Source organism: Vidua chalybeata, chromosome 1 (genome assembly GCF_026979565.1).
Source record: "Vidua chalybeata isolate OUT-0048 chromosome 1, bVidCha1 merged haplotype, whole genome shotgun sequence".
Lineage (NCBI taxonomy): Eukaryota > Metazoa > Chordata > Aves > Passeriformes > Viduidae > Vidua > Vidua chalybeata.
The window spans coordinates 8,710,132-8,938,965 of NC_071530.1; the positions used below are offsets into that span (position 1 = coordinate 8,710,132).

Here is a 228,834-nt window from a genome sequence, read left to right on the forward strand (position 1 = left end):
GAAGAATTTCCTCCTAATGCCTAACCTGAACTTCCCGTGGCGCACCTTAAGACTGTGTCCTCTCATCCTGTCGGAAACAGGCCAGCTGTTTGTGCCCGTGTGGGGACTGGCAGGGGCAGAGAGCCCCTGTGTGTCCTGGGGTACAGGGAGCAGGTGACATGGGAGAAGGGACACTCAGCGGCGGGACAGGAGCTCCGGGGGGAAGGCAGGGCAGGAGGCAGTGGTGGGCATGGGGAGAGCTGCAGCCCTGGGCCCTACAGGGAGCTCCCCAGTGAGGGGAGCCGGCAGAGCAGTCAGGACCCCGGGGTCACTTGCAAGGGTCGCCCGGAGCAGCCCGCGGAGCCCCTCAGAGACGGGCGGGGACAGGGGTTCAGCTCGCCCTCGGGGAGCGGGACAGCCGCCACTGCCACTGAGCCCGTCAGCAACGTGAGGGAGCCCGGAGTGCTCGGCTCTAGCTGATCCTCCTCAAACTCAACGATGTAAACGCACCAGAATTTCTAGTCTGAAAGACTGTACTTCTGTCATGACTTGTATTCCACTTCCCTGGAGCAGGTTTTTGTGATTGAGTGATTTCTGCTTTTTGCCCAAGTGCTCTGGTGAGAAGGCACAATCTCCCCATTATTCCTGTTCCCTCTACATGCACGGGCAATCTTCTTTTTTTCTGAGTTTGCAAGTAGATCAATTGTCTAAATACACACAGAAGACTATTAATCTAGGACACACTATAAATTATAGATTGTGGTTCAGCAAATCAAACTTTTATTTCAATCCAAGTATGTGTCATTAGTCTGAAGAAGTTTCAAAAATAAGGATCATCATTTTCTGCTTATTTACAACTATTGATAGATTATACATGTTGTCTATGCCAATTATAATTCCAATTATATTGATTCCCCAGCCTCTGGCCCATTTTCTTGGTTAAAAGCAGATGGTAAAGTATTTATGAAAGTTTAGAGTTAGAAAAAGTAATCTTTGTCTGATGTATTTCTCATAGTCCTGAACGGATGCAGAAGGTCCTGCAGCTTCAGTATGGCCACAGTTCCACCCTTGTTCTTTTGATACTTATGAAGACACAGACAAGGTATTTGCAGACACAATCACACCAGGCCAGAAATGTTCCCATGCTCTCTCCTCTCAAAGCTCATTGCTCAAGGAGGGAGACTTTAGGTGCTCATTGAGGCTATAGGAACAGAATACCATTAAAAACAGAGTTGAAGGAGTAGGGATCACAGTCTTTGAGCTGCTTCTTGGGAAAAGCTGTCCTACTTTACAGCTGTTTTCTGCACAGCACTTGATTCTGTCTGGTATTATTACTTGTATTCCCATTTATCTTCAATCTCCTTTTCTTCTTCACATGCTGAAAGTGATGAAAGCATCCCTAGTTTCCAAGATGAATTTGACAAAGAATTAGGCTTTTAGTTGAAGCCTAGTTCTAATTTGGACTAGAATTAGGCTAGTGCTGTTCTCTGCTCAGGAGCTGGTCCAGACTGAACAGTGTTACTGAAGGCAAGGTTATAGGTAGATAAAATACCTTTTCTTATAACAAACACAGCTGGCAAGAACAGACAACTGGCATGGGCAAACCTGACCCCAGGGAAACCAAATTCTCTTAGAGGTGCCTATAGAAATATTGGAATAGAACAGACAGGATCCCAACTTTCATCATCTTATATAAAAGACCCACACAATAAATGCCAATGGTATTGGAGCCAGGCTGTTAGGAACTGTTAGGCCTTCACTGGATTTGTGACAAAGAGAGAAATGCTGTCACCAGAGCAAACCCACTTTACTAGGGAGACCAGATGGCCCAATCGAAGAGGAAGAACAGGAACAGCCAGAGATTCAGCCAGCAGCCCAAGCCTGAGGTGAGGGTTAGTTCCTGAGCTACCTGGGAAATTACTCACCCACTGTCAAGAAACAGCAATTCAAGCATTTCTAACTTTATCTACGGACATATTAAACACTGGAAGATTGTAAGGAAAATTAACTGTGTTTTTGTAGCTTATAGAAATTGAGATTTAGAAGACCTGAAGCTTCCACTCCCACGTGAGCAATGTGTTCTTTTTAATTTACTGAATTTGAAGTAAACTTAAGGAGGAGATAGAGTACATAATTTGTCTCATACTGTGGACTGTCAAGTTCTTTCTTCCAGTTCTAGCAGATGAATCATCAGAAACAACATACATATTTATATTTGCTGAAAAGGCAGGGGAGGGGTGGAAATAGCTTCAATCCTTTCTTGGGTAGAAATTACTGCTCATTTTTGAGGTATCTACATAACAAAGGAAGGTCAGAGTAGCCACCACAGCAAAATCTATTTATACCAAAGGAAATTCAGTCTACAGTAGGCAGCTCTGATGCATGTATTGATCTGATGAGAGTACAAAAGTAGAAATTTGAAGCATACTAGATGTAAAACTACCAAAGCAAGTCTGTGGTACTTTAGACCAGAGAGTGGTTAAAAGACCTCTAGGTGTTTCTCATCCATATCCCAGACAAAATGAGACAGTGCTGGAGGGGCTGTCCTCAGCCATTCTTAGGACCTCCTCACTAACCCTAAGGGACCTGGTGCAAGGTATACATGATTTAGGTGTAAATAGAAAACTTTCTCACACTGGTAATGTAGGGATACACACAGACAAAAGCAGGAATAAAACCCAGACTTCTTTTAAACTTACATTTGGTGATCCTTAATCCCTCAACATAAAAATTGAGAAGATTTATGAGATTTTGCTCAGTTTATTGCTTTTCAGCATAGTTTTAACACCATTTTTCAGCTCCAGGATGACCCAGTAAGTAAATGGAACCCTGAATGCCCAAGGAGGGTTTTATGTGCACAGAGTTACCTCTGAGATTTTCCAGAAAAAAATGTTGGGATATTCAAGCTAATAAAATTCATTTAAATTGTCAAACATAGATTTTTCTAAAGTTGGAACTGTTTCTCTAGGAAGATTCAGAATTTGCCAATGGATTTTAAAGCACTCTTTAACCATAAATGCAAAATTGGCACCATGCCTTTAAATTTATCTCACAGCATTTGAGTAGGTGATACCTTCTTTTCAAATCATCCTTCAGCCAAATGAAGCTTGGACTAAACAAAAAATAGGAAGTTATTCTTCCAGTTAGTATGACTACTTGCATACTTATATTCAAGATATTATCAAAGAATTGGTCAGATTGAAGCCCAAAGCCCACTTTAATATGGTTCCAAGAATGACCACTGACTTTTAAGAGAACTTTGGGTACACACATACTACAGTTTAGATCCAGCACTTTATACTCAAAAGCCAATTATAGAAGAGAAAAAGAAAGATTCAAAAGTTAAAATATCTTGATCATGGTATAAAAGAAACACAATGTTATCATAATTATGTACATTAAGTTGATTTATTAGGTGATTTCTTTCAGTGTCTTATATAGTGTGGTAAGCTAAAGCATAGCAAGAATTGCATTATAACTTTAGAAACTCAGCTCAATCAATCTTGGATCTGGATTCAGCTTAAAATATTGCTAATTTATACTTTCTGTTTCTTTGCTTTTTATTATTTTTTTTTTTTTAAGAAGGGGAGTTTTTGGTTCCAAATACTTCCAGCCTGTATTTTAATTGCATCAACCCAGTCACAATAACTCCCCAGCTAAATGCTGTATTATAGCACAATATATATATTTTAACTTTTTGAAACAGCCAAGAGAAAGAAATTTAAATCAAAAATTACAATGTCGGCATGAAAAAAGAGGATATAAATTCATTTAGTATAGACTCACATAGGTATGTGCTGGATTTTATATATGTATATATATATAGTCAAAAATATATTCATGAATATATACTCCCCCCAAAAAGAAGAAAAAAGCAACATCAAAGTATTACCATTTTGAACAAGCTTTTAAAATTAACATTTTAGTAAAAATCTACACTATTTCTAACTTAAAGTTGGTTCACTTGTAAAAAATTAAATGAGATTGCTTTCAATTACAAGGAACTGGATTTAGTAATGAATAAAACCCCTTCTAATCTTTAAGTTTCCTTCACTGATAGGAGCCTAGAGTCAGAAAAGCTGCAGAGTTTATTATGGTCGAAGGCATTAACTCTGCAGGAGTTCAGTGCTGTCAGGTAAAGGAAGCATGAGTCACATCATGAAGCTAGAACAGTTTTTCTTCCATATCTAGGCAGCATGAAGTGACTGAAAGCTCATTTTGCCTCCATTCACCTTTAATGGGTTTTTCATATCCCATTGGGAGCATCCAAAGCACTCCTCAAATCAAAACAAAGCAAAACTCACACCACATTGCAGCTTCAACTTGATTAGGAATAAAATGAAAGGTAATATTCAAGGATATGCAGCTGCATCTGCAGGCTAAAGTTCACCTGCTGTGTAGATATGAACGAGGCCAGGGTCATCTGTTCTGTGCTGTGTGCCCATGGCTGTTTGGGCTGATTCTTCAAATAGGTATTTATTGGTAAAATTCTGGAACTGCTGTCTGGGTCAATGTTGAAGAACCAAAGAACTAAATCAACTTTAAAAAAAAAAAAAAAAAAAAAAAAAAAAAAAAAAAGTGTCCTTTTCATCAGTCTATATCTGGTTTTAGCCCAGAAATTAGTGTTAGACTCAATCAGCCTCTGAAAAGGGTTCAGCTAGAGTGAATGGATGAAAAGAGTGAAAATTCATTACTTCTCCTTATGGTGTGCTCAATATTTAATTCCTGCTAATCACAATTCTCCTCAAAATCTCCTTTTCAGTCAGTTAAAAAGATTTACTCTAAGTAAATTTACCCTTTGAAGATTTTTCTTAACCATGAACTCTTTTTTTTCCTTTCATCCCTGAATTGTCTCCAAACTTTTAACCTTCTTATTAAAATGCAGACACAATAACTGAAAGCAGTATTCTAGGCTCAGTTTCAGCAATTCTATGAAGAGATGTAAAATCACCTTATTTTATGCTCTTTGTTACAGATCATTTAATCATTACAGAGGAAAACAGCACACAGATTCAGAGGTGAAAAACATGATTACTTCCCAGAAGTAAATGGAATGTGCAGTTGAAGACACTTGTATCTACTCCTGTCTTCCTGCTCTCAGAGGCCTGGCTGTAGGTAAAAGGCTGCCTTGTGGATTTGATTGCCATGTCCACTTACTTCCTTACAGAGTAAAGCCAATTTTAGGGACATTTTAATCCAAATGCTATAGCAATCATTTCCTTGACATACAAAATAGTGGTTACCTCTGAACTTCACTCACCAACCAGCAGCAATCTGTAATTTCTATTCTGAATCACTGCCCTGCAGATACAGCCCTGTAGAAAGGACCTCAACCCCTTGCTCCTGGTGCATTCATGGGCTTTTGACTGAATTCAAGCCTCTTTTGTTTTCTGCTTCCCAAATATTTCAGATTGCTCTGTATGATTAGCTCATCTTTGTAATTTACCACTCCTATTTCCAGTATTTGCCAGCATTTTTGTGCTATCTGACAGTAGCATTAGCAGTGATTTGTTGACCAGAATAAATACATCCTTTTAAAAAACGTCATTACCATCTCTGTGGGATTTTTTTTTAAAGTTTTTCTTACTTTTTTTTCCTCATCTTTGGAAAGTTCCTGATGTACTAATTACATAAAATAATTATCTTACTGGTTGCAAGTGTTATGTTTGCCCATATGTAATAGGAGTTTGCCAAGATCACGGGTTGGTTCCATGGCAACACCATAAGGGGATTAAGACTTATCCGAGAGTGAAGTCAATATTATTTCTGTTAGCAAATAATCATTAGAAGCTTTAATGCTGTTTTACCACTGGCTGAGTAGTAGCACCAAATGTGTCTCTGAAACCCAAGTGTCACAAACAATTCTTATGTTCTTCCAGGAGAGATGCTCTCTTCACTCTGTGCTTTCTCTTCAGCCTCTGTTTAGTTCCCACTCTTGAAGTGCCCACGTGGTCCCATTTTAGATGAGCCCAGGCCCTGCTGCCCTTTGGTTTGTTGTGTACATGGCACCACGTTACATCTACACAGAGCATGGGCTGCAGAGTCTGCCCCTGGGCTTTCTCCACAAGCTTTGCTGGTCACTCACCTTGTTACTTACAGTGTTTCTCTCTCCTTTCAGAATATTCTCCTTTGATTTGTGGGCCAGTCAACAGCTTGCATTAGATATCTGAGTCTGCCAATCTGCTATTGATTCTAAAAGATGTGATCATGCATTAGCTGTATTATAAATGACGAAATTGCAAATATCCACCCATATGATCAGTTCCTGACTACTTAACGTGGCTGTAATCATCGTCCTTTAAAAAAAATTAAATCATTAATCTGCTGGGCCATCTGTGCTTACTCTGGACTATCCTCAAGCTATTTTTTGTTAGTTACATAGTTTTGAGAAATGGAATTTTAACATTTTTGGAGAAGAGAGGTTGCACTGTGAAGTCCCTAAACAATAATAAAATAACATTTGGTATTAGTTAAATAATTTTTTTTCCTCTAAATTCAGCACCTGACTCATCATTACTAAGATGGTTGTACTGTTAAATATCACATGGAAGACATTTCAAAAATCTATCCAGTATTAACTACAGCCGTTTTTCAGTTTGGGTGACAAAAATCACATTGTATAAATTTAGTCTTTGAAAGTAAGCCGTGCACCTTTTATGAAGGACTTTTATCCAAAATGCTAGAAATTTTAAAGGAAATTAATCATCTTAATTTCTTAAATTAATAGGTACAAGATTTATTCTTAAATCATGGATACTCCTTTCTAATTAAATTCAAATGTGTTTAATGCATCTCAGGAGTGTTAAGATAATAAGTAGTCCTTTTCTGGAACTTAACATCCTCGATCCCTGTCAATAATTATATTGGGTGACTAATAAAATATGATGCCAGGCATTTTTTAAATCTTTGTCTTCCTCCTCTGTCTCATTAGCAAAATGAATAGGTTTGCTCCACAGGCACCACCTAATCTGGAGAATTCAATGTTGTTCAAGGACACAGCAAATAAATTTCAGTAGGTATTCCTTCCTGCAACGGTCATATATAAAATGCACTTTTACAGCATCTGCCAGTTGCTCATTGCTGTATAAGATTATTGCTATTGTAAAAGCCACCAAAGGCTGGACAACCAAAAAGGTCTGTCAGGTGTGATCTCCTGACTAGGAGAATTTTATGCAGTTATCCCATCAAAGACTACACTCCTCATAGAGCTCCAGTGTCCAGTAATTGATCCACAGAAGACACGGCACTCCTCCATTCCACCAGTGGTCTATCAGAAAATGCTGACATCAAGAGAGCAAGTTATTTTATACCATAAGACAATACTTATTTTCAGAAACTGGACTCGGCTCTAGCAGGCCTTTTAACAAAAATCATGCCATTAATGTGAAATTAGCTAATTTGTTCTTGAGAGTTTAATTTCCTTTCTCAAGTAGACATTACATTACAGTAATTATACCTGCAAGTAAGAAAAAAAAAATGGCAGGATCCTCAGTCCCTGGGATGATATATAGTCCTCTGGCCCTCATATAAAAGCAAAAGCCATCTCTAGTCACTTGGGTATATCTAAGTATTTGAATGGAGGGCTCCAGAGACTTCATTTCACTTGACAGTAGGAGGACAGAACAAGGAATAGGTTGTGATTCATCCAACTCTTTGAAATATTTTCATCTTTCTAATTTTAGGTCCTGTATGCCATACACTGAACTCAAATGATACCCACCCTGCCAGTGATTGCAACTGCAGAGATGCTGCATGCTGATACGCCATCTCTGCCTATGCTACAAGGCACTTATGTGATATTTGACATTTTATATGTGGTGTGTCACCCAGAATCTTTTGAGTTGAAAGGCACCCATAAGGATTGTCAAGCCCAACTCCCTGCTCCTTGTAGGACTACCTGGAAATAAACCATGTGACTAAAAGCAATGTGCAGATATTCTCTGAACTCTGACAAGCTTAGTGCCATGACCACTTCTCTGGGAAGCCTGTTCCAGTAACCAGCCACCCTGTCAGTGGAGAACCTTTTCCTGACTGAAGTCTGGTCTGAACTTCCCCTGACACAGCCTCATTCCATTCCATAAGGCATCCCTTTGAAAATCACTATCACACTGTGCCCCTTGATTTTTTTCCCCATTTTATTGAGTTGTAGTCCTTGGCCTGGGCAAGAGGAAAGGTCAATCTACACAACATACAGAAAAGCATGTAGCTGTCCTACAAAATCTCTGAATCCAAGGTTTGTCTAAAGACTACTGTCCACATACTTCGTCTTACTCTGTAATTACCTTACCTAAGTTGCAGAGGTAGTACAAAGTCAACAAAGTTTCATAGGATGTATTCATACTGGTTTACATCATGTGTGTTGACACCTCAACACTTACTTGCTTTTACAGGAACAATATATTTGGTGCTGTTTTTTATTTGCCAATAGATAAACATAAATTAAAAGAGTACATTAGAAGTCACTATAAGGCACATAGAAAAACCTGAATACAAAAGAGTCATTTCATCCTGAATATTAAAAACAACAAACCATGGGAAATAACTCTGCAGTTTGTAGTCACTGGTAAAGCATTGCAAAGGAAGTAGTTTTCATTGCAGTACCATTAATGCTGCATAGCATATGACAGCTTTGCTATTTATGCAGTCATGCCTGTTTCTGTAGCCTGACAGCCCACCTCCCTACCCCACACTCTGTCCTGTCATCACTGGGGGTATCCAAGTGCCAGTACTCTGTGCATATGCTAACCTGACATCATCCCCACCTTTAAATCCTAGCCTGCAGCACCCTTTAGTCCATTTATAGTCACATGCCCCAAAATTAGCATAATTAGAATATACTTTCAGACCTATTTGCTGTCTCATTGAGTATTAACACCTGGTTATTGTCAACAAAGTAAGAAAACAACCCGACTCTAAGTGATAGTTAGTCTGGAATGCATTCAGGCTGCTAGCAAACCTGTTAGGGAATTAATTATTGAACATTGCTCTTGTCCTAAATAACACTATGGGCTATGACACACAGTTGGATTTGTTTGGGTTTTTTTTGTAGTGACAGAGATAGCACGCCAGTGAGCTCATCATTTTTCCAGGCTCATCCCACAGGCCACAGTAAAACACCAGCAGTACCCTGGTGAGATGAAATTCCAGCCCTGCTCCTTGCCTTGCTCTGTCTTGCAGCCCCACCATGACTCCCATATTTAACACCACCACCACGCAGCAGGATCTGCTGATGCATCCCTTCATATTTTCTCAATGGACCTTGAGTCATGCCAGGCTTGAGGGAAATTAGCTTTCCTGTCAACAGCTGTGCAAGAAGTCTCAGATTCCTTCTCTGTGGCCTAGAGCACCTTATAGAATATCTGAATCAAAAACTATTTTGTCTATTCAAGTTCTAAAATTTTCACATAATTTGGCACTTGTGAATGAATCCTGCAGTAGACACTGTACAACTCCAAGTTCCCTACATCTAATTGATTTTTATATTACTGCAGGCTAATAATCTCCATAGAGCCTCTGAAGCACCCAAGTGAGGATTTCATTTGAGCACTTTGTAAAAGTACTCAGCAAGTAGTGCTGATCCTGTCCAGCTCTGTTCTTGTTCAATTTATTCCCACTACCCCCCAGTAGCACTGGCACAGCCATACATGGCTGATCAGACCTGGGGAAAACAACTGAGCAAAAATAAATTTAATCAGAATGAATTCTCTGAGCCAGTTCAATCTACATTCACACAACAGAAGGAGTGCTCTAAACTGAGCACAGAGAGCTACTCCAGCCATCACTGTTGCAAGGAGAAATGCTTGTGAACTACAGTGTACATGTAAAACAATCACAAATATGTTTTTCTGTTTGGCCAATGTCATTTGTAGTACTGATAGTAATAGCAAATGTGAGAAACTATATTGTCCTTTTGCTCTGTAATCACAATCCTCATAAAGGATTTATGAGGATTTATGAGTCCAGATATAACTACAGACAAAAATTTTCAGACAGTTCTTCCTGCCCTGGGCTGTGGAATAACACATACATATGCAGAATGACATCAGGACAAGTTTATTGCATTTTTAAGAGTTTGTTCAAATATTCACTCATGTAGTAGATTTTAAAGTGTACATTTTCACATAATTGAATGAATTTATATATTGTATGCATACTTACACATAGTGTGGGTCTGTGTACTTATGAGTCTATGTGTGGTGTTTTTTATTTTAAAAATCTTTATTTTTATTTAAAATTCTCCAAAATATAATTACTCTTCTATAGTACTAAAATAAGCTTGTACATAAAAGATCATTGGGTAGTGTCCTCTAGAGAATTTCTTTACAAGAGCCAAGTTACATAATTTGTATGCTGACTTAACATCAAGAAAGGTAGGGGTATGAGCTTTTTTTTTTTACAAAATCATGGTCTAGTGAATTTTCTGAAAATGGTATTTTTGCCTTTACAATGAAGCAGCAGCTCATATTATTCTTTCATGTGAGTTTGTGTGTGTATATATATGAAAGAAAAATATAGGTTAATTACTGTTGGAGGGCCTCTTTAGCTTGTCATTTTGTTATGCAGTGCCTCTTCAGCTTATCATTATATTCTGCAGTTTATATTTTATTTCCTTAAGAAGAGCATTGAAGTTTGTGCCCCAAATAAATTCTTTATTTAAAAATGGACAAAATATTTAAATGGCTGCTTAATATAATATAAGAGCTAATAAGCTAAAGTGTTATAAACTGAAAAAAATTATTATAGACAAATCTGAAATATACACAAACTAAAGCATTATCTTTGTTATCTTCCCCTGTTAGATGCATCAGTGCATGCACAAAGTCATGTAGCTCAAATCAATGTCTTCACTTAAACTATGCTCTGGAAAAAAATGGGAGTTTTGACTATATAGAAATATAATAATAATTCCACAATGTGACCTATAGTTTTTACTGAAATAAATTAATGGATGGCATGCAGATGCCAAGATTAAACAGAGTAATAACAAAACATTAGTAAGCACTTTTAGTGTAATTAAATTTTTGATGTATTACAATTTTTAGTGCGTAATTATTTTTGAAGGAACTGGAGAGTAATACTGGATCACACCCTTATTCAATCTAGTTACTAAAGAATATAGTGTGGTGATACTTTTAAATTCTATTGCAGAATAATGGTGTATTGTCCATCACAGATAATGATGGCAAGGTTTTTCTCATCTGATAATCACTCATAGTGATTACCTAATAAAAGGACAATCCTTGGTACTGCAAGAACCTCTGGTCAGTGCAGAATGTAAGCAAGCATTAAGATGTGCTATATAAAGCATCTCAGCTTGCAAGTGACCTTGAATCTGCTTCCTTATTGCTGGAGGTTGGGATTGTTCCATGGCTATGTTCCCAGTCTGCATCAAGAGGCTGATGATAACATCAATCTTATACACGAGTCTCTAAAACTATTTTTGATGTTGGCCTTGAACAAGTCTAATAATTTCACTTAATCACCTCTGTTTCTACACAAAAACTGGAATCTAGGCTGACTTCTAATTTTTCATTCTTATGAAATCCGGCCACAGGTTTTCTGTCTGCCATCAAATATCTAGAATCATAATTAGCTAAAATATGTCAGATGCCCTGTGACTCCCAGCCATCTTTATGGTATAGAAGTTCTCTTTCAGCTAAGAGTAGAATAAATTCTGTTTGACTGAGAGGTCAGTCCTTGGGAAGAAAAACGGGAAGTGTGTTCATTCGCATATTCAAACATGCAAATTGAATGCATCCAATTTGCGTTATTTGTCTCCTAATGAGAATGACCTTTCCCGCTGATGGGAAAAAGCAATTGAAATTAGGCATGTGAAAGGCATGGAAAATACAAAATTCCAATCTTTAACAAAACAGGTCAACTGCTTGATCCTGTGAGTTAAAAAATAGTCAATGTCATATTGAACCCCAGCTCCCGATGCTTTCTCTTCTTTATATTCAGTATCTGAATTTTGCTACTCACATGTATCTCTAATAACACTTCTTGCTTAGCACAACTCCCTCTTCACCATCTTTTATGAAGAACATCTAAACAGTTCTTCCACCACTAATGCAGCTCGGGTTAACATCACAACATCTTTATAATTAACTTGCTTAACAAAATATGAAGCTGTAAAATTCAAAGATCAAGTCACCTGCCCAAGGCTACAGAGAGGATGTTACTACATCAGGACTGAAACTCAGTTACATCATGTCTTTGGTCCTGTGTAGATCAAGTTTCTTTCAATACCCAAGTTGAAACAGAAAGAAGCCATGATTAATTTACCAAGAAAAGGAACATTAAGATCACATAGCTGGTGTTGTTCTCCTTCTGTGAATGCCAGAGAAGAAAACAAGTTCTGCATATGGGCAGCTCATCCATAGACAGATATCATCATCACTACTAGTGCCATGCATTAATATGTATTAACTATCTCCTCTACTAGGAAAAGAAAAAGGAAAAATATATATATGGTCAAATTGCTAATATGCTTCTCTTCCTTTCAAGCTTCCTCTTTCATCGGCAGAGTTCAAAACCAGGCAGAAGTGTCACCACAAAGGTAACAGGTCTTAGAACTGGAACTACTTGTGCAGGATGCAGGACTACTTAAAGATCTCAGAATTCAAAACAACACCTTGACATGCCTTAAAAGCAAGGGCACAATTATTTATTCTTGGTTTTGTTGTTTCTTATTCATTATGGGGCCGCAGGAGTCCCACATCAGGAATGAGGGTCCCAATTGTGAGGATTTATTTAAACACTTAATGAAAATATCACACCTGCAGTTAAGAATTTACAACTGCAATTATAAGATGAAGAATAAAACTGTCTCTTCAGTTGATTTCTGTAATCATAAAATTCTAAATGATATTACATGTGCCTCAATTTAAGTGTGTGTTTTCCCATGATTATTTAGAGGAATAGGATGCAGTGAGCTTAACACTGCCATTCTGAAAGTGTATCCAGACAAATGGAGGTTGTCCTAAAAATAGATTTCTTACCTTTGCCACCAGTAAACAAGGAGGAAATTTCCACTGAGGAAACAAAAATTCAAGCTGTACAGAGTCAGCCAGCTCTCTAGGCACACACATACATTTGTGTAGGTTTTATTCTTAACATTAACTTACTTGTTAGTGTGCTTTGCTTTTTTAGAAAACTATTAAGGAGAGCAAAGAAGACAAACCCTTTCATGGCAATGTAATTACACAAAAAAGGGTTTTGTAGTTGTTCCTTTTTTCACCTGTGTTTCAAAACCTGTTTCGGATTGGGCAACAGAAGGGCCAGCTGTAGCTGTTGAATAATGAATTCTCCCTTAAAGCAGCATGGGAAATAACTCACACAGTAATTTCTGTAATCTGCTAATAGTGTAGTTTCATAACTGATTATAAGTGGTCTTGCTCTGTGCTGCTACTGGAAGAAGTTCTCTTCCCTTTCCCACAGCTAGCTACCTCTTTGTGTAGCTGAATCGCAAAATTAAGCCAGGCCAAATTAAAAACTTTTTTGTTTCATTCGGATCAAATCTTGAATTTGGTGCATTATGCTGTGACTCCTGGTGTTAACATGGGGAAATGCATTACCTGGACAAATTTGTGGCAGATTGAGGTTGACATAAAGAAGCTGCAAAACTGCAGGTTTGAAAGATGGCAGTCACTTGAAAGGGGAAGTCATCAAGTGAAGGAGTAGATTAGGGTGATATCTAGTTTTACGTACTCCCAGACACAAACTGTGTAAACACGAGGTTACTTAAGGTCATGTGAGTATGGTTTTGTTTTGCTGCCATGACCTTTGCATGAGTCACCTAATGATGTATCTGCAAGGCCATTGCCTGCAGGTAAGCCAGTCATGGAAGGCAGCCTTTTCACCTTGGGCTAAGGTAGTCTAAGGCACTTATCATCTTGTCCTGATGCAAAAGCCTAAGATGAATTAGATGAGGGGTTTTTGTTTCTAAAAGTCATTATTTCACTCCATTTGACTATAAACAGAGAGCAAGGAGACTGGCTCAGCTGTAGGTGTCTGTCTAAACTGAGGGAGAAGATCTCCTTGTCTGTCCAGATTAGATCAGTGTGGCTATTTCAAAGTACTTTGAGAGAAGGGTCTGTAACTAGAGATGTGGCAGGCACAGTCCACTGCTGCACCCTGCTTATGGTCATGTAAATAGAGCTCCTGATCAGGAACTGTACTTTAAATCAATACTACATTATACATAATAACATCATGCTTCATAAGAATTGGGATTAAAATATAGAATGGCAGCCAAAATGTATGAATTTATATCATTGTTTCAGTACAAGGTTGCTGACACCCTGGAGAGACCTCCAAATGTTTCATTGTATTTGGCTCAGACATACATCATATTTTGCATGTTTAGCAAAGCCTCGGGAAAAATGCAGTAAGACTTCTGTTAATAGCTAGGAGCACCTCACTGAGCTGAAAAGGCTGCTGGAGATTGTCTCTGTTAATGATCACCTTACACCATGTACCAGAGACAGGGGATGAGCAGGAGCACTGCACACTGCTACTGCTGCCACTGCTTCTGTGTCAGTGGCACAGCATGTACTCTTGTCACTGTCTTCATTCTTATAAGTAAATAAACAAACAGATAAAAGGTGACTTTAACAAAGTAACAGTACCTGTTTAGTTTAGGGAATTTGTTGAATTCAAGCCTTCCCAGGTATTGATTCTGGAGTGTCACTCTAAGTGTTCTTTTTCTAAGGTTGCCTTGTCAGAATTAAAGAAATAGCTAATAAAGAATGAACTTCAGGGAACAGAATTCCAACTGGGATGTTAAAGCTAAGTAATTAACAACAAAGGAGAAAGAACAGAGGGAAAAGGATCCCTTGGTATGTATGTACAGGTTTTTGATGAAAAATGCCTTCTAGATGACAATACAAGTGTTCATTAGATAAGGTTGGTGTTTAGCACTAAGTCTCCCACAGGGACAATTCTTGACACAGAAGCTTTGATTATATAAATTTTGTGTGAAAAATGCAAAGTGCCATAATGTGGGACTTCGATCAATGGTGCTATTCTGATTTACAATTGTTTTTTTTTAAACTATGATGGGCACAAAACACTAATTTTAAAGCTCATTTTAGTTGAAATTTACCTCTTCCTTTTAATAGCAAGAAAGTAATCTGATTGCATTTTTTCAGTTATCCTTGTGCAACATTAGATAATCTCCTTATAGTTTAAAACTAAAAATGCTAATGGATTGGGGAAATGGGTTTCTGCTTTCACTCAGCATATCTGTCTTTTTTATGCTTGTCTTTTGGATCATTTATCTAAATAATAACCTTTAGTACCCACTCCTTCCTTCCAATGAACTAAAAGATATTAATGATTAAAATCAGTGAATATGCATCTTTTCCCTACTTGAGTTTTGCCAGTTGAGGTTTCCACTGTCATCTTCTGCTTTTTTGGAGGGAAGGGGGAAAGCTACAGACATCCTCATGTGAAATACTCATGGTTACTTTCTGATTTGTCTCAATCAAAAGGCCTAAATGAGGTCAAACTAATGGCAGATCTCTTTTAAGGAGTATCACCAGCGAGCACTGACTCAAATGACATTGATTTCAGGGACTAAAAGAGAGAAATTACATTAAAAACTCAGCAAACAGCTTTCAGTCAGCAAATCTGTTGGGGCAGCCCCAGTGAAGAAGCAGGAATTGCACCTCAAGGGGAGGTGCTGTGGGTGGAACTTCCTCAGACAAACTTGGAGATACAGAAGGATACACTCCTGTGGCTTTAGTCTCAGAACGATGGAAGGAAGTCCATTTTGTACAAAGGCAGCAGAGGGAAGATAAATGACCAGCCCAAGGTCGGGTACAAAGATGATGGAAATGTGGGAGAAAGTGCCAGAACAGATATTTTTCCAGACTCTTTGTGTAGTCAGTTTTCCTGGCTAAACTGTCTACCAAGACTGCAGGAATTGCTTAGCACATACACCCTGTGGGAAAAAAAAAAAAAAAAAAAAAAAAAAAAAAAAAAAAAACCAACAACCAAAAAACCCCAACCAAGATTCTAAGCAACATGGATGTATCTTTAAAGCACTACAGAAACCACTTTCTTCACCTACCAATACCTTCTGCAATAGATGGGACTGAAACACATCTGAAGAATCAGCAACTTTGTACTGCCTTAAGACTCTGGAAAATGTTTTACAGAAGAAAAGCCAATCCCACAGACAATCTTTCCCAGCAGACCGAATTTCAGTTCTGCTGATCCCAGTGGTGACTATATGACATGGGGAGAGGCAGTAGATGGATGCTGTGCTAGATACTCATAGCAGAGTCACTTGCACTGTTTGGGGGCTCTCAGTGCTGAGAATAAATTCATTCTGGCAAGAAGCTTTTATTCTGTAGAGTCAAAAAAGGCTTTGTATTTAAAGCCATGTGCTTACATTACTCAGGTTGTTTTCTCCATTGATGAGAACAAAGAGCCACCCTTATGATCTCAGTCTAAAAGTCTTTCTGGTGCTGCTTTGATATTTCCTGTGGTGATAAATATTCTCAATAGCTGCAAATTACAAAAGAGCCAGAATCTACCTATGTGCATTATGTAGTCACTAAGGCACATTTTCATGGCATGTGGGAGGTGATCAGGAGACAATAGCAGACAGGCAGCTGAAGGAATTGCATTCTGCTCATTCTGCTGAGGGCTGGGAAATAATAATCCATTAATATAAAGTAATAGGAAAGGAAACCTGTTAACAAAGATTATCTCAGCAGGAAGCAACAACTCTATATGAACTTACATTTCCAGTGAATCATGCCATTATGCTCAATTTCATTGCAAATGTGAAGCCTGCCCTCGTGGCTTGTTCTCTGATGTGGGATCTCTGTCAAAACAAAGAACAATTACAAAATGTTCCCTCAACTCCAAATTCCTGTTTGGTAAGTGATGCTCACATGATGCAGAGATCTAAAAGTGAAATTTGTGAAATGGAAACTGGATTTCCTCCCTTTTCTGGTATTTAGACAACACAGGATGTTGGAAGAGTCCTTGGCAAGAGTTTCTAATTTATTCACATTTTAGACCTTAAGAAGACTGTATTTACTAGGTACTCAAAGCTAAATTGGTAAATGTAAAATAATAAACCACAATATTCTGAGATAGGATCTGAAATATTTGTTGCAATGTATTTCTTTTTTGTATTTCTTAATATGGCATCATTAGATTTGAATGCTGGATTAGTCTATCAAGCAGATTAGTATTTCTTTATATATTACATTTTCTTGACTATGATATTTATATTTTGCCTGAAATATTGTTTTAATTCTTTGAAAGTATTTTTACTTCAAAACAGGCAATAATAGTTCTATCCATACATTTTGCAAAAGTAACATACCTATTTTGACCCAAATTTGGGATTATGGGGTTTAGCAAAATACATGCTCTTCACATTTTGCTTTGTGACATGAATTATTGAAGAAGGCAAATAATGGCATTTTCTCTCTTTGAAGATACATGAAATTTCCCATTATTGGAAAGCTCTCTTTCCCTGACTAACAAATTACATTCTTAGACACAAGGAAGATGCAAATCTTAGGGTTCTAAAAGCACCTAATATTTTCTCAAATTATATTCAGCTGTATTTATCTTGCATTCTGGCATGCTGCTGGATTACTGTTATCAATAAATCTATAAATAGGATGCAAAATGCATGTGAGCTGTCTGTGCATGAATAAAGAGTGGCCTGGCAATAAATTACAACATAATATATAGTTTAAAATGTAGCAAAAGGAATGCCTTGACAAATCAATGCAACATATTTTGTCAGTGAGGATGAAAGATTCATTATGCATCAGCCTTGAGAAAGCTGAATTTCTGAGGCATGGGTCACCTAGGACATATGATGTAATCAGAGAATATGGAAACATGCATAGAAAGACAAAAATAATCTTCTGAGTAATAAAGCCATATTAAATTGTCAGGTAAAATGTAAGTCCTGTGCAGTACTTCATTGTCCAAAAGAGGTCAGGAGTACCACGACAAACAAAATTAAACCTGACTTCCTCTGGATTTGGCCCCCACAGCAGGTTCAAGACCAACTCTTTTTCTGAAACTGGGTCTTGTGTGCTGGCTTTCATTTGTGTTTTTCTTATGTCTGCTAATGTCTAGCCTCACCTTAAGGCTCTTTGTACAGCCAAGAAATTCCTCTGCATGCTTTTCAATGAAACTTGGGAAAATTCCGTTTTGGGGAACTCCAGTCATCTGCCAGACATGAATGGCACATATCCAGCAGGCTCCATAAGCCTGGAGCACAGCAGAGACTAAAAATAAGACTGACCAATTGGTTTTCCTGCCGACAGCAGCAAACTGCCATGGGACATTTAATTTCCCCTGATCACATGGATGACAGACAAGCTGTCACCAGCTGTGCAGAGCCAGGAGGATGCATGCCTGTTGCACAGGCCCCAGCAGTGGCATCACCTTGTCCTGAACGCTGGTGAGGGTGGAAATGCCCCAAGAGAAGTTGGCACCAGTCACAGAATGCCAGAATGGGTCAGGTTGGAAGGGATCACAGCGTGTCATCTGCTCAAGCAGGGTTATCCCAGAGCACACAGCAAAGGATTGCATCCAGATGCTTCTGGAATTCCTGCAGTAAGGGAGACTCCATATCCTCTCTGGGCAATCTCTTCCGGTGCATGGTCACCCACACAACAGTTCTTCATCATGTTCAGGTGGAACTTCTGTGCATCAGTTTCTGCCCATTGCCTCTTCTGCTATTGCTCGGTACCACTGAGAAGAGCCTGGTCCATCCTCTTGGCACCCTCCCATAGACATTTATATACATTAATGAGGCCCCCTCTCAGTCATCTCTTTTAGAGGCTGAACAGGCCCTGCTCCCTCAGCCCTTTCTCATAAGAGAGATGCTCCAGTCCCTTAATCCTCTTTGTACCCTCCACTGGACTTGCTCCAGGAGCTCCATGACTCTTGTCCTGAGGAGCCCAGAACTGCACACAGCAATCCAGATGTGCCTCACAAGAGCTGAGTAGAGAGGCAGCATCACCTCCGTGACCTGCTGACAATGCTGTTCCCAATGCATTCCAGGATCCCATTGATTTCTTGGCCACAAGGAAACCCTGGCGACTCATGAACAGCTTGTCATCCATCAGCACCCCCAAGTTCCTCTGTAGAAGACCATGGATATGGATGTTGGCTCTGGCACACTCAGGAAGAGACACCTGAGCTTGGCAGTGTTGGAGGGGGCTTAAAATGTGGGTCTTGGCAGGTGGAGGGGTGGCCAGGGGCTGGTGTCCCTCAGCTCCTCAAGAGGCATCAGCAAAAGCCTTGTGCCCCATGGGAGCCTTGTGACCACAGCCAGGGCTGTGACGGACAAATTGCTCCAGTCCCTGGCGTAAGACAGACAAACCTTGCATTTTCTTTCTGTAGCATGTCTGAAAACGGGCAACAAAGCTGGTTAAGGGCCTGTAGTATAAATCCTATAAGCAGTGGCTGAGGGAGCTGGGGTTGTTGAGTCTGGAGAAAAGGAGGTTTAGGAGTGACCTTATCACTCTCTACAAGCACCTGAAAGGAGGGTGTAGCCAGGCGGGGGTCGGGCTCTTATCCCAGGACAAGTGATAGGACAAGGGAACAAGTGATAGGACAGGGAACAACCTGAAGAGAGGATGTTCAGGTTGGACACTAGGAGAAATTCACAGAAAGGGTGTCTGGAATGGACTGCCCAGGGATGCGGTGGAGTCCCGGCGCCTGGAGGCGTTTTCTTAAGCACTGCACTTAATGCCACGGTCTAGTTGCCATGATGGTGTTCGGTCATAGGCTGGACTCCATGATCTCAGAGGTCCTTTTCAACCTAATTTATTCTATGATTCTTAAATACATTCACACAAACGAGGGCATCTCTACCGACCGAGCGCCTTTGGTGCGGCACTCCAGGGCCCCGTCCCCTCAGAGCTGCTGCCGCCCGCGCCCAGCAGGGGGCGCTGTGCCCGGCATGGCGGCCGCGCGCCGGAAGCGGGAGCCGGGCCCCTTTCCAAGATGGCGGCGCCCAGGCGCGGTGTGGCTGCGGGCCGCATGAAGCGGGGGGCGGCCGCCCGCGCCCGCCGCGGCGGGAAACTGGACCGGCTGCGGCAGGCGGTGCAGGACTACGTGCAGGCAGCCGGAGGCGAGCCGCCGCTGGCCCTGCTCAAAGACTCGGAGAGGCACAACCGCAGGAGCCGCCGGGACGCCAGGAAGGAGAAGCGCAGACTAAAGCGGAGCCGCCGCCGCCGCCTCCAACGCGGGGAGCTGGTGGAGTTTCCCAGCGTCCCGGCCAAGCTCCCTCCAGCCAAGCCCACTCCAGCGAAGCCGGCCCCAGCCAAACCCGCTTCGGCCAAGCCCGCTCCAGCGAAGCCGGCCCCGGCCAAACCCGCTTCGGCCAAACCCACTCCGGTCAAGCCGGCCCAGGCCAAGCCGGCTCCTGCCGCCCGCCCCGGAGCCCCGGCTTCGCCCGCCGCTGGGAAGCAGCGGCCCAGGCCGGTGTCGGCACCGGCATCGACAGCTCTTGAGGCCCCCTCCGCCGCCGCAGCCACCTCTGCGCGGAAACGGGCCCTGCTGGAAGCCAACGAGGAGGAGGAGAAGGAGATCCGGCGGCTGGAGCGGCAGCTGGGGCTCGGGAAGCGGCGCAAGAAGCAGGAGGGGCCCGCGGCCGAGCGGCTGCCGCAGAGCTTCCTGCGGGACGGGCTGGGATACGTGCTGGGAGCGCTGGGCACACGGGCCGGGCTCAGCCAGCTCTGCGAGAGCAGCGACGAGGAGGAGCGGGAGGAGACCGAGCCGGGGCCGCGGGAGCGCCCGCCGGGGAAGGAGGAGGATGGTGAGGACGAAGAGGATGGTGAGGACGAGGAGGCTCAGGAAGACGCCTCAGACGCCTCCGAGGCGGATGACGTGGAAGGACTTTGGGAGAGCGAGAGCTCGGCCCCTGAGGACGGCGGGGTGCCAGAGGCCAGCGAGCCCTCGAGCGAGGAGGAGGAGGAGGAGGAGGCAGAGGTAGGATGTTCAGCTAGCACAGACCTGCTTCCCAAAGCACATCCCACAGCCTACACACAGAGCAGAGTTGCATCGCCGCTGTTAAGCCCAGGTGTTCGCTGTCCAGTCGGGCCACGTGGAGTGTTGTCCTGGTTCAAAACAGCCGGGCCCAGCGACAGTGTTGACTTGAGGGGTCTGCCAGGTCCTGGAGACACTCGTTAGCCTGACCGAGTCAGGCTGGTGGCAGATAACACCCTACAGCACAACGCATGTTGCAGCTGTGTGTGAAATCTGCAAATAAAAGGAGCTGCCCTGGCATTTGGGTGTAAGAATATGATCAAGCCCTTCTGCAAAGAGAGCTTGTGTTGAAATCAGCAGCGGTTACACACTGAAGTGTTACTTTCTGAATGATCTTAGAGGTTCTGCCAGTATTAGGTCTTGTTGAATAGGTAGAGAAGAGGAGGTCACACAGGTCATTTAGCCTTCATGGGCCTAAATAAAACTTGAATAAAACCAAGACTTAAGATGCCAGGTTTTAATGGCCATAACTTAAAGAAAGTTAGGGAAGAGGGGATTTGCTGTCATCAAGTTTGTCATAAAGGGTAATTTTTTGCCTGCTTCTTTTCTTCATGTTGTTCCTTTTGTGCTGATTATTAGATGGTAAGATACATCCTTAACTAAAAGTTTGGCACTTTAGTCTTAAATAGAAATGTATATTTGTGTTCAAGTGTTTAAGATACTGGTCTCATCTGATACCTTGTTTTCTTGTTTTCCTCCTAAGAGTGATAATCACGGTGCTACAAAGTATATTCCTCCTCAAATAAGGAAAGCGCAGGAGACACTAGATGACAAGAAAAGAGAAGAATTGGGAAGACTGAAGAAAATGGTGAATGGCCTCATTAATAGGTAGTGTAATGAGGAAAGTCATTAATCTTTCTGGATCAATGTGACAATGCTCATCATTCAAGCCCAGGTGGCAAGGATGTGACTTTTCTCTTCACAAACTGATTTTAAGTTGGCAATCATGTCTGCTATTGTTAAGAATAATTATCTTTATTGATGTAAATTCTTCAAAGTTAGTCATTATAGATGTTGAAAAATCTAGAAAATAAATTTAAGATTGGGCTGGATTCCACACAGCAGTTCCTTGCAACTGCTAGGTATAATTCACTAAGTGTCAGTTGGAGTATGCTTATTAAAAAAAAAAAAAAAAAACCCAAACATAACTCATAAGAAAACAGGTTTTGGTTTGTTTTGGGGTTTTTAAAATAAATTAAATTTCTCCTATTTACGCTACAACTGAGGAGGAGCAACCTTTCCTCGGTTAAAGTACTGCAGAACAGAAAAAGTAATTAACATTCATTTCAATTTTAGAGTATTTTTAAATCAGAAATCTACTGGCAATTTTCATCTGTTACCTGTAAAATCTAGACTAGTGTTTGTTCAGTCATTTGAAATTTGATATACCATATATGTTAAAGTATGAATTATTTTCATACTTAAGGTCTTCAAAGACTGTGATGTGCCACAGTTAAAACTACTAAAACCAGTCTCTTTTCGTAATAAATGTGTTCAGTGTGACAGCAAGAAGATTGACAGTGCTTGGTAAATACTGCTGCTGACATGTTTTTACATGTAATTTTTTTAAACTACACTAGAATTAAATGTACTATCGTTTTTTAGTTTAGTAAACACAGAAAAATACAAAAGATTCCTTCCAGTCATCAATCTTCAATCTTTTCTTCTTAAGTCAAACTAGTTTCTCTAAAAAGATTAGTTGTTTGTTGAATGAACTCAAAATTGTAGAACCATGTAAGGAGAAGAAAGAGTGAACATTGGATTTTGTTTCTCCATAGGTTGAGTGAACCAAATTTATCCTCCATCAGTGGACAGATGGAAGAGCTCTACATGGCCAACAGCAGAAAGGACATGAATGACACTCTGACAGACATTCTCATGAATGCCTGTGTTACTGCAGTTGCCATGCCTGCAAGACTCATGATGGAGCACGTCCTTCTGGTCAGCATCCTTCATCATAATGTAGGAATTGAGGTAATTCTTGTGCTGGGGACAAATTTTGTATAATAATACATATTGTAGAGTGTTTTTCTTGACATTTTGTTTGAACTACCTTGTCATTTTTAACAATGTGGCACTGACAAGCACCTTGAGTTGAGTTTCATCAGTATTTTGTGGCTTCCACAAGTGAAAAGGTCTAAGCATTCTTCTGACTGTCTTTCTGCATTAGTTCTTAGGACACAGTATTTGCAAGGTTTCCATAAGTGAAAGGGTCTAAGTCCGTTGCTTTGTCTGATTTTATTTCCTCCATGAGTTACCACTAGTCAGTTATAAACTCATCATGTTTTCATCACAATCTTTCTGCAACCAGTAATCAAAAGTTTCTAACCTTCAGCTTCTCCTCCCTTTAGTTACACTAATCCATTTCTGTTCTCATGGATACATGAGGCTATTGTTTTATTCTTATCTGTATATCCAGATAAGAAAAGTGTTGCAACTACAGGAATCCTTTTAAAATGGTGGATAAACTTCTTTTCTAAGCAAATCAGGCAAATCATCAGTGGAATTAAGTAGTTATAACATGGAATATTAAAAACTTCACAAAGCGTAGCAATTTTTGGAGGGGATTTTGTTTTGTGTTTTTAAGTCCGATGAATGAGGTAAAATCCCTCTTGCCCAAGCTGGTGCTGAAGTTCCTGATGTCAAAGGGAATATTTTAACTAATTTCAGTGAAATGTCTGTCTGGAAATGAAGTTGTTTCAACAGTGTGTTCCTATTAGATGACGCCTTTCTTCCCCCCACATCTCAATGCAAAAGATGTATTAATGCAAGTTTTTCAGTTTGTCATACTGTGGCCTGAATGCTGGCTCTGAAACCATGTTAAATATCAGATGGATGCAATTAAAACAGCTTTCTGCCTGTAGCCTTGGCATTAAACTTTTATTTTGTCCCTCTTTGCTGCTTGAAAGGCATTTCTGACTGCAAATGCAATGTTTCTGTAAAATAAATGTACAATATGTATTACATGAAAATGTGATAGTACAGCTGCACTGAAGATTAGGTTGAGCAATGCAGAAGTTGCCCTGTGTTTATAAATTTGTGCAGCCATTGGATAGTTAACACCTAAGCTGAGTCAAGGCTTGTAATGCAGGTAGGTACTGCTGCTGGGACTCCTGATTTTCTTAAGGTCAGCAGATTTTAACACAATAATAATGGGTGAAGGTCTTCCTTAGCAGCAATGTATTCATTACCTCCCTGTGTTTTAGAGCCTACAGGCTTTCTAATTCCAGCCTTTAGCATCAGTTCTCTCTTCAGAAATAAATATATTCCAAAATTTCTTTTCCCAGCTATACCGCTAACAAACATCTAAGAATTATCCCACTTCAAAAGCAGCTTCACCTTATGCTCAGCAACTGTGAAAACTTGGTATTTTGGGGATTTTTTCACAATATTATTTTTAATCCTTCTGCTAAGGATTTTGTTCTGGAGTGCCAAACTCAGGAATGTGTTTGCTTTTTGACATGCAGCTTTTCCTGGATGAATGGCTAGCAGTAACAGCATGCTAGTCTGACAGCTGGAAAGATGCTAATATGTGTCCATGAATATTATGTAAATAAATGCTGATGTGTGTATATGGTAGGTTCATAATACTTGTTTTTCTTGCACAGGCTTTTAAAGGCACCTGGATATGAAATATGAAGTGTAAATAACATAGACTTCTACAAAAATGTCACACCACTTAAATATTTGTGTATGTAAATGTAGAACATCCCTATTGGTTGAAAGGAGCAACAGTGTTTCTTTAATAGTGGCAGTGACCCAAAAATGAGTTTTACAGATGTCTGTAAAATCTACTTAGAGTTAACTGCTGGATTTTTTTCCCCCCTTAATGGAATTGTTGCCAGGTCGGTGCTCACTTTTTGGAAGCTGTGGTGAAGAAATTTGATGAACTCTGTAAAAGTGATGCTGAAGGGAAGGAATGTGAAAATCTGCTTGCCTTGATTGCTCATCTGTATAACTTCCATGTGGTTCATTGCCTGCTGATCTTTGATATTCTGAAAAAGCTTGTTAGCATTTTCACTGAAAAAGAGATTGAGCTGATTTTGTTTCTTCTGAAAAATGTGGGCTTTTCCTTGAGAAAAGATGATGCATTGGCTCTGAAAGAACTGATCACTGAAGCCCAGAGGAAAGCAAGCACAGCAGAGAAGAAATTCCAGGATCAGACAAGGGTATGTGTTTGTTCTAAAGATTTCATATTCTCAACAGCTTGTAGTAAGTATTTGGATACATAGTTTAATTTGCAGAAATGTTTTCTGCTGTATTCTGTTCAGGTTGTAAATTGCCATTAGTGTGGCATTCAGTTATTTGCATTCTTCTTGTCTTTCTGCATTACTTAGAACACAGACACCAAAATGCTCATGATGGGTGACGCAGGACTGGTTTGTGTCTTATACAATGGACAGTTTTTCTGTTTTGTGATACTTTGTACACTTCAGAAAACAGTCAGGTGTTTAGCAGATGAAGCTTGTACACAAATTAATGTAATAGGATAAAAGTAAGCATGCTGTATTTAAATTTTGGAGTATATTGGCAGCTGAGCTGCTTATTCTCACAGAATAGTAATTTCAAAGCACACTCTTCTACTTTAATTAATAAACCCACAGCTTAGAATTTACAGAACTATTTCTTTTCCCAATAGGTTCGATTTATGCTGGAGACCATGCTGGCGCTTAGGAACAATGACATGCGCAAGATTCCTGGCTATGATCCTGAACCGGTTGAAAGACTCCGCAAATTGCAGAGAGCACTGGTGAGAGCTCTCTTGGCTGGTGTGGCCTTGTTATTCTTAATCTAGGAGTAATTATTTGTACTGGATTTCAGCTTTCTTGGGGATTTTTTGTTGGTGTGCTTTTTTGTGGGTTTTTTGGTTTTTTTTTTGTGTGTGTTTGTTTGTTTGTTTGTTTTTGACAGAATAGGCAGTTTGTCTAGGACAACCCAGTATAAAAGGGATGAGAGTAATTTATCAGTGCAGGATGTGCATATCAAGTTAAGAGGCCAGGCAAAAACAAGCTGGGTAACCGAGTTCTGTAGGATTTCCTCTCTTAAATTTTTGCGTTCCTTCTGATATGCTTCTAGATTCTGCTGTTGAAAATTCTTATTTTGTTCAGAGTTTAAAATTTTTGTTATTTGAGCTGTACAATGCACAAGGCAGTTTGTTGTGTCATGTTATGTAGTCACAGGTGTTCAAAAGGATAATCATGACCAGATTGTAGGATGCTGCAGTGTCAGCATCCTCTGAATTCTAATTAAACTTTGTGATTGGAAAATGCCTACTTTTTAGATTAGTATCTCTTTTTTCAAATAAAATACCCAAGAGCTTCTACATGTAGATTTATGCAACTCTATACATTTTAAAAATTACAGCATATGGGAAACTTGTACATTCTTTTCAGGTTGCTGATTGAAACAAAGGTTAGGGAGGAAACATGGGAAGATCTTTATGAAGAGATTATATGTTTAAAGTTTTTGTTTAAAATTAATTTTAAGTAATTAAAATATTTTGTTGTTGTAAGAAGAGAGAATAAAGTTTCAAATAAAAGCTTTTGTGTTATTTTTATTTTTGTTTCGTTATTCAAGGTTCACAGCAGTGGTTCAGGAAAAGACACCCAGCTCCGCGTGTCCCTGGAGTCTCTCCTCAGTGCTGACCAGGTCGGTCGCTGGTGGATTGTGGGGTCATCCTGGAGTGGAGCACCAATGATCAGTGATACAAAAAACCAGGCTCAGCAAAAGCTGCATGTAGGAAAGGTAAATCCAAATTGTAAGTCTAAGTGTTTGTGATCTCTTGAAGATTTTTCATATGTGTCAGTAAGTTCATTTCAGAGCCCACCAAAAAAAAACTCCACATGCTCTTGTAAGAGGCAGCTTTTGGATTATAAATTCTGTTCTCCATTTTTTAAAAACATTGTACTCATGTGCTTTATAAGAGCTGTTACTACAAATATGGTATAGCTTGTTTTTTCTTATCCAGTGGAGTTGCTAAGGTGAAAGAAGCGACTTGATTCAACAGTGGGTTTGCTAGTAGGAATTCTCACAGGTTGTGGTGTCTGTCTGTGGCATATATCTAAGCTGATCCCAAAAGTAATGTGATGAGATGGTCATAGTGAATTACTTATGTTAAAGAAGCATGTCTTAAAATTAATTGGCATAATTAAAGTAGACTAAAATGTATTTCCATAGTTGAAAAAGCTCCTGATGATGGCTGTGCCTCTGGACAAAAGCTCAGGACCTTTGGACTGGTGATTCATGGTTTACTGGAAAACTTCACTGATGGAAGTCTGTACAGAAATAGCTTTTTTTAAGGCAAACAGAAATAAAATAGCATATAACTTTATTTTCAGGTGAGTTCAAAAATAATGGAGCTTGCTCGTAAGCTGAGAATGAACACTGATATCAGGAGAAGTATTTTTTGTGTCTTGATGACGAGTGAGGACTTCATGGATGCCTTTGAAAAACTTCTGAAGTAAGTACAGCCTAGTACAGAAATCAGCCCAGAACTAAAAATAGGTTGAAAATGCAGCATTTCTGGTCTTAAAAACATTCAGATGATAATGCAATTAAAAGAAGTGCATAGCTAGGGATCCACATAGGATAAACGGGTAGGAGAAGGGACCGGAACCCTGGTGTAAGGATTAATGGGGGCAGGCAGAACTGACTGGCAGTCAGAGGAAAGGAATAGCCCCTGTTGTTGTCACTCCTGGCTGTAACTGTGATTTGCAGTATCTTTTCCTGTAAGGAGCCTGTATCTTTTTGCATTGGAGCTGTGTATGGCAGTAAAGTGGATGGAAGGCTGCTGCAGGCTTGTTTCCTTACAGAGGCAGACCAGAAGCCCTTGCAGAACATCTTTTGGGTTTTTTGCTGGATTGCTGTGATTTCTGTACTGCTGCCACTTCTTTGACTTCCTGCCATCTTGTTAAGCCATCTCTGCCCATACTTGCATGACCTGGTAGTGTTCTAGCACCTTCACTTCCCTCTTGCAGAATTTATTAGCTTTGGGTTTGCTTCACATGAAGACCGGTTCACTTACCCCTTGACAAGCAGCTCTTCAAAAGGTGTGATCAGGGAAGAGCTCAAACTAAGCCATTCCTTGTGTTTGTCAGAATATTATTTGTAAGTCTGTAGGAACTGGGAGGGGAGAGATCAGATCTGAACTTTTCTGTCTCAGCCTTGTAACTCAAGGCTATTGTCTTACCAGGATGGCATGCAATTATTTAATTTGCTTACCAACCCAAAACAGACTTTGTAATAAAGTCAACTAATATTTGATTAAATGCCACTTTCGCAAAACACTGCTTGGACTTGAGACTGTGATGGAATCATTCCAATATCTTAATATGGTCTGTTCAATTAAAAGAAATTAGCTGCTGCTGCAGCTCTTGCCAAGACCTGGCAGCTCAATTTGCAAATTGGACTTGACTCTCATCTGTGCTATTTAAGCTAGTACCCAAATCTGAATACATGCAGGCTTGGCAGAAAATCTCTCTGCAGGCTGCCTGGTGTGTGTTGGTGCTGATGTTTATACAGCAAACTCAAAGAGAGGAATTCTTAAATCTGCCCACATCTGGCAAAGTATAATGGAAAGTACACATAATTGTCAGTGAAGGAATTAGCTTCAGTGTGAACATGTGTTCCAGAGTGTATGGGAATTTGTATTTGTATGTTTGATGTCTCATGGGGAAGAGCATATAAAAAATATTTTAACTACTCTTGTTGATTCATCTGCTGCTAGTTCTGTGGCAGAGTTGAGGTGTGGTTAAAGGATGATTTAAACTATTTGAAATCCAGGCTGCTATAGTTCTAGTCCCTTTCCTCCTTACTGCAGATGAAAATATTAGTTTGAAGCCAGAACAGCTCCCTGAAGTGGCTCAGTGATTGCAGAAGTGTCAGTGAAGAGGGAGGGCTGGGACCATCACGCGTGACAAAGAGGAGGGAGTGAGACTGGATGCTCTTCATCAGCTTAGAAGCCACACCTTCACAAACCACAGCTTCACTCAGGAGAGAGAATGAATGCTGTTAAGTTTGATGGAGAGGCATTTTTTGAAGTTATTTTGTAGACATAAAGAATTTGAGAAACTTCACATCTCAGAAAATACTGAGCCACTCGTGAAAGGCTCAGCTATCCTGTTGGAGTGAGATTTGTAATTCAGGATAACTTTATGTCAGCAAGTTTTTCCTTACAAAATTATTCTCAATTTCTTGCTAAATACTCACTACCAAAGTGAGTGTATCTACTAATATAATTTTAAGTGACTTAAAAGGTGATTTAAGAGTTGCTGGTTTTGATCTGAAGGCAGTGATAGTCTTGGGCTTCAGCTGATGATAACTAACCTACTTGGAGGCAAGCTTCTGCTGGTGACAAATAAACTACTTCAGAGGCAGTTATCCCATTTACAGCAGGATCAAGATATACAAGTCCATGGGAATACTGTAACTTATGCATAATTGAGTCAGTGAGGTGGTTTCACATTCTTTATCAAAAAATATCAGGCTTACGAAATCCACACAGGTTTATGATGATGCTCAGCAGTGAAAGACAGTCCAGACTCTTAAATTTTAGATGTTTAGGAGTTCTAGTTCTGTGAAGAAGTGAAGGTAAGAAGAAAATTGAATATCCAAGTGTTGTCACTTGGTTACAACTCTGGCAACATGAGTATTTCCTAAATAAGCAAATCATGATAGGAGTGATGGTGAACAAGTAAAAGGAGGATGTGCCAAACTAGTGATTGCAGTGTAACTTCCCAAGTCCTCTATTAAATGCAAATCTGATGGCTGAAAACCTGTATACTTGTAAAAAAACTTTTTGTTGCTCTGAAGTCAGATGGAACTTGGCTGATGGGAGAGCAGGTGGGTTATGACAGACACAGCACTTCCAGTACTGACCCCTTTTGGAAGAGCAGACTTCTAAATTTTTACTGCTCATTAGCCTAAAAATCATCCCAGATTTTCCTACTGTAAAACTTTAAATTCTAGTGAGTTTGGGCTCAACACAGAATTTTCTCTGTTAATCTGGGGTGTCTGTGGTCACATGCAATGCAGATGTCTGGAGATGTGTCCAAAGGAGGGGTATTGGCATCAAGTAATGACCAACTACCCTACAGACAGTAAAGCAAGTTCCAGTGGAGTCAAACTTGGTTGAAAGTACTATTGAGTTGTACTAATACTCTGTGAAATTTGAACTGGAAGCAATGAGAAGAATTTTGTTTTATATTTTTCAGATTCTAATATGATGCATTTTTCATTTTAATTGGTTTTAATGTTGCCAAGCAATTGGCAGCATTAGGAAGTTGAATCATATTATTCACAGACTAGGTGCATTGTGAGTTAGTCACCATTCCATGCCAGAGTGTCTCAGCCCTCTTTTACACTGGTCAGCTGTTGGAGTGGAAAAGCTGCTCAGTCCTTGGCCTTCATACTGAGGCAGCCAACATAAGATGGATACATACATAGATGGTGTTTTCTCCAGGCCTTTTTTTTAAGGTGCTTTGTAATCACTGACTGTATCCCCTTAGGCTACTATCAAAAAAAAATAATAATAATAATTTAATGTATCATGTAGCATGGATTTGACCCAGAGATTTAAAAATTCATATCACCAAGTGAGAAAAACATTTAAGAATGTTTTCTTATCCCTTCTAAGTAACACAGAAGTGATGGGCCTTGGAAATGTTTCTCCAAATAGGCTTGCACTGATCCAAAGGCTGGTTTTCCTCCCATGACCATAAGTACCAGCATGAGATTATCACAATGGGACCCTACAGTTCTTGTTTCACTATTTAGTCTTTGTTTCACTGTTTAACCCTTGTGGTGGTATCTGTGGTAGTGTACCAGCAGTGCTACTGTTGCAAACATGGAGTGGGATACCTTTCCTTTCCCGGGCAATGACAATGCTTTTATCATTCCACTTCTGTTTCTTGAGGTCTTACTTTTGCATCTCCTCCTCCATAGTGCTTCAGCATTTCCACAGAGCCATACCAGGATACTTGTTTAGCCAACACACTTAAAGGTTGGAGTCCATTAGGAGTTTTAAAGACTTCATAGGTACTTTGTAACAAGTAAAATTTAATGTCATGTTTGGAGAGGTTTTAAAGTATTACTCTCAGATGTTGACTGTAGCTCTTACGTTGTGTCAGCAAGTTTTTCCTTGCAAAATTCTCAATTTCTTGCTAAATTTTAGGCTTGGCCTGAAGGATCAGCAGGAGAGAGAAATAGTTCATGTCATCCTTTACTGCTGCTTACAGGAGAAGACATTCAACCCATTCTATGCATTTTTGGCTAACAAGTTTTGTGGATATGAAAGAAGATTCCAGGTAAAGACAAATCTGTTGCTTCATTTTTTGCTTCATGTTTTGTGTCACGACTGTGGTTAGGAAGGCAGTTACTGCATACCTGAGAATGGATGCATGCCTGTTAGGATCTTGATCCCAAGGAAAAACTCTGCTGCTATGGCTAAGCATTCAGTAAGGCATACTCATGGTCAGATCTGAATAGAAAAAGAAATGCTGAATTTTTCTTTGTTCTGTTTTATGCATTTTAAAATAATTGGAACGGCCTGATCAAGCATTTCTGTTAATTAAAGGAGGGCTTATAAAGAATACAAGGTCAAAAGGTTTGTTATGTTGTTGCTCAATTAAACAGCCCCTTGATTTGTAGGTTTGTTTTTTTCCCTTTGACTCTTAGGTGACATTTCAGTTTAGTATTTGGGACAAAATCAGAGACTTAGAAAACCTCTCAGCTGCTGCCATCTCCAACTTGGTTTCACTGCTGGCTCACTTAATAAGGACAAAATCACTGCCACTTTCAGTTCTCAAGGTTGGTGTGTTTTCTTTTCAAATCCTTCTGTGTTTTCCCTGCATTTGCTAGTTCTATGGAAGGCATATTTTCTCTGTTACTTTTCTGGCACTTTAGCTGATTATCCTAAGACAAACCTGTTTTAAAATTACCACATTGTTCCAATTGATTATGGTAATGCTGTCATCTGGGGAAGGGAACCTGTGGTGACCCAGACATAGAAAAAGTCTACATTTCTTTATCTAGAGCAGTTGTGAGATTATTTCCTTTGGAGTATCCAGAGTTGGAACTGAGGCCCCTTCATTAGCAGGCTTTGCCTGTGGTTTTTGTGCTATGGTTTTTAGCTGATGTTATTAGACAAGAAAGTGCTGAGTAGATTTCTTGGATTTCAGAATGGGTAGTCCATAGAATTCTATTAGAAGAGTAACTGGAATGTATTAAACAGGCAATTAAATGGATTGTCCCAGGTACTTACAAAGTATTATCTAATTGAGAAAGGACATCTGGTATTCTGGTACCAGTAGACTTCTATTCCTTAGAAGATTCTTTGCTTTCATTATTGATTGGCTTTTGGAGACAGCCTTCTCCAGGTAATTATTCTGTGCTAAACTCAAGGCTCAGTGTATTCAGAGGCCAGTTGATGTGCTAAAAGTTCTTCATTTAGGAGAGAAGACCAGCTGTTTGAAATACTTGAATTAATCTAATTCTCCCTCTCTGTTTGCCAGGTGATTGAATTCAGTGAACTGGACAAACCCAAAGTCCGTTTCTTACGGCAGGTATTAAGCACGCTGTTAACCAAAGCAGATGAGGAAGAAATTACTGACATTTTTATGAAGTAAGTGATCACTGGCATCTCCAGAGAACCCTTGTTGAATAGTAATTAAGAAGATAAGAAGTTTGCCTATTTTGTTTGGAATTACACTGTGCCTTTTCCACACATCAGCCCTCCATCCCTTAAAATGTGAGCTCTTCCTGGCTGAGTGGGGCCAGTGTGTCATATGTGTGTTGGTACAGGCTCTGATAGAGATGCAACTGTGTTATACAAAATAAGGCTTCCAGATGTTCAATGTATCGTTTTGGTCATAGGATTTTCATGAGCAGAGCTCTGTAATTCCCTGTTTCCCTTATTGCTGTACCACCTGTGTGCAGTGGAATTCACTCTCCCAGCTATCATTGCTAGGATGTATCTTAAGAAGGAAAAAGAAAGGGATACTAAAGAGGCAAATGTTTGTGGTATTTTTAATGGATTTTTTTATCAATGTTCTCTGAAAAACCTTATTTTTTATATGGGACAGGTTTGCCTGGAGAGGCTGGGGAATTTCCATCCTTAGAGATGCTTAGGACTTGAGTGGATAAGCCTTGCAATGTCACATAAAGTTTGAAAAAATTAGGTGGTGATGTTTCAGCTGTCATGCAGCAGCACAAGGAAGCTTGAACATGGTGTTTGCTTTGTTCTTTGCTGTAATGTAATTGTTTACATAAAGCAAGCCTTAGGCTGCAATATTCCATTTTATTGTTGAGGCCAGTTGTATGTCGAGTATTTGGGCTTTTGCCAAACCAAGGTATACTTGGTAATTTGACTTCTTCAATAAAACCTCTTTTATAGGCTGGATTTTTTCCTACAGCTCTATTTGAAGAAGATGATAAAATTAAGAAACTTCTGAAACAGGGGAAGACTAAATTATATTTTTGATCTGTATCTTTGCAGGATATCTGACAACCCCAAACTGGGAATGCTGCGGGAAGGCTTGAAACTCTTCCTTACCCACTTCTTACTGAAACATGCCCAAGCCCAAAAGAGTGCTGAAGAAGCTGGGTTGTTAAAAGAAAGAGTGGAACTAGCAACCAAGGCTTTAGAGGCAAAAGAACCCAAATTGAAGCTATAGTTATATTTTTTCTAATAAAACATACAGAAAAACCGATCTGGGGTCTTTCAGACCTAAGGAGGAGAGCTGTGTTACTCTAAAGGATCCATTTTTTTTAATGTAAACAGTTACTTCACTCTATGTGCTAGTTAGAGGTTTAATTGAAGGGGATACAAGGCCTTTTTGAAGAAAGAGAAAATGCAGTTTTGTCATGTCCCTTTTTGGGACAAGTGCTTCATGTTGATGGTTGGTATCTGGAGAAGAGGGTGAATTTCTCTTCTGTGATTCTTTGTTAGCGGTGGTGTTCTGCATTGCATATTCTAGCCTTTCATTTAAAGTAATAAAAGAAGCAGCCTTAACTAAAGGCTTTTAATAAGGAACCATGGTACTCACCTGAAGAAAGGGGCCACTAGATGGCACAAGCACTGGTGAGTCGGCTGGGGAAGAAATCGACTTTTTTCTTAAAGTGTTGGAAGTTATTTGCTAATTCTGTGAATTGATTCCCTGACTGTGGGTCAGGAAAAGATCTTCAGTTGGATTCAAAGCTGTAGCAAAACAACTTGAAGATCTGTCTTTGCCCAATTATATTGGGTTTAGAGATCACAGCATAGTTTTATGGCTTTTTTAGCCTGTTTTTCACAGCTTTAGAATTGGAGTTGCCAAATCACTTGTGTTAATCAGATTTTTCTAGACATAAACAATATCATCAATATGAGTCTTAAGAAAAGAATACCTCCCTTAAGAGTTTGCTCGGATTTTTCATTTGGATGCTTAAAGAAAAAATAGGCACATGTGTTTCTGTAACACTCTGTAAATGGTTTGTTTCTTTTGCCACCTTACCACTACACATTAAACTGCCATTTTTCTAAATGCTTTGGTGTTTGTGTTAGCTTTATTCTGGCTGGCCTGCAAGGAAGGGAATGACCTTAAATTGGGTGGAGAAGGGAAGTGCTTTCTTGTCTGCATGTGCATCTGTGATCTACCTGTGTTGGAGTTGTCAGCCCTGTTTTCTGTAGCCAGACTTGCCTCTGATGTTCAGTGGGCCATTTACTTATGGTGCATCCCAATTTGCCTTTGCTACCAATTGATCTGTCCCTGTTGGGAAAAATTATTTTTTAATCAAATTGTTAAATATAGCATATTCTGCTTACTCAGGTCTACTGTTTCCAGGTGGAGAAGTGCTTCCCCCCACAGCCAGGGAGCTGTTTTTTCTCACCTTTCCTCTGAAAGGATAGGGCAAGCTTTAGAGGAAAAAGTATCCTGGGAGCAGAGACCCATTTTCAAAATTCTGGGTTACACTAGCAAAGTAACAACAGAAGAGGTTTTTATCAAAATAATAAAGCAGGATGCTTTTTTCAGCCTGCTGTTTTCAGCCTGGTTTTTTTTAGCCTGTTTCATACCACTGGCAGCTTTTAAGTGTACAAAACCTAAAATTTAATTGTGATAAAATTAATTACAATGTTTTCTAGAATTCATACCAATTAACAAAGTGGGCAGCAGCAGAACTGATGCTATTTTGGTGTTTACAGAAGTCACAACTTTAGGGAGTGTGTAAACATCTCCCCTTACAACCAACAATGCCAAACCTTATACTTAAGGTTTGGAGTATGGACTCAGTAGAAAATCTGTGCCAGCTCCTAGAAATAGCTGCTGTGGAGCACATGGGACTCTGTGAGTAAAAATTGTTCCCCCTACACTGCAGCAGCCACTTAATTGCCCTTTTTGCAGGAGTTTAGGTAGACCCAGCATGTCAACATGTTGGTGGTTTAATAATACACAAATGGAAGCACATTGCTCTGGCAGGGAGGTTGAGGCAATTGTTCTGCTGGAGATAAATTTTGAATCCTCTTCCTTAGCCCAAAGGTGCCAGGCTGCCTGTTCCTGCCTGGTGTGAGGGCTTTGCTTGGTGATGGGAGCTGACCTGCTTTGCTGCTGTGGCAGCACTGCCAAGTGTTTTATGGGTGTGAGCAGTCACTTGCTGCAGCTGCCTGAGGTGGTGCAATGCAGGTGTTGCTGTGCAATTAGAGGAGATGGTTTTAACCTTACAGTCAGGAATTACAATTGCTTTTTTTTTTCCCCACACTGAGACTTGCATGAATTATTATTTCTCCCAAAGGGCTCATATGCTTTGTTCAAAATTAGTGTTATCAGAGCCATTGTTTTGTTTCTGAAGAAAACTAATTTTACCTGCCTGGGATTTTGCATTCAACAGATTTATGTATACTTCATTTAAAAAAAAAAAAAAAAAAAAAAAAACCAACAAAAAAAAAACCACCACTTTTCAAGGAAAGAAGCAGAAATATACTGCCAACCCACAGTGCTGTAGTCACATCAACGATGGGTTTTGTGAGTGATTCTGCGTAAGTCCCATCCTCTCACTGTGATTCAATGAGGGAATAACTGTCTGACAGAAATTTGACAATTCCAAGATATATGTGAATTCCTGAGTCTTGGATCTTGTCATATTTAACAACTTTTTCCATGGTCCTACTGGCCAGACTGCCACAGCTTGACAGAGGTGGAAGGCCTGGCAGACTCTGCTGTTGATGTACATAAGCATCTGCAAGCTGTTGCTTCAGTGGTCGTTACATTCCAAGGATATAAAGCACGTGTGAAAAGGAAAGCAGAGAGATTTTGTACTTACTTATATGTGTATTTATATTAAAATATATATGCTTAATGTATTTTAGAGGTGTTCTACATGTATGCTTCCCTGTCTAAACATATACATTATACACAATGTATAATTTTTGCATGTATCATACTTCTAACCCTGGAGAAAAAACTTGTCCCAGCAGAGCTGGCCCTGCCGGAGTCTCTCCTCCTTCTAGCAGGGCTGTAAGGTCTCTGTAAGAGCAGCAAGACCAAATGCTGGCTGTTGCCTTCCTGCAGGACTGCACACTTAAGCACTGCCTGCCAGCAGAGGCTGCTGGGGAAGTTACACCTGGCTGGGACACATCATGCTTTGTCTGCACAGAATAAGTGTTCAATAACATACACAGAATACAGCCCATTGAGGTTTCTTCCTGTTGAGTATTAGTCTGGCAGCCCACGTCAAACTCCTGTGGGAAATGGTCCCTGATCATTCCAATCATGGAGATGCCACTTAAAATGTCCCAAATTCTTCCATACAACAGGTTTGGGAGAGTTGCTACTTAATGAGAAGAAAAGGGTTTTGGATTGGTCAAAATACAATATGCTGGAAAGCCAAGCAGCTACAGTTGCAACACTAGTCCTTACTCCCAGCAGACCAGTGGAAAACACGCTGAGATTTGCTTTAGATGCATTTAACAAAAACCCGGATGTTTGATTTTTTAAGCTGTGTGGCAGAAAATTTCAATTCCCCCTTTAAACAGCACGATCCACTCACAGCTATTATGGCAGCTTCGATTTTTGTTTTCTTTTAAGCTGGACAACAATGTTTTAAACTTTCTCTGTTTTCTGTATCAAAATTAACAGGGCAGTGAAGTCTGGTTTTTAGCTTTGGCCGGAGTGTTACGCTGATAAATCACACACAAGTCCTTTGGCAGGGTTTTAACACCGCACCTGAACGAGCCAAGTATCTGCAGGGCTTTTTTTCACTTGACATTTTTCCATTGTCCTGCACGCCGGGGATGAGGGGCTGATGTCAGTCGTGCTCCCAAGGTGCAGACGCAGCGGGGCTGCCCTGCCTGCTGCTAGCGAAGGTGTGCAACCCAATACTGTGCTCAGAGCACATCTGGGATCGTTTCATTCCCATTGTTCTGCGGGTGAACTTTGCACATGAAAAGCCACTGCCCGGCAGCAGCAGCCGGTGCACGACAGTGATTTCAGCTTAATAAACATGTGAGTGGCAACTCTAATGCTCCAATTTTTGTTGCACTGATCGTAATTGCAGCTTAGTGCCCTGCTACATCCCGTGTGTGTGAGTTAATATGTGATTTTTTTCCTGCAGTTGATAAAGCAATTTTGTTTTCAGGAGACAATTTGATCCGTAGGATCACTTTTAAAAGGCTGAGTGTACGTTTTACCCAAGACTTTTTGTGTTGGACTGATTTCAGGGATTGTAGGTAGAGATATGACTCTTTTACTATATGACACTTTTTGTGATTTCATCTCCTTGGGGAACTTTCCTTCACCCTCCAGTAAAGCATAGTTTGAGGCTTGCAGGCATGGACAACAAAGCTGCCTGTATGAAACAGCTGTGCTATCCCCAAATTCTGGTTTGACCTGCTGCCTTGCTTTAAAGCTAATTACAGTAGCCTTCCCCTAATTTAGATGCATGCACAATTCCAAACTGGATACCACGTGGTTTCCCTAATAACACTTTAAGGAAATGAATGAGCATCTATCAAGGATAAGCTTAGGAAGAGCCAGCTGGCACCAAAAATTCCTTAAAATTCGCGTCCTAGGACAAATCTGTTAGCACACCAAAACCAGCTCACCTTGTGTGAATTGAGTGGAATTCATTTCAAATTGAATTAAAAGTGAGTGAGTAATGTAACTAGAATGAGAGGTACAGAGCAAAATTAAAACAGATACCATTTTTGAATTGTTCCTTAATAGTCTTTTATCAGTTACAGTGAAATGGTTGCTTCATTTTCATAAGTGAAAGATTTCCAAGTGTTACACATTTTTCATTAAAAACTCCATTATGGACATTTTATGGTTCAGATGATAAGAGTAGCCTCAAATCTCTCCTGGGTGCATAGGCCCTCATGGCTCTGGTGTGGAATAGCAGGAAATATTGTTGGAGGCACTGAAGTTCACTGGAGAGCAGCCATTGGTTACAGTCAGGGGACAGAACAATATGCTTTTCTAATATAGAGACAATAACCCAAGATATGCTTAGTGTCACCTTCAGGAAAAATAAGCCACCTTGATTGCATTTTCTAGACTTTCATCTTCAAAAAATTATCTGTCCTCCTCAGCCAAAGCCTTAGATTTGAGTGGAATTTTTTTTTCCTTACTCTGTAGTTTCAAATCACCCCTAAAATTGGCTAGATGGTATTTGCTTTACAAATTTTCCTACCTAAATGGCTTGAAACCAACCTTTGTTGCCCCCTTGGGGTTATTTATTATGCCAGGACTTATGCAGGTACTGTGTGTCAGGAATGAGGAAGCAGTGCAGAAAGGCAGGGACAGCACCTGAGAATCCTGAACTGTTCCTGTGATGATAAAAGCTGTGGAGGGAGGCTCTAGGGAGCTCTTCACCAGCACTTCAGAGCTTGAGCAGAAGGCAATAGATCAACTCAAAAGCTGCTGTGAGTTTTGAAACAGTTCAAATCTCTTATCTCTGCTCTGAAATCTGTGTGAGAATCAGATCTAGAGAGACCCTAGACCCATCCATGCTTCTGGGCTGCCCGGTTCTTGGGAAGCCTCACACTGGGTTTGTGAGTTTAAGGAGCCTTCTGACTGCTAAGAACTGGAGAAGCAAACCTTTATTCCTGGCCAGGTTTTTGACACCCTCAGAGGAGCTGTTTCACACTTTCCCCGAAATGGGCTCCTCCAGGGAGTAGCCAGGGCTACCCGGGACTGATGTGGAGCTGTCAGAGGCACAGGAGTAACAGGTTTTGCAGAAAACACGTTTATGACTTTCAACATTATCCCATTTTCATCTGCTACCAAAATCTACCCTCCAATCTAACCTGTAGATGTAATAATCAGTCCTAGAGATGAAGATTTGGAGGAATAAAGGAGTGGGGGATTCAAGTATCTTACCATCCTTAACTGATGAAAGAGATTTCTTCCTCCCACCCCAAAGCCAGAGGAACCCATGAGGTTTTGGGTTACTGCAGGAGTGGCACATTTCAGAGGCACATCTCACCTCTGCTAAAACCTCCACCATGGGCTTTCCATCACCTGGAACCTGTGTTACACTGAGTGGAATCTGAGCACAGACTGAAGAGTGAAAATGTGGATAAAATTCACAGGTTTTATTACAGCAAACCACACACTTAGATAGCTGTTATTCCATCTCCTCCACTGTCACTTATTGAGGTTTCCAAGACACACAAATAGGCAAAACAAGGTGTGAAGACCAGCCATTTCCTGAGCTGGAGGCTCAAGAAAGGTGAAGTAGCTTGCACACATTGTCTAAGCAAGTTACCTGCAGAATAGAGCTGAGTGCCCTCATGCTCTGAGCAGGAGATCACTGCCTCACATCACCCAAATCTGCTTCTCCCAGCACCCGCAGCTCACCCTCACAATACCATGTGAAATGCTATTAAACAGCTTAAAAATCCTCAGGCTGTGGTGAATGAGGAGGCCCTTCAGAAAAGCCAGGGAGGAATGAAGGGAGAGAAGAGATCCCTGAAGGAGGGTGAGAGCTGCAGCAGGAGCTGGGAGGGGAGAAGGAGACAGCGCAGACAGCAGGAACCACTGGCTGATGCTGCTGAAGTGTCATCTTAATTATCCCTGGCAAAAGAACAGTGATTAACATCGATGACTGTGGACAACCTTTATGTAATTACTCATTAACATTTCTAAAATTGCACCTAGCTGCTACAGCAATACATGCTTTATAGATCTATCATTTTGAAGTCCAGAAAGAATCATTAGATGGTCTAGGCAGGCCCCAGCACTCTGCCAGCCACTATTACACTGCAGAAATCAGCACCAGAGGCAGCTCGGCAGCTTCTGCTTGGCTTCCACGTCCTTTCCAGAAAGGCCATCCAGGGATACCAAGCAATGGACAATCTGCCCCATCCTTTGAGGTGTTCTAAATTGAGATCACTCCCCTGCCCTAGCCTTACATCAAAATCCACGCTGGATGCTCTTTTTTATCATTATTATTTATGGAAATGGTACCCACAGCCAAGCAGGGCTGGATGGGGACAGGAATTCTCCGTCCCCATCTCCTCTGAGCGGGAAGAGAGGAGGCAGCTGAATCAGGAACTTCTGCATTGTGCATTCTTACTCCCTCCTCAGACAGGAGTCCCACCTGCCAAAAGGTGCCACTGGCCAAGAACATTAACAGAAGTCCTATGAATAGTAATTTAAAATAGTGGATTAATTAGAGGAAATTGTGAACTTGCAAATATCCTGCAGGTAGTAAAATGGAGCTAAGCCTTGCTGCTACAAAATCCATTGCAAGCCACTGCCTCTGCTGAGTTTTACTAGAGGAAAACAGCGTTGTTCTTTACTCATTTTAGAGACCAGTGCCAGTTAGACTAACTCAGCAAAATGTGGGGTTTTTTTACCAAAAGGAAGAGGAAAATCAAATTTTATAGTAGCTTGTGATCAGGGAAAAACCACTCTAATTTCCTATGTGTTGCAGGTGATCCCATTTCCATACAGGCACTTCCATTTCCACCTAGGACTTAGTTAATTTAAAGTTCTTCTGTCCTCAGAGTAGGGAGAAGACAGTAAATACCTCCTGGATCCACTGCCCTTGCAGAGAATTGTTTGAAAGAGACATTACACAACCCTCAAGGCAAGAAAAATGAAGTAAGAAGTCCCAGAGAAGACAAAACCACCTCTTCTTAATGTGGGACAACCTCAATCCACTGTTGCTATGATTCTGGTTGCATGAGTATTGGTGAAAAATAAAAAATCTGTGTCATGGTTGCTGAGTAATTCTCAGAGTAATGTGTGGTTGGTACTTAACTCTGGCCAGACCAGACCTGACCGTTTTTGGGAGGCAGAAAGATTGTAATTTGGTCACTACACAACACCCAAGGGAGACTGAGAAGCTTGGGAGCTTCATCCCTTCCATTATTTGTCCTGTGTGCTGTTCCTGGGATTCAAACAGCCGACCAAGAAGCTCCCTGCACCCACAGGAACGATGCACGGCTCAGGAATTATCTAATTATCTTCCTGCTTTCACAGCTGAAGCAAGGTGTGGTTATCTCGGCACCCACAGCGCTCGAGGGGAAATGTGGGAAAGGAAGAAGGGCATCTACGATAAAATTCAGTGTCCTGGGGCATCTCTGGTGTCGCCTGGAAAGCCTTGGTGTAGTTCCCCGGCAGAGGAATCCGAGCTGTGACAGGAGCCAGGCGGGAAGGATCCACGGGAGCGAGGTGGCTGCCGGCACTCCCACGGGAGCAGCAGGCACACAGTGTCAGCCCTCCCACGCGTGTCCAGCCCCGCAGGCACCGAGGGAAGGAGTGTGAGAGGAGGAGGAAGAACCGCTAGAGAGCTAGAGAAACCACTGAGAAATAGAACAGTCATGCCTTAGTTTTGGATGGACCTAACAGTTTGGACTCCCGAAATAATCAATAGTCTTTCTGCTAGCGGAGTATTTCATTCGCAGCAGTTTCACGGAGAGTTTGAGGGAGATTATATATTTATGGTTTCCCATTTGAAAGACTTTTAGCAGGTTTACCTCGAACATATGGATCCTGTTTTGGTTCTTTTGTTTTAGCACTTAATGCTTGTGAAATTGCCAGTTAATGACATCCATGCCTAAACCATGTTGCTTTTTAAAGTAAAATGTCTACCAAAGGTCCGTGTTCATACTTACCACTTCTCAAGTACACCAATGAAAATTTAAGAGGTTTGTTACCTACTGCGTCTGGGGAGGGAACCGACTGAATAATGAAATTACAAACAGGAGTTTAGATTAAAGCCCTGCCTGTGCTGGGGCTTGAGGCAACACAACCCCACCAACACCAGCGGGGCACCCGGGGCTGGGCGTTGGGGCCGCCCTGGAGTCGGGTGCAGGGAGGCCCCACACTCGCAGGAGGGTCGGTGTGGGGGGAGGTGGGCTGGGGGCATGCGGCTCCTGGGGCAGGGTGAGGGTGCCGGGGGATGAGGCCGGACGCGGGGACACGCCGGAGCTGGTGCGGGGGGAGCCTGCTGCGGGCTCAGCCAGAGAGCGAGTCCGCTCCGCCCCAGCCGCTGGCTGGGCTGGCTTGTGCCTGAGAACTGGGGGGCCGGCTGCCCCCCCCGGCCGAGCCTTCCCCGCCCGGGGCGCTCCGGGAGCGGGCGCGGAGCCTCCCCGGGCCGGGAGCGCGGAGTGCGGAACGTGTCGCACACGTTACCGGCTCCGCTAATCACCCTGAGCCTTTGATTGCCCTGCACGTGGGGACGAGCCTCCGCACTTCAAAAGAGCGTGGGAAATCCTGATTAAAAGGCTTTTCTCCCCCATTGGGACCGACACCTTCTTTGAAGCCCTTCCAAGCGACAGTGCAAACGCACCCAGCGCCAAAGGACCGTATCTATATTTTAAGTGACTTTAATTTCTCTTCCCCCCTCTTTCTCTCTCTCCCCCTCCTTTCCTTTCAGTTTTGGAAACACCTGGTAAGTTGTAAAATGATTTACGAAGTGAAAGTGTTAAATGAGGCCACCAGCTGTAAGACTGACAGAGCTTTATGAGTTTTATTAGGTGCCCTATTATGGAAAATAAACTTTAATCCGTCCATAAAAACAGAATCTGAAAAACATATTTGCCCTTTTAGTCTGGAAAACTGAAGGTATTCTTGTAAGACGCTGGGCTTTAAAGAGATTAATTTTATTGAGACAGACACAATACACCGGTAGGACTTTGATACCGAGTCCGTGAATAGCTGCCTGTACCCGCAAGGCTGGTTTTCGTGGGGCTGAGACGAGTTTGGACACACAGGGCATACAGGATATTTCTGGCCCCGGTGGGGCACGTCTGCCAGCTAAATTAATGGGTGTTTAATTGGAAATTAGTGACTGAGGGAGGATCTTTATTGTTGTGGGGGGTGTGATCTCAGGTAGCATTATTATTATTATTATTATTATTATTATTACTACAGTTGTTTTATTGGTGTTGTTATAAAAACTGTGCATTATATTTAATTTATTGATTTTTTTTGAGATAATAACGTGTCGTCCAGACTGATACGGTTCAGACGTTTTAAGACCTAAGCAAGAGGTAAATCCTGCTGACAGTAACTCCGACGTGTGGCCGGGATTAGGGCGGAGAAGCCACCGCGGCCCTACGCGGGTTTTGCGCGCTCCTGCCCGGCCGTTCACCCACGAAGATGCAGCCTCAGCCAGCGGCGTGAAGAACCACAGAGATACTAATGCCTTTATTTTTCTATCGCCTTGAAGTGTCCACAGCCTGTGACCAAAAGAAAATCGTTCAGAAATTTAAATCAGAGCCTCCGATGCGATAATTTCCGTGCAAGGGGTTAGGTATCGGTCAAGCCCGAATCGAGATTATCCCGATCAAGTTTTTTGACATATGGGATCTGTTCAGATTTTTGATATATGGTGATTTCTGGCGTGTCGCCCCGGGGCACGGGGTGAGCTGGTAACTACCCGCGTTATGCCTGGATGCCACCTCCAGCCGAGCCACCTGAAGCTCTCCGTGAGGGATAACTCTTTTCCTTGGTCAATCTCATCCCATAATCTCATGCATCCGCCAGCCTGTGCTTCACTGGGCGGACTTATACAGAAGCCGTTAAGAGGAGCCACGCTGTGGCCTCACAGGACAGGTTAACGCGATTTTGTAGGAAATATCTTCATTAAAATTATTATTGGTTTATTTTTAAAGTGCAAGGGAGTGGGAAAGCTCTGTGTTTCAGAGCTCCACATTCTCATCCTCCGGGGCTAGGAGGGGGAACGGTGCCCCACGAGCGGCGGGATGCAGGAGCCGGGTCCTTCCACCCCCCTGCGCGGCCCTACGCGGGAGCGGAGCGGAGCCGCCCCGTAATTCATTCTCGGGGATGAATTGCCAGACGTGGCCCTGAGCTGGTGGGGATGAGCCAGTGATTATATTTAAATTCGCTATAATTGATTTGGGGAAGAGCCGCGGTGACAGGGATGAATTGATCTGCAAATTTATTGGCAAGATAAATCGCGCAGTTATCGAAAACGCCGCGCTCCACCGCCGCGGGGCGGGGAGCTGGGGGTCCCGTCCTCGGTACCGGGAAGGCCTTGCTCCTTCGGAACTCGAGTCGCCCCTGGAAAGCAGCGCTGCTCCCTCCTTTCCTAGGCCACAGCCCCTTGGGGAGGGGATGCCGCCGCCAGTCCCCGAGCTCCCAAAAGCATCGCACGGCAAGGAGCGCTGCCGCCTCCCCGAAACCCGCCTGGGACCCGCAGCGCTGTTGCCGGGGAAGCTCGCCCCTGTACTGAGGCGCTCCTCTCGGGAATATCCTCTCAGTATAGTCATTATACGTCAGTAAATTCGGATTAGGAAGCGGTTCCCGACTCCCTCCCGAGCGCTTTGGCACCTCCCAAAGTACCGGCATGCCCTGGCCCGGGAGCGGCGAGCATCCTCCCCTCACACCGCGCTCGAACACCTCCAGTAAAAAACTCCGTTTATTTTCCCCCCATCGCGCAGGTGGGAGGACCTGGGGAATAATTTAGCATGCATAAGTAGAGGTAATTTTTTTTTATAAATACAACATACAAAAATAAAGACAGTATTGAGATTTCCAGCAGTTTTAACGTTAATGTCATCATAAACAGATTTCCCAATATATAGTAAGAACAAAACATTTCCAATACTCAGCGAAAGGAACGCGCTTCCAGGGGGCAGGGGTGGGAGGTGGGGGAGCTCAAGTTTTGTCTGGTTTTTCAGTCAATAATAACACTGTAGTCACGATAAATCCTCTTCCCCGCCCGGCATGCGGAGGATCCTCTTCTCCATCCCTCTCCAAGCAGGGAGAAATCAGAACAAGGGGAGAGCGGGACTGGTGCCAACCAGGAGCGGCAGGACACTCCCGCGGCGGGACGGCTGGAGGAGCTGGACGCGCGGGGGGTTCACTGGGACTGCGCCGGGGCTCCGTGTCGGCCCCGGGGCTGCGTGTCCTCCTCGTCCGCCTCGGAACAGTCGGAGGAGTGGTACGGGCAGCATCTCCCGGCCGCCGCCGCCTCCTCTTCCTCCTCCTCCTCTTCCTCGTCTTCAGGTTCGCTGTCGGGCAGCTCCCGCATCCTCCTGCCGGCGCTCTTCTCCGGGGCGGGCAGCAGCAGGTCCTCATCCCCCTTGTCCTCGCCGCCGCCCCCCTTCGGCTTCTCGGCCTCCTGTGCCGCCTGCTCCTTCGCCTTCTTGCTGCGCTTCCACTTCATGCGCCGGTTCTGGAACCAGATCTTCACCTGGGGGACACGGGACACAAACACATCCCCTCATCCACCGCCCGCCAGCGCAGCCACGCCCGCCCAGCCCTCGCGGGGCCGGGGGCACTCACCTGTGTCTCGGTCAGCATGAGCGACGTGGCCACCTCGAAGCGCTTGGGCCGGGAGAGGTACTTGTTGAGCTTGAACTGGTGCTCCAGCTCCAGCAGCTGCTGGCTGGTGAAGGCCGTGCGGGGTCGGCGGCACTTCCCCAGGAGGTTGGACTGCGCCTGGGCTGGGAAAGGAGAAGGGCGAGCGCGGAGGTGAGCGCGGAGCCGCCCGGCCGCGGCCGCGCAGCCCCCGGGAGGGCGCTGGGAAGCAGGAAAGGCTCTGCGTGTGAGACTGGAGCAAGGCTGGACCATTATCCACCGGAGCGCGGACCGAGGCGGGGATCGCCTCCAGGCCCTCTGACTCCGGGGTTTCTCGGCTTCCGCCGTGTCAGGGGACCGCCCAGAGGGACCCAAAAAAAAAAAAAAAAAAAAAAAAAAAAAAAGAAAAGAGGAATTAAATTAAATCTTTTAAATAAAGGAAAATATGTCTCTTGATTTCCCAAGAGCCTAACAAACGCGAGACAATAAACCGAAGCCAGGGATAGCGGCGAAGGGGCACGGGGCTCTCCGGGGAGCGGCAATTTGCTCCATTTAATGTTTTAGTTAAACCTGCCGCACTCCCTGCCCGCCCATATCCGTTTAATTAGCGGGATTGCCGGCCGGAACCAGGACCGGGACCGAGACTGGGGCCCGCTCCGCGCCCTGCGAGTGTCGGCCGCTCCTCGGAGAGTAAATCATCAGCGAGGACTAGAAAACTGTATTGGAAACGGGGAAAAAAAAAAAAAAGCGTGTTTTCCGCATTGAAAAATAATCAAAACTAAATATTTATTAGAGAGGGGGGAAAATACCAAAACAAAAAAAACCCAAACAAACAAACAAAAAAAAATCAGTCACAAGAAAGCGGGAACTGAGCCTCTTTGAAGGCCCCGACACCTCTGGGCATGCGACCTGGCAGCGCTACTGCCCATTTCTCAAATTATTTAGATACTTAGGCTTATTAGAGTTAGAAAAATAAAAGAAATCTGGGAAAGGGCGGCTTCTGCTCCCCGGCCATGGTTGGAGACAGCTCGCTAAAGCGACAGAAAGAATAGGACAGTGTCCGCTCCCGGCCGCAGCGCCCAGGAGATTTTCTCACCGCGGTGCGATTTTCCGAGACTCGTTTTGCTTGGTTATTTATTCCCCTCTGCCCCTTGTTTGAGAGACAGGACTCTAACAGCTTTCCTAATTATTTTTTTCTTCTTGAATGTTCCAGTCTAAACAATCCAAATCCGAGAGAAAACAATGGACTTTTTTGTCTGCGAATGTGTGTGCTGAGTAGGAGAAGGAGGGAAAAAAAAAAAAAAAATCGCAATTCTTTTCCTGGCATGATTTTCGTAAAACTACACCTCCGGTATTGTTAAACCGGCCATTCCCACCGAGAGCTCACACCTCCGAAAATGATCTTTTGCTTAAACCAGATGCACGCAAGTTCCCCATCGCCGCGAGGCCTAGAGCTCTGCTTTGCTGGGACTCCGGCGTTGCCTGGCTCCATCCAGCACTCCCAGCCTTTCCTGGGCCCAAACCTAAACCCTTCCGACTGTACTTCCTTCCTATTCGTTATCTCCAGGGGATGCAGAACCCCAAGGTTTTGGCCGATCTCAGATTCTCCCTACATCCCTTTGCCTAGGAGGCTTGACATCATTATTATACGTCCATTTCCGATAAAGGAGAAATAAAATTAAAAACGGTGAGTGATGCGACCTGCCACCTCACTTTTGGGGGGTTACATTGAGACTGGGGTTTTAGGGACACCAGAAGGACCCCTGGCCTCTGACCAACTCCCACCTCCCCTTCCCGGCGGCTTCTACCCTCCGGGAACGGCGGGAAAGGGCATTTGCAAAGGCAGGGAGCAATTTGTCACCTTCCCGTTTAACCTGCCGTGAGAGGCCAGGCTCCCCGGGGCTCCTCAAGGGTAGGGAATGGCGATGTGACCGCACACCCCCGTTTCCCATTCCCCGTTTCCCACTTCTTTCTTCTAACATAAATTTCGCAAAAAATAAAAGGGTCGCTTCCAATTTAAGTCTGCAGCTTGTTTAGGCGGGGCAGGAGGGGGCTTCTACCCCCTCGGAAGGAGGCGGCTCCCGGTAGGCCGGTGCAGCGGCACAGGGAACGGAGGGGACGCGGCTGCGGTGAGGAGGGAAGCAAATACTCACAGTTGAAGTCGGGCATCTTGGGCAAGATCATGCCCGCGGTGGAGGCCCGCAGCCACTGGTCGAGCTGGAAGGTGCCGGCGCTGAGCTTGATGGGGTCGGCGGCGGGGTGGGAGGGGTGCGCTCCCTGCACCTGCGAGTAGGGGTAGGAGAGCGCCGGGTGCTGCCCGCCCAGCGCCGAGTACCCGTACACCGGGTGCCCGTAGAGAGCCGCCTGCGCCGGCATGCCCGGCCCGCCGGGCGCCGCGGGGTGCAGTCCCAGGGCCATGCCGGCCGCCGAGGCGTGGTGGTGCGGGTGCGAGCCCGTGCCCGCCCCGGGCAGGAAGCCGGGCTTGGGGACCAGGGCGCAGTGGGCGGCCAGGAGGCGCGGCGGAGAGGGGCTGTCGGTACGCAGGCAGTCGGCGGGGCCGCCCGAGGGGTGCTCGGAGGAGGATGAAGAGGACGAGGAAGAGGAGGACGAGGACGGAGGGCTGCCGCTCCCGCTGCTGCTACTACCGCTGCCGCCCAGCGAGGTGACCAGGGCCAGCGGCGCGCTCTGCCCCGCCGCCGCCTTGGGGGGGTCGACAGCCAGCAGCGCGTCGATGCGGAAATTTTTGGATTTTTCCATGGGAGCGCCGGCGGGAGGCGGCTGGGGACCGTGCGGCTGCCCCGGGCCGGCCGCGTCTCCCGGCGGCGGCGGGCGGCAGTGCGGCCGCGCTCCGCGGCGCGCCCCTTCAAGGCCCGCAGGCGGCTCCCATTGGCCCCGCGCCGCTGCGGCCTCGCTCGCCATTGGCCGCGCCGCCCACCCGTCACCGCCGAGCGCCCGCCCCCTCCGCGCGCCCCGCGCTGCGGGCGGCGGCGCCGGGGGACAGCCCGGGACAGCCCGGGACAGCCCGGGACAGCCGTGGGGAACAGCCCGGGACTGCCCGGGACTGCCCGGGACAGCCGTGGGGAACAGCCCGGGACTGCCGTGGGGAACAGCCCGGGACACCCATGCGGAACCGGCTGCTTCCCGCGGAGAGAACTCTCCCAGCCACGGCAGTGTGCGGCTCTCCGCCGGCCGCGCTGGCTCCGCCGTGTGTCCAATGACAGTTTTCCACCATTCCCGCACCCGGCAAATATTTGCCGTAAACGCGCCGCCGGCCGCTTTTTAACGAGTCGGAAAGAATAAACACCTGCGGGTCAGGGAGTCACCCTGCCACCAAATCCCGGGTCTGTCAACAGCCTTATTACACCTGCTTATCTAAGGCAAACAGCCTCGGACAGAAAAGGGAAAGAGCGGGGCGAGGGGTCTCTCCTTACCAGGGTCCCGCTTCCCCGGGGGGGCCCGGCCGTGTGAGCGAAAGGTCAGGCTGCGGCACGAAGCACTGCCAAGACAAACACGATCTCCTTTCAAATGTTCTCCCCCGTGGAGAAGAGTCTTGGCTGCGGGAAATACCCAAATCGCGGCTCCATCACCGTGAGCCCCCCGGGAGGGGCCGCTCCGCACCCTGGGGGCGGCGGGACTGTGCCCCAGGGGCGGCCGGGGCCACCGCAACAAGAGTGCGCTGTCCCTCCCGGCCTCTGCCCCTGGGGTGGGAAAAGTAAAAGCAATGAAAAGAGAAGGGGAAAAGAAAGGGAGAAAGGGGAAAAAAATGGAGAAAAGAAACGGAGTCCAACACAACCGACAAAATATCTGACAACTTTGGCCCTGTCCCCTTGCCACTACTCCGTGGGAGGGTGGCCCGGAGCACCTCTCACACGTACAGACAACAAACCCTCTTCTCAGTGCCCTCTTATTCCCCTTTTCCCCTGCACTTCCCCCCCGCCCCTTGACCTCACTAGAGCGTCCGGACACACACGCGCGACAGACACACAGACACAAGCAGGACAGACATATGGACACGATTCCTGCAGGCACACGGCCACACCTGTGCACAGGTCTGGCACGATGCACACGCGTGGCACAGCAGAGCCACCCGCACACACAGCACCCGCACACGGGCCCCGGAGAGCAGACGCTCCCAAAGAGCCGCTGCCGCCCGGGAAACCCCAAAACGCACCGAGCACAGCCCGCACCCGCCGCGGGGGCTGGAGTCGAGCCTCGCAGCTGCACAGAACCCCAGTGCCCCTCGCTCCCTGGGATGAAGAGGGGGACACCGAGTCTCTTTTAATGAGCCGCTTCGGTTTTGTCCGGCCGCCGAGGGGCTGAGGAGGCCCCAGGGAATGGCCCCGGGATCGCGGCCGTCGCCCCTGGCATCCCCACCGGCCCCACGTTTCCCATTGACCGTCACTTTGGCCCCACGCACGGGCAGCCCCAGAGCAGCGAGTGGCCGGACCAGGGGCTTGTCCCTGTGACAGATTCCGGAGGAGGAGGAGGGTGATGGACCCGCACCCGCCTCCTTCCCTGCGTCTCGGCCCCGGCAGGGATGAGGGCCACCCCCCTCCAATGTGTGATGTCCAGTCCGCTGGACACGGGGACGCGGCTGTCACCGGCCGGGCGCCCGGGCAGAGCCGGTGCCGGTTCCCGATGCCCGGGTCGGGGGCGCCGGGGCTGCGCGGGCCCGTGGCGGCTGCGGATTGTCCCGCACGCAGGGACACTGCTTTGGGTACAGCGTGCGGCCCCTCCTCGGGGCGGTTTTGGGGACGAGGGACCGAGTTACAGGGGAAGCCATCCGGTGTCAGCAGGGAGCCATGGGCGCAGGGCTGCGCTCGGAACCCCCGTGGGGACGCGTGCCCGCCGCCGGAGGGATGCGCGGCTGGCAGCGGCCCGCGGCGGACGGTGGGCGGTGCCGTGAACGCTTCTCCAGGCGGCGATGGGGCAGAAGGCGAGGCCGGCTGGTGGGAGACGAGGACCCCGACCCCGGTCCATCACCGCCCCGGGGGCGGACTCAGGCCGGCCGCCCCGTCTGGACATCCCGCGCCTCCGGCCCGGGTGTCGCATCTTCTGGCTGATGGATATTTAGTGCTCGGAGAAGGATTTCGATTTTTAGACTTTTTTTTTTTTTTTTTAAGAGTACAATTAAAAAAAAACTCCTTTCCTTTCCTTTCCTTTCCTTTCCTTTCCTTTCCTTTCCTTTCCTTTCCTTTCCTTTCCTTTCCTTTCCTTTCCTTTCCTTTCCTTTCCTTTCCTTTCCTTTCCTTTCCTTTCCTTTCCTTTCCTTTCCTTTCCTTTCCTTTCCTTTCCTTTCCCTTTCCTTTCCTTTCCTTTCCCTTTCCTTTCCTTTCCTTTCCTTTCCTTTCCTTTCCTTTCCTTTCCTTTCCTTTCCTTTCCTTTCCTTTCCTTTCCTTTCCTTAACAATTTTATTGTTTTTTTCCTTTTTTGTTGCAATTTTTAAAGCCTTTTTTTTTTCCTTCCCCGCACAGTTCTGTTCCGTGTGTTTGTCCCCACAGGTGCCGCAGGGCATCCGGGCCTGCTGAACTCCCCGCGGCTCCCGCACCTGTGTTGATCCAGTATATTGCCCGGGAGCCAACAATGCGCGGTTATCTCGGCGGAGATAGCGCAAGGAGCGCGCTCCCCCGACACCTCCGGGTGGTCCCTTTCAGCAGAGCCCCCGCTGCCCGGCCGTGGGCAAACAGATGCCTATCTCGCCTTTTGAAAAGCCGGGGCGGTGCACGCAGGGGGCGGCGTGGGGCTCTGGGGTAAATCCCGGTGGGAACAGCGGAGCGCCCGGAGCCCTGCGATGGGGGTGTCTCTCGTTTTTCCGAATTAACTCCCCCGCTATCCCCAAAGCCGCTACACACCGCAGGCGCGGGCCAGCATTATTGCCAAAAACACATATTACACTGCGACATTCTGTAAATGAGATAATGATACATAAACCTCCCTGATAAATGTGACATCGTCGGGATGTCTCCTCTAAATTAGCCGCTTGCATTGACTGCTAATAATGGTGAGTTTATGAAAGCAATTTCAGTGCAAAAAGCACAGGGTCTTCTCGGTCTAATCAGCTGCCTCTCCTAATGGATGAGGGGGTCAGGCGGAGAATTATTGACACTCTGCTGCCCTTAACCTGTTTCCCAATAAAGCTGATTAGTTTTTGTCAATTCATCAGCTAACCACTCTCGCCGGGACTGCATCAAAGCCTTATTTGCTCAGGGGAAATCAACAAGTCACAGATCAGATCCATTACGGAGCGGCCCCGGCGAGGGAGCCGCCGGCAGCCGCTCCTGGGCCGGGGGCTGCCCCGGGCCGTTCTGGGGTAGAAATGAGCCCCTCCGGGTGCTTGGGCTGGGACGAACACCCTCAGGCACTTGGAAAATGCCTCTGCGTTATCAAACTTTTTCCTTTCGTCCGGCAAAGAAGTTGGGGGTGCCGGGAGAGCTCCGGGCCGGTCCCAAAGGCGGCTGGGTCTCCACCAGCACTTGCCCCTCCTGGGGTCTCGGGGGGCGACCGCCTCCGCCGGTCCTTCCCGGGGAAAGGGAATTTCATGCACTCCAAGATCTCCGAGCTGCAGAGAGGGGCCGGTCTGCCAAAATCCTGCCTTCACCTCAGACCCCACATCTGAACAAAAAGCTGGCCATGCCTTAGGAGGCCAGGATACTTTTTCTAGATGTTTTTGGTTGTTTTCTTTTTGTTGTTTTCTTCCCTACAAGCCATTTTCCAAAGTTTTGCCTGGGTTGCTTTAGACTTGCTCTTCAGATAATGTGAAACAAAAATTTAAAATTTATTTCTGCTACCGCTGCAATTCCCGCATCACTCGCGGTTTGTCTGGAATAACGGACGCTGGACAGTTTTTGTTCATCCACAGGAAAACAACAAAAAGCCCACCCAGAGTGCGCTGCCCCTTTAAGCCCGACCGACAGCCTCTCAGTCCACCCCCCTTCAATTTAATTTCATTAAAACAGAGCATGAATATTTCTATTAAACCTAAAATGAAATATGAAGCCATTTAGACTCTGCCTGCACCAATCACCCAGATTTATGACTTTTATTCATCACATCAAGAGCTGGGAAAAATGAATTTTCTTCACCCAGGAAGGAAATAAAAACCCTGCCTTGGTCATTTCCAGAAAGCTGTTAATTTGCCCGTGTGGTAATTACTTTCACAATTAACTAAAATACAAATCAACCTGACAAATTGGGTTAGTTTATATATTAATTAGCCAGTTTAAATTTATTCATTATAAAAAGACAATTTAAGAGGACCTCGGGTGTCTGTTTTATCGCAATAAATTATTGTTAGGAAATGGGGGCTAATAAAACATCACCGCATTTGAGGGCACCGCGCGGGGCTTCCGCGGGCCGGGGCGCGGCTCTGCGCGGGGGCGGCGATGGGAGCGGCGGCCCGAAGGAGCGAGAGAGGGGCCGGGGCCGTTCCCCGCCTCCAGCTGCGCTGATTTAACACTCCGTCGATAGGATCATTCGATGCCTTTTAGCTTGTGATCTTTATAAATGTCCCGCTATTAAATTAGAAAATGATTCTCTCCTCGTTTAATTGTATTCTTTCGTTTCTTATTTCCAATTAATTAGTCCTATCGACGTTGCAATATTTTAAGTGACTGGAGTCCGTTTACAGTTTAAAATATATGGGTCAGCGCGTGCAATTTTAGACTAGGCAGAACTATATAATGTGGGTTTTAACTACTCTTCTCTCATACGTCTTAAACATCTGGCTAAATGCATCACTGGGAAACACCGCGCGTATTTTACGCGCTGGGGAGCGGCCGCGCTCCGCACGTGGCCGCGGTGGCTGCGCGCAGCGCGACGCTCTGAAAATCGCTTGCGCTGCTCCTCCCGCCGCCACTGCGGGCAAACCGGGCTGGCTGGGGGGGAAAGCTGAGGGTTTGCTTTGTTTTGCTTTGTTTTCCAGCGCAATTCCGGGGGCTGCAAAACGCGCTTGGGGCTCCCCCGTCCCCACTCCTCTGGCAGCCCGCGCAGTGCCGGCAGCTGAGGGGCTGGGCAGGGACACCTCCCTGCCTGCTGCCTGTCCCGTGCAGGAACCGGGGCTGGGACCTAAAGAGGGAATTAAATATGTATCAAATGTAAGTAATTGGGTATTAAATAACCAGCTCTCTCCTGGCTGGGGTGACCTGCAGGGCCCTCCCCCAAAGCAGTGCCCAGGGGGTGGGCTGGGGGTGGAGGGGGATGTGTGTCCCTCCTGTGGCAGAAGCAGCTGGGGGGGGGGGGGGGGAGCTGGTGAATTTTCACCTTCTGCTCTCCTCTCCTGTGCAGGAAAAACCCCTGGAGCTGCCCTAAAACACAGGTTGGGCAACATGGATGATCTTGTTAAAGTCCTTCCCAGGTCATCCTAACGCCGGCGCAGCCCCTCCTCCCTGAACAGCCACAGACTCGATGCGGTCCCACCTTCTCCATGAGCTGGGTTGGCTCTGTCCCCATGCTGTGGCACTTGAGGGGACTCCATGAGCCCATGGAGGCACCAGAATATACACAAGAGCAACGAAGCAGCCCCCCAGGAGCAGGGAGGGTGCCGGGAGTGGTCTGCCAGAAACACCTGTGTGGGCAGGTGAGCATGGCTGTGACAGGGCTGTGACAATGGAGGACTGTGGAGGACACGCTGTGTTTCCTGCTCCCCTGTCCCCCTGGGGCTCCCCCTTCGTGCACATGGACACGAACATCCCTGGTCTCCTACTGCTACATCCCTCAGCTGATGCCTTCTCCCTGGTCCAGCCCATCCCATGCTACCCTCCAGCACCTGAGGGCCACTGTGGGGCTGACCGAGGTGTCTGAGTGTGTCAGACACTGCACACAGTGACTGGGACATCCTGCGGCTTTCTGGGTGGTCCTTCACTGATTTCTGCTTAAACATCATCACAGAGGTTGTCTCCCACCCCCATCTGGGGTGATGCCAGACCTCTCCATGATAGCTTGGGCAAAGAAAAGCTGTGCACAGAGTCCCTCCTGCAGCAGGCAGAGCTGTACTTGGCTGTCACTGGTGTCCCTGCACTCTCCAAACAGGAATGTGCCAGGGTCCATAGATCTTGGAGGCTGCCTTCAGCTTCCATATTTAGATGGTTCCCATCTCCATCTCCAGCCCTGCCTCCATGTGACCCTCTCTCCTACCAGGCAAAGCCTCTTGTAATTATTTTAGAGGAATTGTTTGGAGAAATAAGAGATCCATGTGGATGGAGAGTGGGACACCTGCCACCTCTCCAGGATACACACGCAGCCTCTCTTCACCTTCAGGCTCTTCAGCTTTGGGACTCTTTGGGCACCCACTGTGCATGTCAGAGGAACATAAATGCCAGGAAGGATAAAAGATGAATCATAAGGGTAGATTAATAATGTGGCAAATACTATTGTTTCCTGGCCAGGGCTCCAAAGGTCCCTCCCATCCATGGTGGGCTCAGAAAAGCTCCTAATGTGGTAAAACCTAAACGTGAGCTGTTCTCACTATTGATGGCACCAAATGTCATTGTAGTAACATCAATCACAGCTAGTTCCTCCTGTGATTCAGGAGATTGTAATATGTGATTCCATAAGACTCTCATTGTGATTTAGCATTGATTAATATCCGTTCATAAAATGGTATAAAACTTACTTCTCTTCCATTGGAGAGCCCCAAACTGCATCCCAGCCAATAATTCAAAACCTTGTTAATGTAACTGCTAATTTCAGAGGGTGATGAGGGTGGTTATGGTGTACATGGGCTTGTGCTGAGGGGTCTGCAGTAGGGGCAGGAAGAGGTTAGAGGAATTATTTCCAAAGCAGAAAATTGCTGTCCGGTTTAAATTATTTTAGGTGTTACATGGTCATTCTGCTGTGCCTTCAGATTCACATCAGAGCTCCTGAGGATTTAACCAGCACTTTGAAATGCCTGACTCTAAGTGCTGAAAAAAATCAAATTATTTTGGTGATAAACCCCACAGTATTTTTACCTGTGGCTTCTTGATTTCTGCATAGAATTTGGCCACCTTCCACTCCCAGTGAACTGGTACTCTGAAGATATTAATGGATACTGTTTGCTTTCACTGTTTTTTCTGGAGGTAGGAGGCTCTGCTTGGCGCAGGGCCTAGTACAAAATAGCTCATGCCTTTTATTTCCTTTTCTCTTCTCTTTTTTAAGACACATACCAGGGATTGCAATGTGCATGCATAATGGTATGTGAGCCAGGAATCATGCTCTTGCAAAAAAAAAAAAAAAAAAAAAAAAAAAAAATCAAATTAGTGGAGTGGGAAGCAGACTGAGTGCCTAGCAAAATGTTTAGAGAATTAAAAAAAAAAAAAAGGCTGAAAATTGACATCTGGATGAAAAACAATATGTAATAGGTAGTTGAAGACTTGATGCTTTAATACAAATAATTTTAATAGACAATAGAGAGTTCACAGGATTACTTGATGGGAAATTGATGGGAAATATATTGATAATACAAATTTTTTCTTTGCAAAATGCATGCAATGATTGCAGTTTTGGTTTAATAATAAATGTAACTTCAAAGAATCATTTGATTCAAACCTCTGCTTTTCTAATGGCATTCAGAATTATTAATATCTGTCTAGCCAGCTAAAGAGGTTTTTAAGAGAGTATGCTGTGTGTTCTGCAATTAGAGTAGCCATCTGCCCTTTATTAAAACTCCATTAACCTTTACATTAAAATACATTTAAAATGCAGACACACTGAGAATATCAGACACAAATAAAATAGATAAATCTAAGTGGTTTCTTAGTGGCTTATTTGTGCAGAACCTGTCAACTTGTTGTGACACCTAAAATTTTCTGGGGACCGATAACAGCCTATAATAATTTTTTCCATGTTAAGGACAGGAAATAATTACAAGGAGGTAATGGAATTAAAAATATTTCTGATTAAATTTTCTAGAACATGATCTTGTTTATAGAAGGCTAGAAAATCATTTGAAGTTCATACTATTAACTTCAGAATAAAATGCTTCATTTTAAGAGCAGAATTAAATTGCTTTGCTTCTGCAGCTGATTACAGTGGAGTAATTTTTGTGGTAGAATGACTGGTGCAAACAAAATGATTGAAAATTTTCTGAAAGCATTCATATATATTGTCAATATAAAATGCAGCAGAGCTCATGTAGATGGTGCTGCATTGTTCATTGAGCCTTATACTGGTGACTTAGGAGTGAGAACGGTGCTGTATTTTCCCTGTCTGAATTATTATTACCGTTAGCAGAGCTGTTGACTTTATCTGAAAATAAATATTCCTAAAATACCCTTTCTGAGAGCTGTTTTTACTTGCTTCTGTTTTCACACATTTGATCAGAGTGGACTGAAATTCATGAATATCTGAAATATCTGCCTGCTTTAAAAAAAAAAAAAAAACAAAACCAAAAACAAAACAAAACAAAAAAAAAAAAACAAAAAAAAAAAAAAAAAAAAAAAAAAAAAACAAACCCAAAAAACCGAAAAATGGCTCAGCCATTTCGAAGACCCAGGTTAAGAAATAATCTCGTTTTTTCAGCCGGTTTAAAGTCTCCCGGTGAGGGTGTTTGCACACCCACTGAGCCCTGATTTACAGCCACGGCTGGCCGGGATCAGCCCCCCCGGCACAGGGCGCACCTCCGGTCACTGATCCCACAAACCCAGCCTTTGGCCAAATCGTAAAACTTTCCAAAGCGGCTCCTCCGTGAGCTGCACATCCCGCTTAGCTGCATCTCCCAGGGGCTGCCCTCGCTCCTGGCCGGGGTCTGAGCAGGATTTCCCTCCCTGTCGCTGGTTTTTCTGCCTCCCATGGGCTGCAGCAGCCGCTGCGAGGGGATCGAGGGGTCAGCGAGGGAACAGCGGGGACAGCGGGAGCCGGGTCAGGGATGCTCCCGAGCCCGGCGGGTACCGCAGGAAATTCAGAGCTGGGGGGACCCCAGAGACAGAGATGCTGGAGCTGGGGGAGGGGACAGGGCGCTGGGAGGTGAGGAGGGACAGGAGGGGCGGTGGGGCGGTGAGAGGCAGCACCTGCGGGGCAGCTGGCAAAGAGGGAGAGGTCAGCGATGGTCAGTAGTGGTCAGTGGTGGTCAGCGGTGGTCAGTGATGGTTGGCAGTGGTCAGTGATGGTCAGTGATGGTCAGTGGTGGTCAGTGATGGTTGGCAGTGTTCAGTGATGGTCAATGATGGTCAGTGATGGTCAGTGGTGGTTGGCAGTGGTCAGTGGTGGTTAGTGATGGTCAGTGGTGGTCAGTGATGGTTGGCAGTGTTCAGTGATGGTCAATGATGGTCAGTGATGGTCAGTGGTGGTTGGCAGTGGTCAGTGGTGGTTAGTGATGGTCAGCAGTGGTCAGTGATGATCATTGGTGGTCAGTGATGGTTGACAGTGGTCAGTGATGGTCAGTGGTGGTCAGTGATGGTTGGCGGTGGTCAGTGGCAGTCAGCGGTGGTCAGTGGTGGTCAGTGATGGTCAGTGGTGGTCAGTGGTGGTCAGTGATGGTTGGCAGTGGTCAGTGCTCTGCTCAATCAGCTGCTGCTGCTGTGCTTAGCGACCGCCCACAGAGGAGTGAATTCCTGACATCCTGGGATTAAATAACCTCATTTTCACTGCAGAACCGACTTTGCAAAAAATTTGACGTGGCAAACCATTTCAATCCACACTGCAAGAAAATGCTTTTACTTGGCTTGACAGAGAATTCTCAAAGCTCTGTTTTCTCAGAAAGCTGAACAGCGTTTGCAGTTTATTTTCATTCAGAATAAACCCAAATGTCAAAATTACAGAGTTTCCCAAAAACCACAAATGCTGCTTCCTTGAAGGCTCTGGTCTCAGTGATCCCTGGGTATCTGATGGTACAATTTAAGTTCAGATCCCAGTAATGGCCTTCTGATGACAAAACAGTTGAGGAATTAAAAAATATATTTCCATGGACTATCATGCTATTTTCTTAATGGTATTTTCGATAGCAGAATCCACATCTCTGTAGATTGAAGGATCATCTTGGAAAAAAAAAGCTCAGCTTTCAAACAGGTTTGTAGTTTTCTTAGCTGGGTTTATATATGATCCTTATATTGACAGTAGTTTTTGATTAATATTGTGTATAACATTCCTTAATGCATCAGTTGAATTAATTATGCAGAAACATTTGGCCACCTGGACGTACTATTGATGAAATGACATTTTATTGACAAAATAACAATTTAATACTGAGCTCTCCTAAAAGCTCTGTGCTGAATAGATTATTTCAGCAAGTAGAAAAGGGGCTGTGGGCAACTTGGAAGATCCTTTTCTTTCCCCCAAAGTTTCTCAGTGGGCTGTGAGTACCTCAGGATTGCTATTGGAAGTTAATACTGGGCTGCTTTGTGTCCTCAAGTCTGGGTTGGATGGGGACCTGGGCATCCTGGTCTAGTGGGTGGAATCCCTGCCAATGGCTGATCTTTAAGGTTCCTTCCAACCCAAATCACTCAATGATTCTGTGATTCCATGACTCTGACAATGGGTAATACACAGAGGAGTGGTTTCATCCATAGCTTCTGCTGGCTGAGCTCAATGTAGTTTTCAAAAAGGTACCTGTGGGTCATGGCTCCAACATCACCTTTTGGCAGGGGCCCTGCTCTGGCTTTTTTTGACAGTTCAAATTATATTGGTAAATGAGTGGAACTGAGGCCAGGTGACAAACATGGCTATTAAAAAGAAAAAAGAGCTGTCTCCACCTGCCAAGAGCCCAGGTTTGCTGCCCTACCCACACGTGAAAGAGAGGAGTGCTCAAAACTTCCCCTTCTCACCACTCTGTGCACAGTATCATCTTGCTTTGTGGTCTCAGAAAAGCTTTGTTTAGCTTTTGCCATGTCTTTGAATCCCAGCCTGTAAAAACAAACTGCACTTCAAAATGATAGATTTAAACTGGGATTTTCAAAAGCTTATGAGTGACTTTGGAACAGGAATCCTATGAAATTGCTGGGGTCTTCCATCATTTGGGCACTTTTAAAAAATCATATTTTTTATCAGGACCTTAGTTTAACTTTTGTAAAAAATTGGAGTGTAGAGGTGGTCCTGATGATGGAGAATAATATTGACTTTCTGTAGCTGATAGCAGAGATGTGAGTGGGCTGGGAGTTTTCCAACCAGATGTTTTTCTCTTGGAAAATGCTGATTTATTAAAACTGAAACTTTTCATGGGAACATATCAGTACTGATTAAATTTTGTTGAGAGAGATTGCTAGGGCATGAGCCAGAATCTCTGACTGTAACAAAAAAATGAAATCTTTGAATGGGGAATGGCCAGCAGGTCAGGGCAGCCATCTGGAGCCTGTCTGGGTCAGGTAGAGGAGCTGAAGGGCTGTGAGTCTCTCACATAACTGACAAAGCTCTTGGGCTATTCCTTACTCCGAGGACCATCTACTGGTTTGTCATAAAGCAAACTTAAAAACCTCTCCAGCTTGTTTCTATATGCAACAGGAAGAGTATTTCTTGCCTCGGTTGTTGTGAGAATTAAATGCTTGCAGTGTCTTTGAAAATCTGGTCTATCAGATTATTGCTATTGCATTATTAATACTCATTTAGAGAGGAAAGTGCACTGCAGGGTACAATCATCAGGAACACTTTGAAGAGGATGGGTGAACGTCAAGTCCAAAGACTCAATCCTCTGGAAGCAAATTACTGGTAACTGCATTATGGTGAGTTAATATCAGTAAATGTTATTAGCGTGAGGGTTTCCTCCCATGTCAAAATGATGTTAATACAATATTAGTGATGCAGGTCTTTGGTGTCAACATAAGAATATCAAATGCAAGTGGAGGAAAATTGTATTGGATTGTGGAGATGATGGCAAATCAATGACACAGAAAATCTATGGAGAGCAGTTCACGGTGACACAAGGAAGCAGTGTCTGCATAAATCAGTGCAGGCCAATGGACACTGAAAAGAAATTTCCATGCAAGATTAAGTGGACATAGCTATCACGTCAGGACTACATGAAATAAGTGCTGCAAAATGAGGATACCGTGATGCTGACATTTAGACCAACCAATGCCAACAGAAACTGCTCTCGTGGAAAGAAACAAACAAGGCTCCTCCAGTACAAACTCTGACAGCAGCAGGAGCAGCTACTGGGCTCCATCAGGCCCGGGAGCTCTTGTGGTGGATCAATCCCTGCAGCATTTGATGCTGAGCAAACACAGACCTGCACAACCCCTCCTGGCTCAGAAAGCTGCCACAGATGGGGACAGCAGATATCTGTAAGGGGGACATGGCAAGGACAGTCCGAAAGACAACATGGGCAACGTAGGGGCAGTGGCCTCTGCTTTGCTGAATTTTCTGTGTGCAAAGGAGAGAGGTGAAGGATGAGGAGGGTGATGCTCTGGGGACTCATGGGGTCACAGAGAAGGAGAGAGGGCTGGAGAACTGGAGTGGGAGTTGGCAAGCTGATGCTGATGGGAAAGAAAAGCTGATGTCGGAGTCCCCCAACACCTTTTCTAACTAGGTGTGTGTTTAAGAAGGTAATCAGTATGTTTAAGGGAGATAAGTTGATATGTCCCATCACCTTACTTCCTTGCAGTGTGACATTTGGGGAATATTCTTGACTGTGTCCTGATCCACCTGTCCATCCAACACTGTAGCCCAGCTGAGTAGCTCTGTCACGCGTCCACTCAGTCCAGCCTTAAGCCCAGAAGGGCATCACAAAATGTGGAACTGGGTGACAGAACTCACCCGGCACAGGTACTGCAGGCACCTACCCTGGGAAGGAATTTGGGCAGGAATAAACCCTGATCCAAATATTGCACTTGTGTAAAACACCTCCTCGACATCACAGGCTCAGCCCAGCCCATGCATGGTCCTGTCTCCCAGCAGGTTCCCTGTGTATCTTGGACTCAAGGTGTTCTCTGCTCTGGGTGGAAGTGAGTCTGCATTTTCCACATTTAGTGCACATTTACTGTACGTTTACTGTACATTTATTGCACATTTATTGCACATTTGTTTAGTTGAGGCCCAGTGAACTGGGTCTCAGGGAATTCAGTGGGAATTTTGCCACCAGTTTGACAGCGAATAGGACCAGGCCCTGTGTCTGCAGAGCAGTGTAAGTGTCCTAATGTGCTTAAAGTGTTTATAAAATTACTTAAGTCAGGCACATATTTCAGTCCAGCCCATTAGCCTTTCACATGTGTTTGTGCAGAGCACAGTGCCCAGGCAGACTGGCGGCTTGTAAATGTTAAATCAGCATAAATATCACAGCCTCCACCAGGCCCGTTCATGTGGCAACTCACAGCATGATTAACATAATGCAGGGAAAGAAAATATTGACATTTTATAAATCTGTATCTCCGTAATGCTGCATGAAAAGTGATATCTGCGATACTAATGGACACCTAATTAATGTTATTACAATACTTATAGCTCACTGAGAAGCTGATGAGAGTAAAAGAGATAAGATTAAAAGAGAGAAGAGTAGCAGTAATTTCAGTGACATTTCTGGCAGCAAGCTCTGGTGCAGTTCTTGTTTCAACTCCTGCTGCAGTCACTGCTGGCATTTATGGCTCTGTAGCTTCAGGGCCTGCTCCTGCAAGGGTGTTGGATGGTAAAGGGGAACAGAGGGTGCTGAGCAAGAAAAGTCAGATTTGGGAATGAATATGAGAGATTTTGTTGCTGGTGACATTAGAAGCTGCTGCTCAGAGCTGTCTTGACAAAGCAGAGGGAGAAGAGCTCAGTGACAGCAACTGTGGCAGCAATGCTACAGGGAAATGCTCGAGGAGGAAAACACAGAGTCCCCTCCTGGCATGGTCTCTTGCAAATGTGAGGTTCACAAGGTTTTGTGGGGTCCAGTTAAGTTTCTGTTTTCTTGTCTAGTTAAGTTTCATAGCTGGCTTCCCAGACCTTGCCATTAACCAGCAAATTTGGTTCAATCACAGAGGTGACAAGCAGGTGTTGGCTCAGCCTTGCACTGATCTGGGTGAGAAGCTGCTGAGCAGCAGCTGAAGAAGCATTCCTGTAACTTGGAATTGTGTTACTCCCTGCCATCCTCAGGGGCTGAGCAGGGGCATCTTGGTGGGTCAGGAAGGTTCCAGCTGTGTCAGCCTGGGCTCCAGGCAGGCAGGGAGGAGCTGGGCCTGGCACACCCCATCCACAGCAGGAATACTGGGGACCTACCAGCATCACAGGACATTGTGGTGGGGTGGATGGGAAAATGAAAAAACCGCATTGAAAGCCACCCTTGGGCTGAAAGACTGGCAGTGGTCAGAAAAGAAAAGCTCAGGATGATGCTTTTTGTTGCCCTGATTTTTAAAAGTGTTAAGTTTTCTTTTATAGTTCTTTTGAAAGTTTTAAAGTTATTTTAGAAGTTTTCCATGCCTTCTGATGTTTACATATTTCTACTGGAGTTTCTCACGCACTGTTCATGTAAATAATGATTGTTTTGCATTCTTCTTTGTGGGAAGAGAGAATTGATGGACTGTTGATTTGACCAACAGTGGTTGGAGAGATGGCAATTTCATCCTCCAATCCACTGTCACTTTTGGAACTCTATATATTGTGAGATCAGAAATAAAATTGACTCCTTTTCTCTTTTGAACTTACCAAGCTTCTGTGTACTCATTTTGTGTCCAGTAATGACAGCTTTTCTCTAACAGAGCTGCAGCATTTGTAGTTACATTGATTTGTCTCTGGGACATACAGACTTGCCTTTTTTTCTCTGCTGTTTGAAGGATGCAAGTATTTCCTGGAAGTGTAGCAGGTACATTGATACTGACTGTATTCCAAAGAGGGTCTCCTTCCTCCAGCCTCTGGGGATGTGGGGCACTGGTTGAAATGCTGACCTTGCTGGAAAGCTCAGTCCTCCTGCGGCGAGGCTCTCTCTGCATTCTCCTGCCTGCACACACCAGCCAGAGTGCCACTGTCAAAAAGACTCTGCCAGGCTATTGCAGGGGAATACAAATAACACCCAGCAATGCCAGAACTGCCTTGTGCCATTAAAGGCAAATCCTCAAGTGAAATTACTGTGAGTGCACCAGGAACTCTTAGTACCTAAGGTCTGAGGTGTGATTTGCAGATACCTGCAGACACTAATCCTCCACTGCTTGTTTGTCTCCACCTCCAGGGGTGTTGATTTTGCTTCCCCCACATTTGAGCAATTACTTTTAGTGGCTAGGACATCATTTGTATGTTGAATAGCCCAAACTCTTTAATACAAGGCTGTTTGCTCCCAGAGGGGTTTAGAATTTTCCTAAAAGATGGCAAAGAGCCACTATGCTGTCCTGAGTCACAGTCTAGTTCCAGAACAATCAAGTCTAAGTTGTTTAAGAAGGCTGGGTACATTAAAGTGGCTGTAAATCAGCATAATGAAAACAACAGTACATACAGAAATTCATTACATATCTGATATGCTGGGGTGTTGTTTTTTATTTGGTTCATTTTGCTTTATGATTGTTTTGCAGCATAAAATTCAGCTGACGGACGTGAAGTTACAAACTGCTTCCACCCCTCTCACAGTAAACAGAAAACATTAAATAAATAAATAAATAAAAAAATAAACACCTAAATGTTTTATTATAATAAAGTTACTTGAGGCCAAGAGTTCAATAAGGAGAATTTATAAACATATCATTTCAGATCTTGGAAGGATTTCAACATAATTTGCTTGTGGTATGGTAAGTGAGGTGAAATCCATCTACAAGTCTCTCTGGAGTAATAAATATATGGAAGTGTCTTTTTATATTTGCTGTGAATTTACTGTAGCACAAAAATCCTCTAGACTATCCAAATCAAATATGCATGACTTTTGGGCAAGGAAGAAATTCTTGACACACTCTACTCGTATAAAAGTTAGATTCTATTTCTCCACAAACAAAAACCTCTCTCTGAACTATTTTGACTTCAGTGGTGCTACTCAGAGGGTAAGGCTCTGAAGAATCAGCCCCAGGGCTCCAGCTTTCAGCAATATTTTTGAATATGTTGTCATCTAAGCTGACAGTGTAAATAAATTATAATAATTGAGACTTCATTTTATGTCCATTTGTAAATGAGCATAGATTTTTCAATTTATCTAAGTAATTAACCTTTATCAGCACTGCTGGCTGTAATGCAATGACCATTTCATGCACAAACAGCCACAGGTATTTTGGGCTTGGTAAGCAATCTACTTCTGAGCAAATTCTCTGTTGTGCAGGTGGGTATGGCTGAAGAGTCTCCTACTGCACAACTCCCCATCACTGTTGGCAGCTGCCTCTGCAGGACAGTGAGAGATGGGGCTGCTCCTAGAGGAGGACAGTTTCTCACTTAGTGGCACTGCTGAGATTTTCACCTTTGCTGCCATTCACCACTGGAATTGAATGAATCTTTATTTAACTAAACACAGGACTTTTAAGCCTTGCACAAGGAGTAGGGAAAAAAAAAAAAAAAAAAGGATGGCCATTCAAAGCTTCTGGTGAAGTTTTACTTAGTGGAGCTGTTAGTCAGTAGAGGTTATACATCCCTAGTTCCACTCCAACAGAAATACTGCCTCCTGCCCAAATATCTGGTTTTAGGCTCATTTCCTAGGGCCTCGTTGTTCACTCCAAACAAATTTCCTCACTTGGGACAGAGAGCCAATGCCTCTCCAGTCTCTGCTGTGTCATCTCTTTCTGTTCAACCCATATGAAAAAAGGGTCAAGAAAGGTAGTAAGGTAGTAATTACCAAGGCCAGCCCTTTTCTTAAACTTTTAGTCAGAATTTCTGTAGGTGGCTCCTGGGAATGGGATCTGCTTGCAGACATGCAGGCTGGGAGCAAAACAGTCCCCACTTTTCATCTGCAGTTTTGCCATGATCCGGAGGCTTACCCAGGAGTTCAGATATTTTGTCTTTGAAAAGGTTATTGATTTGTTGCCTGTATGGTCTTTCAGATTCAACAAACCCATCTGTTCTGATTTAAATATTAAAAAAATTTGAAAAAAAGTTTAAATAGTATTTAAGAATAGCTCTAGTCTTTATACATTCAGAACCCTCCAGTACCAATACTGAACCATGGAGGAAACACAATAGCATCAAATAAACATATTTCTGGGAGTTACACTTTTGTTGAATGAAACCAAAGCCTTAAGCATAAACCTTTTACACCAGGTATACAGTAAAGTTGGAACTGAAGGTGATGGACAGATTCAAACTTTGATCCTGGACTGGGCTGTATAAGGAAGGTCAGTTCTCCTGCATGAGCAGCCTGTAAAGCATGCAGAGATATATCCAGAAGCAGGAGGGGCTTGAAGTCTAATGCAGTAAAATATATTTTAGTAGATCTGGCTAACAAAAGTTCAATCAGAGATTATGTACATATTTTTGATCACACCCTGGGGGCTGAATCAAGGGCTTCTCAAGGTCTTTGACAATCCTATTTTCTAAGATCTGAGAGCAGTTCCAGGCTGAACTGCTGAAAATCTGCTATGTAATATAATTGATTTTAAAATGAGCTATGAGTTATTCTGGCCAATCCAAGAGAGAGAAAATGTCCCTTCTGTCCTCCTGGCTTACAAATCATTAGCTAGACAATAAAATACAGATCATGACAGAATTGCTTTTCCCTCTGTTTTGGAAATGAATGACTTTAAAACTTTGGCAATCTCCTCTTGCCTACGAACTCGCAAACCCATGTTTAAGCACATTAGGTTCTTTCCATTGTGCGAGGCAAGGTAAGCATTTAAATGTTTTTTGGTTTTGGCAAGCAGGGAAAGAGAATCATCAAACCTTCTATTATTAATCTCTTGAGAAAGCAAGCAACACAGTCAGCAAAAAGTTGCAGTGAAAAGGAGCCACTCCTGAAGAGGAGAAGCTGTGGCAGAAGAGGATTGCTGAACTTACTCTGGGACCACAGGGATCAAGATGGTGGCTCTGTGCCAAACCCTTAAAATGTGAAGCAGGTCTGATGTCCCATCAGGCCTAGAAGTGGGAAAGGTGGAAAGAAAAAGAAGGGAAGGTTGGCAATGGCTGAAAGTATGCACGAGAGAAAAAAACTGCAAAAGCTTTGAAATGAAATCCCTGGAGAAGGATGGTTGCACAACCTTGTTTACCAAGTCCAAAGGATGAAGTGAAAAAGCTCCAGTTTGGTGTGATTAACAGTGAAAGTTGCTGCTCCAATGAGGAAGAGGAACCAGAGTACCTTTTTCTGGATCTCTGATCTCAACAACCTAAACTTTTAATTTTCTCTTCAGGGACAGGATGGTATGTGGCTTGTGTCTGTGGAGGAAGTGTGTTTTCTGCCCTTGTTCTGAGGCACCACACGATGGTATCCAGTGGGATACCTCCTTTTCCTTACCAAAACTGGCCTTTCCTGACAATCATTACATTTGTCCTGCTCTAAGTTTCACCTTGTCTATCTATCAGCCTTGTGGCACGTGTCAGAGAGAATAAATACTTCATGAAAAATTACTATATAATTTGTGAACATGAGCTGAAACAACTGACCTAACTACGTAGTGACAGCTCCCAGGTAATTTCTGAATGATCTTGCAAAAGAGTAAAACAGAAAGTTAAATTTGTTCAGCAAAAGACTGCCTACAAATCCTTTATCTTCTGCAGAAATACCCTCTGTAAGCACAGTGGATGTTACCTGTGACTGTGGCAGGCAAATCTCATGGCTGCTCTTTGTCTCACTTGCCTTATCTTAGATCAACAGCAACTTCATGATTTGAAGTGACTTGAATTAACTTTCCTATATTTCAGTGGGTTTGGATGGAATCCCATGAACTTAACATGCCTGATGGTCCTCATGCTACCTCAGGTGCCATTGCTATTGCTTTACCAGTGATTTATGCACAGCAGTTGCCTCAGATATAAGCACCAAGTCTCCTCCACAGCCCTTGTTAACCAAACCTGGCAGCTGCCAGAACTTGCTTGGGTGAGAGACCTGGACCCTTTCCCCTTGTGGCAGGTGAGTCCTGAAACCAATCTTTTTTGCTCCCCTTACTGGCCAAAAATTCCAACCAGAAGTGAGGAAACATTTCCTTTTAAACGGATGTGTTTCTGTAAATGACTTCCCTAACTAGAAAGGATTTAATTGAAAAGTTCCTGTTCAGTTCTGGTGCATCCTGACACCAAACTCAGCAAGAATTGGGGCATGCACAGACCCAAACCAGAAGGTTACAAACTGGTGCAGTCCCAATGATGATAATAAATTCCCTTATGTATTATATCAGTTTAGTTAGGCAGTTAAATTGAGTTAACTGAGCATAGTTTAATCAAAGTCATTGAGCAAAAGCAACAACACAACCTGTGCAAGAATCAGGGGTTTTTCTTTTGTTCTGTTCACACTGCCTGGGGTAAAGCAGCCCTTTCGTCTTCCTGACAGTGTTAGAAATTAATATAAAGTGAAGACATATGGATTCATTCTCCTCCCAGCTATTGTCAAGCAACCTGGGAGCAATTCAACTAAAATCAGTTGTTATGGTCTAAAGGTCAAAAGCTCAGGATTTTTATAAAATTTGGTCTGACAAAGAAAGTATTTCTTTTGTCCCTGGCTGCTTCTGATTTGCTGAGTTGTCTCTGTGGTGCCTACTCCAGTATTAGCGAACGGGTTTCTTTCTAGACATTTTCTCCATAAATTTCAGAATATCCTTACTGGTTTCTGTTTTTAATGTGAGCTGGATGTTTGGTAGCTGGAAAAAAAGTCTCTGCTGCAGAAGAATGGTGATCAGTTGTAATGGAAACATAAAATGGCCAGCTTGTGATTAAGGAAGCACCCATGTTCAACACTGGGAAATATCTGACTCTCACTGAGTTTTAATAAAAATCAGTCAGTCAAAAATGGTGACATCTGTATGTGATCAGTGACTCCCACATCCCTGATGAAGTCAAGTCCATGACCTTTCTCCAGTGGGGAAATGGGGGTAAGCATTGGACTTGGAAGTGTATTTGTGGATCATTAAAGTTATGGAGAGGAGGGGTGACTGCTGCTTCTGAAGGGAAGTTACTCAAACCCTCCTGCACAAAGGGCTTGATTCAAAGCCCAGTGAGCTGGGCTGGGAATGTTTCTGTAGACTTCCCTGGACTTGGCCCAGAGCTCAGAGCAAGCAGGATGTGCCCTTCCTTGGGCTCTGTTTCTGAAGTGCTCACACATGGAAACTCCTTGGCACAGAACTGGAATGGGCCTTGCCAAATGTTACCTGAGCCTCTGGCTTACTCCAGGCCCTGTGCTCATCATGGGCACTCTTGCACAGCAGCCTTCTGCTGACGCTGGGGGGAAAGTGGGAGAGGTGGAGGAGTGACTGCAATGAATGTTCCCGGTGTGAGCGCCAGCCTTTGCTCCCCACGTTTCACCTGGAGATCCATTCACCTGCTGTTACAGCTCCGTATGAACAGGGACACTCCTCCATGTCCCCTGTCCTGGTGAAGTTCTCAGAGGGTTTCTGGAAAAGCTGTTGACTTTTGGTAGCTTTTGACTGAGAGGAAATGTTTGCACTGGCCAAGGCTTGTTCTTGTTTGTTCAAAACTGAGCCCAGGACTCCCTGCAGTGGAGAGAGCAAGCTTGCTCGTGCCTCAGTGTTGGCCTGGCCATTTAGCTAGGAAGAGTAAAAAATGTTACAGCCCACCTGGCCAGCATCTACCCCAGGCTTGATTCTGTGAGAATTCACTAAAGACAGCTACTAAGTCCAAGCCCAAGTGGATAGAAATACATTTTAATGCTCTCAGACCTGGTCTTTACTTCAGGATACAGATACAGTTGTACTCCTGGGGACACCTTTCTGTGGGGTCTGGTTCAGTCCTGACATTTGGATGCCAAAAGTGAAACCCATGAGGCTTGCCCTCACCCTTCCAGTGTGATTTAGAGAAGTCAGGTGAACCTTATTTCAACCTTGTTCTTGGGTTCTAAGTGGTTGTTTCATTTAGGACATTTGACTAAAAGCCCTTTTCATGGGACCAGCTTCTGCAGGAAAGATGCCAGCAATTAATGAAAGATGATAAAATAATAAAAGAAGTAATACATTAATTATATTATCCTTGCACATTTGGGCAGTCTTTTTCATTATATCCTCTTTATGGACATCCTCCAGCAACAATTGAAGAGCTTCTTTATTGCTGTTCTGTGACTGTTTTGGTTTCTAGACATTAACAAGTTATTAAAATGCAAAAGTTCTCTCTTGCTCATCCATTTCCTACGGGTAGATTTGATTCAAATAACAAAACAACCCTGCAACATGTTGCATTTATACAATTTCTGTGTGTATAGGAATACTCATATCAAAAGGAATTTGGATCTTTGACTTTCTTCTTTTTCTCTCTCCTTCCTGCAACATGAAGAGATGCAAATATTCCTTACATGCAGGTGTATACTCTTCTGGCTGAGTAGCACAGTACTGTGTAGCCCCATTGTTTTGACTACTGAGACAGGATTTTCTGGCCATAGAAACCAGAGTGAGCCCAGCAGCCCACAGGGCAGTGATTTGTCAGCACCTTGAAAACTGCAACCTCTATCCCTCCTGGGCGAGATGGGAATCACACTGGCACTTATGGGCAGATTCCTCTCACACAAATTCCAAGGCCCACTAACTCCTTGGTTCTATTTCTTCTAACACCAACACAATGGTTTGGAGGCACCATTCAAGGCTTGACTCTGCTTTTGTACAGAACAGAAATAGCTCTCCAGGCAATTCTGACTGCTGGCATGAAAACAGCATCTGGTGGGAACAGCTGGTTTTGGAGCCCAGATTTAACAGGCAGGCTGGATTATTTAGAACCAAGAAAGGTAGATATGGCCAAACCCAAGGAGAATACTGAAGGGGGATTGCCTAGTATGTTTTTCATTCATTCTACTTCCCCCAAATGCCTTCTGACAACTGCTTAAGAAAGGCAACAGCAGAACTAGTTCTGGGAAGAGGGGAAGAGGTGACTCCTAGGCTGCTTATGAACCACAGCTCTGTTTGCTGCAGAGTATGTTTGTGTCCTACACAAAAATCAAATGCTGCATCTGATTTTTCATTCTGCAATAACCCTGTGGCTACAGAGGTTGATGAAAACTGCAAAGGTTCTAAATGTTATTTTTATTTAGCCTATTTTTACCCACCTGCACTTCTTCCAAAGGACTTCTTGTTCCAGATCTATATATATTTTTTTAAATTCTCAACTCTCAAACAGTGGAAAAAGAATGTCAATGAATTGTCAATTCTTTATGTTGAGTAATTGATTAATTGGCACACATATCTAAATCAGCAATAAATTCTATCATTTTTAATCTTGACCTAAAAGTACTAAACCACTTCTAATTGCCACTGTTGCTGCTGTAAAATGACTGATTAAATTGCATTCATATCATGATCTTTGTTGCTTCTTAAAAGTCTAATTGAAGTCACATCAGTGACTCAGTGCCAAGAAAGGAAAGGACCTTGCTTTTGCTTTCTCTCAAGAATTATTTGGATGGGAAAACCTGCTATTTCCCCCTGTCTGTACTGGACACTGGCCTCTGATTTTAATCATTGTTGCAATGCTATTTATTTATTGTCTGCATTGAGTCCCAAGGTGCTGGGTGCTTCACAAACCCAAGACAAGACCGATCTAAGCCTGAGAGTTGATGGAGACTATGGAGAAGTAGGTAAGCACAAAATCATGATGAAGCACCACAACAAATACCAGTTCCAGAGTATGAGAACTTTCGCAAAGTTTTCACCAGAGCAAATTGGAGTTTGTGAGGAGACACCTAATTTTATTTTACAATTTATGCAAATGTTTTCTAGCAATTCAACATCACAAAGACCCTGGAAATCAGCTTTTGTCTGACCTTTGTATACATTCCTAAGAAAAGGGATAGAGCCCAAAATCCCAGTGTTATGGTGAATCATAAATCCTGGGGGCCACAGGCATCTGGGATTAATGAACAGTTGAGTGGCCCAAGGATTAGGATGAGCATGTCCAGGTTTCCTTTGTTCTCCTGCCTTCTCCACGCTGAACACAGCTCAGCTTGACTGGCTAATCCAGCCCTCTTGTACTATCATCATGTACAAACAGGATTTGAGAAGTGGTACTTTAACCTTGTGAAAAACAGAGTGTTCTGACAAAGAAGCAGAGCAGACCATTAGGATCCAGACAGGACTTCTTTGAAACTGAGGGAGCTGAGGATGTTTTCTGACAGACAAAATGCCTGCACCCTTCCTGTGTGAGTTATGCAAACTGCTGAGAGACTTGAGTGGCAGTTTCAAGTTGTAAAAACCTAAAAAAACCCTCAACCAACAACCCTAAAAAGAAGTAAAAATAATAAAGGACTCAAATCCTGCTGGATTAAGCTGAGGCCCAACTTCTAAACTTTTGGGAACTAAGTCAGCATAAAACCCATCTAACAAAGTTACAATGCCTTCCATCTCAGGCTCTTGGATTCTTGTTCTGGTTTATTCATTATCAGCCCAAGTTCTGTAGCTGCAGCTTTATTATCGTTCTAATTCCACATATAGTTTGCAGGTGAAAAAAGTTTTGAAACTGTACCAGATGTGATCTGAAAGAAACAGAAAAAAGAAACCCAGACCACCATAATTCTGTAACCATGAATTTAGATTTTGCAAACTTTAGCCTGTTTATTGAATTTGACAGTGTTACATCGTAAGGGGCTCTATGGCCTCAAATAGAGAGTCTCCATACCGGAGAAATCTTGTTTTATTACAAAGTTGATTAAAGGAATCCAAAACAACTAGAAAAACAACAAACTTACAAGACCCAGCATGAGCAACATGAAGATTCCTTTTGCCTCCTTATTACAGCTTCCCATGGTCCCTAGGACAACACAGGGAGCAACTGAGTTCTGTAGGATTTTGGAGACAGGTCCTGGCAAAGCAGAATGAAATAGGAGAGGAAGGCCACAGCTCTTAGCATGGGTTTCTCTCACCAAATTCAGGGCAAATGCCCGTGGGTGCAGACTAGCCATAGGTGTTTTTAAATACAGGGGAGTGAGAATACAGGGGATGGGGACCTAAAGGACAGGGGGATTCTCATCTCATGGACATCTGAGGTCTGAAAGGACAGAACACCTCCTCCCCATGCTGAGGAAAGCCTCACATTTTGCTGCTTCATGGTGTGGGCACTGAGTGGAACACAAGTGCAGTGGTGCAGTGTAATTCTGCTCCTGGGGGTCAGCACCAGTGTGGCAGAGGGCTCTGGGCGAATGCTGACATTCACTGCTGTTTTTTGATGTTTTTGAATCAGTGAGGAATACAGTTAAAGCTTTTAAAAAGTATTTCAGGTGTTGGGGTTTTTCTTAGGAGTGGGTCTTGGGGGGGTTTCTCCTCTGCCATCTTTGGTTAATTTGCAGGGAATTTCCCAGCTATAGCACTAGCAAATGGTGGGCAGTGACTGAGTGAGTGGGGCAATGAGCTCAAGAGGAAATAGGGCTGTGAAGCCAGCCAATTTAATCTCCTCCATGTAAAATCTTGTAGATGAGAAGGAAACTCCAGCTGATGGCCATTTTTCATCAGACATTTCTCTCATTAGAAGTTTCCTCTATGAGGATCAGAAAGCATAAAAGTATGGAGTATTAATCACAACTAATTTGATTGTTAAAATGACCTCTATAATTTCTTTAGAGTTTTCTCTGCTTCCAGAACATCCAATTACTCCATCTTGTGCTTTAAAAGCAACATGAAAATTACTCTTAGGAACAGTTAAAGAGCACTGAGAGAATTTGTCTTGTTTCTTTAATAAAAGGTTCCTTCTACTTCATTATTGCCTCAAAATTAGCAGAGATCGTTGGTCATTTTTGGTTTTCCTAGATGGGGCTGGGTAATTTGGAAGGTGTGTGCTGTGATTTCTCTGATCACAGGTGCCAGGGTGGGAGTGATCTGTCTCCAAAGGAGAGAGTTGATGTCTCATACACCAAACACCTGAAACTGCAATGGAACAACAGTGAAAACCAAACCCACCAAGGGTCCCTGCAGCCATCTGGCAGATCACCTCCATGGCTGCCAGCCTCTTGCCTCTGGGGATGTCCTGACTCACCAAGCTGCAAGGCACCATGGATTGCTGACCCAGCCAGGAGCTGGCTGAAGTAGTCTGAAAAAAAGAAATAATAGCATACCCTAAAAAATTTTCTTGTGAAGCTCAGACTGCATAAATGCCTCAGATTTCCTTCCTTGTCATGAAAAAGAAAAAAAAAAAAAAGAGCAAATTCATAAGTTCGGTTTAAAAGAGAAAATCTCGGGAAATCTTTGTGTAAAGGGATAATTCCTGGCCCTTACTGAGGCTGTTTCATCCCATTTCCTCATTTCTTTTCTCCATGTGTGCCAGGTAATACATGATGTAATGCTTACATCCACAGAGTGATTTGTACAATAGTCAGATATCAAATACAGCTAAAATAGCTTAACTGGAAGAAGCCACGATGGGACTATGTGAATTTTTGGCACCAGCCCCTCTGCACCATGGAGTGATTGTTCATGGAAAGCATGGAAAGGAGTGGGATTGCTGGTGGATTTACTTGGGTTTATTTCAATGGTGTCAAATCCATTTCTCATGGTGCTTTTGCCTTCAAACCTGTGGCTGAGCATCTTCACCATGGCCCGGGAGCTGCTATATGAGGTTGCTGTATTGAAGTAGCAATGATGGGTTCAAATCCCCACGGGAAGATCCCCCCCATGGAAATGGAGGAAGATGTTCCTCTGAGTCACTCAGAAAGATCTTTTGAAAGAACTTGTATGGCTTAAAAAGTCTAACAAAATCCATGACTTGTTGAGAGCTTCTTATTGCTAGAAAATGATCATCCTTGCTTGATTTGAATTTTAAGTTTTCTCCAGTGCCATGGGAGCTGTAATTTTGAAACCTGGGAATCACAGAGAGCCACTTGCTCTAGGACAGGGCAGGGAGACAGAAAAAGGGCTCAGACTGCAGTGATGGGCTGTAACAGAGGGGCTTCTTTGGCTAAGAGTTTAAAACTCAGTGAAATGCTGAATCACTCAACTGGCAAAGCTCAAGTTACTCCTATGATAAAAACTGTTATCTCTGCTATTCTCTGTGTGGCTTGTCCTGGAAGAATACAGTTCATAGCTTATTCTTCACAAGTAATGAATACAAACCAATTTGGTGATGCAGTATTTGCCGTGAAAAAACTTTATTACAAACTAATTTTGAAAGTAACTTTTAGCAGACACATTTTGGGAAGACTGTTATATGGCAAGCTCTGGAATGTGAAACTGTGGTGACTCTATGAAAGCCAAAATGTACACATTAGTAAACCTTAAAATAGTCCCTGTCCTAGACTTTAGAATAATCTACAAATGGATCATTTTTCAACCTACAGACTTCAGAAACTACCTTTAGACAGATCCAAAGAAGAATTTTATTTGCCAATAACATTTTCTAGAGGAGCTGTTTCAAAAATGGTTAGAACATAATGTAATGGCTTTATCTAACATTTTCATCTAATGGTTTTAGTTTCCTATGACTAAGAGTTTGGGACAGTGACATCTTATTATTCATGTATTAGAAAACAATTTCATTCCTATTTTAAAAACAAATGTCCATATAAACTCAAGTGCTGGGCTGCCTTTTAAATATTTGTCATCAAATCCATTAATCCTCCTAACCCTGAGTCCATTTGTGATTAATCTGTCACATTAGACAGCATCCTTTCTAAAATAGCAATCAGTGGAACATTAAGTGACAACACCCACAATGATGACCTGTAGATTGCAGAGGCAAGGCCCAAAAAGATATTAGTGAATGAATTTTCAGTCTTTCTCCAAATTTATAAGATTTTTAAACTGCCAAAATTTTAAAATAGCATACTGCCATTGCCATGAACATAATTAAAAAGGAACAATAAATCCATGGAATTAGAGATGCTACATTAGCAGATTCACACAATGATTCACACAACCAGAATGTACCTTCAGTCTTTGTTTTGCTACAGAACAGTAGCCAGATTTCACAGCAGTAAATCTCTGAAGTGTATTTTGGTACCTTTAACAGTCCTTTTCATACAGATGCTTCAGTACAGGGTAAACATGTCCAAACCCTCCTTTTTAAAAACATATTTTTATATATAAAATCATCTAATAATAAAAAGAAAAATAATGAAACCCTCAGAAGAAAATGTTGATTTTCTTATATTGTACAAGCTGCTAGATGAACGCATTTGTAAATTTTCAGCAAACTTATTGTAGTTAACTGCAGCTTTCTGTAGCACAAAAATAACTAAATTCCAGTTTTAAGGGCATATCTCAATTCAACTGTCAATGGAGAAACGTCTTGGTGGTTTCACATTAAATGCTGCCTCCAAAACTCCATTTGTAATCTTGTCATAGAAATCAATTGTACAAGACAAATAATATGAAAAGTCTTTGATTTTTTTTTTCAGCACAAGAAGAATATTAACTGTAATGGAATGAAATTTGAATAGCTAAATGAATTAATCCAGTTTTAATGTTAAATATTGAAGATGAACTTTGTACTTCTTTTGGATGATGAAAAATTGCGTAATTTGCCAGCGATGGTCTGATACTAGGAGGGGTCAATGTTCATAACAGCTATGAATTAATTTTATCTTAGTACTGTCATCACTACAGAGGCAACAGAGTTTATTTTTCTGTAGTTTTTTTTTTTTTTAGTTAGCTTCAAGTTAGCTTCACTTGAGTTATTCTGTGAACTAACATTCAAATTGTATCCATATTGTTCTGCATTTATTCGTTTCTCCAACAAAGACAAGTTTTGTATTTCACGGCACTCGTAAAAGTTGATATGTTGAGCAACTTCATTCCTAGTGAACCTGGAAGTAGTTTGGACTCCTTGAGGATTTGTAAGAAGACCCTGGCTGAACAGAGCTGGTCTGAGCTCACGTTACCTTGTGACTGTGTAAGAACTGAGGGTGGACTGGGCTACTTTGGCCTCTTTACCCCAGCAGCATAATCAAATTGAGTTCAAGATATTATCCTTCTAAATTAATAGTTTCTGCGTGTGGATTTGACTATGACTAGGAACCACATTTCAGTGATGACATCACCTAGCTTTGCTGTAAATACCAGCCACCTATTTTCTTTTAATTCCAAAAGTATTTGTCACTTGGTTTCCTGGACATGAATAATCAGAGCTTTTTTGAAGCTTTTTTTTCATTGAAAACAATGAAACACCAATTTCAGGAAGCCTCTAGATGATCTACCACCATCAAAATAACTTCAATTCCTGACAGTTCTCCCTCTTGCCTTGTTTTTCCTCACCTATCACTTTGTATGTTTTTACCTTTTGTTTCCATATTGCAGTATCTGATCCTGCACATTGTAGCAGTGCTGGCCATCGTGATCATTTTCTGATCAACCTTTGCTACAGTGATCTGCTCATCACATTTCATTATGAAATGCCAGGTAAAATACATTATATAGGCATTGTAGGCAGGAGACTTGCAAGGTTAATGCAAGTACAGCAATAATTGCTCCTTGAATATAATTATACTTTCTTTGCATTCACTTAGTTATTTTCTTTTCCTAGAGACTAAGGTTATGCTATGGAAAATGTTACTTTCCATCAGGCCTTGTTATTGGACTTCTTGAGATTAATGTTCTTAAAAACCAAAAGACAATCTATAGAAGATGTTATGTCGTGGAAAATTGTTGCCAGAGATACTTTATTTAGTAAATCAGTAATCAGCAGGGACACATTGCTGTAGCATATCAAGTACAGCATAAGACTGCTCTGCAAAACTGTCATTTGAGCAGGCACAGTCTGAAACTAAGTAAAGAGTTTTTCTTGACTTCAAAAGTTAAAACATATCCATAAAATTTGGCTCCCTTGTCAGTTTTTCATACTAGATAGATAGTGTACAGTGCAGGGCCAACAAGTCCATATCAAAGGCTGTATAATTTTTTGCATCCCAGGGTGTTTTGTTTGTTTGCTTCTGTGGCTCCTGAGGGCAGGAGATTTACCTAGGAATTATGCCAGTTTGGTGCAGTCAGGAAAAAAATCCTCATGGCAGTTTCTAAAAATAACTTAATTACAGCTAACAACTAGCTTATATTCAAGATCTCATTATTCTATCTCTATAGCCAGGTAAGTAAATATCTGAACTTTATCTGTGGTATAGTACCTGGTGACTCCCAACCATGTTAAACACACCATGTCATTGTGACTTAAGAATAAATCAAGTGGAGGCAGGGGATTTAGCTGGCTGCCAAATAAAGAACAATAAATAGCATACTTACCTGAAAATTATTAACACCAATTCTAAGCAATAAGGAGATCAGATGCACGGCCCAGTCTCCTTTTGAAACAAATTCATGACTTTCTATTCACTGAACGTTAACTTTTAGATATACTTTTCCTTGGAAGCCTTCCAATGGCAATCTACCTTGGAAACTAACCCAATTTAAAAAAGCTTCACACAAACAAATGAAAATGGCAAAATCAGTACAGTAGTTGACTGCACTTAACATGTATATTTTTACTCTTTTTTTTTAAACTTTCCCTCCTCTTTAGGCTTTACGGTACTTTGGATGATGAGGAAAAAACTCAAGGCCAAGTTGTCTGACATAATCTGTCTGCTTTGCAATATTGCATTTTCCTTAAGATTATTGTAATCAGAGTTTAGTGAAGAAAAACTTCAGTCAAGCAGAAATTGTCTAAACTGAGGGGTCACCAGAGATGTTCTCTAGCGCCTGTCCAGCCTGGGGCTTGTCTTGTACAATTTTTCTTTCAGTGACCCTGACACACACATCAGGAATTTGCCAAAAGTAAAAAGCTGAGAGGCACTGTTGATACTGAAAGGGATCTGAATATCCAGGACAAAGAAACTACTGAATAACCAAAAGTGCTGGAATCAAAAACTGGCTCCAAATTTCATTGTGCTAAAGTGTCCGGCTTTAGGGGAGCCATCAGAGGGACTTCTGCTGTAAATTGAACTCACCAGCTGAGAATGTCTGAGGAGAAGGAAGATCAGGATGTACCAGTGAATACCAGCACTATTAGCAGACAACAACGTTATGCAGAAATGAAAAAAGTGAATGGAAATGCATTCACAGAAGTACTTCAAAGAGCACAAGGGGAGTTTCAATTTGGCAAGGGAGACCTGCTCTGCAGAGAGAGAAGGGGAGGAAGAGAAGGAGGAGGAGGAGAAGAAAATCAGGGATCATCTTTCATCATCATCTTTCAATGGCAAGAAGCTGATAGATTGACTCAGCCTGATCCTGGCAACCTCACCTTGCTCAGCCTAGAAAAACTCGACAGGGCAGAAAGGAGATTTTGTCTACCAACATTCAACCAGACAAGACAGAAGCCAGTGCTGTTGAAAGAATAAATGGACATAAACTGGCCATGAACAGAGCTGGGCTGCAAGTTAGAAGAGTGGTTTTAGGCTCTATACCAGCCAGATTCTGCAGTTTCCAATGGGATTAGTCAGGAAAATGGGAAACACATAAACACTGAGGGACACCCAGTTAACACTGAAGTAAAAAACTTAGAACAGAAGGCATTGTTTTTTCACTCACAGAGCATTTATAAGCATGCATCAACAGGATTCTGCTGTTGGAGGATTTTATAGAGGCCACAAGGATAAATGGGCTCAAACAGGGAATGGCCAAACTCTTGAAGGGGGAACACATCACTCTCTGTTTCAAATAGTCTAAATGTTCTTAGGATGGAGCTCCATAAATTTGTGCAAAGGGTTATATATAAGGAATGTGAGCAGGGGACCAGAGTGCATGGTGCAGGATTCCTTTACAAGTCCTAGATCCAAAGTGTATGGATCACTGCAGAGGCAAATGAACCAAATTCCATGTGCTGTATTTCACAAGAGACCAAATGAGCATTCTCATCTGGCCAAAATATTTCCTTGCTTAAGACGAGGGTATTAGATAGTGCAAAACAAACACAGCTTGTAGGCAAGTTTTCAATTTCTCAGTTAAAAATATTTCACTTTTATTCTCCAACATCCATCACTTTGCTGTTATTGATTTCAAATGCTGTAGAGACTAACTGGTAAGCATAGAAAATTGAAGTGATGAAAGTGAGTATTTAATTAACACAAAATCCAGTTGTGTAGATCTTATATCCATTATTTGATTCAAATAATTTAATTTTCATATTACATGTTTGTGTTCCAGAGATGCATAGTACACAAGATCTAGCAAATGGTTGGACCTCTGTGGTTACAGAGTTCCACAAAATGACTATATTGTCAAGCAAAATATTCAAAAATTGTGAATGAGATCCCAATAACCAGGACACATTCTTAAAAATACATTTCAAAAGGAATCAAGACAATTCTGATTAATACATTAAAGTCAATGACAAACCTTTTGTAAAGTCAATGATGAAATCCATATGGGATTAGTTTTAATTGCCTTTTGTTTTTTATGAGCCTTCAGGACTCACCTACTTGCCATTTCCAGTCTCAGTAATCAAAAAATTAATTTTCCTCCTTAACTGACTGTTGGAGTTTTCCCATAGTCTAATAAGTCCAGGAGTTGAGGCAATAAGAGAAGGACAAGTTATCATAAGGTTTGTGCTCCAATTAAGTGTCTCCAGTCAATTGGAGAGCAAATTTTTTTTTTAAACTCATCCTACAGAAAAAGAGTAATGTCTCACAGGGAGATGTGATGAATTGGACAGGAGTGCCCTGGAATTGAGGGCTGGGAGTGTGGTCCTGACAACTCTGAGAAGGTGGAAGGACCAAGCGGGCAGGGAGGGTGGGGTGCAGATCCCAGCTGAGCTGTCCTTGCCATTGTGTCTCAGGGCAGAGGAGGGTGGAAGCAATGATGTCTGTTCTTGGGACTGTCCACCTCCTTCCTTGCTGCTGCCACCTTTTCTGCCCTGCAGAGGCAGGAGCTGCTGGTCCTGTTCTGCAGATGGCACAGGCAGGGGTGCAGTGGGAGCAGAGCTGTCAGACTGTGACTTCATCTGTGCCTGGTGTCACCCCAGATTACTGGGCTGCATGTGGGATGGAAGGAAGCAAAGGATTACCCTTGGAAATATGAGGCCACTTATGTTCAGTTCAAGCTTGACACCTCAAACAACGGCAGTGGATTGAGGAAATTTACAGAAGATGGATTTATCTTCTGCTCATGTTCACTGACTTTATCTTTTAGAGTTGACTTACTTCATTCCAGGGAGCTGCTTCACACAGGAATGGTGATAGTGGAGCAGTCAAGATCTCTCTTGAGGCTGGAAAAAAACCCATGGAAAATAGCTGGAAGTATCTGCTTGGAAGATAAGAGCTTAGCCTAAGAAGGGAAAATAACCCCAAATCTGCAAATCCAGAGAAACAAGAATGATGGGAGGTGGCCAAGAGGGACAGAAATGTTTTAAACTAAAAATAAACCTCAATTCTGAAACTTAAATATATAAAGCTGTCAGTTTAAAAAAGTACCAGATTACATCTCTATGGAGCCAAATAATTAATAACTTTTAATAGCCCTAATGAATTTGGATTTCATCAAAATCTTGCTGCATATCATTGACTGTTTCAAGCAAGGACTATGAGTTCTTAAGGGAAACCAGCACCTGTGTTAAAATGCACATTGCTGACATCTTTCCCAGGTACATCAATTATAATTAAAGTGTAATAAGAATGCCAGGATGGACTTCTCAGGCACTTTCATGCTAGAGTCCCAGCATTTAAAATTAAATCCATTAATTGTAACTACTGTACGTTTCTGATCTCTCAGATAGCGTACAAACTAATTCATTGCTTTTGCAGCCATGCCAGTCTTTGTTAATTAAGGTTTGTGATTTATTTAATTTGAGCAGGGATGTATCAGAGTGCCCCAAACTAGACTGATAAAAGTTCATTAGTTTGTACTGTTTAAGACAATTTGGAATCTGATAATGAAAAATGTTTCTAGGCGCCTGACAAAAATTGATTAGCAAAATGGTCTCTAATTGTTTAAAGGAAAGCTCCATATTTTCTTCAACCCACCCTTCTGAAAGTTCATATGTTAAGAAGCTCTTCTCACTCTGAAGTGGCTCTGAAATACATTTGAAGATAAAAGGCTAATTTTAAATTATTGTTGGCATTGCTTAGGGGAGGAGGGAGCCACTGTGCTATCATCATCTGGAAGGCCTCATTTTTTTCTTCTCTTTTCATACATAGCAGCTAACACCACAGTCCCTGAGTGAGAGTCAAATATTAACAAAAGTGTTCCTTCAAAAAAGTATTAAGGTAGGAGTTTCTCTGGTTTGCAAGTGTGAGAGAGAGTTGAAGAGTGTGGGACTGATATGACTAAGTTGTGGCTTAGAGGAGACATCCCTTTGTCATCAGAAAGATCTCAGCAACAGAGCAATAATCCTGACCACAGACTGGTGGGTCTCATCGTGAGGTTGACACTGGAAGAGTCACAACAGTGATCCCAAAAGGAACCCAGAGCAACCACATGAGCTGCAAACAACCACATACAGCCATTAGTTCAGTGAACTGAGTCACAGAGTCAGAGAAGTGCTGAGGCTGGAAGGGACCTGTGGACAAAGCAGGTCAACAGATTGCTCAGCACACTGTGCAGTGTAGGTTTGAATGTCCCCAAGGATGGAGATTTCACAGGGTAGTTCTCTGGGTCCCATCCCCACCACCAGCATGAGAAGTTTCTTCCTAATATCCACTGAAAAGAATCTAATTTCCCTTGTTGGAACTTGTGTCCATTGCAACTTGTGTCCTCAAGATGAGTTTGGTTCCACCTTCACTACACAAGGCTGAACAAACCAAATCCTTTCGGCCTCTCTTTGTATCATACAGTCCAGTCCCTCATCGTGCTGTTGGTCCTCTGATGATTTCCTCCAGTGTTCCAAAATCTTTCTTGCCCTGAGGAGCCCAGAATTGCATGGAGCTCTCCAGATGCACTCTCAGAGAGAAGAGAGTGCAAAGAGTGCAGAGAGAAGTTCCATCAAGCTGCTGGCTATGCTCTACAATACAACCTGCTACACAGCTGGTTTTCTTTGCTGCAAGGGCACATTGGCCTCTCATCTTCTGCTTCTTGCCTAGCTGGAGCCCAGGCCCTTCTGTGCACAGTTGTTTTCCAGCTGGCTTACTTGTTATGATTATACAGAAGGTTAGTGAAAGTGCTCGGAGTTTAAACTACAGCTCCCAAATCCTGTGGCACCTTCATCACTTCCTAATGGCGCTTTGAAAATCCAAATTTACTGGAAGAGATCAAAAGAAAAATGTCATTTTTGTGTCTTTTTCTAGAGTAGATGTTAACTACAGTCTTCAGAATTGGTAAGATGGGAATTATTCAGTAGTCTCTGACACTTTTCACAACATCCTTCTGTGACATTAATAATAATCCTGAATAATTTTATTGCTCATTCGTCATTTAGGTCTTAAAATCTGTTTAGAAGGGCCTCAGCATCATTGCTCCAACTCTAAGGATAAAGGATATTTTTTTATTGTTTTATTTTCCTTCTTTCTTTCTTCTTTCTTTTTTTTTTTTTTTACTGGCTTGTTTTCAGTCGCGTGGAAAGTAAACTGGCTCCAGCTATCTTCAGCCTTGCACATGGCAAGTGCCCAATCTCATAATGAACTTTCAGTCAATCAGCACATCCAGTGACCTGAACCCCTTGTAAGGGAGGAGTTTAGAAGTGGAAGGAAGCGACTCCCTGCGTGGAGAGGTCGAGATGAAGAGGAAATGAAACAGAGTGAAAATTTAACAAGGTAAAAGTTTATTTAGATTTAAGTGAAGTGTGCTGCTTTGAGATTACAAGCATGAGTAAAATATGTTTTTTAGTCTAGTAACTCTGTAACACTAGTAAAACTACCCTAGCTAAAGAGAAAGAATGCTAATTTCCAAGCTGAAGAGGTAAGAGAAACTCCTCGAACCTTAAAACAAACAGGGCAAAGTAACCCAGGAGTTCTTTCTGTACTTTCTAATAAAAAACTAGCTACAAGTGTAACTAGATGTAAGTGTAACACAAAATCAGTAGAATGAATAAGCATGAACCTATTGGAAAACACTATGCATATGTAAACTAATAAAAAAGGGTAAAAAGAGATCAAGAGTTCTCAAGGGCACTCATGTCCTTTGAAGGGGAACGATCCCCACATGCATCCAATGCTGTGATAAACATACCGTCCCTACAAATCTTTATAAGAATTGTAGAATTTTAATTTTTCATCCGCGTTTCATTTAGACCAGATGCCTAATATTTAGACAGCTAAAATTAGATTACGCTGATGTCACCTACAAAGAAATGTAAGAGTAGGTAGGAGTAAAATTAGGGAACTTTATTCTAAGGCAGCATAAACTGTCTTTACTCCTACTGAATTCTGTGTACCTGTGATCATTTTTATCAGTGGCAAACCTGAATGAATGGATCTGAGCCATGCAAAATCTAAACTCAGAGAAGAACCTATGCCGCTCATATAGGACTAAGCTAAAACGCCCATGCAGAAAATTAATCTGAATAACTTGAATGATACACACATGTAAATCAGAACAATTGTTCAGGATCCCACAGCTAACTGTAGTAAATTCTCCAGAGTAATTTTAAATATCAGAATATTATTGTTTTCCCTTAGTTAGCTAAAATGATTTCTGTGCCTTTTTTTTTTTTTTTCTTTCTTGTAATTATTTTCCACCAGATCATCATTTGTGTCCCTTAAATACTTTTTGAACAAGTCTTCAGAACATGAATTTACAGGCTGCTTATAATTTCAAGCTGCTTCCAGATGAAGGCCAGTTCCATCTCATAAGAAGTGGTCAGGGAAAATTTACTTTCTGAGTGGACATGGTATTAACAGGTGTTTTCCTTTTTTTTTTCACTGTTACAGGAGCCCAGGCCTTGTGCAACAAACAGCCCATCTGAATGTTTGTACTTAATGAACAGAGGTTGGGGTGTACTGGGATCTTCCTCAGAAATTCAAGACTGTTAACATTTGTAATTATGAGTAATTTGTTATGAAGGACCTCTTTAAATTCTTTTGTGAATTCCTGCATGAAAACTCATCCATAAATCCTTGTATCAATACATGCACATGTCAGTATGCATGTGTGTATGTGCTTTTCTGGATCACAGGGAAGCTCAGGTGACCTAATTGAAAGAAATAATCTGGTCTGTTTTTTCTCAAACCACATGAAAGATTTGACTTCAACAAGGTTCTTGTTTACATGGGCACCAAGGGAGGGTGAAAATACTCCAACCAATTTAAATAGGAAATTAAATGGAACACGTTTTAACAACAGCTAGATGTGTACTCGCCCATAGCACACGTTTCTCTCAAGATAAAATCAACATGTTGGAATTGCTTGGAATGTCAGTTTTTATAATACTTATGTTTAGGGAAAGCTTCCAGGTGTATCAAAGGTGAGCCAAAGATAGTAAGGTAAATATGAAGTTATGTTTGTGTTCACTTGAGGGTAATTATTCTTTAAAATTGGACTTTCAATGACATGTAAGAATCCTGAATGCTCCCTTCTTATTAAAATAAATAGTTCAGGTTATAGGCAGACTTGAAAAAGATGATCCTAATCTTTCCTATTTAGCTGAACATCTTTGCAGCAATACCATTTAAATGAAATATGTTTATATTTTTAAACCCTAGAAAACAAAACAGAATTTATGGTTAACTAACACTTGCCAAATAACATCATGTCTTACAACTATAGCTCTAAAACTATAAAAAGCCCTTGCCCCCAGTGCTCCTCAGAAGACTGGATTCTGAAAATAAATGATTTTGCTTCATCAGAAGCTGTGAATGAAGTGTAGGCACCTCTAGGGGGTAAATTTTGTGATGTAGCTGTTATAAAGGAGCTGAGACTACAGGCTAATAAATTTTTCATCTTAGAAACTATGAACACAAGGTTCCTCATTTCTTGAGCTCAACATGCCTTTAGAGGAGTAAGGTGTCAATATTGAGAAAGGAACCACTTGTTTGACTTTTTTACATCCTTAAAACCAGGGACAGCAGGCAACCAATTGATATTTGTAGATTTTTAATGGAAACCTCCAAAATCTCACTGAACCTAGCCAACAAAGCATGGAATGATGGCCCTAGACTGGAATCCAAATGCATCACTGTAGTTTGCTGATGTGATTAGCTCTGTAGTACAGGATGGAGCCTGTCCATTTTTCAAAACTGGGCCAAAGCCTTGAACAGTTGTTTTGGTAATGTAGATGAGCCTTTAGGTCTTAATAGTTCCTACAATTACTGCTGAATCTGGCCTTGGCTCAGGAATAAACTCCTTGTATTGAAAAGATTTACTATCCTAACTATATCTGTATCTCAATTTAATGAAAATGTTAAGGATAATTTGATGGTCTCTTGCCAGTGTAATTTTAAATAAAATGTCTTCATTCCTTGGCAGTGTCTATTGGCACTCAGGTTTAACTAAAGGAAGTGCTTAAGTGAAGTGCTTTTTACATTACAGTCTTGCCAGTATCTTCTCTGATAGAATAGATTTAATTTTCAGTATTTTACCCAGAGTAAATAAATTGAAAAAAAAAATTACCTCCCACCGTCAATCCATATGGCAGCAAACCTTACTAAAAGCATTACTAAAAATCAGATATTGGCCTATCACAGCATTTGGACTAATCTCAAACCTCATCTCTTGTAAATTAAACCATTTCTAACTTATTTACTATTCATTTTTTATGCACTCTTGTAAAAAATCTTTCTGTACCTTGGGAAATAATGTAGCACATAATGAGGCGCTGTCAGTGCATCTTAGATTTTCATCTGACTTCAGCAAGTCAGCAAAAAAGTTTAAGACACTTTATTATAATTGTATAGGGAATGGAAACTAATGGTGGGGTGGTGACAATTTGGCCATCATACCCTACAGAACTGAGCAATTGCCAAATACAGTTTTGATTGTTTACTCTGTCTAAATCAGGAATGTGTGTACAGAATGAGGCCAGAAGGACAATGCATCAGAACTTAAATTGTTTGGAGATAGTCTGAGAATAGAAAAAAGATTGTAGATATAAAACAGTGCTCATTAAAAGGGTAAAACATGAGTAATATTTATTTTCCTTCTAAAATTTAAGTGCCATTGATTTGTTTTAACATGCAGAAAGAGTATTTACAAAAATAAAAAAATCTCCCTGGCAGAGGCAGAGTGTGCTGCCACTTGCATCAAGGTACCAGGAGCTCATAATTTTAAAAGTTCGTAAGCCACCTCTGTAATGTTATCCTTGGCACCCAGCACAACAACTCAAGATCTTTGTCACTGATGGGAAGGAATAACTTTTCTTGTTATTATTGCTACCCACCAAATCTTCATTCCTCTTTTTCTTCTGCTCAACTAGAGACATTCAGAAGTGTCAACAAGAGACTTTTAGGAGATGGCTTTGCCCTGAGCCACTCACAGAGAAAAAGGAAGATCTTATGACAGCCATATGGGTACCACAGATCTTTCCTGTCCCTTGGCACCTAGAAGCAGACCCTGGAGACACCCTATAGATGAGTTTCTCTGTAATGTGGATTGGAACACAATTTACCCATGTTTTCTACAACTGTGACTACCTTTGTGTTGCTGTTTTAATTTCTATGGTGTGCATTTATCAGAAAAAGATGGTATTTGCACACACTTGGGAAACTTGATTTCAGGGAGTGAAGAAAATGTTGAGGAATGACATCTTTTTAATAGACTACATCTGACAAACAACTGGCCCAAGCCATCTGTACCTGGGAGCATGTGTGCAGAGGCAAAAAGGTACAATCACAGGGCAGAGAACTGTGACTGGGAGAACACAAAAAGTCTTGTGGAATGTGCAGTAAAGAGATGAGAGAGACGGGAAAGATTGCAGCAGGTGAGGCAGATGGGTTAGCACAGCACACATGCAAGAGCAATATTCCTACATCCCTGAGTATGTGTTTGTCAGGGCCCTGGATTGCCCTGAACAGCCACATCTGGGGCCCCCACTCACTCACCCCACTGCTCATCGGTCCTTCTAGGCTCAGGTGTACCTGTCCCCAGCCCTTCCTCCTGGATGGACCCTGGACTACATCATAGCAGTGTCTGGCCTCTCAGGACTCGTCCACTCACTCTGCCTGGGGCTGAATCCTGTGTCGCCACTGCCAGGCTCTGCCATCTCTCTCTGGATCCTGTGGAATTATGTTCTGACTTGGGAGGGCCTGTGCTGGGGGCATCCACTTTGCTTCCTTCATGGAACAACGTGTTCTTGCTGGTCCCTGAGAATATTAAACCAGTCATAGCCTTGAGGGGCATATGCAAATCATAATCACAGAATGGCTTGGGTTGGAAAGGGCCTTAAAGATCACCCAGTTCCAATTCCCCTGCCATGGACAGAGACACCTCCCACCAGGTGAAGTTGCTCAGAGTCCCCATCCAATCTGTCCCTGAATGCTTCCAGGGATGGGGCATCCACAACTTCTCTGGGCAATGTGTTCCAATGCCTCACTGCAGGCACACAGTTTGTGTAACTGGGAGTGGGGCTGCAGCCCAGCCTCATCCCCAGTGGGTACAGCTGTGACAAGCAGGTGAGCAGCACTGACAGCAATGAGCCACTGAGTGCCCAGGTGCACTGACCAACCACCAAAGGGAACAGAGGGCACACAGGTGCAATGCAGGAACATGAATGGTATAAAAGGTTGGGCTAAAGAACACGAAGGGCAGATGCTTGCAGCTTTCTGATGTGGTGTGATGTCACTCTGTATGGGTTGGAGCTTTCTGAGCTTGTATGGTGACACTGTGTGTGTGTCATGGCTGTCTCAACTGTGACATGTGCTGTGACACCTCGCCACCCTCAATGTAATGACCTTTTTTCTAGTATCTAATCTGAACCTACTCTTTTTTTGGTTTGAAGTCATTCCCCCTTGTCCTGACACTACATTCTTGAATGTAGTGAAAACTTTCTTTCCATCTTTCTTGCAGGCTCCCTTCAGGTACTGGAATGTGACAATGAGGTCGCTCTACAATGTTCTCTTCTCCAGGCTGAACAACCCCAATTCTCCCAGCCTTTCCTCATAGGAGAGGTGCTCCATCCCTCTAATCTTCTTGGTGGCCTCCTCTGGACTCAATTCAACAGGCAGATGTCTTTTCTGTGCTGGGGATGCCAGAAATCGCCAAGACTTCTCAGGCACTCATCAGTTGGGCTTGTGTCATTTACCAGCCACTTCTGCAGAAGTTAACAGCCAGGGTCAGCAGAAGATCTTGTGTCCTTCTGACACTGAAGCTGGAACATGTCAAATGTGTATCAGTGACAACCTTACTTCATAGAAACTCTGCCCTCTGTGGTTTCATGTTTCTTTTGCTTCTTACATAAGGGGAGCTTGCATCCCTAAGCTGTCTTTGCTACTGATAAAGATGGCACAAACTCATGACCTAACAGATTGCTTCTGTGCTAATGAAATTTAATTAACTGCTAGAGACACCTAGACTAGTCCTTTTTTCTTATGAGACTTATAAAGTTTATCAATGCCAAAATAAAATTGAAAAGAATCTTGTCATGTTTGGAAAAAAACTTACTATCATTTCAATACAGAGTGGTGGGATATTTCATCAGCAATGCAATGTGTTGAAACTATGCACAAACACTTGACATGGTATTTCACAATATCCTAAACCCCATCTGCATTTGTAAACAGTATTTAGGGAGGCCAGGCTTGCTTCTACTGAGACGATGTTATCTGGGGAAATGCCAGGCTAATGCTTACTCTTGCTAAGCACCCATTCCCTTATGAAAAGCTTGAAATTTTAAAACTTAGACTCTTCTGAATCCTCCAAATCCAATGAAATCTGAACAAATATTTCATTTGCCAGTCAGCTTGACAACAGTTAAAGAGCATTGTGCTCCTGGTATGAACAGCTGCAAAGCACATACGTCCTCTCCTGACGTGGGTGCTTGCCATTTGTTTGTTGTGATATGCTGATGTGAGAATTCACGAGCTAGAGCTTGTGAAATCAAATTTCCACTGAAGGGAATGAAAATTGGATTTGGCCACCTATATTTATTTACTACCTTGAGTTGCAGACTGAGTAACTGCTTTTTGTTACTGTTGTTTGTGCTGTATCTGGAGGGATGCTGAAAAAATGGAGAATGGGCTAAGAAATGTAAAGCAGCCTCGGGTGTAGTTTCACCGTTTGGGTCTGCTGCTTTTACAGCACAGCCTTTTTCTTTTTCCACTCCTCATCAGCTGCGGTCCCATTCCTGAGCCCACCCCTATCATGGACTTTCCCAAGTGTATTTTCATGGCTACACAGAAGCCTGGATTGGTGTGTTCAGTCTTCACCCTGATCACGAAGGCTTTGCAATGGGGCCGTGTCCAGCACGTGTCCATCTCTTCCTGGAGAAGAGGAGGCTCAGGAATGACCTTATCCCCCCGTAAACTCCCTGAAAGGAAGGTGTAGCCATGTAGGGGTCAGGCTCTTCTGCAAGCATAGGACGAGAGGAACTGGCCTCAACTTTCACCAGGGGATGCTCAGGTTGGACATAGGAGGATTTTTCCCCAGAAAAGGCTGACTAAACATCGGAATGGGCTGCCCAGGGAGGTGGAGTCACCGTCTCTGGAGTTAAGAACTGGATGTGGCACTTAGTTGATGGAGGTGTTTGGTGAAAAGTTTGACTCTGTGATCTCAGAGGTCTTTTTCAACCTTATTTATTCAGTGATATGCTTATGCTACTAAAAGTACGAATTATATACATATATGTGTGTGTGTAACGAGTGTGCTCCCATAGCCAAACGGTTGAGGAGGGCAGCCCTATGCCAAAGCCCGGCTGGACCCTCAGCTCGGTTCTCGGCCTCAGCGCGGCCCGCGTGGGCAGGATGCGGCACCACAGCGCAGTGCAGCCCCAGCCGGCCCCGCACAGCGGCAGGCAGCCCCGCGGAGCCCGGCGCGGGGCAGCTTCCCGTGGAACACCCTCAGCCGGGACGGGCCGGGGGCGGGGCGGCGGGCGCGGCCGTGTGTCGGGAGCGCGCCCGGCGGGCGGCGGGCGGCCGCCATCTTCTCTGCGCGGCCGGCGGGAGCGCTCCCTCTGCCCCCTCCTCCGCTCCCTCCTCCTCCTTCTCCCTCCTCCCACTACGCTCCGCCGTCGCCGCCGGTCGGGAACGGGGCGACCGGGATAGCGAAGGCCGCAGGGAAGGCGGGGGACGGGGGAGCAGCCCCGCGGGGGCGGGCGGGCCGCGGGGCGCCAGCCCGGGGGGTTCGTGCGGCCCCTCCGCTCGCCCTGCCGGCCGGCCGGGCCCCGCTCCCCATGGGATAAGCTGTAAACATGTTCAGCTTTGAAGGGGACTTCAAAACAAGGCCCAAGGTGTCCCTCGGAGGAGCGAGCAGGAAGGTAAGGAGCGGCGCCCGGCCGTGCCTGTGTCTGTGTCGGTTCTGTCGCCCCCCGCCCTGTTATCGGTGCTTTTAGTGTCGGGCCTTCTGAAATGGGAGCAGCGATGACTAAGGTTTAATAGAGGAGAAAAACCCTCCCCTCCTGATGATGTGTTTATCTCTGATCTCCCTGCCTCACTGTTATTATTATTTTTTGTATAATCAGGCCACACCATCCCAGGCTTGTAGTGTAGTAAGAATTGTGGGAAGCGAGGAAATGTCTCCTTGGCTCGTCCCCCCGCAGGCGATCGATCGATCCCGGGTGTCGTGGCCGGTGGCACCTCCCCAGCAGTCGCTCTCCAGGTCTTCCAGGGGGAAGGGACTCGGAGACCTCCTGTCATTTCTCTCCAGTGGGAATGTCTGGCGTGGACCTGCCTCGCCGCGGGGATGTGGGACACACGCAGCCTCACACAACCCGAACTGCCGGGGGAGGTTCATCCACGTGAGCCGGGGCCGCGGGGTTGGTCTCTGTCAAGTTTAGGTTCAGTCAATTTGTCGTGCGCAGGGTTAGTAGCAGTTGATTGCCAGCTGTACCAGACTGTTTGATCTCCTCAAACAGTGTTTATTGATGGGGAAGAAGCAGAATGATTTATTCAGATCTTGCTGATAGGCCAGGGTAAGCAAATGTTTAGTCGAGCACTGAAGGGCACAGGACTTCGGAAGAACGACAGAAAGGACAAAGTGTTTTTAGAAGTGGCCTGGTCTGTAGGGGTCACTTTAATTCACTGTGAAAATACTAAGTCTCCCCGTTGTCATTGGAGATGACTGTGTGGGAAGCTAACGAGTGTTTCCATTCATATTTTTGAATTTTAATTGGGTAAAAAAAAATTCTTAAGTTTTTATTACTGTGCACTATAAGCAAGTTTGATTCTTGGAAACTTTTGAGGTTTGGCAGTACAGTGAGGAAATGAGGAAAAATACTGCAATATGTGATACTAAAATCACAGTGAAGTTTGCATTTTGGCATAATAAAAGAGATTACAAGAGACTGTATACAGAACTGTATTTAGATTATGCAGCTTTTCCTCTGATTCATCTTCTGTTTATCTTAAGACATGTCTGTTCATTAGGCCATGTAAACTGGCATTACATGAGTCAAAATGCCATAAATACCCCCCAGCTTAAGTGGGAGTTGGCAGAACATGCCCTGGTCCTCAGCTGTACGCTTCAGGTACTTTGTAACTTTTGACCCCGACTTGCTCATAGTGATTCTTGCTGAACATGTTGCCTCCTACAGAAGTAAACAACTGCCATAACATCTTCTTTTGCACTTAGCAATTCATGAAAATCTATCAGAATTATGTCTATTTTAATTATATGGGACATATTTATTAATGTTATGAAGGCATAAATTTCCAAGGGCAAATATTAGCATGTAAAGGACTGGAAACTGAAATTGATGCATAACCTTCACTGTGTTCTGTAGAGGTTGTGGTTCATGATGAGATTGATACTGACTGGTGCACAGATTTCATGATTCTACATCAGTTCACCGACGTGCTTATGCTGCATCAGTGCAAATCACACACAGCTTTGGGCATCATGGTTACATAGACATCCTGGAGTGTCCTTGAAAGAGCTGCTGATTTTCAGAAGCTGTGTACAGTACTAATGAAAGAATTTATTTAAGCAGTACTAAAAATTACTTCTAAATGCAGTTTAGCTGAACTTCTATAAAAATGTACTACAGCAGAGATTGCTGTAGGAAGTGTTTGTGGGTTCCATGTGATGCCTTAAGATTTTAGCTTTTGTATTTTTCAAATCCTATACTGCATTAGTGCATAGCTCTAAACTCCATATAAAATGTAGTTAACTGTCTTCACATTTTGGTTAGACAAAACAATCCCTCTGGGCCTGTTATCCAAGGACACCCTATAGCCTCAGGTCCCAAAAAGTATAAACAAAAATTATTTGGGGGGGTAGCAAACTGGGGGAATAGGACTTCATTACCTAAAGCTGTAATTGGAGGATTAACCCCTGATATGTAAATAGACCAAACTTATATCTGTCTGAAAAACTCATGCCCATTGTCTATTTTGGATCTAGCCCCTTGGGGAGGTTTCATCTGCTCTTAATGCACCTGGAGGCCCTTCATTAAATATATCTGCTTTTATCTTTAAACTTTGTATGGTCTCTGTTTCTAGGTAAGCCTGAATTAGGCATCATGTGAGTTTCTCATTTCACATCATAGGCTCCTTGGGATCATGTTTCTCATACGTATAAGCTTCATTTTTACAGAAAGCTGAATTGTGAATTATTTCCTTCCAGATTTTGGTACACATACAAAAAAAAAAAAAAAACCCTCATTTTTCTGACAAATGCCCTTGCCCTCCCAAATGGTGTATAACTTTGGAAGGATCAACACTGTACCTCTGCCATGCTTTTGGCAGCTAGTTGCATACTTAGTGCTGCCTATTGTGATTCCTTTGGTGGAGGAAGGCACCATTCAGAAACACTGGGGCCATGCGGACTGTTTAATGCTAAGAATAACTCTGTACCCAGTTTGGGGAAGTTTCCCAAACGTGGTTGCACCACTGCAGAGCAATGACAAAACCTCCTGTTTGAGGAGCCAGTCAATACTAAAGGTGCCAGTGGGGCCTGCACCAAAATAGTGATCAGCAACACAATTAGAAGTGTGGTTTTGCTGATGGAGCTGCAGCTGCAAACAATGACTGTGTTGGTCACACTCACATGTGCTGACACCTGTCTGGCACTGCTGTGTGTGTCTGTAGTGTTTGCTTAGGCCTCACAGGGGGCTGACTTCAGTAAGTTCTATCAGTAGGAGCACAGTGACAGAAGAAAAATTGTGGACTTGAATAATTGTGGCAGTAAGGTACTGAATCTAGTGTGCCTTCTCATGACTAGCTTGTATGGCATTTTTGAATTGCAAAACCAGAGAGCTTTGGGTCTGTTTTTGAGCTGTTTGCATCTTGTATCCGTGTGTGTTATGGTCTGAATTGTGTATGCTCTTGAAAGGCACTTCAGTCCCCCCATATCAAGCATCAGTTGTTTTTGTTCTAGTCACAGGCTGCAAATTAATGTTCTCAAACTTACTGCCTCAGTGACTGATCCTTTTAGAATATTATTGTAGCATTATAATAATGCATTTGACAGAAGTGCAGAAATGTAAGTGGTATTGTCAGTGCTTGAACTTTTTCTTCCATACCTACTTTCAAGAATCTGCTGATTCATCTGGACTTTTTGCCCTGTTGTATCTGTTTGAGGGTGTAGATACAGGATCTTATCATTATTTACAACGTGATTAACTTATTTTAGAGGGTTTTATTTATTTATTTTTAATTTTAGGCTAGTTTATCATCACCTTTAAAACATGGTTCTTTGCTTTATGAGGCTCTTCAAAAGAAATTTTCAAATGTAGTTTAATTGTAACTGGCAAACCGTATTTGCGCTTCTTAGGTAAAGTAGCCTCCAAAAATGAGTGCTGTTATTGGAGTTCAGTGTGGGAACATCTTGAATTACTCATGGACATTTTGTAGAGGGCAATAATTGCTGCCTGGAAGGCTGTGGCTGCAGAGAGTCTGTGGTGTGTTAGGAAATGCAGAGCTGTGCATGAGGAGTTGGCTTGGGGTGCAGCTCAGATTGGCCTCACCCAACCCAACTGTGAGGGGACTGGAGCAGATGGTGCCTTCACCTGGCTGCATCCCTGTGTCCCGTGCAGTGAACATATTTCTGCTAGGTGGAGTGTCACCAGGCCTTCTGGGGACAGCTGTCAGCTTTCACTGATTTTAGCATAAGGTTGAATGCAGCACAAAATTGGTTTAACCATGTCAGCCTGACTTGGGACAGTCAGGCCTAGTGTTACTTCATTCATTTCAGTAATATTAAGAAAAATTTGAGGTAGCAATGCTTTAGTGCATCCATGCAAGGGATCCCCAGGCCAGCTGAGATGTACAAGGGGCTCTGTAGCTCCACATTGTTTGATTACATTGTGAAATGTATCAATGACACCTTGTAAGTCCAACAGGAAAAATGGGTAAAAGAGTATTACATCAAATGTACGGTATCACTTGAGCTATCTAAACCATGCTTTTACAAACCCCAAGACTGTTTAAAATAGAGTATTTTTAAATTATAATGCATTATGAGATGATTTTAAAAGCCCTCCTTTTTCAGCATTTGTAATACAGATGAGTTAGCAGGGTCATGAAAGTGAAAACAACTTCATTGAGTTTGGGGTTGTTTTTGATCTTTGGCTTTTTTTGTGGAAGACAGAAGCTTACTAATGAGCAAATATTGATGACTCCGTCTGTATTTTTAAAAGTCTTAGTAATTTCTTTTAATATGGACATTTTACTAATCAGAGATATTCAATTTACAAAGTTTGTTTATATTTTAATTTAGTAGTTTCTGATTTGCTTTCTTAAATTAGTAGCATGACATTAAGCATTAGATTCTTGTTTATATTTCCCCCTGCTTTCAGCTGAAGTGCAGAGGTAGAACTACAGAAGCATCTTGTTTGCTCTTTTCTGCACATGAAATAACTTCTTGTGGAATTAAAATTAAAATTTTACAAACAGCAGGCTGTAAAATTGCCAGTGCATGGAGAGATCTGCCCATGTTGGGTTTGATTATTGTGGTAGATGCCTGTAGGATATAAGCATTGATGGGACAGTTAAAAACCAGTTTTATTTCTCTCTTACTGATGGATTGAGGAAAACAGTTAATAATTTCAGGAAGGAATAATTTCTATTTTATTATAACTTATTTGACCCTACACCATGCCGCAGTGGAAGTGAAATGATGGTAAGGATTTACAGTATGGGAATTCTAGATTAGAATTACAAATTGAGTATTTATTTTTGAATTGAAAGAATTGCAGTGCTTGGCTCCCTAAGACCTTTGTCCTGTCAGGCACATGGCATAGCTCTGAGCAGCTACACACCTCACTCTGAGTCAGCTTGAATCTTGCAGTGTCACAGCTTAAGTCTTGAAATACTCAGATCTGTGGTGTGGAAGTATGAGGAGACCATTATGTTGTAAAATAATGACTGCCTGTCAGTAGGAAACGACACAGTTAATGCATCCCTGATTCTTAGGCATTTTTTCTCTCTGTAACAAATGAAATTCTCCTCATTTGAAAGCAAGCTACAAAAGATGGAGTTGTAGTTAGCTGCAGCAGTGATTATGCTGGTATTTTCAATTATGTGCTATTTTTTTCAAATTAAAATAAAAAAAATCTGCTTTTATAAATACATTTTCCTCCCATGTTCCTGAGAAAATGATGAGTCACAGAATGGTTTGGTTGGAAGGGACCTTAAAGATTACCCAGTTCCAACCCCCTTGCCTTGGGCAGGGACACCTTCCACTAGAAATCACTCACTCACAGCTCTGTGTACAATATACATCTTAAAAATCATAAACAGGGACAAACTGAGCATAAACGTAAAAGCAGCTTTCTTGCATTTCAGTCGGCCTCTAGAGCCTCCAGTCAAATTCTGGTTCCCCCATGTGTGGTTTTGTGGGTACCACATGATGGAAGAAGTTCCAGATGCTCTCTACATCCCAGGGTAAATTTCAGCTAAAATGCTGAGGTGCTTTCTGGCAAGCACTCTGACATTGACTGCAGTGAGGCCAGGCTTTGCAGGGCCAAATGCCTCTCCTGGGCATAGTTCAAACTCCCTTTTTCTGCAAGATTGTCTGCTCTACATATAAACTTAGCTGATTATTTACATCATTATTAAGAAGAATCGCAAACTGGTTAAAAGCAGAGTATTTCAGGCTGCTGAACATACTCAGACATGTTCAATGGAATTTAATTTGTTGAGGTTCAGTTCAAGGCATTGTTGTAAGCCTTTTAAAATGCAAATTTATTTTACTATTCGGATTAAAAAACCCACTTGGAGTTCATCTTGTCTAAAATAATGTCAGGAGATATAAACTTTTTTGAGAAGGTGGGGGATATTTCCCAGTGGCCACATTTATTCTGTAAAAATAAATGTTAAAAAATTTTCCATTTATTGGCTGGAGTTACTGAATACTTGTGTTGAAAGGAATTTTATTCTATAAATTGCTTAGGTCACTTCATTTGTTTTGGGAGTTGTTACTGATTTTTATGTGGTTCAAGTTGAATTCAGCTGTAAAGTCATGTTCCTCATTTTACGGAAAGAAAAAAAGATTCAAGTTCCTGGATTTTGTAGATGAAAACCACACAAGTTTTTATAATTGTCCACAAAAATTAAAAAAGGTCAAGTGTTTGTTTTTTAAAGAAAATTTCATAAAAAGTCATGCCTTGTACTTTGCATGACCTCTTGTAATGTGTAATACAAAGCATTCTCAGCTACTAACCAAAATAAACCCTCTTCATTTATAAAGAAGCATCAAACATTTATTAATAATACTAAATTTTTGCTTCAGTGTGTTATTATTAATTAAAAAAAAATCTGTGTTTAGCTAGTACCTGAAAATAATTCTTCAGTTTCATCTTTGCATCTGGGCATATTTAAGTTTTAAATTTATTTGCTATAAGATAGCAAGCAAATAGCTGTCCAAGAGTGTTCAGTTTCAGATTTTATGAGTCAGCAAATATTAGAAGTGTTGAAGAGGATTCTGAATCTGGATTTTGAGCCAAGAGGGCTGAAAGTTTATTTCTCTCAAGACAAAGTGTTCAAATGCAGAAGGAAAAGAGTAATAGTTTCTATATTTGTGTACCTTATTCAGTCTTTGGCTGGGATGCGTGAAAGCTAGGAGTTCTGCAGACGTACTGCTGCAACCAAAAAGTGTATTTCAGCAAAACAAGGATAAGAAAACAACTTTAATTCAATGTTCTTTTTTCATTATGGATTGAACTGCTGGTTGTGAGGCACTGACTTGACATCATTCCACTGTCAGGTGTGGCTGTTCCCAGCTGCTGCCTTAGAGCAGTTCTGCCACCAGGAACTTTGCTGTGATGAATAGCACAGTACATGGAAGTATACTTTATCCCCATGTACAAATTAATATTTCAAATGTTACTCAGCGTTTCTTTGGTGGCAGTCACACGTTTTCTTTTCTGTGTACTGTCCTGCATCTGCTTCTCTGTTTTCACCTCTTCCTTCGTGTCTTACCCTTGGAGTCATTTCTGTAATGTCACTCTGTGTTTTGCCGTCACATACACAGAAACATTTCATGTTTCTTTGTGCCATGCCCCACAGAAAACTTCTGAAATGGGGTTTTTCATGGTGCTGCAGCTCACATGCTAGAGCAGGAGGTTGGTTGTCTTTTCTCTGTTGGAGAAAGCATCAGGCAGGACAGGGACAGCCAGATGTGTCCTACATTGCGTGGAAACTCACGGATGGTGTATTCACTGTTCTACACTTCAGGGCAAGCCCTGAAGGAAAAAGACCACCTCATAAAAAGTCAGCACTGTGATTGAGGGAATGGCTTTTCACCCCTTTTGAATTAGGGGTGACAGAGTCAGGACAAGCTCATGCTTCCTTCTGCCTACCTTGTCTGCCTGCCTGCGTTGAAAGAAAGACTCAGCACCTGACGTGTGCCTGTCTGGCAGGTGAAGAAAGGCGATGGCATGAGCAGCCCAGGATCAGGGCAGGGTGGGGAGTAGGAGCGAGCCAGGTGTGATCTTTGGGAGTTCCTGTCGGGCCATCCCCTGCTGTGAGGAGCTCTGGCTGTCGGCAGCAGGAGAGCTGCTGGAACCGCGGCTGTCGCTGGCAGCAGCCGGCAGGGAGGCTCTGGGTGGGAGTTGTCAAACGGGTGTCACTTGAGTAACGCTGCTGTCGTTCACAACCAGCCACAGAACAGCAGCTGCCGAGTTCAGCTCCTTTTCACAGTGCTGGTTGTCAAGGGCCAGTTCAGAGAGGATTTCAGAGGTGACTGCAGTTACCTCTTTTTAAGAAATTACTTTGATAGAATGCCCTTTTTACTGGAAGATGATTATTTAATGTTTCTTTTCCTCTCTTTCCTACTGCAGGTTTATTTTCTTTTGCACATGCATGATTACTTTTTAATTTCTGAAGAGATAGTGTATTCCAGCTTGGTTTAATAACTCTTTAAGGGGATATATTTTTCTTGAATTTAATTTAAATGAGTTCTTTAGTCATAGTTATGATCTGTGTATATCTTGTGAACATGAGCAACAGTATTATTTTACCCATAGTAATTCCTTAAAGGTGGGGTGTACTTATACCTGAATATTTTATTGCCTTAGGACAGTTCTTTTAATTTATACTCTAACAAGTTGTCATTTTTCTTTGTAAGTACTCAAAGCAAGTATGTGGCTGACTGAAAACTTAACTTTTGTTAGTTTAAGAGTGGATTGGATAAAAGGCTGATTGCTACAAAGAGACTCAGTTCTTTATCAATGAAAAGCTGGTGATACACTAAGGATACACTGCCCTTTTCTATCTCCCTCCCTCTTCAAGTGATTTAAAATTGTTTGTTTCTGATAAACCTTCTGGCCACTTATTTTCCTGTATTTACAAATAATTTGTATTTTCTGTCTTTGCTTGTGTTTTTTCCATTCCATTCTCTTCTCTATTCACGCATAGCAATTTGTTTTCCTGTATTTTGTTCTGCTTTTTCTTTCAATTTTCTTTGAAGTGTAAGGACAAATTACAAAACATTGTTTCTAAGCAGAAATGCACTTTACATGGTGCTTTCTGCAGCACAATAATTTCTAAACTGGGACATGTCACCAACTTCTTTAATGCATCATGTATCAGCTGTTGAAAAAGTCCTGAAACTTTAAGCCATTTGTTGGTTATTAATTTAGTACCTTGTTTTATCTTTGTGTGTGCCTTTCTGTACTGCTTGAGTGGAGATACATCATCCTTATGTATGGCTTTCCTTATGTTTGTTTGTCCTGTGTTTAACACATGGAGCAAACCCTGTCTTTAGAGGGCAATAGCTGTAGTTAGTGGTGTCTTTGGCCATAAATACTGTCTTTAGAGGAAAGATGGTTAACCTTCTTGTGGGCTTTTTTTTTTTTTTTTCCATTCTCTTGGTGGTCTGTTAGGATATTTTCTGTTCCAAAGAAACCGAGAGAATCATGACTTTCCTTCCTCTGTATCTTCAATAAAGAAGTCCTGAAGACTTGTGTTCTCATTCTTTTTATCTGCTGATAGACACTAAAAGTATTCCAGCATGCTTGTTTCAGCTCTACTTAAATATTTTATAAACATTTGTTTGCCAACTTCAAGTTGATTTTTCTGTATTAAAATACAGTACATTTTCAGCTTGAGTGTTTTTTAATTTCTTAACTTCTCTAGGCTAATAGGGGCATACAGAGAAAAACGAAGCTGTCATTTGTGTCGTAATGTCAAAAAATGAAAATAGTTTTCTTAAATTTGCTGTGTGTTTTAGACTGGATTTGGGAAGGTGCCAGGGTGCTTTCATCTCCTGTTGTCTGCAGTGGAAACTGAATACTATACACCAAAATTGAGTTATTTTGTATATTTCCTTGGAAATTACCCAGAACCATCCAGTAAGAGACTCTTGCAAATAAAGCTTTGTTTATATATTGTAATCAGTGAGTACTTGTATAAGATTGTGGTTTAAAAGCGAATGCATGGTTTTTCTGTTGTAATAATACTGGGTTTTGAGGCCTCACGAATACTTTAGTATTCTTGTCTTTTTCTCTGTTGGTGAGATCACTGTCCTGAAGGTTTTGATGTGTAGCCTTAATTTAGGTGAAGAGTTCAAAATTTAAAAAGAAAAAGTTCCTGCCATTTATGCTGTGTCTCTCTTGACATCTTTTCTGGACAAGTTTTGAGAAAAAGGATAAGTAAATACAAGAGCTTCATGCTTTTTTGTAAGTTAGACAAAAGCAAGGGGCTTTGGAACAGGATGTGATTGCTCTGAATGTGCCACAGCTTGCTGTGTGCACCTGGGCCAGGGATTTATGTACCCTCCAGGCAAGGAAAACACTCAGACTTCTGGTATGATCTGGTGGGACTGGGACCTTATTGTGCTCCAGCTCTGCCATTTGTAAATGAGATATGTTTGCCAGGGTAATTGGGATGCTGAGAGCACAAATATGGACAGGGATCAGTACAGTTTGCTGCTCTTTGTTGGTCCCTTTTCATAGGGACATAACTTCTCTCCATCTCTATTCTTTTGGGAGGGCTGCATGCCATGTATTCGTGAGTTCAGAAAATGGTTAACACCTACTTTTCTCTGTGTTTTATGTGCTATGCATTTTGAGCTATCCCTGAAGTCTGCATTAAATATCCTGAACACAGTTGAAGTCTGTTTGAATGAAAATGCAATAGTATCTTTATTTGTGTCTTGCAGGAAGAAAAGGCTTCTCTCCTTCATCGAACTCAGGAAGAAAGGAGAAAACGAGAGGTAAAGTAGCCTGTAAGCGTTTGCCTGCCCACTGGATTTCCCTTTGGTGTTCCATTTATAGTGCAAAGTACTTCTGCTGCAGTTATATTTAGTTCAGCAATGTTTTCTTTCAATTTGCAAGTTCTTAAAGTATGCTTTAATTGGCAAAAAAAATGTGAGTGCTTTAAGCTGTTCCTTAGAAGTGCTTTTCATCTCAAAAGAAGATAAGCATGCACTAGGTGCATAGGGAAAGTTCCCTTTTATTTTGGTGTTTATTGGATCTAGTATTTTTTGAGAAAAGCTAAGGATTTGGCTAGTAAATTGCAAATTTTACCATAATCTCTTACTATGGGTTAGTCTCAGCAAACTTTCTTCTGTTCCTGGTTCTGCTATGGTTTCTTGGCTGACCTTTAGTACTTCAGTTCCCCAGTGTGTACCTACGTTCTGTGAAGGTAAAATCAGAACAATGATTCTTGAATTCTTTGTAAAGAATTCAAGAAAGCTCAAGTGCTTTGAAATCACCTTTTGATGAAGGACCAGTGAGAAGCTGAGTTGTGATTCTTTAAGTAACCTTAATACTGGTTTATGATGGGAGCTTACTGCTCTGGAAAATTCAGGCTGGAATAATGCAAAGGAGGAATAGGCACTGAAATGAAGAACCCAAAATTTAGTAGTATGGAATTTGAGTCAGTATGTTAATTTTGTCATTTTTCCCCCACCCCTCCCATATAAGTAAAAAAAAAAATATTGGTGTTAAATACTGATTAAAAAATGTAACTATGCAGGTTTCGTGCTCATGAAGAAAACAGCTCTTTGGCCCTTGAAGGTGCATTTGACCTGTGCTAGATTAAGCTCAAGTTCTGCAGTTTCTGTGGACAGTTAGTTCTTTTCTTTCTCTTCAACATGGATGTGTAGTTATGGACTAAGTTCAAGTAGGAAAGTACCAGGATTTCACCCATTATTAGTTCAGAATTCCATGCTATGAATCAGCTTTATGGTGAATGAGTTCTTAGTAACATATGTAAAAATTCTTCTTTGTGGTTCATAAACCGAGTCAGTTGCTTGTCTCTGTTCTTTGCAAAGCTTGTGCAGAGCCACACACTCATCCCAATGCAGGTACACATGTGCACACAGTGATCTGCTGTGGCATGGAGCACATTTTCACAAAATGAATGACTCCTCTGAGAATAAAATCAGCTATGGCTTTTAAAAACGGCCTGTAGCAGAATCTTAGCAGTGACCTCAGACTTAAAACCTTTGCAGTTAGGAGTCTCTAATTGACAATTATGTGTCCTGAGATAAAACCAGAACCTAGAGAGGAAGAGAAGTTATCTGTGTTTTAGTTGTGCCTTACGTTGTGGTTATGAAGAGACACTGCAGCTCTGAAACTCTCCTGATTGCACTTTTACTGTCAATATTTTGGAAAGAGAAATACCCTTTGGCCTACCAAAATTTGGATTTTGGTCAATGATTTAGAGGCAGTTTGTCTTCAAGAATCTGCTTATTCAGAGAAGTTGCTTTAAGAACCAGGGTTTTCCAAGAAAAATAAAATAGGCCTTGAATAGCAGTTTTGTCTGGTGTTCTCTCTGGTCAGTTCAGCTCGTGCTTTTAAATTGAATGTGTCTTTATAGAACAGTAAATTGGAAATCAAGGTTTTGGGACTTGAAAGTTTATGTGAACTTTCCAAAAGTATTTGAATGAAATTTATGAAAACATTTTGGTGTTTTGTTTTGTCTGGTGACCCTCACAATTATAGGTTCAATATAGTTTAAGTATTGATTAGGTTAAAATTTCTCTTTTTAAAGCAGGCTTCTTGATCGTTGTACTTTTCCTTCATCCACTGCTTTGTAGCTCTAGGTTCATGAACAACTCTTTATTTCCCCTCCTTTTATTCCCTAAGAAACCATATGGACGTTGTTAGAAATATAATTACAGTAGCCACTTCCCATAGATATTTATTGTAATGGGATATGCCCAGGGTGTTGTCAGGGAACCCTCCAAGAGCTCTTTCCATAGCATCTCAAGCAAACTGGCTTTCAGTTGCTTAGAGCCATTGTAAAGGGGTGATTTTTGCTACTATTTCCACTTTTTGGGGAAGATGTCATAAAAGGATTCACTAGGTATGTCTGGTTTGGAAAAGAGACTAAGAATTTTTATTTATTTATATATTTTGCTTCTGGGCCACAATGAGCTTTAAGCCTCATTTTCCTTTTGACAGAGGTACTGTCTCCAAATAACAAATTTTTTTTTTTATTGTTTTCCCCACATCTAAACTGTGCCAGCATCATAATACTTTTATATTATTTGAATGAAAACAAATAAGTGGCTTGTCAGTGTTTGCTGCTTTATGCAGAAAGAGGAATGATGTAATTGAATTTGATGAATCCTTCAACATTTTTCAACATAATATTAAGACTTTGTCTAATAAAATGCATTAACAATAAAGTGATGCAAAGTAATAAAATATTTATGTTGATTTCTGTAGTGTTACATACTTACTGAGTATTACATACTGAGTATTGAAGATTATTTTGCAATATTTAATGGTAAATTTGCATTTAAAAACATAAAAAGCATTCTTACTGATTTATGTTTATTAGGTACAGACATTAAAATAATTTATTTGACTAATGTTTACTGTTTAATTTTCATTAAAAGGCCATATTGAATACAAATTTATTTAATAAAATGGTAGAAATTAGAGTCAGTCCTATGGTGTTGATTTCAGTTTTCTTGCTTTGTTTTACAGGAAGAAAGGCGGAGGCTGAAAAATGCAATAATAATCCAGTCATTTGTAAGAGGGTACAGAGACAGAAAACATCAAGTCAGTACCTGATTATTTAATTAGAAAGATGCTAAATAGTTCTGCTGAAAATGAGACTTTCTTGTAATAAATAATGTAATTGAAAAATCGTTTTGAGTATTTGAGAAAGTGGAAGTTCTTTTCGCTCTTGGCATTTTCATTTCAAACTCAATATTTTAATAAACAGATATGTGTTCTGCAAAGCATGGGTGTGACTGGACCTGAGGGATCCTGCAATGTTTTTTTTAGTTGATAAATTGGATAAAAAGCATTAGGTAGTAAGAGCTTTCACACACCAGTGAAGCTTTTTTTTTTTTTTTTACAGTATTGTTAAGGTGGTAGTTTGAGTCAAAAAGTTGTTCTAAGTTGCTGTTGGATAGATTCTCCTAAGAAATAGTTTGTTTAAATTCGTTAATTTGAGTAAACTGGACTAAAATGTTTGATGTGATAATGCTTGATAAGCAACAGATTTGTTGCAACTGTAGCTTCTGAATTACAGAATGGAGTTATGGCTTCAACTGTGATATCGTGTGTATGTTTTGATCTCTGAACAAATATGTGTTGTATCTGTTTTACTGCTTTGCAACCTCACTGGATGGGAAGCTGAAATTTTGCTCTGTTTTAAATCATAACCGTTATTTATGTATTGATGCATGTTTTGTTTTTAAGTACTCTATCCAAAGAAGTGAATTTGATCGTTGTGCTAATTTGGCTCAGTCTGGAGGAACCTTTTCCACTGCTAATGGAGCGAATTTGACTCTTCTGGTTCGCCAGTTACTCTTTTTCTATAGACAGAATGAGGATTCAAAGCGTTTGGTAAGTACTGTTACATACTTTGATCTGTAATACTTGCACTTCATGCACTTTTAAAGTAGTGTTTCACTTCAAAGTGCACTTTTCACTGCACTCTGCTGGTTTTCATTTAGTCACAATAACTTAAAATTAGATTTTACAAGTGCATGTGCCCACACACATACATAATATGTGAAATGAAGCCTTGAAAAATCCTATGTGTATTATTCACAGTAAGTTTTTAAAAATACTATACTTCTATTACGATTTTAATTTTTAAACTGTATTTCTGCTTAGCCCCATGGTCATTCCCAAGGTGTTTGGGTGGCTTTTTTTTTCCGCACTGTTCAGTGTTGCTGGCATATCAATTGCAAAGTCACTGCCAGCTTCCCAAATGTATGAGAGAGTGTGATTCATAGTGGCTGTTAATAATGGACATTGAAGAATTATGGCTTGTTAAAAACAAAAAATTACCAGATGGTGTAACTCAGTCTTAACTTTAAAAGTTTAGTACTTAATGATCGTGGAGTTTATAATGAATAACAATTTTTTTTTTCTCAACTGAACATGAATCAGTCTGAGTTTGTGTTTTGTAAGTCTTCCAAAGGTATCCGTAACAGCATTGAAATATTATTGTCTGAGTTGTCATAGATGATGGAACTTGTCATTAAAAACTGTAAACTTGGGCATATCTTGTTGCAGGTATGGATGTGTCAGAATTTAATTAAACAGAGTTCTCAGTTTGTTAAGCAATTGGATAGTCCAGACAGACTTACTTGCTTATTCCAAATAAAAAGACTGTTGGGGCTGTGTTGCAGGTAACTTCTTTTTTTCTACGTGTTACTATGTAAAAAGCATTCAGAAATTATGTTAGGCACTTTTTTGTTTCTTTTTGTAGCAAGTGAAGTATTAAATGTACATTAATTTTATGTAGAAGACTGTTTATATTATTATATATGTGTTGGCCATAGCATAGGATACCTGTTCCCATGTAGAACAATCAAATGTTCTTAAGTTCTGTTGACTTTCAAGTTCAAATGTGCTAAGGGATGTTCTCCTAGGATAGGCCTGAGTAGTTCTTACCTGTTTTTTATAGTGATATCATTGACAGCATTTGTGGAAACCAGGTTTCCTTGGGAACTGATAGTGTTTAGATGTTATTATCTGAAGTAGACTAATGTTCCAAAGATATGCTTTGGATAGATGTTGTTTCAAAACTAATATAACTGAATATGGCTTTCCTCACACTTTATTTTGAACTGAAGGCACATTGAGCAGTTACATTATTGGCTTCAGCATTAAATTTATTGTTTGTAGTGGGAGGGTCACAGGAAGGTAAATCTGTTAAGGTGACTTGAATATCTAGAAGCTATTGTTATTCTATTATTAGAAAACAATATATTTGTCCTTATCAAAATAGGGACTAGTTACACTCTGCAGAGCTTTAAAATACTTGTTTTTTAGAAAATTGTTTCATTTAGGTCACTAAAGCTTGTGCTCTTATAAGTGTGTAGAGTGTATGTATGAGAAACAGTGACACCAGATTCTAAAGAAGACTTGGGTGCTGGGCTTTAAAGTCCATGTGCAGTGGGACACAGATGTGGTGTCACTGTATGGAATTGCACATTTTCACTACAGTGGAAATTGTGTTTTTGTAAATGCAGGTCTTAATATGGATGGTGAAGAAAACACACTGTTAGGACAAGTCAGTCCATATACATCTCGCACTAAAAAATACTTTGAATTCTAAACAGGCTCTTAATCATCATAAGTTCTGTGGTTACTGGTAGCTGTTACATAAGCAACTTGTTAAAAGGTGGGAATGGTTGTATTTTTAATATTTGAGTCTGTAATCAAAGACATACTGTGTTAGTTACGCACACGATGTTCCCTAACACCTGTTCCCAGCTCGTGTTGCTCTGGGGCTTTCATGGCTTCATTTGTAATATGGTTAGTAGTACATGTTGGTAAAACATGTATTATTCTTTGCTTCTCTTCCAATTTATGCAGTAGACCTCCAAATTTTCAAATCACACAGAGCAAGAATTTAGTAGGATTTAAAGGTAGAATGCCATATTCGTATATACCCTAAAATCAGGAGTTATTATAAAGATGCCATCAAAAAGATGTAACTAAACCACTGAGAGCGCCTGGAAACCAAGTAGATAGAAATAAGTTACTTTAAGGTGAATGTGTGGTGAAATATGAGAAATCTCTTGTTAAATAATTTTCATTTCATTTATAGGCTACTGCAAAATTGCAATGATGACAGTCTGAATGTTGCACTTCCTATGAGAATGCTTGAGGTATTTTCATCTGAGAATACGTATTTGCCTGTTTTACAAGATGTCAGCTATGTGACATCATTAATTGAACAAATTTTGCACTACATGGTTCAAAAAGGTGAGTAGCTAGGAACCAGAAGTTCTGGGAAATAATCAAAAATTGAACACCTGAAGCCCATATTGTTTAATCGAATTTTTGTCTTTACCACAGACACGATGAATAAAGTGCTGCATACACTAACCTGTGCATTAGGTGGATATTGTCCTTGTAATGAGGTCATGGCTTGAGAAATTGCTGCTTGATTTCTTTGGAAATTCTCTTTATAAATTGAATATTCTACTAAGTTATTTCTACAGAGCTGTAGCACAGCTTTTGAGAGTAGGTGGATACTGCCTAACAAAAGTTTTATTCCAGTAGATGTTTAATACTCTTATGTGGACACACACACTGTGGCAGATCTAAGCTTCAGTTGTGTAAAAGTTGGTCATTTTATTGCAGTACTGTTCTCTGTAAATGTTAATATTCATTATTATTCTAGATTGGCATTAGCTTTTCATTTTGCCAGCACTCAGACACCTTAGCAGAGGTGGTAGCCTGGCTTTTATTTCTCTCCTACCATCATCAGCAAAACTGTTTGCTAAACTGCAGTCAGTGACACCTGTGCAAACATACCAAAAGTTAAATGAATTGGTTAGTTAGCACCAAAATGATGTTTAGTTGCAAAGAAACTTTATTATTCTGGGAATGTCCAAAATAAATAAATTATTTTGCCTTTTTGATATGGTGGCTTGAGTTTGCAAAACTTGTGGATCATGAGGGAAGACAAAAATGTTTTGAAATAAATCTCTTGGATCCAGCCTCTTTGGTGTAAAATGCAGAAAGAGCATCTTCCAATCATTGGTTATTGGAAATTTCTATATAATATTTACAGTACATTCAATGGACTTGACTACCTAATCCTGTTACTAAGGTTTGTATGTTGAAGTCACTATGAGGAAAAAAATTACTCTTAATGTAGCACATTTATTTTACTTGCCTTGGCATAACAAAAACTTTGTCACATTGGTTTTTATATAATAAATATGCATGTATTTATTTTCAGTATAATATTCTGTCCTCACAACTGATACATGGCAGTTTGAGATTATAGAATCATAAATTTTTTACTAAAATTTATCTCTCTGGTTACTTATAATGAAAAAAAAAATGGTTTTGTGCAACTGCAAACGTTCTGCCTCCTAATAAGTTTTGATGCTGAACTTGTAAAGAATCTGTTACCAGTTTTCATTAGTGTATGTTTTTGGATATAATTTGCCTTCCATGTGTGTCTGGTCAGCATTGCTAAGTCATTCCTTTATGGAGACTTCCACTGTGGCAAGTTAGGTGGTCCCTGAGAAGGGTTCTTAGAATGGACTCTCAGTGATGTGACACTGTTTATGCATTTACAGTGTTCCTGTAATTGTGGAACTTGTGTCTTAGTTTGGGAGTTCATTGAGCATGAAGGAAGTTGGTTTAAGAAGAATGAAATCACGTGGTTCCGTTTGTACTTCAGTGAGACAAAAATAAATTACTCTCTATACGTGTCTTTATGGCATGGGTGATAATACATTTTATTACTGTCTGAGAGAGCCCTGCTCTGGAAATAGTGATTGTATTCTTCAGCCTGATGAGGCAAGGTGATCACAGAACTGGGACATTATGCCAGCAGGCCTCTTGCCTGTATGATGCAGTCATGTTTTGGAATAGAGTAGAAAATTCTTCATTTCTGGAAGAGTGAAAGGACAACGTGACTAGAGTCACTCAAAGGGAAGGGAACATCTTTGTCATAAGTCATTATTTTAAAAATCAAAGTATTCACTTCATCAGCAAGAGCTGATTGATCTTCCAAAATCAAACTGATTCTGAATATGGTTACCTCTGAATGATTTTATAATGTGATGTTTCCAAAGAGATTGCTGCTAATTATGTGAATGTGACTTGGACTATTGTAAAATGTCTTCCTAAGTCAAGCTTCATGTAATGAATTAGAAAGTATTTTTCAGCTTAATTTGTATTGTTTAATATAGAAAAGAAGAAAAATAATGCTGTGTTTTAAAGTGATTTTTTTTTTACTTGCAGGCTACTACAAGTCGCTTTATTTGTTAATTAACAATAAGCTTCCCTCGAGTATTGAGTATTCTGATGTTTCTCGTGTTCCTATTGCAAAAATACTTCTGGAGAATGTTCTGAAGCCATTGCACTTTACATATAGCTCCTGTCCTGAAGGTGCAAGGTAAATAAAGATAATATGAAACATTTGTGTACTCATTTGCTATAGACAGAGGTGCAGTTTGTTGTTGTCTAGTGTTCAGACATTCTTTCAGTGCAGTTCATTGATTTATTTGTACAGTAAGGATTTTTTTGGTAGCACTGTACATCACTGAAACAATTTCAGTGGTTTCAGGTGTTTTTAAGAAAAAGGCAATAAAATGCTGAATGCTGCAATAAACAGAGCACAGAGAATAGCAGGTATCAGTACACAGGAATGAGGGTGTGGAAAATTTAGATGAGAGCAGAGATGCAGCTAAGGGTAGATGAAAAGAATTTTAGAGTTCAAAAGAACTTTGTGACAGATGAGCTGAGGTTTATGGAGAGAAATTACTAAGGCAGCTTACAAGCAGAAAGAGTCAGGTATGTAGACAGAGGGAACATGAATTCAGGTTGTATCACATACAGTCGTGTTTTTGTTACAATAGGATTTTGTGTAAAAGGGTTTTTTTTTAATATGTATTTTTTTTCTTCAATATTATAAAAATGTATTTAATTTCAGAATAGTTTTCTTCCAGTTCATGAAAAGTTTAAAGGATAAAATTGCATGTAAGATCATTAGGAAGAGGATTTAGTATAAGAAGTTAATTTTTGAGAAATCTGATGTACTAGGATGGAATTAATGGAGCACATCTTTGCAGTCCTCTTGATGGATGTGTTCATACTTGCAAAATGATCTATTATTCCATTGGTATAATTGTGGGAAATTTTGCCTGTATTTTCTATAGCAACAATTTTTCTTCCTTTCAGGCAGCAGATTTTTGCAGCCTTCACAGAGGAGTTTCTGGCAGCACCTTTTACAGATCAGATATTCCATTTCATCATTCCAGCGCTTGCTGATGTGCAGACCATTTTCCCTTATGAACTCTTTCTGAATGCACTATTATTAGCAGAAAGTGGATGTTCGAGAAGAAGTGATCAAGCCCCATGGCTTTTCTACTTTGTGTTAACAGTTGGAGAAACATATTTGGGTGAGCAAGCTGAGTGGACAATTCATTGGTTTCTTCATGTTAACATTAATATGTTACATATTTCCTCAACGTGGTTCATTGCCAAGTAAAAAGGACAGTTTGTGGATAAAAGTGTTGGAGAGATCTGTTCTGTTACCTATTCTTACCCTTTTCATTATAAAAGTGCACTAGTTTGGTAAGATTTGGTATAACTTGTTTTGGTCAGGTATTTCTGGTAAAATATTTTTTGTAGCACATTATGATCTCACTGATGATGTTTGGTTTCTATGTATGTGCTCTAGGATCCCTTTCAGAGGAAGGACTTCTTGTGTATTTGAGGGTACTCCAGACTTTTCTCTCTCAGCTGCCTGTGTCTGCTGCTGGTACAAATTGTCAAGATGCAAACAGTGATTCTGAAGATGAGGATGAAGAGATCAGTAAAATGACAGCTACACCAGTAAGCAGTGCAGAATTCCTGTGAATGGATTTGTGGTGCAGCAGGAGCAAAGATAGGCAAAAACATGGTCACTCTAAGTCCAGTATTTTTCTATAGGTGTAGAAGGGAGCCTGTTTGCTTCATAAAAATTGATGACTGTTCCTGCAAGCAAATGGAACTGATTGTTTACATTAAAGCAAACTCCCTACTATAATAATAGTTCCGAAACTATAGATAATGTTTCTGTGAAAGTACAAAGCTTTTATTTTAAAAAAGGCTTAAAATTGCCTTTTTACATTTGTCTTTTACAGAGATTTTCTTACTCTCTGTATTCTGTAGGTCCACAATGATGTTGAGATACCATGAAATAGACTGATACTCCAACTTAGTGTTTTCAATTATTTTCTCACAGAAATAACTACAGTCTTTATCCTGTAGAATAGATCAGTAGATACCCACTAACTCAAAAGCCCTCAAAGGGAAACCAACACCTGCTTTCTGTAATAATACATAGAGACACTGTTATACATAGAACTTCTTCACTACAGTTTAAATTTATAAATAGAATAAATCTGTGCTGACTTTAGCATCCTGCTACTCATATAAAGGCTCTGACTAACCAAAGTTGGACAGATGTAAATTCAGCAGTTTCTTACTGGCCTTTATGTAATCTTTCAGAAGACACAGGACATAGTGTGCATGCTTTCAAAGGACATAGTGTGCATGCTTTCCTTCTAGAAAGTGAGAAATTTCACCATATTTAAAGTCCATTAAAAAAAAACTTAGGAAGAACCATGCTGCCAGGGATTACTTGCAGCATTTTACTTGGGTGTTTTTAGATGCTGCATGTTACTGTCACACCAACATCTTTACCAGTGAAGTGTGAATAAAATACTTTCTTTGCCAGGCACACACACTGTGTGCAATGTAAATATTGGCAGATTCTACTTGTGGCTTAGAGATTGGTGATGCTTAGGAAGTGATTAGGTCAAAACAAAGCAGTAATTTCTGTTCACAGATAATTTACACTAATTCATAAATTAGTAAATTAGAAAAAAAACCTACTCTGAGGAGGCTTTATATAAATAATATTCTTTATTGCAATATGTTTTTTGTGTGTTTCTCCTCTGATTTTTTTTTGTATGTATTCTATATTTTCATGCATGCCTGTCTTACCATTGAAAAAAAAAAAAGGTGAGTGGGTGGAGAACCCCTCTTTCTTAAAAATTTATAACTGGCTAACTTGTGTCCTTCAATGAGCCTGACAGCTTTGCTCAGTTGGGGGCACGGTAAAGAGGAAATTAGGAAAAGGTTAAGGTGGACTCAGTTGCATGCCAAGAAAAAGCATTCCTCTTCACACACTGCTGGTACTACCCAGACATGTACTGACCACCCTGAACTTTGTTGTCATTTGTTAACACAAGAATTGTGAATGTGAAAATACTCCTTATAAAGGAATTTGGAGTCAACATCTGTTTCTGGGTTTCATGTCCAGTGCTGACTGATATCAGCAGAGAAGAGATGATTATTCACGTTTCGTGCCAGTTAGAGATTTTGCCTAATTGTATGCAAGTGCTACAGAGCATACTTATAGTAAAGGCAGTATTTCCACTGGCCTCAGTGAAGGATGGATACCAAAGCTCAACACTTACCTGCCTGGGGCTTTAAGTTGACTCTTGAATCTAATATTTTTAAAACTTGGATATATATATGTGCTTCTGTTTTATTTATTGTACAAGAAAACTTAATTCTAGTTAAATTTGGAAGTATTTTTTAATTGAAAAGGGGATATCATTAAATAGAATTAAAAGTAAACTTTCCTTTGATGTGTTTGTAGGGTGATGGGAGAATATCAGTCCAGTACATAACTGAGGAGTGCCTCAAGAAATTGGACACGAAACAGCAGACAAATACGCTACTGAACATGGTTTGGAGAGATTCAGCCAGTGAAGAGGTCTTTACCCTGATGGCATCAATTTGCCACACACTAATGGTACAACACCGAATGATGGTGCCAAAAGTCAGGCAAGTAGAACTAATAGTCATCTTGAGCTGTAGCATATCTAAAATTAGTTTTCTTAGATAGACTTGTTTTAAATTCCTTGTGGAGTTTTTATGTGTTTTCTTTTACATCTAGCTGAAATAAAGTAGAATTTCAGAATTTAAACAGTAATTCCAGGCAAACCAAAGAGTGGATTGTTTCTTACTTTTCTTGCTATTCACTATGCCCTCTCAAGATTCTTCTGAGCATTTTATCTGTTCCCTTGCTCCTATGCAGTGTATCATTCTAGTAGAAATTGTACTACCTTGTTTTTAAAACATTCAGTGCTCTTAATTCCCCAGTTTCTCTGGCTAGCTGAGCACTGAAACCAACTCGTTCACACCCTTCTTTAATATATGCCACAATCTATTGCTACAAATCAAAATAATTCCTAACTATTGAAAATCGCTGTTGTTTGGGGAGGGTTTGGCACCTGAGAGGAGAATAAAGGACATGTTCATTTGTGCAGTATTCTTTTACAAAGATTGCAAACCACAAATGTCAGAACAATGGGAGAAGATTTTCAACCTTTTTATTATCAGACTGAGACCCATAAGTATTAACACTGTTCTGGTGCAAGTAGTTTTGAGTACCTATGTAGTTGCTGGTAGTAAAGTAAGTATTCAGGGAATGTTGTAAACATAATTCAAACTGCATTGTAAACAGTGATACAGAAAACTAATTAGGTGCTATCTTAGCCCAATGGTGTTTATAGCTGCTAGAGGAAGTAAGATGTCAGTGAAACTGTGATTGCTCGATTAGGGTAATTAGTTCTTTGTAGACTAATTGCATTAGAGCAGGATGTGAGACCTGAAGATCATAGCAGCAGTTGAATTAGTGTGCCAGCTTTATTGTTGCAAGTAGTACATTGCCTTGGATAGTAATTACTGAGCTTAAATGCATCACTGCTTTGACTGGAGGCTTGCTGGTGAGATGTGTGGAAAAGGGTGTTTAATGAATAAAGAAGTCACCGAACTTTAATTGTATGAGTATGGCATCTATTTCCTCTGAGAAGCTCTGTTGGGTCTTGGCAATTATTTGTGATAACAAGCTATTTACACATTGGATAAATTCAGGAGTTATGAAAGTTCTACTCAGCATCTTCTAGTAGAAAATAATTTACAAATCGTGACTTTTGAATAGCTGAATTTTAGAAATGAGTAGTAGATACTAAGATTTCTGTCATTAATACAAGTGTAATTACTTTTGTGGTCAAAATGAACTTAATTTACACAAATATTTGGTAAATTAAAATAAACAGTTAATTACTAGTTCTGACTTAGAAGTCAGCTGTAAGTGCTGGGTTTGTCAGGGATCATAATTTCAGCAGCTGTCAGTCTTTTGTCCTATTCTCAGTGCATTTTAGACCTGGCCTAGGTTACCGAGCAGCTATTCTAAACATAATTTTTGAGTGTTTTTTGAAGGACAGATGATGCTAATTTGTGGAATTTAAAAAGAAAATTAAAAGAAGACATTTTGTCATTAAGTTTCACTTTTTGTATTTGTCTGGTGATTTTTTTAAAATGTCCAAATATTTTTATCAGATTTAATGATAGTCTTTTGAACAATGCTACACTTGCTTTGAAACTTTTAAATTACTTAATATCCAGAGTGAAGTATATCTACTTAATAAAACCATGTAGAAATAGTTATGCAAAAATAAATTATCTCAAATTATTTTTAATACATTCTAAGAGCTTAATAGTGCTCTTGTATTTCGTGTTTGAAATCATACTGGGTCAAATGGTTTAAAAGAGGAGTTGTTAAAAAGACTTCGTTTATTTAATAGTGTATACATCTGTGATATAAAACAATGATAAAAACAGAAGCTTCAAATCTGAAAAATGGGATGATAAATACAGCAATGATTGAAAATAATTTTTCAATAACAAGAAAATTGGGCTAAGGTCAACACAGGGAGCAAATGACAAATATCTCGGTATTGTTTTAATAGTTCTGAGGTTTTTTTTCCTTCTTGGACAAAGATGAGAATTTCAGAATATAGACTTGCGTCACTCTGTTAAAGCTGAATGCTTTTTTTTTTTTTTTGAGGCTTCTCAGTACTTTTATAATTTGACTGATGATGGTGATATTGTGTGGTGTTAGGAACATTGGTGTTGCTGAATCAACTCAGTATTTTCCTTGGTTTTGTAACAGAGACCAAGACAAAACAGGATGCCCACCAGTATAACGTAGTTTTGAAAGGAGCAAGCCTGCAAAGTTATTTTCTGATGCTCTAGACAGGGTGGTGGGATCCAGAAGTGGATAACTGAAAAAACACATTGCTTTGGGTTAATTATTAGGAATTTTGATGAACTCTGAAATAATTCTGGAAATAGACAATAAAGCCAAATTAAAGAAGAAGGTCACAATACAAGAAAAAAAGTAAAAAATACAAATACCAAAAAACCTGTAGCCTGTGTTCAGTAACCTGGATTAGAGGTGTAAAATAAAATCCTGATTGTAAAGGAGCCATTTGGGAGTTCTGCTTGTTTTCAAAAAGGATGTGGCTTTAATCTTTTCACTATGAAGTTGATACATATTATTGGATACAGTTACTAAAAAAAAAAAGAGAAAACTTGTGTCTTGGACTGTATTTCTTACATAGAGACTTGCAAGACTTTTTCATGAAACTGATGCTTTAAATAAGGATGTTCTGTTTTTGAAAGGTATTTTGGGGTGTAATTAGCCTTCATCTTTATTTCAGCTGAGTGCTAAATGCTGGTGGAAGCTGTGCTGGTGCTGGGATGTCAGTTGCTGTCATTGTCTGACCAGTGCCCCAGGTTTGCTCACCTTGGGTTAACAGCTCCACAGTCCCTGTTCCTCACTGCTGCTTAATGACTGAGACTGCTCATCTTGGCCTGTGGTTCAGCATTGTTTGGCAAATGGCACTCTGGTGTGATCTGAGCAGCATGTCTTCATGTGTGTGCTGAGCTACCCAGGCTTTACATGGGGCTGTTGCGGTCATTCCGTAGGCAGCGTTCTGACACTGCTGTTTTTCTTAAAGCCAAAATCATTGCATATGCAGTTTTAATCTTCTTTTTTTAAGCATTGCTTTATGTTCGTGGTCCAGTACAAACAGAGGTAGAAGCATAAAGCAGCCTAAAGATCAGGACAGTTCATTTACCAATGGCTGTGCTGCTGTCTCATACCTGTGACACCTCACAGTTCTGCGGTGACAGAATCTGCTGCCCCAGCAGCAGTGACCTGTCGCAGGCTGTATGAGCTCCTCTCATTCTGCTGTATTCTCTTCATTAACTTAAATGGTCTCAGTGGGAAACTGAGTCCAATTTATGACCTAGACTGAAAATCTTGCCTTTAACTAATTAACTTGTAGTGGTGCCTCAGCTAAATTAAGCTTAATGGGTCATTTAATCTGTCTCACTGCACAGGAGGAATTTGACACTTTTTTTAAACCAGAGGTGCCCAAAATGCTAATCTGGCAAGTAGACATAAATCATGTGGCCTTTGTGGACAATTAGATACCTAGAGAGAGAAACAAGGTTCTAAATAAATGATCGTTATGTACTTACTTTTGGGAACAGATAATTTAATTTGGTATGATTAAAATTGATACTTAACAGGAATCACTGAAGTGAATTTAACTCTATCACAGCATGAGGTTGAGGCAGTGTGTGTTTTTCCACTTGAAAAAAGTTTATCCTTTCTGGTAGCAGAAAAGTGTTTCTTTCTTCCAAGAGACTGAGCTAAATCTTAATATTGGACTTTACAGAAAATCTATTAATGAATCCATTACATAAAACTTGTATAATGATCTCATAATAAAGAAGTTGGTGGCATTCAGTGATATTTTCAAGAAAATGCAAAACCTCCAGATATGAGGAATTTAAACTTTAGCTGTTTGGGTTTTTTTAGAATAATGCAAATATTGAAAATGAAACCCTGAGTTAGATTTTAAGGTTTACATAAAAGTCAAAATGTCTGTAATCTTTTTTTATTTCTAGTTCTTTTTGTGGGTTTTTTTTTTTCTTTAAACAAAAAAGTGTTCAAGACTGTATGGATACCCAAGCTTTATATTAGCTGATCTCTAAACTTTGTGGATTTGTAAGGCTTTTTCCTCAGGATGTATAAGCCATCCCTATACTCTTTTGCAGTTTATCAGGAATTTTTTCACTGTGTCATTTTACTGTAGCTCTGCCTGCAAAGGCTGTTTTTAAACAGATGAACATCTTTTATCTGCCAAGGAAAAAGATCAGATAAGGTAGATTTTGACCTATTTTGATTCTCCAAGTTTTTTTTTTTTTACTTAGTTGTTTTTTGCTTTTCACAGTGCTTTTTTTGTCAGTGTGAAAACAAAAATTTCGAAACTTTATTACAGCTGATTTTGTGTAGGTACAACTTTCCAAAGTCATCCTTGCATTTTATGGTAGGTTTATTTTTTGTATTTTTTTGGTTACAGTTGTCATTTTCAACTTCAAAAGCCAATTTCTGTACTTGGAGTGGGAGGATAGCTGTTTTTTTCTGCCATCTTTACTTTTGCAATGGAGTAAATTTCAGGTGAATCTAGCAATGCAAATCTCTTTTAACACATGGCCCATTCTGTGTTCATTTTGCTGTGTTCTGTGTTTGTTTTCTGGTCACAGCACAGAAACTTTAGAATGGAAGCTTTAGAACAGATGAATTAATTTGCTTTATATTTACAGTTATTTCATGTTAATGAAACAGGCTGTTGGTGCCATCTTCTACCTAATGTGCATTTTTGTACTTAACCAGATTTTCAGGAAAGGGAAGTGTGAAAGTTGAATTAATTTAGCATTTCTGGAACTGAGCCATGAAACAGAGCAGTTGCTACAATTGACTGCCTGAATCACGGATATGGAATAAAAATGGCTAAAACTTAGGCAAAGGTTATTATTGTAAGCTCTTACGGTTTGTCCTTTTTTCCCCTTCATTACTGCTGAATATTGCTAGAATGAAAAAATGAATTACATGATGATAGGTTCATTGTCCATAATGTTTGTTCATTTCTGCTCAAACTGTTACATAATTTCCAGGGATGATTGTGAAATTAACAAGTTTTTCCTTGGAAGCTGCATGAGACCTGAAGGCAAGGTGCCAAATTACTTTTCATTTTAAATATGAGGCTGAAAACTGAAGGTCACTGAGGAAATTTCTCATTTCGGAAACCAAGACATCTGAGCTATCATTCAGATATTTAAACATTAAAATACAAATCCTTATTCTAAATTAGCTAGGTATGATAAGGCTATCCTTACATGTTAATGCATAATTTTCACCAAATGTTAAAATAATGTGACTTTAGAAGGGAATAGAATTCTCATGTATCAAATTCAGGTTGATTTTTTTCAAAAAAACCACATAGTTAAAGTAGAATTTAATGTAACAGCAAAACTTATCTTAAACTGGCATTAGTTACAGTTGCTTCAAATTTGACTTGGACTTGGTAATGTTCCCAATGTGCAATTTCTTTGAAATAAGTGAAGCTCCCAACTCTTTTTAAACGTAGTGATCTATGCATTTAAAATACAAAGAGGCACACTGCAAACTCAAGGCTGCTTGTTTCATTTCCTGTTTTTCTGCATGGCCCTAGTCTATTTCCAAACCTCCCCTACCTGTGAAATGATCCTTTGTGCTCAGTGAGGAGTTCTGCCTGCCTCCTGCTGCTTTATCCCAGCACAGATCCTGTGTGTGCAGCTGCCTCTGGGGGATGCAGGTGAGCTGGGAGCCCGAGGAAGGGACCAGCATTGAGACTGTGCTGGTGGGAAGGCAGCAGGAGGAGCAGCCAGCCAGCCAGGACTCAGGGCTGTTTGTAAGAGGGTGTGTAGGTGTTCTTGTGTGGGAGTTAAACCATTCTCCAGTGTTTTTAAGCCTTTATTGATATTTTACTTTTTTTCTTTAATGAAATGTGTGCTTCTTTTCCTTTTGCCATCTGGTAAATTTTAATTTCCACCTGGTCCACAATAAATACTTCGTTTTCTGGCAGCAGGTAGTCTCCCCTCCCTGCTCCCATTTCCCAGCCTCCTATCTCTTCTATGCCTGGTCACAGAGAATTTTGATGTTGCAAAACTATTGGCCACTGAGAGATGTTATCTCAGTATTTGTTTTACTTCCTCATACTAATTAGGAGACCTAGGAAAGTAGCATCTAGAAAAATTAACTGAATAATGTTCTTTGATACCTGAAAAAATGACTATTTAGTCAGTGAAATCTGGTTTGATTCCTAGAAGACATTGTTCCAAATGATTTTGTCTCATATGTTGTTTCCTACAAGGGGAAGAAAATATGCTAGGGATGACTTTTTAGTTTCTGGAAGCTTTTTATTTCTCATTTCTACAAAAGTTTTTGATACTGTAATCATGTCTGAAGTAATGTGATTTAAGTCAGTCCTGTGTATAACTGGCTTGTGAAATTACACATTTACTTTTACAAATTAGTAAGAAATTTTCAAACAATCAACAATTTTCAGTCTGCAGATGGGTTAGTGTACATGTAGCAGTCCTGACATTGTTCCACTGATGTTCTCTTTCTCTCTGCCAAGCTGAGTATATCAGTAAAATTGCTATAATTCTGACATAAATTAAGGTATCTTAATCTACCTTTTGCAAAAAATTACTATGTTTGTTACTGTCAGAGGAACCACAGAAGTGACCTATTAACTAGTTTGGTGTTATTTTCTATATTAGAATTTAAAAGGTACCAGATAATTCATTCAGTGTTATGTTATTTTTATTAATATATGTTGAATTCAGAGAAAGACTCGAAATGTGGGTTTATATTGTATGGTTGGTTGCTGAGATAATGAAAGTTGTTATTTTTGGTATAAGGTTTTATATGCTCGGTTGTCAGTTTTTGGGGCTTTCACCACATTTGATCAGAATGAGACCTTTCATGTGGAAAAATTAAATTTAAATTGTTAATTTCTAAGAAATTATCGAGTGAAAAGTTCTTATAGAAACATTGTGTTTTGTGAATTCTGAGTATTTTGGAAAACCCAATTAATTTAACTTCTTCTTGCAGGCTTCTTTATAGTTTAGCATTTAATGCCAGATTCCTGAGGCATCTTTGGTATTTGATATCTTCAATGACTACACGGATGATAACAGGGTATGTATTGTACCATTTGGAACGGATCCTTTGTTAAAGTAGAACTGATTCCTTGTTAAAATAAAGCATATCTAGTAGAAATGGAATGGGGCAGTTAGAGGTATGGTTACTTAACTCCTGTGATTTCATAAAACTGAGCAAAATCTTGGAAACAGGACAGGATAAAAAAAAACAACTTATTTAAAATGAATTTAATACTTTGTAGTTCTTACAAGCATCAGTGTAACAAACACTGAAGCCCCAGGTGGTGCATGCCAAGTGTGTGAGTTTTATCTCACATGCTCTGACTAGTCCAGAAATAGATGGTAGCAGAAGCATCTTGGGAGCTGAGGCACTGGCCCTACAGATGTGTTCAGTGCTGACATGCAGAAATTATTCTCTTTGCTTTGTGTCTCTAAAGTATCTGCAGTCTGTATTAGTTAATGCCCAAGTTAGTTTGTCATGGGGACACTGAAGTACCAGTGACAAAAACTTGTGAAGAGTAACCTTATTTTCCAACAATTGGAAATAATAGTTCTTTAACTGAAAACACCATTGTTATATTGCTGTTGGAGCTACTACCACATTCTTTAACTAGAAAGCTGAAGGTAGTACTGTCATAGAGTATTTTATTAATCCTCTCTTTTACACTGCATTTTGTATTTTAAGGTCTATGGTGCCACTCCTTCAAGTGATTTCAAGAGGCTCTCCAATGTCTTTAGAGGACTCTAGCCGAATTATCCCTCTCTTCTACCTTTTCAGCTCTTTGTTTAGTCACTCACTTATTTCTATTCATGATAATGAATTCTTTGGTGACCCAATAGAAGGTGAGTTTCGAGCGTACCAAATAGCAGTGCTTTGTAAAATGTTTTTGTGTGAGGCTGGAGAGCTCCCTGGGCAATGATTTGCTGACATCTGGGAGGAAGGATCTTCTGGCCTGGCTTGCTGATGGTCCCCTGAGCACTCAGCTGTCAGCTGACTCTTTTATGGTGATTGCACTTAGAAAAAAGAGAGAAAAATTAATGGTCTGCACCTTGGGAACCCTAGCTTTACACAGGGTCTGATATGGAAGTTCTTAATCATGATAATTTTTAATGAGTTAGTGAAGAGAGCAAACTTCTACTGAACCTGCAGTTTAATGTATAAATTTAACATAGCAGGAATCACAAAAGAGATCAAGGGGATATTGTAATTAAAATAATTGTGACTACACACAATCCCAGGATTTGATCTCATTTCTAAATGTTTACTCATTCTTTTTTTGGGTGATGTTTCTTTTCTCTAGATTACTTGTGTGAATATTAAAGTTGAATTAAGTAATTAGGGTTTTTAAAAGTAATTTAAGGAAACTTAAGCTTGTGTTTCATATAGTTGTAGGTCAAAGACAATCATCAATGATGCCTTTTACACTAGAAGAGCTTGTAATACTGTCCCGCTGCCTTCGAGATGCATGTCTAGGAATCATAAAGTTGGCTTACCCAGAAACAAAACCAGAGGTTCGTGAGGAATATATTGCAGCATTTCGAAGTGTTGGAGTAACAAAAAACACAGAAATGCAGCAATGTATACAGACAGAACAGAAAAGGTGGATTCAGTTGTTCAAGGTAAATTGTGTTAATTTTCAGAACATAGCTGAATAAAATTTTCATGATTCTGCTGAAGATATGAAATTAGATTTTTTTTCCTCTAATTTTATTGCTATTGCAACAAGGAATATGGATTTGGGAAGATTGCTGTTTGGCATATATGCTAAACTTCAAGTAACTAAATCCTGATAACTGTAACAAATTTTTTTTTCTTCTGTCAATTCTTGATTTTCTTGCTTGTCTTGTTTATAAAACAATTACTGTCTAAAACATGGGGTTTAACTTGGACTCCCATTAATCAAGGTGCTTAAGCATGTTGTCATAACTTTGTATAGGTGTGAAATTCTAACAAAATCTAATGATTACTCAGGTACTTCTGTATTAGAGACTTCACTATACTGGAACCATGCTGTATTGGTTTTTTTGGTATTCTCCTAAAACCTGTTGGTATTCCTCATTTTGGGTTTGCTGGAATACTAAAGGGAGGGTGAATCTGGCTTAGCAAATGTGAATTTAATGTATGTTCTTTCTGGATATCTACCTGTGTTTTTCTGCTGGTTTTATTGTGGCATCCTAGGTAAGACATGAGTTAATAGAAGCTGAAAATAGCAGAAAAAAAAAACCCTGATATAACTTGCTGAAAAAAAGGAGTGCTTGACTTGTCATGAAAATTCTGCAGCAAACACATCTAGTCAGCTAAAATTGCTCATTAAAGAAGTGGGAGCAGAAGAAATGCATTTTCCAAATTGAATGCTAGATTTACAGTCTGTTTAATACTGGCGACCTCTCGCGCACTAATGTTCAGTTCGAGTCATCAGCTGTCCCTTCAGGTCTTTTATCACTGCTTTTGTCAAGCTATCTATTTAATTGAAAGAAGTTAATTGAATGAAAATGATCAACTAAGCTTGTATTAATATTGCTAATGGAACTTTCTTCTTGGCCATGTTTGGAGAAAGATGTCATGCTAGACTTTAGGAAAGGCCCATTAAGGCTTGCACTTAACCTGATGGGCTAATTAAGGAATGCTTATTCATTCTACAAGTCTAAGGTAGCCTCTATCCAGCCTATTCTGCCTGATTTTACAACACATTTCACTTATGAGCATAAGCATTAATAGCAGTGAGAGTAACTGATAATGTTTTGATTGCATTGAATACAGTCCTAATGCACCACTGAATCTGTAATTTGCACAGATTGATCTAATATATGTTTTCACAATGTAATTTAATTACTTGTCTTTAAATTGCCAAATAAACTTTTGATTTAAAGGTCACTAATGAAACCCCTGATATGTCATTTTTTCTGAGAAAGATGTCAGACCAGGGGTATTTTTATGCGTGCAGTTCGTATCATGCCTCCTTCTTTTTGTTTGCTTTAGTTTGTTATGCTTAATCAATCTTTGTGTAAGTTGGTGGATTTCAGGTGAATTTGATCATATTTTGCTGTCATTCACTCAAAGTCCTGAGTTACTTTGTCCCACTTTGGCAGTCTGAAATGAAACTTGTAGTGGAACTGTCAAAACTGGGTGTCAAAACTCTTACTATGTTCAGGAGCCAGGGTTGTCTTCCATCAACTGATTTGGAAATATAAGTCTTGAGGGTATCTGGAAGGCTCCAGTTCTACCCCAAAAAGAAGATAATAGCAAAGCTTTCCTTGTTTACTTCTTCAGAAGCATGTTTGTTGTTACAGATAAAATTTGAATGTGGCTAAAGTTAAATGTCATCAAGAAGACTCCTGTGTATAGCACTGAGGCTTTCCTGACAGCAGCTTCAAAATTGCTTCCTGCCAGTAAGCAGGCAGCAGTACCTTCTTCCAAATCATTAAAACAAAGCTAAAGTAGTTAATTATAAATTCAAGTAGAAAATGCTTTTTCTTTCTTTTGCACTATGTCAAATATATCTATCAAATATATGGGATTTCTCTTTGCTAAAGCTTTTGCAAGGTGCTGGTGGAAAAACAGACACAGTACTTCATTATCATCTGTGCTTTTAATTGCTCTTTTTTCTTTTAACTCCTCACTTCTTTTGTGTATTTCCTATGTCTCTGGTGTCTAGTGAAATACATATGTATATATATGAAGTGAATGAAATGATACACATATATAAAGACACACACATACATACATGCAAATATAGGCTTTACTTCTGCAAGGTAATGGTAAATCTGGAAACAGGGAGGCTGCTAACAATGATGTGTATATTTGCTAACAGATTGGAGGTCTTTGGTAAGATGGACTTGTGCAAATGTCTTCAGTCAACAGAATCCCCCATTTTTGGCTTGGTAGAATGATGAGTAGTATAGTCAGCTGTTACAGATTCCATAGAAAATCTGAAGTTATGAGTATATGAAAATGCATTTTGTTAAACAAAAGAATTATTTCACTATCTTGAGTTAATCCTGTGAAATCAAGTTTTTAATTTTGCTGAATTTTAGTTTTAAGTATTGCTTGCACTGGACAGTTTATTGGAAAGAAACCCCCATTTTAATGTGTTTTATTGTGGTACATCTTCCCTTTCCATGGAATACATACTTAGGAAAATTTTACAAAGGAATACTGAGTTGGGGTGGCAGCGGGGTTAGTGTTCTCAGTACCCATGCATTCTGCAGGAGAAACTGCAGTTTCACCTAATCTGATTCAGCTTCCTTTAAGGTTTCTTTAGTTGCTTGTAAAATATTGTATTTTCATGGTCTTCATGTAGATAGTCTTTCCTGATTTTATTTTAGTTTTTAAAAATGTTTGCCTCACTTACAGGCAGAGAACTTCAGTGATTCATGTATAAGGGAAATTTTATAAGGGAAAGGTGATGAAAATTCACATGTAATCATACAGTTCACTTAATAGCATTCTTTGTTCTATCTTGAATGAAGACATTACCTTAAAGACTAGATGTTAAAAGCTCTTTTGTGTAGCATCTAGACACAGAATCCTTTAGAAGGCCCATTGAACTTTGTTACTGTTGACACCTGTCTATTAAGACTGTCTTTTAACAAGATTATTTCAGAAAAGTGTACACTTTTTTCTTACTCATTTTTCAAGTGCTGTACTTTGAAGTTGCCAAACAGATGGCTGTTCATTGTAGCAGTGATAATGTCTTTTTAGCCTAGTAATTTACTATTGTATTGATTCCACTTAATTATGTTTTATGTAGTGGTGGGTGAACTTGATTCAGCTTTGGACAGAAGGCATGCAGCTGAGTATGGCAGTTCTGCTTGAGGTGGAGAATTTGTTAGCTTGGTTTCTCTACTCACTTTTTTTTTTTCTGTATTGGAGGAAACTGCCAGGAAAAACACTAAAATTGCAAAGATACCCTAGTGACCATGAGAACAATTTTTCTCAGCCTCTCAATTTTGCTAGGATGATAAAAGAACATTATATACATACCTAATACACATTGTGTGTATACTTGATTTGGTGTAATTTTCTTTAAATAAGTAGTTTAATGTTGATAATGATTTGTTTGGGCTTCCTTGAACTGGCATGCAGCACTTTAGGTGTGCAGTACTGCTAAATCCTATGTAGTCCTGGTTCCTAGATTTTGGATTGAGACTTTCATAAGCCAGGGTTTTTGATGTCTTGCAAGTGAACCATGATTACTTAATTTCGTTCTAAGGTATTTAAGTCTAACAGCAAGTTTTTGTGAGTTAAAAATAAGTGAGAATTTTATATGTAACTGATTTTTTAAAAACAAGCCTTTTCTTTGTGAATTATGTGATTTCATTCACAGTGCTAAATGTATACTGAATGTATGTGTTTCTGACACCTAGGTCATCACAAACTTAGTGAAAATGTTGAAATCTAGGGATACAAGGAGAAATTTCTGTCCACCAAATCACTGGCTCTCAGAACAAGAAAACATTAAAGCAGATAAGGTAAGAGTCATATCCTTTTCCACGGAGCCTTACAGGTGCCATATTTTCAGTGGTAAAGTGTTTGATTCCTGACAGTATTAGTGATGTTGATGTTGCACAGATTATATGGTTTAAAACCTGAAATAATGTTGCTTTTCTCTAATGTAAGAGTCTGGCAACTGGTAAGAAATTTCTATGTTAAAGCACATTTCCAATCCATAAAGGGGAACTTGCCCTACAGTGTAAGAGTGTAAATCATTGGCATTTATAGGAGAGGAGAATGGGAAACCTGGTAGCATTTAGTTGCATCTTCTCATAGTAAAAATGCTAAATCAAGTAATTGCTGTATGGTAGGGAAAATTCTCTTCCAAAATAAAAGAAAATTAAGCATCATTTTCTGTACTTACCTCACGTAGAAATGACTTTATTTTTCTAAGGGCTTTTGAAAAAATGACATTGATCTCAAAAAGTGTGTATATGTGTGCAAAAGAAAAAGCTGATACCTGCTGTGGACTGGATTCCTTTGAATCATGACACATGCTCAATACAAAATAAACAGAATATTTGACATCTCAAAATTCAAAGTTGGCTTCTCTAGTGTCCTAAATACTAGAACTGAATGTAACATTGTGTGGTATTTTTAAATACAGGGGATTGATATTGTACTGTTGTTAATTGTGCATCTCTCCTGTAAGGCAGAGTGTAAGGAGGGACCAGCAGAAATGAAGATGTTGAGGTGTTCAGACACTCCTGCATGTGACAACTCTGTGTGTTTAGTATGCAGCAGTAAATTGTAATGTGTAATTAGGTCCTGTTTAACTGTCAAATCCTGTTAATTTGTGAGGTCACACAGCTGTATGTGCCATCAGCCAGACATGTCTGGAGAGTCAGGAGGATGGGGAGAATAGGACCGCTGCAGTCTACTTTGGATGGTAAGACACTGTCCATGCAATTTCAGCTGTGCTAAGTCAAAATAAGAGATTGCCTTATGCAAAGGAATCTGTCTTTTCTAGAACTCAGTAGAGTATTTTGTAGTAAAATCTTGCTAACCAAAAGCAAGACAGTCTTTCATACTTTTGGTTAAGATATTTTAAAAAATTGTGTTCTAGTATGCATGTGTGTATATCTTTATAATATGTAATGTTATTTAATTTAATAATTTCTTTGCCCAAGCTTCCACTGGCATTGATGAAGGGAAATGATGAGGTGGAGAAATTATGTGGTCTTAAAATAATGTATTAATATGTATAAAAGGCAGTTGCATTGAACAGAAAATTAATACAGTTGCAGAAGATGTAAAGCATTGAGATTTTGCTTTTATTGTGTACTATAAAGAAACATTTTTGTTATGTATTAAACTGTAACAAACAGGCTTTGCATGGTAAATATTAATTCCTGTTTATAAATATTGTGTCTAATTAGATAAGGCAGAAATGTAAACCTCTGAATTACTCAAAATATCAGGATTTTATGGAACTTGCAGAGAATGATTAGAGAATGGGACAAACTTAGCAATCAGGGTAAATTTACACTAGATTGTTCCAATATACTTTCTCATGTAGACAGTCTGTTTCTTCCAGCTCTTCATACCTTTTCAGCTTCACTGTTCTAGAATTTTATCTCTCTGTGAACAGGTAAAATAATCATTAAATCACTGGCACTTGTGCAGAATTAATAATGAATTTAAAATGGGGCCTTTAAGCAGCAAAATTATTCATCTACAGAAGTCCTTACTCTCTTTCAAGATGATGCAATCTGCTTGAGTTAGTTTAGTCAGATCCAGTACATCATGGAGAGACTGTAGCCTTTGAATGCTGCTGTAGAGTTGTACAGAATTAAGAGCTTTGGCCAGGGTTGAAACCTAAAGACTTATAGTGATAATTTTTATTTGAGTAGCTATGATGGTAAAAGCTTATTTTGATTATCTTATTAGTGTAGTTGCCATATAATAACTAGTTGGCTCAGTTAAAGTATTGCTGAGAATTATTGATTATATATTTTCCCAGTTTCTTTCTTTGGAAGTCACCACTTCTCCACATCAGCAATCCTTGTTTTGTTCACTGACCTACATGACTCTCCACAGCTGTTTATTCTGTCTGGATGTTCTCCACTGCCAAACCTATTCCAAATTTATCACTTCCACGTTCTCCTGCTCTCCTTGCCCTCACACCTACACTACCTTAAGCTCTCTGCCAAGTCTTCCTTCCCCAAATGGCCCCAGTTCCCTCCATTTCATGCCTCTCCTGGTGTGGGCAGTTGGGGGATAAGGAATGCCTGTGCTGTGCAGGTGTGAGCAGCTGTGTGCCCTCCTTTTCCTGGCTGGCTCCAGGTGAGCTGGCACACTGAGCACTGCTCTCCTGGCTGTGCCTGTATTCAGGCTACAGGAATTTCTCCTTTCTGGCCCATTGAAAATTTTCACAGTACTTGGTACTTTTGAATCTCCTATTCTCTGTCAAAGTTGAAGTTTAGCTGATGAACTCAAGAGGTGTGTTGGAGGCAAGATGGTGAGGAAAGATGGCACAGTGTGTTCATGTAGACCTCATTTTCATACACAGTCAGGCTAAAAAGGAAGTGCAGTCAACATGAATGTGTGAAAACAAGCAGGTAACCTTGTGCACATGACTTGTTTAATCCCTCTTGACTCCATATGGGTTAAAACCAATTAGCATGAAAGTACTGCTGAATCACATATGGTCATGTTTATTTGTGCTTTTTCATTTACTTAAATAGCAGACTTGTGAGTTCTAAATGCCCTCTGTATTGATGACTCCATCCCATATTTCTCTTTAAAGAAAGAAGCTGTGATGGAGAAATGCAGATAAAATTGACTAATTGACTGAAATAATTGAACTGTCGAAGTCATGTAGTAGTTTACCTTTGCTGTACATGCACTTTTCATTTAAAATGATTTTAACTGTTAGCTTAATAGGCTTCATACATTGACTTTAATTAAAAATGTTTACTAAGTAAACTAAAGGTAATCACAAATCAGCATTTTATTAGAAATTCCAAAGGCTTGCAATGTTGAAACCTGCTCCCAATGATTATATATCAAGATTAGTGATGCTTAGGGTCATATCCTATTAAATTGGTGCTTAAAATATCCCTACTTAAAGTGCTTTGAGGATTTAAAAAACAAACAAAAAAGGACATTGAAGTGTTTGGTCCAGAAGATTGCAGATGATGCTTGTCACCATGAGTAGAAGCCAAAGAAAAAACCTTGAAACTGTAATCAAAAACTTGCAGACAGGGTAATGACATGAAGCATTTACGTATTTGGTAATACACTCTATGTGTCCAGACTCTGGAATCTTTTTTCAGAGGTGATTATTAAACAGGAAAATGAAACAATCAAGGAACTGTAGGTGTTGTTACATCTGTAGACTGAAGTCAGGTGGACCTTTGGCCACAGTGGCTTGTCAGTGAGCAATACTGACTGCACTTAATTAATTTGCAGTCAGATATGTGCTCACCAACCGAGTTTCCTCCCATAAAGCTAGAGCAGGATTGTCATTTCTACTGTGCATCACCAGAAGTTGAGTTGGTTCCTAAAAATACCCTGTGAGTTCAAAGGAGCTGCACAGTACTTTGGGAAATGCATGAATGAGATTCTCTTCCATGGCTACTTGAATTCCTTCTCCAAGATTTTTGTCTTAAATACATTATACAGGTTCTTGATGATGTTTTCATTGTTTCTTCAGTCACTGGGATTTAATGTGGTCGCTGTGACTTTGCTGTTAGGAGAGAAAACTCATTGAAATAAATGTTATCTTTCTGTTGGTTTCCTTAGATTTGGTTTAATTCTTCGAGTTTTTACCTAAAATGACTTGATTGAAACTAGATGATGTAATTGAAAGCACAATAACTGTAAACTATTCTGAGCATCAGAATAGGAATATTGTATATTTCTGCAATGAAAATTCTAAATCATCACAGTTGCTAATTGTCTTATATAATGCATTTTTTCTTAATTCCTAAGCTAAAATGTCAATAAGGAGATTTTTTTTTTCTGAATAGAGGTACAGAAGTACGTGTTTTTATATGCATTTTGTTTTGTGTGTTTTCACTACTTATATTTTAGTTTGCCTGTAGCAACTAATGTTTAAAGAAAGGTAAGGCTTTGAGTAAGTATGTAGTAAATAAACTATTTTAATGTATGTATTTTATACAAAGTAGATTGAGTCACTTGATACAAAATAAATTGTTTCAAAAAATGTTCTTTCTAAAAATTTTTAAATGATTATTTCTATTTTAAGTGGGTTTGGAACCAGCACCTCTTTCTGTATCTGAAGAACGACAACTTGCAATTCTGACAGAGCTACCTTTTGTAGTTCCTTTTGAAGAAAGAGTAAAGGTACCTAATTTCTAATTTAATATGCAATTGCTGTTTTTAGTTTTTTGTTTTGAGTAAGTGTAAAAAGAGCACTTAGTGAAGTAGAAACTGGATGGATTCCCTACAGAAGGATATGACAGTCTGCACTGGTTTTCTGCAGTACTCATACAGCAACTGAGCATTTGAAGTTACTGACTTCTCTCTTACTTTCCTGCTTGTGTTGCCCTTAATAATATTTACATTAAAGTCAGGAACATTTATTCTGACAGCTGAGAGCAGTTTGCAGTCCCGGCAGAGATGGCTCTACGTGATTGCACCCTCTTGTGGTGGCACAGCCCCGGCCAGTTGTGTGTTGTACCAGAGTGCAGGGTCACGGCTGGAGGCTCGGGAGCACTGGGTGGGTTTGCTCCAAATGAGGTTATGGATGTCCATTTTGGGAAATTAACACCTAGAGATTAAGTTCCTGCATTCATAGCTGAGTAGCTGAACTTTCATAGAGTGTATAGCTTAAAACTTGGAAGATTCTTATACTTGATTGATTGGATTTGCTTTTGAATATTTTTGAGATTTTATATGTGTAATTTTTAGTTCTCTTACCTATTTCAGTTTGCATCATAAATATTCTTAAAGCTTTTTTTTTGTTAAGCACATTTCTTTTAAAACTGGTTTAGTTTTCAACAATATCAATTATTTAAAAACTGCTGCCTAAATTATCTTGGAAATGTTATGTTTCAAGACACCATCAAAAGAATGAGGAGTAATTCCACAGGGAAAGTCAGTCTTTTTGTCAAAACAGACAGAGGCAGCTTTGTGTGGTTTTTTTCTCAGGGTCCTATGAAACAATTGTTCCAACAAAACATCTTTCTTATTACTGTGTGGCAATCCCTCACTAGGATTACAGGGAAATGATAGGAACTGATCTCAAGCAAGGATCTCCATGTCATGACTTAGTCACTGCCTTCCAACCTCTGGACTTCTTAAAGCTGTGTTGAGATGCATACATGTTATGTTTTTGGAATTCATAAAGTCTTTTTTGGTGCAATTTGAATTCATAGAATCTTGTGTACTTTTATCACAAAAGCTGAAGTTACAATAGCATGAGAGCTTGGAGATAAGGATAAAGCTACAACAGAACTAATATAGTTCAAAGAGGAGATCCTGTTACACTGTATTTTGGAACAAATGTGTACAGTCCTTTTTGTATAATAGTGGGAGTCAGCATTCCTTGGAGTCTCACACTGCCTCTACAGAGCAAGTTGCAATAAGAAAATACCATGACCATAATACGAGTTGTTTTTCCTTTTGGTCAGTTGCTGCCTATTGCTCTGTAATTTAATATGGTAAGCGCAGTGCTGCTTGTGTGTGGGGGTTGTTCATATGCCCTTTCATTTTCTGACTTCCTCCTGCCATTTTTACCTTGACTTACCAGATGACAGATACTCTAACAAGCAATTACAGAGTCCAGTTCCATGGTAAGCTCTTCAGCTTTCTGGCCCCAGGGAATGTTTTCCCCTTCAGCCTTAAGGCACATTGGGGTGCACCTTTCAGTCTGTGGGAGGTAATGAATCCAATTTGTAGCAGTGCCTTGCTTCTCACCTCCTTAGGCCATATTTTGGTCAGTGTGCCTGTGGTGTGTTCTTCAGTCAGCCTTGCTTGTTTTTCTCTGTCTGAAGTCATTGCAAATGCTTCAGTTGTGCATCAGAGTTCACATTTTCAGGACTAACACATCCATGAACACTGGGTTATGTAGGGAGTCAGTACCAAGAAGAGTTTTGCTATGAGATGTAATGCCAGGTGATTTTTTCCATCTGGAGTTGGGTAACAATAATTAATAAACTGTATCTAGGCCTGCTTCAGGAAGGAGAGTGGTTGTGAGCATATTCTCATGCTCTGTACATAAAAAAGGTGCCTGTGACAACATGTCTTGATGGTATAAAACTGTAGAAAAATTTAGGCCAGAAGGGACCTCTGGAAGTACTCTAGTCCACATCTTTCCTCACTCAAGAATAACTTCAGGCTTGGGTCAGCATGCACAAGGACTTGTCCAGATGAGTTTTGACTATCTCCAGAAATGGAGATTTCACAAACTCTTATGTAACCTTTTCCAATACCTAATCACTCCCATGATGAACTTTTTTCTTTGTGTCCATCCCTTGTTTCTCTTTCTGCAGCTTAGGACTATTTTCTCTTATTTTCCTGCTGTGTTCCTTAGGAAAGATTCCTGCTTTGTCTGTACTGTAATCTTCCTGGTTGGAAAGCATCTTCTCCACTAGGAACAGTTGCACATAAAAACAGTATATTTGAGACCTTACTCTGTTTGCTGTGGTCAGATTTCCTCTTTCATAGTAAATTTGTTGTTCTTAAAAAACCCTGCAGACTCTTATTTAATCTTCTTCATTTAAAAATGGCCTGAGTTGTTACTGGGAGATTATATCCCTTGGAAAATGTGCTAGACTATTTATTGAATATGGGAATGATGGCAAGAGACAATATAGTAAACATACACTCCCTGGATAGAAGGGGAATATTATTACACATTAGGCAACCCCCTCCCATGCTATCTTGGCATAGAAATGCAGTGACCTACAGTTACTCTTCAGGGGAACAGGTTCCTGTTGTGAAGACTTGAAAATGGACAGTGTGAAGTTCAATTTGTACTTCACCTGGCATAATTGTTTTGAATTTTTATGATGCTCTGGTTCTTTTTTTAATATGGCATTAAATATCTATGATTTTAATCTGAATTATTTATTCACGGCTTATACAAGGGGAAGTGATACCTATTTTCTTGTTACTGAGAATTTTCCTGACCACTGGAAACAGCAACAAAAATTATTTACCAGTATTGAGAATAACCTCTCTGTGTGTAAAATACTCATGGGACATGTTTCATTTGTTTTTGAATATTTTGCATTTCAAAACTCTGAAAGTTAGGGAGAGGAAACTGGAAGCACTGGCACAATGTCTGTAGATGTGCTTCTTTATGTAGAAAGAACTGAGGATGTTATCTTAGCACAGAAAATTCTTTGCATTTCTGTCCCCCTCCTCCCCTTCTATGGGTCATGGCTCTGTATTAAGTTTCTGCAGCTCAATGAGAGAGAAGACAACTTGAAAGTGAGTGCCAGAGGCAGCTCAAAGGATAGTAACAGTAGTGAATAACCATCTCTCATTGAATATTTAGATCTGCACAATGACATGATTGCTCTTTTCACTCATTTAAACAGATTTTTCAAAGACTGATATATGCTGATAAACAAGAAGTTCAAGGAGATGGGCCATTTTTGGATGGAATTAATGTCACTATCAGAAGAAATTATATTTATGAAGATGCTTATGATAAACTTTCTCCTGAGAATGGTAGGTTAGCAGTTAAGTTATCACCTTGTTACAACACTTTATTGTTCTTACCATGTAGTTCCATATTTGCTTATTTGACTGGTATGCTGTAGGTGTATCAGCTCTGAGATGTGAAAGTTCTTAAAAGTTAAATTTCTTTGTTTTTACAGAAGTAATTCTCACTCATATTATTTCTGATTATTGCAGTCTAAATGGTCTCTTACCAGCTATTTTTATGGTGCTTTTCTTCCCATTTGCTTGTCCAAATAATTGTAATTAGTATATTTTTCTATGTAATTCATTAGATATTATCTGCTTTAGTAATCTTGGCCAAGAAATACTTATGGACTGAACAGGATTTGCTTGACTGAATGTGTCTTATAATAGTGCAGGGCTCCTTTTGATAATGGGATGTAGTACTGTAGATTTTACTACATTGAATTAAATCGCTCATTCATGTGAATCTGTGTGATCTTGCACGCACAATATTTTGTATGAATACAGTTTTCAAGTTATTCCTAGGTCTCTTAATATTTGTTGGATTTTTTTTTTCTTTCCCTACCTGTGGTATTATCCACTTCTTTTTTGATGACTCTTAAGACAGTATCTTTTCTACAAATTGAGTGTTTCACAAACTGAATATTCCAAAATTCAAGCCAGTAATAAGAGTTTTGCTACTGTTTACTAGGTCAAATTTTACTCTAGCATATATAGCTTGTGTGTATAGTTACATGTGTGTTTAGCCATACAAAACTGAAGCAGACAATTGCATTTGAGTTTGTCTCTCTCCTTTCCCTGCAGAACCTGACCTAAAAAAGCGCATTCGTGTTCACTTGCTTAATGCACACGGTCTTGATGAAGCTGGTATTGATGGTGGTGGAATTTTCAGAGAATTTCTCAATGAACTCCTCAAATCAGGATTTAACCCTAACCAGGGTTTTTTTAAGACCACCAATGAAGGACTGCTTTACCCTAACCCTGCTGCACAGATGCTCGTTGGAGACTCATACGCCCGACATTACTACTTCCTTGGGAGAATGCTTGGAAAGGTAAAACCAGTGTTCTGTAATACAAAGCTATAGCAGTGCTGAAATTATTCAGTAATGTTTTTTTCTAATTAGGAGTAGTGGATGGGAAAAACCAAAGATTTTCCCAGACTTGAGAGACAGTAACTTTCAGATACTGGGTATGAACATTACTACTAAATTTCTGGTTGATTTTAATAAATTATATACTCAGAAGGTACAGGAAATTCACGTTATCCTTGATTTTCAGCCTGGAGCTTTTAGGAATATGACTGCAGTTTACATTTCCATCATTTGGAATATATGAAACGAATGCTTTAAACAGTTACTAGTTCTATGAGGTATACAATTTGTGGTAGCATTTAAAATATACTATCAGCATTTACCATAGTTAAGAGGCTCATGCAAACTACTTTTCACATATTCTGTTTAGGATTTTGTACATTTTGCATATTTCTTGAGTTTTAGTGCTTGATAATTCGGTGATATGAATGTTCAAAGGCTAATAGATGCTTGTTGAGCTAGATGAAAAATGAAGGGAGAGGAACAAAGACAGAAACCATTACAAACATTAATTACATTCAATTTTCTTTTATGGTCAGGTTTAATACAGAGGCTATTTCATTCTAAGCACTTGAAATAATAATTTTTATAAAGCTAATAATTGTGAAACAAAATTTGGAATACAAATTCCATTTCAGAAAAAAAGTATTAACTGCGACTTAGCTGTCTAATACTGAAGGTATTTAAGATGTAAAAGTATTTTGGAGTATTTTGGAGGCTAAAATCCTGCTGCTGCCTTGCAGTGAGGTTTGATGCGCAGTTCGATGTCTGTGTGGTGTAGCTGGAAGTGGTTTCAAGGGATGTTGTTGGCAAACAGTGAATTGTTGAATCAGTGCTGTGCTTGGGAGTTACCAGTCAACTGATTTAGATCAAACTGCCTCTTTGTAAGCAAATACCCTGCTAATGCATCCCAGCTACTGCCACATCCAAATTTCTAAAGAATGGAAACTACAAATCGGCCATTTCAATAAATAATCTTGGAGTGATGTTCCCACTCCTGTTGGGAGATGGATTCAGTGCTAATACAACAGCTGGTAATTATGTCTGATACTGTATATCCAAGCTTCCATTTTCTTTCTGCAGGTATAGATTTTTGGAAAGCAAAACACTTGTGGTATTGTTAAGGGGGTTACCTCACCACAAAAATGTTTTGTGTATATCTAGGAAGGGCTCAACTGTCAGCAAAAGTTTGAAACATTAAAAAAAAAAGATTGTAATTTTGAGTCTTCAGTTTCCTGTGTCAAAATAACACATTGCCTTCTGTAATTGAATTTGAGATATTAGCATAGAGACAGAAGTTGCAAAATGTGTTTAATTTCACAAAGTGCTACAAGTAGAGTTTTTTGGTTTTTAAAATCAGAGAATCTATTATTTAACATTTTGAAAGCATAAATTGTTTTTGTATTTGCAGTATGTGTAGATAAGGTAAGAATTGACAGTGCTACTTAATAATTACCCTTGCCCAGGTGCACAGACACCTTTTTAGTAGTGTATTTAGAGACTTGATGAATTAAACAGAAAGATAAGGCACGACCATACTATTCAAAACCTGCCAGTATTGTGATCTTGGTTAGGTTATTGAATACCCACTCATCCATTTTCAAAAATGTGTCCATTTTATGCTTTGCACAGGGTTATTTGTGAGCAATAGTGAATTATTAAAAGCCCCTTTGCAAACACAGTAGATCTAATGCAACGGAAGCAATCAGGCATCCACAGCAATTTCTTATTTGTGGAAATCAGTATGTAAAGAGTGCTGCCACCAAAAACTCTCACGTAAGAAGCTTCAATGTTATCAGAAAACAAATACATTAAAATATAATAATTTATAGAAATTCTCTGTCTCTTGGTAACCACTTCATACTAATATCCAAATGCATTTAACTTTCAGTACCATAAAGTTACACCTAATTCAGTTTTTCTTCTCATCAGGAAGTTTCTAACAGCTTGGCATCTTCTTTGTTAATTGGTCAGTTCAGAAGCAGAAAGATCTGAAAATACAAAATATATATTGAAAACTGATATATCTGAAAATGTAAATAATTTTAATCCTGAATAAATTACTGACTTTTGGATATCTTTCTAGGTAATGAAGAAATTAAAGTCTGTGTACAAAATGCATAGCTTGTTCATGCAGCTTTTGTAGGCACTGAATGAGCAAAAGGTCTTGTAGAAATAATACTGTGTGATCATGTAATTGCATATGTTGTCTGAAATCATCCTTAAAAAAACCCCAGAAATGAGTTTGCTTAAACAGCAGCTACTCAAACACTTCCAAAGTTTACATTTCTCAACTGTTGGTGACTTTACTCTGAAATGTAAATATTACCTTAACACTGGTGCCTTTTAAGCATTTTCCTTTCTCTTCCTTAAAGCTCAGCTTGCCGTGCACACCTTTGGTAAGAGTCTCCTACAGCCAGAGGGGTTAGAGACTTGAACCTCTCAGTGCTGCCCACTGGAAGCACAGCTGGGACTCCCTGAGCCCCAGGCTTTGCTTGAGAGCCAAGGATGTCCTGGGCCATCAGGAATGTTCAGGCAGAGGAGTTCTAACCCCAAATCCCCTTTGTTTTCAAAGTAAAGTCTTCTTATCCCAAGTGGAGTCCCAGAAGGATGGATGTGATCCTTTTGCTCTCTTGGTAGTTTTGGGCTGTGGGCAGGCTCCTGGTTTGGTTCCACTTCCTTTCCACGTGCAGTAGTTGTTGTTCTGGCTGCACTAAAAATCTCTCCATGTGCAGACTCTGGTCCTGCATGTTTGGGTTGTAGTGGAACTGCCTCAGGAGAGCACAAAAGGTGCTTTTTTTGACAGGCTGCCAAGAAGCAACAAAGCAAGGAAATTTGGAGGCAATACCTGGGAATATTAAATGAGGGTTTTCTCCATGCTGATTCCTGAGTGGTCTGCTGCAAACTTGAAAAGAGGGAAACACTAGTTAACCATTCCAGCAGAAACAGTGTCTAGGTAGAAGAACAGTGACAGAGAATTAAAATCTGAACTTCACCATGTTCTGACCTAAACCCAGTCTAGTATAGAACATACTTCTCCATTTTGAGTTTGCATTTGCATTTTTTCAATGATGTTACTGTGACAGATGTTGTTGAAAAGGACATTTGCTGCATTTGGAATTCTTTGACATCAAGCTGCTAATTCTTAGGGTAATTTACTTAAATTTCATGAAGTATCAGCATTAGTTTAAGAATATGGCAGGAAATCCATAGATAGATTAGTATGATAATTTTTATGGTTTCCTCTTCTTCCCTTTTGACATAAACCTGCTAGTTCTTGCATTTATTTTGTTTTGCAGTGACTGTCTTTGCATGTTAAGCAGAATGACTGACAGTAGAGATTTTTGTATAATACACTCAGTGTCTTGGAATTTACTGAATTCTACCACCTCTCTTATTCCAGAATATTAAATAACATTTGTGAGTCACACATTCATGTTGCTGAAGAACATCTATTTTTGCAATATAATATTAAGTCCCCTTTTCTAAACAATAGAATCTGCAGTCTTTGGAAAACACTGAGGTTTTCTGAAAAGATTTAGATTTGTTTTGCCAAGACCCAACTTCTGCCTTAAATGATTGGGAAAGCAATGTGGAGAACAAAATGTCTTTTGAGTTGTTTTTGAAGTGAGTCCTTCCTTTGTGGAGCCAAGTAAAGAACTTTTATAGAAGAAGCAGCAAGGATTGAGAAAAACGAACATGTTCATTTTAAATTTTAGCATTATTTTGATGGTGGATACAATCTAAGTTTTGTTCTTTGATCATTAATATTTAATGGTATATAGGAGGTCAGTCATTTGTATGGACTTGTGGATATTATATTGATGAAAACTGTTTATTTTCCTATTTTTGAAGAGTAATAGTAGATCAAATACAGATTTTATTAGACTGCAAGTAAATGTGGGACCTAATTATTGATTAGATTATTTTTCTGTGTATTGGAGGGTGTGCCTTATGGTTACTGTTATAGTAACTTTGAGTATTGTGCCTGTCTGGAAGGTACAATTCTAAGATGAGCAGTGTCTGTAGAATCCATTTTGCAGAAAAACTAAAGTAGTTCTTAATCATTCTCGGGCTTTATCTAAGAAGTATTGATTCAGGGATGTCTTTCTACAGCAAGATCTGCATCAGATCCTAAACTCTTAAATTATAAATAAGCTTCATGTATGGAGTTAAAACATTCAAGGAAATGTTTCTAATAACATATTTGAGTGCCATTCGTGCACCAAAAGCTTGTGGAAAGAAAGCAAAGCAAGCAAACTGTACAGTGAGAGCTGACTTTCATGTACTTGATTGTTTGGTAGGATGGTGTGTCAAGCATGGCACTGCCACTCTGACTGTTGGAGTGTGGTGTTTTTTTCCTTCTGATTTTTAGGCTACCCTTTCCCTTTTCTTATTGTTCACTTAACTAGACCCACTTTGGCTTGATTTAAGTCAGTACACCCGTAATTACTTAATTACTGCAGCCTCAGTTGGTACTACTAATGCCTGGAATGGTATGTATGGGATTGGTGATACTGATGCAAAGAGGAGGTAATTGGTATAAACTCTTGATTTTATTAATTTCAATTACCTCTCACATGATTTTGTAGATTCAGCATTTTGCTTAAGAGCAAATTAACTGATGGTCATTTGTCTCAGAAAATCCTGAATCATCTGATATGGAATCAAAACAGGAATTTACCATGGAAAGTAGCATGGTCCTTTAATGCTAAACTTGCAGGGCAGAAGCACAATCCTAAGACAGCAGAATTGATACCTTATGGAAGTTACTTCATGATTTATGAATGCAGATGTAAACTAATTTGAATCTATTTTCTGACACAGTTCTTCAGCTTGACAATTCCTTTGTGTACTGGTGCATTTAACAAAACCAATTATCTTTTGATTACAAATAGCTATGTTAGTAGTAACCTTGTAAATATATGTCTAGTGCTAAAAGACTACTGAAATGTGGTATTTTAACTCTAAATCTTTAGGGAGGAAAAGTGTTTATTGATGGATTGTGATATTTATTGGGTCATAATGTATTTAAATTTTCTTTAATGCATATGTTAGTGATTGTTTACCGTGATAAAGTGCATAGAGGTCTCTGCAAGGAGTTCTGCATGGAAAGAATTACCTCATGTCAGTGGTCACTCCTCAATTAAAAGTTCCATTAGCAGATGATTCCTGCTTCTGGTTTGTGTACTGATTGCATTTTATTGCCTCTAAATCAGGTTCCTAGACAGGGAATAAATAAACAGTTAGAGTGTGTGGTAATGGTATCCTGATCTTTTTTCACAGTTGGGAACACCTACATCCATTTCAATCAATTAGGTGTGGAATATTTACTGAAATTCTTAAATTGGTTTGAACTTTAAAAATTACTAGTTTCACTGCTATTAAAATAGAGATTTATCTTAGGAGCATATCCAGAGGTTAGTTATATAGTATTAAATGTTTCAGGATGTCAGAAGATTAAACTTAAATAAGGAGGAGAAGTTTTCCTTTGATCTTCAAGTTCTTCCTAAATTATGTTTAAATTTGAGACAAGAAAAATCTATTAAGCCTTTACTGGAACTTCAGTAAGGAATGATAACTATCAGTTATCCAGTGCATTCACAGGTATCCATAGTGCTTTCCTGTCTCATCCCTCAAAACCCCCCCAAATGACATTGATAGCAATTTATATCATATTTATGACATAAGTTACAGAGATAACTGTTCCTATTAAATGAGAAAGAAAATATCAAGCTGATGAAATGGTAGTTTTCTGCACGTGCTGGCATTTCTGAAGCACTCTGTTTCAGTAATAAACATTAATGTAATTAAGGACATCCTAAATACCTAGAATAAAAATACTAGCATGACTTTCCATTTTTAAATTAAAAATTAACTCAAGGTCATTACAGTTGATATGATCCAATGAAGTCTTTGGGAATGGATCCTTACATTTTCCTGGTCCTGTGTTCAGGAGTTAGGAATTTGGTCTGTGCTGCCACACCCATTTCAGGGATTTGCCGCACCTGTGACAGGCAGATCCTTTACACCTGAATCTTGCCACCTCAAATCTCTGAAACTTCTATAAACTTGTACTTACTGACCTTCAAATTCACACTGAGTGGGAAATCTGAAGTAAAACCAATTTACAAAAGGCTTTTTCTAAGAAAGCAATAACAATAATTTAAAAATTCAATTATGTTGACACTGCTGCAAGGGCTATTAAAGCTTGCAGAAGCTGAATTACAGGCATCAAACTGTGGAATTTTGGACTCCTGTTCTTTTAAAAGACAGAACAAAGGCAGCTATGAATTTTCACAGTAATACAGAGAAGATAATGCACCAGATTTTCCATTTCTTTGGTGATACAAATGCATCTAGACATCTGCTGCTGCTCAGAGGCTTGGAAACAGTGGCTTACAGCTCCAAGGTAATAGGACACATTGCAATAAGACACACACCTGGGAGAAATAATTTTATTTTACTGTATTGGCATTAGAAACAATATCATTTGGGGTTTGCTCACTTTTAAGCACATTATTAAGCATATCTTTAAGAAATTATTTTATCTAGAGATTACTAAATGTTAGATCTAAAAATGCTTCAAAATATGAGTACATGTTGATTTTAATTTAATGTAAATTTTTAGTTTAATCTTTTTCATTAGGGTTGAAAAGTCTCTGCTGCCCCCAAAAGCTTTGTGAGTGTGATGAAATATTTCCAGGATATAAATAATAATGTAGAAGGAAGTTCTAATGGTTTTGCTATTTTTCGTTCATTTTTATTAATGGTTCTGTACAGCTTTGAAGATCTATTGCACTCTGTAAGTGCTAAGTATTATTTAATAGTAACTGTTTAAAATTACTGAAATAGAAGGGGTTATGGTCTTGGGGACTGATTATGGAAATAACTGAATTTAAGTCCAGTCATTTACTGCCTTATCCCAAAAGCTGTGCATCTTTCTAGGGATATGACTTTAGCATTGTTTATGCTTTAAAATACAGTTCAGGGTTGTGAAGGATTAATGAAAAGTAGAAGCAGTGCCTGATTATTTTTCTTAAGAAAGATTTTAGTTGAAATAGTAAATGAGAATTAGTTTTAGACCTGAAAGTGTAAGTAAAGGCACTAAAGCTGCCTTACAGGGAGGGAGGTTTAATTAGTTCATCTGTGAATTTGTTCATGCAATTTGTTGAACCTTATTAAGCATGTTGAAGTGCTCGTGTAACCTCTACTGTGTATTGCTAATCTGGCTGAACTGACTCCAACAGCTTACATTTTGTCCAAATTTAAACCATGGTGTGAAATCATCTCTTTCTGAAGAGCAGTTTCCCAATCTTGGGGTCATACCTGAACAATACCATGTGTGACGATGGAGTACTTAAATGGTATCATGATAGTTACCATCTGGAGTCCCTGTCAGGCAGTACTGTTATTTTGTTGAAAGAGGAAAAGTCCTCCTTGTCCAGAGAACTGTCATCCTTCTCTTTTTGCCACTGTGTACAGCTGTCCCTCAGCCCAGATCCTTCTTCCATAATTCATTACAGATACTAATTGCATGCCTGTATTCTGAAGGGTGCTTGCTTTAAAGAACTGTTTCTTGTTCCTCCACGTCACAGATGTGTAGTGAGTGCATTCAGTATATTTGTGACTGAAGATCTCATTTTTCATCACTTCAAATGCCCACATTGTGATCTGTGTCACCGAACTGAGTAAAGGCCAATCCCTGTAGCAATCAATTACTGTGGAACTAAACTGTAATCACAGGTAGCTGAGATTATTTAAAAGAGGAACAACGGACTTCAGACTGCATGTGAAGTGAAAACTACTAACCACAGTAGGCTTTCTGTTATTTTGGTGGTTTTTAATATGCTGGTGTGTTCTGCAGGCATTCTCACAAAGAGGGAGACAGGTGGATGAAGTTCCTTTCACTGAATACTACGTTTTCCATAGTGAAGTAATTGCTCTTGGCCCTTTAACCAGAAAAAAAACCCCTTATTTTAACCATCTCTTCAGAAAATAGAAAAGGCCTGACATAATTAGAACACTGGGTTGGAGAGTACTAAAAGTAATTTGATTTTTTTTGTTTAGTCATTTTAGAAGGTTTTAAATTACTTTTTTTGATATCTAGAGATGTCAACTTTTAGCTAAAGAGCATTCCTAATCCACATGAGTTTGAAAGAGTACTGGGAAGTCCAGGTTGGCCTTTTCAGCAGACATTACCTTTTAGCTACTTGGGAATCTGTCACCCTGTAAGCATTACAGTGCTTGTGGGATTGCCCTTGATATGAACATCACTGTCTCTGCTTCAGACCAGCCTCTTACCCCAAGCTTGTACCTCCAAATTGCCCTTCTGGGATGGGTTGAGGTTGTTGGTGTTGACCCCCAGTTCTGAATGTTAGAAGCTGCAAGTCTGATGCCATACATGGCCACCAATTGCTCTTTTCAGGACTTCCCATCTGGGCTCTTTGCCTTCCATAGGCCTGCTGCAGGTTATGGGCTGCAGGGTAGAGACAGTGGGGTCAGGGGCTCACATGGGGAAGCTGGGAATGGGAACTGTCAGAGCTCATCATAGAAAGGCATTGGTGATAACTGCAGAATGAAAGGAAACTTGGGAGAGGGTGAGAGTACTTGAAGTTTGAGAAGACATTAGTTTTTAAAATATACATTGGTTAAACTTGCTGGCTTTGAGCTCCTCAAGCAGTGTATGGACAGGAAGCTCTGATTTTGCAAACAGAAGTAGACATCTCTGTCCAAGAGCAGGCCAGTTTCTGCCATCAGTGTTGTTGCTCATTGGCTGTGAGAAGAAGAAAGAGGACAAGTTCTGTGTGGAGAGCATGACCATATATTGTATTAAAGGACTGTGTAGGTATACTCTAATGATGCAGTTTCACACTGCAGCTGGTTAATTTGGCAGCTGCTGTCCTCTGGTAGAGGTGGTCACCATTCCCTTGCCTGTTGCAGATGCTGGGCTCCTGCCTCCTTGCTGCTGATGTTTGCAGGAAGCCAGTTCAGAGAGTTCAGACAGGCAAGAAACTAAGCTTAAAACAGGGTAACTTAGAGCTTCCCAAGGCTGGCCAGTATGGAAAAACAAGGAAGGAGGGAAGTCTCCCTCTTGGCCCTTAGATTAGCTTTAGTAATAAAAATCCCCATCAGGGTGGGCTTCCATGGGCAGCTGGCAGCTTGAAGGTTGTGCTCCTGGTAAAAACAAATTGTCCTGCAATTCCTACCCCATTTCAGCCATGGCTGTGAACTGGATCGTACTCTTAATTTAGAAGAAGCTTCAATGTCCATGCTGTGGCCACCAACACACACCCACTCTGCAAACTCCAAATCCAACAGCGCCAAAAAAGCACAGCAAGTTTTGAACCTTACTCAGGTTGTAATGACCCTGTAGCTTCTACTGTACAGCTGCTCTGCTTGCAAACAGACCCAGGGGAATCAGCAGCTGATGGTTTTGGTGCCCTGGCAGGAATGTGTGGAATCACATTTTTTAGCAACAGCAGGTAGCTTGATCAGTTGATGCTGACTGAGAAACAGGAAAGTTAGATGGAATCCAGAAAATAAGGTTTCAGTTTATTTACTTCTCTTGTACACAGCACTTCTTAGTGTCTCTGCACACTGCTGGGGCTGTAATGGTGGCCTTCACCTCTTTGAAACAAAACCAAAGTTCATCATGACTTTATTCACCAGAGTTTTACTGCATTTTTTATTAAACTTTATTAGGATAGCTTGACTTTCAAACTAATTGAAGCACTACTGTTTGTCTTCTTTCCAAAAATACTTTATTTTGAATATTGCAATCACTTAGCTAAGAGAGGGAGTAATTAAAGTTATTCTCAAGTTGCACAATTTAGTTTATTTAAAAATGCTTTATATAGTTTTTAGATGAAGTTATAAATGTTCACTTTGGAACTACCTGAAGATTAATAGTGATGCATTTGAAATGCATTATTTTTTTATTGATTCTTAATGTAGTAAATTACTGAAGTTATTTGGCAGCAAACAGAAATAGCCAGTGATGTTGTTCACATTTATTTTCCTGATAGCATCACAATTTGCATTAATTGCATTGCAGCTGCACTCACTTATATTAAAAAGCTTCTACCATAATTAATCCTTTTTATTTCAAATCATTTTGGCACAATTTCTAGCAATAAACACTCATAAAAGACAGACACTTGAAAAATAACATACAAGTTTCTTCAATATACCTATTGCTGTTTTTTCCTGACAAGGAATTATTGATACGCTTCTAGGATCAAGTGTTGCAAGTGGTGAAGACTTAAGACCAGTTTGAAAAATGCTAAGTGGATTATTTTGCATAAAAAATAGACAGGTTTTGAATTTGTGTAATTAACCTGTGTTTAGAAAATACCTTGATTTATGTCTACATTTGTATTTCAGTTGCATACATTATGGAAATTTAATTTATAATCCATTTAGCTGATGTGATCATAGTTTTTAGTGCTATCATTTATTAGTCCTTGTATATTGAATGCTCTAAAGGCTTAAACCTGCCTTGTGTAAAAAATTACACCTCTGCATTTACATTTTATGAGTCACAGATGGAATTCCATTTTAAATTCGGGTAGCTTTGATATATTTAAGGAATTACAATAGCTTTATTGTTACTAATGCAGGAACAGCAAACACTGACCTTACACATGGCAAATTAATGATTTATCCCTCTAGTTTGCTTTTAAAGTCAGCTATACAAATGAGGATTTTGACTTCTACACCTTGAATAAATCATATGGCTCTAAATATAATGCACCCTTTGGCTTTGAACTCGTTATTCTCAGGTTTTTCTGCAAGGTCTAACTCACCTCATAGAAAAATGTTCTTTCAAAAGTTTAAGGAATTGTGTATATTTTTCTTAAAGTCTTTGTTGGAATATAATTGAGTGATTAGAGCTGCATCTATTAATCTTTTTTTCAGTTTTGTTTTTTTTCCCCTCAGTGGGATTCCTTTTCTAAGTTTGCAGCAGATTATGGAGGAATTAAGTAACACCAAAACTCTGCTCTTGGAAAGTTAAAATGGAGCAAACAATGATATTACAATGATGTTATGTTGGTGATGCCTTGTCTGATCAGCCTGGCAGTGATATTAATGGTCTGTAAAAATTTGGTTGTCATTGGTAGAGATGCTGATGTGGCAAACAGAGTGGACAATGAGAAAGGCAGCATGTGCCAGGAATGGGTCTTTTTAAAGCAAGGTCCTTTATTCAGAATAGCTCTGAAGGCTACACCTCTCATTCTTATGAGAGCTACCATAAGTACTTTTTTCTTCCAAGCAAGCAGTTGTTACTGACTTAATAAAAAACAATGCAAAGATACTTTGCATTACATGGAAATGTGCTCATATGGTAGATGAACCTAGAATGGTGTTGCTGGAGTTTGAAAATTCTTGGAGATAATTTGAGGTTGCAGTCAAAAGATTTGGCTTAGGTACATGTTTGGTTCATTAATTTTTGACATCTGTAACAAGGTCAGGCACGGAAAGGATTGGACCTGTGACACAGCCAGAACTGGTAAACTCTTGGCTTGGGAACGAGGATGTTTTGACTGTGGAATTCACCAAACGTGCAGCCATGAATCTCTGTAACATGCACCACATAGTTTTTATTAGTTTAAAATGCACTGGGCTTACAGAGTTATTTTAAGGGGATGAGGGGGATGACAGTTCTGCATGTAGTGATTGATATGAAAGGAATAATACTGAGTGTGATGGTGCTAATGGAAGTAGAGGTGTAAACTTACTTTGCAAGACATTCTTGATGCAGTTGCTTTGTCCTTTAGCAAACCTTGCTTTTCCTGAAAATAAATGCAATTTGGATAAGGAGTAATGACAAATAAACAATGACCTTGCATTTTAAAACACAACATAATTAATTTGTGAGACTTGGGATCTTGGTATTTCACAAAAACATTCACATTTCAAATTTTGGATGAATATTTTTAAATTTGTGCAATATTTGAGCTATTTCCATGCCAGAAGAACCTACTCAGGCTCCAAATTAAGACTGAATTACTCAAAAGTTGAAAATAGACAATAACCTTCTGAATTCCTGCGTGTATTACAATAAAATCTAATGTGTTTTAATTGCTTTATTTTTCAGGCTCTTTATGAAAATATGCTGGTGGAGCTGCCATTTGCTAGTTTTTTCCTCTCAAAATTATTAGGGACGAGTGCTGATGTTGACATTCATCACTTAGCTTCACTAGACCCAGAAATGTACAAAAATTTGCTTTTTCTAAAGAGCTATGAAGGGGATGTGGAAGAACTTGGACTAAACTTCACCGTGGTCAATAATGACCTTGGGGAAGCGCAGGTAAGAATGGCTTTGAGTTTTTTTTCTTTAATCTATGACTGATGAATCTTTACTATCCCTACTAACTAATTTTTTAATTTCTATGTGATGGGAAGCAACTGTTAAAGGTGCTGTGAGGCATCAGTTGTGATTCTGACTCAATATTTGGAGTAGAGAATAACTCTGTTATTGTTTTGATGGTTACTTAAAGGTCTGGTCTTTTAAGGAGTAAACTGCAGTGATTATTTTCTAACAGTCATACATATAAAGGTCTATTGCCTGAGAATGTCTCTTGAACAAAAATATGTTGTATCTTCAATTGCACTTATAATAATAGCAACATTTAGATGATGTGTAAACTGCAGAAGTACTGCCTGGTTTTAGAATTACAGTTAGCAGTTAGAGAGGTTTTAAATAATCCTGATAGTAAAGACCCTTTATTGTGAGATAAGCATTGTCTCCTTTGTCTGTAATTTTCAAAGTAAGAGAGCCTGAAGTTTGACCAATCTCAATTTTTTTTTTTTACCCCCTGCCCTTTTTTTTAAGGTTTGAGATACCAGATTAGTCAGAGGGGATAAATGGTGTTCAGTGCTTCTGAAAAGCAGTCCTTAAGTCTGAGTTTTTAATGCAGTTGCACCATATAATTTGATTACATCTTTTATTTGCTCTGTTGTGTCTATTAAGGATCACTCATAGTAGAAAATAAATGTCACTAGAGCTCTAAAAGCCTGCCTTAGTGTGCTAATGCAGGTAACCTCCTAGGTAAAGTCTTTTGTCATGCTTCCTCTTTCAGTTTTGAGGATTTCAAACTTACACTTGATTATGACATATAATTGGATGAAAAAGGTAGACCTGACCACATTGTGATGAGCAGCAACATTTGAATTCAGCCTCCTGTTGTGAGGCAGAAACAGAGACTCCAGGAGGGGGTGAGCAGTGCTCTGGGTTTGCTGCTCAGGGGGGCCAAGACTCTGCACATCTCCAGAGCAGCAGCACCACTGAGATGCAGTAACCTCTCCTGGAAATTGGGAACTTGAATTCTCTGAGGCTGCTTAAGTCATGGCAAGTTTGCTGGCCAAGACTTCTGCTTGAACAGTGTCGGGCTTGGATTTTATCTTACTCTTCTGTCATCAGTTTCCTGTCATTTTGGAAGATCATAAAATCTGGTTTGGATTAAGTTTTAAAATAGTACCCTCAGATTTGGGTTTCCTAAAGCACACTAAAGAAGAGTTGCCTGATAGAAGTTACATTTAATATTAAACATGTGCCATATGTTATTTTCCTCCATGGATTATACTCCCTATATGAAAACATCTGACCTGCACTGGCTTTAGAAAAACACTCAAAAAACTTGAGATAAAGATGTGATATAGAACACATCTTAGCACAAAACTTCTCCAAAAGCACATTCTTGGAGTGCCTGTACCGTGTGCTGGTACTGAACTGAGGTCTGTAGCACCCAGAGTTTGGGTTCTAGGGAGCAAAACACACCAAATGGTGTTTCCAGTATTACCTGGGATTTTTAACAGTGGGGGGGAAAGTCTGAATTCTAAAACTATTTATTTAATTCTGCTTAAAGTAATAGCTTTATTGGTCACAGCTAACACAAATCCAATTTAGATACTAAAATGAGGGCTATGGTTGCTATTTTCAAGACTTCTGATTTGTAGTTGTTTGGCATTAACTTTAAAAGGAAGATTTAATATATTAGTGAATTGCTGAGTAATAAGATGAAATGTAAGTTAAAATAAATATTCTGATGCTGGTTTGCTGTTTTTATACTTCAAGAGAGAACATTTTACCCACAAAGTATCAGCCATCTTTTTATGAGGCTCACTGCCTGTTAGGTGTAGTACAACAGAACCCATTGGTTCTTGTCACTGTCTTCTGCCTTTCAATGCAACAAGTCCCTTTGTTTACTTCATTTCATTACCTTAATAAACCTCATATGGATAAATACATTTTATCTTCTATTTGACTTGTAACCATTGCATAGTAATTGATTGTGCCAAGGTAAAGCTAATTCACTTTGAGAAAAGAGCTTAATTTGCACTCCTTATGTTGAATGTACATTGTATGTAGTTTTCAGCTAAACAACCACTTTAGTGTTTAATAAATTAGTGCCCAATAAATGCATCATAAATCTATCATTGTAAATAGCTCTGCTCATGACAGTGTCCATCCACCAATTGTGCCACAGAAGCATTATCTGCAATGAAAGACACATTGAAAAGGGGCTCTATTGCTTCTGTCAGTAGTAGAAGGTAGAAATTCTATTATCAGTGTATTGATTCCAATCCTGTAATGTGCTTTTAGACCCCATTAAACTATTGTCAAAGTGCATTCACCAGAAGTTGAAAAAGGTACTTAATAATTTGCACATTAGACCTGCTAATTAGGGGAGCTGTGCCATCAACCTTATCTTCCAACCCCAAATAGCTTTTGATAAAGATCTATCTAATGCAGTGATACCAGCCTGCATTTCAGCTGTTGGATCTCCTGCAGAAAATGGTGGCCAGTAGCAAAGTCTCAGAGGAGGTCAGCCTGTGGTTACAGGTCTGTATATTGATTTAGTTTTTCCTTTTATCTTGTAGATGAGATGGTTTTGAAAGGTCTGTAAGAATAAGGTTAGCAAATTCAAGAAAATACCTTCTCAGACCCTTCTCCCTCCCCTTCTTTCAGTGAGGAAGGCAAGTTTTGTGGCTGTCCAGGGCAAGAGGGAGATGTATATCCTCATTCCTCTTCCTTCAGAAATGTTGGCTGCTGTACTCCAGAAACTCTGCTTGAGAGTATCAGTCTCAAACACTGATACTTGAGATTACATGGATCACAAATTGAATGTGATCAGAAGATTCCATAAATAAAGTGTAAAAGCACAAATCCACAGAGCAGCACTATGATATATATGGCAGCAGTTTCTGTGAAATCCATAACATACAGAACTTGGTTTTGGAATACCTTGTGCTTTTTAAACAGGTGTGAATGCCATTGCTGTCATTGAAAATATGCTGACTCACCAAAGGGGAGTTCTTTGCTTTTAAATTTCTTTGGGGGAGAACTTTGGAGCCTTAAAAAGAGTTTTGAAAGTTTCTGTCTTGACAACTTCTTTACTAGGATATAGTGGCTTAGCTGGCTGATTTTAGAGGTTTTTCAGCAGCAGAGTAATTAAGCTGAGGCTGAGCCTTCTCAGACAGACTCATAACACTTACAGAAAATGCATTCTTAGGCATTCATATGCAATCTCTTACCTGGAACTCCTGCATGAACCTCTGGAAGGCAGATGACAGGAAAGGAAAAAAAACTTGATTGACTTCTTTTCAAAATGGGGAAAATCTGTAGGGGTGATGTGAACAAAAGTGATCAGAGCCCAAGAGAAAAGATAAAAGATTCTCATCTTGTAGGAGTTCTTGAATATCTGTAAGAGCTGTATGAAATTGCACTGGAGGTTCTGTGATTCTGTGAAGGGATGACGTGTCTTACGTCTTCATATGAGGCTTTTCTGTCCCCTTCTGATTTTTCCCCTTCATTTTGAAGATGCACTTTGTGAGTAGGGAATCAAATTTGTCTGAACAATCTGAATACTTACCTAAATTTTATCTATGGTTTGATTGCCTTTAGTACATGCGATTTTGATTATGAACCAAGTTAAAATGCTTTTTGTTTGTTTGTTTAAACTTAGATCTGCAGAGTAGAAAGATGACACGGGGTGTAGTATCCTCGTGTGGCCATCCCGAGTAACCTGGGTTATTGTCTTGCCCCATCTAGTGGCCAAGACTGGATGGATAAAATAAAAATGAAGCTTATAAAGTGTTTATGATCTATTAAGTTGTGCAATGGCCTTTTTGAGAAGGAACTCTTCAACAATCATTCCTGACTTTTAGAATTAAGTGAGAATTTTACAATAGTTACTTTAATGCCATGAAAACACTGAGTGCATCTAACTTTAGTTTTATGCTTACCAAGTATTACTGTTTTCTGTTTTACATTCTTCTTAGTCTTTTTGGCATAATATATTTGTTATTTGTATTCTGTTATCCCTTTTGTTTTGGTCTTGGATGATACTTTGACACAACAGTGGTAAAATTAACCTCACACTGACAAACTCTGAAAATGGATAATTTGGTCTCTGGAAGACCCCAGGAAATGCACTTAACTGTACCTGTACTTGTGGCAGTGCAGGGCTTTGGGGAGGAAGGGGAGCTACAGAAATGTTGCTAGATCAGAAATCAATATTTGCTGCTTAAAAATACAAAAATGAAAGGAATAATAGGATTTTAAAAAATAACAACAAATCAGCTTTGTCCTGTTTTCTAAAAATAGCGGTCAGAAAGAGTGCAATGCCTTTTTTTTTTCTTTGTTTTGAAGGAAGAACTTTATGGGGAGAGAATAGCTTTTTATTCTAGAATGAATACAGCTTTTCTGACATCCCTACAGCATTCTGGAGCCAGTGCTATTACAATGCAGATGTAAATTAATCTGTGTCCTGATTTCTGTTTGCTGGCTTGCAGGGAAGGTCAGACATTTTACTTCACCTAGTGCTGGGATGAATCTTAAAATACAGAAGTTTTCTAGAACACCCTGCCAGTAGTTCCCTTTGGCTGTTTTAGGAAGGAGGTCAGTTCAAGCATCTTTTAGTGTAAATACTGAGCTCACAGAAATTGTTGTATGCACATGGAATGATATCTATTAGTGTGTTGTTGGTGTCCATAAGAGATGCTTGAGTTAGGTGATACAAATACACTTCCATGCACTTCACTATGATCTAATTCAGTGTGTCGATACCTCAGAGAGAGGGACTGTATTAAATGGTGTCAAAAACCCAAGGGATTCTGCAGTTCTGCAAAACAAGTAGAGAAGGTTTGTAAGTGGGCAGATAGTGAAGTATTAGGTAATATTGAGGTCACAACACTGATCTGTTCATGTGGAACATCACTGGTTGCTCTGATATTGTAAAGCTAAAGAGGACAAGAATTTTAGAAGTAATAGAAAGTGTTCTGGTCTTGTTAGGCTTTGTAAAAGGTATTTTATAGGAGGAAATTAAAAGAACTGTCTTTAGTTCCATGTAAAAGTCTCTGGGAAGATTAATGAAGTTGCTGCCCTTAAGTAATACATCATGGATATATTTGAGGGGGAAGGAAAGAGCTGATTAAGCTCTGAAATAAGGACAGTGGGTATGAAGAAACTTTACCCATTGAATTTGAAGTGAAAATTAGAATGTTTCTTGTCAATAATTGGATTAATCTGATGATTAACTTTCCAGCAACAGTAGTAAAATTACTACAGTGGATGAAACACAGAGAGCTCAGCAGTGCAGGGGCCCCTTCTCATCAGCTGTTTGCACTATGGTATGGAACATGTCCCACACTTCTATTAATACTCCACGTGGACTTTACCAGTAGAAATACCCTCACCCTCAGGCCAGCCAGCGGCCCCAGGCACTGGCCTGTACCCTCTGAAATGATCCCTGGCTGTGTCCCAGGCCAGGTGCTATGATGGGTGGATCCCAGAGAGAGCCCTCCTGATTCTTGTGTCCCTGGTTCTTGTCAAAGAGAACAAGATAATGTGTGCAGGGTGTGAAATGGTGTCACCTACACTGGCACTTTGCTTTTGCTTAACTCTTGCAGGAGTAGGGTTTAAACATTATCAGTACCTGCACGCAGGCATGGTGGAGTATTAATGAGTTTTTTTACTGTAGGAACTAACAAAAGCCAGAAACTTGCAGCTTAAGGATTAAAGTGGGAAGTAAGACATATTTTTAACACCTATTGTAATTCAGGCTGTGGTAGCTTATCAAAGAAATTGGTATATACACCATCACAGGATTGCACGTCTCTAAAAATGTGTTCTAACTCATCTGTGGATTTATGGAGTTACATACAGGAATCTCTAGACAGAATCCTCTGGCCTGGGTTATCTGGGAGGTCAGAATTCATAGATCTTAATGGTTCCTTTTGCCTTAAAGAGCTATGAATCAAGAAAAAACCTGAATGCTCAAAAGCACAGTGCATTTTTAATCATACTATTTTACACATTTTGCTTAGGACAAGAACAGCTCACAGTATTAGGTAGCATGTTAGAAAAGAAGCTATTCATATGTTTAATTCTCTGTACTCCAAAGATGCCATCATTACCACATACTGAAATGCCCTGTTGGTTTAAATGAAGAAATTGCTGACTCCAGAGTGTACAAAAAAAACCCAACAGTGTTTGGAAGAGTTCAGAAGGTGATGGTATTTCAGCTTTTTAGGTTTTTTAAGTTCTTAAGTACTCTAATAATACCTTCCAGTTGGGCTGCTGCTTAATAAAATTAACCTCATGTAGTAAAGAGTAGAATATATGATGGCCTATAGTGTTCTAATAACAGCCATCTTTGAACCTGGTTTATATCTTAATGCAAGTACAGTATCTTTAGTTTTGGGTTTTTTCTTTAAAAACTCTCCCATACTGAGGTACGTTGGTATACTTGAAGGACAAAAGTTGAGGTTGCCAGCAGAAAAATAATTAGGCTTGATTTGTTTGGTTAGTTTTTTTACTTTCATTGAATATACTGAGTATGTATAACAGGACATTTTCCACAGGATGAATTGTGAATGCTGAGCATTTGGAAAATCAGGTTTGTGTCAGACTTTGAATTTTGACTCAGCAGACATTGCTTTTACCATAATGTGACCCTGCAGAATTCACCAGCGGCAGTTGGGGAAGAGCCCAGCCAGTGAAGCACAGCTTGCCTAATCCAGTTTTCTGATGATAAACCATGGGGCTGTGTGATGAGCTGCATTGGCAGCTGCAGGTCTGGGTGCACAGAATGTGCTCTTACCCATAACCAGAAAAAACACCTACCTTTGCAGCTCCTCATAATCTTCTATCTCCTTTGAGGTGAATATTCCCGACTGTATTCTAGCCAACTTCAAACAGATACGTCACTGACTAGAATGTTCTGCAGCCCCATTTCACAGTCAGAGCACAGAGGTGCAGTTTGCCAGGTGATGAGAATGGCTGTGTTTGTAGGTGGTCGAGCTGAAGCCAGGTGGAAAGGACATTCCCGTCACCAGCGCCAACCGGATCGCGTACATCCATCTGGTGGCAGACTACAGGCTGAACAAACAGATCCGCCAGCACTGCCTGGCCTTCCGCCAGGGGCTGGCCAACGTGGTGAACCTCGAGTGGCTCCGGATGTTTGATCAGCAGGAAATACAGGTACCTCTGCTTGAAGCTGCACAAAGCAATTGCTCCAAACAGAAATAATTGCTGATTTCTGCCTGTATTGTAATGGTCTGATTTTCTTTGCTGTTAGGTTCTGACTTCTGGTGCACAAGTTCCTATCAGTTTGGATGACCTTAAATCTTTCACAAACTATTCAGGTAAGCATATTTTGCTTAAGTAAAAAAATCTATTCTGACTAACTTGGGAATAACTGAACATGCTTTTTATCCTACCTTTTAAGAAAAAGTTGCAGGGTCATTCTTGTTACCTTTGGCCAAATTCAGAAAATTGGCTAAAATTACAACCCAATTTTATAAATGGTGGGAAATTGAAATACACAGTTTAGTTTATTCACATGCTTAAATGCAAGTTTATAGCTAGATAATTTGAGGGTGTTTCTTTTCTGAATTAAAATTAGTCACTGACTGTGTCTGATTGATCTGAAAATAAGTCTGCAAATTACTTTGGGATAGTAGTTTCTACTACATCATTTAGATACTTACAATTTTTCAGACAGTCTGAAGAGAGAAATCATCTATTTTCCTTGTGAGAAATGCAAGGTATCTTACTTCTTTTGTCCCCTGCATTGATTGTGAATGTAATCAAAAAGTAGCTACCAAATAATCAGTTCTCATCTGGGCTTACCTCATCAGGGTAAATGGATTCATTCCATAACATCCCGGGTATTGCAGATTTTGCACACTCTTGGAGTGAAAGGCAATAATCTGCAGTTACTAGCTAAATGCTAAACTAAATAAAATTAATTTAAAATAGGCTTCAGTGAAGAAAACCGCATTTAAGAAGCAGAGGGATATAGTAGCTATAGGTAAGCAATGAAACTGAAATTGCAGTGATGACAGATCTGTAGGTAGTGGAAGTTAGCAATACAAGCCTGTTGGATATAATACTTTCCCCAAACCTTCAAGATTGATGCTAGGTTTTCTGTAGAATTTATTTCTTACATAAAACTATTCTAGCTGTAAATAATTTCAATCTCTTTTCAGGTGGCTACACAGCAGACCATCCTGTAATTAAAATATTTTGGAGGGTTGTAGAAAGCTTCACTGATGAAGAGAAACGCAAACTCCTCAAATTTGTGACGAGCTGTTCTCGACCACCTCTTCTGGGGTTTAAGGTATTTCCTCTGACTTCCTGGCAAGCTTTTAGAAATGCTGTGGATGTTGGTCCAATTTTTTCTTGTCTAGGAATCTACAATTTGAGAATACTCATCCGTAACTACAGAAACAGCTTCAATGTTTGCATTTGCATGTCTAATAAGTACAGTTTTAAAATATGTAATGAAGTGTTCTGTTGTTTTCTGTTTTAACTGTGAAATTTGATAAGCCTGTAAACCACTGATTAGAGCACTTGCTGTGTGTGATGGAAGATCCTTGCTGCCATTTCATGTGCAGGAGAGTTGCTACCAATTTCAAACAACAGGTTGAGTTAAGCCTAGTGTCTTCTAAGTCAGGCAAAAGAGAATTTAGGATATAAAAGCAGTTATTAAATTTGATACTCTTAAATGAGCCATTTGAAGCAGGATGTGTATTTTCTTCTAATTCCCATTTATTTGCTTGTAGCTCACAGCTCATTACCCTTAGCAGCAAAATATTTAGCTGCAGTCTCCAGATTGCTTTTTACAGGAGAGCTTAAGTATGAAAATTTTCTGTATTATTGATAAAACTAAAAAGAGGCCAAGGCAAGGTGAAGACATTTTGAAACTAAATTCTGGAGTTGTTCTACCCATGAATTTTAGTGGACTGCAAAATTTTGGCTAAGAACCAGCCATCACATAATTTCCTCTAAAATGTGGGAACATTCAGTGCTGTGTGGTGGTGTTACCATGTGGATGGGCAACATCCTCCATCTTCAGTATCTGTAGTCTATAGCTCAGCTGCACTCCTTTTATAGACATCTAGGATTGGAGCTGGATTGCCAACTTTCAGTTGGTAATTGGTCTGGCTGTTCCATGTGTCAGCTTCAGAATGAAATGAGTCATGTCTCAGACTCCCCAAAACATGCTAACCACATCCCCTTTAACAGTAAAGAGTGTCCATAGATATGGATATGGAGACAATGGACATGGCTGTTGAATCACATGAATCCTGTCTCTGGTATTTGTCTATTGATTTATGTGATTCCTTATTTAAAAGGAATGCAGGCCTTTCTCCTGAACCCCCCACGTCCATGCAAATATCACTGTACAGTACTGTAACAATAAATAGGATTTTACAGGACAGCAGGCAGAGCAATTGGAAAACTCCAGGATGAGACCAAGATAGAACAGTGCATATCAGTCACATTAGAAAGGGAGAATTGGGAAACAGCTGGGAAACCAAGTAAGCAGAAGTTCCCATTTGTTGTCATCCTCTTTAGTTTCAAGGGGAGAGGAGGAAATGCAGATGTAGGTACCCAGCTTTGAGGTATCCGGTGTGACATTTGAAGAGATGGAGGAAGTGAATCAAAAGTCTAAAAATATTAAGGCTGACAGTGACACACTTGAAAGAAGCTAAATGTGGAAAGCTGCAGTTTGTGTGTTCATTTGGGAGATGGGCCACAAACTGCCTGTAACAGACATGGCTAGGAAAAAATGGAAGCAAATTAGTCACCAGATTTTGCAGCATGAAAGCAGTGAGTTCAAAGATGAATTCACTGTACAAAGGGCTTGCATTCTCAGCCACATGCAGCAGTGTTGGCAGAGGAAAGCAGCTGAGAGGGCGTTCGAGCCGCTCTGCTGGGCAGCTCAGAGCGGGACCTCAGCCATGGTAGCTGCAGCAGGACTTGTAAACAGGGATTTACCTCCAAACCAGGGGCTTGCCAGCAAGTGTCTGCCAGAAAAGGCAGTGGGTGACTGGTATTGTCATCAGCAGGAATGTCTTGGTAGCCCATGGCAGTGCATCGTTTGGAGCTTGGAAGGTGCAGGAGTGCTGAGTATTACCAGCCAAGTAAGCATGAGAACGTGTTTATGTTGATGGGAGACATGAACACAAACAGTCTTCAACATTTTTTTGCACTTCAGTGTGTGGGCTGTATTTTTCTGACAGAAACACAATTTTTGGTTCTCACTCTGAAGTTTTCTGTGTATTTCTGGTTCTCACTCTGAAGTTTTCTGTGTATGCATTATATTGTGGGATCAGCATGTTTTCTTTAAGTTAGTGCATGTTGATTTAAGATTAGGAAATATCTTGACGGTCATAGCTTATAGATAACATTGTCTAGCTTTGATAATTAAAAAATTTTCAGCTTTCATTGCCAGAGTCAGGTTCAGAATAACATTTACTAAAGCTAATTAAAGTTTAATAAGTTTAATAAATGTGATTGTTACAGACAAAAAAAAAATCATTAAAGTGTGGTTGAAAATTGTTAAGTTTCAATCAGGTCACATAATAAATTGATGATACTTTTCCCTTCCAAACTATTGCAGTTTCCCGCTGTACAGTATTTAATTATGCAACAAATGGTGCCCTTGGCATGACATTTCAATTTAGAACTCCATTTTTCCATTTTTAAAGCTAGAGTCAGGGAATTCAATTAGCATTTTGAAAGGAACACTAAAAATGCAACATTTTAGCCATGAAATACTTTTAAGGCCTCCATTTGAACAATAATTTAGCTTAGAATCTCATTGACCTTTTGCCTTTGAAGCTGGAATTTTTTTCCAGTTTCTAAAATCAGAACTTTTTTACCTCAGGCAAGCTTTTGATAAAATGAATACTGTCTTGCCAGCAAAAGCGGTGATTTGGATATAACAAATAAATATATTTTTCACTGTACTACTTTCTGGAAGAAGATAAAAGAGATTATATTAAAACAATTAAATACTACATACAAAATACCTTTAAAGTGTGTTCTTCAGATCAGTAGTTAACACATCAGAATAATCATCAGGGTTTGACAGGTTTTTATCATTACAGACTCACTATGCACATTGATATTATGTTTGTGTAACATTGTACACTTGTACCATAGACTGTATGAACAATAGCAAGTCATTATATTTTCCTTAGAATCACATAAATTGCTTTGTGTATTCTAAATTAGTGGATCTTGTTGAGACAAGGCAGAGGGAGACACTACATAATTCAGGAGTGGTTTTGGTGGTATGAGGAATGAAAGAAATGCCATTTGAGTGTCATTGTGACAGATTTTCATCTAGTGATTTACTTTGTAGAGATGTGTGCCAGCTGCTGCAGGGTAGATTTTGGCTTGTATACCTTTTTTTGATATGTGATTGTTTTTTGTCTTGGTTGCATCTTCAGGAGTTATATCCTGCATTTTGCATTCACAACGGAGGATCTGATTTAGACAGGCTGCCTACTGCCAGTACCTGCATGAACTTGCTGAAGCTGCCCGAGTTTTATGACGAGAACCTGATGCGAAGCAAGCTCCTCTATGCCATTGAATGTGCTGCTGGATTTGAACTCAGCTGAGTCCAACCCATGCTTATCCGGATGATCTGCAGAAGAACGAACCAGTGCCTACTCTATAAGCAGCACCCATACCCAAGCAGTTTTAAGGGAATTCTGTCTACATTTCTGCAGCTCTTGTGTCTTACCAAATGCCCTCAAATAGGTTTCATTTCTAAACACGATTTCTTAGTTAGCTTCCATTACTGAATATTGCATTGACACTGCTTTATGACTCAAAACAATGAATGCTGTGTGCAGCGTGGCTGATTTCTGTGTTTATGTGAAGAAAGAGCACATTTAAAGAACAGTGATATCTCAGTGAAATTAACCAAAGATGAAGCTTTGGCTTTGTGCTGTTCAAACAAAAATAATTTTGCAAACTGGCAATAAAGTTGTGTACTGTGCGGTGCATTGGGATGAGACAGGGCTAACATCCTGTAATTAATCTTTTAGAAGGAAGGCAAGCAGATGTTTGCAGATATCCTAGAACTGAGAGGATGAAAATGCTCATTTCTGACAACCTGACATCCTAACTTTTATTGTAGAGTTGTTTACAAATCATAGAGAGATGGGCAGTCCCCAACCATATGAAATTCAACCAGGGCAAGTGCTGAGTTCTGCACCTGGGACAGGGCAGCCCTGGCTGTGTGGACAGACTGGGGAATGAGAGGCTGGAGAGCAGCTGTGGAAAGGGACCTGGGGGTCCTGGTTGATGCCAAGTTGAACACGAGCCAGCAGCGCTCTGGCAGCCAGGAGGGCCAGCCCTGTCCTGGGGGCATCAGGCCCAGCTTGGCCAGCTGGGCAAGGGAGGGGATTGTCCCCTCTGCTGTGCACTGGGGCAGCCTCACCTCGAGTGCTGAGGGCAGTTTTTGGTGCCACAATATAAAGAAGACATTGAGCCATTAGAGAGCATCCAGAGGAGGCCATGAGGGTGGTGAAGGGCCTGGAGGGGAAGCGGTGTGAGGAGGGGCTGAGGTCACTTGGTCTGTTCAGCCTGGAGGAGACTGAGGGGAGACCTCACTGCAGTAACAACTCCTCATGAGGGGAAGAGGAGAGGCAGGCACTGATCTCTGCTCTGTGGTGACAGTGATGAGACTTGAGGAACAGCGTGGAACTGGACTGGGGAAGGTTCAGATTGGGTATCATGAAATGGTTTCTCACCCAGAGGGTGGCTGGGCACTGACCAGGCTCCCCAGGGCAGTGGTCACAGCCCCACGTCTGCCAGAGTTCGAGAAGCGTTTGAACAACGCTCTCAGACACCTGCTGTGATTCTTGGGGTGTCCTGTGCAGGACCAGGAGTTGGACTGGATGATCCTGATCAACCCCTTCCAACTCAGCATAGTCCATGATTCTATGATAGTTATGCAGAACTGATTTTGTTTTATACTGCCTTCCCTCAAAATGATAGACACTGAGATAAAATGGGTGTAGTATTTCATTTGTGCTTTCTGAAACACTTGGAAGAAAATGGATTTGCATTATTTTAAGTTCAACCTTTGCTGCATCATTATCACTTGGACACTGTTCTGAATGGATGTGACTTTCCAGGTTTTTTCTGTCCTGTTTCTGTCTTTTGTGCCTGTACAGGTTTGTTGATTGGTTGGTTGGTTTTAAATGAATCAGTCTCCTATTGCATACAGTACATATAGAAATCACCACTTTGGAAAAATATACATGTAATAATTATTAAAGTTACTTGAACCAAAGTTATCAGGCTTTATCTTTTATATTTGAAGCCTGTGGTGTTCACATTCCTTTTCCCTATCATTTCTTTCCATCTTAAATGCCATATGTGTGCTGTAGACAGTAAACAAATTAACCTTTTTTTGTGATTAAACAGCTTTTATATCCATTTCCCTGCAGTATTTCTGCTGAGAAAAGTAAGTGGGAATATGCTGCTTAATATAATTTGATATCTGGGTAAAAAACTGCTCTCATATGGAAGGAGCTGATCCTCCAATAGTAGGCACATTGTAGGGTTTCGTATGCAAACTCCAGTGAGTTTAGAAAAGGAATTATAGTTCAGACTGTAAGATTCATCAGTCCATCCCTCTGAACTTCACTTCTATATTTTAAATCATCAAAAATTACAATCAAATTTGTATTCAGCTCTTATGCAAAAAAATACTTTGCTGTTACTGGAAACTCTGCTGGATTTCCTATTTAATAAGCAGTAACCAGCAATATCCTTTTAAATGTGGGGAAACTGAGTGGTTTTAAGATGTTTACTAGTAACCATATAAAAATGTATAATTTCTTAATTTGGGTAATAAATGAAGTGTTAAAATACTATTTGTAGTCTTGATGTACAGAAATAAAATGATTGGTTTTCTTTTTGGTTTTGCTTTAGGCTTTTTACTTATGTTAAATATTACATGCTCAACCTATTCTTTATCCCAAATTCTTTTCTTGTATATTTTTCTACATAAATTATGAAACTTGTAAAGAAGTTGAAGAGATCAGTAATAGTGAAACTGCCTCCTCCTAATTGCAAAACCTGAACACTTCTTTTAGATAGCATTATTTATTTTAGAACCTAATGCTTTAAATATTTTGAAATTATTTTTCAATTCCATTATTTTGCTACATTGAGTAGTGTTGTATCTGTATTTTGTAAAATTAAATTAAATTTTTCTATTAAATATTTGTATTTTGAAGATTGTGTTGGAGTCATGCCAAGTACTGGTGACTGGTACTGTCCACTTTGTGCTTTTGAAAAGGAGCCAGTGCCCACTATTGCTGTCTGTGGCCAGGAGAGCAGAGGGTGCCACAGGGAGGGTAGGCTGGGGGAAGTGTGACTTACACAGAGCTGTAATTGCAGCAATCACAGAGCTGCAGAAACCTTCAGGAGAGAACTTGAGTTTGCTGACAGTACTCAGATGTTTTATTTCTTCGTTCTGCAGCACTCGGTGATGTTCGTGTATCCTGTACACGAAGTGTGACGCTGGCACAGGCAGGGCATCAGAGCAGTTGTATTTCACTCTGCACAGGCTGCAGGTCTGTGCAGCTTCACCACCTTCAGAATCCAGGCTGCAGTGAGAGGAGAGTGGGGCTTTCCTTTGGCAACCAGTGCTTCCAGCTCTGCCAGCTGTTTTCAGACAGGCAGGATGAAGCACAAGTTCCTGCTTTTCAATGATCTGTTGCTGGATAGTTTAAGGAGCAGGAGATAAAGGTGTGAGAGGTAACAGTAATGTCCTGAGGAGCAGGGGGGTTGAAATGATCTCTTGTAGCACTTACGTAGCAACAATTGTTTCTCTATGAAACTGGATTTTCTGGATTTTAAAAGAAAAGCAAACTGTCCCCCGGTGGTGATGCTTGTGGGGCTTAGGTAGGCAGAGGCAGGAGCACTCTGCATGCAGGCAACCTGAAATTTTATTGTAGATTTGATCATCAGAATTACAGCAGTAATAATTACGAATTTGGGGTTGGTTTCTGTACAAGACAACCCTTCCATAAAGTAAGTTTCTGTACTACAGTGTTTCTTCCGCCTAGTTCAGTACTTGCTTTTTGAAAAAGCAAGCATTTTCTGATTGGTTTTTGTTTTCAAGTAGGTTTGGGTTTGTAATTTTGTAACATGTTCTACAAACATTTTTGTCAAGGTCTGTATGATGGAAGAGTTCACAAATTTTTCATCTCTACAAAGTTCAAAGGTGTTAAAAGTGGAATAAAGAAATAAAATTAGCACTTGGTCTCTTTCTTTCAATGAGAGTTTTTCCAGATGGGAGTTCAGGCGTATTAGGTGGATTTAAAAAACAATAAAGCACAGCAAACCAAACCAGGAATAATTGGCCTTGTCTTTAATCTCTGTTGTCTTCTATCATGGTCATGAAAGCCAGACTTTTATAAATGTTACAAAACTGATTTCAAGGGAACATTTATATATCTTCAAAAGAGGAAAGATTTTCCTCCAGTTCCCTGTGTAAACACTGAGCTGACAGGAGTTTGATTTGAATGAGGAGGATATCTTCAGGTATTTTTTGGGGAGGTGCTCCATAAAAATAATAAGACCCGAGCTTCCTGATTCTGTTACTAGCAATGTTGACTTTTTGTTTTTTGGCATCACTTGAGTAATATAGCACAAACATCCTCATTTAATCATATAAAGGGGTTTGGAATTCAGAGAAAACACATTGAGTGCAGTGAGTTCATACATTTCAGTTTCTACTAAAAACTGTTAGTTAAATATCAGTGAGACAGCACATATTCTTACCACCACTGAAAAACATGACAGCACAGAAAAAAAAAAAAAAAAAAAGAAAAAAAAAGGAATGTTTGTTGGACCTGTAATATTTGCTCATATACATCCATCTGTGTTAATAATGGTTTGTGATGTAAATGCTTGTTACTTTTTTTCATTATGCTTTTGCCTGTCAGTGAAGGAGAGAAGAAATGAACATGGTGTGTAAAATTGATCAGGATATCTATATTTTTATTGACTTCTGCTTTTTGTGAATAAAATAAGTTGAGTTTTCTTGAAACTCTGCAGAAACACTCTTCCATTTTTTGCAGTAAATTGGGCATTCTCTTGTTAAAAACTGAAAACTGATGGTACTAAATAGGTTCTAAAAGCATGTAATATTAACTGCTTGTTGGTCTTGAAGGTAGTACTGTTGGAACTGGCCACCCAAGGCAGTGATGGAGTCACCATTCACGGAGGAATTTAAAATTCTTGGAGATGTGTCACTGAGGGACTTGGTTCAGTGGTGGCATGGGCAGTGCTGGGTTAATGGCTGGACTCAGTCATCACTGTTTTCCAAACTAAACATTCCTATGGTTCTGCTTTGGGATGGTTCATACCCTTCAGCTTTCAAGCTGTGATTTCCGACTCTACCAAGGAAGCTGCAACTCTGAGGTTTACCTGTGTTTCAGGGTGTCTTTCAAACAATGCACTTGCTCTGATTTGTAGAAAGATGTTCAGAATCTTTGGAAAGAATAAAACTCCATGGATAGAAGTCTGAGAAGTTGTAATTGATAGTGAAGATGCTACTCTTCAGCAAATACAAAAATATCTCTTTCAGCTGCTTCTGGAATTCTAGCACATGTGGGCTCATTTAAAGGTGCAATTTCGTTTTATCTCCTTTGATAATTAGACTTACCTGCTTCCCTTTGCTTATTTATTATTTTTATTGCTAAATACACTTCTAGTTCTACTTTAATATTTATAAAGTTAGTATTGTGCATATTTATTTTTAAATGTTTAGAAATGGCAGCATATATTCTTCAGCTTACCTGCTACTAAAAATGTGGTAGACATAAAACTACAGAAAACTCCTCTTGTAGGGCATTTCCTAATTTGTAACATTAATAAAAACACAAATGCCCATGTATCTGAGCTGTTTTTCAGTATGTATCTGATAGTCTGAAAAGGGGATTAAATTTCTCATGTGTGTAGAGAGACAAAACAAGACAAGAAGTGATCGTGAAGTTACACAAATTGAATCCATTAGAGAGAACACAGAATAGCTGAAGTCAGGAGGAATGTCTGGAGATCACCTCTTCCAACCCCCAGCTCAAAGCAGGGTCACCTACAGCAGGTTGCAAGATCTTCACCTGTGGAGTTCTGAATGTCTTCTTGGATGGAGAATCCACAATTTCTCTGGGCAATCTGTTTTCAGTGTGCAATTAACTTTACAATAAAACCTTTTTAATCAGGTTTAAACACATTTCTTGCATTCCAGTTTGTGCCCCTTGCCTCTTGTCCTGTGGGGCAGTACTAAGGAATCTGAGCCTTCTCCAGGCTGAACATCAGCTCTCTCAGCCTGTCCTCGTATGACACAGCCTCCAAAACCTTAATCATCTTTCTCTGCCTTGTTAGTGACCCCAGCAGCATCTTTAAAATACCTTTTGTGGACGTTGATGTGACTGGGGACTGAGTTAAGTGACAGTAAGTCTTTTCCTTGTCAGATTCCTGTGGTTGTTAATCAGTGGCACTTACCAGGTAAGGTTGGATTTAAGATTTTGTGGCTTTGCTTTTTCAACTTCTAGTGCTGCTTTGACTTTTCAAGGATTTTGCAAATCTCTTATCAGTGTAAAATAGCAGACTTGGTAAAAACTGAGCTCTGAATTATTTTCACAAAATTTTATAGATAGGATGCTAAACATTGATATAAAAACCATAGGACTAATGTTAAATCATCTAAATGTATATTTGCTTCTGCCACCAACAGTATCAAACACCGAAGTGCAACCTCTTGTGCAAACTCCTGTATTTTGACTGTCTTCTGAAGGTGAGTAGTCCAGAATTCAGCAAATCACATCAGACAGTCAAACAGGAGAAACCTAGGAATTCTGACTGGCAAAAAATGGGACATAAAGGCAGGCACAGATGTCCTGCAGCTTGATTTCACACTGTCAAGGGATGAGCTCGTCTTGTGTCATGGTTAAATCGTTGCTACATTTATTGCCAGAATAGTTGCTCTCCAGTCTTGGACTAAGCTTCCATGTCCACAGCTCTGCAGAATCATAAATTCTGTGTGCAAAGTTGGTTCATGTATTTATAGGAGCAGCGTGCTCAGATTTCCTACTATATTTAACATCATTCTTTTCTGCATTCCCAGAGCAGCTGTTTGTTCATTCTGTGTAACATTTAACTGAAAAGTAGTTTTGCATTATTTCTATTTTATTCCTTGTTTATAGTTACACATAGTTCTTGATTGCTGAAGAAAGAAACAGGCATTCACCAGATGGTGTTATTTCAGATCCTCCTGCTACTGCTGCTTGCCCAAATGTTAGACCTGGGAAAAGCATCTCTCCTCAGTTGCTATGTAGTTTTGCTGTATGTTGTCAAACAAACCTTCTGAAGGAATTGTTTCTTTTAGCCCTTGTATCTTTACTTAAGAATTATTTTCATTACAGCTCTGTTTTCCTTTTTTCCCCTCTTCACTTTTCAGGCAAAAAAAGCAGTAGAGCTCAAAGTTCTGCAGAGATACTTTAGGTATAATTACCTGGTAGATCTATCTGGCTATTGATGAAAAATTACATGGAATTAACTAATATTTCACATTGTCACATGGACAAAAAAGCATATCCCTGATCAAGTTAATGAACATAAATGCTGATCAAGCTCTCCTTGCAAAGAATAAGCACTTGGCATAAGCCGTGAGATAGTCTGACTGCCCCAATAGTTCCTGGGTTGTTGTGTGCAGACCCCAAATAATCAGCAAAATACATCTGATATTTCAGGAGGAATTGGCAAAAAACATCAACTATGCTGAAGTGATTTAACCACTTTCAAAAGCATTCACTTAGCTCAGGTTTTTGTACACAAAGAGGAGTCCAGCTAAACTTGCAGCTTCTAGATTACCTAAACACACTGTACAGATGAAAACTGAGGTTGTGTTCAGCAGGAAAACACTGGAGAATGCAAGGGAAAATGGGTTATTTTGTGCTTTTAATGCTTCTAGTGAAAGTTTTAAACTCTAGGTGTATTGCACATATTTCAAGCCTAATTGTTTCTGATAAACTATCAGGAAAAAGTTAATACTTATATTTAATTAAGTGGCACTTTCCAGAATTACTTTGCCAGCAGTACTATAATTAGATGACATGAGAACAGTCTTTGATACATATGCTCATATTCTTTGTTAACACCAAAAATAGAATCTGTAAATCTGTAAATAGAAAAACGGGATGCATTAAGCAGCAGGGCAGAGCAGCAGGCTGGGAAGGCTACAGCCATTACCACCTCAGGAGGATTCATATTAATGTCTCTCTAATGCAGCATTTTTAAGCATTTCTTGTGTTCTGATGGGCTTTATATAATTGACCTCTATAAATCATAAAAGATGGTTTAAAAAAAGAATCTGGGAACTATGTGAATTGCCAATACCTCCTGGAATGCTGCCACATGATTTCCATCATTAAGTTATAGCTACCAGTTAGGCCTGAATTCATCTCACTTAACTTCAGGCATCTGTGAGGTGGCACTTGGGGAGAAAAGGCAGCCCTGGGACAGAGCTCTGGTGGGCGGTTCCTTCTGTACTGAAACACATCTCCAAAGAGGGTGGAAGGAAGTGTGCCCTGGAGGTGCCCTCTCCTCCTCTCTCTTCACAGTCAATGGCCTCAAACTGGATGTTTGAGACAGCTGAAGTTGGGTGAGGTGACCAGACCTTTCTCTCATGTTCCCAGAGGAGAGCTGAAAGTTCTTAAACAATTAAGATTCTTTGATAGCAGCTTTACTCTGACTCAGTGACTCAGCACTTGGATATCAGCCTGGATCTCTGATACCAGCTTTAACGGACCCACCAGACCTTCTTTTGTTATTGGAATGTTGATGCTCTGCCAGCAACATCGGATTTAATGTCCCTTAACACAGTACTCCAGGCTTCTGCTGCAAGCAGCAAGCCATAAAAACAGAACACTTTGACTTCATACTTCTGCAAATACCTTTGAAGGTGTTCTGAATCTAAAAGCTTTTCAGTTTTATTAGTCCTATAAATAGAACTAATTAAAAATGTTAATGAGCCAGTTATGCAATCCTTTTGGATTTCAGTAAAACATTCAATACTGTCTCTCCCAGGATCCTTCTGTACAAAATGTCCAGCACACAGCTGGATAAACACATCATGGGATGGCTGAGCGTTTGGCTCCCGGGTCAGCACAAAGGGTTACAGTGGATGGGGTTACAGCAGGCTGGTGTCCTGTCCCTGGTGGGGTTCCACAGGGCCCAGCCTCAGCCCTGTGCTCTTCAACGTCCTCATGGATGCATGACTTGGATACTAAGTTTGCCAAGGACACTAAACTGGGAGGAGTTGCTGACTCCCTTGAGGGAAGAGAGGCCCTGCAAAGACCCAGACAAATCAGAGGGCTGGGCAATCACCAGCCATGTAAAGTTCAATTAGGGCAATCCTGCATGCATGTGCTTCAGTATTCCCTGCAGTACCTCTTCTGGTGGGCTTTGCCACGTGCTATTTTAATTGAAATCACCTGCCTTTCCCTGTAACAGAGAACAGAAAATGAAATCTCGTGTGCACAGTTTGAGCAAACTTTAAAAAAGTAAATAATTCTTGTTGTTCAGTATTAGAGATAATCTGAGCTATCAATGATCATAAGTTTAAAAAAAAGAGGTGCCCTAATAAGTGATATTTGTAATTGGTGGCTCTGTAAACTGCCCCTTCTGAGAAGTCTTGGGAAATGTCTTCATATCTTCTTCAAAGACAAGCATAAACCAACTAAAAAATATTTTTTATTTAAAAAAAAATAATTATTTTATTTTGTTTTCATCTATAACTTTGTTAGGAAACATTTATTAACATTCTCAGTGTTTTGCTGTAGAAAATGCCAAACTGCCCTGCCCTCAGCTATGAGCAGGCACTTTACCTTCTCATACCTTCCTTTCTCCAAATGCAAAATTGGTCTCTAAGCCTTCCCAAATATTAATCCTATATCTGAAGGATGCTAAAACGGGGCTATGCTGTTTAGAGTCAGAACAGTGTTAGAAAATAGCTGGGCAGATTTATGTAATGATAACAATTGTGTTAAAGAAGCCATGGTCCTGGTTGCATTGATGCAGGCAGTGTTTTGATTCCAACCCTCTAGTTCCATATGGAATCATGTTTCTCTGCCATGTTCTGTTTGCTTGGCTAAACAGAAAGTTTTATGGTTGGCATCCATCATGCTTTAACTGTAAATATAAAATCTGCTCTTTAAATTATTAAAGCAAAGAGACTTCCTTGTGCAACTTCTGTCTTGTTTACTGCAGCTCAGGTTTTAGGACTCTTCACTTTTTTTCTCCCCTGTAACTGGTAATGAAGGGTTGGAGGAAAACCATTATTTCAAGAACAAGAAATGTTTAAAGGATTAAATCAAAATTTTGTATGGTCTCCTCCCACACCTCACAGTACTGACCTGCCTTTGCATTTGCCAGGCTGTGAATCCTCTGAGGTCCGAACGTCACCCATGAGGAAAAGCCAGTCTAACCTACTAATCCTTTGGGTTTTTTCTTTTCAAGTGGACCAACAACTTGGACTTCACAGCGACTTGCTGATGAGAAACTAATAATGGAGTGAGGTGTCTCTCTGCTCTAATTTTGAAGAATTGTTTCCACAACCACAACTTAGCGTCAACAATCAACAATATTTCTTTTGAAGCTTGCATTTCCCCAAAGCACCAAGCCTATACTTAGGGTTGTCCTACTAGTTGTCTTATTGATTTGTTTTAGTTTTTCTTCTGCCTTATTCCAAGCTGGCTTTTGTCTTTTTGAACTGACCCCACTCCTACACAAACACTTCCTAAATAATGAGTAGCCTTTTAATTGACTTTATTTGGGAAGGATACATTTTAGGCATTGGAACTCTCTAACTTCACTTTGGTGATCTATAAATTAACGCCTCTACTTTTTAAATAAGGGGCAAGAAATATAATTTTACAGCAATTTAAAGCATGGATGAAGTCCATATTTTAAAAATAGAATAATAACTTTTCTGCCCTATACTTTGCTCTCAGCCATGGCACTCAGAAAGCCACATACTTGAATATAACACAAAGGATGCTCCAATACATTCACCCAGTGCAGGGCTCTGTTCAGGTGCTACATGCATGGAGAGGAATCTGACCTCAGAGGAACTGTGTGCCAGAGTTACAACTTTTGAGACTACAACTTAAACACACAAGGGAGAAAAAATTTGATATCTCACCTTGAATATCCAAACTCATCTATTCAAAGAATGTTTCTTAAAATTATTGTTTTTTCACCTTTTCCTACAGCACCACACCCAGCCATCACTTTTTGCATTTCCCCTCACAGAATCCCAGAATGGGTCAGGCTGGAAGGGTCTATCTGGTCCAACCTCCCTGCTCAAGCAGGGTCACCACAGAGCACATGGCACAGGATTGTGTTCAGATGGTTCTGGAATATCCAGTGAGGGAGACTCCACAGCTCCTCTGGGCAGTCTGTTCCAGTGCACGGTCACCTGTACAGTAAAGAAATTCTTCCTCATGTTCAGGTGGAGTTTCTGTGCATCAGTTTCTGCCCACTGCCTCATCTCCTGTTGCTGGGTGCCACCGAGGAGAGCCTGGTCCATGCTCTTGGCACCCCCAGTTTTTGAGAGTAAAGACACAAAAGGGGAAGAATTTTTGTCATCTCACTTCTAGCAGGCAAACTCAGCTATTCAAAGAATGTTTCTTAACATTATTATTTTTCTTTTTTCCTTTCCCCTCGGCTGCACACCTGGGCATTGCTCCACAAAATCACATCGTCAATTAGGTTGCAAAAAACCTCTGAGAGTCCAGCCTATGACTGAACACCATCCTGCCCACTGGACACGCTGTGATTCTGTGGAGCAGGGAGCACACGTGGCTGGTCGAAACATTTTGTGCACGTTAAAACAGCGCGGTGCACAAACACACACCGACCCCGCCCCGCCCGGAGCCCTGCCCTCAGGGAGCCCCGCCCCTGCCCCGGGGAGCCCCGCCCCTGCCCTCAGGGAGCCCCGCCCCTGCCCTCAGGGAGCCCCGCCCCTGCCCCGGGGAGCCCCGCCCCTGCCCACAGGAAGCCACGCCCCCACAAGCCATAAACCCCGCCCCGCCTTGCCCCCGGCCCGGCGCAGCGCGGCCGGCTGCCGGCAGGGGGCGCTCTCCGCTCACACGGGACACCCGGCGGGGCCGTTCGAGAAACTTCCGGAAGCGGCGGGGCGGAAGTGACGGCGCGCGCTGGCTGCGCTTCCTGTTTGCGGCCGCTGCCGTTTGTCCCGGCGGGAGCGGCGGGAGGGGAGCGGCGGCCGCGCCGAGGAGCCACCGGCGGGTGAGTGCGGGGCGGACGGGCCCGGGGCTGCCCGGCCGCGGCCCTGCGGGAGGCAGGGGCAGCGGAGAGCGGGCGCTTGGCCGGGCCGCGGTGCTCGGCAGCGGCGTCCCTGGTAGCGGGGCCTCGCGGCGCGGCCGGCGCAGGCCCCGCAGTGGTGGATCGGCCCCGGGTGCCGCGGGGGCTCTGCCCGGCCTTGGCGGGGAGCTCGGGGAGCTCGGGGAGGGAGCGGCTGCCCAGGGCTCCCCCCGGCACTCGGAGCGGGACAAATCCCGGGACGTTCGGTCCCAGCCCGCGCTGCCGCCCGTTCGCCGCAAGGCAGAAAAAAAAATTCGGGTTTTCCATTCCTTGCTCACAGTGGTGTCAGTTCCCAGGGTACGAGGGCGAGCCTCGTTCCGTTAAACAGACCTTGTCCTATCTTTTTGTCAGGGTACTGCCTCGGCGGCTTGCGAGCGTTATTGTGTTCTCCTTTTCTCTACAAGTCCCTGAAAGGAGATGGCAGCGAGCTGCGGGCCGGACTCCTTGGCCATGCCTGCAGTGCGAGGACCAGAGGAAATGGCCTTAAGATGAGACCCGTGGGGAGATTCAGATTTGATAATGTAAAAAATATTTCACGTTTAGGGTGGTCAGCCACTGGAATAGGTTGCCTAGGGCGGTGTTGGAGTCACCATCCTTGGGGGTGTTTGGGAGCACCTGGATGTGGCGCTGGATGGGTTTGTGGTTAAGGGACACTGTGGAGGTGTTGGGGGGGGATGTTTGGCCTGGATGATCTCAGAGGCATTTTCCACCCCCGATGATCGTAAGCCAAACGCGCTGTGGTTCTCCCCCGATGGAAGCAGTTTCGTTACGCTCCGCTCAGTGTTGATTACTCGGGGTACGGGGCAGGAGGGAGGTTTGTTGTGGGTGAGGTCGGCAGAGGTCGGGTGTTGCCAGGTTCCGAGCCGAGGTGAAAACTCACACTGCCAGGTAAGGAACACTCTTTGTTGTCAGTATTTGTTGCGCTTCAGAGGGGACGGTGGGCTGGGTTTACGACTCGCGTTCCTGTTTGCGCCGGCACTTTGTGCTGTGTTGCTGTCTGAGCTCTCCTTGGCTGCTGAAAACATGTGCTTCGGCCATGCTAACAAAGGTGTTAGAAATCATTCAAAATACTGAACAAATCTGTTCTAAATTGTGGTAATAATAAATTGGTACTTATTTAGACACGGTAACATGAAAGCTGCATTTATAATGTGCAAATGGTTAGACTTGTGTCATTGCATAGTCAGTGATCAAACCCAAGAGTTTTTAAAGTGTCAAAAAGTGATAAGAACAAGGTGCTGACACAAGGGGAGCAACTGGGATGAAGCAAGGCTCTGCTTCTCTGGTCCTGCAGCAGTCCAGCTGGTCCTGCATTCACTGCTGCCTGCTGACCTTAATTTTTGTTTACTCTTTGGAGATCCTTGTACTCCAGTTAGGGATTTTATGTTCAGCTGGTGATCAAGAGCCTAGTAGTGAAAATACCATTTAGTTTGATGGATTATGTTGTCAAAGAAGATTTGTTCGGACCAATGAGTAAGTGTATTTATAGATCTTGTCTCTGTGATTACTTTTTTTATTGCAAACAACCAGAATTTTAACTACTGCACAACACTGGTCTAAGTTTGTGTACTCCCCTTGGCTCCTGTGCTGACTTCTCAGTGGAGAATAAGTGTATGTTGAAAATACAAGTTAAATTAGTAATACATTTTCTTAAATAATCTCTATTGGAGTAGAAATTTAAATTGCTGCTTTTATTGGCAGCAGTGTTTAGGCTGCAATGCTACTGATAATGTAAACTAAATCTGTTCCCCTTGTTCTCCATCGGGCTTGTCTTTTTAGTACTTATGCTTTCAAACTACAGCAGATTCTTACCCAGACAGCTTCTCTCGCTGGTATTTTCTCTGTCTTTCCCAGATCGATGCAGTTTAGTGATTTATACTGATTTATCTTGGCTGGGCTTGGGAAGAAGGCATTCAGGGCTTTACTTTTGTGTAGCACTAAAATTTTAGTTAGAGGGCTAATGTGTTTTGGTACTGATTTTTTTTTTTAATAGATAAGTAGATTTCTTTATGAACTGTAATCTTTCTTTTATCCATTAGAAGTTTTGGAGTGTATGCGGGGAGAGGGAATAACTTAGGTTAAATCATCATCATTTTATGTAAACTATAGGCTTTCTTAACAGTACACGGGAAATAAATACCAGGTTTTTGGTCTGTTCTGCATCTGTGCCGAGCTCGTTGGCGCAGTGAGGTCTGTGGGCGGCGATTGCGTTGTAGCCGGTCCGGAGGCGTCGCAGCGGTGGCCGGGAATGGACGGAAATGTGAGCGCGGGTTGAGCGCCGGGCGCAGCCGCCCGTGCGAGCCGGGGCCGCTGCCTGCGGAGGAGATGCAGCGCGGCAGAGCCCATGCGCTGCACTCCAGACTTCCCGGAGCACGTCCACTGCTTCTGAAGCGTGGAGTGATGCTTTGAAGGGAATTCGTTGCTGTAATTTTCGACTTAGCTGTGTGAGGTTTATGTTTAAGCGTTGTGCTCCTTAAGTAGGAAGTGCTCCATTTCTCTAATAGCATTTGTAAAGAGCCCCGTCAGTTGTGTCCTGGAAACATTTCCTGACAAAGCTTTTCCTTTGTCTTATTCAAGCAATGGAAGGATTAGAGAAATTACTTAGCTTTGTCAAAACTTGTTGGATCTTGCTTATGATGCTTGTTTCTTTTAGGATTTAAAATAAAACTGTAGTTGGGGGTATAAGTAGTTTAAATTATATTTTCTTACGAATGAAATATATTTGAATGGATGTTAGATTTTCTTTACTTCAGACGTAATGAAATCATTCTGCTTTATTTATTTAACTGCTAGGGAAGAAATAATTCATGTGTATACATTTCACTCCTACAGTTACTAGTTCTAGGTTTTATGTTTTCTATTTGTTCTGAATACAGTTATGTGTATTTTAGCTAATTCGTGCTTGTGAGAAATAGATGTATGAAATATGTTATACTGGTAAGAAATATTCCTGTAAGTTTTTTTAAGCACTCAAGCCGGGGACGGGAAGGTTGCTTCACAGTATTTCGAAACCGCAGCTGGCAGCAGGGAGAAAAGGACCTAATTTGCAAACAAATGGACGTGGCCGGGCTCGGAGATGGGTGCTTCTCCAAGGTAATCTGAGGAACACCCAGGCAGTGAATACTTGATAAATCTGTCAGATTGAGATAGCCAGAGCCATCAGGAAGAGCGTCTCAATGTCGAGTTCCAGTAACCCTCTGATTGGCATACATCCCTTCCCAGACACAGTTTTGTTCAACTCAGCTCAGAGAAAAGAGACTTTATGAATATGTGGGACTTTGAATGGAAAGAAAAGGCTGATCGCCGAAATCCCGGCCTCGAGCAAAATAAACTGTATAAAAACTGCTCTCGCAGGACGGATGGTGTGAACATAGGGGACCCTGTGCTGTAGTGGTCAAACCTGTGTGTGCCACCCAGCGCTGATCCCGGGCTCGGCACTGACCCTTTTGTTGATAGTGGCTTTTCGTTGTTATTCTCTAAATTTATGTTTGAACCATTAAATAAATCTTCTTTAATTAATAAATTGGAGCATTCATTTATAACAATACTGAAATCCTGCTGGTATTAGTGAGGACTCAGTTCTTAACAAGGATCTTAAATGCCATATAGTAAGTCTGAAGCCATTAATAGCTACAGTTTTTATTAAAACTTTCATTTTTCTGATTAGATTTTTTTTTGTGTCTTAGAATGTAGTCTGAATTGGTGACAGCCTATCAACCTTCTGAAAAAGATGTTGCTCTTTGCTTTAATGAAGCTTTTTTTTTTTATTTTTTCTTTTTGTTTGGCTTAAATAAAGTTATGACTCAAAAGCACTTCAGGAGAAATGTGTAGAAACTTTGAACTGTTTTCTTTTCCCTAGAGGATCATCTGATTGCTTGTGATTATTTGCCTAAAACTTTCTGGGCCATGTCTTTCAGTTGAGGCTTTCACTATTTTTAATTGCTTAATCATACGCAGATCATATATTTTTTAAAATAAGACATGAATTTTACTTTGTATGAAATAGCCTTTTATGGTTAGTTTTAGGAAAGTGACAGTGTTCCAGATATTTGTGACACAATTCCAAATTTGGACACCTGAGTTGTTTTGGAAAAGTGCTCCTTTGCTTTAAGGAAAGATCATGAATAAGTCCCCCTTTATCAGAGATCAGATGGATAAGCAGGAGAGTCTCAGCCAAGGGAGTGAGGGTGGCCTGTTGACTGATCAACATCCTTCCCTGGTTTTTGTTAGCCAGTCTAATTTCTTTCACAGATGAAGATTTTGAATTTCTTCTGTTTCCATTTTTGGTTGGTTTACTCTTTTTTAATAGTTTCTTACTAGTTGCCCTCTACAGATTTTCCATGTGCCAGGCAGCAATATAGACCAAGTGCTGTAATTCGTGCCAGAGTTGTGTCTTGCTGCCCTTGGGGAGGAGAGGAGTGGACAGGATTCTTTGTAGCTTCCTGCCTTAAGGGGTGAGGGTGTCCTGTACAGGTGTCTCTTGTTTGGCTGTGGTGGAGTTTTATTGTTGCTGGCTTTTCTACAGTGGAACATGAACTGCGAGGTAAAGCAGTCAGCCTAGCTGCCTTCTCCCTGTGTGAACTGGTATAATAATAACTGTATCCAAATCCACTCTGCTGTCTGACATACAAGCAGGATGTTTGCTGTAAACATGAGATTAAACTAAGCTTTTTGGAATGTTCATTTTATTAAATTCATCTTCTGGGGATGCTGAGGGAGTATTAAAATAATGAGCATAAACATGGCTATTTAAGTACATTTTATTAGTTATAATTATATGGTAAATGGACATTTTTTCTGTGAAACAATAAATTTCAGGAACCTGTGAAGTTAAACTGTGACAGCTTTTCTAAGCTTAGGTAAGTAAAAGCTAAAAGTGTTGAAGTTGTTGATATGCTTTAGTCTGCACTGTGCATGTATAAGTGGGAGGAAACAAAATTAATGCTGGTGCCTTGTTTAAATGTATATGTCAGGTTTATTAATCACAAAATTTACACTGGTTTTCTTGCTCTGTGTTCTTGCACTCATAGGTAACTTTATTTGTTCTTTAGCATTCTTACTCTTAGGAAAATTTTCTGTTAAACTGTGGGAATTTGTGTGTTAGCACAGTGGATTTTTGAGAGTTCAGTCAAAGTGAGCTGGGATTCAGAGCAGGGTGTTTATTCCTCCAGAGCTGACAGCAGGATGCAATCCTTTAGTTAAGTCTGTGGAAGGTAGGCAGGTGCTGGGACCTGGGTGGCTCTGGGACTTGCAGAGGATGTTGATGAGTGCTTGCTCTGTGAACTTCATGAATCAGGAGTCTGGAACTCCATCCTGCTCTCCAGGTGACTGCTGTAGTCACTAAGCTCGAGCTGTTCTGGCATCTTTGAGGACTCTCTGTGCTGCCCATTGCTTCATGGCCAGAAATAGATAACTTTTTCTGACTAAGCTGACTGCAAAGGTCGCATGCCCCTTGCTGTCTGAATTCCCTCCTGGCTGCTCTAAAGAATTTGTTTGGATGCTTTCCCCCTTTATGTATTTAGTTAGGGGTGCTGCTTTGTCATCCCTGCTGGTTGTTTGTTGGATTACTTTCTTTTCTCTGTCATCTGATCTTATAAAAGTTTGGAGTTCTCGACATATCTGTCTTCTGTCTTCTCATGCTTTTTATTTAGCTGAGGACTGTGCTGTAAAGAGCATTTATGAGCCAGGTTTTGGGTAACTGGGCTGAGCGCTGGGCCGAGCTGTGTGGGGAGGGCCTGAGCCTGGTCATGTGGCCCTGTCACTTGCCTTGAGCCAGTAGTTCAGGGCCACTGCTCTGTAAACCAGAACAAAGCTGCCTTCTCTTGTGATGACTGAGAAATCTATAAACTGTGGAAACCTTTGGTTCACATAAACATTGGCCTGTTCGATTTTCATGCCCCAAAGAAGGAGTTGGAGTAGCTGATAGCACACTGTAAACATAGTGCAGTTCCCAGCTCAGGGAACTACAGATTTTTGTGAGCAAACACGAAGGCCATGAAAACATCTTCTTTCAGCTGGTTTATTTTTTTTTTTTTTTTTTTGGCTTGTCTTCTGAAATTTTGAAGATTTTCTGTGGATGGAGGCAGGAAATCAACTAATGTGGGCTGTCTTCCTCCTGACTTTAGAAGAAACTCTCAAGTGTCTAATTAATGAGCCTTGCTTGTATATTTGGAGAAAAATTATTTGACAGATTGCATGTTTGGAGAAGATTTTGTCATGTCATTTTGATTAGGACAGTTGGATGGTTTCTTGCAGGGAGGTGTATGGTTTGCATCTTTGAAACATTTAGGCATTTTCACCATGCACATTCCTACTAACCTTAAAAGTACTGATTTTTTTTTTTTTAATTAGCCATTGTCTATTTTCTAAGTCAATGGCCATCCATATTCTGCTTTATTATAAGCTGATGGTGTCTGTTTTCTTGAGTGAATATTTTAAATTCTTATGTCCTGAAAAGACTGTAGATAGAGGTATTTTCTATTTGTGAATATTGTTGGATATTTTGGGGGAGGGTAGTTTTGTGGGTGTGCATGGTGTTTTTTGGTCAGTCTTACTGGCTGTTGAGGGGCTAAATATTAGCTGACATTTTTTTCTTAAACTGGACAAAATAAGCTGCAGATTAATTTTTTTCTTGCAAATATTTTTAAAACCTTTTTACATACAAAAAGTTCCTATGATAAGTGAAATTTCAACAGTACAGTTTATGCTTTATGATAACTAGCAGATCTAAATTACAGGATATCAGAGATAAATGCTTCCTGTTACCTGACTTTGGTGACACTTTGATTAGGAGAAGGAGAATATTAAGAATTTGTTTTCTTTAGAAGGTTTCTGGCTTGTTTTCATTCCAGACTTCATACTAGTGAGCAATAACACTCACTAAAGACAGAATATGCAATCCCCTGACATTTATTTGAAACAAATAATTTCTATATCTTGAAGAAGTAGCTTTTTAGGGTCAGAGTTATCTGTTAAGAGGTGATCATGTTGCTTCAGCTTTGTATTTTGTCCCAACTTCAGGCTTCTGTTGTCTAGGATATATGGTGTTTATGTTGAGTCTGAACTTCACAGCTCTGCAGCATTGCTTTTAAACAAGCAGGAAAATTTTGAAAAAAATACGGGGTTAAAATCAATATGACTACCTGTGTGCACAAAGTTCTCTAGGAAAAGATGTGATTTATTTTTTACATCTAAGTTGCTTTTCCTACATGCATTTTCTAGTTAGAAGCTTGAGTTGTAAGTTTTCCCTCTAAGATAGGTACCTTGTGTGTAAGAAAAGAATATGGAAAGAACACTTAGTGTTATGGTATATGCTCCGGTCCTGTGACTTCTTGCTGCTTGCCTACTAGTTTTAGGCTGGTATCTCTGTTAGGAGGGACTCTGACCTCTGGCCTTAAGCTTGACTCATACTAGATTCCCTCCTGATTTCTTTTTGCAAACTATACGTTCCATATATGCTGTTCATAAGGCTGGCTGTGGGATTTGATAACATACTTAACCATACTGACTTTGCTTCTTGCCTCTGTGTTCACAGAGCTGTTCTAATTGTTGTGTGGGAAACAGCAAAATTAGAGAGGCCAGTTGATAGCAAATATCCTGGGATATTTTTAGTAATCTGTATGTTTACATATTGAACCCTGCCATTAGTATATTATTATTGGCATTCTTAATTTTAGTGCAGGTCCCCCAACTTCCTTCGGTGTTGGTCACAGTATTAACTATACTCTTATGGTTTTTTTGATGTGGAGATTTCTTCAAAGGGCTGTTTACTTCCTACACTTTAATTTTGTGTTTGTGGGACTGTATGGATAAGTAGATTGCTAAAACCACCCAAGTTTTAAACATGTGGGCCCTCCAGTACATTTGCTTCTGCAAGTGGTTTGGAGAGGGCAGGAAGCATGGCAGGGTATCTCTTAAACTAGTTCTACCATTTGAGGAAATGTGTGTGTAACCATAATCCATAATTAAAGTTAATTAAGCTTTAACCTACAGCAGGAACATATTTTGACGATATGCCAATTTATTTTAAAATGAAGTATATTTTCAATGTTTATGTCCCAGGATGTTGAAAGATTCATGTAAAAGTAGTACAATAAATTAATATCAGAATATTTCACTAGGCTACATCATACTTGGTTCTTTCAGCATTTATGGGAAAGAAAAGGAAACTGAGACTGCCTGGGGTAAAATGAAAAACACTGAATGACTTGATGGGGGAAAGGTTATTTCAATGAATTTTTGTTCTTGATGCATAAGATAAGAAAATGTGACTAATACATTGCTGTATTATGTTCTGAGTGTATTTGGGTGACTTTCCCTGCAATAAGTTGATAACTACTGGAAAAGGTCACTGTTTCCTTGTTCATTATATTGAAACAAACCAGCAGTGGTGGGATGGAAAGGGGTTTGGAGGTTTTGCCAGAATGGAGATTTTTTTAGTGGTGAAGAGAAAGGCAGCATTGCATGAAGACATGAAACATTCTTGAAAGTTTTTAGAAAGGTTCTTTCATCTTAGTGGTCTTTTAGTTGGAGTAATGGTCAGTGTAACTGTTCCTTGTAATTATTCTCTGATGTTGACAAGAAACTGTCACTATTTAAATTGCTTTATTAACTTCTAGGTTTCTCAGAACTCTTGTGGCAGCTATTCTTTTATACTAACAAACAGTAGGTGCCTCTGCACTTGAGTTGGTTGGTTACCTTGCAGTTGGAGCAATCTTGCCTGGTTACGTGCTTCTCTTGGTAAACTTAAAGGAGGCTAATGGTATTCAGTAGCTTTGGCAACATGCATGTTTTTTGTCAGACTCTGAGTACAAGAAAGGCTTATTGGACTCAATAAGATTGAGTTTTAAGTTTCCAAGACCTGTGCAAACATTGCTTTTCTAAAGGGAGCATGTCAGTGGAAGTAACGTTCTGAAGAACAGATGGGTCCCTTTGTTTATGCCCATATGTGCTTTAGACATGACAGGTGTCATAGATAACAGGTGAACTTTTGCATTCAGAGTTATTAATATCTACATCAAAACTGTAATCCAGATGCCCTTCTTAAAATACTGATTGAATTTAGCTTATCAGTCTAATCTGTTTCAGGAACTGCTATATATCTATGTGTTTGTGTACTATGTTTCAGTGAGATTAAAGAACATAAAAATCTGAATTAAAGTAATTGTTTGATCTCTTGACCTAAAGAAAAGCGGTTTATTTTTTGAGATTTAGAAAATTTGAACTTCGTCTTTCTTTGGTCAGCTTTGATACAAGGCAATACCAGACTCCTGCCTGACTTTTATGAAGTAGCAGCACTGGACAAGCTTCATTTACAAGTTGTTGTTATTACAGGACTGGAAAGACTTGGCTGTTGATACCACGAGAACTCCTGAAACATGGTGGATTATTATGAAGTTCTGGGAGTGCAGAAGCATGCCTCAGCAGAGGATATCAAAAAAGCGTGAGTGTCACTGCTGTGGATGTTATGGATTTTAGGGGACAGATATGATGACATGGTTTTTGGATTCACGCTTTGTTGTCTTCCTGTGTTCTTTTGCAAATTCCTGCACATGCTGCATTATCAACTCAAATGTTTGAACTGTGATCTTGGATGATTGCAAAGCACATCAACCTAAGTGCAAGCCTAGCTTTGCCCCTCTAAGTAAGAAGTTATGAACACTTTGCCTAAAATGTTTCATTTGAGGATAGGAATTGTGTGCAGGTGTAGCTGTCAAAGAAGGCATTGGTCTTAGGATGTCACAACCAGTGTGTTCTTGGAGCTTTATCAACTTTTAATGTACCCGATCCCTCTTGATGCCTCCCTTGGTTGGTTGTAGTACTGGATAATTATAGAGCTCTAAGGAGAAGCCCACAGCAGAGATATTTTTGGATGTTTTGCTTAGATCTCACAGATGTTGATCATCAGAAATGCTCAAGAATAATTTCAGAATAAGTAAGGAACCCCAAACCTACTTTCTAATTTAAAACATATCTGAGTAGGTGGTTCTTTGTGTACATGGAGGTTGGTCCCAATATCTAGGTGCAAGATAAAAAGCACCAGGAATTTCTTATTTTGATCCTTGACAACCTTTTTAACCTGACAACATTGTGTTTATTTGTATAGCATATTCTATTATTTCAAAGTAAAGTAACTTTTGTTTTCCTTCCACGCAGGTACCGTAAATTGGCACTAAAATGGCACCCTGATAAAAATCCAGACAATAAAGATGAGGCGGAACGACAATTTAAGCAAGTAGCTGAGGCCTATGAAGTTTTGTCAGATGGTAGGTATTTTAAAAGGGCTCTTGAACTGCCTTTCTCTGTCCTAGAGATCAGACTGAAAATGTTGATCTATGGTGCTTTGAAGGGATATTGTAATTTTGGTTCACCATCCAACTTGATTACTTCCTTTTGAAAAGCAAGGAAAGAGAAAGATGCTTGCAGATAAGACAGAATAAGCAGAAATTTTGAAACAAAAATTTCAGAATCTCCCTAGATAGGTAACCAAACTACTAGAAACTGAAATTCAGTGTCTGCTAGAAATTTCTGTGGAGACTTCTGTGAATCCCAAGATTAATTTTATCTTAGCAGGTGAGGCCAGTGTTACTGTCAGTATAGAGGTATTGTGTTTATCCTCTAAAGTCAAGCTAGACCAACTCTGAAGTATCCACTTTTGGGCCTACAGCTTCTAGATTTCTAGCTTGACAAAGCCCAAGCATACTGTAAACCTTGCTGAAAGTTTGGATGGTATTGAGTGAGTTCTGTAAATTCAGTCCACTGTGATACTAAAGATAGTGTTTATTTTGAATTGTTCTGAAAGAGGTGTTTAGCCTGACCCATGTAGTGCAGGAATGCAGTTTACAGTTCACCCATGTCTTTTTGCTTGAAGAGTATCACTAACTTTTGCCAATGTTCTGACAAAAGCAGCCTGAATCATAACAAAGTGATTTAAGCTACTTTGATTATTTTCCTCTGTAATTGACTGCAGCTGTCTATATGCTATTTCTGAAGTGTCCTTGATTTCACCTGAGACAGCATGGGAAAGCTATATTTAAAGCTCTAGTAGCATCTAGATTACCTCTCAGAGTTCAGCCTGATTTAGTGAGCTGCAGGCTTGTACACTCTGTTTCTTTGCTTGGTTTTGATACTTAATTAACAGGGGAGAAAAAGAGCTTAATTTATCATTAGTTCATTGTATACTTGTCTTTTAGAGTACTTTATCCTTCTTAAGCTAATTTTTTTGAGCAGGATAAAAATAGGATACTGGTCTGGTTATACAGATCTCTAAGTTCTTTGGATACAGTACAGTGCTAGAATTTTAGAACAGCTTCTAAAAGTGCTGCCAGTTTTTGGATCTATGCCAAATCCTAAGTTACTGATGTCTTAACAATCATTTGTGCAGCAGGGATACCAGAATCCTGAGCCCAGTGGTTGAGAGGCAGTCAAATGTTCTGCAAACTTAATGAAATTTTCTGACACCATTACAGGCTTGAATGATGACAGATTTTTGGCAGAAGAATAGTTTTGTAAGGGATTACATAAGCAAAAAAATACTGAAATTGGGTGATCATTGAACACACTTCCCTTGTGGGAAACCTTGTGGTTTCAAAAATGGAACATTTTTCAAGATTAATTTTGGTCTTTGTAAGCCCTTGCTGTTTTCTGCCCATGACAGTTTATCTACCTTGCTACTTTCTTCTTCATAATTTGATGGCTAGGTTAACCTCCTTTCTTTAAAAACTGCTGTCTAGAAAGGGAGTACAGATAATGTATCAAGCTTTGGGGATTTGTCTCCATGTGAACCTGTTGCAAGCTATTTGAGATGATAACCATTATATAAAATTTTAATTCCTGTTAGTCAGAAGTATTTTACTTTCCAGCATCTGTTTGAGGTAACTGCATGTTCTTTCAGTGATGCTGTTTAAAATTTAAAAATATCTTTCACTAAAGAGATTCCACTGGGAAAAGCATAATAATATTAAGAGAATAAAATAAAATGCCCTGATTGGTTTTTGACTGATGCTTCCACAACAGTGCAGGCAAAGTGAGTTGTCTGTCTGCCTCTTTAAGGTCTCCAGGTTCCCTTCCAGTACCAAAGTGCCATCTGATCTCATGCAATAATGTAGAGTTCATTTTTCTCTCCTTTCTCATGAATACTGGCTGGTCTGCAGTGAAATTAGTAGTCATTCCATGCCTTCTAAAATAATAGAGAGCAAGCAGTTTGAGTCACATCCTTCCATGGCATTTTGGAACATCACTTCATTCTCTATTCCATATCCCACAATTAAGGTAGCAGAAGTGGTTATAATTAATTTTAGGGATTTTGCAGTCACTCGTATAAACACTGGTCTTCTGTTCTCATAACTCCCCCACAATGGGCTCGGTCTTGTGCAATAAAAAGAAAAGAGGCAATGGTCAAGGTTTGCAAGAGGGAAAGAAGGAAGGGAATGCTTGAGCACTGGAACTGTTCTCCACACAGCCTGTAGAATCTTATCTAAGATAAGATCACAGCTTTGTTCAGGCACGATGTGACCAACTCCATGATTAGACTTGTGTGGAGGAGCAGGTTGAAGTCCAGAAGTCCTTCACAGCCTTAAAGCTTTTCATGGTGGCTGTCCAAAGAAGAAACCTGCCATATCCTTCTTAAAGGCAAATTTCCATGTGAAGTTTGTCTTCAAACCAAAGTTTTTCTCATACATCAGGACCGGACCTTCTACAACTTACTGGTCTTAAGTTTGAAGTTCAGTACTTCTTCCTGAACTAAATTGCTTTGGCAGTTCTTGTTGAAGATGGTCAGCAGTTATATGCCAGAACTTTCTTAAATAAACTAGCTTTGAGAAGATGCTTAACTGAGAATCCTGGTTAAGTGTTTTTATTTTTTCACAAAACCAACAAACCTGTTTACTGACATGATGTACAACTTCTCCTTGTAGCTAAAAAACGTGACATCTATGACAGATATGGAAAAGAAGGCCTAATAAATGGAGGTGGAGGTATGTTGACAACCAGCAGTTTTTTGCTTTCTCTGTTTTCTGTAGCTTTCTTTTCAAGACAGAAATCTGGAAATGCCTGTACTAGGGCCTAAAATTCAGTGTTTTAAAAATCTAGATTGCAATTGTTTTACAGTTTTTCTAGTTATTAGGAAAGGTATTACTGTTATCTGAAAATGGAGAAACTATTGTAAAAAGTAATGAAGTAATGTGTGTACTTAAATAATATCTAAAAGAGAAATTTTGGAAATTGTTTATATTTTTAGATGATTGAAGTACTCTATAGGCCTGAACTTTCTTATTAGTAAGAATATGTGAAGGTAACTGAAATTTAACTTTTTTCCTTTTTTTTTTTTTTAAGGTGGAAATCATCACGATAATCCATTCGATTTTGGATTTACATTCCGCAACCCAGATGATGTCTTCAGGGAGTTTTTTGGTGGAAGGGACCCCTTTTCATTTGACTTCTTCGGTAAGTGATCCCCTGGTTTTAGTTACTTGTGTCTAAAGTGTGGCTAAAACTTCGTTCTTACAAAACAAACGTAGCTAATGTAGTTTTAGTAAAAATAGTTCTGAAAATGAGGCAAACAAGTGGTATTTTCTATTATATTTGAAGTCTTTGTTTCATACCTGTTTCTTGGTTAATTTTATTGTACAAGAATAGGTATGGTTTGCCAATTAATGTTTTGTTGGAAGGCCTGGTTTGCCAAACCATATCCAACCAATTGGTTTGTCAGCCAATGTCTCTTAAGTTGAAAGGAAATAATTTTCAACAGAAAAAGTGCATACTGGAATTTTCTCTTAAGAATTTGAGCAGGCTAACTTAGTCTGTTGATTTCTCTCTTTTGATCTGTAACTAAATTAAAAAATAAAACTTTGAGAGCTTCTGAATGGGACAGCTTAACTATAACTGTTACACCATAACTCTCAGTGTGGACTTGTGTCCTAGCAGGACTGTTTTTCTTCTATCAGAATAGGAACAGTTGCATACATAATCTAGACACCACCAAATTCATGTCACTTGTTTGCTTGGGGTATAGAGCCTTTAGTGACTCAGTTAAAATAGTTCTTGAGGCCTGAATTCTTCATTTAGGAGGCATTCATTAAAGGAAGCAATATGTGATAAAAGTTGTCAAAGTAATCTCCTAGCCCTTATGCTGAAGGTCTTCTGGCTTGTGATGTTGCTTGCTTTAGCAAGCAGAAGGTCTTTTCAGAGTTGCTGGGATTCTTATGCAATCTCTGTGTGTATGTTCAACTCAGCAAAATGCTGACCTATAAAGCAGAACAGATCCTGTGTTCACTGTTTACTGTGAGAAAGTTCCATACTGAAAACTGCAAGAAGTGTACTTGAAAAACCAGGATTTCTTCCTGATCAGTATGTAGATATATATTTAACTCTGTAATAATGTTTGTAAATGTTGTAATATTTTTAAAAGTAATTTATTGTCTTTGGCAGTACTGGGGGGTTGTTCAGCTCAGATTTTAATTATATCTTTCTCTGGTTTGCTATTTCAGGATCATCAGCTGTTAGGTGACTAATGAAGGATTAGAAAGGGGGTTGAAGGGCTAGAGAATGCAGTAGAATGGTAGTTGATGAATTAGATGAGTAGCTAGAGGAAGAATCTGGTGGAAGATAGGCAGCTGAATTGGGCAGTTGGATCCAATGTGAAATCAGCTGAAAGTAGGAAAGAGAAGATTGGAGGAAACTTCTAGCAAAATAGTGATATGTGGAATGGGCTCTGAACTGGGTAGATGAAACTTCTTCACTGTCTGCAGCAGAATAAGAATTGTAGGAAATACTAGACAAGGATTTCAATTTAGATGAGTGATCTCAGCACTGGTTAGGACACATCTGGAGTACTGGGTTCACTTCTGGGCTCCACAGTAAAAGACACAGCTACTGGATAGAGTCCAGTGAAAGGCCACTAAGATAATTACAGGAACTTCTCTCACATGAGAACAGATGGGGAGAATTGCTGGAATTGTTCAGTATAGAGAAAGCTCAGGGTAAGAGTCTCATCAGTGCATTGTGAAGAGAATGGAGAGATAGAGGCAATGACCACAAATGGAAGCACAGGAGCCTCTGCCTGAACTTAAGGTAGCACAACTGTACTGTGAGAGCAATAGTGTTGGAGCAAGTTGTCCAGAGAGGTTGTGGAATCTCCATGTTTGAAGATAGCCAGAAGGCATATGGACTGGTCCTGGATTAACTCCAGTTAATCCTGTTTGAGCAGGGGATTGGACTGGATGAGTCTAGAGGTCCTTGTCAAACTCAGTTGTTTTGTGATTGTGTGGTAGAGAACCTGGAAAAATCTGAGCAAGATGTTGAGTAGGAAGCTAGTGTGGAGGAGCTGGGAGAGAGTGTTCGGTTCTTTTGTTTATTTTTTGATTGAAGATCTATTAAACAAAATAGTTGAGTTGGTTCTCAATCAAATGTCTTTATAGTATATTGAATAGGTGAGATGCTACTAGTGGGAGAATGACATGGGCTCTGTTTGATTTTTGATTGTACTTATTTCATCAACACTAGCAGAAGACTTAACTTACTGTCTCTGAAAATGTCAGTATTCATGATTAACCTTAAAGCCATGAAGTTTAGTTCTGCTGTTAAATAAATGATAGGCTTAAAGAAAGCTGAGGCCCTGCCTTTGGGTTCCTTAGAAGGAAGGCTGTGCAGCACAGTGCACAGAGCTATCCAGCTTATCAAATGGAGGTACCACTGCTGCCAGTGTTCATGGGATGCTGCAGTAGCCCCTCCTATAGAGGCTGTGTCCATGTTGCCTTGGGGCACCAGTGGACTTCACAACATACCTCTACACTAGTGACCTAGAGAGACATTCTCCCCCTGCTTAACACACAGATTTATTTATTTATTCAAAAGCAGGTTATCTACTTCATGTATTGATCACTGTCTTTGTCAGCTGGAAGATAAGAGCACTGAGCACAGGCTCTGCTTCTTGCCAAGGTTCTGTCAGTGTCAGCAGTGTTGTGTGCGCTCCAGTTAATGAAAACTAATTGTTCCTAAGCTGCCTCTCTACTTTCTGTGGATAGTTGCAGTGTCAGTGACCAGAGGCCTAAAACCCTCAGTTAAACTTTGGATTTTGATCATAAGTTCTTGAAATTTTTCTAGTTGGAAGGTTTCAAAGTGAGCACTTTATTTTTTTCTTTAAGAAATTTTTTTAAGAAACTTTCTTTTCTTTAAGACATTCTCTAACATGGATAGTTGTGTCTCCAAACATTTTTTTTTCACAAGTTTCTTTAAAAAGTATTTGAATTGGTCTTTGCACATACATGAATTGTCGCCCTGGTTATCAAGAGTTTTCTAAAGCCTTCTGAGTTTACATTCTTGTAGAGAATTTTCCCACACAACTTTCTGTAAACAACCTATTGTTTTGCATTCTTTCATAGAGGCAGAGAAATTTGATGTACAGGTAGTTTGTCCAGTGTCGTTGGAGAGGTGGCACGTTCACCCTCCAATCCACTGGCATCTTTTGAGAACTATAAAAGATTGGAGTCAGAAAAAATAAATTAGTCTCTTCATCGTGACCAAAGCTGTGGTGCGTCGTTTTTCCTTGTGTCATCTGGTGACAATGAATTTGCAAAGATAGTACAATGTGAAAATATGTGTGCTTTCAGCTGAATGTAGTGCATTTTATAATTTCAAAAGCAAGTAGTAGAATTGCATGTAAAGCATGAATATTTGTATTGGTGAACTGCAGCCCTTATAGGTTCTGCTGTGTTGAAACACTAGTGGAACAGTTCTGTCCTGAATAAGAGAATTTATCTTCTAAAAGTGAGGAGTTTTCAACTTGTTGATGAGTTTTCTGTGCAATTCTTAACTTCTTAAGGAGCTACTTGGCTTATAATTGATATTCTAAGCCACTAAATAAGTCCTGAGGTCATGTTTTCTAAAAATGTGTACTGGTGGAATCAAAGATGAAATTGAATAAATACTTTAAAAGATTTGTACTTTTTATGCAGTTTGAAGTGGTATGTAGTGAGGCCCACAGAATGCAGGTGGGACTCTCTATATCCTGATTGTCATTGAGTATGTAAAGAGCAGCATCCATATGCATAATTCCTGTAAATTTATGGATGTGAAGAATTTCTGAAATGGTGCTATGAATTGAGTCTGTTCAAGTCTACTGAACTATACTGCACTGCTCTTGCAGTTACAGAAAGTTTTCTTTATAAACAGAGGCATCTTTATTCATCTGTAGAAAAGAGGAGAATGCAGATTTTTAAATGATGAGTCCCTTCAGACTTTTCAAATGAAAATCTATAATAGTGTTGGAGACAGCTCTGAACACTTCCAAATGGAGCAAAGTTAATGTTATGTGCTGTGTGTTGCACTGGAGACAGTCCCAGTTTATTTTCACTGTTCTTTTCAGGCAAATTCTTTGTAAGTCTAGGGATGCATGAAGGCAAGGACTTTTTAAAACTTGATCTGATGCTATGACAGATGCTTAACTCTTACTCTGAGACTTGTGCATTTGCTTTTTGTGGCACATGGTTACAGCAGAGTCTGTATTCCTGGTGAGCTCTCCTAGGGATAGTTTTTAGCCTCTGACATATGGATGCATGGTGATCCTTGTGACAGGAAGAAAAGTTGGTGCTTCCTATGCAGCACTACATTTTGCATTGCAAAGTACTGCCTTGGTGTAGCAGTGTTTGGTGATCTGCTGTTCAGTCTGTCCCACATACCTCTGGCTCTCTGGCTGTTCTTTGCCATGGGAACTCATTGTTTACTCTTAATGTAGGGATTGATTTCTCATGTCAGTATACTTAAATTTCAGCTATATCCTACTCCATTTACACGTGGTGCTTGCCTTCATTTGGTTTGTGTTCCTTGTTCTGTTTATTTGTATTTTACTTGTAAACTTTTCGAGGACCTTTTTTCTTCTGTAATTTAACAGTTCACAGGAGGGAAGGATCCCAGTGTTACCACTGGTAATGGAAGTGCATTGATGAAAGACTTCTGCTTCAGGCTGAGGAACAGAAATTAATGTGCTTTGGTGTAGGCTGGGCTGTGTTTCTAGGCTGTTAAAAGAATTGATTTGGTTTTGGTTTAGAGGCTTTTCAGATTCTCACTTCAAGAGTGGGTTCTATGTTGGAAGGTGTTATCAGTGAGGAGTTGCTGTGGAAGATTGAGTTGGTATAATAAGATCATAATATTACCCAACAGAAACTCATTAAGGAGTTAATTCTTTTTTTTTTCTAGACTAGAAGGTGCATATGCATTCTAAACCATCTCAGCTGACTTCAGATGTATCAGTGATGCCCAAGTAATTTGTGTATGGGCTAGGAAATACAACTCAGAGCCTACAGCAGACCAGTATCCTCCAGCAGCTGTGTCTACAAGCTTGGCAGGATGGTTTAGGGCATTTCAGACTGCTTCCAGTGCCTGTGTGTGTAGTTAAATGAGTCCCATAAGGAACCAGGCTTTTCTCCCTGGCAGAATGTGTTACTATGTGACATGATAAATTGCTCCTGGTGGATGCCCCTCTAGACTTGGATGTCCCAAGAGAATTCTGTTTGTGGGATCTCTTTAAACATTGACTGTAGTCTTGACAGTTTTGCTGTGGTTTCTGAATGTACATTTGGAGATGGTATTATATAAATGTCTTAAATGTTTTTTTTAGATTGTGAAGTAGAATTCACAATGTACTTTGATCTAATGCATATAAACCCACAGGGATTCTGTGGAGTTTTCCCTTGAGAATTCTGGTTACCTGCTTTATGTGGTATTTCAAAATCTACTCTTGGAAATGAAAGGTAAAATGAAACTTAAAACCTTCGTACAACTAGTTAGATACAAATATTCGTCACAGAGAATATCAGCTAGCTGGTTATCTGGTATGTAGTTTGGTTCCATCAAAGGTCAGAATTACTTCAGATTGACTACTGTAATATTGATTACATAAAAAGAAGCAGGACTGTTCTGGAAAAGTACAGTGAGTTACTTTTGGTATCCAGGTAAAAGAGTCATAATCTAACAAGAGAGAGGAAATGTTCTGTGCAGTAATCATTGCAAGCTCTACGTGATAGGTGTTTTAGGATGTTTTTCTTGAATGGGACAGCTTCATCAAATTGCTGTCTCAAGGACAGAAAGTTGTCTTGCTGTGGCAAAAGATTCAGATCATGGTTTTAATTCACATGCTATTCCATTTCTGATAAGTGATTGTTTAAATGTTCTAATGCAAAATGTATTTGTTAGTAAAATGGGTTATTAGACCTGAAAATGGAGGTGGCTTTCATTTAAAGCTATCTTGAACAGCAGTGCCTTTTTGGTAATTAATCTTTTTGTTGATGTAAATTTGCTGCTTTTGGTGCAATTTATGAAGTACTCACAGATTTGCATGTGCATTCATTGCTTTGGTATGAATGTGCAGTTTCATTTCATAACCACCAGTCTTAGATCATAATTATCCACGGAATGGTCCAAGTCTCACTAAGAATTTTCCAGAAATAACTTGATAGGTTTGAAGAGGGTTTTTGAAACACAGGAACTGTCTCACCCAGACAGCATTATCAGACAGGAGTAGGTAGTGCTGTGGCTCCATGGCCAAACTAATACATAGTTAGCCCTGCTGAAAGGAGGAGGCCTTCCTCCAAATTCTCATGTTCATCTTAAGACTTTAATCTTTGTCTAATGTCCCATTAGATAGATTGAGAAACTGTTTGATAGCATACTAGCTGAAGTTTGTCTTGGGAATCCCAGTCCAGTTGAGGTTGTTAGTCCCCAAGAAAATGTTTTGATTTGTTTTTCTTGGAAAGGTAGCTGGTTAAATTGGTCAAGCACAAATGCTGAACATCACCCATGGAGAGCAGGTCATCCAGAGGTGTAATGGAAGCTGCCTCCATTTTTAAGGTGTGCCTGAGCATTCATTTGATAAGTGTGAAATGCTGATTAGTGTACTCCAGCATCTTTGTAATTACCATATAGATGGCATTCAAAGGTGATGTTTTAGGTCTCCAATCTCAAGATCTCTGCTATGAGTCATTAGAAGGACTTCCCAATGCTTCTTCTGGTAATTTACTAAATGAGTGTAGTTTGACATCATTTATGAAAGTGAGCATTACAACGACCATGCTGAAACATTAGGCACATGAAGCAACAGTGCTTGCAAGAAGAAAATATTTCCATGCAAAAGCGCTTAGAGGTTGCTGTGGCCCCTCCAGTTCTCATGGTATGTTTTTTAGTGCCTGAGTGCTCTCCAGAGCTGTTGTATGAGGTTCTGTGTGTGTTTACTGCAAATTTGTGTATTTGAAACTTTTTTTCAGATAGGATACAAGGTAGAAAACACCTACTCCAAGAATTCTGTTGTATTCTGGGTATTGTGTCTGTAGCCCTTTGTGTAAACACATTGTTCAGACCTGCATTTGAGACTGTCTTCTGGCAGGATGTATAAAGTCATTACAGAATGCTTTTGATACAAAGAAAGGATGGGGCAGGCAGCCTTTGCTTACTGCAACACTGCAGCAATGCTCAATGCCATTGGGTTTGGCTGTGCCCTTCCATGGGGGCTGCACAGCATCCTTTATCCTTTCTCCATTATCCTGTGTTGTGCCAGTGCCACCCCCGTGCATCTGCAGCAGGAGCACTCAGATCAGGTGCTGTGTTTTGGCAGAGGCAGTGGTGAGGCTCTGGTGGTAGAGAATAAAGGAAACAAGGTTCGCTGGTCAGGGAGGTGGTGCAGTGAGCAGGGGCCCTGCTTGGACAGGGTGATTCCCTTTGCACACTGTCCTGAAGAGATTATCAGCATCTCTCACTGTGACAGTACATGCATGGGAGAGCATTTGCTGACAGCTCACCATTTATCTCAACACCTTTGATTTTTGGAGGTGAATGATGGCATTGCAGTGTAGCATCATTCTATGGCTGAAAGAATCTTCCTGTGCTGCCTTTGACCCTTGGGCACTTCTGCTGCTGCCTGTCTTGTAACCTGCACAGTTGCTTTTACAGCCACACTGTGAACTCTAGCAAAGAATTGATGTGGCTGAACTTGCTTTCAGCTGGAGATGCTCTTTCCAGCATATCAATTCCTGATCTAGTTCCCCAAGCAACAGCCAGGATACAGGGGTCTTGGCAGAAGTGACTGATATAGGAAGTGTGACACTTCTAGTTTATCATGTATTGTAATTTCAGCTAATGCCTTAGATTGCTATAATGAATTTAGAGTTTTAGCTGCTTTGTGGACTGCTTCAAATTGTGGGGTTTGACTCCTTTCCTCCCTTCCCCTGTTGTATGGTGCTTTATGCCCATTTTTTTTTCCAATACGTGAGTCTTTCCGGTGCTGAAAGAGATTAGCTCATGGGTGCAACAGAAAGTAACAACTCAGTGTTTTCTTCTGGATCAGTGAATTAGTGCAACTTGTTTGGTTTCATGATCAAAAGGCAGGAAAGGAAAACAGTGACATCTTTTAAGTAGTGTTCTGCCATAAGCTGAAAGGGAAAAAATCCCATTTCTGTGTTACAGCTGGGGACTCCTTAGAATGGAGAGATCATGACCTGCCTTATTTTGAGCTGCAGTGTGATATTTATTACAGTAGTTGTTGTTATTTGACCTGTTTAGAGGTGAAATTCTTTTCCTGTGACTACAGAAAAACAAGGTAGTATTCCATGGTTTGCAGGGAGCAAGTTTAATGTTTTACCCTGAGGAACAAGACAGTTGTTGCATTTGAATTGGCAATGTTTTTTTCTAAAGAAAGTACATTTTCCTGGAAACATTACCTCCAGTGCAATTATTTTTAGACAGGTTTGTTACTGTAGAGTCTTCTGTGTTGCTGGGGGTTTTGTGTTCCAATCTCCACATTAACTTTTTGGCTTCTGTAACTTCAGTTTTGCTACCTAGTAACAGCAAGAGTCCTGAAGTCCTTCATTTTGCCTGGTGTTTTGATGATGGGCTACCATGAGTTCTTTGCATAAGCATTTGCCTTTTTCTAAAAAGTACCAAAATGACTATAATAAGAGGAATAATTGAAAAATACCCAACACCCTGCATTTGAACTGTTTGGAAAAGGTCTTTTTTTGTGAAAAGGTTATCAGGGATGGAAAGGTTCTGCTAAAATAGATTTACAGAGCTGAAATGTTATTTTTTTGCTGAGAGGTGCTATTAATCATTGTGATTTAGGGAGTAAAAGCATAAACAGGGTCTGAGTAGCTGAAGATTGCTGTATTAATGTGTATTTGGTGGTAGATACAACAAATGATAGTGCAGCAGCTTCCTGCTACCTTCTCTCAATATTTTCGGTATTTTTTTTTCTTTTACCTGCTGTACATGGCTGTCAGAATCATAAAGGAATAGTTTATCTGACAAGTCCTGCCCCTTTTCCTGTCTCAGGATAATCCCTCTTGTTGAGCATTCTGCAGTGCACTGTGGAAGAGTGGTTGCTCTGTCTTACTTGAGAAAATTACAGGAAGAGCACTGGAGAATGTTCCCAGGGCTGCTGACAGCGATCACCTGATGTTTGAACACGTGCTGATACCAAGTGCTGATCTCTTCCTTTGCTGTGCAGGCTGATAAGGCATGGCCAAGTCTTGGTTAGGCTTTGGTGTGGCAGTAATCCACTGAGAAGCTGGGTTGATACCAGGGTTCTCTAGGAGAGTCCATGATCTTCCCTTAAATAACTTTGTTTCTGCAGCTGTTGTGTTGGGGAGGAGAGATTCACTTGCAGAATAGGCTGACACACTGTGGGAGATTAAAAACTCAGAGCTTACATGATAGGTTGTTTTGTTTTTATTCAAACTCCAGGTAACGAGAAAATTTGGATTATAAATAGAAAGCTTAACAGTGGGAGTAATACAGTATATAGATCATTTGTACACGTGAGTGAATGACCTTCATAACTAACCTATGAGTCATTCCTGTGAGAATAAATTGGACTACAAAACAATTAACTGCAGTGGTACTTGCTGGTTGATATGCTAGACTGACAAAACTGGCCTATTTTTGAAATTGACATAGTGCTTGTTTTGGAAATTATAGTAATTCCCATATTTCCATGCTAAGTGTTGGTTAACTTCTGTAAAGGTACTAATGGGTCATCTTTATATTGAGGAAAGCTTGCTTTACATGGAAAAAAAAAGAAATTACAAAACAAAAAGTGTCCAAGGTAGAAAAAATCTTACCACTTGCTTGCCAGTGTATGTAAGATAAAAGTTTGGTCTGTGTTCTTTTACTCAATAACTATGGAGGTTGGGAGAGGGGTAGCAGCTGCCCTTGTTCAGCATAAATACATTGTGATGTTTCACATTTAAGTCTTTACACAGATGGTAACTTACATATTTTTATTATCATATTGATTACTTAATGATGCATAATGCATATTGTATTAACTTGGTGATTTATCATAAATCAGCTTGGATTTTTGTGGAAGTACCGGAAGTGGAACAAATACTGCATTTCTGACCTTCTCTTTGTCAGTTGTAGTTCTGAACAGTCAGGCAGTCACAAGTCTTTCCTTGCTTTCATACCTCTATTGCTGCTGTCACCAGGTTCTGCATTTTTCATTAAAAGCTTATTCTGAGTTTTCAATACTGAATCTCTGTGTGAAAAACTTGGTAAAATCATTGGTGTTCTCAATAACACTCATTCTGGGAGAGTTGTGATTGATCAAGAGAGTAGTTGTAGTTCCTAAACTTTTCTGGCTTTAATGCAAGTATTATATTTATTGACTTTCTGGTTTATGATTGCAATTTTTTTTCTGTTCTTTGTCTCAAGAGAATTAGAAAAAAGCAGTTTTCTGATAATTCTAGTAAATAAAGACTGCTTGTATAGGTGCTGGTGTTGTACCCCATGGCCTGACACCTCCCCCATCTTTTTTTTTTTCCTTTTTGGAAAGAGACTATTGTCTTCCTGGTGGGGATGGAACAATAGCTGTTCTGAATGACATAACAGTGGAACTTGAATTTGAAATAACATTTTATCCATGACCCTCTTTCTCTGTTTTTGCCCTTTCTCTCCTGCTTGGTACAGACCAAGTGCCTCTTTGGGACACTGTGTGTAAACCTCCATCCTTTGCTGCTAAATGTGCATCAGAATACGTGTTTGGAGTATCTAATGTGGCAAGTGCTAAATTAAACACTTGGAACACTTTAGGATTATGAGTCATCAATCCCTGGCTGCTGTTTTTAGATTTCAATAATTAATACAACCTATCTGGAAGTTACTTTTCAGATCATGGTGAATCTCAATAAATCTTGAATAGAAATAAGCTAGAAAGTTCAGGTACCTGTATGCAATATTTTCCATTAGGTGTACTAGTTTTTAATGCTAAACAGGTAAAATAAAGAAATCAACTACTTTATATATATATATATATATATATATGTATATATGTAATTATTTTAGGTCCAGAAGCAAGCAGAATTTAGACCAGAAAGAGCGTAGCAATTACCTTCAAGGGAGTCTTACTTCAGTAGCCTCAAATATTTCAAAGGAAGATTCTTATCTGTTAACAAAAAGGTGTTTTTTTTTTTTTTTTTAATAAATAATCCCTAATGATTAAATACAGAATCACTCAGTAATATTTATCTCTTAAATGTTGTCTTCTGTTTTGTAGAAGACCCTTTTGAGGACTTCTTCGGTGGCAGGCGGGGTCCAAGGGGAAGCAGAAACAGAGGTGGTGGTGGATCATTCTTCTCTGCCTTTGGTGGATTCCCTGCTTTTGGAAGTGGTTTCTCTCCATTTGACACAGGTAAATATCATAACAATTAAGAAAGAATGCAATTTTGGCTCATAAGGGATTGCAGTATAATAAGCTGGATTCTCCATTCAGGCAATTCTGTGACTGGTTTTTTGTTTTTCTTTTTTTTTTTTTTTTTTTTCTTTTTTTAATTAAGCTGCTCTCTGTAAGGTGTAAATTAAGCCATAGTTAGAGTATTTGGGCTACCTGAAAATTCATATAGAGTGAACAGATCTTTAAGAAGTAGAACTTTGTTTTCCTTATTTTGGTGCTACAGTTTCTTCATGGCTTTAGAATTCTTTTGTTCTGTTTGCTTTCAGGGGTGTGATGGCTTTTACTACAGATCCTGAAAAACATGTGCCTAAACCCCATGGTAGTGCTTAGGGTGCTGGGAATCTGGGCATTGGTTGGGGTGTTACTGATACAGGACTTGTTCTGTCTGCCAGCTCGGGGTGTCCCAACATCTGCACTAAAGCTGATGATCAGATTCATTAGAGTTGCTGGCTTTCCCCTGGGTGCAGAGCATGGATAAAGGTTGAATATCTTTCAGGGGAGGAGTTGACAAATGGTTTTTGGACAATGCTGTGCATTTGGAACTTGAACTGTGGGTCCATATGAGAGAAATGGATGGGGCTGGAGCTGTGGTTTTATTCTCAGGCTGGTGTTGATGCCATCTAGTCTCTGATGCTGTGTGATGAAACCAGCTGAGGGCTTCCTCAAAGTAGGATGTAGTCTGAGTGGATGATAAATTAGGATCCCACAGTCATGCAAAATTATATTTTATTCAAATGCCTTCTTTTTCAATAGGTTTTACTTCGTTTGGCTCCCTGGGACATGGAGGCCTTACTTCATCATTCTCCTCTACGTCATTTGGTGGCAGTGGAATGGGAAACTTCAAATCAGTATCAACCTCAACTAAAATAGTTAATGGCAGAAAAATTACTACAAAGAGGTAAGTGATATAAATATATTTATATGAAACTATATGTAGAGACTTGCATACCTATAGTTACATGCTTATAAATATACTGTGTCTTTGCACACACACAGATAGTGATACATGTTTTTATGTTTTACTTCTGTCATTACATTCATCATATTACTTGGATTTCTCTGAATGCTTAAAAACATTTTGAAATACTTTTTTGGGTTCTCTGTCTCTTCTTGGCATTGTTGAGTTACTTAATGCTGTAGCTGGAGCTCTTTTAGGCTCCTCTTTTCAATCAGAGATACTTGAATTTTGTAACATGCATGCTGGTCATAAAGTTGGTGTATAGTAGGTCTACAAATTACTTGCTCTGATCAAATTAAAAGTGGATTTAAGACTGTCTTGTGTACAAAATTGTGATTGGATCTAGAATATCATACGTTTAAGAAACATGCAGGGACTAAATGCAGTGTCAAGATTGTGCCATTGATCTGTCAAGGCATTTAGGCCTAGATAACAGTGTGTAGTGTGAGCACAACTGTGACAATGTATGAGATGGCAGCTGTAACTGTGAACTCTACATCCTGGAGGATTCCAACTTCCAGAAGGCAATTTTCCTGACTAAGCAGTGAGGAAATGCAAATGGGTACTGGTGACAGCTCCGGCGCTGGTAAATACCAAAGCTTGCCAAGTAGTTGTGTTAAGCAGGTGGTGCTCCCTTACAGTTTATTATCTAAACCTGAGGTCTGGTGTGTGTTTAAAACTGCCTGCAGTGATCTGAAATGGCTCATTGTGTTTTTGTCCTGCAGGATTATTGAGAATGGACAAGAGAGAGTAGAAGTTGAAGAAGATGGCCAGTTAAGGTCGCTAACAATAAATGGTAAGGAGCAGCTGCTACGCTTGGATAACAAGTAATTCAACGCACGCATTTAACAGAAATTTTAAGCTCTAACAGCCACCATTTGAGGATTGACAGGAACATTTTTTGAAGATTTCAAACGAATTCAACTTTCTGTATATCCGTACTCAATCTTAAGTAGTATAAGTAGCTCACAGAAGCTCGTATTTGTCATAGACTTTGAGTTAATCGTTGGGACCACATCAATTGGACCATTTTTTGTCCTTAAAATTGTTGTAAACTTCTGTATGCACTTTTCTTTTCTTATCTGTGATCAAGGTGAACCATGATCCTTGAGTAGTGCTAGGGCGAGATGTACACTAACACTAGCATGAATCTTGCTTTTTCCAATTTGAAATGTGAGCCAATTAGTAGTTCAAGTCTGCTGTGAAGTTAACAGTTCCAGGATAACCTTTTTAATAATTTCAACTTTTTTTTTTTTTTAATGTTTAGTAGTGAACAATGTTAATACATTTCTGGTAATGCATTTCTGGTTTAAATAAATTAAGGATGTTTTCTAGTTGTGCATGAATGCAGACAACTTTAGTAAGTTTTGACAAATGTTTAAATGTGTAATGTAAGCAAAAGGTAAACAAAAGTGAAGCCAGTGAGCTGAGTCTTTTGTCATTTGCTAAAAAAAAATTCAAAATGAATAAATGCTGATGTTTGTGGTGCATTCTTTCATGAATGGCATTTGTAACCTTCCTGTGTCTGTGTGTGATTTGGGCAACTTGGGAAAACGGTGCTTTTTTTTTTTTTCTCCCTTTTTCTTCAATCTTTAGGATGAGGGCCTTTTTTCTTTGCAGATGTTTTCTTCAGTGTGACTGAAAACATGATTTTTAATTTCATTTCTAAATCTGTATTTGAAGCACCTATTTTTAAGAAGCATTCAGAGGCTGACTCTCTAACTCCATCTTTTGCCCTAATATATAATTATTTTAAGTCTAGGCCTAAAGCAACTCTATTTTAAAAAGTTTCTAAAGTTGTTCTGAGATTTGCTTCAAAAAATAATCTGTAGTAAATATAAATATACATTTGATAAATTTATTTATTTAACATTTAATAATTACAAAAAGACTGAGAATGATGAGATTTTTTTTTTCTATTTTGAGAATAAATAATTGCTTTGAAAATTTGGACAAAATTATTAGGATTATGATATCACACTCTTATTTTTAGTTCTCAACCAAAAATCAAAAGATGGATTAATGCCCTTTGTTAAATTAATGAAGTAAAGTGTTCATTTGTTGCTAAGACCAGATTTTCAAAGTTTAGTGAAAGATGATTTGGTTTTGGTGTGTCACAGAGAAAGCATGCAGGTAACTAATGGTGTGTGTTAATACCTGCCAGGTTCTGGGTAGTTCCATGCATAGATCATGGATCTGCAGTTTTCATCTGTGCACCAGCTTTGAACATCTGGCCTTCACAAAACTCTTCAGAGTGTCTTAGTGGTTTAAAAAAAAAAAAAAAAAGCATGGTGTTTTCAAATGATCACCTAATGCCTTCTTGCTGAACACCATCTGCTTTGTACTAACAAATGTGTTGATTATTAAATGCTCTTTGAAAAGATACGCTCTTGTTTTTCATGCAGGAAAACCATTTCAACTTAAGCCAAACCAAGCTAAGAAGCTGTTACAACAGAATTTGTATTTGCAGTAAATTAGTACATTGTACTTTTGTCCCTCTACCATTAATGCTAATTTGATAGAACTGAAAAAAATAACATGTAGTAGAAAAAATAAATATATACTTTGGTTTTGGGACTAAAGCAGTTAAATACCTTTTCAAGTTCTTTCCAGAGTTCCTGTCACTTCAGTGTTGTGTTTTTGATGTAGAAGCACAAACTTAGTTTAGAACTAAACAGTGTTTTCTTGTTAATGCTGTTTTTTCCCCTCCCCATGTATGTTACTTCTTGATCCAGATAACTAAACATGAAATTTATTTCAAAATTTGGCTTTGTTGTGGTGTCTTGAGTTATTAAAAATGTTAATTTATATTTATAGGATGCAGTGTGCTCCTTTAAATTATGTAAATTGTAAAAAGTGCTTTAAAATTGATTAACCAAGTCAAATAAAATTAGGACAATCTGGAGTTGAGTTTGAATGCCTTCCTCTGGATACATATAAGTTTTATATAAAAGTGCCAAACTTTGCCTTCTAGTTTTATTCCAAGTCACCTTCTTTAACATTTAAGTTACCTTGCTCAGGTTAAGAACACATGCTTATTTTCTTGCCTAGTAAAGTGTGATCCTTTTCACAGTGTTACACACAAAGAGGTCACATCAGGGTTCTGTAGTGAAATTTTTTAACACTAAATGTGCTCAAGATCCAGTTTTTTGGATAGTGTCTGTTCTGCCTTCAGATCCCTGAAGCTGCTTGTCAGAGCTGGCCAAAATGCAGCATTAAAATGGCAATGCTGCATTTCCTTGGTAGAAACTGGCAAAACACAGGGAATGAGTCAGCAGAAGGCAGAATTTGGCAGTAGAGTCCTGCAGGAATGAGATACCCTCACACCAGCATAGGCTGGTAGTTGAACTGGATATGTGGTCTTGGTCCTAAGATATCATTGGACCAGCAATTCCAGTTCCAGGTTTAAAAATTTGTAATAATTCACTTGACCTAAACCTAACAGTCTCCATCTCTTTCAGTATGTTTTTTGAAATAACACTTTTTTTTGATGCAACTTCTTGCATCCAGCTCCTTTTTTAAAACACAAATCCACATTCTATGTTATATTCAGAATTTCTTTGCTGAATTTGTTTTCTCCTGAAAACCCACTTGTTAGGTTGCTTTGAAAAAAAATTTATGTTGTTCCTTGCTAATACATAATTTGCGTGGATGTACGAGACCTGCTTATTAGAAGTGATAGATCATCAAGGGCAGCACATTTCCTTAAACTTCAATTTTGGCCAAAATAGTACAAATAATTAATAACAGAAAAAGTTCTTGATAGCAAATGCTAGGTACAAATGTACAGTGGGATGAGGCAGCTTTCAAATCCAGGTTCTGTTGGATTAAAAGTGCCATCTTTTCCTACATGAGGGATTAATTTTGAATGTTTAGGGACACCATCCCATTTAAATTAAGCATCCTGGAAAAAGAGCGGTTTGGAAAAACCAAGATGGAGTTTTTGAACCTGCTAAGTCATTTAGTCTTTCATGCTCTGCTTCAAAGTTCATTGGTGGATACAAGAACTTTGTAATGCTTTCTCCTGCTGCAACCTCTTTGCAGTCCCTTGTGCATGGCAGTAATTCCAGCAGCACACTAACCCCAGTTTCTCTATAGACTGCATGGCACCTACCCCTTCCACTTGGCTTTACTGAAAGAGTTTGGGATTTTGTGTTGGAATGCTTCACACTGTAAAATGCTGCACTCCTGCAGTGCTCAGTTCTCAGAAAACCTTCTCTGCTGAGAGTCAGAGGGCTTGGTTTGTGGTGTAGTCGACAAAGCTGCTCTGCAGAGAATGTGTATGTAGCATTTGGAAGGTGGATCCTGTATCAACTTGTGATTAATTGATGAGCTGAGTTAGAATGCTGAAAACAAGATTGTAAAAGATTTAAAAACCCATCATCTCTAAGCCCAGAGGGTTTGTATCTCTTCTCAGTGTTTGTGTTTGGTTATCCTGTTTCCTTGACTCCTGGAGGTTTGTCTTTTGTATTTAGCTGTGCTGTGTTTCACACCATCTGTGGGATAGTCCAGCGATAAAGTTACGTTTTACTTTTTATTTTTAGAAATGAAAATTCAGGAACTCATCCTGAATCTGCTTCTGTTCTGTTTGAGCAGTGAGCTTAATATCTCCTTTGTCTGAGTTTTAATCTTTGGTTGTAACAAGATAGTGCTTCTGAAGGTGGTTGTGTTGCAGATTGAATGCTACAGCTGTTTGATGCTTGTGGTCACAGAACCTTTGAAAAGGGCTTAGTACTTAAAATACTTGTTAATCTTTTTGTGGAAGTGTTTCTTAGTATTTTTGGAAAATTTGCCTCTTTGGTTGTGATTTTTGGATGTTATGGTGTTTAGGCTTTTTTTTAAGTCATGGTATTCTCATGGGCTAGTGGCAATACGGACATCAGTAATCTGCCAGTCAGCAGTAACCAAACTTTGAAACTTACCCTTTTTTAACATCAGAAAGCCTGTTTGCACTGTCTGCTCCCTCAGGACTTGTTTACTTCAGGATTGAATTGTGACCACAGACTTGCTTTGCCTAGTACTCAACATAGTTTGGGTTTTCTTGTTATTGTTTGTCTTCAAGTGGTTGTCCTAGGTACAGAGCTTCTTATCTTCCACCTGAAATGGTCCTTATGTTGCACTAGGGCTGGAATGAAGAATGTTGACTTTATTAGTGTTACAAACTGTACCTTTGAATTCATAATTCTAGTGGGTTTCCTACTTGGTTTTGAAAAATATACCTTGGTTGGAGTTGGTTGTTGAGTGGAGTGCACTCCTGAAAGGTTAGAGCTGAAGGTGGTTGGTTCATGCTCTGCTATATAGGTCATACATTCACAAAATAATAAACCTTATGTTTGAGATGCTGCTGTCAGATTAAAAAAAACCCAAAAGAATTAAAATCCTATGATGATCAGAGCCGTGACCCTGAACCTCTGCAAGCTGTGCTGATTTAAACTCATTGAAACTTCTCTGAAAGCTCTGTTGTGGCAGACTCAGCACTGCATTAGGTGTTATCTCACTCACAACAGCTGGTAGAAAATTAATCAAAACCCCACATGAGTACTTTATGCTCTGTCATGCTGCTGTGGCCAAAAGATAGGCAGGAGTTTGGAGGTGATAGTGCCCAGGCCTGAAAGCTGGGCTGTCCTGGTGTGAGGTAGATTGCATTGATGGCCTGACTGCTAATTACCTTCTACATCAAGGAAGTGGAAGATTTTAAGATGTTGTCAGCTTCAAAATGTTGTGGTGGGGATTAAAGTATGTTTAATTGAGAAGATAAGTAAAAATTTTATCAGGACACTGTTAAATAGAATTCTCTTTAGTTTCTCTGGCTTTTACAATAAAGTTAGCTTTGCAGCATATTGAGTTAAAGTCACTAAAATTAGGTAATTTTTGAACCTGACTTAAAACTGACAGTCAAGAAAATATACTTTTAGAGGCTTCTGGTAATAACTTAAAATTTGTCTTTGGCCTATATTTGGCTTATCCTTACCTGTAAATCTCAAATGAAGGCTCTCCTAGCTCTTTGCAATGCAACCAACTTCAAGTGAATTTCATAAAAATAGAAAAAAACAAAGCACTGTAGCTGCTAGTTTATCAGCAATGAAAGTAAAGCTGAATCCTTTCATTCTCTTGAATGTTAGAGAGAGATGAAATAGTAACACCTAGTTTGGAAAAGCTCATGTGAGCTTGCTGGTCTGTTACATGATAGCTTCAGTTCTTCCTTCTTTTTGAGTGTTAAAAATCAAATTTGAAATTTCTTGCACTGTTTTTTACTTGTGAATTTATTTGAGTTACTAGAATGAGAGAGGAATCCAGCCTGGGTGACTGGTCATAGAATTCATGTTGTGGAACACGCATTTGTGATGGCCAGAAAAGAGAATTACTTGGCTGTGTCTGTAACAGAGTTGTTTGAAGGTGTTACTAAACCAGCTGAAAATGCAAAGCAGTAGCTCTGGAATCTTCTGTCTAGGTTCCAGTCACAAGCTTGACTGAATTGTGTTGCAGGAGGGGAGTTTACATCCCAATAATAAAAAAAGTCATAAGGCTGCAGAGGCTTTGGGACATCTGGTTGAGAAACTGGGCACCTTCATCCATCTTTCAGTTTCCCTCCAGAAATACATGTCAGGTCTGTGTTAATCTTTGTAACTGATATATAGAGTAAGATTAACTTGCTAATTTATCACACATTTGCATAACTGTCACCATAGCCACCTCTGGCAAAGTTTTCTCCTAGACATATAGTTGGAGGCGGCCTTTTACTCTTCACAGAAACTAAATCTGTGTTTGTCATCCTGTTGTGATATTTGTCATACTCAGCAATGGAAATACTGTGCTTTGCCTTTGTGAAAGATCATTCTGCAGTATCAGTCACTGTCATTCTCCTTCCAGGGGGAGCTAGACTGTGGATGTTTTAAAATTATTTTGAACTTCTCTGTGAAAGTATTTCTGAAGGAAAATGGAGAAAACTCACATGACCAAGGCTTGACCTTTCCTGCAGCATTTCTTAGCCAGAGGACTAGGCCTTCTGTCTCCAGAGGACTTTGGCCAGGCTTTCTGTAATAACACTGCCTCTTGTCAGAAGGCACTTTGGCTTTGAGTTATTTGGACATCTCCTGTTAAGTAGTCACTCAGACACCCCTGAGAGTTACTCTGCTAATCTCATTCTTACTGCTGGTACCTATGGAAATATGGTCAGGTCCTTATCACCAAATGTACTGCACTTGGATAATGAAAGGGCATTATTTGTCTGTTCTACACAAAGTGGGAGCTGGGTGTCCAGGAGAGCAGTAGAGAGTTAGAAATCCACTTAGAGCTATTTTGGGTGTATCTGGTACTGCCTCCAAGCAGGAGTAGCGTTCACAAGCCTCCTGCCCTCAGTTTTTGACTGAGCTCCTGAGTAATTGCAAGGAGGTGAAAGATTTTTCTTTTGGGGATATTCACCTTGAGAGTTAGGACAACCACCAAAATGTTTCTTTTATTAAGCATCTCTAGTGCTACTTCTGTATTTTCTGGGATTGGATGGTGTACCCCTGAGAAGAACAGCAAATCTTAAGGTCCTTGAAACCACTAAGGGAGAAGCAGGAAAACAATGCAGCTTGTTTTGTACCGTTGACATAAATTTCAAGGACTTTTCTCCTCATTTGGCTTTTGCCTTTCTCATCAGGAAAACATGATCACGAGTTATCACGGTGAATGCAGAAGTGGTGGGTGTTTGTCTCTGTCTCCTCCTCCAGTGAACCCTGCCTGTTCTCTGGCTGCCCAGGCTCAGCACTGCTCTGGAGGCTGTTCCCCTGCCAGCACAAGCAAGGGAGGTGCTTCTGCAGCCTGAGGATGGTGTGCCAAATTCCACTTTGATTCTAAAAAAATGTGTACACCAGTTAGAAAAAACTGTGCATATCAAAGGTCGCCTTGTTTGGAAGAAGAGTATAAATATTTGTATCAGGCTAGACAAATTCAAATGAGAAGATAAACACACATTTTTAACACATGGATGATTAACTGTTGGAAGAAGCTGCCAAGAGGAGTAGTTTCTCTGGCTTTCATGTCTTAAAGACCAGCTTTCTGAAAAATATCTCCTAGTGAGAAGGGAGTGCTTGGGCTTTACAGAGAAGTAGTGGGAGCCTGGGGCACAGAGCGAGATGCACCATGGAGCACAGTGTTCCTTCCAGCCCTCCTCCACAGGCTGTGTCTTGGCTTGGTCCCTCCTGATTGTTGACATTGATGCACAGGTCATGTTCCCTTACTGTGGTTTTGAGACTGGGGGATACTTTTGTGATGTGGGGGCTGCTTTGTCTCTCGGGAGGTGCTGAGGAAGCAGGGGAGCTGGGAGGAGAGAGCCAACACCACATGTATCTGGGGCAGCCTGATGACTATTGCCCTAAAGCATCCAGTTTGGGATGTGTAGGTGCCAAGAGTGGACTTCATGTGGGAGAAGGCATTCTGGATCTGTTCAGGTAAGTTGCTTTATTGTAATGGATGAATTGGATGTTAATTGAGGAGGAGGAGGAACCAGGGAGAGGTCTGTGATGACTGTGCCAGGGAGTTAGATCTGGAATTTGCAATACAATGAGCCCTTGTGTATGTCCTGTCTTCTCATCAACTACTGACTGCACACCTTGAGACAGCCTAATTCCAGCTCCTCAGTTGAAGATTAGGATGTCTCTTGTTGATCAATGTAATGATACAGCAAAGATCCACATTTCAGAGTAAACTATTCATTTTCTTGAATGTTGGCAATGTTTTAATGATCTAAAGTTTTTTATTTTTAGTGTGTGTTAAATCCCATGTGGCTAGCAATACATGTGTTTTGAATTTTAAATGACTATGATGAAAAGAGGTGGCTTTTTGTTAATAGAATCACCTTTGGTATTGTTCTAAATGCCTAAGACTGCATTTTGTCAGATAAATGCTTCTACAGAATAGCCAGGGAAGTGTCCTACAGGGCTGTGTGTGAAAAACCTCTCTGAGGATGATTTTTTTGGGTTTGTATATACCCAGAGCTGCATTTGTTAAGTTTATTTCTAAGGACAACTTGAGGAAAGGCAACTTCCTAGAATTATAATTCATCAGCATTTGGGTCATATAAGGAACAAACATAGTTTGTAATAAAACTAAAAGGTAAGCTTTTGTGTGGTAAAATCCTGGTATCTCTTGAGGTCCTTGCAAATTTTCTGGGAAAGGTTTCCTGCTTGAAGAGCACTGGAACTCCAGAATGTTATTCTCCAATGGTCAAATGAACCATATTTCGAGATATAAATATTCAGCCCTGAAAATAGCCTTTGTGCAGTCTCCTTTCTGAGCAAGTAATAAAAAGTGTAAGGCTTTTTTCAGTCACCAGCATGGACGGAGCCAGCTGTAGTGACACAAGGAATCTTGTTAATGGAAAAGCAAACAAGTGTACGTGCTGTACTGCTCTGCCCTTTTCTGGCCTAAAAGGAGGCTTGGACAGAAACATTTCTGTAGTTTGCATAGTGTGTAGCTGGTGCACACCTTGAATGTTTGTTAGCAGTAAATGGCTTCAAAACAGTTAAAAATTGTTAAAACCAATTGTTTTTAAATGTACCAGAACTGGAACTTGTCAAAGCAAAACGATTCCATCAATTTTATCTGTATTTCCCAAGGACCTTCAAAGATTTGAGTTGCATTCTGTGTGGAACCTATTCCAGAGGTGGAAAATGCAGTTTTGTTTGCTGTACAGCTCAAGTCCCGTTACACTCACTGCCCGGTGTTCATAGACTAAACACTGTTTTCTCTTGAGAAGCAGGTAGAAAATGACAAGTAGATGATCAGTTTTTACCACTGTTAAGTAAAAAGAAAATGATGTGTACTTTACTATGCATATTCATATTTTAGAGGTGTTACATATCAATGTCAGCTACTCCTATATAGTATCTAAATTGCAGGATCTATTGCAAGGGGGGCGTGTGTATAAATTTCAAAAGTACTTTTGAAATATTGCTATTGCCCTACTTTTGATTTATATTGGAAGTATTAGCCTGAAAGAATTGGTTTAACCTTTTGGTTAAAGGTTAAAAGAAAGTAGAGTCATTTGTCCTGAAGCTTTCTCATAGCACTTTTGTAGCCATTAATAATTTATTTATTAATAGCTATAATTCTGTCTCGAAAAGTGTCATAGAACAGAAAGTGACTTTTAAGTGGCTTCTAATGCAGTGACTAATTGAGAAGATGCTTCTTGTAATCACACTTAAAACCAAGAAACTCTACTCAGGGAAATAAAACATTTTTCTGAGAAGACACAGGTGTTCAAACCTCCCTGCTCTTCTTGATCAACCAAATTGAGAACTTAAGATGAATTGATTACTCTTACGTGGTTTCCACTCTTCCCTCTCCTCTAGCACTTGCTCTGAGATCACATGTGTGGTTTTGCCCTCGAAATGTTTATAGAAGGTGATGACTACATCCCTGGTAACCCTTTTTGTGGAATAAGTCACAAAGCCAAGTGCATGCCCGTGCTGCTCTGTTGCAGGGGAGGTGCTTGTTGCCCTGCACAGAATAGTTTCCAGTAGTGGAAAGTTCTTTTATGAGAGCTGTTTGTGGGGGGGAGTTTTGCCTTGCGCCTCCCAGCTCCTCCTGAAACCAGAAGCCAGCCCTTGGTTCACACTGGGCTCTAGATTCAGCTCGCTGTTGTGTTTTCTGGGTGTGGTGGCAAAATTACCCAAATTGTCAGTGTCTCTGCTCTTGGGTTTGGGCCTGTGAGTGGCACAGAGCCAAGCTGGCAACTTGAGTGCAGCTCTCATGTAGGTTATATACATGAGAGATGTTAACATGCTGATAGATTGTTAACAGAGGTCAAAGCCTCTCGGGTTTTCCATTTCTGTGACAATTCTGGCTAATCTTTTAAAATATAGGTCCTCCAGATTTTCAGTTGAAATGGGTAGAGGTGGACACTCAGTCCTAACTGAACTGTCATCAGTGTCTATTTATTGCTGTTACAACAGTGTGGTTTTATTGATTTATGTTCTCAATTGAAATCAGTGCTTTGAAGGCTTTTGCAAACAGATTCCATCTCCTGGAAGGCAATTTTGCTGCCCTTTTGGCTCCAATTCTGTTCCCAGTCCACTATTCAATCTTGTCTAAGCAACTTTCTCCTTAGAAAAACAGTTCATGATTCTTTTATTCAGTATTTTTAAATATTACTGTAAATGGAGATTGTTTCTGTAGAGATACCAGCCTGTATCCAATACCAGCAGTTCACACAAGGTCAGAATTTTAATTGGAAAGTGACAAAATGTTCTCAAATGAGCAAAATCTGGGATTATTTCTGTCAGAAACTGACTTGCATGATAACAAATATAGGTGAACATAAGCCTTACCTGTTGTGCATTTGTTCCAGCTTTGCTTTCTCTGTCACAGTGCTGACTGCAGGACATTTCCAACCCTGCAAAGGGAGCCACACTGGTTCACAAGGCTGAGGAAAAATGCTTTTTTGTAAATTAAGTTTGACACCTTCATGTTCAGAAAACTCTTGGCAAATGTTTCTGAGAAGATTCTGAGTTTGCTGATGTTCAAGGAAGAGGTGGAGTAGCTCTGTTGGATGCTGTACATTGGGCTGCTACAAAATTGTAGTTACACAGCTCAAACCACAGCAGTTTTGATACTTGTTTTTATAATTTTTCAACTTATTTATACCATGATATATTGAACCCACTGACAAATAATCACTTCAACATTCTTTCATAAAGTTTTCACTGCCATTACACAATTACAGGAGATGAGGGTACATCTTTATGCTGGGTGATTTTGAGCAGAAGCTGTCTATGGCAACTTCAGGTGTTGTTCAGTTGTGCAGTTTTGGTGGGTGCAGCCCTCCCCAGGTCACATTCACTTCACCAAGAGCCAGTGGGCACTCCAGTGTGCTTTCCACCCTTCTGGGATGTGCAGCACTCCAGCTTCTCCGCCTTTATGGAAAGTTCTTAAGTACTGGTCCCCCCTTTTTTGCTTTGGCCCCAGAGATTGTGGTTGTTACTGTCCTTGGTGCTTCATCCCACGGATCTCAAGGTGTGTGAGAAGAGGAGAAGGTGGGATGGTGCCACTGCAGCCACACAGGATGGGAGCAGCCCTCGCTGGGGGCATGGGCAACCCTGGGGTGGCCTTCCTGGGTGCACCAGGAGGTACTAATGTCACTCTTCAAGCTCTCCTTCTCTTTCCAAAACTCACAAAGCTCTCTTGGTTAAATCTTGCCTGCTCCCACTGGATCTCTGCAGAAGCAGCGTATAAACTGACAATACTGTTTCCAGGCACAAGAGAAAATTGTAAGTATTGTTAGTGTTGGGTGGTAGTCATGTTCCTGGTTTGGTGTTTGTTGAGAAAATCTTCGTTTCTGTGCTCTCTTTATTGGTTGTTTGCATCACAAGTTTGAGAAGCATACATGGAATAATTTATTTTTGTCTGTTTAAATATCTGCATGTATATGTGTGCATACATTTGCATTTTAAACATTGTTATTGACAGGATTTGAAAAATTAGTTGTATTTCTAAACTGTGGTGGGTTTTAAGGCATAGATCTTGACTCTGGGTGGGAAAAGAAGAACGTTTGGAAACTTTGAGATGGATTGGAGATGCCAAACAACAAAAGTTGTGAGTCATGTCTCCTCTAAGGCCAATTGTACAGGTTTCATAATTAATATAGTATTTAGTCAAAATTACCATTGAATGTCAACTTGAAACACTATTTTTTTTTAAATTCAGGCTATGGAACAGCAGCTAACAACTTAATGTCCTCTCATTGGGAACTGGGTTTTGTGATGAAGGTTCATGAACTACTTTGAAACCTACTGAGCTTCAGAAGAGATGTGCTGTTACTGTGAGCATGTGATGCTTTCAGGGCCATTTAAAAGATGATGGTTTCTGGAGCTCTGTAAATCAGGGATGTGTGCTCACACTGAAGATGGGATTTGTTTGCTGTAGTCCTAGTATTACAGGGATGGATGGATGAGGAATAAATTGTGTGTTGAGGGGGTATAATTGTAGAGGGCAGGTATTGCTTCTTTTTTTGGTATTTAATACATGGAACCCTTAGTGTCAGAGCCATTGTGTCATATTTAAGCCTCAGAGTAGAAGGGGGAATATTTTTCAAATGATTAACCTGAAAAGATGAGGCCTTGCAAACTGAGCGTGGACAGTGCAATATGAAACGTGGAGCTTGCACTCACTGTCTCGTGTCTGTGATATTTCAACAGCACTAATAGCCATTTGATGAAAGTATAAACTTAGTGATTTTGTGCCTTTGCCAAATTACTATGGAAGTGTTGACAAAACAGCTGGGGAAGTCATTCATCACATTTTTCTGAAGTCACTCATGAGATTCTTTTCTTTTTAAATTTAACTGCATGGATTTTTCTTCATGGATCTTCTTTTCTTTTACAATAATCTGGGTTTGCTGTGCATTAAGGTTTTGAAGACTGGTTTAAAGCTGATAATCAATGGAAAAATATGTAACACAGCTGTACAATTTGCAAATTAGGGCTTGCTCAGAACTGTTCTGAAGTTGCTCCTTTAGTGAGGGCCACTAATGGGAATATAAGATGACGTCTTGATACTTCAACTCATTAGTTTTTAAGAGTTATAAAGATCTGTTGCAGAAGTAGAAGAGCACTTTTCCTCTGCTTTTGCTGTTTGAAGAGCTTTTTAATTAGAAGCCAATTTTGCTTGACCTTTTGGTGGAAATTCCTAGAAGGGCTGAAGACAAGAAGCGAAGTTTTGTCTTTGAGGGCAGTGAAGAAGCTGTTTCATCTGGAACTGGGAGGTTCTGGAGAACAAGTGTGAGAAATGTGAAGGTCCACAAGGCTCTGTTTGGGCAGAGGAAATACTGGTGGGAGGCACCTTGTGTCTGGGTACATGATAGAGGACCTGGCAGGGCTGCATGTAGTTGCACTGTAGAATTTTTATTTGTTTTCCTCTGCTAATGAGTATTAAGTTTCGTTATAAGGGCTGGTTTCTCTCTTTTTTTTTTTTTTTTTTTTTTTTTTTGTCAGTGGGATTTTGGTTTGTGCTTCAAATACAATTTCAAAGTGAAACTTGGGCTGTGAGGCTTCCTCATGGTAGAGATGAAACCCACGGGGATTTCTGTCTGAGGTTGAAATATGGCTGAGATGAAAACACCCTCTTTGTTTCAGGACAATTTGAGTTGGAAGGGATCTTAAAGTTCAGCCACTTCTGATCCCCTGCCATGGGCAGGAACACCTTCCACTGTCCCAGGTTGCTCAGAGCCCCATCCAACCTGGCCTTGAACACTTCCAGGGATGGGGTGTTCACAGCTTTTCTGGGCAGCCTGTGCTAGGGCCTCACCATCCTCTCAGTAAAGATTTCTTCCAAATATCCAATCTAAACCTGCCCCCTTTCAGGTTTAGAGCCATTCCCCCATGTCCTATTACTATCTGCCCTTTTAAGTATCAAACCAAATCAAATAATTTGACGTCAGCGATACAATTTCTGGAGGAAAAGGAGCCATGTAAGAGACAGAGAGAAGTGCAGTGTTATGAGCTCCATCTCAGCCATGAGTTGTGTGAGCTGTGTTGGAGAGAGAAGCTCCAAGAGTAGGAGCCTCTGGTACAGGTTATTAAAGGGGTCTGGTCACTTCAATGTAGTGCTGTGCAATGAGACTTGCAGGAAACTGGGGTAGACCTCTGACATGACCCTGAAGAGTGTAGAAAATAAAATCTTTTAAGTAATCGTGATTGCTGTTTAAAAATCAGGTTCACTTGGTCAAGCTCTGAGCTTGAAATCTTGCTAATTTGTATTTATATATGTCAAGCTGTGAAGCTCACTCCTCATCCTTTGCTTCCTTTCAAAATTCATGCAGAAATGAATAAAAGGCCCCTGCTTGATAAAGTCTTTTAAAATTAATAAAATTCCCTTTGAGCATGCAAATTGGGTCATCTCTCTGCTTGCTGGAAACATGAGGATTCATCTTACCTCCTGCCATTTGCATTTCCAACATCCCAGATCTTTAAGATGAGAGCAACTGGCATTATCCATACGGATGCCCTGGTGTGCTTTAACAGAAGGAAAATAGCTGCAGAAACCTGGGTGTGCCCAGCCTGTGCCTTCTCTCTTGCATCAGAAACAACGTAGGACCAATTCACTGAGCTTTAAAAGGTTCTGATGAGGAAGTTTTGGCAAGGAGGAGGTGACTCCAGGCTTTCCCAGCAGCTCCCTCTCTTTAGGCCAGGCTCCAGAGCTCGAACTGGTCCAACAGGAGTGGCTGCAGCCATTGATCCCTGATAGCCACCATGGGGAACAGCACGATCACATTTCCTTTCAAAGCAGCACCATTGTTGGTGTGTGCTGAAAACTCACTTTATTTTATCAGTTTGTTGCAGATTGGGGAATCTCTGTGGTGAAATGTGCCTTGAGTAGCTTGTGATGTGCTGGGAATGCAGGATTCATGTTGGTACACGCTGAGCTGAATGCTCAGGATATAATGGGGTTCTTGGGTGTGGATGGGGGTGGTAGGTAAAATCCACCTAAAAAAAATGAAAAATCAAAAGTTTGAACTATCTAAGGGAGCTGCTGCAGGGCAGGGAGGGTGAGTGAACCCAGCGTGGGGCTTTCCCTGCTCTGCTCTGCGCCACAGGGGTACAGCTGGGCAGGAACAGCGTGAGCTGGCACTGGAGCAGATGAATACAAGGGCAAAAATAAAAGGAGCAAGTCCATTGCCAGCTTTTAAAGCCAGAAGGGCAGAAGGTTGCTCTGAACATCGAGCAGAAAGCATTGAGCCCTGCCCTTTCCCGGACACTGGGGGTGCTGCAGCCAGGCCTCTCCCAGGACAGAAATAGCACTCCATCAGCCTGTCCCTTTTCCCAGATCCCACATCCTTGTTTTTTCCATCACTTCCCAGGACTTTGCCACTACCTCCCCTGCCATCTCCTGCCACTTCTGGATTTTTCTTCCCCCCTTTCAGGAACTGCCTGGCTTGCACTACAGGCAAGATAGTAATGCTGGTCCTGGCCTGGGAAAGGCCAGCCCAAATCCCCCAAATTACAAACTTGAGTTTTTGGGTTGAAGCAGGGAGACATAACCCACATCTGAGTGCAGTGCCATCGGTGCTGAGAGAGCTGAGCCGCCAGAGCCAGTGCAGGATGTGAGACAGGGAGAGGAGGGGGTGGGACACTGAGAGCAGGTTTCTGCAGGGCATGGATTGGGAGCTGCTGGCATCTTCAGTTTCTACCCAGCTGAGCACTCCAGGCACCGCTTTGGATAAATATTTCCTTGAATTCTGCAGGACAGGAGTCTCAGACAGACACCAGGAAACCTTGAATCACCTTGTGTTCTCTGTAACACCGAGTGCATTTGCTCTGGAAGCAAAATAATTGCCAATAATTGGTGAAAGACACTGATCTGTTGTGAGCTGACTCAAAACCTCATTGTTTGTCCTGTGCTTTGGCTGATAAACGTCACTATTGAAATAAACTCCCTTTACAGTTTACAAAAGTGACGGTGCAGATGGGGCAGCTGCTCCAGCATTCCCCGGATAGTTTCTGAGTGATTTCAGGCTCTTTCAGCTTTCAAAACTATGTACATCTTTTTAACCAGAGGGTTTTAAAATGGCTGCTTTTTCTTGTCAGCATCACATTAAATAGCAAGAGAGAGATTTTTAAGGGCTGTCACTGTCAAACTCAGAGACGTTTTCCAAAGAGGGCTCGATGCAAATTTTGGTTTCTGTCGAGTGTGACAAACCCAGGAAAGCACAGGCTGAAAGAGGGTTTTATAACTCCTGCTAAGCGTCACAGTGTTAGTGTTTCCTGGCATTTAGAAACAAGTTTAAGAACAATTAATCAGAAGAACTTGCTCAACATAGCCTCTAGTAATGGTGAGGGAGTATTTTCTTGGCTGAGCATGTTGTCTACAGTTTCAGGAGAGGTGAGGGATGTGCGTGTTCACGTGGTTTTGGAAAATACCCTGGGCTGGGTTTTTTATAATGAGCATCTGTTGTTTCCAACAGGAATTAAAAAACCTGATGATTTGGCAACTTTATGAAAACAACTTTCAAGGTGTGGTCCCCTAATTTAGACAATTTCTGTGTTTTAGTAGAGTCACTTGGTCTCCTGCTGTCTTTTCTGTGCTATCATATATTAGATATGAAGCTTTCATGAGAAGAAACAAAAGATCCAGTTATCCTCCAGGATTTTTTCAGCCCAGGGTAATCCAGGCCTGTAGACAGATCTGTTAGATGAGTTCTCAGATTGAACTGGTTCCTGTAAAGCCTAAGATTTCCCAGCAACTGGTGGACTTCAGTCTGTGAAGAACCCTGGTAGCTTCTGCCAAGGTAAATATTAATACCAGAGCTGCTGTAGCAATGGAAAAATTAATTGGTAGAAAAATCTTATCAACAGGTTACAAAGATCACAGTGCAATCGACTTCAGATAAATGTGTTTAAATGGGGATCTTTTTGTTTTCACTTTTGATTGCTCCTTCCATTGCAGTTCAGCTCTCCACGGCTGCAGCGGATGTAGTTGAGTCATCAGAAACTCCAGCATCCTCTGTAAGCACAGGGTAAATTCCAAACCCTTGTAAGAGGAGGGGGGAAAAAATTCAAGAAAAGTTCCCCCGCAGCTTTTTGCACTCTTTGTGATGTCAGCCTGCATCAGGAACAGCTCAGGTGAACCTCAACTGCTGAAGCACTAATATGATGCCTTGCTCTGAGTTTACACTGTCCCTTAACTTTAGAGTCTTGAAGTGTTAGAAAGACACTTCGCAGGCCATCCTTCAAGGAAGATGTGAATGGAGGAAGCTTCCTGCAAGCCCACTTTGAATGCCTGGGGGGCAGGAGCTTAGCTTGGAGCTGTTGTGTCCTTACACATAGCCGGATGTCCCTCACCAGGTGCATCTCCTGATGCTGCTTACGGGACCAGGTGTTTGTGGCCTCAGGGAAGTGTTCCTTTGGACTGAGCAAACTGGTGCACCTGCTTTTTATTTTGTAATACAGGGGAAAACCCCGATTCTAGGTGTATTTCTTTGGTGAGGTGTGTAAGAACACAGCAGGCAGCAGTAGGGCTGCCGTGCGGGAAGTGAGCTGGTAAATGCAAATCAGCAGCTCCGTCTCCTCAGGATGTTTACCCTGGTTTGTTCGGCATAGTTCTGTCATTACTGCCTTGCCATTAATTACTGCTGATTCCTGCTAGGATTTCAGTTCAATTCCTGGACATACGTGGATATTAAATGTAACACTAAATAATAACAGTGGTAGCCCGTGCAGGACTGCTTCGGTGCGAAGCGCTCCGAGACTCAGCTGTCCCTGAGCTCACCTGCAGGTCTCTGCCGGTGTTTATATTCCTGTGTGTTACCTTCGTTTTCCAGGATCACGCACAGACCATTTGGTGTAGCTGGCGGCTCCCCTAAGCCCCCACCTAGTCCAAGTTTGCGACAGGCGTGTAAAATCCCGGTGTGACCGCGCAGGTCGGGGCTGGCAGCGGCGGCTCCGCAGGGACGCGTCGCGACAGCCGATATTGCCCTCTGCTGGCTCATGCAGCCGCAAGGAGCCCCGTCTTCCGCCGCCGTGCAGCGCCTCTTTGCTATGAGAAGTTATTTTCCAGCCCTTCTTGCTTGGAGCAGAAGGCAGCTTTTAGCCCTAACACAGCTTTTGAGGATGCTACAGCTCCTGTTTGGCTTTTTCTTCCCTGGAAGCTGCTGTTCATTTCAGACAACCTGCTGCAGAACAAAACCAAATCTTAATTATTGTTTTTAAATGTTACTGGTAATGCCAAATCCGTAATTTTCAGAACTAACTCTTAGAAATGTAACTTCTCCAAACTGGTTTTGCAAGTGAAATAACTGCTAGGTTTTAAATTATTATTTGCATTAGTAGAATAAGATCTTTTGCTTAACACCATAACCTGGATGCTGATTCCAGCTGTCCTCAACAATTTCCCCCTTCCCTGCCCCAGCTGGGGCGGCTGCACGATGAGCTGGCTGCAGGCCCTGAGCCGGGTTAAAAATAAGCTGGCAAAAAGAGTTATTTTTAACCTGGGTCAGTCCCTGCTTGGGGTCATGGCGTGGCTGCCCAGCCCTCACGTGGGTGTGGAGGCACAGGGAACGGCAAAAAGGAGGTGTTGGGGGAACTGAGGGCTGGTTAAAGCCTGAGCACTCCTGGAAGGTGCTCCTTGGGTGGATGTTCCTGCTCAGAACTTGGGTATTCCACACCCAGCCCCCATCCCCAATATCTGCTGTCTTCCTAAAAGCCATTTCTAGGACAAACATCACTGCTGACAAAGCTCTAGGAGAATTTAAGCACTTTTTGGTGGTGATGTCCTTTGTGGCTGACTTCTTCCAGAGTAAAATCTAGTCAAGTTTTCTATTTGCAGTGGTACAGTCTGGCTCTTATGTTTCAAATATGTAGAACAGGAGAGATTAGTTGATGCAAATCACAATTCAGTTTTGCTGTGCCAGGTGTGCTAAAGGTGGATGATCAGAGGAAGATCTGACAGCTCATGCCATGCATAGCATTGCAGTCGATTCAGTATTTAAATCACAGCTGACATGATGTTACACCATTTAACTAATTTCTGGTGTCATCCTGCTCTCCCACAACTCATAAGGGGGGAAAAGTTTGGGCAATTTTCTGGGGTCTACTTGTTGAACTAAAATTTGCATTTGCTTTGGGGTTATGGAAGACTGAAGGACTCTGTTAGGTGATCAAGAGAGCTAATAAGAAAGATGGAGACAGACCTTTTAGTAGGGCCTGTAGTGACAGAACAAGGGCTAATGGTTTTAAACTGAAGGAGGCTTCACTTAGATACAATGATGAAATGTTTACAATGAGAGTGGTAAAACACTAGCACAGGTTGTTCAGGAAGTTGGTACGTGTCTCATCCCTGGAAACATTCAAGGTCAGGTTGGATGGGGCCCTGAGACACCCTGATCTAGTGGAAGATGTCCCTGTTTATTATAGGAGGGTTGGACCAGACGAGCTTTAAAGGCTCCTTCCAGCTAAAGTGTTCTGTGATTGCAAAGGTGTGCTGGTTCCCTGAGCCCAGTACTGAGGAGTTGTGTGAGTGTGCCTGATTGGGATGTCTCTGTGATGCACAAACACACCCAGAGCCTCAAGGATGGCCTCAGCATGTTTCCCATTCCTGCATCTATTTGCAAATATAAATTTTAAATGTACATTAAGCAAGACTTTGCATATGAAAAAGAAATCCATGCACTTTGTGTTTCCATGGGAGAGGAGGGATCTCCTATTTCTGGCGTACTGTAATTTGTTAGGAAGTGAACTCTCTTGACTGTTTTTTATATGTGCAGCTGATGTAAACAGGTTCCATGTGCTTTTTTTTCCTTAATATTGGCATTTTATAGGCTTCGCTTCATAGGTAACATCAGCCTGATACCTTCTTCAGTGCTGTTTGTATGATGTGTAAAATCTTGTAGCTTCTTATGGCTAATGATGACAATTCTGCATCTGGCCTTTCCTGAGCTTTTCCTTGTCCCCAGCCTCCTGTAGCTGAAGTCCTGGTGCCATCCTGGCAGCCCTCTCCTACTGCAAGGAGAACCATACACCCAAGGTTTTACCCTGGCGTGGTGCAGGCAGGCAGAGACTAAATGCAGAAATCCTTGTCTTGTCATCACTCGAGTTTCTGTGGTGTTTGCTTGTTCCTTTGGAAGTGTGGGGGACTCCAGGGTACAAAAGCAGGAGCGCTGAGGTGGGGATGGGCATTTGACCACTCGGGAAGGAGCGTCCTCTGCTAACACCCAAGCACAGCCCGTCGGGTGCTCAGGAGTCCTCCTCTGCCGCAGGGCCTCGGATGCCTCACTGCACTGTGAAATGACTTTTTAAACACACCTTGCCTCCTTTTCCTCATGCCCTCAGAAGCATCTTCCTGTGCACGATTACAAGGTAAAGACAATGCAGCCCGTTGTGTTTGGAAGTGGTGGTGTGGGGCACACACAAAGTGGGGGTTCCTGCTCTGTCCTGTCTTGCATACGTGGTGCCTTTTTCATCTTCAAAGCATTTTCCAGCCATGAACTAAGAGCACACGCATTAGCTGAGAGCACACGCCCCTCCCTGAGCAGCTGATGCCGGGCACATCCCAGGAAAAACTTCCAGAATATGACACACCACTTTTGATGAAAATAAAATGATGTCATATTTCATCAGCTCTATTAGAAGTACTTAAGTAATTGACCTAACGAAACTTTAAAAAGCCTTTAAGAGACAAATGTGGTACACACCTTTGTTCCAAGTCTTTCCCCCCTGCCCCCCTTATTTTCCCTGTTGAACATTTTTTGTTGACTTTTTGGGATCTATTTGTTTTCCAGTGTGTGGTTTTGCTGAGTTTTGTGTGTGTTATGGTAGCTGATTTCTCTGTTTTGCAGCAGTGGTACTGTCACAGTTTCTGCAGCAAAGGGAAGTGTCATCTGCAAAACAGCATGAGTATGACAGGAGTATCTCATCTTTCATACCAGTTTTTGCAGACATTGGGTTTTATTTCCATTGTGTGCATTGGCCTGTGCTGTGTGTGCCTGCCTCACAGCTTCAACATGATTTCTTGTCTTCACGTGTTCCATCACACATCTCCACCATCCTTCCAGCTGTGATGTCAAACACCTGGCCCCTCTGAACACATGCTGGCTTAATGCTTGTCCCACCACCTCTGTAGCCAGCTTGGGTATTTATCTTTCCTTTCCCTTTATCTTTTCCTTGAGCAGGACAGTCCAGGTGAGGTGGGATGTGACGACATGCTCTGCACAGGACAGAAATCCTGTCCAGGGCCATGTGCTCAGCTCCCTCACCCTGCCTTTTGGGGAAAAGGGAACAGTGGCACCTGAGTCATCATATCTAGTGGACTTTTTTGGGTGCAGTGACTGGCCGCTGATGGAGCTTTCTGCTCCAGACACCCCCCAATCTGCAGATACACAGGACTGTCCGTGACCAACCACGGCCAAGACATGAGCTTTGCGACCCCTGACACCCAGCCCGTTTCTGAGGGCTTTGTTTCCAGACTAAATGGATGCATTCTGGGTGCAGCTGACCTTTCTTGCGTTGCTTTTTGCAGGGGAGGCAGATGAAGAAGCCTTTGCCGAGGAGTGCAGACGGAGAGGACAACACGCGCTGCCCTCCCAGCCCACCAACCTCCGCCTGCTGAAGCCTCACAAGTCCAGCACCTCCCCGCGCTTTGCCTGCCATTACAATAGTGATGAGGTGGAAGAACAAGACAGGAGCCGGGTTATGAGCAGCTTCGAGGCCCCTATTTATTTATCAGGTGTGCACAAGCATGTTGGTGAGAAACGTGCAGAGAAGGACCCATCACATAGTCAAAAGCCAAACCCAAAAAGCCAAGCGAGAAGTTGGTGCTGTGTGTTGACTTAGTGTTAGCTCCCTGGTAGATAATAAATAGCAGCCTGTTTGCCTTCATCCTGCTTTAGCTCTCATTTTCCATTTAGCCTAGATTCACTAACGCCCTGGGATATTTAAAGATCCAGGGCAAATACTGTTGTGCTGCTGAAGTGCCTGTGCTCTTTGTTGTTAGAAGTGAAGGCATTTTAGAGGTTAACTCATCACAATACTTTGCATATTCATTTACTTAAATTGTGCTTGGCTTCCTTGTCCAAGGAGAAGTTCAGCAAGTTGATACTATTTCTGGAAGCTGCAGTTTTAGGCAACTAAATCCTAATAGAGAAGGCTGAGAATGTTCAGGCAAACGTGGCAACATGGCAATTGTCCGGGTTATTTTTGGAGGTAATTAGTCCTTTGATATATCTCCAGTCTGTAATTTTTTGGCAACGTAGTCCAGAGGCTATCTTGGACAATTAAGTCCTCATAACTACTTGATTTAATTGGAACCTGTGGTCAGAGATCATTCAGGACTGTGAGGACAGGTTTTTCTGATACGTGAAAGATGCCTTTCTACTTGGATGCCCAAAGCAAGGACCCTTCTCAGTAGTGTGAAATCAGGTGAAGTGCTGGGAAGTGTGAGCCTATGAGGCTTCTCAGGGTAAACAGAGCACATGAAAAATATGCACTGTATCCCAAAACAGGTGCTCATGTACTCCCAGTGCTATACCAACTTCCAATGTGTTTATGAGCCTTTAAACTTAACAATGTCTTTTGTATGGAAGACCTAAAGATATGATGATAGATGGCACATTGAAAAAATGAGTAATTTAGATTAATGTCTTCCTGATAAGTTGCTGTTTATGTCTTTAAAGACGACCAAGTTGAATTTTTTCTTTTTTAAAAAAAAAAAAAAGCAAAAAGTTACAGAGGCTGAATGTGACCTCTGGGCTGATTTCCTGAAGCCTCCCATGCAAGAGCTACAGGTTTGGTGTCCTGTGTCTGTGGCTGGCAAAACAAAACCTTGGCTCTGCCTTTGGACACACAAGGGTCTCTGCAATCACAATATTTTGCAATGGATTCCAAGGAGCAGCTGAGTTTGACATGCACCATGCAATTTTTGGAGCAATTTTTAAGATTGCTTAGGACTTTTTGCTGTGAATTCATTTATGCTTCAAGACGCACAAGTTTGCAATTAAAATTAATTTCCAGAAGTATTAGCGCAATCACAAAATGCTCTCTTCTACCAGTAGATTGTGAGTTGCCAAAAAAGACTCAGGGTGACAACTTGATTGCAGTAAGACTAAGATTTTACTGTTGCTTTAAATATTTTGCCTGCTGTTCCTCTGATGGACAGGGCTGCTGAAGGACTGGTCGAGTCAGTCATAAAAACCTACGTGAGTGTCTTAATCCCTCCCTGGGGATTGTGTGCACGAGCCCTGGCCAGTTATGCCATTCCCCTTCATGGGTGTTCACCTCTGCTGAGTGCCTTGCCCAGCAAGCAGCTTCACCAGCACAGCTCTGTAATTACAGAGACCACTTTACTCGCTTGGCTTCTCATCGATCACTGCCGTGCTTACACGGGCCGGCGTCGGGAGAGAATGGCATCATTTCTGCCTTGCTCCAAAGCCCTCTCAGTTCACTGGGAAATAGTTGAGTTCAATGGCCTCAAACCAGGTGCAGTTCCACCTTGAATCAGATGTTTTTGCCACCACCAGCGTGGAGCTCCTGACAGCAGGACCACGCAGCAGTTTTAGATGTTGTCCCAGTTGGGACATCATCTCAAGCAAACCCTCAGTCATTAATGATTCACCTGCAGTGAAGTGGTTTTCTTTTCCCAGTTCTAAGAATGGGACTGTTTGAATTTTGATTTGTAAGTCTGTAGGAAATTTAAATGAAGGAGAAGGGGATAGGTTTCATCTTGACTATGTGGTGGGAATCCCTCTGGAAGAGGGCATCTCTCTAGTGCCCAAGGAAAGGCCAGCCAACTCCTTTATGCTGGCAATATCCAGAGGTGAGATGAATCCTTTCCTTAGTCAGGATTGCCAGTTATCACAGTGGGTATTTAAGAAAAAAATTGAGAGTTTAATTCTCCATCTACCATAGACACTTTGTGTTTTAGTAGAAATTGCTCTGGAAACTGTTCTCGGTTTCATAATGGCCTTTTAGAATAACTTCACCTCTTGTGCTCTGAAGTTGCTGCATATATCAAACAGTTCTCTAGCTCCAAAAAGGATTTTTTGAAGTAAGAATTCAGATACTGCAAGTGATGTGCTCCCTGATAGTGTGATACACAGCTGACTGGGGTATCTGAGCCATGTCAAAGTGGTGCTAATGCCAGCAGAGACCTGGGGATAGCAGCTGTTAATGCCAGAGGTAGTAGGAACTACCCCTTAAAAACTACTGCTTTGGATTTAAGAGTTTTGACCTTATCCAAGAAGAATGATTGAAATGTTTAATTGTTAAAATAGTAAAAAAATATGATACAAATTTCATTATTTGGAAATGATATTGCAAGGTTTGCTCTTCCTTTTCAAAGAAATAGCTTGCATTAACCTACAACTTACAACATTAATAATTCATTTTTTGCTGCATTTTCATCTGCTGGCATCTGTGAAGAGGAAACCACTCTAAAAGAACTAGCTTAACTAATCTTGATCCTCTCCTGGCATGGTTTCCTCTGCTGGAAAGCTGAGCTGTTTGTAGTTAATTTAATCTTTAATTCAGTCTCCGTTCTTTTTACCAACATGCAGTTTCCTGAATTACACTTTACTAACTAGTAACAGTGATGTGCTTTGTTATCCAAACTAATTACTTTATAATTCCATCACAAACTTTGTTTTGGGCATGTAATGGAAAGAGAAAGGAAAGCAAAGCCACTGATTTTTGTGGAAGTCTAATACATGAGGAATGCTGGAGGTGCGGAGATGGAGTTTGCCCTCCCTTTGCTCCACATCCCCTGGCTGTAACTGTGCAAGTGGGATGGGGTAACAGCTGTGCCCGTGTGGGGCAGGGGCTGGGAAGGCTGGCTGGTGGATTTGGAGACTGGCTGGTTGCCCCCAGGCTTAGCCCAGAGCTGCCTTCAAGCATGGTGTTTTGGCTGCTGGTACGAAATCATCCCGTTACCCACCAAAGATAGCTGGGCTGTGTGAGGAAGGGCTTCCATGGCTGCACAGCCTTGCAAGCTTTTGCTTGCCATTTGGGAGTAAAACCTTGGAAATCTATTCAGTGCTTGTGTTACCCTAAGTAACAGGAGGCAAACAGGTGGTATCTGGCTTGGTTTGTTCTTGTGGCAATTCTAGGCAGAAGGCCCCTGCAAGTTGCTCAAGCTTCTCAGTCCCCTAAAACATCAAAGTTGGGATTACATCACCAGATTGGCCAGTGAAACTGGAGAACTCACCCCTTGGATTTAACAGTGTGGATAATTGAATAGTGGAACAGCATACCTAGACAGGGTGGGATGTTTTGTCACCCCAGGTCTTGACTAAAGGCTCCCTCTCCATGATGCTCCGTGGCACAGGAGGAGGAGCAGGCAGGAGCTGTGGATGAGGAGAGGCAATTAGTAGGTCAGGTTGTGCTGTGTGCTGGGCAGTGGCTCAGGCTGAGGGGAGGGGATGTGAAAGTGTAAAGTTGTAATTGCAAATTGAGTCACACATGGAATTATACTCAAGCTGTGATCTGGCATGAATTTTTACAATGGCATATGTGAGTATGGTCAGTCTAAAATAACAGAGAGTGGCTGCAACTCAGAAGTAAGCCAGGTGCCTTTCAAATAGCAGTTTACTGTTTTGACTAGAGAGAGATTTCTAAGACCAGAAAATTAGAAAGAGCACTACAGAACCCAGCTTGAAAGTGCCTCACTGCCCTTTTAAAGCTCTGTGGGTGTTGGGGCCATGGCTGCTTCCATGCTTTGAAGGAAGACCGCAATCTTAGCAAAAACTTGGTAGATCTTGGAGAACATTTTCTCTGAGACTTGAGCAGAAAATATGAATCCTTCCCACCCCCAACCTCAAGGTTTCACTCTGGAAGTGGAAGGAGGCTCCCCCAAAGTCTTCACCTTAGCAGATCTATAAAAATCGTGCAGTGGCCTTTATTGCTCACTGATGTGGGTCAAGCAGCAGCAATGCTGTGTGTTAATTGTCAGCTGTGACTGAACACCTTGTTTCCTTCTGCTGACTCCCACGCTCCTCTGCGCTGGCAGAAGGAAGGTGGAGCAGACCCGTGGCCACTCTCTGCATCCTGGTAGAGCAGGCAGATGTCAGGCTGGGCAGGAAGAAGTAGGATACCAGAAATGCATTGGGTAGGAGTGCCTTCCCCAGGACACTTGTGCCTTTGGATCGGCCGCCCGACGCGCACACCTCCCTTGCAGTTGCCACCCAAGAATGTGATGAGTTTCACAGTCAGTGGCTGAACAAACTCGTGACTTTGGGAGGTGCAGATGGCAGGGAAGTGGAAAGCCAATCTGGGACACAGCAGAGAAGCTTCCCAGTTTGTTTGGGTCCTTGCTGAGTGATGGTTGAAGGAGTTGCACCTAAGTGTTCCTGGAAGTTGTTTTCAGCCTTCAGCAGCTTCATGAAAGCTGGAATAGCTTCTGAATGTGCTCCTTATGGCTCTTCTAGAAGTAGAAAATAAGGGGACGACATGGAAGGAGTGGGTTAGCTGGTGCTGTTTGTTTTAGACAAGAATTATCCAAGCAGTAAAGCAGGTGTAATTCCAAATTGTGTGGATTCCTGCTTCACCCATCTCAGCTCCTGGCAGCTGACAAAAGCAAGAAATACCAACTCAGGGAGATTTCTATCTGCATTTGAGTGAATCTGTTTTCCAAACGTCACAGCTTGGGGAAGCTCTTGGCAACCTGTTCTCCCTCTGCCCCGTGAGGCATTTCTAGAGTTTGGGTGGCTAAAGATTGCTGCTAAGGGTGGAAATCTGAACAGCCTTCTCCAAGGCCAGCACTGTTTGGCTGAAGTGCAACACTATGGGAAGTTTCTATGGCCACTTTGGGATGCTGGTGACTCGCCAGGACACAGGCTCACTGCAGAGTGATCGGTCATCGGGCTGCTGCTTTCTAATTCAGATTTTGTTGTCTCATGACTTTGGGGCTAGTCTTGTAACCAAGGCAGCTTTTAATTAGTGCTGGTTGAAGTATTGGAGTGAAATAAACACTGAAGGGTTACTTCTTTAGTGTGCAATTCTTATTTATGTTAGGAGCTGCTTCACTTGTTTGGATCAGTTTTTTGGCTGTTATCACCCAGCATAGCATTGCTGGAGCAACAGACTGGCAAAGTTTGACCTATCCTTTCTTCTTAGGTGGGGGTAGAAAAGGAAATGGCAGACAGTGAAATTATTTATCACAGCAGGCTCAAAACAGAAAAGACCTGGCAGTTGTCTCTTGAGGAATACTCTGTGTGTGTGTGTTATCGCCTACTTTGGGCAATCTCTTTCTGTGTGTCAGTGATAACACTTGAAAGATTTCCACTTTTCAGCCTTATCATACCAGAGGCTGGTAGGAGACTATGTTGTCAAATGCCTAAATATCTTCATACCATAATATTTTAACATTTGAGTTGTTTCATTTATAAGACAATAAATTATATGGCATTTACCTCAAGTCATAATTTACATTGACTCAGTATTTTTAAGAAACAGTTGCTAGAATTGCTTTCAAAATCTCAAACATTTGAAGAAAATGGAAAAAAAAAGTATTATGATATAAAATAGCAGCATCAAATGCTATCATGCCTGGATGTGGAAACTTTTTAGAATACTGACACTGTTTTGAGAATGAAACATGGAAAAAATTATGAAGCTAATACCTGCTAGGGTTTAATGATCCTTTCCCAAATATCTGTGTTATTGTTTCATAGTTATTACAAGAGCTAGTTCTGATCAGCTGATATGATGCTGTTTTTCCTTCCAGTAAAGGGAGGAATCCTTTGAATAACACCTCCCAGATGACTGATTCTCAGGAGTCAGCACATCTCTTCCGCCTCCCTTGACCTCTGTGGGAAGGCAGGGAGATGCCTGAGCCCTTCAGGGATGGGTGCCTTACTCAGTGAATTGAATGCAAAAGGATCCTATTTTTGGTGATGTACAGGTGACCAAGGGGCTGATGTGGAAGGAAACTTCCTGGATGGAGTTCTTAGTGAGGAGATGTTCACACAGTGAACAGGGACGGGAGTTTAGCTCAGGGGGTGACAGAGTGCAGGGAAAACCCAGTGTCATCTGCAATGCTGCTAAGCACCGCCAGTTTCTCTCTTCCTTAAACAAGAAACTGGTTTCCACTCTAACTTTGTGCAGGCTGATTGCTCATGGCAGAATTTCTAAATAAATATCCTGCCTCTTGACTCAGATAATTACAAAAGATGAAGTCATGTTGTGGGTACAGTACAGGAGCTAGAGTGATAACCTAGAACAGTTTTCCGTTGCTACAAGTGAGTGTAATTCCTCTAAACTTTTGATAATGTCTCAAATGGTTTTAGCCAAAAGACTTACCTCGTGGTTCTCCCCAAGTCTTAAACTTAAACTGAAGAACTTCAGCTGTGCTGTGGGCACATCTCTAACTGTGCTTGGGAGGAGCTCTGGTGAGGAGCAAACTGCAGCCACAGTGTGGCTTTGATCTCCCCCAGCCTCCCACAGCTTCCTTTTCCCATCTTAATTTTGCTTTTGAGAAATTGATGGAGAATCAGGTGCACTGGTGAAACTGCTTCCTTGGGGCCATCTCTGCCTGCCTGCTGACAGGACAGAGGAAAAAAAGAGATTTCCATACAGGCAGAGCTGTGCCTTTCCACAGAGCCATTCCTCTGACTCCCAGCCCTGCCCCTTAGCTGGATTGCAGGGGCTGCTCTGCTCTGTGCTGATCCTGGTCACTGGACTGTGCTGATTTCCAGTGACAGAGCACCACTGAGCTGAAAGATCCCTCCAGCTGTCTCAAATCATCACAGAATGATTGTCTGAGGGAAATGTTTAGTGGCTCTCAGTTTAGATTTCTGAGTGCACCTGGGTAGATGTGGTGGTTCACACAGTTCACTGCCCGTGCAAGCGTGCCAGCAAGTTGGATTTTACCACAAGTTTGGAGGAAAAAGTGTGATGCCAAGCAACAACTCTTTTACACACATCTCTGTGGGGGTAATAAACCATTGGAATGATGATCACATGGCTGGAAGCTTGTGCCTACTGAACCTGTAGCAAATAATTGTTGCTTGAACTCAATGCTTTCATGCACCATTGGGGCTGCAGTCAAATATAACCTGTGGTGCATAGTTAAGCATGAGCAGGCTGATGACCAGCATATAAAATATATATTGGTAAACACTGAGCACCTTCTTATTTACTCAGGATTCTTGGCATTCCCTAGTCTTAAAATGGAAATGCAAATATCGTGGTAACTCTGACTAGTGTGAGCAGGAAATGCTAGTACTTAAATTGCTCCTGCTGCATAAGTCTTATTTATTGCTTCCTTTTTGAAAATTATTCTGGTTTTGCATGTGCTCTAATTTTGAAGCTTTTCCTGAATGGCTTTGAAGTATTTTGAAAGTTCTCCAGATCTTTTAAAACTTCAAAGATTGGTAGTATTTTCTTTCTATCCTATATAAGGGATATAGTAGAATGGGGGATATAGTGGAAATTGCAATTTAAAGAAAAAACAAACAACACATTAGGAAGCCAGACTTTTTCTTTAATATTCTTTAAACCATTCAGAGAACATATGCTTTTGCTAGAGAGAAAAGTCTGTGAATGCTGTGAAAAGTGTTTTACAAGCCATGTTTCCTCAGGATACAAAGAAGGCAGCAAGAGGAGGAAGCAGAAGCAGAGAGAGGAACTGAAGAAGAAGAAGTCAACCAAAGCGAGTTACTAAAATGGACTTCTCTGCTATGCCAATACCTTTAAAACAATGACAACAACTTCATGTTACCTTCGAGCACACCCCTTTTTTGTGTATATTTTTTGATTGTTCACACTGCTACCAAGGAAGTGACTCATGTTTAAAACTGTACTAAAATTGCACTATGTTATTCCTTTTAGTTTCACGGAGTGGCTTTCTTGCCCGTTCAGGTTAGGGAATTCAGATGAGGCAGGTCGTGGTTAGACGTGTGTTATGTTTGAAGATTGGAAAGCGCTACAGAATTTCTTACCTCTTCCTTCCCCGGGGACTAAGGCGACTCTGGTCTAGTGTTTGTTATTTGTCTTGTAGGATATAAAAGGCAAATGCCTGCTTGTTTGGTCACTGGCATGAAATCAGGCCTGTTGAAAGAAGAGTCCTGTTCACTCATGTTGTTGGGAGTGGGACTGAGAAGAGCTCTTATAGGGTAATTTATGCAAGATTAATAAGTGACTTTTATGGTTGGGTTTTTGTTTTTTTTTTTTTTTTTTTCCCAGGCTGGGCAGTTCTGTCCCTATTAAAATGTTCCCTCATATTAAATTGTATCTTGAAGTTATATCTTCTGATTTTAAGAAATGTAGTGTAATGATGGTCTCCTGTAAGCACTCCTACTGATTTCTTTAGGCTTAGTTGACTCCTGATGAATCATTTAGTGAAATCATTCCTTATTTTAAAAGCTTATTTTCAGAACCTAGAGACAAATGATCCAAGTGCTACTTTAAAACTGCTCTTTGTTTCTCCTGAGTAGGTTTTAGATAACAAACATTTTTTCAGCATCCGTTTTAGATTTCATCAACTTGTTTCTGCAAAGAACTTATACCTTTATGTATGAAACAATTTTGCATCGGTTTTATTGCAGGACTATTTTTTTTTAGCTTGAAAAGATGTCTTAGATTTAAAAGAAATACATATTTCCTGGCAAGATGACTTCCTTGCTTCCCATACTTGTCTCATGTGCATGACACATTGCTTCTCTTAACCTTTTAGTGTGTACAGAGCCCCTCTGTTGCCTTAAGCATTTACCTGCATGTTTCTTGTCAGTGTGTTGTCTCCTTCTTTTAACCTCCAGGTAGGAGTTAGCAGCTTATGGTTTTGTTTTTTTTCTTTTGTCTTCCTTTTGCCAATATGTTGTTGATGTAACAGCCTTAAACCTGGCAATATTGAAAGTCCACAGTTTCTGGAGAAACTCACTCATCCTAACGTTTCAAAGATGCAGGAATGCACGTAATGGTGTAAGAGAGGAGCTAAACAGAAAAGCCAAGTCTGCATTCTAGCATGGTTTGATGTAACAAATTCTGGTGTCTCTGGTATCTGAATGGTTTAGCTTCAATTACCCAATGTAACCCTCTGCAGGCACCATATAACACACAATAACCATTTGTGAACTCTCTTAGGGTCTGTAAATTATGGTTAAAATCAAATAAGGACTGAGTACTGGTTTTCTGTCACTTAAGTACCACTTTTTTTTTTTTTTTTGTGCAGTGTTACTAATATTTAAAAATAAAGAAAATCTGCCTTTATACTTTGTCCTCTTGCACTGTACTGTAGACTGACATCAATTGTCTAGTTCATTTCCAATAAAGTTCAGGCTGTAAGCACAGGGGGGAAAGTCCTCATTCACACAACGCCCACAAGCATTCCAGGTAATTCCTTTTGTTACATCCATGAGCAAGTCAATACAGTCCCTGTGTCAAATGGCTGATACTGGAAAATGAGGGTTCTTTCTGGCTGGAAACATCACTATGAGGAGAGTACACTTCAAGCAGAGCTTGCACATTTGCCATGCAAGGAATATTCATCCTGGAAAATGCACAACATTGAACTGCATCCTGGTTAGGTTGCTTTCCATATTCTAGGAGAAATGCCCCCCATGTTAAAGCTGTTACTGCTCATTGTTTGTTGGGGACGTGGTGCATGCTTTGGAGAAGCAGCAGAGGTGGAGGAAGGGAGAGGTGACGCCAGCACAGGGCTGGTCTCCCCAGGGCTGTCCCTGTGCTGTGAGCAGCCTCACATAATGGGACAGAGTGGCTCCAGATCAGGAATGTGCCTTGAAGAGTTAGAGCAGACAGGGATTTGGTACATAAATATTTCCTTGACTCAATCCCTGTGTTAGGCTTGATGGAGGTGGGTAGAGCATTAATTAGGAGACCTGCAGGCAGGTTCTAAATTAGTGAGGAAAAGCCTGTCTCAACAAAGGCATCCTTCCCCCACTGGAAGGGTGCTGCTGTTCTTGCAGGTGGCCTTCTACACCCACTGGGAGAAACTCCTGGGAAACAGAGTCCCCAGAGGAGGGAGCCACGGGCGTCATCTCTCCCATAACTACCTAGAATCTGTCCGAGCTTGCCTGGAAATTAAGAGATGTGGGCCCATGGCCATTAAGCCTTGTTCTTTCTTTCTCAGCCCAATTACTTCTGGATTTTAGCTGAAGGGGAACTGCTCAAGTGTAGCGTGGCTGTAGCACTGTGTTCACGTGGCTGTGCTGCTTCCAGGACAGCCTGGAGCTGGTGCTTTGTCTGTAGGAGCAGGCACATGGTTCTGTATCCCAGTGCATCCATCTGCCACAGGTGAAGGCTGCCTGATGATGTTGGTACTTAAATATGTGTCAGGGTAGGAAAAAATGCAGGTGGGTGTGAGACACCACAACTGATAACAGATGATGCTGGCCCAAGAAAGGCTGTGAATAGATACATTGTGAAAGTTGGGAAATGATTCCTGCCCATCCCACAATACTTCTGTGGAAGAGCTGAGAACAGAAACAGAGCTAGTTTAAATAGGGGGCTTGATGTATAAAATGTATTGCAAAATGATTCTTTATGGAGCAGATGCCTGGGCTCCAAGACCCAAAATGTATCCCATAAGAAAATAAATTTACTAGGGTAGATAGCAGTTGAGTAACAGGAAGGATACACTGAAAGGTATTATCTCTTAAAAAGACAACAGTGGAAAAACCCCAGTTTTGAGATAGAGGGGACACAATTGCAAACAAACACAAGGCTGACAGATAAACGTTCCTGCTTCTCACTTGGAAGCTGCCACTGTGAAAATTATTTAAGTTCAGTTGTTTTTCCACACCTTTCAGAGATGTGCACTGTCTACTCTTTCAACCAATATTTGGCAAGACTTTGACCTGAAATAAATGATCTCAGAGTGTGTAGGTGTTAGAACGACAAAAAAGTATTTTTCAAGTTTTTGCCTTTCTACTCTGTGCTGGTGCCACCTTCATGAGCAGCTTGCAGACCTG

At 40.7% G+C, this 228,834-nt stretch overlaps 4 protein-coding genes and 1 long non-coding RNA gene across 10 annotated transcripts; 3 read left to right on the top strand and 2 right to left on the bottom strand.

Annotated features, from left to right (window-relative positions):
- The first annotated feature begins 19,839 nt into the window (after positions 1–19,839).
- On the top strand, positions 19,840–34,544 carry NOM1 (nucleolar protein with MIF4G domain 1). Of its 2 annotated transcripts, none has more exons than XM_053960219.1 (11): positions 19,840–20,967; positions 21,728–21,852; positions 22,803–22,998; positions 24,870–25,193; positions 25,664–25,774; positions 26,602–26,769; positions 27,363–27,484; positions 31,196–31,328; positions 31,699–31,830; positions 32,535–32,644; positions 33,518–34,544. In XM_053960219.1, exons 1-11 carry the CDS (start codon positions 19,981–19,983, stop codon positions 33,693–33,695), a joined length of 2,586 nt encoding a protein of 861 aa, XP_053816194.1. In that variant the 5' UTR covers positions 19,840–19,980; the 3' UTR covers positions 33,696–34,544. The 2 variants fall into 2 exon arrangements, with proteins under 2 accessions (XP_053816194.1, XP_053816185.1); XM_053960210.1 differs by having other exon boundaries at positions 19,980–20,967; positions 22,803–22,965.
- Positions 34,545–45,300: 10,756 nt separating this feature from the next.
- Positions 45,301–48,530, bottom strand: MNX1 (motor neuron and pancreas homeobox 1). Its single transcript, XM_053958119.1, has 3 exons — positions 47,927–48,530; positions 45,759–45,919; positions 45,301–45,666 (listed from the first exon to the last, which is right to left on the bottom strand). The coding sequence occupies exons 1-3, from the start codon at positions 48,528–48,530 to the stop codon at positions 45,334–45,336; spliced, it is 1,098 nt and encodes a 365-aa protein (XP_053814094.1). The 3' UTR covers positions 45,301–45,333.
- Positions 48,531–90,538: 42,008 nt separating this feature from the next.
- Positions 90,539–162,436, top strand: UBE3C (ubiquitin protein ligase E3C). Of its 2 annotated transcripts, XM_053942939.1 has the most exons (23): positions 90,539–90,866; positions 101,150–101,203; positions 103,932–104,006; positions 104,655–104,801; positions 105,480–105,595; positions 107,023–107,180; positions 109,182–109,335; positions 110,121–110,341; positions 110,623–110,777; positions 112,594–112,781; positions 119,797–119,883; positions 120,532–120,689; positions 121,234–121,466; positions 125,214–125,318; positions 126,142–126,229; positions 129,554–129,651; positions 132,855–132,987; positions 133,768–134,015; positions 146,155–146,367; positions 153,355–153,543; positions 153,641–153,707; positions 154,554–154,684; positions 157,809–162,436. In XM_053942939.1, exons 1-23 carry the CDS (start codon positions 90,801–90,803, stop codon positions 157,977–157,979), a joined length of 3,255 nt encoding a protein of 1,084 aa, XP_053798914.1. In that variant the 5' UTR covers positions 90,539–90,800; the 3' UTR covers positions 157,980–162,436. The 2 variants fall into 2 exon arrangements, with proteins under 2 accessions (XP_053798914.1, XP_053798923.1); XM_053942948.1 differs by lacking the exons at positions 90,539–90,866; positions 101,150–101,203; positions 103,932–104,006; positions 105,480–105,595 and having other exon boundaries at positions 104,683–104,801.
- A 4,774-nt stretch (positions 162,437–167,210) lies between these two features.
- LOC128788019 (uncharacterized) lies at positions 167,211–170,301 on the bottom strand. The gene is made up of 3 exons (XR_008430931.1): positions 170,104–170,301; positions 167,805–168,982; positions 167,211–167,698 (listed from the first exon to the last, which is right to left on the bottom strand). It is a non-coding gene; the product is annotated as an uncharacterized LOC128788019 (long non-coding RNA).
- DNAJB6 (DnaJ heat shock protein family (Hsp40) member B6) lies at positions 169,583–225,635 on the top strand. Of its 4 annotated transcripts, XM_053942705.1 has the most exons (10): positions 169,586–169,698; positions 179,107–179,215; positions 179,929–180,038; positions 182,688–182,747; positions 183,106–183,216; positions 194,309–194,443; positions 195,239–195,383; positions 196,169–196,239; positions 217,437–217,643; positions 225,487–225,635. In XM_053942705.1, exons 2-10 carry the CDS (start codon positions 179,151–179,153, stop codon positions 225,567–225,569), a joined length of 987 nt encoding a protein of 328 aa, XP_053798680.1. In that variant the 5' UTR covers positions 169,586–169,698; positions 179,107–179,150; the 3' UTR covers positions 225,570–225,635. The 4 variants fall into 4 exon arrangements, with proteins under 4 accessions (XP_053798654.1, XP_053798680.1, XP_053798672.1 ...); XM_053942679.1 differs by lacking the exon at positions 225,487–225,635 and having other exon boundaries at positions 169,583–169,698; positions 217,437–217,795; XM_053942697.1 differs by lacking the exons at positions 169,586–169,698; positions 225,487–225,635 and adding an exon at positions 170,578–170,661 and having other exon boundaries at positions 217,437–217,795.
- Positions 225,636–228,834: the final 3,199 nt, after the last annotated feature.

What these genes read in the sequence shown, in the direction of transcription:
- MNX1 (XM_053958119.1), bottom strand. Translation starts at nt 48,530, where the DNA reads ATGGAAAAATCCAAAAATTTCCGCATCGACGCGCTGCTGGCTGTCGAC. An exon ending in CAAGATGCCCGACTTCAACT is followed by an intron (nt 45,920 to 47,926) that starts GTGAGTATTTGC and finishes CTCCTTTCCCAG; the next exon opens with CCCAGGCGCAGTCCAACCTC. An exon ending in TCATGCTGACCGAGACACAG is followed by an intron (nt 45,667 to 45,758) that starts GTGAGTGCCCCC and finishes CGTGTCCCCCAG; the next exon opens with GTGAAGATCTGGTTCCAGAA.
- DNAJB6 (XM_053942679.1), top strand. Translation starts at nt 179,151, where the DNA reads ATGGTGGATTATTATGAAGTTCTGGGAGTGCAGAAGCATGCCTCAGCA. An exon ending in GCAGAGGATATCAAAAAAGC is followed by an intron (nt 179,216 to 179,928) that starts GTGAGTGTCACT and finishes CCTTCCACGCAG; the next exon opens with GTACCGTAAATTGGCACTAA. An exon ending in CCTAATAAATGGAGGTGGAG is followed by an intron (nt 182,748 to 183,105) that starts GTATGTTGACAA and finishes TTTTTTTTTAAG; the next exon opens with GTGGAAATCATCACGATAAT.
- NOM1 (XM_053960219.1), top strand. Translation starts at nt 19,981, where the DNA reads ATGGCGGCGCCCAGGCGCGGTGTGGCTGCGGGCCGCATGAAGCGGGGG. An exon ending in AGGAGGAGGAGGAGGCAGAG is followed by an intron (nt 20,968 to 21,727) that starts GTAGGATGTTCA and finishes TTTCCTCCTAAG; the next exon opens with AGTGATAATCACGGTGCTAC. An exon ending in ATCATAATGTAGGAATTGAG is followed by an intron (nt 22,999 to 24,869) that starts GTAATTCTTGTG and finishes AATTGTTGCCAG; the next exon opens with GTCGGTGCTCACTTTTTGGA.
- UBE3C (XM_053942939.1), top strand. Translation starts at nt 90,801, where the DNA reads ATGTTCAGCTTTGAAGGGGACTTCAAAACAAGGCCCAAGGTGTCCCTC. An exon ending in GCTGCAGTCTACTTTGGATG is followed by an intron (nt 126,230 to 129,553) that starts GTAAGACACTGT and finishes TTCTATTTTAAG; the next exon opens with TGGGTTTGGAACCAGCACCT. An exon ending in TTGGGAGAATGCTTGGAAAG is followed by an intron (nt 134,016 to 146,154) that starts GTAAAACCAGTG and finishes TTTATTTTTCAG; the next exon opens with GCTCTTTATGAAAATATGCT.